This window comes from Cricetulus griseus, chromosome 4 (assembly GCF_003668045.3).
Source record: "Cricetulus griseus strain 17A/GY chromosome 4, alternate assembly CriGri-PICRH-1.0, whole genome shotgun sequence".
Lineage (NCBI taxonomy): Eukaryota > Metazoa > Chordata > Mammalia > Rodentia > Cricetidae > Cricetulus > Cricetulus griseus.
This window is the reverse complement of record NC_048597.1, coordinates 186,322,001-186,568,114: the sequence shown is the minus strand read 5'-3', so window position 1 is coordinate 186,568,114 and position 246,114 is coordinate 186,322,001. Positions and strand designations below refer to the sequence as shown.

The 246,114-nt window shown below is 42.0% G+C and overlaps 2 protein-coding genes, 1 non-coding gene and 2 pseudogenes across 6 annotated transcripts; 2 read left to right on the top strand and 3 right to left on the bottom strand.

The window, feature by feature from the left end:
• Positions 1-2,648: 2,648 nt before the first annotated feature.
• Positions 2,649-76,908, bottom strand: Myo5c (myosin VC). The gene is made up of 41 exons (XM_027411146.2): positions 76,882-76,908; positions 70,023-70,133; positions 66,656-66,821; positions 65,102-65,246; positions 63,085-63,241; positions 60,722-60,865; positions 57,997-58,078; positions 56,941-57,048; positions 53,603-53,709; positions 51,093-51,358; positions 47,739-47,820; positions 46,981-47,121; positions 44,654-44,779; positions 43,541-43,624; positions 40,843-40,977; positions 40,247-40,344; positions 39,085-39,171; positions 37,709-37,820; positions 36,891-37,102; positions 34,504-34,669; positions 34,107-34,253; positions 33,150-33,314; positions 31,751-31,844; positions 30,006-30,069; positions 27,265-27,445; positions 23,714-23,807; positions 23,384-23,447; positions 22,634-22,714; positions 20,995-21,175; positions 19,873-19,966; positions 19,159-19,222; positions 18,932-19,070; positions 17,443-17,530; positions 15,288-15,386; positions 13,044-13,198; positions 11,827-11,916; positions 10,932-11,082; positions 9,449-9,731; positions 6,664-6,838; positions 6,156-6,236; positions 2,649-4,254 (listed from the first exon to the last, which is right to left on the bottom strand). The coding sequence occupies exons 1-41, from the start codon at positions 76,906-76,908 to the stop codon at positions 4,102-4,104; spliced, it is 5,199 nt and encodes a 1,732-aa protein (XP_027266947.1). The 3' UTR covers positions 2,649-4,101.
• Positions 58,425-59,875, top strand: LOC100765186 (annotated as a pseudogene).
• An 8,884-nt stretch (positions 76,909-85,792) lies between the features above and the next one.
• On the bottom strand, positions 85,793-85,898 carry LOC113835236. Its single transcript, XR_003484612.1, has one exon. It is a non-coding gene; the product is annotated as a U6 spliceosomal RNA (small nuclear RNA).
• Positions 85,899-89,727: 3,829 nt separating this feature from the next.
• Positions 89,728-242,481, bottom strand: Myo5a (myosin VA). 4 transcript variants are annotated; one of them, XM_027411148.2, is made up of 41 exons: positions 241,992-242,480; positions 198,183-198,293; positions 192,056-192,227; positions 189,852-189,996; positions 183,636-183,792; positions 173,659-173,802; positions 170,335-170,416; positions 169,661-169,768; positions 168,820-168,926; positions 167,504-167,769; positions 166,694-166,775; positions 163,818-163,958; positions 162,324-162,449; positions 159,644-159,727; positions 154,630-154,791; positions 153,623-153,720; positions 151,059-151,145; positions 150,864-150,972; positions 147,770-147,981; positions 146,975-147,131; positions 144,154-144,393; positions 141,622-141,870; positions 138,117-138,210; positions 135,335-135,483; positions 132,958-133,071; positions 130,525-130,668; positions 130,261-130,314; positions 127,867-128,094; positions 124,151-124,251; positions 123,182-123,262; positions 121,549-121,747; positions 119,414-119,488; positions 117,850-117,943; positions 113,846-113,992; positions 110,532-110,686; positions 105,570-105,659; positions 102,951-103,101; positions 100,828-101,110; positions 98,810-98,984; positions 95,875-95,955; positions 89,728-95,601 (listed from the first exon to the last, which is right to left on the bottom strand). In XM_027411148.2, the coding sequence occupies exons 1-41, from the start codon at positions 242,016-242,018 to the stop codon at positions 95,449-95,451; spliced, it is 5,634 nt and encodes a 1,877-aa protein (XP_027266949.1). In that variant the 5' UTR covers positions 242,019-242,480; the 3' UTR covers positions 89,728-95,448. The 4 variants fall into 4 exon arrangements, with proteins under 4 accessions (XP_027266949.1, XP_027266951.1, XP_027266950.1 ...); XM_027411150.2 differs by lacking the exon at positions 132,958-133,071 and having other exon boundaries at positions 241,992-242,481; XM_027411149.2 differs by lacking the exon at positions 119,414-119,488.
• Positions 173,924-176,932, top strand: LOC113835202 (annotated as a pseudogene).
• Positions 242,482-246,114: the final 3,633 nt, after the last annotated feature.

The window sequence follows — 246,114 nt, the reverse complement described above, 5'->3', positions numbered from 1 at the left end:
GAAGCAAACAAAACATGGTGTGTCCAGGAAGCAGTTATTTGGCAGTACTGAAGAATGAGGCCCTGAGTGTCACTGCAACGATGACCAGTGGTGTGAAAAGAGTTGGATAAAAAGTCCCATTACACGAGTGTCCAGGACACACAAGGCCATCAAAAGCCCATCTGTGGGTAATGGAAGGTAGTGGTCTCATGCAAAAAGATGTTAGAGTCATTTGTTAAAGACACAAATTAAAACCACAATGTGATACTATTAGTTTATACATGAGAATTTCTAAAATTCATTATATTTAGTATGTGTGGAGAGGTCAAAGGACAGCTTTTGGTAGTCAGTTTTCTCCTTTTACCATGTGGGTCCTGAATATCAAATTCTGGTTCTCAGGTTTGGTGGCAAGTGTCTTTACCTGCTGAGCCATCTTGATGCCTATGTTAGAATACTTAAAATTAAACAAAACAAAACAAAAAACAACCGATATCCAGGGGCTGGAAAGATGACTCAATAGTTAAGAGTATTTGTTACTTTGCCGAAGGACCCACGTCCTGCTCCCAACACCCATATTGAAGGTGGCCAAGTGCTATAGCTACTGCTTCAGGGGATCTAGCGTCCTCTTCTGGTCTCTGCAGGCAACTGCACTGTCGTCACCCCACTATCAGGCATATGCCTAATTAAAAATAAACCTAAAACAAAACCCCCTGACATGCAAAGTGTGGGGAAGGAGGTAGGAACTTTCTTTCATTGCCAGAGTGGTTAATAAAATGGTACAACTACTTTGGAGAACGGGCTGGTAGGACCTCTTAATGATAAACAAACATTGTGTGCGTGTGTGTGTGTGTGTGTGTGTGTGTGTGTGTGTGTGTGTGTGTGTGTGTGTCCCAGCAATTCTACTCCTGGGCATGTGTTCAATAGAAATGTATACTTATTTCCTAAAAATAGGTAAGACTGTCATAACGGCTTTGCTCACTAATAGCCTCAAGCTGAAAACTCCACACATGCACCAGGAGTGAACTGGATTCAAGAACCAGAATATAATAAACTGGGCTAAGGCAGGAGCAGGTGGGTCCCATGGACCCATTGTGGTGGTCCATCTGTTTCATCAGCTGCACCCCGGGGGCTTTGGCTGTTATACTGCAGCTGGACCAATTTTGAAAACCAATTAAGATTAATTTAAAGATGCTTAATTTGTTCACTGATGCCAACACTAATCTGTTTCTTAAACTCTATGATTTTGAAATAAAGTCATGAATGTTGTAGAAAAATTCGAGTGTGCATATACAGAGTAACCAGAACACAAACCCTCCCCGCTAGGCATCCTCCACAGAGAAATCCCTGTGAGCTTGGTCTGTAGGAATCCAGACATTGCTGCATAATTGCGAGCCCAAGATCCCTGAGGTCAGAGAGTACATACCTTATGGAGAGACCACTGCCTGGTACGGCTGCGTAGAAAGGAGGGAGGTTACTGCCCGGGGTGAAGGTTGAGCCACTGGTCACCTAATCTCTTTATCTGGACACTGCAGCTCAGGGACTGCTCCTCCCCCTCTGCACACCCGTGCTTACTGTGGCACTCACTAACACACTCTCCCTCTGCACACCCGTGCTCACTGTGACCACTCACTAACACACTCTCCCTCTGCACATCCGTGCTCACCGTGGCCACTCACTAACACACTCTCCCTCTGCACATCCGTGCTCACCGTGGCCACTCACTAACACTCTCTCCATCTGCACACCTGTGCTCACTGTGGCCACTCACTAACACTCTCTCCATCTGCACACCCGTGCTCACACTCACACTCTCACTAACACACACCGGCCTCTAGAACCCTCTGCCTCTCCGCATGCTTTGGACCCCTCTTGACTCTGATAGATTCCTTCCTGGGCCCATGTCTCTGCTCCCTGTAGGAGACAGAATTTAATTAATCTGACCTCGTGAATCTACTTCTACTCCATGGAGCAAGCCTGACATCTCCCACCTTTCGTGCTGAGGTCATTTCTCAGCACTGGCTTCCCTTCCCACCTTTGCAGTGATCAAGGCCATGGGGTAAGTACGTCCCTCTTTCTCCTCTGTGTAAAAAACTTATCAGCACCCTTAATTCTCTTGTCCTCAAACAAGGTCCCCAAACTGACTCCTCCTACACTTGAATCCTTGCCATCTCCATGGGCCCTTGCCAATTCAGCTGTCTCCCAGCACCCTAGCACACGGATAAAATGCAGAATAAGATGGGGTTCAGCCTTCCAGGAACTCAAAGACTGGTGGAAGGCATGGCCAAGACTACTGGTGTACAACCTAGGTGAATGCTAGAAAGTGGGTATGAATCCCCAGGCGGGAGCCAGAATGTCAGCTTCTAATGGGGCAGAGGGGGTCAGGAGTGGGCACTAAGGTCATGAGTGAGGGGCAGCCAACTCCATCCCGCAGCCCCTCATTTGATAGCTTGGGATCCCCAGACACAGCTGGCACTCATGACGTGCCCCGCCCCCAGTGTTTACTTCAGGTGGCACACTGTGAACTGCAGGGTTCTAACATCTTTCTGTATAAACGTCAAGGAAGGACACAGAACTGTGCAGTGAGGAGATGTGTAAATCTGCAGTGGTGGCAATGACGGCATGAGATTTGTTGAATAATTATTTTATTAAAGTATTGTAAAGTTCTCTTTTCATCGTTTGGGTACTATCTGAAAAGGCACCACAGGTCAGTAGGATGGTTACACATGGTGGCATCTGCTTCATAAGCACCCAGTCTCCCTGGAGATGAACACACTGTGGTGTCACAGCTGCTGCCCGAGGCCATCAGACTAGAGGGGGGCCAGGTGGCTTGGGGTGCACAGATGTGTTAGGTCCCGGCTATGGAGCAAGTGTGCTCATCAAGGGACTGTATTCCGAAAGGAAGGAACATAGTTTGGGGAAAGGAGTAGCCAGTTTTCACAAAATGAGGGAAAATGAGATTTCCCAAAAGGAAGAACTTGCCCAAGTCTTCAGTTTCTTTCATGAAAATATTTTAAAAGTATATTAGAATACTGATTAGTTAGAGGAGAAAAACCCCACAAGTTGCATGTGTATGTGTGGTCCTGGGACAAACCCAGGGCCACCTGCTCTGTCACTGAGCTCAGACCCCACACCTAAATTTAGTTTTAAAAGAAGTAATTGTATTTTAAAAAAATTAAATGAGATTATAAAAATTATGTTGGCTGGGTGGTAAGCATAGTGTGGTGTCACAGCTACTGACACATGCCTTTAATCCCAGCACTTGGGAGGCAGAGGCAGGCCAGCCTGGTCTACACAGCAAGTTCCAAGACAGTCAGGACTGTTACACAGAAAATCCCTGCCTTGAGGCCCCCCCCACCTCGCAAATTATGTTAGCTGGTACAATTTTAAACATTTCAGAAAAGATGATTAATGGCATAAAAGTAAGCTTTGATAGTAAATTTGTTTTTAAATAGATATATACATAAAACACTTTTTTTTTCCTTCTGAGATGCGTTCTCTCTTTGTAGCACAGGCTGACACTGAACTCCAGGTAATCCTCCTGTCTCATCCTCCTGAGTGCCAGGATTACAGGTGTGTGCCACCATGCCCATCTCTTGGATAAATACTCTCTTAAAAATTAGATGGTCTAAAGTGAAGAGTTTTCTAATCCAGGGTATCTTTAGCAAGAAGAGCTAACGAGCCTCTCCTACTAGCTGCCATGGGCAAGAAGACTTTGTTCCAGTGGCCAAGTGGGATTCTTTCATGGAAGGTCCAGGCATGGAACTCACCTGTGGCTTCATAAACATCTCTTGCCTTCACGGGAACCTTAGAAACCTGGGGAGCCACAGTGCCCCCAGATTTCACTCCCGTATATGTGGGTGGGGGAGGTCCCTGCCACATGGTGGAATACACAAAGGCACTGGGAACAAAACTGGCCTTGAGGTGTTGCAGCAATAGCCACTGAGATCAGAAGCAGGAGCTTTCCCCAGGCCAGCGGGCTGCATGGCATCACTGGAGACAGGCGAGGCGTGGGCTTTCCTCCTCAAACTGCAGTCCATTGCAACCCCAGCTCTGGTGAATAACCACATCCCTCTGTTGGACCTGCACTCAGGGCTCCAGGGGGACCTCTATCCAGCTCTTCTGCTACAGTCTCCGGAGAAAGCTGAGCTTGAAGCTGCTGGGGATCTGGGTCATCTCCAGGGCGTGCGGTGAGGCGGTGAAAGGAAATGTGACTTGGAAAAGGTATTTGGTGTCCAGCATCAGCTGGGATGAGTCACCCCGGTTATTCAGAAGAGCCTGAGGTCAAAACCAAGGGAGGGAGTCAGGGAATGGTGCACTCTGGTTCACCACTGCTTGGAGGTCAAGAGCGCTGCCTCCTTGAGAGAACTCGAGCCATCAGAGGAGACCGCAGGCCCAGTGGTTAACACACAGCTCCAGGGAGACAAGCCTATCAGGGCCTCCTGTGCAGCTAGCTCCCTCCCAGGAAGTCACCCAATGTTCCACTCCAAAACTCATTCCCCATAGGACAGCCTGACTGTAAATGTTATTACCAATTTTAAAAAATTACATTTATTTCTCTCTCTCTCTCTCTTTCTCTCTCTCTCTCTTTCTCTCTCTCTCTGTGTGTGTATGTGTGTGTGTTTGGAGAACAGAGAACTTGTGGAAGTCTGCTCTCGCCTTACCATAAGGTTCTGGACACCACACTCAGGTTTTTAGTCTTGGCGGCAAGCCCCTTTACCTGCTGAGCCATCTTGCTGGTATATTTTGTTCTTATGTATTTATGTACATATCAAGGTTTAACTCTAAGTTCAGACACGACTGGATCTCAAATTTTATGTTTTTATTGGATTCATTTACATATTTACTATTTACAAAATTTTTAGTGTCAGAATTGCTTTCTAATCTTTAATTTATTACAAATTTCTGGGTGTGGTGGCACATGCCTCTACTCCCAGTACTCAGGAGGCAGAGGCCTCCTGAGTTTGAGGCCACCCTGGTCTACAGAGTGAGTTCTAGGACTACAGGGCTACACAGAGAAAATCTGTCTTGAAAAAAAATATATTTTTAACAATTAAATATTTGCATGTGTATATGTGTGTCTATGCATGTATGCCCATGTGTGCAATGCCCACAGAGTCCAAAAGAGGAGCATCAGATTTCCTTTAGCTGAAGTTACAGGCAATTGTGAGACTTAAGACATGGGTGCTGGGAACTGAACTTGTGTCTTTTGTAAGAGCAGCAAGTGCTCTTAACTGCTGAGCCATCTCTCTAGTCTTACATTATACTCTTAATAATTATGAAGACTCCAAAGAACTTTTGTATATGTGAGTAAAACTAGTGATATTTACCATATTAGTAATCAAAACAATATTTAAATATTAATAAATTCATTAAATTGAACATAACATTTTTGTTGAAACACAGTTACATTTTCAGAATCAAAACCAAAAAGACAGTGAGAAGCAGGTAGTTTTCTGTTCTGTGAACCTCTTTATGTCTGTGCTGGTGTGAGATGTGTTCGACGCCTGCTTCTGTATTCAGTGTGCTGAGATAAGTTGGTCTGGATGAAGTATGAGAAAAACTCTACCTCATACAGGCACAACTCTGGCAAAAAGCCAGAGTTTTGCAAACTCCTGAAAGGGTCTAAAGGATCCCCAAGGCCTCTCTCGTTCACTGGGAGAGAAACCTTGGGGATGGAAAAATGGGTCCCCAGGTCTGTTTCCACTGCGTTCATTTGCACTACCTTTTAAAACAAGCTGATGGGTGAGAGGCCTCTGTGGGTAAAGATGCTTGCTGCCAAGCCTGACAACCTGAGTTCAATCCCAGGAGCTCCAAGATGGATGGAGATAACTGATTCCTGTAAGTTGTCCTCTGACCTCCATTTACACATTGTAAGATGCATGTACACACACTGTGGGATATGCGTACGCGCACGCACGCGTATACACACACACACACACACACACACTTTTTTAAAAAAGAGGAGCTAAAGGTCATGGCACGGGGTCCTGGTTTATGTTTCCATTCCCTTCTCATCTGGACTGGAACGAGTGAAAAGACACCTGCCGTCTTTGAGCTGGTGTTCCACATGCTGGGCAACCATACTTTCATCTTGGACTGCATCATTTTAATCGAATATCAATGTCTTTTAGAATGTACCGGGGCCAGATTAACATGGGCACCCATAAGGAGCTCACCTGGACTTTGCGAACGAAGGATGGAGCGACTCTTTTCTCGAAGTCGTCTATAGGTGTGTATGAATTAAGGATCTTTATGATCTGTGAACATTACAGAGCATGGGATCAGACCAAGAGAAAGAGCAAACAGTTCTGGACATTTAGGAACCTCCAGGAAGCACAGGTGGTTCTTCTAGACTATAATTTGTCTCTGGGACCATGCATTGTCTATTCCCAAGAACAGGGAACAGCATGAGTAGAGGACGGAGGGCAAACAGACCAACCACACACTCGGGTGGTAGCGAGGGACTCTCCCGTGCCAGCCTCCCAGCTCCCACTTGCTTAGTGCACAAGCAAATAGCATATACATATTTATGCCTTGAAGCCTGCAATCATTATCCACCAAATAGTTATCAGTCAAAGAGGCCCAGTGACGTAGGGTCAGGTGCACCACACAGCTGGCTAAGCTGGGAAATGTCTCAGGATCCGTCCTTCAAGGTCCAGAGAGAAGCTAGACTAGCCTGCTCACCTGCACTGCAGACAGGGAGGTGCAGCATTCGGAGATCTCCTTGGCATCGCTGTCTGTGGTCTTCTTGACCTGGAGCAACCAGGCCGCCTGGGAGAGGGGCTCCAGAGTCTCCTTGGCTGAGCTGTTCTGCAAATTCTTATCTTTAAGCCATTCTTCTAAGTAGCTGATGTTGCACCTGGAGAAAGCCAGAGGACACTTCAGGAAGGAGTGTCAAATCCCTCAGTGTGTCCTAGAGGCTGGCCAAGCTCACTGCACACTTAGGAGCCGAGTCCAGCAGTCTCCCTTTATAACAGAAGGGGATGAACTGGGAGATGGCTTTCCAGGTCACCACCACCATCTGTATGACAGCTATGACGTGATGGGGTAGTGTCGAGAGCCCTGTGTGGTGGGAAGATGCTGAACGGAACACTTGACGCGGTTATGCTGACTCTAAGTAGGTTGTGAAAATGTAAGTATGTATACTTTGATCCCGAGAGCAACTGTTACAAAACAACACAATTAATAAATTAGAAAGATAACAACATGGTCTAGTGACACCAAAAAGGCAGAAAAAGGAAATCAGAGGAACAAAACCCAGGAGGGGAAGAAAGAAATAATATGGTGGGGGCTGGAGAGATGGCTCAGGGGTCTGCTCTGACAGACCATTGGTAACTCCAACTCCAGGGGGATCATTGCCTCTGGCCTCTGTGAGCACTGCACTTGCATCCACACACCCCAACATGGACACACACACATACACATAATTAAAAAAAACAATAAAAATAAATTGTAAGGAAGAAAAATAACACGATAGCTAGAACTAAATATATCATGAATTACATTAAATTAAAATGGTCTAAATTCCTCAATTAAGAAGCATACATGGTCAGACTGGGTTAAAAAGAAAACATGGCCCAGGCTGGAGAAAGCTCAGCAGTTTAGAGGGATCATTGCTCTAACAGAACAATCTGGTACCTAGCATCCACACTAAAGCAGCTCCCAATTGCCTCTAACTCCTGTTCTAGAGCAGTGGTTCTCACCCTTCCTGAGACCCTTTAATGAAGTTCCTTATGTTGTGGTGACCCCAACCAGAAAGCTATTTTGTAACTGTAGTTTTGCTACAGTTATGAATTGTAATGTAAATATCTGACATGATATGTGACTCTGGTCACCATACCTGTTGAGAACCACTGCTCTAGAGGAATCTGGTGCCCTCTTCTGGCCTCTGTGAGTACTGCATCATATGTATACCCCCCCCCCCAACTACACATGTAATTTAAAAACCAAGTCTTATAAACACCAAGATACTTCTGTGTGTTATCTATAAGAAACTCACCTCAAATACAATATAGGCATGTTAAAAATAAATGGATAGAAAAAGATATGCTATGAAAATACTAATCAAATAAATCTGGAGTGGCTATAGTCATTTTAAAGACAACTTCGGAGAAGAGAAAATTATCAGGAAGGGACAATTAGAACATTACATAATGACAAGACAGTTTACCCAAGTGCTAACATCGTAATCTATCCCCTTAGTCCTTGGGAATAATAATTCTAATTCCTATTTCTAAGCACTTAACCAATGAATTATGATCTGCGGCCATGGGATTCAACTAAAAACAACAGAAAGGTGTGCACAAGGTTTGTGTGGTGCCGGGAAGGAAACTGGAGCTTTGCATATTCCAGGCAAGCACTCTGCCAGCTCAGCCACATCCCCGGCCCCTCTTCTTGTCTTTCGGTAGAAGCCTGTTCAGGCTCACGACCATCATACTCATATGTGAAGTGGTAAGAGCTTGTTTCTTTTTTCAATGAAGAGCAAAAGACCTGCAAAGGCCGGTCCTTTTGAGAACTTCTTTGCATCATGTTGGGGACCCTTAAGTTCCATTAAGTTTCCTTAATGGAACTTAAGGTCCAACCTCCCGACAAAATGGCACCATGGGATTTTGTCCAGGTGGTTTATGGCAAGTCCAGCTAGTCTTTGCAGGTTATTTTCCAGCATAAGAGACTTTGTACCCTCGCTCAAACCACAGCACACACCTGTGGCTACCTCCCAGTCCCTCAGCACACACAGGTGTCAGTTGCCTGAACACACACACGTATCTTAAACATCTCTTCTATGCTATGTGTTTCCTAGCCACAGGCTCCATGGCTCCTCAATTTAAGATAGGGTCTATGCTCCTTAAAACTGTGTGTTGTATTCAAGATGAACCCCAGATACTTTCACTGAATTCTGGATGCTTCTTGTCCAGATCCAACCCACCTCCCTATGGCAGCCCTGCTGGGTCCTGCCAAACAGACAGCTGCTGCTTACTCCAGGCAGAGCTGGAGATGGCTCACTCCTTTGCCTTCATCCACCTCCTGCTTGGAATGCTCCTTTTCCTCAGCCTCGTCACCCAATCCTCTTCTCTCTGGTTTCCTCTGCTCTCAGTCTCGTTTGTCCCTGGGCATCCCCGTACCTCCTGCTTGTGACTAAATGGTTGGTGTCTTGGACTACTAGTGTCTTGAGCCTCTCCACATTGTGCCGGGTTCTCTACCTGCCTGGGCCAGTCACCAAGCAGGTGATCAATACTGGTTAGATATATATGATAACCTTGGAAAATCAGAATCTACAATATACGAATGCTGTTCTCATAGGTCAGAGCATCAAGTTGGCAGTAGAGTATGAGGAGGACTGTGTGGAGCCACCAACAAGCCAACACCCAGGAGGCTGGGGGGCGGGGGACAGCAGTGAGGGTCCCGCCCCAATGACCTGACCTTTGGGAGTGGCCTCTCTGGGAGGCAGGCGTTGTGGAGTGTGGGTTACCTGATTTGCATCCCCTTCCTGCAGGAGCACATGTCCTTCCGCAGGAGGAGGCTGTTGAGGGTCACGGCCCCGATCAGGTAGAACAGCTGCTTCACAGCCTGCCTCACGAGCTCGGGGTCCAGGCCATTCTGACACATGGTGCTGTAGAAATAACTCAGCTGCTGCAGCACAGACGTCATGGTGTAGGCATCTGTGTCATCGATGCTGGATGAGCGCTTCCGGAAACCCGTGGGCTTCAGGCCGGAAATGCCCTGCAGACTCTCATACTCCAGCATGCCTGGCACTGCCGGAAGGGTGGAAGACTCTTTACACAGGGGTCACGTTAGGGTGCATGTCCCTTAACCTCATCTTTTTTTTTTCCCCCCCAATAGTCGATGGATATAGCTGTGGTGGCGCACAGTGTTTAATCTCACTTGTCAGTTCAATGGGATTTAGAACCTCCTAGGAGACAAACTTCTGGGCCTGTCTGTGAGGGACTTTGTAGAATTAGGTAAATGGAGGTGTGAAAACCCACCCTAAGTGTAGACAGTGGCATTCATGCACTGGAGTCCTGGACCAAATAAAAGGGAGAAAGTCATCTGAGGACCCGTGATCATTTTTCTTTGCTTCCTCACTGTGGGTGCAATATACGACCAGTTGTCTCATGGACCTGCCATTGGCCATCTTTGCCTTGGTGGACTGCATCCCCTGAAACTCGGAGCCCAAATAAACTCGCCCTTATGTTGCTTTTGGCATACAAACAAACAAAAAGTACTAATATTTAAAAAAAAGGACTGAGAATATTGGGGTACCATAATATGCCAGAGCATGGACCATGGCTTACAGAAGGGCAGGAGCACCTCCTGGAGGCTTGAAATAGTGGCTTGAAATGGGAAAGAGATCAGTAAATAGCTCAGAGTCTGGAATCATCAAAGCCTGAGGTATTTAAGTTTCAGAGAGCAGAGTAAAGTATACACAAATGTGAGTGGGAGTTGAGTATTTCAGAAATACTTGGTACAGCCACACGAGAGCCTGAAGTAGCACATGAAATAGTGTTAAGTTCCTCATAAAATTTCCTCTGGAAAAGGCATCCTTACCCAAAGAAAATGCTCAACTGTGTGCTATTGTATATGGGGTCCCTTAAGCAAGCTAAGAGTTAAAAGGTAGACATTTTACGGTGATTATGTTTTTCTAGTTTTCCAAGCTATGTTATTCATAGTCACATATGCCACATACAAAGTTTCTATTTTAGAAGGTCTCTTGGGCTGGGATTGTAGCTCAGTTGGTAGAATGTTTGCCTAGCATGCATGAAGTCTTGGTTTGATTCTCAGTACTAGGCAAAACCAGTACTAGGCACATCCCTGTAATCCCAGCACTCAGGAGCTACAGCCTTGGCTATAGTTACTTATCAAGTTCAGGGCTACAGGAGACCCTGTCTCATAACAAATAACAAACAGCTTTGATGTTGCCTTGAGTGTTTCTCGGCCACTAACTCTCTTCTTACCTATTATTGGCTGGATGCTGTTTTCCATCACAACGACGAACTGGTGATAAATTCGAATAGCCACATCACTCAGAATCTGTCTGTATTCTGTAAGATCAAAATTGTTCAAGCAGTTCTTATTCTGCTGTGGGCTGTTATACTTCATGAATTCCTGAAAGCAATTTGAGTATGAACATGAGAGTGCTGTAGACAGGAAGGGGACTGAAACGCTGTCCACACTAAGGGTGTTATGACCAGTACCTAGGATAAGTTTTACAGCTTAAAACTTAGTGTCTGCTTCTAAATGAGTCCTTCAAGTTTATTTTATACGACAAAAATAGCAATTTATTGTATTCCCTCAGTCAGTCACAGCTGGAATCACAGCCGTGCCCCTGAAAGGGAGAGCTGCAGAGGAAGACACTCAGTGTCCTGCTCCGGCCTCTGCACTTGGAGTAACGACACCCCAAAGCCACTTTGTTGTTCTAGTTCAATGAAAATTGCCCCAGTGACACTTGGAGAACAACTTCATGATGCCACTTCCTGGAAGGAGTTGGGGTGCAGAGGTCATCTACTTATGGAACATGGGAGAATAATCAGAGAGAGTCCTCTAGAGAGAACAGTTAGCAAAATGAACCAGGTCACCACACTGAAATCCACAGAACGTCCCCATCAGGAGGAAGCAAGCTGAGGAAACCACAGCTTCAAACCAAGCCCAAGGTGTGAACTTCTTGGAGTAACATCCAAGCACATGACAGGTGATACAGAAACTGGCCTCCTGGGTGAAGAGGAGGCCAGCAATCTAGCTGGCACAGAGCCTGTGTGGAGCAGGGAGTTACTAATGACTGCCTCTGCCTCCGTGATCCAGGTCGTGAGGTGGTCCCAGGATGCCATCAGCAGGACAGGCATACATGCCTACCTCTTCCCCGCTGTACTGCTTCAGGCAGTTGAGGAAATGACAAGTGTTGGACAGCCAGAAGGACAGCATCTCCAAATCTTCGAAATGTTCCTTAGACAAGAGAAGACAATGTTGGGTGGGCATGGTGCACACACCTTTAATCCCACACTCGGGAGGCATAGGCTGGTAGACTCCAAGTCTGAGGCCAGCCTGGGCTACCCAGTGAAGCCCTGTCTCAAAAAACAAACAACACACAAACATTAAAAAAGAGTTTAGCTGTAACTTCTGTCTGCCGCATGCATTTGGGTCTACCCGCAGAGCAGACAGCTGTGGGCTGTCCAGCTGTCCTTTCATTCTGATGAGCACAGCTAGGGAGGGACATTTAGGAGGCTGAGCAGAGCCTGGGGCCACATGTAGCTGTGTGGAGCAGAGCCACTCTCCAACCCGGAAGGTTAGGAGCACAGGAAGGCTCCCCATCCTTTTCAACACACTGCCTGGGAGTAGGGGAGGGGCAGGGCGGGGTGGGAGGGGTCTCAGCTACAGTGTGTTAACCTTGCAAAGTCACCGACCTAATGAACACCTGGTTCTTCTTTTCTAGACCAGGAAAAACAGCAGTAATAGGTTTCCATTTAGCATTTTGTTTTATGTATATGGGTGTTTTGTTTGCATGTGTGTCTATGTGTCATGTGTGCACAGTGTCCATGGAGCTCAAGAGGGCATTGGCTCCCCTAGAACTGGAGTTATGGGTGGCTGTGAGCTGCCATGTGGGCTCTGGGAATCAAACCCAGGTCCTCTGCAAGAGTGGCCAATGCTTTTAATCACTGAGCCATCTCTCCAGTCCCAATAATAATGCTTTATGAGGAAGAATCATATACTTGTGAGTGAAAGAGACGAACAATCTCTGTTTCCCATTCCCCTTGCTGCTACACTGACGGGGCACAGATCCCTTACACATGAGGGATGGAGGGGGGAGACTAAGAGCACAGATCTCTCACACATGAGGGGTGGAGGGGGGAGGCTGGGAACACAGATCCTTCACACAGAAGGGATGGAGGGGTGAGGCTGGTGGCTGCCAGGCTGTAGCCTCTCCATGAATCTTTGAGGCTCACTGGCCTCGCCCATTTGTCTTTCTTTCCTTAGTAGCTTTGCTTCTCTGGGGGAAAGGTCAGAGGTCACATCCCAGAGCCCTTTCCAAATCAGACACCTTGCTAAGGACCAACATCAACCGTGACGCCTACCTTAACCACGTGCTTGATGCCATTAATGGCACTGTTCATGAGGGACTTGAGCATGTTGGCATCGTTCAGGGAGTCTGCATACCGCACACACATGAATAGGATGTGAGCTGGCAGCCCAGGGATCATGTTTACCACCACACCACGGGGCTTCAGGTCTGTAGCAGAAAGAGACACCCTCTCAGCTGCTGGTGAGCTCTCCTCCTATGACTGCTGGTGGGAGAGGGTGGGGTCCCCACTCCGGCCTTTCTGTACTTGGGTAGACCCCGAGAGCACAGTGTCTCCTCTCTCTGAGAAACTCAACTGGGGTTCTTACTTAGCCAAAGTGCACAAGGGGGTAGAGTGGGGGTGGGCGGGGGCGGGGGCTGGCTCACCTCACAGCTCATTTGTAAGTGCTTTCTCTGTTAAGAGGCCAGATAGAAGAAAGAAGTTGTAATTTTCCCCAGTGAGGAGCTCTAGACATTGGCTCCGCAGTATAAGAAAGGAACCCAGGCCCTAGGTACTTCACCCCAATCTCTTTGGTAAGGATGGGACCAATCTCAAGCCATAGGAAGCTGTCTTCAACAGAGACACTAGTGACCTGCAGTGCTGCAGGAGACAAGCTAATCTCAGGATAAGAGATGTCAGAGCAGGACTGGAGAGATGGCTCAGTAGGTAAGGGCACTGGCTGCTCTTGAAGAGGACCCGATTCCGTTTCTAGCATCCACGTGGTGGCTTCACAACAATCTGTTAACTCCAGTTCCACAGAGTTAAAGGGACCATAGAGAAGAGGTCCCTTTGAGTCGACACAGGTAGGGCTGTGTTAGGGTTTGAATCTGAGATGTCCTTTAGAAGCTTATGCTTTAAACACTTGTTTGCCAACTAGTGGTGCTACTTGGGGAGGCTGGTACCTAGCTGGTGAAATTAGGTCACTAAGGATGGGCTCCTGATCCCTGCCGCTGTTTCTAGTTGCTATGATGTGAATAGGTTTTACCACACATTCTTAACACTGTGAACTCAGCAGGCCCGCCATGCCAAAATAAATATTTCTTCAGTTGTTTCCATCTGGCATTTTGTTAACAGTGATTGGAAAGTAACCAACAGCCCGATGCTCTTGCTCTCTCTCTCTCTCTCTCTGTGTGTGTGTGTGTGTGTGTGTGTGTGTGTGTGTGGGTCATTGCAAAGCAGAGGAATCGAGGCAGCATCTTTTTTTTTTTTCTTTAAAGGTCTTAGGGAGGATGGAGAGATGGCATTTCAGCCAAGAGCACATACTTCTTTTGCAGAGGACCAGAATTTAACTCCCAGCACCCACATTGGGCAGCCAACAACTCCCTGTAACTCCAGCTCCAGGGGGTGATACTCTCTTCTGGCCTCTGGGGTATGGCATATGTCTGCACACTCACACAAACACATACACACATGAATTAATTTTTTTCTAAAGGTCTTGGAGCCAGCTATGTGGAAGGCAGTTTTCTCTTTCCCTTGGAAGAGTCATGGTGAAGACAGTGTTGTAAGATTGGTTTTCTGAGACCCTATCATCAGAGGAAGCACTTTAGGACATTTCTGTGTCCAGGGTATGACTGGGAAGCCCATTTGACGGCTGCAAATGGATTTCTCAGCAGAAGTCAAATAGAGCACAGGTCCATGGTGACCTTCAGCATGGTGTTTCTGCTGAGAAACAAGGATGATGAAGTATACCTTTGATTTTTTTTTCCTTCTTCTTCCCAGTGCTGATGCTCAAACTCAGGTCTTGAGTGTCCACCACTGAACTACATTCCTAGCTACTGGTTTTGTATGATTCAGTCTTGTATGTTCAGTCTGTAGTTCAGGCTGGTCTGGGACTCACAGTATTTCTGCCTTTTTGCCCCCGAGGGCTGGGCTTACAGGTGTGCTCCACCACGCCAGGACCAGAAGCTGTGTCTTCCATCCTGACCCTAGGATTGATTAGACTTGGGAGAACACTGGATCAGTTGTTCTCAGCTGAGGACTGTTTGGGTTCCCCCAAAGGACACCCACAGTGTCTGTGAACCCTGGAGCTTGACACCAGCTTCCAGTGTAAGTGGAAGGGAGTGATACGGTGCTGTGGTTTCTAGTGCACAGCTCCTTCTCAACCAAGAATCACCTGGCCAGCACTGAAATTGGAAAGCTCCAAGCTAGGGAAGAAACCATGAAGGAAGAGAAAGAAAGACCTGCCCCTGCCCAGGACCTTGGAACTGACTGATATTCAAGTTCTTAAAGAGAAAGCATAACCCAGAGATTCTTGATTACCAAGAATGAGGTTCTGAATGATCTTGGCCTCGTCTTCTTTCTTGTATTCCAGCATTCCGAGGTACTCCTTGGGTCCTGAGGGCAGGCGCACATCATTGGCTGCAGACAAAGGCAGACCATCAGCCACGTGCGCAGAAGCCACACTCCCCTGTTTCATAGTGAGTCTACCCTGCTCATGAACTGCTGCAGCTTGCAGCTATGTTAGGGCTGTTGGATGCTTTGGATTTCTCCCTTCAGCGATTTCTGTCTGTGAGAATGGCCACTGCTGAAAAGGCCAAAATGTCTTTGAATGAATCTTAATCAGTGCTTCATTCATCTGCAGTATGGTGGGGAGGGAGAGAAACCCAAGATACTGCCCTGATGTTATCTACAGGGAAGGTGCAAGACTCAGGGAACAAAGTGCTGAGACACACGTCTTGACCACAGAGGTGGGGCTGCCATTCTCCTATGGCTCCTGTGATAAGTCACCACAAACTTAGTGGTATTAATGTTAGGTTGCTTAGTTTGGGGTAATGTGTTACATAATAGTGAATAACAAGAGCAGAAGACTGGCGTGGACATGACTCCAAAGCAGAGGGAAGAAAGGTGGTGACTCCTTCCCTTGGGCCTCATGGGGACAGGCTACACATGCCATTCAGCTGAGGCCAGGATACAGGCAGAAACAAGTCCCGATTTAAATGTGTTGAGTTGAAAGGAAGTAGTCAAAGAGACAAAATGGATCTGGGGCTCAAGAAAAGAAGTGAAGATTAGATATGGATTTTGGGAGGCATTATATAGAGAATTTAGCACAGTATTTTGTTCATCTACCCCTTTTGCTCATCTATACATCACCCACCCTCCACTGATATATCCATCCACCTATCATCCGTCATCTACCCATTCACCCATCATTCATTCATCTACCATCTGTCATCTATCTGTTCATGCATCATCCATCCACACATCCATCCATCCATCCATTCATCCATCCATCCATTATTCCATCCTCCCATCATCTATCCATGCATCTGTCTATCCACCAATTTTAATAGAGGCTTAAAGGATAGGACATCTAAACTGCCCTTTGCTCCCATGAGGCAGATTGGCATATAACATCTATTACTGGCCAGGTGGTGGTGATGCACACCTTTAGTCCAAGCACTTGGGAGGCAGTGGCAGGTGGGCTTATGAGTTCAAGGCTAGCGTGGTCTACATAGAGAGTTCCAGGACAGCCAGGACTACACAGAGAAACCCTGTCTTGAAAACAAAAACAAAACAAACATCTACTACTGAAGAGGAAAGAGCCTTAGTTCAGCTGAAGATATTTAAAATGTAAGATAAAAGTGGAGTACCAACTGGGCGTTGGTGGTGCACGCCTTTAATCCCCGTACTGGGGAGGCAGAGGCAGGCGGATCTTTGTGAGGTCCAGGCCAGCCTGGTCTCCAGAGCGAGTGCCAGGATAGGCTCCAAAGCTACACAGAGAAACTCTGTCTCGAAAAACCAATAATAAATAAATAAATAAATAAATAAATAAATAAATAAATAAATAAAGTGGAGTATCTAAGAATAAAGGAGGTCTTCAAAGGAATGGCACAGAAAAAGAAATAGATGGCTGCAGATACAGCCTGTGCAAGCAGAGATGGACAAACAGCAAATGTAAAGAACAAGAGTATGAAGACTCACAACAAGAGCAGAAGACTGGCGTGGACATGACTCCAAAGCAGAGGGAAGAAAGGTGGTGACTCCTTCCCTTGGGCCTCATGGGAACAGGCTACACATGCCATTCAGCTGAGGCCAGGATGTCTTCTTCTTCTCTACTTCTCTCCACTAACAGAAAGTGCGATACTGATCCAGAATTTGTGTGTGAGAGGCGGTCTTCAAAATGTTTAATTGGATACTCGCTCACAATTTCATTTTGAAAACGAGGAGTTATCAGAGGAAGGGGGTAACGTATTCATTTTAGGGTCACTAGAAACAGCATAGTGTTCTTGCCGTCTGGTGCAATGAGCTTCTTTATACCTCGAGGTATGTTTAGCCTACCTCTCTGCCCTAAGCCTGGCCAACTGAGCATCACTCCTTTGGGCTCTGTGTACTTTGGATATGGTACTGGTCACACGATTCAAAACACAGTGCCTTACCCCAAAGCACAAAAGAATAAGGACATACCCCCGCCTACCTTTTTCAATTGTCTTGGTCAAAGTCTTGACTTGATCCTGTAGCTTTTTAATCACTCTGTCCTTCATGTCCAACTCTTCCTCAAGATCCTTCAGAAACCCAGAGAAACAAGGACTTTTCTCAGAAATATCTCCTTGGGCTTTGATTTTGTTAATGGCTTTATGGACCTGTATTTCACACACTGTAAAATTCACTTACACACATGATTAGCACAGCAGCTGCTTTCTGTATTATCCAGTTCCAGATATTTTCAATGCTCCCATCTGGGCTGGCTCAGAGGGCCAAGGGGCTTGACCCAAGCTTGATGCTTTGAGTTCAATTCCCAATACCACATGGTGGGTCCTGCATGTTACACACACAGACACACAGACACACACACACACAGACACACACACACACACACACACACACACACACACACAGTTTTAGCTAGTTTAGTTTTTTACTAACATAACATGAGCTAGAGTCACTGGGAGGCGAGAACTTCAATTCAGAAAATGCCCCACCAGATTGACCTGTGGGGAATTTTCTTGATTAATGATTGATGTGGGAGGACCCACCCCCCATCCCGTTGTGGGTGGTACCACCCCTGGGCAGATAGACCTGGTGATAGAAGGAAGCAGGCTGAGCAAAAAGCCAGTAAGCAATGTTCCTCCATGGCCTCTGCTTCAGTTTCTGCCTTGAGTTCCTGCCCTGACTCCCTCCATGGTAGACTGTGATGTGTAACTATAGGCTGAAATAAACCCTTTCTTCACCAAGTTGCTTTTGGTCATGGTGTTTTATCACACCAATAGAAACCTTAAATAAGACCCATACAAATGTAATTAAAAACTTTAAAATACCATAGCCTTTAGTTTTCACTCTCTGGTCTATTTCTGTAGTCACCAATTTACTATAGGTGTGGGTTTGCCTAGTCTAGCTATTCTGTGCCACAGAAATTACACAAGAAAGGGGCACTTTGGATATCAGAAGAGGGCGCCAGAGAGACTGTTCTGAGGTTTGGGCCCAGCTTTCCCTTTCCTTCCGGTGAAGAGGTGGCCTTGCTCAGGCTGAGTTTGTCTTAAACACTAGGAGGGTCCCAGGTGCCCAGAAGCATCTCTCATAAAGGGCAGAGAGTGTTTCAGTCTTTCTGAAAGTGACTACCTGTTATTTTTTCCTTTTTCTTTCTGAGTGGGTCTCGTATACAGTAGGCTGTTCTCAAACTCCCTTCAAGGATGACCTTTAACTTCTGATTCTCCTGCCTCTACCTTGAGCGCTGGGGTTACAGGCGCTGGCCACCATGTCCGGACTGTGCAGTGCTGCAGATGGCAAGCACTCCATGGCTGAGTTTAATCACCACACAACCGCCAGTCTTTGTGGTAAGGACCCAGAGTGCTCTGAGGGAAGGCCTTTGGAAAGGTCTACAGCTGTTACCCTTATTCTGAAGGCAGCACACTCCCTGCTTAGCAACACCACAGTGGGCACAGGAGCCAGTCATCCCTACTCCTCACCCTGTTTTCCAAAGCCAGCTGAGAGGCCTCTTGCTGGAGAATATGCTTGACTTCCCCTTCAGCTTCTGGTTGCTTCTTCAGGAACTCGCTGGCCTCCTGCAGTTCTTGTATCTCATCTTTCCCTTTGGCTTCCACCGCCCTGAGGAAGGGACAAGGCGCTCTCTGGGCATCGGTGTGACCACCCTAGTGTTGATGGGAGAGCTCTGGCCAGTTCCCAGAACACTTACTTGGCCTGCATTCCTTCCTCTTCTTGGGCTTGAATCAGGTGACTGGACAGCTCTTCCAGCTTTCCTGTCATGAGAAATGTGTCAGTGCTGTGGTCAGCTCGTCACTGAGTTCTAATTTGGGATTGCCATTATTTTCCCTCATCTAAGGCTCTAATCCATATCCAACCAGAGATTAGGTTTATTTATCTGAACAAGGTTTAGGGTTTTTTGTTTGTTTTGTTTTGTTTTTGTAAAGCATTAAGAATGACATTTTATATGAACATCTAGATTTCTGGATTCTCTTTAAAAAATAGTAGCTGGGCATTGGTGGTGCACGCCTTTAATCCCAGCAGAGGCAGAGGCAGAGGCAGAGGCAGAGGCAGAGGCAGAGACAGGCATATCTCTGTGAGTTCAAGGCCAGCCTGGTCTACAGAGCGAGCTCCAAGACAGGCTCCAGAGCTACATGGAGAAACCCTGTATTGAAACCCTCTCCACCAAAAAATAGTAATAGTAGCACCAGGACCTACATTCCCACGGTGTCAGACACCCATGGAACTTGAAGGAAGCTGCCCCTTTAATACTGCACACATTTTTGCCCTCCACGCAGTTCACTTCTTACCCTCTGGTTACCTGCCTGGCCTGGAGACCACAGCTTAATGCCCCCAATGCCCTGACTTCCCATGCATTTCCTAGATGCTGGAGTCTCTAAGAGTAGGCCTAGGGTGGTTCAGTTACCTTCCGTCTTGTCTGTCTGCTCTTTCAGGCGGGACTCAAGATCCTGCTTCTGCCTCTCCAGCTCTGCAATCTGCTGCTTGAAGTCTGGGATCATCTTCAGAGAAGAGTAATAACTATTAGAATATCTGGACTTTACACTCTCCAAAACGAACACTCACCCACCTCCTTGTTCAGCTTGTGGAATACACAGCTGGGATCTGATGACATTATATCCCCTCCCCCTTCATCTGAAGATCTATACAGTGGTCTCCAAAAATCCCAGCACGCTCAGAGAGAGCAGTTCTCACATGGCTATCCTGGGAAGGGAAGAGGTGCACTGTGGGAAGGGAAGATTGACCTTTGCTGAACTGTGCCCATGCCTAGCAATGCGATCTCACCTGGAACAGGACATACTATTTCAGGACATTCTGCAGCTCGAATTGTCCATGACTCTCCATAAGCCCTTCTCCTCTGGTGTTCATATTTTTTACATGTCCTTCACCCACAGCCAGGTAAAAACAGTTTTTCTGTTCTCTAAGTTTATACAGACACCCAGGCCTCTGAAGCCCAAACAAAGAGTACCTCTGAGTGGATCTCGCTGTCAGTTCCTCATTAAAGTTTATCCTATGTACACAAGCCTACGAAGACTCCTGACAGCTCCTGTATGCACCCTGGGGATGTCACTCTGAGAGTCTCAAGTTACAGTCTGGCCAAAAGGAGGAAAGAAGCCAAGAAGCAATAGCTAGTGAGATGGAAGGAGCCTCAGGGGTATGATCCTCTGGAATCCCAGAGGCAGGGGAGCAGCCAGCATCACCACAAGTTGCTGAGGGGCACATGGCATCATGGGGTGACTGCAGAGAAAATGAAGGATGTGTGGACGAGGGACAGTTAATGAGCTTTGAGAAGACCCATCAACTCACAAAGAAATGGGATGGCAACCAAAGGATAAGAAAGTGTGTGTGTGTGTGTGTGTGTGTGTGTGTGTGTCTCTGTGTGTGTGTGTGTGTGTCTGTGTGTGTGTGTGTCTCTGTGTGTGTGTGTGTGTCTCTCTCTCTCTCTCTCTGTGTGTGTGTGTGTGTGTGTGTGTGTGTGTGTGTGTGTGTGTGTGTGTGTGTGTATCTGTAGATCTATGGCAAGGCCTACCATGTTTTCTGATGTCAGTCTGGTGACTTCGTGACGGATGCTTTCATTGATGCCTGTCTCTTCTCTGAACAGCTTCTGCAGGTGGTTGATTTCTTGGCTCAGGTGCACTACTTTGAAGTTCAGACCTTCAATCTCTTTTTCGTAGCAATCCTTCTGAGACTGGAAATGGGTCTCCAGAACACTGTTAAAGGAAGGCGAGAGGAATGAGCCCATGGTCTCCGTGTTGCTGGGCTGACAACAGAGGGGTCATGGTGCCGTAGCTGAGAAAGCCAGGGTCAGCATTTCACCCTCAGGACTAAAGCTGGCAATGCATTCACAGAGCTGGGGGAGGGGAATAGGAAATGTAATCAAAGGACCCTGCCCGCTGTCATAAAACGGTGTATGGCTAACATGCAGTTAATGACAAAGACATTCCATTTTAGAAGTAGTTCTACAGTTATGGTTTTACAGTTAGCAGTTTAAAACCTCTGCATGATACAGTTGTAATGATGTGTCCTATATACCTGTGAGGACTCACTGAAAATACAAGACGAGTCCTTAAAGTGAGCCTTGGGTGGAGGACTCTGCTGTGTCACTACACACTGTCATATGAGCCAGTGGCAGTAGGGAGGCTGCTCTCTCTCTCTCTCTCTCTCTCTCTCTCTCTCTCTCTCTCTCTCTCTCCCTCTCTCTTTCTCTATCGGGTCTTACTATTTATCCTGGAACTCCATATCTAGAGTCCATATCTAGACCAGGCTGTCCTTGACCTCAAAAAGATCCAACTACCTCTGCCTCCTTAGTGCTGAGATTAAAGTGCCATCATGCCTAGTGAGAAGTCTATTTTCAACTCAGTTTGATGTGGACCCAAAACTTCTATAAGACAACGAAGTTAATATAAAGAATTGCAGAAGCATCTTCAGTTCAATCATACTACAGTAGTTGCTTATATAATTATGTTTTGTTTTCCCTTTTAAAATATTTATGCATTTTCATTTTATGTGTGTGTTTGCCTGCATGTATGTATGCCATGATGCCATGTGTGTTCATCCTGTGGAGGGCAGAAGAGGGCATCAGATCCCCTGGGGCTAGAGTTATAGATGGTTGTGAGCTGCCATGGGGGTGATGAGAATCTAATGGACCCTGATCCTTTGCAAGAGCAGTCGATGTTCTTCACTGCTGAGCCATCTCTCCAGTACAGATTTTGTTTGCTTTTTGAGATAGGATCTCTAGCCCAGGCTAGCCCAAACTTCTTCAGTAGTTAACGTTGATGTTGGATTTCCTCATCTTCTTGATTTCCAATTGCTGGGGTTACAGGTGAGCCCCAACACATCCCATTTACTCAAGCCAAGGGATTGGAACCAGAGTTTTATGCATGCAAGGTAAGCACTCTACTAACTGAGCTACATCCCCAGCCCTGTAACCAGTTTTTAGCAAACAGATTATAGGTTTATCTGTTTTTATCTAGTTTATTATCACTAGGTCTCCTCACTAGCCAAATGGCTGAGTTCTTAAAGAAGTCTTTCTAGGGGTTATTAGATAATTTTACCCTAAAAATTTACTTCACATGTCAAATCTAGGTAAGATGAACTTCCCAACATTGTATTGTCTCTGAAAAAAAAAAAAACCCAAACAAAAACAGAACCCCAAGAGAACATCGAACCGAGTTGCTTTCTTTAGTCCTTCATAGGCAAACCAAAGTTCTCCATCTTCATTTAAGTGTTCCAGATCTTCCACAGAGAGCCTGGGAATAAAACAAAGAAGGCACAAAGGTCTAGCCTTGCTCATGTTTTACATGGTTTGTGTGTGTCATTCCTACAGTACTGTGCATCATGCTTTTAAAAAGATTTTGTGTGTATGTGTGTGCACGTGTATGTATGTGTGCGTGTGCATGCTTGAGATTGTGTGTGCACAGGTGCACACACACACACATGCCCTAATGTGCGTGTGCGTGTGTGTGTGCTTGTGTGTGTGTTCAAGTGTGTGTGTGTTCAAGTGTGGGTGCGTGCTGGTAGAACCAGAAGAGGGCATCATATCCCCCATTGGAACTGGAGTTACAGGTGGTTGTGAGTCATCTGACATGGGTGCTAGGAACTGATCCCTGGTACTCTGCAGGAGTAGAAAGTGCCCTTAACCACTGAACCGTCTGTCCCTCCAATTTCCAACACCATTTTTTTCTTTGACACACTGGCCTGGAGCTCATGGATTAGTCAGTAAGCCCAGGGATCCTTCTGTCTCTACCGTCCCAGTGGTTGGTCACAAACATGTAATGTCATGCTTAGTTTTTTTTTTTTTTTTTTTTTTAAGGAAAATATAGGTTCTAGGGATCAAACTCACAGGCTAACACTTTACTTAGCCCACCTCTCCAGCCTGTTTTCTGTTTGTAAATGTCTGATAATGTAAAATTGATTACCTGCTTCTAACGTCTTCAATGTCATAGCTCTCTAGAAGCTGTTTGGTGACCTCTGACATCCGTTCTGGAAGGAAAGGGGGAGCAGTAGAAACCGAATTGGAGCATGACTTTCTTCCTTGTGGCCTTTCTAGAGTGATTTCCTACAGTCCGCAGCTGAATAACCGAACAGCAGGCTATCGACCGACTAACCACCCTCTCAGGTATCCAACTAGCAAGCTGTCCAGACTATCCACTAACCAGCCCATGCCCCTGGTACCTCTCATCTACCCACTAACCAGCCCACACCCTGGTACCTCTCATCTACCCACTAACCAGCCCACGCCCCGGTACCTCTCATCTCCCGTTTCTGTGACTGTACGTGCTTTTCCACATCTATCTTCTGGGCCTGCAGCAGCTCTATCTCCTTCTCAAACTCAGAGATGGTCTAAATCAGAGTCATGAACAAACCAAATGCAGAGAAAACAGCCGTTACACTTTCCATCAGACAAGGGCACACACTTGTCACAGAGCATATGGAACCCAGCAGCCACCAAGGAGTTCCCTAGCTGGAACCTTATCCAGCTCTCATGGCCTCACAGCTTGCCCTGAAGCAGCTCAACTACTTAAAATACTGCTGTTTTCCAGATCTACTTGGTTGCAGAAATTAGCTTCCCCATTGTAAAGGAAATTAACAATTACAGATTTGCCAAGAGAGGGGTGGGGGTAAGCTCAGGTGAAATAGGTACTAAAACCGTCTTTCAGTGGACAGTAAGCCTGAAGAGGGATGGGGCAAAGGTACAGCCTTCCTAGGAAGCTTTTGCCTTCAGCTAGGCTGAGAGGAGGAGCAACTGTAGAGGCAGGGGAGGCTAGGCACCCTGGGAGGGCCACTTGGGGACAGTTTCCTATAAGCATCTCTGCTGGTCAAAAGGCTGCACCTGCTGTTGTCAAACTGCAAGCTCAGCTCAAGGAAGACCATGGATTTGTGGGGTTTGTTTTGTAGCTAAGACAGAAACAGTCTCAGGGACAGCAGAGGTGAAAAGCCCTCTTAGAACACTCTGGTACTCTATGTATTGACAGACCCTAGTTCCTGACTCCACAGAGGAAGGAGCTCAAACATTGAGTGCTCAACCTAGACACCTAATCGTCCTACCAGACCCTGAAATGAGTAGAAGAAGCTGAGTCCTCATCGATTAGAAAATGAATCTACACTGAACTGAAGGTTAAATGACACGTTCAGGATCATGTGGCAAGTATATGGGAAGCTAAGACTGTCCAGTCTGAAGCCTGATTCCCTTTGTGATTTTTTACATAATTCAGGCAATGTTTGCATTTACTTGCAATCTTCAGACTGCATGTAACACAGAGTTCGATAATGATGGTTAAGATCTTTGTAAGTCAGACCTCTCAATGCATCAGAAGAAGTGAGTGACATCTACTGGCATCTCACTCCAAGTGCAGGCTCACAGTTCCTCCAATGTAAGATTATCCTGGAGACATGGCTCAGAGGTTAAGGACACTGGCTGTTCTTCCAAAGGTCCTGAGTTCAATTCCCAGCATCTACACTGCAACTCACAACTGTCTATAACTCTGGTTCCAAGGGATCTGACATCTCAGGCAAGAACACTAGTGCACATAAAATGATGATTAATCATTTTTCAATCAGTTGGTATGACACCCAGCAGACACAGAATCAACTTCCCAGAACAGACAAGTCAAAGGAATAAGTTCATGTGATCCAGTTTCCCCAAATCCCTCACATTTAAACAACAGGAGACCAGTTAGACAAGGAGAGCAGTATACCACTGACTGGTTAACACAAAGTACTTGTATGAAAAGACAGCTTTCCTGGGAAAGCCAGAGGCCGCGCAGACTGACAGTTCTGATGGGAGAAGCCCTTACAGAGCACATGGAGTTGTCCTACAGCCTCATAGAACATCTGCAGAGCTTTCTAACATGTGTTTTCCATGTTTAGAGAACACGACAGCTTTCTGACTTCACAATGAAATGCTGTGCATTTGAGAAGAGGATGCAGCTGGGTGCGGCTCAGCAAGTGTGTTCTTCCTGTACTAGGCACACGCCAGACGTCTGCATTCTAAAGCAATACTCTGTTCTGAGTGACCAGATGGGCACTGCCATTAGCACGTGACAGGAAGATCCTGAGTGCAGGGCCAGCCAGGGTGACATACTGAGAACTTGTTTCAAAATAAACAAATCCTCAACACTATAGGGATGCACATGGTTACGGTTTCTAGTAAGGAATCATGACATACTTCTTAGGGGCTGGCTACACATATGGTTTACTGTTGTTTTTAAATTTGATTCCTCTCAAGAGCTTTTTATTAAATGTCTATGAATGTTTATGTATTTTTATGAAAATTTAGACAACACTGGGGTTTTAATGTTTGGTTAAGCAATTAAAATATTCTTCTATGTGTTTTTTCTTTCTCAGCTTATAAATTTCATTTTTAAACTTTTATTATAGATTGACAAGGTATATATAATATATATATATATATAATATATATATAGTTATGGTTGACAAAGTGAGGTTGTGATTTATGAATGTAATGTAGGAAATTAAGATAACTAACATATATATATATATAAAATATTCTGCCATTTTGAATATTGAAATTTATTCTCTTAACAATTTAAAAATGATTAATACTCTATTATTAACGGTATTTACTACCCTGTAATGGATGTCTTAAGATAGGGCCTTATACAGTCTAGTCTTGCCTCTACCTCCCTGTGCAGCTGAGGACAGCTTGAGCTTCTTCCTGGTTCTCCTGCCTCCATTTCCCCAGTGCTGGGATTACAGGAGTGCAACACTACACCTGAACTTACTGACTGGGCTGCTTCCTCAAGCTTGGATGGCTACTTGTGTGTATTTTCTGATAAGTGGGAGACGACAACAATTTTACTTCAGTACAGGTATTTGTAAGTTTATAACATGATAAATGACAAGGGTACACCTGAATTTATAATTTAGGTTGGGAGTATTCTTTCAGCCAATCTATATAAATAACTATGATTACAAAATGAGAGTGTTAGAAGTTGGCTTTTCAAGTATGAAATACAGTTTCAGACAGCCCAGAGTCTGGGACTTGGGGAACAGAGCACTTGGGCACTGTGTGCCTTCAGTCTGTATGGCTGCTCCAGTAGTTTGATACCTTGGGAAGGCAGAGATGCTACAACTGGGCTAGCAGCTCCTAGGGCCACACTCAACCTGCTCAGACCTTTTCTCTTTCACCCTCTCAGCTAGAGAAGAGCCGGCCAGCACCCCACTGTCACTGTGACTCTGATTCTCACTTCCCCAAGGGTGTCCCCAAGCACCCTAAGCAAGGGGAGGCTACAGGTGGCACCTCCTGTATTATGGATGCACCTTACTTAGCTAAAGGGCTGGACCATTGCTGTCCCTGTCACCCAGGAATCTGAGATAACCTGACTACAAGCATACAGTACTGTCTACTCCTCAATTACATAACATGGAACCTAATTCTGCCTGAATCCGTCAAAAGGAACCCCCCCCCCCACCGACACACACACCATGCCTCATCTGAATCCTCTTCAAAACCCTACCAACGCTGTCTATATTTTTTGTTTGTTTTTTTGGTTTTTCGAGACAGGGTTTCTCTGGCTTTGGAGGCTGTCCTGGAACTAGCTCTTGTAGACAAGGCTGGTCTTGAACTCACAGAGATCCGCCTGCCTCTGCCTCCCGAGTGCTGGGATTAAAGGTGTGCGCCACCGCTGTCCGGCCAACGCTGTCTATGGTATTCATAAATATCTTACCAAAAAGGACAGTCCGCCTGGGGTCCCTCTTGAACCTCAAATCTGAGACCTTTCTGCTATCTCTGCAGATCAAAGGCATCACCAGAGGGTCTAAAAGCCAGCTCACCCACCTTTGCCTGCTTGCTCAGGCGAGCCACCTCCCCCTTCAGGCTGTCAGACGTGACCCGTCCCTCCTCCAGCTGATGATGGAGCTGCGTCCTCTCGTCCTTGAGGCTTTTAATTTCTTCTCTCAGAGACTCTATCTGTTTCTCATAGGCTTGCGTTTTCAGTTCAAAACTTTTTTCAAGAAGTCTAGGCAGCAAAAGAAGAAAAGAAAAACTTAGGTTTGTTTTTATGTCTTTGAACAAAATATACAATATGCTGAAAATGTAGAAGGGACATCTCCATGCCAAAGGAGGAGACAGGCTCACCAGGACCCTTGCAGCCATGGCAATAGCCCATGGCCCTGTTTTTAGCAGGCTGTTCCTGTTCTCTTAGTCTGAAACCAGTGCCTTAGACCTCCAGGTGTGAGCAAGTCTCTGAAGATCACAGAGAGCATGGGACAGAGAGGCTGGACTTCAAGTCACGCTGGGGCACTGCAATCTCAAAGCCATACCCAGTTCCATGCTGTCCCCTGACTGGGGTACACATCCCTCAGCATAGACCTGGCAGACTCTGTCAACTTCTAGCCCTTTCAAGTTCCCAGGACCCTTCAGGGGTTTTATTTAGTCCTCAATAAATATGGGCTAAGCATCCCAAATCACCAAAACTAAATGAGAAATGCTAAAATCCAAAACTACACCACCAGTGTGTTAATGAAAGGTCTCAATCTTTGAAATATTGAGGATTTGGGACTATGGGAGGAGGGTTGCTCTCTTAGTCAAGTCTGTGTCAATGGAAAACTTCTGGCCCCAAGCTTCTCAGGTAAGGAACATAAGCAGAAGGAGTCTCACCTTCCGAGAAATTTGAAAATGATTTTAATTTATTTATTTATTTATGTGTCAGTGTAAGCAGGTGTCTGTGACTGTATGCACATGTGTGTACTCTGATGCTTGCACCTTTGTACATGGAGGCCAGAAGGGGGCATCACACCCCTCAGGGTTGGAGATGCAGGTGTCTTGGGACATGCAGCCTGTGTGAGTGCTGGGCTTCAGACTCTGGTTGCTCAGCAAGCACTCTCATCTATTGAGCCATCCATGCAGCCCATCTTTTAAGAATTTTACAATGTATTTCAGCAAAGCCAGGTATCCCTAAGTGTATGGAAACTCAATGCCTTTGTGAAAGGGTAACTGAATTTAGCAGGTGACGATGAACTAAACAAATAACAAAAAGGAGTCAAGTGACCTAGACCAACTTTGTCTAGTCCACAGGGTCCAGTCAGGACTGAGGCCGCCCCAGGAGCTCTGTGAGCTTCCTGCAGCCCTCACACTGCTAGGATGCCAATCCAGAGCCTCACAACCAGAGCCTCACACCAGAGCCTCACACCAGAGCCTCATCCTGCTGGAATGTCGACCCAGAACTGATTGATTCGCTGTAATAAGCAACCAGGAAGAGACTCTGAGGAAGAGCCATGCTCCACAAAGATTTTTTTTTAAAGATTTACTATGTATAGTGTTCTGCCTACATGTATACCTGCAGACCAGAGAGGGTACCAGATCTCATTACAGATGGTAATGAGCCACCATGTGGTTGCTGGGGATTGAACTCTGGACCTCTGGAAGAGCAGGCAGAGCTCTTAACCTCTGAGCCATCTCCCCAGCCCCTCCACAAAGATTTTTGAAGATATTAATAAACCTTTAAACTTTGTAACCCCCCCCCCAAAAAAAAACCTAAACCCACTACAGTATTCTCAAGAGGCCAGAAAACAAACAAAACCCTGGCGTCTGAGGAAACCTCTGACCTGCAGCCTGAATCACCTGTCAGTCTGCTAACAGTTTGTGCCTCTGAGGATTGTGACAGGGGCCAAGCATACACAGGTAGATGATCCAGGGCCAAATGGAGCTGCAAGGAGGGCTAAGACAGACAGGGTGTTGCTCACTTCACAGGCCTGTACAGCCTCTCCCAGGCAGGACAGCAAGGAGCTCAGGGTGACCTGTGCAGCTGGCTCCTCGGCCTTTGGAAGTCTCCTTATCCACTTCTTTACTTAGACCACAGTTTTTCTGCTAACTGCACAGGGAATTTAACCTCATCATCTCAGGCTGCCCTGAGAGTTTGTCTCCCAAGGAACATGTCAAGAATATTCCACATCACTCCATCTATAAATCACTGACTCCTTCAGAGAAGGGGAGCCCAGACTGGAATCTCTGGGACTTAGCTGATGGTTTATAATTGAGATAGGAAGGGGGCTGGTCCAACCTGAGGTCATGGGGACCAGTGAGGGTCCATCAGCAGGAGGAGTGTGGACAACTCCAGAGCATGGGCATCACTTGAGGCTGTACACTGGGGAACTGGGCCCTCAAGACTAAAATCCCCACTTCTTAAAAATATCCACACCCTGCCTGCCTGGATCTGGATTATGCTAGCTGCAGGCTAAGAAGCAAAACAGAAAATAGCAGAGAGCTGATGAGGATGTAGCCCCATTGGTGGAGGGCTTGCCTGGCAGGCAAGAGGCCCTGAGTTCCATTGCCAGCAATGCGTAAACCAGTAGTGGGGGTGCACAGCTGTAATCCAGCACCAGGGAAGGAGAGGCAGAAGGACCAGAGGTTCAAGGACATCCTTGGCTAGTGGAGGAGGTTCAAGGCCAGCTAGTGATACATAAGACCATGTCAGAAAGACAGGAAGGAAAAAGGGAGGGAGAGAACAGGAGACAGAAAGGAAAGGGAAGGAACAGCTGAGGGAGGGAGGTGGTGGCTTTGAGGCAAGGGTGTCTTACAGTCTTTGCTGTTCCTCTTTTTGCACGTCATCGAAGAGCTGCCTTGTGAGCTTGTCCATTTTTTCTGTGGACAAAGAACAGTCTTTGAAACAAATCTGCCAAGACAATGTCTTAATTGTCTCACGCTCAGACTCACCATAGAGGGTTTATTCAGCTGAGGCTTAAGATGAGGGCGCATGCCCTTTGTAAACTAGATACACAGGTGAGGGGGCTTCAAAGTAACAGCTGTATTAAACTTATCCATCCAAATGTGCCTCTGGTACCAAATAGGCAATTTTCCATCTACACTTGCTAGAACTTAAATATTCTTGTGGCAACCTTCACATACTTAGAAAATCCCCCAAAACAACTGTTCAGGGGTAATGTGATAGAAAGGATGTGTGTGTGTGTGTGTGTGTGTGTGTGTGTGTGTGTGTGTGTGTGTGTGTGTTGATCCTCTCCCTGCTCAGGCTCCAGCTTACTCCTTGACCTCTCTGCCCCTCACTGACTCAGTGGGCTCCAAAGCCTGGACCACAGTCAGGGTGTGCCTTCTTGCTGGAACCCTACCGGTCCTGTCCTAACTTAGAGACACTGACTGACTTCCTCTTCATCTTTAGCTGCTCCTCAACCATTCCCTCCACCCCAAGCCTGATGCCCTTTAGTCCACATGCTGGGCAGAATGTGTGCAAGGTTCCCTAGGCCACTTACAAGTCTCTTACACTCTTAGATACACTCACATATACACTCATATGTTGACTAACACTCTTATATGCTCATATATTCATGGATATTCTTAAATACACACACGTATACACCCCAAACTATACACTCATGCTTGCACACACTCACACTCTTACACACTTGTGTCCCCACACTTATATTCACACTCTTATACACTTACACATGTTCATACTCTCCTGCACACACTTCTCACATTCAGACACAACTGTGTACTCTTAAACACATACATACCCCGTACACTTACATTCATGAACACCCATAAACTGTTGTACATGCACTCTCTCACAAACGTGCATACACACTATTGCACTCAAACTCTTCTGCACACCAATATACTCACACATATTCATACTCTTACACACTCACACTCATGCATAAACTCTCACACACTCACACACTCTTATATATACACCCTCACATACATTCATACACACTCAGACTTCTGTAGGGTGTCAATATATGTTTCTTTTATTGGTTGATGAATAATGCTGTTTTGGTCAATGGACAGGCAGAATGTAGCCAGGCAGGAAGTATAGGCAGGGCTACCAGACTAGGAGAATTCTGGGAAGAGGAATATTGAGAGTGGGTCACCAGGAGACGCTACGTAGCTACCGGGAGGGTAGGACACCCAGGAATTTTCCAGTAAGCCAAGACCATAAGACCATGTAGAGATACATAGATTAATAGAAAGGGGTTAATAATTAAGAGAGAGCTAGCTAATAAGAAGCCTGAGCCACTGGCCAAACAGTTTATAATTAATAATATAAGCCTTCCTGTGTGTTTATTTGGTACTAAATGGCTGCAGGACCAGAGGGGACAGAAACTCCCATCCACACAGGCTCTCAACCACTCACACACATAAAAGCAACACAGTACACACACATACACATACAATACACCACACACTCACATTCTCATCCCTGGGTAAAACCTCAGGGCTTCTGCCTATGAGGTGCAGACAGGGTGAGGCGAGCAGGGTGGGCCGGTTATACCCACACTGCTGAGTGACGCCCAGTGCTGGCTACCTTTCAGCTCCTCGGTCTTCTCTTGCAGCATCAGCTCTGCTTGCTCTTTCTGCAACACCAGCTCTGCATTGTGCTTCTGCAGCTTTGACAATCTCTAGAGAAAGAAAGGGACATGAGGAGACCTTGGTGAAGTCCCTGCCATCAGCTCTTGTGACAAGCCCTGGGCTCTTCAATCACATATGCTTGCTCAGCCTATGTCCAGAGTTGACAGCCTGCACCAGTCACAGAATCTGGGGATCAAGGGGACTTCAAAGCAGACACAGTCCCACCTACCTCCCTAGCCATGACTGACAGCTAACAACTGGGAGAAGAACCCAAGTCCAAGGACTATCTCCAACCTCTCCTGAGCTCTGGATACCCAGGGCAGTTTATTAATTAACTGTGGCAATAACTTTTTAGTTTACAAGACACACTGGGTTCACATTTTCAGACTGCGGAGGGGAGGGAGGAGAGCAGGGCAGAATCTGCAGGGTTAGAAGTGTGGACACCTTGATGCTGATGGCCATGACTGGCAGCGGCAGCAAGGGCAGCAGCGGTGTGGACAACCCTGAGCACTAGGTCACAGAAGGGCAAAGGAAGCCCTCTGAGTGCTCATGGCTACCAATGTGGGAGCTTCAAACCTTTGGAAGACGCAGAAGAAAGGACAATAATGAAAGAGTCTGTTAGAATATGCTAGAATGCAGCCGGGCAGCGGTGGCTCACGCCTTTAATCCCAGCACTCGGGAGGCAGAGGCAGGCGGATCTATGTGAGTTCGAGACCAGCCTGGTCTACAAGAGCTAGTTCCAGGACAGCTTCCAAAGCCACAGAGAAACCCTGTCTCAAAAAACAAACAAACAAACAAAACAAAAAAAGAATATGCTAGAATGCACCTGCCCATGCCTGTGTGGGGCCCATGGTGGGCACTGGCTAAATTATTTTCCATGAAAACTTCACCCCTAAGTCTTTTTCCAGCCTCCTTTTGTCATTTCTGTTTTAAATACGAGGAAGCTGAAGTTCAGAAGGTCAGTGACCTGGCCAAGCTGCACGACAGCCAGCAGCAAAGTCAAGATAGGAATCTAGGATGTCGGGATTTCTCACTGGACCTGAGAGATAAAATCTGCCCCAGGTTCTGCAGCACAGTTCAGGAACAGGTGGCCTCCAGGGCCCATGCAAGTGGACAAGTGACAGAGGGAGGAAGGAAGCAGCCAGCAGTGTTGCTTGGGCTTTGTGTCCGTTTGCAAAGGTGGACAGGGAGAGCATCTGATCCCTCCCCTAAGCACACGATTCTCCCCAGAGCCCAGGCCTCTGGGCTGCCTTTGTCAGGGCTGTGAAGTCCTGCTTTATTGCAGCACAAGCAACCTTTGCCTCCTCTGCTAAGACAGGGGGAGTGTGGACTCCCCCATGTGGTATACTTCTGACCTCCTCCACCGTGTCCCTGTATCTCCTGCCCTTCTCTTCATAGCTGTGTCGGTGGCTGGCTGCTCTCTCCAGCTCCGCTTCCAGCTTCTGAAGCTTTTCCAGGTCGCCAGCCCGCAGAGTGGCCAGGCTGGTCAGCTTCTCCACCAGTCCATGGTTCTCTTTGCCCTGGAGAAAGACTCTGAGGTCAAAGGTCTGTTCAAAGAGAAGCAGCCACTGGATTCATGCCTCGCATGACAACGTAGCATGTATCTACAACAGCCACAAGTGGCATTTATTATCTACAACACCACAAGTGACATGTATTAGCATCTTCCCACAGAACGAGTGAGGTAGATTCTTTCTGAGCTGGTGACTCTTGCCATGGGTGGCCCATCTGCTCCTGGGACACTGCAACAACTTTAATACTAGAGGCTATGTTGTGTTTACCTCAAAAATTATATGCTGTATCTTCATCTGTGGACCCGGGATAGGAATATTGGGAAAAAATGGACTTCTAAAGAGGGGACTTGCGATCTCTGGAGGCCATGGGGTGGGCCCCAGGCAACACAGGTGATGTGCTCAGTGGGTCAGGATAGACTCACAGAAGGCAGGTTAAGGCAGGTTGTAGGGGGCAGGGGAGGTGGCGCTAAGATTAAAATGCTTGCCTCCCAAGACAAAGTGCTAGAGTTTGGGTTCCCAGAATTAACAAAAATGTCAGATGGTCACAGTGGCCTGCTTGTAACACTAGCCTTGGAAGGTAGAAAAAGTGGATTCCTAAAGAAAATTAGCTAGTAGGTGCCACTAGCCATATGAGTGAGTTCTGGGTTTGACTGACAGTCCTTGCTTCAAAAAGGATAGGATAGGGAGTAATCAAACATTTATATAGACATGTACATTTGCACATATGAACATGCATAAACATAGACACACACACACACACACACACACACACACACACACACGCACACTGATACCTACCTGGTCCTCCAGCTTCTTCTGCAAACGCTGGACCCTGTAAGTCAGCTGGATATTGAGCACAAACCTGCGGATGCTCTGGAATCTGCGCCGGGCCAGCCATGCCCTTGCATACTTCTGAAGGATCACAGCCTTGTGCTCCTGCAGCAACTGGAGAAGGAGCCTTGTGAAGTGTCAGCCAGATTCCCTGCCACTCTCTCCAGGTCCTTTATCGCCAGGAGAGCCAGCCCCAGGGCATTCCCACAGTGCAGGACAAGAATCTCCCATCACTGATCCACTGAGCCTTTTATCCCTGAAAGCTGAAGCAAAGCCTTGGGCAAACCCCCAGGGCAATGAGGGTACCTCTTTCACTGGAACGCCCAAATTGATGAGTGAACAGCAGTCTGTGTCCACTCCATACCTTGCGGTACTGCTTCCTGGCCAGGAAACCCCTTGTGTAGGCCTGGATGGTGATGGTGGCCACTCGGATCAGCTGGTACAGGTTGCGGACCAGGTACCCTCGGCAATGCTTCTGGAGGATGATGGCTGCCCAGGCCTCCTTCAAAGCAGTGGCAGTGATGGCCTTCCTTGGGTAAAGAGAGGCAGTGTGAGCGGGTGGTCAGAGCCTCAGCCTTCACCATGAACCACAAGTTTGGGCAGCACCTTTCAGTGAGGGGGCTTATCAGGTTCTTACATCTCTACCATTAAGTGGTCCATCCTGCTGCAACTTCAGGTCCATCTGTTGTGCTATATCGTTTATGATTTATTAAAGCCACTGGAGATCAAAATTGCAAAGCAGCCATACTAGTTAGCCATAGAAGCTGGGCACACACCTTTAATGCCAGGACTCAGGATTAAGAGGTAGACAGATCTCTGTTAGTTCAAGGCCACACTGATTACACGAAATTGATGCAGTCCTAAAAGAAACAACTCACACAAAGGTGATCTCAGCACCTGGGATCATTCGCCTTTAATCCCAGGACTAGGGAGGTGGATACAGGAGGATATGGCTGGGCAGAGAAAGGAATATAGAGAAGAGGAGACAGGAATCCAGAGCCTTTTGCCTCTGAGGATTTGTGGAGACAGGATTGCCATTTCAGTTGGGTAGAGGTAAGAGCTACTGGCTTGGCTGCTTTGCTTCTCTGATACTCAGCTTGAACTCCAATATCAGTCTCTGGGTCTTTATTTTTCGTGTTACGCTGACCTCAGTGTGGGTCACTCTGGCACGGAGGGGCCACATGGGCTGTCTCCCATATGTGTTTGCTTGAGCCGGTTAACCAACAGATGCACAGCCCACGTCTAAACTATGAGGATGTCAGTGCCCTGGAACCCCTACTTGCTCATGCATTCATTCATGGAGAGATTTGGAGTTGGCAGACCATGACCTGAGGGTCAAATCTGCTGACACCATCAAGCCTTGATGGACACACCTGTGATTGCTCTACACACACTGCTGACAGCAGCTGTTGTAACCGGAGCTGGCCTTCAGTGCGTCCCCGCAGAGTTTATATGCTGGACACCTGGCCCTGGTTGTGATGTAAGGGGTGGCCTTGTGGAAGGTAGGCCACTGGAAACATGGCCTCTGAGTGGCTCAATATGAGTCAGAGCTAAGGGGGGTGGGCTTTTTTTTATCCTTTTTACTTTTTATTTTAGAATTTATTTTATTTTTGTGTGTATGTGTGAGTGTGTGACACACATGCACAGGTATGTGCCCATGTGCACATGGAAGCCAGAGGAGAATGTCACATTCCTGCTCTCACTCTCTGCCATATTCCCATGAGACAAGGCCTCTTGTTGAACCTGGAGTCAGGCTGGTGACCAACAAGCCCCAGCAATCCTGTCTTCATGGTTACAGGCATGTGTGGACAAGCCCAGCTGTTTCCACATGGTGCTTGGATACAAACTTAGTTGTTATGCTTTGCAGTAAATGCCATCTCTCTGGCCCTTACTTATCTATTTATTGAGAGACAGGGTGTTGCTATTTCATAGCAAAATCTTGACTGGCCTAGTACTCATAATTTAGCCTAGCCTGGCCTAAAACCCACAGCATTCCCCTGACTCAGTCTCCTGAGTGCTGGGATTACAGGACATAACACCATACTTAATGAGAGTGGCTTTATATAGAGGTAGCCCCATGAACTTGGTCCCTTTCCCACGTGGCTGTTTCTGGCTCTTTTCTCTGTCACACAGTGTCACAGCAATAGAGGCCATTATCAGAGGCCAAAACAACTCATACTCCAAAACTGTAATCTCAACAACCCTGTTCTTCATAATGTGTCAAGTCTCAGGCCCTTTCTTACAGCCACAGAAAATAGGCTAATGCATCTGCTTGCAGTAGAAGTTGCATCAGATGTCATGAGCCATTAAAGCCTCAAATAGTTATTGCCTGGCTCTTGTATAGGAAAGCTTGTTAACATGGGCCTAAAGGTCTGGAGGTGAACATAGGCTCTTCCCTTCAGAGCACATAAGCCCATGGAGGAGGTGGATTTGTGAATGGCCAAGAAACATAAGTAAAACAATTATATTTCATATTAGATCAGATGAAAAGGACCAATCCTGTCTGTGAAGAGATGGCTCACAGAACAGGACCTTCTCACATCCAGGCGCATGGTCACTGGTAGGGACCCCTCACCCACACCTGTGTCCATGGAGCAAGAAAAAGACTCCTGTCCTCAGTTGCCCCTCCTCCTGGGTACTCCAGCAGTGAAAGCCCTATGACCTAGCTGTTCTCCGTGGGTCCAGCATACCCCACTGTTGACCTGGGAAGTAATTGGTATGACCCCGGTGTCGCCTTCCTCATACACTTACCTCACTGTTTGCTGACCCCGGAAGTACTGCTGGATTGTCAGGGCAGCTTGTCTCTCTCGGAGGAACTTCTTCCTCTGCAGCCAGCCCCGCACATGCTTTTGAATCATAATACAATCCTGCCTCAGTTTATCTAAGCGGAGTTTCTCTAAATAAGCCACTTGTCCTGCTCTGAAGAAAATTTTGGTTCTACCAAACTGGTATTGGTTAGAATCCTGGAAGAGAAGAAAGATGCAAGTTAGAAATAAAGGCTTTTAGATTTGACATTGAGAGAGTCAAAAGATTTCCAAGCTATTGGTATTACTTTGGTACAAGTCAGAAAACCCAGAATCACAATCTAGAAACTTCAAGGTGCATATTGTTTTCTGTCTTGATTTTGGGTACATGTTCCTATCCCATTTCCTGGCCATCATGACTTGCCATCTTATGTCACTATCCCATCTCCTGGCTGTCTTGACTTACCATCTTTGTGTCCCTATCCCATTTCTGGCTGTCATAGCTTGCCATCTCTTTTCCACTCTAACTCATTGCCTCAGTAATAACCTCAATCCATGCTGAGCAACATGACCACGCTGCTTGGTTAGCACCTCATCTGACCATGTCCTGTGACCCAGGTGCATGGAGGATGGTATTGGATCATAGGAGAATGAGGCAGGGGGATGGCGGTGGAATTCAGGGTTTAGATCCCTAAGGGAGATGCCTGCTGTTAAGGGATCTTGCCACAGTGGGCATGGCTGCTGCCGTCTCACTAGCACGTGAAGGGACAGGTTTGGGAGGCACGCTGCTGGAAAGAGCCCAAGATCCCAGCAGACGAGACCAACCTGGATGAGCCTGTGCAAAGCCACCTTGCACACCTCTTTCTTATCACTGAGGGACAGCTCCTGCTGGGTCATAAGGATGCCATAGCGACTGTAGAACTCGAGGTATGTCCACCTGCAAAATCAGAGAGGAGGCTCTTCATGCAGGGGACTATGTTGCCCCCACCCACGGGGGAGGTGGCACAGTCTGCTCTGGTGACATTCCCCTGTGTCAATGCCAAAACACCCAGCATGTGCACCATGATTGAACTGCTTCAACCAACCCTCTGTCCCTCCTCAGCTCCTGTCTTGACAAGGCAGCTGGGACCATCACCAGCACCTGAGATGGGGGCCTGAGGTGCTTCTGAGATCCTATAGCACCTTTGTCACAGATCAGACATTATATATTTCCCAAAGGCTCAGATGTGGAAGGCTAGGTCCTTAACACGGTGTTCGGAGGCAAGGCTCCTGAAAGCAATTGGATCCTGAGAATTCTGGTCTAATTAATGGATTATCCCATGGATGGAGTCTATTGGAGGGGTGGAAACCAGAAAGGACATGGGGCTAAGTTGGAGGAAGTAGCTCACTATGGGTACAGCTTTGTCCCTGACCCCTCCCTTTTGTCCCTCTATCTGCCTCCTGCCTACAGTGAGGTGAGCCACTGTGGTCCACATGTGCCCCGCTCCGTGATGCTGTGACCGGAAACAAAGCCAAATGGCCATGGACCAAAACCTTTGAAACCATGAGCCAAAATAACCCTGCCTCCCTTGTCTCCTCAGGTATTTGGTCACTGTGAGGAAAGATGGGCATTTCTACCCTGACCTTCCTCCAGGAAAATGCACCTTACGAAATGCAATGCTTATTAAAAAAATTGCCACTATTCTACCTGTTCTCAGCAAACACTTGAATGAGGGCAACTGTTAGGTCCAAAGTGAACACCCAAAATGGTGGTGCCGCTGACAGTGTCTTAGGATATCATTTAGATGACAGCATAGGCCAGCTCAGGCTGGACTCTGATTGGGTAAACAGAAGGACTGCTATTGAATAAACAAAAACCGAAACAGCCTTCCTCAGAAATCCTGTGAAGCAGGTTTCTGTTTGTCATGGAAAAGCCATTGCTTCCCTTATCTGTCCCCCTACAGCCAACCAACTCTGGCAAAGTGTATCCAGTTTCTGTTTAACCCAAACAAGTCTGCAACAGGTTCACCCTAGTCTAGACTAGGTGGACTAGACCCACACCCAGCCTTCCCACTGTCCTGTTCTACACTCTACACACACACACACACACACACACACACACACACACACACACACACCAGTTTGATTCTCCTAATAAACTTTCTGCCAATGGTGTGGTCCTGTCTGGTGGCTTCATTGTGCTTCAGCTTACAACAACCTACCTGGAGGGGTAGCTCTGGGCACTGATTCGAATTGTTTCTAAAACACCACAGGCTCGCAGCTGCTGGACGATTCGTTTGGAGTCAAACCTTGAAGCAATGTTACAGTGTGTTCAGACCCTATGACCACGGAATGTCCCAGAACATGTGCAGCACGGAGGCCTGGACAGCAGGGCCCAGCCCTGTTGCCTCTTCACCCTCAACTCACACAGAGTGCCAGGCACACAGCAGACCTGCAGAAGTAGCTACAGAATGTTCTGGAACAGCCTCTCTGTGAAGCTGTCTAGAAGCTGGGGGGGTAGGTAGGTGTGCCAAGGAGCTCTGACTGAGGGATGTGAGGGGGGGGGCCTTAGGACCCAGGACTAACACTGTTGGTACCCCACAGACACACCCAGCACCTCCACTGACTCTAAGGGCTTCCCTTTTAGCTCCAGTAGGTTAACAAGGACTTCACGATTTACATTCATTGGTTAGAGGCTTTTACCCCAGGGCCCCTGAGACCAAATCTGATGTCTTATGCTATGTCAGCCCTCCCACCCCCCATGCACATATGCCCATTATACAAGCAGAGGGGCTTGGGTCCTGGGTGTCTAACTTGTGCTTGGAGACAATTATTTCAAACTCAGGCCTGGAGTTGAGGTGGTTTAACCAACCAGAGAAGGCCTGCTAACATATAAAAGGCAACACCGAATCATTGAAGAACTCAGAAACACTGTAAAGTTCATGAGGAATCTCAGCAAACTCCAAAATCCTGGTCATTTAAATTCGAAAAGCCTCCTCCCACAGGCTCAGGTCTTAGAACACTTGGTCCCCAGTTGTAGCCTGTTTGGGAAGGTCATGGGATCTTTACAAGCTGGAGCCCTGCTGGAGCAAGCACACGGGTGTGGCGGGGTGCGCAAGGGGCAGGGTGGGAGGAGGGGTCTTTTGAGAGTTTATAGCCTTGGCCCATTTCCAGTTTGCTCTCTCTGCTTCCTGCATGTGAATAGAGACTCGAGAGTCCAGCTTCTCACTCTTGCTGCCTGCTGCCATGCCTCCCTCCCTCGCCATTCGGGAGTCTCCCTCTGGAACCGTTAGCTCAAAGGAACTCTTTCTTCTTTAAGCTGCCCTTGGTCACAGTAGGATGCCGTTTTTGCAGGGCTTGCATTTCCTCGACAAGAATACTTACTCAAAGGGCAGCTTCTCATCGTTTGGCTTGATGCACCGAACGTAGTGGGGTGTGGTGGCATTAAGGGTTTCCATGAGCAAGTACAGAGAGCTTCGGAACTAGGAAACAGGGCCAGAGGTCAGGGTTGCTCTGCAATGATTTAATGCTTAGATCAAGACAAATAAAGCCGATCAGTAAGCAGAGGTAATCTTAGGGCAGGAGAGATGGCTCAGTTAGGAGCACGTGTGGCTCTACTGGAAGACCGGAGTTTTGTTAGCAGCACCCACATTGGGTGGTTCACAGATGCCTGTAACTCTAGCTCCAGGGGATCAAACACCCTTTTCTGGCCTCTTCGAGTACCTGTGTACACCCCCTGACACACACATCCATATACTCTGACCAGTTCCCCTGCAGCAGAGAACTAATGAATCCCATGACTGCACAGGCTGAGAAGAGGCCTTGGATGTGTTGAACTGGGAGTTAGTTGGCAGTGCTAACAGATGGGTTGGAAGAAGCCTGTTGTCTGCGGCCATACTTGAGCTATGGGTCGCACAGGTGTCTGGCTCCCCAGAGCCTGACGCTACTGGCTGGCCGCCTCCCACCTCACTCCTGTATACCTTGCTCCCGACTGTGGTCCGGAAGTGCTTGCTGTTTGGCTTGATGACCTGCTTTGCAGATTTAACTGTGATCGTTGAACCAAAGGGAGAAGACGGAGCAGGGTTTTCTTGGAAAAAGGTGGCGCAGAGATGAAACTGGAACAGAGAGGGTTTTAATGTCTCCAAGTGTTGACTAACACAAGCGGAATTCACAGTCATAACAGCTATCTACATGAGAGGTTTCAGAGTGCTAGCCCCAGCCACCTCTTCAGCCGGAGCTCCATGGAATAAGGCAGAGCCTATTGATGGTGACACCCATGGCCTCCTTCCTGGGACAGCTGTGCTAGTGTCTGCGTGTACGCACTGCTCCAGCCAGCAGACGAGACATCTACGACCCCTCCTGAGCCCCCGGCTCAGCTAGACTCTTTTCTCAGCCCACTCACTCCTCCCTGCAGATCCAAGCCCTGCTCCAGAATCAAGGCTGTGACAGTGTCTTCCAGCCACACCCCTATTCACAATGCTGAGCCCACACCCCAAATCCATGTTTATATGTGGATGTGTTTATGTATATCGTGTGTTTATGTGTGTGAAGGTGCGTGTACACAAGGATAGACATGGGTATGGAAGCCAAAGGACGACCCCAGGCTTGGGGCTTACCAAAATCATAACACAGGAAGACCAGGAAGTCCATTTCCACTTCCCCACCTGCTGGGGTTACATACATGTGTGTACCATAGGTGCTGGGGCTCAGACTGGTTCTCATTATTGTATGGTAATCACTTACTGAGCTAGCTCCTTAGACATTTTTATTTTTTGAGGCAGGGTCTCACTATGTAGCCCAGGCTGACCTAGATCTTGCTACTACTGCAGAGCCCAGGCTGGCCTTTGTCCTGCCTCTGGTCTCTCGTCTTTATTTGCTCCTCTTTGAGGCATCCATATTCTGCTGTACATCAGTTGTGTCACGGGGCTGTCTTCTGTCATCATTCATTCTTTGAAAGTGGACAATGCCCTCCAAAGCAGGACCCTTTGCATCCTCCTGTGCCTCTGGGCCCTGGCTGCATCTGGAGTTCCCACCTGTTAGCTCAGGAGACAGACCCGCTGCTGCTGCTGGGGCTATAAGACATCTTCTGTTTTTTTTTTTTTTTTTCCTTTTTAAATTTAAATTAGAAATAAGCTTGTTTTACATGTCAATCCCAGTTCCCCCTCCCTTCCCTCATTCCCTGCCCCCCACCATCCCCCATCCCATCCCCTTTCTGCTCCCCAGGGACGGTGAGGCCTTCCATTTAGATCCTCAAAGTCTGTCATATCATTTGGAGCAGGGCCTAGGCCCTCCCCCGTGTGTCTAGGCTGAGAGAGTATCCCTCTATGTGGAATGGGCTCCCTAGTATACAAAATGGGCTCCATTGGCATACTAGGGATAAATACTGATCCACTGCCAGAGGCCTCATCTTCTAGCCAGGACCTGAGGTAAGCTTGGGGCTGAGTAAATGCTCAGCATTTAAGTCAACTAATTCTGTCACAAGACACAGTCCATGTCAACCCTGAGTGCTTGTCTGTGAGCCACTTTGATGCATGTGGTCGTTTCCAATTAGCATCTGTTTATGATCATCAGTGCAATTGCTCAGGCTCACTTAGGAAATTGCCAAAAGATGGGAGCGTTTTCAACAGTGGATTGGATCTTCTAGAAGAGGGAAACAAATATAGATAACATTACTATACAACAAAGACCTATCTATGAAATGCCTCTTCTCAAAGTTTTGTAAGGAAATGTTTGAGTGGGAAGAAAAGGCCAGGAATCATTCATATGGAGATCAGTGGATTCTAGGACCTACTGCCCCAGGGCACACTTCCTTCTGCCATTCCACACTTGGTTTGACTTTCTTATGATATGTGTGTGCAGGCGTGTGTGTGTGTGTGCGTGCGTGCGTGCGTGCGTGCGTGCGTGCGTGCGTGCGTCTGTGTGTGTGTGTGTTGATGTTGGGTGTGTTCTTCAGTAATTCTTCGCCTTATATTTTGGGATAAGATCTCTCACTGAACCTGGAACTTACCAGCTTAGCTACTCTGGCTGATCAGCAAGCTCCAGAGATCTGTCTGTCTGCCTCCCCAGTGCTGGGACTACAGGTGCACAGTGCTACGAGAGGGCTTTTTGCCATGGGCACTGAGGATCAGACTTAAGTCCTCATGCTTGTGATGCAGTCATTTTACTTACTGACATCTCCCCAGCTCTTTGTTCTGGTTTTCTTTGAGTGCTGTGGGTACCTCACACTGCTTATTTATGGTTTCCTCTAGAATATGGGTGCCTCTGGAAAGACTTGTTCATTAGGAATGTTCACTGTTGTGTCCCCAGAAGTGAGGATGGGGACTTACACACAGCTAGTGCCACGTTCCTTTGTATGAATGAAGGAGCCAAATGTGAAGTGTGCTTTCCTGACCAGCTGTGTTAGCTGTCCTCCTTTGGTCGCTTGCATGTCCGACCACATGTATGTGGTTTACAATGCTTCCAGATACTAAAATATACTTTACCTCCAGTTCCAAACCAAGTAAAATGTGGTACATGTATACAATGGAATTTTATTCAGCCGTGAAAAAAAAAAAAAACGAAATAAAAAATAACTGCTACAAGGTGCTGTTACCCAGTAGCTCCTTTCTCTCCAACTCTACCCTTCCTGTGTCAGTTACACAATAAGCAGCAGCCTGTGCCGCTGGGGCCCCTGCCAACCTTGCTTGCTCGGAGGATTTCAACCAGCATGTCATAGACAGTGTCTCTGTTCTTCTCCAGGAAGCCTTCACACTGGTACTCCACCTGTGCAGAGAGAGGCCAGTCACCCCAGAGCCTAGCGCCCACAGCATCAGGTACAAGCTTGTCTTTCCCCTTTCTTTCTTTTCTTTGTAGTACATGCGATCAAACACAGGGCTTTACATGCACTGAGCATGTGTTCTACCACCGAGCTACACTGCCAGGTCTCATCTCTCTGTCTCTGTCTGTCTCTCTGTCTCTGTCTCTGTCTCTGTCTCTGTCTCTCTCTCTCTCTGTGTGTGTGTGTGTGTGTGTGTGTGTATGTGTGGTAAAGTCTCAGGCAGTACATATATCCAGAAATGAGCTCAGTCTAGACTGTAGCAGGATTTCTGGTGGTTAGATAAAAGCCAACATTCCTCAGGAACTTTTGAAACATGTTCCAGTACCCTTGCTTCTGGCAAAAGGGACACATGGCTCCATTGGCCAACAGCAGCTGTCAGCCTATCAACGCTTGCGCTAGCTTCCAGGCCCCTTCAGCTTCCACTCACAAGTACTCGTAATACATTCGAAAGTCCCATCTTGGCTCCTCCCCCTTCCCCAAACCCCAAGGCCTGCTCCAGATCATAGATTCCCTCCTCACCTAGTCTCCTCTATCCCTTCTCTTGCTCTCTTGCTATCTGGCTATTCTCTTTCTCTTTCTCTTGCTATCTCCACTACTCTCTCCTGCTGTTCTCCCTTCTCTTCAAGTTAATCCTGGCCATGTCCAGCCCAGTCTGCTTCTTTTACTCTCTGCTCTGAACTCTTCCAGGTGCCTTTGAGCACCAGGAATTAATCTGTCCCTATTTCCCCAGGGATAATGGGATTATACATATGTGTCACCATACCTGCTTTCTTCCTTCCTTCCTTCCTTCCCTCCCTCCTTCCTTCCTTCCTTCCTTTTTTTTTAACAAAGGGCTCGGGGGATTGAACTTGGGTTCTAAAGCTGTCGGGCAGTAACTCTACTGACTTCTCTCCCCAGTTCCCCTCAGTAGGACTTGAATCCAACCACACCAGAGAAGTCCTGTCCTGGAGAGGGCACATGGGTTCTTACTGTACCTTGTCAGCAAAGTGCTGGATGATGAAGGATGTGTTTGACATTCTGGGCTTTTCAAATAAAGAGTTCTTGTTGACAAAATTGTTGTACAGCTTTTGAAGCCAGTTTTCATCTGTTCCATGAGGCAACTGGAAGAGAAGGCACAGACAAACTCAAGTAAGGAGACAGGATGAAAGATGGCGAGAGGAAAAAAGAGGATGATTTGGGGGCACCAAGGCAGTCCGCTGCCTCAGGGAGCCCCTCCAAGCTAGAGGTCCCTCTTCCTCTGAGCAGTTCTAAGCATCCGCCTGCCTTTGACCTAATCTTTATAGATAGCTAACTTTTATTCTGGGCAGATAATAATTGTGGTAATATATGACATATTTATCACAACATTTAAATGGCTATACCAGTCCCTTTTGAAGGGAAATGGTCATGTCATGACTTGTATAGTGCAGGATAGGCAATATTTCATCATTCTTTTCACAGAAGCCTCACAGTTCAGGGAGAGAGGATGGGGTGGGAGCCTGACGCCACTCCGAGTGATGGGAAGGAGAGCACCAGGTGTGCATCTTCCTTGTCCCATCTCAGAGGAAAAAGTTGTTTTTGTTGTGTTTGTTTGTTTTCCTGGCTCCCAGAACCAAGATCCAATTAAACTCCTTGAAAAGGCTGTTATTAATGCTGGCGTTTCAACACTACTGGCTAAATTCAACCCAAACATAGTGAACTCAATACCCTCTTGTGTCTCAGTGACTTCCAGGTCACCTTAGGAAATACTTCAGTACTTACTTGGAGTCTACCTCAGCCTCTATACTCCTGCCACTAGAACATTCCAGTACACCAGCCTGAGGCCTGCAAGAGCTGGTGTACAGGTGATACATGGAAAAAATGATCAGGAAGAACCATGGAACCAAGAATTCCAGGAAGGAACCATCAAGAAGTCCTTGCTATTGTGTATAAAAATGAAGCCACGATGGATCTCAGGTACGGTTGAGGGGGAGATTTTACCTTGTAGATCTCCCTTGCAGAGGGAGAATACAGCCAGAGGCATCTGGAGGAGTCCAGAGCAGGGAGAGAAAGTAGTAGACTGAACGCAGCCATGAGAGGAGAGAGAGATGAGGGAGAGAGAAAGTGGGAGAGAAGAGATGAAGAAAAACGAGGACCAAGTGAGGGGCAGGGATGTCAAGAGAGCTCATGGCCAAAATGGCAGGGTTATATGGGAATGAGCAGTTGGGGGAAGGGAAGCCCATGAGTTGGAGAAGTTTAGGGTAGAGGGCAGGGGGAGAGCTGAGAGGAGCTACAGGTACTGAGCGAGCCTGCATGCCAGAATGGGGTTTGGTAAACTAAGAGGCGCCACAGTTAGCCATTTCTTTTGGACTTGACATATTGTGTCATTATTTTTAAGCAAATACATCTTTGGGGGAGAAAAGTCTGCTCCAGTGTCAGAAGCTACTGTTTCAAGCCCATTCATACTCTCCTGGGGATTATTCGTTCTTGGGGCACACTGCCAGACTGGCCCACCTTTAGGTTGCTCCTCCCAAAGGGCAAAAATAACAAGACAACTCCTAGAGATTCTCTGGAATCAGATGGTGTTGACTTTTCACTCCCTCTTCCGGTGACTCACCAGAACCAGGAAGAAGGAAACTTTGTCCTTGTTGTTAGAGTTAAGGGTGGAGGGAGCCATTCTCTGTGTGCCTACATATCCATCTGCTTGCTGGATGTTACCCTACCCATTGTGCACGAGACCCTGTTAGGTCTTGAACTCAGGACAAATATCAACTGCGATGCCTATTTACCATGCCAAAGCAGACTCTGGCCACCAGCCTCTACTCAAAAGTCCCTGTCACAGGGTCATCCTGGCTGGCATACCCTGCCCATTACCCTCAACCTCTCCACCTCCCAAACTTTACTGTCCTTCCCCAGCTGTTCCTCCCTATATAACCCAGCCAGTTTGGTTATGTGGCCTTTTGGCTTCTTAGTCTCTCTTGCCCTACTCTGTCTTCTTTTCATCTCTTGCCCCCCACCCCACCCCTCCTCCCATGGCCCAGTTTAATCTGGACCCTTCCAGATGCCTCTGGCTGTTTTCTCCCTCACATCTACAATAAACCTTCTTCTCCATCATACCCAGGGGTGTCATGTCCTCGTTTTGTTTTGTTTTGTTTTGTTTTTGTTTTTCATTCACTCAAGTGTGTTAAGGGTGGAAGGGTCCTAGGCCTCAGAGTTCCAGGTACACATTATTATCTCAGAGTTACTATCCAACTAAATGGGTAAGACATCCCGACTTTACAGACGTGGCTCCAAGAAGACCGCTCTGTGGTGTGTGCGTGAAGTCAGTCGTTTTGAAAGTTACCAAACATTCTTCATCCAATAACTCCAAAATGCCCATTTTTGCTTCAATCAAGTCAATAACGGGTTGGTTGTCGTAGAAGTCTATCAGAGTCCAAGGGATGTCTTCCTTCATGTATTCTTCTTGTTCAAGTTTAAAGACGTGCTGGGGATCCCAGAGATAAATTGGAAATTAAATAACATCAAAGGGAGCATATGAAGGGCAGGATCAAGCCTGAAAGATGCAGATGGAGGTCTGATTTGTGACCAGGAAAACCCTGGAACACTGGCCCACCCCTTCCCAGGGACGGGGCCACCAAGCTTCTCCTACGGGTCTGGCTGTCACCCCAACAGCAGCCTGAGTGTGTCAGACCTTGGCTACCATGTGTCACCACCGGCATAGCTCCCTGTGGGCCACTGCTGCTCTCTGGTGACAGAACCAGCTTCCTTAGCCTGAAGCAGCCCAGCCACAGAGCATGCTGGCTATGCAGTCAGTGTGCAAAACCTATATTAGAGTTTAGGGTGTCAGGAGGCTTCCCAGGGAACTGGCTCAGGCTCCTCCTGGAGTGAAGGAAACCGGTGACAGATGGGGAAGAAAACACCACAAGTTGGCTCAAAAAGAAGCTGAAGATGGGGATGCAGTTTCAAGACACGACCAGATAGTGGCACAGGAACTCCCTGTATAGCTCTACCTATCTATTCACCCATGCATGCATCTGAGAGTCAGGAATCAGCACTGCACCTCACTGGCCCCAGGAAGACAAAAAAACCGCAGTCACCTACCAGGTTAAACTGCTGCTGCAGCTTCTCATTAGCGTAATTGATGCAGAACTGTTCAAAGCTGTTGACATCAAAGGTCTCAAAACTGAAACACAGTTGAACAAATTAAAATGAAAGCAAGCGCAGGACCTAGACCTTTATTGCTGTTTAGCAGTTTAAGGATTCCATCGCTTAAGAGGTTTGCTATCCTGTCGGCAAGTTTAAACTACTTCAAAGTGGCTGGTTCCTACTAAACTGGAAGCTAGTTGACGACCCCCCCCTCCCCACCTCCCTGGAAGGAATCTGACTGTACATGATTCACCTTCCGCAAGCCAGACATTACAGCAGGCCTGTCACATGTGGTGTATTGCTAAATCCATATAACACGGTGCCAGCATTACTGACCTTGCTCTACATAATGGGAAATAACTGAGAGTAAGTAGACTGAGCCTGACCGGCAGTGACGCCTGAGCTTTCAATAAGAGAACATATCTTTCCCTTCTCCCTGCCCATGGAGGAGCCAGAAAGGACAATTCTGTCTTCCCAAGGCTGACTTTCAGAGTTCCTGGAGCAAAACTCATTTAATACCCCAGCCCAACAGGAAGCCACACACATCCCTGACTTGTTTTCAGGCTTTAATAGCTGTCTCCAGGGTAACTAGAGTTGTAAACTCAAGAGCCTGGAGCAGCTGGGCAGGAGATAGCAATTCCAGACTGGCTGGTTACTGCACAGCAGGGAACCCTTGGGTCTTGTGATAAACAGGATTGTCTTAAGGAACAGCTTCACTTAGCTCTTGCCAGCTGTGGCCACGTATGAGGCCAGGGTTTCACATTAGCTGATTCTCAAGAGGAGTCAGCAGTGTAGGCTTTGCTATGGTATACACTAAGTCCTTTGTCTGGCATGGGTAAGCACCCTGCAGGGAGGAAGCCTGAAGAGATAGATGCCTGCCATTGCATGCCCTGCTTCTCTTTGCTCTAACTGCCTCAGGTGAAGGATTAATGTGACTTCATTGTTACACATGAGGGTCAGAGCACAAGAGGCAGCAACTGGTTCCCAAAAGGCAGCTTAAGTCCCTATCCTCCACCCTCTTCCCCATGCGCAAGGCTTTGTCTCCCATGGCTCTGGTCCTATGGGGTCACTGCCAACCCCACCATAGGTTCTTGGACAGTCCAGGGTGACTGGAAGCTAACGGCTCTTTTCAGAGCACCTGAAGTGGAGGCTGGCTTGGACCTGGAGGGACCTGGAGGGACCTCAGGCTAGGGCCAAGAGTAGGGCTTCCCACAGTTGAGCAGACTGTCAAACAATTACTTTTTAGGCATTGTGAGATGAAGTCTGTGACTATGCAGGCAAAACACTGTACACATAATAAATAAATAAACCTTTAAAAAATACTCAAAGTGCGTCAGGGACTTCCTCCACTTGACTTCCTGATAGTCCTGCAGGAGAGGCCCTAGGAGGTACACACACACACACACACACACACACAGATTGAGAGAGAGAGAGAGACTCGACAGACATACACACAGAGACACACAGACAGACAGACACACACACCTTTATTCCTCTCACAGAAGTCACCCTGACTCCTTTCCTTGCCTCCTTCACCAGTAAAATGAAGTCGCAGAGGGCAAGGACCTTTCATCACACAGTGCCTGGCAAGCACTTGTTAGATAAAAGTATAAAGTAAGGGGCTTGGGAGACCGCTCCTCAGGTAACATTGTGTACTGTTCTTGCAGGGGAATAGAGTTCAGTCTCCGGTACCCACTGTTGGGTGGCTCACAACTGCCTGTAACTCTCTGCCAGGGGCTCTGACACCCTCTTCTGGACTCTATGGGCATTTGCACTCACACATGCAGAAACTACATCTACACACACACATATACATAACTACAAAATAAAAATAAAATAAATCTTTAAAAATATGAAGAAATATACTCCTAAAGTAAAAAATTCTGCTATTTTAAAAGGCAAGTTCAAGATAATACAACAATCACTTCTCATCTCAATGTAAGAATTTTAAACCAGACTACTAAGTTATTACAATTTTATTCAATATATATATATATATATATATATTGTTTTTATTCAATTCAAGAAACTCAAATTGTTTCTTGGGATAAGATAGGGTAAATAATTTACTAGCCTATCCCAATAGTGTATTATATTAGTATTTTCAAACTGTTGATATGTTTTAATTGCCAGCCATGAGTCGTCTACATTAAACAGTAACTCCCTTTAGTATCTCATTTTACCTGGAACAGCTGGCTTTCTACCTGGGTGAAAAGTTCAAGGACAAAGTACTGCCCCTTGTCCCATGGCCCTTTGCTCTTTCTCTCTGTGGACAACAGCAGGAATGTGAAGGCCCAGGCCCTTCCCTTTGTGTGGGCAAGAGCCCCCAGATGGTAGAAACCACAGTGCCTTTCACAGGACAAATCTTCCCGGTGTTCCATCAAGAAGCCAGATATGGTCCTGGGAGAGTGTCAGAAACTGGCAGATGAGAGGTCAGTTGCTAACAACCAGAAAGCTCCTTGGGGTCCCTCCCCACCAGCTTCCACCCTGCTTCCTGTAAGCACCTTCAACAGGAGCTGGACCCAGGATTCAGAAAAGCAGGACCAGACAGAGAGAAGAATGAACCAGACTCCAGAGAGGCCCAAGCACTGTGCTGTATGAATAAGGGGTGGGGTGAACCAGAGCTCTTATAGCCCAGGGGAGGACAGCAATGTAGGTGTGTGAGGGCAGGAGACAGCAGGTCAGGCAGACTGGGAGGATGCTAGCCTGCCCTAACTGGCATTTCCCTGGGGGAACAGGAAGGTACTACAGGGGATCAACCTGTAGGGGATGCAAGTAGACCACAGCCTCCTGCCAAAGGACCAGCTGAGAACAGCTTAATTTTCCAAGCCTTGGTTGTTACCAAAAGTGGGGGTGCTTCCAGGTGGCTTGAGAAGTCACTTATCACAGGAACTGTTGCCCAGTGAGGTTTGCCGGCTGTTACTACTTTAGCATTTATTGTTTATGTGTGCTCATGTTTTTTTTTTTTTTTTTAGCTGAACGTAGAACCCATCAGTTCAGCTATGTTGGCCTTCCTCTGCCTTTCCTGTGCTGTGGTGAGGCTGGCCTTTTACGTGGGTATTGGGATTCGAATGCATGTTCACATAGCAAGCATTTTACCTACTAAGAAAGCTCCCTGGCCCTGCTTGCCATTTATTTAATACACTCTACAGAAAGGACCCAGGAGCTGTACTTAACATCTCTACATGAAAAACAGGAAAATAAAATCATCTTCAAATCATGCAAAACAAGTGGAAAGAAGCAACCTAAAAATAACAGGGCGTTTGACATTTAAATGAGGAAAGGCAGGCACATAGAAGACAATCTTACCCATAAATGTCCAAAACGCCAATAAAAGTGTGCTGCTTGCCTGAGAAGTGCAGTGCCTGGTTAATTCTCTCTACAATGAAGTCGAACAGGTGAGCGTAGATCTTTTTGGCCAGTGCATCCCTGGCATTGATGGCCTGAGGCCTGGTCATGGGCTTTACCACAGTCTCCGAGGTAGTCACGATTTTTCTATTGCATAGCCACTGAGCCACTTTGCTAGTCTCCAGGCCCAAGAGCTCACAGAACACCTTCAGGTGACCGTCATCCTCCTTCAAGAAACAAACACAAACCCTATCAGAGCCACCCAGCCACCAACGTTAATACTGCCCCATCTAGCCAAGCTGCCCCCCGCCCCCATGCAGGAGAGGAGGAGCTGTGTGAGATATCCATATCCATGCCTTGTGAGCCACAGTAGGCCTGGAGTAGAGCAGGAGGCTGTGTAGACACTCTCCCTGCTGTAGACCTGACTGTGCTTTTCTGGGTCCCTTCACTCTGGCTGTGGAAGCCAGCAGCCCTGCCTCACCCTCAGAGACACAGCTGCTTCCTCACTTCTCCTGTCATAGCCTGGTCAGCACCAACCCTACCCCACTTAATGTGACCTTGATTCCCCCAAGTGATCGGCCCTGAAAGGTGCCTAGGTATTGTCACCAGACAGACCTAGTGGGAGTCTCTCCTTATACACAAAATGACTTTCTTTTCTCTTGAGTCTGGACATGAGAGATGCCCTACTGGCTGCATACAGGGCCCGAGGGATGCTATTTGCCTTTAGCTAGCATGCACTGCCTCCAGATCTCGTCACTTGGCCAGTCCATGTGACTGAGCACCATCCTTCGGCCCAAGGTAGGCAGCATCTTACACAATGACTGTCCTTTAAATGCTCAGAAAGTGGAGGGAGGAAATCTAAACCCCAAAGAGTCTTTCTATCTTCTCCTTGCTATTCACCCACACCCATCTGCTACCACACAGGCACAGCAAGCACTTCCTTCTGGCCTTGCCTGACCTCCAGTCTGGGGAAGAGATTGGCAGAACCCTTGTCTAGGAAGGGACCAAACCCCTGAAGTAAAAAGATTCTGCTAGAGGGCCTGCTGGGGAGGGATACAGAGGCAGCAGCCGGCTGACTTAGGAGGAGCGTTTGTCTGATATTCTAAGTTCCTGAGATAAACAGTTGTATGCTGTACCAAAGCCAAGACCAATAATTATAAGACTCAACTTTTCTAAAGGCTTAACTGGGGCTGGAGAGAAGGATCAGGGGTTAAGAGCACTGGTCACTCTTCCAGAGAATCCAGGTCTGAGACCAGCACCCACATGGCAACTCACAATTGTCTGCAACACCAGTTCCAGGGGATCTGACACCCTTACTGGCCTCCTGGGGCACCAAACATGGAAGGGTATATAGACACACACGCAGGTGAAGCACTCATACACATAAAATAAGAATAAATGAATCCCAGCCAGGTGGTGGTGGCGCACGCCTTTAATCCCAGCCCTCTGGAGGCAGAGGCAGGAGGATCTCTGTGAGTTCGAGACCAGCCTGGTCTACAAGAGCTAGTTCCAGGACAGCCTCCAAAGCCACAGAGAAACCCTGTCTCGAAAAACAAAAAAAAAAAAAAAAAAAAAAAAAGAAAGAAAGAAAGAAAGAAAGAAAGAAAGAAACAAATCCCTTTTTTTAAAAGTCTTGCCAGGCAGTGGTGGTGCACGCCTTTAATCCCAGCACTCGTGAGGCAGAGGCAGGTGGATCTCTGTGAGTTTGAGACCAGCCTGGTCTATAAGAGATAGTTACAGGACAGTCTCCAAAGCCACAGAGAAACCTTGTCTTGAAAAACAAAAACAAAAACAAAAAGTCTTAGAATTCTTTATTTTCTAAGGTACTGCCTCCATGGCACATGGAAAACCTGGTGAGACCGAGCTCAGTGTGGCCATGTTTGTTGGGTGGGAACCATGTTTACTCTATGGGAGTTTAGTCAGTTCTCCCAATATCTCAGTCATCAGAGGATTGGCAAACTCTGTGAGGTCTGGACACTGGTGGAAGGGGCAGAGAATGTGAGAGGTAGAGGAGGGGAAGAAGTACATCCTGGTCACCTGGTCACCAGGAGAATGGGATAGCCTTAAGGAGGAGGGAAACCGGCTACTGACCCTCAGCCTATGGTAGGCTTCCCTACTCTCTCCACATTACACCATGAGGTCAGGGATTCCTGTTTGGTTTGGTGTTGTTTCATAGAGCTTACAACAACCCCAGGTAGCACACGGTAGCCTCCATAGATGGTTGTTGAATAAAAGAACACATAAACATATAACACACACACACACACACACACACACACACACACACACACACACACGCACTATGACAAGGCAGTAAGATAACCCTTGGAAAGCTTTCTTCCTCGTTCCTGCTAAACCAGTCTGCCCAGCAGGTCAAACCATGGCTGGTGCTCATCCATGAAGGCCAGTGAGCCATGAGCTGTGCCACTGACTTTCACACCCAGGAAGGGCAAAGTGAACATGACTCTTACACTGACTGAAGACCTCTCGTTGCCCACGGTGGTGACCTGCACATTACCCAGATGTAGGATGGCAGCGAGGATCTTGAAAACATCCATCTGAAAATCTTCCTTGAAACCTGAAAGCAAACATTCCCCAAGTCAGGCCACTGCTGTTCTTCTATGCCCACAATACAGCACCCAGATTCTTCCAAGACTCTCCAGTTCCAGCGCCAGGAGCTGGGACAAGGGTGTGAAGTGGGCTTGTCATAGGACAGGGGTGTGAGGTGGGCTTGTCATGGGACAGGGGTGTGAAGTGGCCTTGTCATGGGACAGGGGTCTTAGAGACAAGCTGTTCACAGTTCCCTCCCTATATAAGAATGTTGCAGCTAGTGGAGCTTCCTCTCTCCAGGGCTGCTAGAGGGTACAATGTGTATCTAGGGCTAGGGGGATAGCTTAGTTGGTAGAGTGTTTGTCTAGCATGCAGGGGGCCCTGGGCTTGATTCCTGGCATCACAGAGATCAGGTATAGTGGAACATTCTTGTAATTCAGGAGGTGGGGAACAGGAGGATTAGAAGTTCAAGACCATCCCACATAGCAAGTTTGAGGCTCTAGGTTACTCAAGACCCCATTTCAAAGAAAAACAACAAAGCCCAGAACAAAACAACAATAACAACCACAATGAAAACAAAAAACAACTCCTATCTGAGCAGCTATTATAAGTCAGGTTCCAAGGACACACGGCTCTGATATGTTTATACCCTTAATTTTAAAGGTTTTCTTTCCTCCTTGCTCACGAGCTCCCAGAGTCCTTCTTAGGGTGAAGAATTCCATTTACCACCCCCTCCCCAGTCCCCTCAGAACAACCACTGCGGATCAAGGCAAGGGGTTCTTGTGTCCTTGCGTCTCTGGTTGGGTCTGCTTAATGGAGAGCTTTGGAAGGAGATAAAGGACGAGGAGAAGGGACAGGAGAAGGGGTATGGCCAATGGGAAGAGCCAGAGGAGTAGGAAAAGGAGAGGAAAGAGGAGTAAGGCTCGGTGGAGGATGAGCTTAAAGCAGAGCTAGAGAAGGAAGCTCTGCGCATGTCCTCCCCGGCTCTTCATTCTGCGCATGTGTACCCGCGCTCTTCTGTGTAACATGGTCTCTGCTTGGCTGTGTTGCCTCACAGAAGTCTCCGTTCCTGGCCTGAAACTGAGTTTACCTGAGTCTCCTTTCATAGAACAACATTGAGTTTATACAGATAGAAGCAAAAAAACAGTTCTGCCACTCTTCCTGGGTCGCTGCTGTCCGTGGTGGCTTCCTCAACCTCACGCACATTCTCTGTGTTGGTCCTTTCATAAATAAACTCTCCCTCTCGGGTCTTGTCTTGATGATGCCTTATAATACCCCTGGGATCTTGACTGATGCATGTGGAATACACATAGAGAGACTTGGTCCATTTTTTGGTGCCAAAAATAAACTAAGCCAGCTGCTAGGAGTACCATGTGTCTAGCTGCCAGCAGTGACATGGGCTGTTGCTAATCGGGATGCAGCCATGCATGTTGTAGCAATCTGTGAACATCGGGAGATGCTGGGACCCTCTCATCACTGTCCAACGTCCCTGGCCCATGTTGGATAGATGGCAGAATGGAGGCCAGCACCATCCTTGCTACCCAGCAAAACACTGGGCCCTGAGGCCAGAGAAGGGCAGCTGGTGCCGTCTAAGCTTTCTGGGGAGGAAACCTGGGGTTCTGGATCATCAAGGAGGTCAATTTCCTAAAGAATCTCAAGATGCTGCAAATCTTCTGTTTTGCTATCCAGAACCAAGGCTATGAGTTGACCCATCCCAACACCCACCCCATCTATGATCTGCTGGAACACATGAAGGGGCTGGTCCTGCAGACCCAAAGCTACAGGATCGCCATGATACATGGCAAAAACAGGATAAGAGGAGTCCCACTGAGGGCCCAGTTTTGACGGTGTAGCAGAAATCAGAGGCCTCAAACCAGACCAATGACTGTTTGCAATGAACATTTACAAGTAAAGATGTATGGACTAAAGGGTGTGCTGTGTGGCTCACTGTGTCACACTACAGTGAGATTTTTCTCCCCCCCCTCTCTTTTTTTTTTTAAAGACAGGGTTTCTCTGTGTCCTGGCTGTTCTGGACTCACTGTAGACCAGGCTGACCTGAAACTCATAGAGATCTATCTGCCTCTGTCTCCCAAGTGCTGGGATTAAAGGGTGGGCCTCCACTACCCAGCTAGCGCGCTCTCTCTTTCTCTCTCTCTCCTCTTAAATTTTATTTTGAGGGGGAGGCGGCAGGGGCAGAGGGCAGATATGATGGGACGAGGAGACGAGTGGGATCAAGATGTATGATGTGAAAGCCACAAAGAATAAATAAAAAGAAAGCTAAAAAAAAATCTTCTCTGCTTCAAAGATGAAAGACACCAGACCATAAATACATAGAATATTTCAGCTCATTGAGTCTGGGAGTTGAATGACAGGTAAGCCTGGGAAACCTGCAGGTGGTTGATGTGACAAATGACAAAGAAATGACTAAGAAAAGCAGAGGAAACCACAGAGCCTGGAGCACCTTGCTGGCATTTTGTGGTCTTTAACCAAATCTTTTGGCCACCAGGCCTTTCAGGGACAAAAATGTGCAGCCTCCTCAGCACTGTATATGACAAACTGCAAACCTCACCGGCACCGTATGTGATGAATTGCAAACCTCGGTAAGTCAGGGTCTGTCCTGAGACAAAGACACTCCAATATCAGACACCAGCGTGAGTGTGCCAGGTCCTGTCCCTGGAGCCTGAGGTGTGGACTTGTTGACAGAGACCAAGGGTCACAACAGCAGCCAATTCATTGGGGAAAGGAAGGGAAGGGCTGCTGAATGGCAGAAATGGGGACAACGATCTATATGAGTGGGTCTAACATGGTGGTGCCCAGGCAACTGGAGGAAAGAGCGGCCAGCAGGCAGAAACAGCTTCCATCGCCTTCGCTGGCTGAGGCATTTGACACCTCACACAGTCCAGTGATGGCCCTGGCCATTAATGTTCTTTGCTTCTCTGTACAAGGCAGAGCTGATACTGGATAGTGTCAGTGTCTCCAGTTCTTGTTCTTTATTTTACAGTTCAATTTATGTGTATGAGTGCTGGCCTCCATATGCACTCTTGAGTGCTTGGTGCCCTCGGAGTTCAGAAGACAAATCTGATTCCTTGGAACTGGAGTTACAGGTGGCTGTGAGCTGCCAACTGGGTGCCGGGCAAACCTGGGTCTTCTGGAAGGGCAAGCAGTGCTCTTAGCCACTGAGTCATCTCTCCAGCTCCCCAGCCATGTTCTTACATGCCCTGAAAGTGTGCACTTCCTTGGTTAGCCTGATGTTGCTTACCCAGTAGTGTGAATGTCTTCTGCGTCTCCACCATGTCAGCTCTGTCATTTACACCCTCGATGACAGTGTTACCTCCCATTCTGGTGTAGTTGAACTCTTCAGCACTCCCTGGGACAGAAAGGACAATTGATTCTACCCATATCTCAGAAATCTGGATATACATAAATGCCAGAAATAAGAAAAGGCCAGGTATGGTGCTTTTCCTCTGCTTCCCAGAACTAAGTTCAAGGTTAGCCTGGGCTGCATCATAAAATCCTGTCTGAGAGAGGGAGAAAGACAGGGGTGGGGAGAAGGAAGGAACAAGAAAGGAAGTTCATACTTAATGGGCACTATCAAACACTTTACAAGGATATTAAAGAAACGGAAGCCAAGACTCAGCCAAATGAAGGTCTCATCCAGGCCCCACATTTGACAGCAAAGCAGGTGTAAAAGCAGGACTAAGTGTGAAGCTCTGGTTTTAGTTCCTAACACTCCTGCTTCCACCTCTCCTGGGATTATAGGCATGTAACACCATGCCTGGTATTTGCAGGGCTGGGGATTGAACCTGCAGCTTCATGAATGCTAGGTGGGCACTCAACTGAGATATACTGGCTGCTCTTCCAGAGGGCCTGGGTTCAATTCCCAGCACCCACATGGCAGCTCACACCTGTCTGTAACTCCAGTTCCAGGGCTCTGACACCCTCACACAGACATATATGTAGGTAAAACACCAATGAAAAGAAATAAAAATAAATTATTGAAAAATAATATTAATTATATATATCCCTAGCTCTTTCTCTTTTGGGGGGCGTATTTTATCATGTGGTCCTCAGTAGATTATAAATTGCTATGCAGACCAAGTTAGTCTCGAACTTGTGGTGATCCTCCTGCCTCTGCTTTCTGAGTGCTGAGACTGTGTGGTGCCATAGCTGACCCACCTGATTTTCTTCATGCATTCAGCTCTAAAGCCCACCTTCTGTGTTTTAGAGAAAACAGTTTCTTAAGTTGTGCAATAATAAACCAAGAACTTAAGCACCTTCAGGAAAGAGCCTTTTTCATTTGCCACCGGCCACCTACCTAGTTGAAGATGTTTAAATTCTGACTGTTGTGCACATGCACAAAGCTGATAGAAGATGTGGTAATTCCGTTCATTTTCTGACTGCAAGAGAAAGAAAAGGTCCCAAATTACACCAACTCTCTAACCAATGAAAATGCCAGGGTTTCAACTTGAGGCCCCTAGATGCCAGTCTGGATGGCTGATTCCCTGGGGATGGACATGGCTTCCTATGGCCAGCTTATAGCTGGCTGTCCTCATCACTGAGTGAGAACTGGGGGCAGGACATGATCTTCAAACAGACATCCCAGAAAACATACTTAAATGGAAATATCCCATGCAAAGGAATGGCGTGATTTCTATGAGCAGAAACTTCTGTGATGTCATTGGGCTGCTCAAGGCTTCCTGTTGCTCTGGCCAATGTGTTTAAGAAGTTCCTTCAGGAGCGTGGCCTTCTCCTCTCCCCATCATGGCTTGTGCCCGTCCCCTCATATCGGTGTACTCTGAAAAAGGGGAGTCATCTGGCAAAAATGTCACTTTGCCAGCTGTGGTCAAAGCTCCCATTCGACCAGATATTGTGAACTTTGTTCACACAAACTTAAGGAAAAACAACAGACAGTCCTATGCCGTGAGTGAATTGGCAGGTATGGATTTCCATTTATCCTTTGCAGTGGGTGATGTAATGCCTTTGGTCTGTGTTTCTGAGCCATGTGATTTTACTTGGCTATTCTGATACTGCCTTTACATGCATAAAAAAGTCATGGGTTGTTGTGCCTTAGTACCTAATACTTCTTAGGTCATCAGACCAGTGCTGAGTCCTGGGGTACTGGCAGAGCTGTGACTTGAATTCCTAGAGTCCGAGGTGGAGGAACCCACCGTTCTGGCCAGGGTGCTTTTGGAAATATGTGCCGGGGAGGCCGCATGTTTGCACCAACCAAAACCTGGCATTGTTGGCACAGCAGAGTGAACACAACCCAAAAGTGATATGCCATCTGTTCTGCCCTGGCTGCCTCAGTCTTGCCAGCTTTGGTGATGTCTAAAGGTCATCACATTGAGGAAGTCCCTGAACTCCCTTTGGTAGTTGAAGATAAGGTTGAAGGTTACAAGAAGACCAAGGGGGCTGTTCAGCTGCTTAAGAAACTTAAAGCTTGAAATGACATCAAAAAGGTCTATGCCTCTCAGAGATTGAGAGCTGGCAAGGGCAAAGTGAGAACCTGAAGACGTATCCAGAGCAGGGGACCCTGCATCATCTATAATGAGGATAATGGTATCATCAAGGTCTTCAGGAACATCCCTGGTATTACTCTGCTTAATGGAAGTAAGCTGAACATTTTGAAGCTTGCTCCTGGTGGGCATGTGGGATGTTTCTGTATTGAACTGAGTGCCTGCCGGAAGTTAGATGAGCTGTATGGCACTTGGCGTAAGGCTGCTTCCCTCAAGAGTAACTATAACTTTCCCATGCACAAGAAGATGAACACAAACCTTAGCAAAACCTTGAAAAGCCCAGAGATCCAAAGAGTCCTCTGAGCACCACACAAGAAGATTCATCGTAGAGTCTTGGAGAAGAACCCACTGAAGAACCTGAGAATCATGTTGAAGCTGTACCCTTACACAAAGACTATGTGCAGGAATACCATTCTTCACCAGGCCAGAAATCACAAACTGCGGGTGAAGAAACTAGAAGCAGCAGCAGCAGCAGCAGCAGCAGCACTGGCAGCCAAATCGGAGAAAGGGGCAACAGACAAGAAGTCTGCAGAGAGTAAGAAAGAAAAGAAGCCTGTGGATGTCAGGAAGCTGAAGAAGCCTGCAGGGAAAAAGGCTGCAACTACCAAGAAACCAGCAGCTGGGAAGAAACCAGCAGAGAAGAAACCTACCACGGAGGAGAAAAAGCCTGCTGCTTAAAACTATTGAAATCTATTTCATTCCATAGAGCTAAGAAAGACAGCCTATTTGAATAAAAACCTGATCAAAGATAAAAAAAAAAGAAGTTCCTTCATTTACTCACAGAAAAGTCTTTCCCCTCCCTGCCCCTACTTACCGACTCTAATCCTCTCTCTCACCAACAGGAAAGCCAGGCTGGCGGCTCTGCCTGCTTCAGTGTTTGTGTTCGAGAAAGATACACAAGGGTTTTCTTTTCTCCCCAATTAAAAAACAGTACCTTTATTCTTTTTTTTTAAAAAGAGATTTTATTTACTATATATACAACATTCTGCTTCTATATACATCTGCACACCAGAAGAGGGCACCAGATTTTATAACAGATGGTTGTGAGCCACCATGTGGTTGCTGGGAATTGAACTCAGGACCTCTGAAAGAGCAGTTGGTGCTCTTAACCACTGAGCCATCTCTCCAGCCCCCCCCCTTTATTCTTAATTCTACAATTCAGGAGATTGCATCTATATATCAACTTCAGCTTTTTTTTTTTTTTAAAGAAAAAGCCAGGCAGTGGTGGCCCACTCCTTTACTTCTCAGCACTTGGGAGGCAGAAAGCAAGGGAATGTCTATGAGTTTGAGGCCAACCTGGTCTACAAAGCAAGTTCTAGGACAGCTAGAGCTAAATGAAGAAACCCTCTCTCAAAAAACAAAATAAAACAAAACAACAAAAGAACAGACAAAGAAACCGAAGGGCAAAGGAAAGGCAGTCAAACTGGACTTTTCAGGATATAGACTTAGAAGGTTGTCTAATGAGTCTATGCATGTAAGCAGTGTTTAGAGCTGGGAAAGGGGACTTAATACTTTGATCCTTACCTGAAAGACAACTCTGGATTTCTCCAGGAGATAGGTTCTCATATTGGCACCAATGATCTGATTTCTCTCATCAAAGCTGATTTCTGTGTATTTCCCAAACCGACTGCTGTTATCATTGCGGGTAGTCTTGGCATTTCCAACAGCCTAGAACCACAGTGTTGGGCATCACAGGGGTGCTTATCAGTGACAATCCTATCTCAAGCATGGAGGCTGGTCAGGTTGTGGAGGGGCCTGGGCCTGAGGAAGGGCAGCCTGGCTCCCCTGTGTCTGAAGGAACATGGATTCTGGGCTTCACTGCCCTGAGGTCCATTTCTGCTTTCCATAGAATGCCATAAAATTTAACTTCCTTTTCCATGTCTTCCTCTACTTGCAATATGGGAACTAATGCATCTTGTGGACTGATTGCTACTGTGGACTGGATATGTCCTTGCACAGCCACATGACTCTTTTAAAAATCATTTTGTGTATGTGTGTGGGTACATGTACACACATGTATGGAAGTCAGAGGACTTTTGCTCTCTACCATGTGAGTCCAAGGGATTGAACTCAGGTCCTTAGGTTTGGCTGGATATGCCTTTATCCACTGAGCCACTTCACAAGTCCAAACTTCTGTGCATTGAAATCCTCACTTTTTTTTTTTTTTTTTTTTGTATAAGGAAGTGTGACTTTTGGTAAGGCATGAGGGTGGAGCCCTAGGGGAGGGGATTTCATACTAATATAAAAAAGACCCTTCAGCAAAGAGCTTTCCCTGCTCTCTTTCTCAGCCATGTGAAGACACTTGAATCTTCACAGAGCCACGCTGTGCTGGCACCTGGTCTTGGGGGTCTACATCTACAGCCCCAGAACCATGAGAAATAAACCTCTGGTCTCTGTAAGCCCCCAGCCTATGGCCCTCTGTTACAGCACCTGAATGGACTAAGAGTGGGTAGCCACAAAAGAGGAAATCATATAAAGTGTGTCAACTGTCCAGGCAGGGTTTATAGAGGTTCAGTAGAAAGTTCACACCCATCGTGTATTCATCCCTAGCCTTATTCCTAGTCAGCCACACAAAGTGCCCTTCCTCACCTCCCAGGCTGATTTTCATTCTTGAATCTCCTTCTCTGCCTGAACACCTTCCACCTAGAAGGAAACTTTGTCCTCCTCTTCTTCCTTTCTCTCTCTTTTTATTAAAAACAAATTTTCATTCTGTCCAGTCTGGCCTCAAACTTACCATCCTACTGCTCCAGTCTTCCAAGTGCTAGGATTACAGGTGGGTGGGAGGCCTTTCTTGTGTACACACACTACACTTCTTGCCCAGATCATTATGGCTTCTGTTGACATATGTCTGGTGTGTACCTACAATGAGTCACAGGCTTGGTCCGCAAGAGTGAACCTAACTGGTGTGGTCCCACCTTCATGGAACTTATAGCCTGGCAGGAACAGAAATCTCAAATAGTTCTACTGCCATTCACTAGGCAGGTCACATGACATTTCTTCTGGACTACTTTCCTGTTACTCTCTTGATGGTGATCTGCGTGTCCATGTGCCAGTCTGTGCCTCTAGCTGTGTACCTAAGGCTTGCTCAGTTCCCTTTCTGTCCTTGTGGTTATTTCATTTAAAACTATGCCTCTGTTAGCAAGGGTCCTTATCTTAAAGACCAGGTCTTGCTTATTTCTGTTATGTTGGACACTGCTACACAGTGGTTTAAACAAAGCAGGCAGTGGGTGTCCCTAAAGGTCCTGATTTGGAAATCAGGGAGAGGGCTCTGGGGGTCACAGGCTGTGCTGCCAGGCCTGTTCTCTTGAATCTTCTTGTCATTTTGTAAGGCATATAGTATTGGCCTTGGGGTCCCTTCCCTGTGCAGTCTAGGTGCCCCTCCTCTCTTGGGGTTGCCTGCTCATCCTGGGGTGCTCTGTGGTGGCTTTGCCCCACTGGAGAAAGGAATAAGACTCAGAATGAAGCTGGGGCATATGCCCAGGTGTAAGCTGTCAGTACTCTACCACTGACTTTAGCCTTCCGAAGCTCAAACAATTCCCTCACAGAACTCTAGAGTGACTTACAAACAGCTTGGGGGAGTGGATGCCTGCTGACTGAAGAGCACCTGTGAGCTCCGTGTACCTGGGGATCACCCCTGGAGTGTCAGTATACATTTGGGGTCTTCAAGTCTGACGTCCAGTGCCGTAGGTAGAGAACACGATGGCAGTTACCACTCTGCCTCCCCTCCTCCAATCTTACCAGAGAACACACATCCCTACTCTTCCCACTCCCACTTCTTTGGTCTTTAAAGGCAGGAAGCTATATCAACAAGCATGGTTCATGCCAGACCGCCTCCTCCAACCCGAGCCCCCAACCCTCAGCATCTCCTGCAGTGATGCAGTGCCCACCTCAGTGATGGGATTGGATGCCAGGACTTTGTCCTCCACGTGGGCGTTGCTGCTGGATTTGCTGACAGTGGCAAAGTACCTCATGGCATAGCGTGCAGAAACAGTCTTGCCAGCTCCCGACTCCCCACTCACGATTATGGACTGATTTCTATTGTTCCTAAAACCAACACACGAGAGACACACTGAGATACGCTGAGAAACATTAACTTTCCTCTGTTGAAACAGCAGTACAGTGCAAGGCCAGCCTGGGCAACACAGCAAGATCTGTCTCTGAAACTGAAGTGATTAGGGGCAGAGATGTGGCTCAGCTAGTACAGTGCTTGCCTAGCATGCACGAAGCCCTGGGTTTGACCATCGGCCCCCCTATAAGCCAGGCATGGTGCACTAAGGAAACAGAAGCAGGAGAATTTCACGTTCAAGGTCATCTGCAGCTATATAGGATGTTAGAGGCTAACCTGGGCTACATGAAACCTTGTCTCAAATAAACAACAACAAAAACAAACCAAAGCAAAACAAAAGGCCCTATCTATCTATCTATCTATCTATCTATCTATCTATCTATCTATCTATCTATGTATCTATCTATCTATCATCTACCTACCTACCTACCTATCTAATTTAGAAAAAGGTCTGGAAAACTGGAAGATAGGGAACTGTCCCATAGGTTCAAATATTCAATGTACTTTCTTCTAGCTTTTTCTTATATGTGATCACTGAGAACACACACTGTTTCCTGCTGATGTCCCCTGTCCCTTTGTGTTAAGGTCCCCAATACCAAGGCCAAGGTCAGCAATCACTAGAAGGATGAGGCTTCACCCATCAAAACCAAAGCTGGGATCGATGACCACCAAAGGGTTCCGAGCAAGCTAAGCCATGGTGTGAAGACAGGAAACTGGGTGGAGACTTCCCAGGAGCTTTCCTGCGTTGTTTCAAGATGGCCATGGTCCTGCCTCAGGGAATGGATTTCATGCAAGTGTGAAGGCCTATTTGCCTGGAACCCACACATCAAGGGGTCTGTGATTCCCAGACACTGGAGTTTGGCCTCCCAGGAGGAAAGGCGGTTCTCAGTATCAAGCATGCTGCTTATATAGATAAAGTGTAAGCTTAGGACCAGAGAGCCATGTTTGTAAGAGATGGAGTGAACTGCCCGAAATTAGCCAGGCTCAGGACAGCTTTCCAGGGGGCTCTAGGGACAGCCCTGTTAGCAACGCCTGCACATCCTACGGACATTATTTTAAGAGCAATGATTCAAAATACATTTGAGGACATATGTGCTCTCTAAGCCTACACAGTTAAGTTACATAATGTGGCTGCTTTAAAAATAATACCTCCAGCTTTTCAAGCCACAGTTTCATTGACCTCACACTGTTGACGACCAGACTGTAATCTCAGATGTTTGCCATCAGACTATACTTCAGGGGTTTCTTGGAGGCCTTCAGCAGCTAGAAAGTTCCAGAGTCAGGGTATGCTATGATTGGAAGCAACCTTGGTTTGCTTGGTGCAGCACAGACATCCATCCTTTCCTCGTTCTCAGGTATGAAGATGGTGGGGGAATGTGAACCTGGTGTTTTTGTTACAGGAGGATTTATGTAAACGTTCAGTAGCAAAATCAAAATTCTACCGGGTCATGAAAAGCAAAGTGACAAAATCAGGTTAAAATCCAAACCTGTGGCTAGAACCTGTGCTTTTCTGGCAGTGGATTCTGCCTCCTTAAACAGATAAAAATCAAACCATCAACCATAAACATCTCAGTGCAGAGTCACTTGGTCCTCCTCCAGGCAAACACGCTGCAGGGAAACAGATGGAAGGCCTGACTTGTGACCACCAAGGAACAGAACCAGAAAGTCTCTAGACAGGCTAGCCACCCTGTGACTGTCACCTTTTCATTATGGCCATCCACCCAGCAAAGCACCCGCCACCCAGCCTCACAGTCCCTATTAGTGAACTCACTACGAGGGCTGAGAAAATGCAGGGAATTCTGGGAGAGCTGAGGAAGGTCCTCCTGGAAGCAAACTACCTGGCCATCTGCTTGTAGGCCTCCTCTGCGACTGCAAAGATGTGTGGGTCCATGTCGCCCATGTTCTGTCCGCTGTAGGCATGGATGATGGCATCCCCATAGATTGGCAGCTGTTTGTAAGGATTCATGGCCACCAAGATGATTCCTGAAGAAAGAGGTGAGGCACGGTCACCAGACTCTCACGGGGTTACCCCATCTGCTCCTTTGAGGGAGAGCCTCCTTGAATACACTTCTTTTTAATGTCCAACTCTGGATACTTCTACAAACAGGCTATGAAACATGTTCAGGATGGTGGGGCTTTGGTTTTAGTGTCATCTCCATCCACCGTTGTGCCCTCAGAAGTCAGTAGGTTGGAAACTTAACCCCCTTCACATCTTAGTAGCACCTAGAGATGGTCTTTGGAGAATTGCTAGCATCAGGTGAGGTGCTGAGGGTGAGGACCCACAGTGGTCACGATGGAAGAGACACTGAAGTCTGCACACCTGCTCTGTCTCACATTGGGATGCCCTCGCCAGATGTTCCATAGGTGCTAGCAGCCATGCTCTTGGGCATCCCAGCCTCCAGAGCCATGAGCTGAACTGCTTTCTGTAAGTTTTCCAGTCTCAGATATTCTATTTCAGCAACAGAAAACAGATGAGGACACCATTCCCCCCCCCCCAGACTCTTCTTAGAAGGCCCCTTCTGCCACTCCTAAAACCTTTGCTTGACTTGGGTCAGGTCACTGAATGCTATGAATCTTCGTTACCTGACAGTCATTGCAGTTTTTTTTTTCTCTTTACTTTTTGGGGGCCTGCCACGAAGCTCCCAATACACATTATTACTTTTAAATGTCTGGCCTTAGCTTGGCTTATTTCTAGCCAGCTTCTCTTAACTTAAATTATCCTTTTTTTTTTTTTTTGCCTCCGCGGGCTTTTACCTTTTTCTATTCTATATACCTTTCTTTCCTTCTTACTGTGTGGCTGGTTGTGTGGCTGGGTGACTGGCTCTTGGTGTCCTCCCCTTCTCCTTTTCTCCCTCTTCTTTCTTCTCCTATCTATTCTCTCTGCCTGGCAGCCCCGCCTATCCCTCTCCCACCTAGCTTTTGAACGTGCAGCTCTTCATTAGACTAACCAGGTGTTTTAGACAGGCAAATAGCACAGCTTTACAGAGTTAAACAAATGCAACACAAAAGAACACAACATCTTTGCATCACTAAACAGATATTCCACAGCATAAAAGATTGTAACACATCTTCAACAAGTCATCTTCATCTCTGGGTTGTTCTGATGGCTGGATGGGGTGACACATAGGAAATGAACTGCATTTTTGCAATTCCCAGTGTAAATGCATCAGTAATAACAATGTCCCAGGAAGTAATACACGTGTGGGGTCTGGTGAGAAACTCAAACACAAGCCCACGGTGTTTGCTTTCCTCATAGCCCATCTTCATTCCCATGAAAGATTCTCCCCACACAGATGCCTCCTTTTACACACTCTCTTAATGCTTAGCATAGACATGGCACCCAGCATGCTTGGGACACTCAGAGAGCAGGCCTCCAGGTGCACACTCCTTACCGCTGTAGGTGTAGATGAGCTTGGACTCTGCAAAGCGGATTCTGAGGTTATGCAGCACTGCCGGCTCGTGGAGGTAGCTGAGGGCTGTGAGGTCATTCTCACCCACAAGGATGTCTGGGTTTCTAAGTGGAGGAAGTGACCCTGGGTCAACAGGGTAGTCCAGCTCCTATGAACAAAGATAGATCTAAACTCCTGGAAACAGGGGGCCTTTGATGTTTCCGCTAGACAGTCTCCTTTCTCCCATCTAGCTCCCACAAAGGCGTATCTCACACTAAACCAACAACAAAAACCAAACTTAGACGACAACATCCCACAACTTTTTAAGAGATTGTGTGTATGTGTGTATGTTTTGCCTGCGTGTGTATATGCATGACATTTATTCGGTGTCTGCAGAAGACACAAGAGGGTATCGGATCCCTCAGAACTGGAGTTACAAATGGTTGTGAGCCATCACGATTGAACCTGGGTCTCTGTAATAGCAGCAGGTACTCTTAACTGCTGAAACATCTCTCCAGCCCCTATAACTTTTTTTTGACACAAGGTCTCACTGGGTAGTACAAACTAACCTGAAACCCTCTATCCTCTGCCTCAGCACTGTTGGAAATTGAGTGTCACCACACCTGTCTTAGAAATGCTAAGTAGAGGAGAAAGGAAATAGCCTTCCTAGGTGACTCTGGGTAGTGAAAAACTGGGATCCAGGGACCAAAGCACTGTGTTTCTTTCTAGGGGAACAAAGCACCGAGTATGTCTTAGAGCAAGTCTTAGAGCAAGTCACTCCCCCCCCCACACACACACCTGACTTCCCTCCTCTCTGAAGGGGTCCTCAGAGCTGAAGAGGCTGTAATGAAGGGTGATAAGAAGCAATGAGCAGGCATCCAGCAGCCCCACCCTATGTCCACCATAGGGGCCACAGGGATGTACTCCTGGAAAGATGCTGATGCTGAGATAACCCAGGCTAAAGTGCCTCATGGCTTTGAAGTCACCAAGCATCTCCTCGGCTGACACACTTGGGGATGAGAAGTGTCTGAATGAGCTCTGATATGGGGCAGTCTGTGCCAGGGCTATCCCTGTCATCCTCAACTGTGGGTGAATGACTTCCCCAGTCTGGCCCTTCTTTCCTAGGAGCTAAACATCGGATTCCCCAAAGCAACTGCTGCAGAGGAAGGTGATGTTGGGGTCCCTCATGGCATCCTGACTGCAAAAGACTGGAACCCCCACCCCCAGTAATAACAGCATCTCAATGCCTCCAGTCTTATTTTACTATTGGGGGAAGCTCAGGCCAGAGAGGGGATGGGGCTGGAGAGAGGTTGGCCAGCTGGCTTGTCTACCTTCTCATTCTCAAGCTTCCACTCTTGAAGCCTGATCCTGGACCAGTTGCCCCCTGGCAAATGCTAGGCCTTCATCCCTGACGCTCTATATGTGCTTCAACCCTGCCTTCTGAGGAAGGTGTGGCTGGCCAGGTGAACACTGAACAAGACAGGCCAGGAAGACAGTCACATTCTCTCCCCACCTCACAGTATCCGTCTGGGGCTTGGCCCACATCTCTCTGCACTGCACATGATACATGCAAGGCTTGGCCCTGTGAGTTGGTCAACTTCGCATCCGAAGAGAAGCTAGGCAAGTTTAGGACACTGAACAAGAGTCCTTGGACCAGATCCTGCTGACCCTCATCGAGGCAGATCTACATGTAGTCTGCCAGGACATTCCCTAATTCCATGCTGTATCTGAGATAATATCAGCAGACTCTCCAGTGGAGTTGTAGTTTCCATGCTTCAGTTTTTCTGTTTTATTGCAACGAGATCATTTCCAGTTCAGCTGGAGAGGAGGGAGAGGGGGAGGGGGAAAGGTAGGGGAAGGGGGACAGGGAGGGAGGGAGAGAGAGGGAGAGAGAGGGAGAGACAGAGAGAGAGACAGAGAGAGAGAGACAGAGAGAGACAGAGAGAGAGACAGAGAGAGAGAGAGACAGAGAGAGACAGAGAGAGAGACAGAGAGAGAGAGAGAGACAGACACAGAGAGAGAGAGACAGAGAGAGACAGAGAGAGAGAGATCCATTTCTGGGGGAGAGGAAAACAGGAGACTGTCAAATAGAGGCAGAGGTGACATTCTCCACACAAAGCATGCTTTGTCCTCTGGTACAAGGAAGGGTTAAGGTAAGAGGCCCTGGATGCTTGCCATTCTCTCTGCCTCCCTGGCCAGGGGAACAGCCACCTGGAGCCTGCTAATAACACAAGCAGCTGCTGTTGTAAGACTTCCCTCCCTGAGCCCCGCCACCTGCTTAATGCCCAGTCAGCTGCCTGAGGTACTTAGAAGCCCCTTGTGGCATTCAGTAAGAGCCACAGGGAGCTACCAAGAGCGAGATGCTCTGCAGGGCAGCACCCTGGCTGTGCTCTTATATCTTTTGTGTACACAAGAATGGTCCCTGGCCTTCAGGACCTGCGACAGCACAGTGGTCAGCTCTTTTCCTGTATGTGGAAAGTAAGGGGCACAGATTTAGCAAGTGGTATGCCTAACCCCGAGAGTTACCCTGCGACTCTGCAACTTCTGAGATCTCAGGAAATGCCTGAAATTCTGGACCAGATGCCTGCCTGGAAGTAGCATGTGGTGTCTCTACATGTATTTTGTAAATTCCTGCATTTAATGTTGATAAGCAATTCCCAGACTTCCGCCCTGATCCAGCGGAGCACAAATGGTTGGTCCAGCTTTGCATCTATCACTTGAGTCTAAAATCACAAAGTCAACCTTGGCTATAAACCCAGAGGGGTGACTTCTTAAAGCCTAGACAGAATCTTCATCAAAAGACTGGGGTGGCCTCTGGCCATGTAACTCCACACAGCACATCCCACTGGAGCCTGGGCTGAAGTCTGAGCTGCTTCTTTCTCACCATTGTTGGTTCTGCCTCTGTGCCCTCCACACACCCTCCCAACCCTTCTTGATCTGTACATCCTAGACTAACTTCTACCTCCCCAGTCTCCGTCTATGCCTCCTTCCTCTCCCCAGGATCTAGCTTCCTGATGCCATCTGGATTGTGCCTTGGGATCAAACTCCTTCCCTCCAAGTTCCTCACCTGCCCAGTCTCTACTGAGACCCATGGACCAAAATAGCTTCTGGCTTTTCAGTAAACACACTGAGCATGTGGAACACGGTGGGGGGCACGTATCTGGTGACTAATATGGAACCCTTATAGATGGGCCGCTGGTGGGACAGCAGGAAGGCCCACACACATCAGGGTCCTCAGCACTAGCTGGCCTTCCTGGATATGGGGCTGGTGTCGCATATGCTCCTTTGCCTGCACTGTTCCTCAGGACCTTCTGTCCCTGTGTCACAGCTGTATACGCCATTCTGTGCTATGAGCCCCAGGGACCCTCACCATTCCATCCTCTAGCAGAAGTCGGAGGACTTGGTCACCAACTCTGTAGTCCTTTGCAATTTCAGCTGACTTCCAAACTTCTTCAGGATCAGGGATCCAAACCCTGTTGTACTGACCACAGAAGAAGACAGGGTTAATCTCAACATCTGAGAACCCCAAACATAAATCATTAGATTCCCCATACCCAGCAAGCTTTCGTTCTGTCAACTGGGTCGATTCCCACATTAAGAAGACACTTGGGGCTAGTGGACATTCATGAGTAAGGTGCTTGACATGTTAGCACAAGGACCTGGTCGATCCCCAGCACCCACGTAAGAAGACGGACAAGGTGTTTGTAACCACAGTGGATCCCTGAAGTATGAGGGTCAGCCACCCCAGGCAATCAGTGAGCTCTGGATCCTCCCAGTAAGAGCCTGCCTTAATAAACAAGGTGATGGCTCCAGAGAAATGGCAGGTAGACCTCTGGCCTCTTTATGCGTGCATGCATGTGCGTGCACACACACACACACACACACACACACACACACACACACACACACACACCCCTCCCCCAACAATAAAACGAATGTAATGAGAGAGAGAGAGAGAGAGAGAGAGAGAGAGAGAGAGAGAGAGAGAGAGAGAGAGAGAGAGAGAGAGAGAGAGAGAGAGAGAGAGTATGAGAATGGAGGACTACCCAAGAAGCAATCAGGCAATGGCCCAGATCTTTACAGAACCTGAATGGAGCCTTGCGCGCACACAGACACACCTCTTAGATATACCCACACCCACCACACACATCTTTGTCACCATGACCATACATTTCCTACCTCAGATCGGGTATTATAAATGGTTTTTGTAACCTGAGAAATCACAACTTATTATAAAGTCAATATCCCAACATATCAAGAATTGGCCATTACAAGACCTCAGGAATCGTCTTGTAAGTATCTCTGGAATCGTCTATTGCAAGCTGTCTGTCAAGTTTAGAGTTCCATATGGTTTATTTCAGATGCTGTGTGAGGCGGGAGAAAGTTGAGGTGCTCAGATGGGATCCCTGCTGGAGGATGAGGTCCCTTTGGTTTAAACTTCCAGAGGAACATGGGACTCTGGGAGCTACTGTGTGATCGCTGAGCTGGCCAATTCTTTCATTTTACTGATGTTCCAACTCAAACCCAGACAGCCCAAGAGCACACCAGAAAGAATCTTAAAGAACCAACATTCCAGCAGGGCCTATGACTCCTGCCTGGAACTGGCTAATTAAGTAAATGTGGCCCCGAGGATGACCCTGATAAGCTATCTGTCTGACTGTCCCGTGCTCTCCTAGGGACTTCTGGATTCATTCTGGGTACAAGAATCACTCTGACTGGTAGCGTTAAAATGCATGTGACCACTCTCCTCTTCTCTGCTGCACCTCAGTATCCCAGGTAACCATACCTGCTGGTCCTAGTGTCCCTGTCAACACACTGCCTGAGCCCTAGACTCCTGCACCTGAAGCCCAGCCTGCTAAGCAAACACTACAGTTTACTCAGTTCCAGGGACCATCTACTGTGCCTCCTTCATCACATTCCTCTACCCACAAGGCAACACTGTAAACCATAGTGAGAGTGAACTGAAGCATTTAGATAAATACACACAAGCTGTACAAACAGAGTGACCTGCTCTCACATGACTGCTGTGAGCTTCTGGCTTATGAGAGAGAAGCCTCCATGCTGGAATGGCCAGCCAAGCTTGCTGCAGGGCCAAGAGCCAAAAGGCTGCCTGTGGGCCTCTGCTGGGCTTCCTCACCAAAGGTCTAGAGAATGAAGAAAAGCTAGGACCAGAGAGGCTGATGAAGCAGTATGGGCTCAAGAATATGCCAGGTCCTCCCATGTCATATGCGCAGGTGAGGGATCTTCTGGCATTTACCATGCGCATGGCCTGATGGCTGACTTGCAATATGTAGTGATAGGAGCCTTTTTCTGCCTGTACTTCCTGGATTGGAATCTCCATGTTCAGGGAACCAGAGCCAGGCAGGTGACATCATGCCTCCTTCTGCTTCCTCCTCACTCTCCTTGTAGGCCCCTCCCTGGAATCTCTATCCCTTCCATGTGACTACTCACAGAGCCGACAATGGTGGATGAATCTAACCTTCTAGACTACATGAGAAAAGGGACAATGTTAGAAAGGTTAAGCTGTTTCTGGAGAGTTCCAGCTACTTTCTCAACTGCTCCAGCACCTGCGACTTTGAGACCATAGCCAAGATCTTTTTGTTTTGTTTGAGACAGGGTTTCTCTGTGCTACTCTGGCTGTCCTGGAATTCACTATGTAGACCAGGCTGGCCTGGAACTCAAACAGATCCACCTGCCTCTGCCTCGTGAGTGCTGAAATTAAAGGTGTGTGCCACCATGTATGGCTTCACAGCCAAGATCTTATAATGGATCTTTAAATTGCCTCTCCATCACCCTCAGATAACAGATCCCAACATCCTTGGCAACTCACATAGTTTAAGCGGTGTCACTGCTTGTCCCTCTCAGCACCTTTGCTCTTCAGTTGGAACTCAGAACTGTGGGTCCTCTGCCTGTCCCTTCCCGGTACTCCCTAGGTGCTGTGAGGCTGAGTTTTTGAGCAGCCCATCACTTGTCAGCCATGGAGAACCCTCAGCCCCCACCATCAGCTGTGCATACACAGACACCCTCACCCACATCAGCATCCATAGTATACCACAGCATGAGAAAAACGGAAAGCTGTCCTAAAGATTTTGACTAACAGCCTGGGAGCCACTCTGCTAGCCAATTCCTCTACTCAATCTATTCTGTCTGCAGTCACAATAAACCACCAGCACTTTCTAGAACATTCCAAATCTCCCCTGTCTGTCTGTCTGTCTGTCTGTCTGTCTGTCTGTCTGTCTGTCTGTTCCTCCCACCCCTAATTCCATCCATCCACACCTATGAGCAGGCAAACACCCAGAGTCCCTAGTTGTGGCATCTTCCTTGGTCCCTACCCAATAGACTTGACTAAACCCTCTTAAATTCTTAAAGGCTCCTACTTCCTAGCCAGCATCAGAGTGTCACAAGCTTTGCCTTTGTGCCTAGGACCCTACACAGCATGTGGTCTGCTCCACCAATGACTATTCAAGAACAGTTCAAATGTTCAGTAATTCTACTGTACCAGAAAAGAATGGAAGTCAAATTTTGGCTTGTTGACCCTTTCTCATTTTAAACTTTTGAACTACTCATAGATCGGACAATGGTGGGTGAATCTGACTGAATGAGAAAAACGAAGGCTGCTAGAAAGGTCAAACGGGACATTACTAGCATGAACATTGACAGTGTGTGAGATAGGGGCCTGGGCTGTGAGTCTTCAAGGTACTTCTCCTGACCTTGCTCCCTGAGTTTCAGTCGACCTTTGAAGATACTAAGAGCTCCTAATGTGTCTACAGACACAGAACCCTAGTGTTCCCAATCTCTCCCGAGAGTCCTTCATATACAAGACAAGTACACAAGTAAATGACTGTACCTTTCTGGGGAAAGCAAATGCAAGCTTTGCTCAAAAACAAGCCACACGGGAGGTTGGAGCCCATAGCCCACTGGCTCCTGGCTGAGCAGCTGGAATAAGCCAACATCATTGTAAAGATAAACATGGACACACTCAAGTTCACCAGAGGAGGGGCTGGCTGGAGAAGGGCCCGGAACAGCTCTTGGTCCTACCACCTTTCTCAGCAGTGGTCAAGCCCTCATTTCTCTACATATAATCCCACCTTTCCATCCTGGACCTCAGCCATCCCCATTCCTCACTGCGGTGTGCACAGTGGCTGCCTTCCTCACTTCTGTATACAGTGCTCATCTCATGGCCCTCCCCCTCAGCCATGCCAAAATTCCTTTCTCCCTACAGGGCCAGTGAAAGAACACCAAGGTCCCATGGGAGTGACATCTGAGGACCGTCTGAGCTCAGGGCCATCCCTCTTGACATCTCTGGAGGCAGCAGAACTAGCTTCCCAGTCTTTAGTCGTTTGCTTACAAATTATTTGTGTTTGTTACTGCAGCATGTCCAGGTTTGGGACTCAGCACTGTTTCGTGGTTCCCTGTCCTTCCTCATGTGGATGGCATCTTGTGTGACTAGCTTTTCTGTCTCTTCCTAGATATTGGGGTTGGTTCCTTTTAGTTATTATAAAGAACCATGTGACAGATTAGCAGGTGTGGGCAGGTAGCTAGAAAACATGGACTTCCCAAGAATCCCCTGTATGGGAAAAAGCTCAGGTTCCTTGAAGATGGTAAAGGTGGCGCCCTGGTCAGAGCATCGGGAGGCATTAAGAATCTGACTGTCAGGTCTGTGTAACAAAGGAAACTTCCTTGACCTGAGGTCTGTATAGAAAGAGATATGAAAGTTTTTCTTCAGATTATTTCAGATTGAGAGGAGGTTCTGAGGATGATGTCTGGTACATAGAAACATTCAGCTTTATCAAGCCAGATAAAAATAATCATCCTGTCCACAGCTGTCACTGTAAACAGAAACCCCCGCCTCTGCATTTGTGCACAGAGCAAGTATGTAGAGCGTGCTCACCGTACCCTGCTCACCACACCCTGGTCTTTACAAGCTAATGGTCAGCAGAGGGAACACATAGTTGGCCATGTTAACACGGACAGGGTGGAGGGCTGGCTGCGGACTTCTTGGACTCTGCTCAGATCAAAGCTGAATGATGTGCTGAGCCAGTGGTGGACATGAAAGCCGAGCTGGGAAGGATGGACAGAATGCCTGACAGGGCATGAGCCAGCCCTGGGGAGTGTGGCAGGGGGCTGGGAAAGGATGCAGAGGCAGGTCCTTATGGCAGGGTTGGGACCTGAAAGTGACAAAAGCTTCATGAAGATTTTAAGTAGGGATTGGTCAGACCAGTTTTTCTCAAAGGGATTTCAAGTAATACTGCTTAGCACATTTCTGAGGTAAAGCTGCTGAGGCGAGAGGTGGGTCATTTTACACTTCCTGCCCCATGGCCTCATGTCAGGAGTCCCCTCTCCCTCTGGGAACCTCTCTTCCTGCTACTGCCCTGCCTTCCTACCCTCCCCTCTGTGATGGCTCTTCTTGGGTTGGCAGCTGGCTGCTTCTCTCTTGGCATGCAGACACTCCTCTGTCCTGGCCTTTGCCCTTTTGCAGTGGGGTGCTCCTGCTTGGTGTCAGTGACCACACCTGGGTGGAGGGCACCCCAGCCCCTGAATGAGCCCATTCTCTATAGACACCCAGACTGTGTGCCCACCACTCATTTTCCCTGGAAGTCTCTCTCTACTTCAATATCCTTGCTGGAAAAAAAATGTGCTTCCTGAACTCTCTCAGAAACACTTTTTTCTCCTAATGGCTCTCATGACACCCATACACACCCTGTTCTCAATCACACTAATGCCGGTGTCCATGTCATCCTTGGTGTGTCCCTTGTCTGAATATTCCCTGGTCTGCCTCCACCCTCCATGTCCAGGACTGCAGATCCCTGAATGGCTGGGACCTTGGTGAGGCAGTTCATTTAGCCTCCTGTGTATTTTTGCTTCAAGAAAAATTGTTACTCAAAACAGGTCAATGTTCAGTTATCTGTCCTCAAAGATACCAGTAAGGTGGGGGTTTGTTCAAGAATTTTCTTTTATTGTTAGTAACATGAAGACTTAGAAACATTGCTGATTATCTGGTGGCTTGTATTGTCTCTGGTAAAATATTCTAGATGAGGGGTTTAGCTCTGTGGTGGAGTGTTTGCTCAGCAAGCAGAAGACTCTGGGTTCAGTCCCCCAGCTTAGGGCAGAGGTGGAAGGAAACACAAGACAAAATTGCAAAACTGGCAATGGTTTGAACGCATCAGAGGGATAGCCTCTTTGTTTGATGTGTCTTTGCAATTTATTAGTTAAGTAGAACCCCCCCCCCCCACAATCAAAAAGTGCCTTTTAAATTTAAAGTTAAAGATGGGTGTAGTGTAATACCAGCACTCGGGTAGCTGAGGCAAGATCTCCACAAGTCTGAAGCCAGCCTGAGCTATAGAGAGGGTACCATTCCAGCCAGGGATACAAAACAAGCACCTGTCTTAAAAACAGTGTGGGGTGTGGAGGCCACACCTTTAATCTCAGCACTCTGGAGGCAAAGGCAGGCAAAACTTTGTGAGTTTGAAGCCAACCTGATCTACATCGTGATTTCCAGGCGAGCTGGGGTGACACAGTGAGACACAATCTCAACAAACAAAACCAATAACCCAAACCAAACAATAACCCCCCGCCCCACCCCCCCCTCCGCCAAATTAAGCTAAATTCGTGTGTTCGGGGAGAAAACGTCCCAACAGAATCCATACAAGTCCCACCTGTCTTGAAGGGGACTGAATTTTCCCTACAACAGTGCAGCAGCAGGATCTGCTTTATGGCTATTTTATTTTTACACATGCTTTCCTGGGCGAGGGTGAAGCCCTCAAGCCCTGGAAGTTTCCCAGAGCGCTCTCAAAGCTCAGGGACAGACCTGTCCGAGGCGCTCTCTGAGCTAAGCACCTTTGACTGGCTAGTGTGAGTCCGACAGCACCTCTGTGCTCAGATCTGGCATCTCCAGGGGGGTCCCCTGAGGAACTTCGCCGCACAGGGAGGCCCACCCAACATTCTAGAGCGCACCAATCTTGCCAGAATTCTCCAGGCTCTGGAGGCCTGGAAGGTTACAGAAGCTTGTTGTGCTGGCTCGAAGCTCCTGCCCACTGCGGGACGCAGATTCCATCAGTGGCAGGAGGAAGGGTCCAGGTTGTCCAGCCACCCGCCGTGGGGACCGCGGCTCTCCGTTTTGGGTGTGCCCACCCCACCAGCCAGGCGCCCGCGCCGAGTTCGCAGCTACTCCCGGCCTCCGCCCCTCCCCGCGTCCCGGCAGGTGCACAGGAGCGTCCCCGCGCCCCTACCTTCGCGTAGAGCTCGGCCACCGCCATGGGCCTCCGCGCTGCTGCTGCAGGGCCAGTCAGTGCCGGGCCATCTTGTCGACTTTTCCCAGGTGCCACGGCTGGCTCCCTATCCCGAGGGCTCGGGCGCGGGGAGTGGGGCGGTGGGGGCGGGAGTGGGGGCACGGCCTCGGGATTGGTGCTCGCCGCCAGGCCCGCGCTGCCATTGGCCCGGCCCAGGTAACAGGTGAAACCTCCAGGGGTCCCGCCCAAGTTTCTGCACCCTTACTGTAGCGGGCAGAGTGCAGGAATGCTTACACAGAAAACCCCGTGGGTTAACAGAACTTCCAAACTCTCGGGGGTCGGGGAGGAGAGAGAGAAGAGAGAGAGAGAAGGGAGAGAGAGAGAGAGAGACAGAGAGAGACAGAGAGAGAGAGAGAGAGAGAGAGAGAGAGAGAGACAGAGAGAGGAGAGAGAACAGAGAGAGAGAGGACAGAGAGAGAGGACAGAGAAAGAGAGAGGACAGAGAGAGAGAGGACAGAGAGAGAGAGAGAGGACAGAGAGAGAGGACAGAGAGAGAGAGAGAGAGAGAGAGAGAGGACAGAGAGAGAGGACAGAGAGAGAGAGGACAGAGAGAGAGAGGAGACAGACAGAGAGACAGACAGAGAGACAGACACAGAGAGACACAGACAGAGACACAGACACACAGAGAGAGACAGAGACATAGAGACACAGAGACACAGAGGAGGGGGGAGGGAGGGAAAGAAAGAAAGAAAAGATCGTTGTCCTACAAGCATTTTATATGCAATAGAAAATAAGATACAAGATCAAGGAAAAAGCACCCTGAGATTACAATTACACCAATAAAAACCCTCATTTGACCTTTAAAGAGAGCATGCTTCCATCTCTTAAAGGGCACACAAGAAGTGCTGAATAAGTATGGGCATGCTATTTGGACTGATGGGGTTAATTTAACATTCAAAAGGTGTTGGTTCCACCCAAATTAACACATAAACCCAGAGTACTAGGTTAAAAATCCTGGCAGCACTTTTGTATATTGACTTTGTTTTTATGTTTTATATGAGCTAGAAGTCCTTGGATAGCTAAGACTATTTTCTTTTCTTTTTTAGATTTCATTTATTTATTATGTATACAGTGTTCTCTATGTATGCTTGCACACCAGAAGAGGGCACCAGATCTCATAACAGATGGTTGTGAGCCAACATGTGGTTGCTGGGAATTGAACTCAGGACCTCTGGAAGAGCAGTCAATGCTCTTAAGGGCTGAGCCATCTCTCCAGCCCAAGACTATTTTCACAACCAAGAAAAAAAGGATCTCTGCTGTCCTTTCTCGAGAGCAGCCCCCATTTCGTTCTTTTTGTTTTAAAACTAGTTTTCTCACTGGGATCTGGGGTTCACTGAGTAGGTTAGGCTGACCTGGGAGCGCCACAGCTCCTACTATTTGTGCCTCTTATGGCTTTTCTGCACCACTCACTCACCTGGCTTTTTAAATGTTCTGGGGATTGAACTCAGGCCCTCACGCCTGCAGTGCAAACACTTTATAGATCTAGTCATTGCTCCAGCCCTGTCTTACCACATATTCATAGGCACAAAGCTATAGTCAGTAAAACAGAATGTACTCATTTGGGAACGGATAATGGAGCCTAATGGAGTCCATCCACATAGCCCAGCACTGAGAGACATAGAAAAACAACAAAAGCAGATCTATGGAAGATGCTGAATAAAAATTAGTATATAGAGTCATGGTTAGAAATTATAAACAGCCAGGTGTGGTGGCAGACAATGGTGATCCTAGCACTGGGGACACTGAGGCAGGGGAAGCTTAAGGCCAGCCCAGTTGGGTTTTGTTCTTATTTGATATGGTGTATGACAATAAAGATTTTTGAATAGGGTATTTTATTAATTTATTAATGGATATACATTTGAAATTGGGGACCCACTAGGTTGCCCACTCTGTCCTCAACCTTGAAATTCTCCTACCTCAGCCTTTCAAGTATTTGAGATTACAGGTACATACCTGTGGTAGTTGAATGTCATTGGCCCCCATAATCTCATAGGGAGTGGCACTATTAAGAGGTGTGGCTTTGTTGGAGGGGGTATGGCCTTGTTGTGTGTGGGGGAGGGCTTCGAGGTGATGCTTCCTATGCTCAGAATGCTGCCCAGTGAGTTAGCTGACTTCCTGTTGCCAGCGAGATGTAGCACTCTCATCTCCAGCACCAGGTCGGCCTGCTGCCTTCATGCTCCCTGTCATGATGATAATGGACTGAACCTCCGAAACTCTAAGCGAGTCACCCCAATTAAATGTTTCCTTTATAAGAGTTGCCGCCACTCTCATGGTGTCTCCTCACAGCAATAAAAGCCCTAGGACAACAGCACAGAGCCACAGAGCCTGGTAGTTGATAAACATTCTTTCTTTCTTTCTTTCTTTCTTTCTTTCTTTCTTTCTTTCTCTTTCTCTTCTTTTCTTTCTTTTTTTTTTTTTTGTTTTTTTGAGACAGGGTTTCTTCTGTGTAGCTTTGGAGCCTATCCTGGCACTCGCTCTGGAGACCAGGCTGGCCTCGAACTCACAGAGATCTGCTTGCCTCTGCCTCCCAAGTGCTGGGATCAAAGGTGTGAGCCACCTTCACTTTCTTTGCTTGGAAATCCACTCAGATTCCCCAGTTCTTGTGGTTTTCATGCTTGCCTTTCTGGGAATTTGTCTGTTTTATGTACTTCGCTGGCACAGAGTTGTAGGTGGTGCTCTGCTTCACTCCTGATTCTGGATGAGGCCCTTAGAGGGCAAAATCTAAAGCTGTGCTCACCACAGGAACTGCTCAGCAGTGTGGCCTGCAAACCTACACTCCCAGTGTCTCTGCACACCAAGCTTCTCATTTGCCTCTTCCTTGTCCTGGCTCCATTGAGGAAGACACTTTCATCCCCTCTTTCATTCCTGATTTTGGTAATTTACAATGTGTCTCAAATTGTTTAGTAAACTTGTTGAAAAATTTGCCAGTGTGTTTTTATATTCTCACTTCTCTATAAAATTTTGTTTCTTCCTTATCATTTCCTTTATTCTGTTTGCCTTGAGTTTGGTTTGCTGTCCCCTGGCATGTTCTAACGTGAACATGTTCAGTTGTTGATTTGAGGCATTCTTCTTTTCTAGTAGATGATTTAAAGGTATAAACTTTGCACCAGTGGGGTGGATCAGTGGGTGAGGAACTTGTCACCAAGCCTGATGACCAAAGCTCCATCCCTGAAACCTACATGGTGGAAGGAGAGAACCAATGCCAGCAAGTTGTCCTTTGACCTCCACACGGCCGCCACAGCATGTGCACGACCTCTTTCTCTCTGTCATAAATAATAATAAATAACATTTCTTTTTTCAAAAAAATTATTTTGTGGGTATGGGTATTTTGCCTACACTTATGTCTGTGCACTACTTGTGTCCCTGCTACCCACGAGGTCAGAAGAGGTTGTTGACTCCCTGGGAAATGGAGTTATAGAAAGTTGTGAGCTGCCATGTGGGTGCTGGGAGTTGAACCCAGGTTCTCTGGAAGAGCATCCAGTGCTCTTAACTACCAAGTCATCTCTCCAGCCCTGATCTTATTTCTTGAACAATTGTTTTAGTTATTCTGAGAGGGATGCACATTAATATGCTCTGTGGAAGTGTGTCTCCAAAAGAAACAAAGACTGAATAAAATTAGGAGAATCTTGAGAGTCAAGTCAGTCAGCTCATACCTAATACCCCAACACCTGGGAGGCAGGGGCAGCGGATCCCAGGTTCTACTGTGTTTGCTCCATTTGTTGGCCTTCCCTCATACTTTTGTCTCCCACTCTTTTTCTGTCAGCTGTGGCTCCAAAGGAGCGTTTTGTTTTGTTTTGTTTTGTTTTGTTTTCCTTTCTTAAAAATAGGGCTTTTCTATGTAGGCCTTGTTGTCCTGGAACTCACCAGACCCTTGAAGTCAGGGAGATCCACCTGCCTCTTCCTGTAACAGAGCACTGTAATATTCATGTTAGCTTTACCCTATACTACAAATGCCTAGGAGAGGCAATTTGAAAGGAAGACAGAATTATCTTGGCTCACAGGTTCAATGCTTTCCACCTACTGTTGGTTGGCTCTGTTGCCCAAGCAGAGGCTGAACATCTCAGGGAGGCAGGAGCAGATAGGAGGCAGAGAAAGCAGCTTACCTCAGCATGGAGAGGAAGCAGAAAGGGTGCAGTTACAACCTTTCAGACATAGCAACTACCCCCGTTCCTCTATTTCTTTAGCTAGCCCCCACCTCCTAAGGTTTCTACCACCACCCCTAAGAGCCACAACAGCTGGGATCAAGCCTTTAACAGATGAGACATTGGCTGCTCGGTGACGTGGGCACCTTCAGGGCAGATTTCTGTTATAATACACCTTTAAAATGTCCTTTATTTTCAGATAAAACTTTGTAGCTGGGCGGTGGAGACACACGCCTTTAATCCCAGCACTCGGGAGGCAGAGGCAGGAGGATCTCTGTGAGTTCGAGACCAGCCTGGTCTACAAGAGCTAGTTCCAGGACAGCCTCCAAAAACCACAGAGAAACCCTGTCTTGAAAAACCAAAAAAAAAAAAAAAATGTAGTCCAGACTAACCAAGCTAAGAGGCATTGCCCCAGGCACGTCCAACCTTTGGACATTGAAAATATTGTCATTTCTCTTTCTAGAAAGTCTATGCTAGAGAACGGCAATTGAGTTAGTTACAAAAAAATATAATGCTGTAAGGAATTTTATGATTTTGTGTTGGGCTGCAGTCTCATCTCTCCTGGCAGGATGTAGGTTGTAGGTTGGACATGCCTGCTCCGTGATCTTAAACTGAGCATGCTCAGGGAGTGTAGTCCCTCACTAAGGGATGGGTGGCCCCTGTATGAGATACAGCCTCTGCAGTCAAGTACTGGTGATTCCATTGTTAGAGAGGGCCCTTCTTTGGAAGTGAGTCTGTTCCTCTTCCCTGGGTCAGATAGCAAATTTGTGTCCACTACAGTGCCAACCCACTGTGCAGAGCCATGGGGAACACTTCACATTCCAACCCTGGCATGAGCCACAAGTTCAAATTTCTTCACAAATCTTGAAAACATTTTTTCTGAATCTGAATGTTTTTTTTTTTTTAAGATATATTGTAGCAGTTCTGGTACTGTTCCTTCTCACTGTTAATCAAGTGGACTTGTTAGTTTTCAGTGCCCACACAGGATATGTCAATGACATTATTTTGCCCTTTCCACCTTACCCATATCCATAGCCGCCTATATCCACCATCAGCCTGTCATGGCAGGGGCTTTGGCACTTTGTGTCTCTCCCCTGAATACATTCAGTTGTTAAGCGCCACTAATGGCTCCAATTGCCCCACTGTTTTTAGTGTTGCTGTAAGCATAAATTGCTTTCCACCCTGGGAAAATGTCCAATCAATTTTGGGCTCCTTTGAAAGGATAATTCTTAAGGTCAATGTTTGGCATCTATCTGATCACACAGACTCCTCTCAGCTGACTTTTCTCCAATTTGTTCACAGAAGACCCAGGGCCTACACTTCAGTCTGTCTCCAGCCAACCTGCAGACTTCCCCGATTCCCATTTTCTTTAACCTCCACCATATTTTGGTTTAAACTTCTTTTAAACATCTGCAAATGAAGTCAGTTCCTTTGGGAAGAAACTTTTATGCTTTGTAGCATTTCCAGTGAAACCTCAGAGCCCAGGCTCTGGAGGTGGTGTGGGGATAATGGTTCACTTGTCACTGAGAGATGTACTCGCTTTAGAGCTCAAGGTTGGGTACACAGGGTCAGTATAGATAAGTCTCCCTGGCCAGCTTTTCTCCACATGAAACCACTATCTTGCAAGACTGGCTAAGGGTGATTGAGAACCCAGCATTCTTAGCAGTACTAATGGAGGAACCCTGAGTTGGGACAGGGTAGGCGGGAGTCCCTTCCTCTTGGCTGTGTTCATTTGAAGCTTAGCCCCATCTACACATAATAGCTGAAGGCCCAATGAGAAATGTGACTCCTGGCTGTTCCCAGAAAGAGCACCCTCTGCCTGGAAGCTGGGGCAGATGAGTGATGGGGAAAGTACTTCTGTGTATGTTTATCTTATTGATTGTTGAATAAAATACTGTTTGGCCAATAAGACAGCAAGTTAGACAGGACTAGGAATCAAAGAGGATTCTGGGAAATGTAGTAGAGAAGTGGTGATCAAGGCAGGAAGTGACATAGCAAGGAGACTCATATTTAAAGAAGGAGAAACAGGAAGCGTCCCTCTTTTCCCCTCTGCTCCTGCTCCAGCAGCACAATGTGATCCACCGGCAAGTAGGGATGCCAATAAGGCGTCTGATAAGTCTTAAAAAATATATAGGTTTATGATAATTAAGACTGAGCTTACAAATGAGAATCCTAGTCATTGGCCAAGCAGCTTTGAACCTAATACAAGTTTCTGTGTATTCATTTGGGTCTAACTCGGGAGGGCGGCTGGCGTAAAGCTCACACGTGGCAGTGGGGCTCAGCGGCTGTTGGCGGAAAGATTTATCACAACAGATGAGACCCCATGTTCTTGGCCACAAAAGACTAGAGTCAAGCTTATGTCTTGTTGAACTGGGAAATTGGTGTGTGTGTGTGTGTGTGTGTGTATGTGTGTGTGTGTGTGTGTGTGTCTGTGTCTGTGTGTAGATATTGCTTTAAATAACTGTGGTGGTCCCCTATAATCTCAGGCATTTGAGTACTGTCTGGGTAGGGGTAGGAGGTGTGGTCTTGTTAGAATGAGTATGTCACAGGAATCGGGCTTTGAGAGTTTAAAGACTTACATCATTTTATATCTGTTCTAAAATTCTGCTGCCTGCTTGCTGTTCAAGATGTGAGTTCTTCATGCCTGTTCCCTGCTACCTGCTGCTCCAGCTGCCATGATGGTTCCTTCAGGAACTGAAAGCTCAAACAAACCCTTTCTTGTATAAATTGCCTTGATGATGGTATTTTCTTATGATGTCTTAGGGTTTCTATTGCTGTGATGAAATACCATGACTAAAAGCAACTTGGAAATTTATTTCACCTCAAAGATTAGAAGATTACAGCCCATTACCCAGAGAAGTCAGGAAGGAACAAAGGAACTCAAGGCAGGAACCTGGAGATAGGAATTGAAGCAGAGGCCCTGTGTGAATGCTACTTACTGGCTTGCTCAGCCTTCTATCTTATAGAATCCGGGACCATCAGCCCATGAGTGGAATGGCCCTCCCACGTCAATTATCAACAATAATAATAAAAAAAGCACTACTGTCTTGCCCACAGGCCAGTCTGTTAGGGGCATTTCTCCATTTGAAAGACCCCCGAAGAGGTACTTTCGTAGAAGGAGACCCGCACCCAGGAATCAGCGAGACCACGAACTTGGATGCAAAAGCAAGAGGCTTTATTGGAGATACGGGTACCCGGGCGACTTAGCTTCTGTGAGGCCAAGCGCGCCGAGCCAAGGGAAAGGGGTCCTTATATAGGGAAAAAGGCGCAAGCTAGAAGCAGGGATTCTATTGGATAATTCTAATGAGGCATTGTACAGAGCTATTCCCATTGGTCAATGTAAATGAGGTGCTATACAGGGTTATTCAAATGAGGCGAAATACAGAATCATTTCTATTGGATGGTTCAAATGAGACACAGAGCCATTCCAGATCAGCATATTCTCAAGGTCTGGTGTCTGGTACAACCGACTCAATCCCCCCCCTCCGCGTCCAGATGGCTGACCTTGGGGGCGGAGACCTTGGGACGGAGTGTTCCCCATCAGGTGGGGGTGTGGGGGCGGGGCCCCGGGCCGGCCTAACTGGTGCTCTCGCCCTCGGGCCAACGCACCTGGTGCTCACTCTCGGGCCGGCCCACCTGGTGCTCGTTGCTGGGCCCCAGCCCCGAGGTGCGGTGCCAGGCGGGGCGGGCCGGGGGCGCGAGCCCTGCCGGGGTGAAGGCTTGGGAGGCCCCGGCAGCTCCGCGGCCCCTGTGTCCTTGGCCTTGGAGGCGGCTCCCCGCTCGCAGCTCCTGGACAAGCAGCACCGCTGCTCTCCCAGCTCAAGTTCCCCTTCCAGGCGCCGCCCGCGCTGCATTCTCCAGCCCCTGGCCGAACCCTGGCCCTGCCCTGCTCAGTCCCCGCCGCGCTGCCCTCAGTCAACTGCTCCTCCTGCCTGCTCCAGAGAGAACACCCAGCACCGGCACAGGCGGGGAAGACAGAGGGGCAGGGTGCATGCAGAAGCATTCCGAGCGGGTCTTACACATCAAGTTTCTCTCTTCCAAAGTGACTCTAGCTTGTGTCAAGTTGATGTAAAAACTAGCCAGCCATATAGCAATTGAAAATAATTAATATGATAACATACACCATTCGTCAACATTTAGCATGTCTTCCTTCCTTCCTCCTCTCTCTCTCTCTCTCTCTCTCTCTCTCTCTCTCTCTCATTTTATTTTGTGTTTTCCAAGACACACAAAATAATGTTGTAGCCCTGGCTGCCCTACAACTCATTTTGTAGACCAGGCTGTCCTCAAACTCAGAGATCTGCCTGCCTGTGCCTTCTGATCGCTGGGATTAAAGGTGTGTGCCAACACAGCACAGCACAGCACAGCACAGCACAGCTTTATTTTATTTTATTTTATTTTTAAATAGTCACCAGTTTGCACAGGCAGTGGTTTTATAGAGCTCTTGATGCTGATGGGCCAGAAATATAACTCTTTTTTTAAATTTAGAAACAATCATTTTACACATCAATCCCCCCCAGTTTCCTCTCCCTCCCATCCTCCCATGTCCCCTACCAAACCCCCAAGCCCTCCTGCTCCTCCAGGACGGTGAGGCCTTCTATGGGGGAATCATCAAAGTCTGTCACATCATTTGGGTGAGGGCCTGGGCCCTCCTCCGTGTATCTGGGCTGAAATAGTATCCCTCCATAGTGAATGGGCTCCCGAAGTCCATTAAAAATATGGAATGCTTCACAAATTTGCATGTCATCCTTGCGCAGGGGCATGCTAATCTTCTCTGTATCGTTCTAATTTTAGTATATGTGCTGCTGAAGCAAGCACCAGAAGTGTAACTCTTAAAGTCTACTTTTGAGAAATGTTTAGTGTTAAGAGTGGCTTGGCTTTGCATGGATAATGCGGTTTGTCTTATCTGCTTTCTTGTCTCCTAACTCCATTCCTTTCCATGTGTGCCTCTGTCTATTCTGTTTGCCTGAGGTTGTAGGTGGGGAGAGTCAGGAATGGCTGAGTCAGTAAAATGTAGCTCAAGTAAGTGGACCCAAGTTCAGATCCCCGGGACCCACAAACACACTGATCCCTGGAGCTCATTAGACAGCCAAACTATATAAATGAATGAATTCCTCCTGCTCCCAAAAGAAGGTAAGTCGTGACTGAAGGTGACACCTGCTGTCTTCCTCTGGCCTCTGCCACACAGGCTCCTCTTCTCCCACAAAGGAGTCCCATCCTTTTATATAGTGTTTGTCAATCTAGTCAGGCCATTCAATTTAGAATCCTGATTTTAACGAGAAGTGTGTGAAAAGGGCTGTTCTTTACATCTTCCTGGGTTATGGGCTGAATCTTTGACATAACCCAGGTCTTCTCTCTCTCTCTCTCTCTCTCTCTCTCTCTCTCTCTCTCTCTCTCTCTGTGTGTGTGTGTGTGTGTGTGTGTGTGTGGTGTTGCTCCCAAAGGAGATTAACATTACCTGAATTCTCTCACATTCATTCAACTTTCTTGGTAGTACAGAATTCCAGAACTTTACTATTGGTGAGATAAACTTAGTATTTTGTTTCCTTAGTGGTAACTTCGCTGATGTTTTGAAATACATGTTTGCCACAATATTTAGGTCTCATGAATAATTCATGTTTTCTTTATTGGTTTCCAGGCACTTGTTCACTCTACCACCTTTCCCCCAAATATTGGAGTTAGGATAAGCTCGAGGGGAACCTTGGCAGATTCTATGGTAGGCCTGGGTGAGTGAGGAACAAACATGCCAGGCAGACAGAGCTTAGTGAGAAGTTTTATTAGAAAGGGAAAGGGGGAAAGGAAAGAGAAAAGAAGTAAAGAGACACAGAGACAGAGAGAGGACAGAAGAGAAGAGGGAGCCAGGAAAAGTCCTGTCTGCCCCAGGGGAATAGCAGAAAAGAGGGGAAAAAGAGCAGGAAAGAGAGAGCAAAATGAGGAGGGGAGCAGAAAGAGCATAAGTGGGTGCAGGTCTTTCTTTTAAAGGGGTCCTTTGCACCTGGGCTGACCAGGGTACTGCCTGAGTGCATTCTGGCAGGGGCAGGCCAGCATAATGCCTGAATCCTTACAACTTGTGATGTAATCTAGGGCCTTCTGCATTGAGGGACATACCAAGCGCTGTTTTTCAGACCAAACTGCACTCTAGCCCATGCTTGCCTGACTGATCATGTAGTCCAGGCTAAATTCAAACTTGCAGTTCTCTTGCCTCAGGTCTCTGGGATATCTTAACACTTGTTCAAGCCCCACCTCCTTTTGCCATTTCACCAGGTCAAGTTGCCACCAGGACTTGAGTTCTCTTCTGAATCTCACCTAGCCTGTGTTTTCTTTGAACTCCAATGCCCGGCCCACCCAGAGTGTTGGCATCATGCTAGTAAGATCACAAGACAGCTTCTTATGTTGCCATTTCCTCCACCATGCCTAAGCTTTGGATTCGGTAGCACAGTAGGCCATGTTGAGGGAGTAACTCATGGATTCACAGTTCTCGCTCTGGGTGGTAAATGCCATGTCGGAATCCTTCAACTGCACAATGCCTTGCTTACTGACCTCTCTGTACTGCTGCTGGTAAGATCATCCTGGAGCTCTGAGCCCAGCAGCCCCAAGCTTTGGGCAATGAAATATACCTCCAGGGCTACACCTGCTGCTCCCTGTAGATGTGTTGCTTTCATTTCTGGTTAGCTGTTTCCCATCCCTGCCTTGGTCCCACTCTGCTGTCATACCCACCTGGTTTCTGTGGTATGGTATGGCTCAGGCCGGCTAGGTTCTATTCCCCTAGACACAGTGACTAAGAATGGATGTAGAGCCAGGCGGCGGTGGCGCACACCTTTAATACCAGAACTTGGGAGGCAGAAGCAGGCACATCTCTGGGAGTTCAAGGACAGCCAGGACTACACAGAGAAACCAGGTTTGAAAAAACAAACAAACAAAAGCAAAAAACAAAGAAAAAAAAAAGCATGTAGAATTCAAACTGGTCAATGAGACTCCATTCTGACGTGTTACTGGCAATGCTAACAAAAAGGCTAGATAACAGAGCTGTGCTTCTGGGGGCTCTGTCACCACTTGGGGAGACCCCAGCTAAGAATGAAGCCAAAATAAAAAGTAATGGGTCTATCCACGAGGCCAATGACTGAGCACCTAAATGCATTCCAACTCAGTTATATCAGGAAATGGATTCCCTTTGGGTCAAGCTAGTTTGACTTCTGTCCCGTATCCCAGAAAAGAATTCTAATGATCATAAAATGCCACGGTGAGAGTGGTTTTATTCCAGAGAGAAAACCTTGATTGAGTTCTAATCTATTTAGAAAGAAAAACTGTTAGCAAATGTCGTTTTTCATGACTGTAAATGTACATAAGACCATGTTTAAGTATAACTCCTGCTGCTGCATTTTGAGGGCCTGTTTTCCAGGAAGGACAGTCCTTGCTAAACGAGTCTGATGAACGACTTGTCATGATGTGAAAGCGGGATACAACTGTTACAATAAATCTTTCCGCCAAAAGATCCCCAGCCCCTCCGTGTGCGCTCTACGCCAGCTGCCCGCCTGAGTTAGGGCCCAAATTAATACACAGAAAATTGTATTAGGTACAATGCTGCTTGGCCAATGACTAGGATTCTCATCTGTTAGCTCAGTCTCAATTATCATAAATCTATATATAAGACTTACCTTATAGAGGATGCCGTTCCCTGGCATCGTCTCTTGCCAGTGGCTCATATGGCGCCGCTGGAGGAGGAAGGGGAAAAAGGATACTTTGTTTCTCCTTTCTTAAATATGAGTCTCCTTGCTATGTCACTTCCTGCCTGGAACACCACTTCTCTACTACATTTCCCAGAATCCTTTTTGACTCCTAGTCCCTTCTAACTTGCTGTCTCATTGGCCAAACAAGTACTTTATTCAATAATCAATAAGATAAACATACACAGTACATTCCCCATCACACAACCTATTGTAGAACTTAATATTCATGTTTCTGCACTATGACTAAGGATGAGACTAAGTCAATCACAGGCTCTTTCTCCATCCAAAGGAGCATCACATCCACATCCACTGATTTCCATCCTGTTTGTGTATTTGTCTCTTCTACTATATTAAAAGGTCACAAATCTTATTTGTGACACAAATCCTACTTAAACTTTTGAAAACCCCATATTCCATTTCCAAATGCCTAGGCTCTATGTTTCTGCCAGAGAATCCAAGGACAGCCAGGTATGGCTTCCTCTTGAAGAAAAGAGGCCACTGTTCTTCAGCTTGCTTTTGTGTTTGGCAGTTCGCACATCAGTTTTCCAGTACAGACTTACCAATCTTTCAACTTCTAAGACCCTTTGAGATTCTCATTTCTTTTTCTTTTCTTTTCTTAAGATTGTATTTATTTATTTATTATGTATACAACATTCTGCCTCCACATATGCTTGCATGCCAGAAGAGGGCACCAGATCTCATTACGGATGGTTGTGAGCCACCATGTGGTTGCTGGGAATTGAACTCAGGACCTCTGGAAGAGCAGCCAGTGCCCTTAACCTCCGAGCCATCTCTCCAGGCTCCCCCCCCCCCAGATTCTCATTTCTTGAAGAGACTAGACTTACATTTATTGATCTCCAGAATACCAATTTGTTTTGTTGTTTTAAAATGTGAAGCAGGTTTATAGACATGGACAAAGCTTCTTTATATCCTTATCTTTATTTCAACAATTTTCTACAATAGCTAGGAGAATACAGCACTAATGACAGATACACACTAAGTACAACACTAGACAGCTACAAATTTAGAGCATAAAATGTCATTCTGATATTGGTTTGGCTTTCCTTTCAGCATTAGGTAATATCCAGTGAAAAACTCATGTTTCCAAGGCTTTGTTGATATGAGGTGAATTGTTAACCTTCCTGAAGATTTCCTGTGGGCTCAGTTCAGACATGGAGAGGCTTGGTAATGCTGTGCTTCTGCTTCCTCACCTAAACAATTTGTAGAGATTAACTGTGTAGATCAAGAAGATTCTTTCTCCAGATCCAAGGAGGAAAAAGATATGAAAACTGCAATGTCCCATTTTGTTGTATTTCACAATAAGTTATAAACAGTTAAAATAAAAACACACAGTATGTTAAATGCCATGAGCTCATCTGTGCAACACTGTTGGAACAATGTAAACTTTCCAAGAACACGAGAAAATCAATATTACTTCAGGAACCCACAAAAGAACATAATTAGGGACTACAAATCACAACACATATCCACATTTAAAGGAGAAATCACTATTTATAGGACAAGTAAGGGCTCATGTGACTTAGGCTAAGATTTTGTAACACATAACAACAGTAAGTTATTTGAAACTTCTGACTCTGGAAAATGCATGGAATTGCATTAACTTTCCAAGCATTAAATTATATATGACAATTTCAAACCTCAAAAAACAAACCCAGAACTTTCCCAACCATTCCATCAATATCACAATGCCAAGGAAATGTCAGTTGTTTTAGATATGTTATGAGTCTAATTCTACCTATTACGTCAACATTTTTAACTAGCTAGACCAAATTATAAAATAAAAAAATGATAAAATGCATTTGGGAGATGTTTGACATGGCATCTTTCAGTTTTTGATCTACAGTTAATTTAGGTGCTATGATGGATTAAAACTCACACAGCTACTTTCCTGTTTTTACTCAGCCTTTTACACTAGGGCACCACCTTTACATTTTAAAAGGATGTCCACAAAAAGTTTTTAGAGTTGTATTTTTGCCTTTATTAAGAAAGGGTTAGTGAAAGGCGAGACCCCATGAATACACTGACTTCCGTCCTGCTTCCATGCATGCTCATTTGCTTACTGTCACAAGGAGTTGCACTATCTCAGAAACATTCTTAAAGCTAACATTTCACTAGCTGCTTCACAAATTCCAATCTTTGTTTGGAAATGACAGTACAGAGGTGGCAGGAGATGCAGGAAGGGGAGAAAGGGATTGGTGGTAGGAAGCCACATCCAATCCAAATCCTCACAAAACCTTAAGAAACATGGCAAGATATCCCTCACTGAGGACAAGTTCTGGGAAACTTAAGGCAGCTCTAAAAGGGAAGGGGCAAGGGTTAAGGCGGCCCTCACAGCACAGTCTGAGAACAAATTACAAAGCACTAGCACGAGTGAGTGCCTGTGTGGCCTCAAGCATGCATGCCCACAGCACAGCTTCTAGCTTCTCCCCTGCAGCAAGCTGTGGCACTTCCAAGCTTACACTGACTCACCTATGGTGGACAGCCCCAGGGAGGGAGGTACTTAGTGGCCTGGGCTCCTCTCTGCAGCAAAATGAAACTAGGGGAGAGTTCTCTGTAGGCCACGCAGCTCAGCCAGCGGCTCTCACAGGGAAACCTCAGGGTTGTGGAGAGTGGCCTGCCTTGTCTCTTCACATCTGAGGTTGGCTGCTTCCTGCCCTTTTAGTTCGGACAGCTTCTGGTTTGAGAGTCCATACCCTGTCAAGGAGCACTGATTGATTCATGACAAAAGGCAAGCCTAGTCACAGCTGGTGCTGTATGCACTGTGCACCGGCCTCCAAGAAGTAAGTTGATGCTCATCCTTTGTCTATTCCCTCATACCATTAAAGATGAAGAGTACCCTTACTAGCCCAGGGTACCCCACAGCATCTGGAGGGACAGGGCAGCCTCTGCCCTCACTGCTAGAGGGCAGTGCCACCCTAGGCAAGTCACTGACCATATCATTGTCCCGAATTATCATTTGCACTGACTGTGGGAGCTCTCTCCTGTGGACGCTGTGAGGAAGTGAGGTAACAAAGAGTGCTGGCATGAAGCACATGCATATGGGCACTAGTTCTGTTCTACTTTCAGCAGGACCATGCAGTGTCACACACAGACATTTGCTCTTTATCCTAAGAGGCTGGGGTTACCCAGAGGACCCCTGGTTATGCCTCCTGAAGAACTCTCATCTAGTTATGGTGTGTGTGAGAGAGGGGGCTCTTTGTGGGGTTCTCAGGATGGTGGTAGCTCCTCTTCTCCTAGAATTGTCAGAACTGCAATTTCTCACGACAATCAAGACACCGAGACTCAATTTCACAGCCTCCTGTATATACTACTAAAGAATATGTGCATCACACACACTTGCTCACCCATAAGGAGTCATTCTTTATCTACCGAAATGAATCAGCAACAAAGCAAGCCATCTAAACTGGCACAAATCTAAATCTCCTATTACTTGGCTTTGGATTCTAGTTCTGTATGTTTGCTTTCAAAGCAGTGCCAGGTCATGTGGAATGTTCAAAGCTCCCAACAGAACCATCAAGTTGTCCTTGGTGCATTTTGTTTCGTGCTTATCTTTCCTGCCTTGGAGTTACTCGAAGGCAGAATCAAGCCTTGGACTAAGAAGAAAGGCCGCAGGAAGGGGAGGGGAACTGCTTCTTCTCACCCTGGATCCCAAGGGCGGGAGCTGCACCTGCAGCAGGGAAAGTGGGTGGCTACAGGAGGGGTACTAAGAGTAAGAGGTGCTGTGCTGCTGTGCCTTTCAAGAGCTCCCTCCCTCTTTGGAGTCCAAGTGTGCCACCGCACGGGGTTATAGAAAAGCCAATGCTAAGGAGCACAAAGATGAGAGTAGAAGGCATGTGCACGGACACCAAGAGCTGAGTCCCATGCATGCCAGCCAGGACCACAGAAACCATCCGCTGGTGAAATAGGCTGAGGGAAGAAGTGGGACAGGGTGACAGGCAGGGGAAAGCTGGGTGTGTCTGCAGCTAGGTGAGGGTCCAGATGACTGACGGAGGGGAGATGACCCTACCTCATCAGCAGAAACCTGGCGCCTCACTAACGAAGTGCACACAGTCACTTCTTACCAGGTTCTGAGGTTCCCTGGTTATAAAGTATGCTTCTGAGGACTAAAACCCTCCAGAGAAACAAGAGACGTTACTTAAGATCTCCAGCTGGGGTTCTGAAGCAGCCTGAAAGACTTGAAGCCTAGAATCATAGAAACTCCGAGCCATTGTTGCCAAAGCAGGAGAACTGCAGAGTGGGAACAGCTATGGAGCAGTAGCGCCAGTTCTTGACAGCAGAGAAAAATACAAGAGGGAAAGTGCCAGGAACTGTAGGACACAATGTCTGAAGAAGGAAAAAGAAGGGCTGCAGGGACAGTGGCTGTGACAGCATGATCTTGAAGACAAAACTCAGGGTGTACATCAATCGTCCTACACAAGATTAAGCTGGGAGCAGGGTGTGGGAAGATTGCCACGGCTGTGGGAAGACAGCCTACACATGGCTCTGTTTGCTTAGTAACTGCCACCTGCTGCCCCTCGATGCTGTATGACACAGCACTAATGAAATGGCTTTAAGCATTAACTGATCACTGAAACAATATGGAAAACCCAGGAAAACCGAATCTGGTTGAATTAGTGTTTTAGGTCCTGCAAATAAATAAATGTATTAGAACTGAAAAAGGGTTGAGCCTGTAGCTCAGTGATAGGGTACTTACTTATTTAACGCACATGAGGCAGCGGGTTCAATCCCCAGCACTCAAAAAAACCCCAAAAACCAAAACAACAACAAAACCCCCTAAAATCCAAATTCCCTTAAACAAAACAGCAGTCATCATGTAAAAAAAAATGTTTAACTAAGTAACTTTCAAATAATACAAATATATTAGGATTTTCCTAAAGTACCTAAATGATGTCTTTTAAGAAAACGTTATGGACACATAAACTTGTGACTTACTATATTAAACCTAGGGAACTGACAGGTGCTAAACACTGGTCTTTACAACAGGACTGACTGAGTAACTGTGGCCCTTTCTCTAGGAACCAAGCATGAGGAAACTGTAAATGGGGAAGTGGCTGGAACAACCAGCTGTCCAACCCTCTTACTTTATAAACAAGGACATTCAGGCTCCAGTAAGATAATGGACAATAATTGCTGTTTAATAACAGGATTTATCATTGACTTGAAATGTTTAGCTCTCATCAATAATATTGCACATATTTAAATGTCACTGTTACAGACCATCTTACAGTGTAACTATACAAATTGATGATTGTAATTAAGAACTAGAGGAATGAAAGCTAAGAATTTTGCTCTTGCATAACCCAAAGGATTTATTATATAAGATTTCCAGGAAAAAATGGAGAATATGTTAATTAGAATTTCATAATGAAAATTTATAGAATCTAGGTCTTACTGAACCAAATCCTTTATAAAATTAATAATCTTATATTTCTTACATAAATCTTCTTAATGTATTTATAATATGATGTTTTTAAAGTACTCAGTGGTATCTGAGAACATTTATAGAGGTTATAACACCTAAAACCCCTGATTTATAATGATTTATTATATGTCTGTTTTGAATAACTTATAGGATAATCAAAGCTTCAAGATCTGAATCATAAATATTCTGACAGTACTTTCTAGATAGTGACTGAGGCTAACACTTAATAAATTAAAAAAAGAACTGATTAAGGTTGAATATATGCATGACAAGAATCAGATTTGGGAACTAAAAATAAGTAATTTTACAGAACACTATACCATGATATGATATCCACACAGGTAAAATCAGCATATCAATGTAATACATTCTGATCATCAATGACATCAACAGTCACTCTAATTCTATCTAAACATCAAGCATCTTGTCCTATTTACTACACAACTTCCAGTGTCTGCTACTTGTGCAGATGAACCTGTGGATAATTGCATATAATCCAGTTAAAACTGATCTGGTTGAATTGTAAACAGAGTGATGAAAGAGAAGCTTACTGTGTAGTGCCTAAAAAGACTATCACTTAGGTCAGGAGACCGCTCGTAGCAGTAATTTAAGATGCTTGGTAAGCTACAGTACAAAAGGGCAACTAAGCTACCTAGCAAACCAGCATCTTTAGTATCACTGTACCATAATGACACAAATAAGGAAGTTACTTGGGCAATTACTTTACATATTGCCAGTTTATTTTTTTGATCCAGTTTGACAATATCAACATGATTGGCTCCTAAGCTGATATGATATATGTTCAGTGCTGATTTTTCTTTCAGTTCTTTGTTTGTGCCTTGTTAACAACAGTTCATACATATGGAATTATTTTTCTATGTCACTTAAATGCAGCCCTAAATAAAATAAAAGCTGTCAGCTGAAGACACACACCTTTTCCCTTCCTCTCGTTCCTCCCTGCCATCACTCAGCTGTATGTAAACTCAACTGATGAAGAATGAATGCTGCTTCAAAGGTCACACAGGACAAGGTGTCTCTTCCCAAATGGAAGGGTTCTAGGGAGATTTCCAGTTAATGACATCTTCTTTTAGAGATGATCAGTACTGTTTCTTTAAAAAGGTATTTTCAGTAGCTCACTGGAAACAACTGTTCTTATTCAGAGAAGAAATGTGTTCTCTAGGTTTGCCTGGACAGCACTTCAGACCCGTGCAATGAAACCCAAGCCTAGGCTGGCTGGGATCTGGATGGTTTCCAGGGCCAGGGAGGATGGGTTAAAGGGAAAGGTGACAGGAAAGATGTGTTTAGCATCCATGAGCAGCTGTGGAGAGTCCTTCCTGTCTCGTAACCGCATCTGAGAAGATTAAGGAAAAGGACAAATAGGGTGTTAGTCCTTCCAATTGGTAAGATATTTTTCTACCAAAATTTTAATTAAAAAAACCTTAATGAAAAATGTTAATCTTTTAAGAAATATTTATGGACTATAATCTTATATAAAGTTGATGTACTGTAAAATAAGTAAAATAGGAAAGTAAAAGATAAAAACACATTATCCCCCCGAAACATTGTAACTATTCCACTGGAATGACCATGTGGTTAAACAGTAAGAAAGAAAAAAACACCTTACCTGTATAGTACGGATGAATGAAACAGAGACCCTCTCTTCAAACTCATTAACGGGTGTGTACAGATTCAATACCTTGACGATCTGGAGAGAAAAAGGGTAAAGCATTTGGCATATTTCACAAACAGGCTGGCTATTCATGGTCTGGTGAATGGGAAGGACTTGTGTACTTCCCTTTTAGTTTTACCTGGGGTAGGCTGGGAAAGGGCAAGAGACACTGAAGGGCACATTTCCCTTTGAGTTTGAAGTTTTAGAAGAAGAATGTAGTCAGATAACATTTTAAGGAGAAAAAAAATTAGAAAAACATTCAAACAGTACAAATATAACATGGAAAAAAAGTGCCCCTATTTTTATCCTCCCCATTTCTAAAGCAACAACGGCTAACCACATCCTGGGCAACCACTGAGCTACTTTCTATACATTCTGGCTTATGCTATTTTTATACAAATGGAATGGACTGTATTAATGCTATTCTTCAACTTGCTGTCTTCACATAAAAGCACATATGGGCATATTAAAAACAACAGAATTAAATATTATTCACTTTAGATAATCTAAACACATATGCTTAGAAAAAAGTTACTATAAATGACTAACAAAAAAATAAGGTCTTTAAAGAAATTTAGCCAATGATTTAAGGAGTAAATTCTTATTTTGATTTTTTTTTTTTTTGAGATAGGGTTTCTCTGTGCATTTCTGGCTGTCCTGGAACTCACTCTGTAGACCAGCTGTCCTTGTACTCACAGAGATCTGCCTGCCTCTGCCTCCCTAGTGCTGGGATTAAAGGTGTGTGCTATCAGCCCCTAGTTTAGGAATAAATTGTTTTCTTTCTTTTTAAAGATATATTTATTTATTATGTATACAATGTTTTGCCTGCATAACAGATGAGGGCACCAAATCTCATTGTAGATGGTTGTGAACCACCATTTGGTTGGGAATTGAATTCAGGACCTTTGGGAAAGCAGCCAGTGCTCCTACCCTCTGAGCCCTCTCTCCAAACCCTGGGAGTAAACTCTTAAAAAAATCAAATTTCTTTCACAAAACAGTCATTTTTCTTTTCCTTTTATTGTGATGGAGGGCTTGAGACAGGGCATCTCTGTGTACTCCCACGCTGGCCTGGAACTCACTATGTTGCCCAGGCTAACCTCAAGAACATCATTGTTTATGTAAGGTAGAAAGTGATTTTCATCAGTGAATGTACATATGTGTCTTTATCTCTATCTATCTGTCTGTCTATCTATCTATCTATCTATCTATCTATCTATCTATCTATCTATCTACACTGTGTGTGTGTGTGTGTGTGTGTGTGTGTGTGTGTGTGTGTATGTATGTATGTATATATAATCTCAAATGCAGCCTGAGCTGGACTAGAGCTTGCTGTCCTCTTGTATCAGCTTCCAAGGGTTGGGATTATAGCCTGTACCACCATGCCCAACCTCACTTTCAAGTTATTGTTTAAAGCTGTGCTAACACACTAGTCATCACAGTCACATGTAGTTATTTACATTTAAAATAGTTAAACAGAAAGTTAAGTTCAGGACAATGCTGACCTATAGGCAAAAAGTATGGTAAGCACCAAAGAGACATGAAATAAAAGGCAGGAATACCGACCAGTCTGTGAGTGACACACTGGACTCAGGAATTAGGCACTCAGTGGCAAGGGTTAGAACTGTGCAAAGAATGGCTGTCCACTGAAACTTAGAAAATAAATCAAATAAATAACTAGACTGCAGGTCTACCAAACTCTTTGGGGCATGTACTAAAGTTGAAATATTTGAGTTCTAGAGCACATTCTTTAAAGGCTGGAGGACAGGAAACATCTATAAATCGCATTTCCCCAGGGTATATTACTTTCCATACTTGGCAGAAATGGGGAAGGAAGGTCTCAAGACCATCACCAGTCCTAAAGATTTCCGCTTACATGTAAGCCTACAGCAGGAGTTTCTGCAAACATGAATCTGACACTAAGAAGCTACAGACGGTGGTTCTGACTGTCTCCCCTGAGCAAAGTGAATTACACCGGCCACAGCTGCAGAGCTGTGCACTGGGAAGACGAAGACTCAGTGCAGGAAGTACCAGGCAAAGAGAACAGCAGGCTCTTCAGATGCCTTCTTCTGGCTGCTGCTGTTTCCCCTAACACCCTTCCTATCCTGTCCCTGTCCTTAAACTCAATGCTGCAGAGTGGCACCTCTCAGGAAAAGGCTGTCATCACCTCCAATGCTTTTTGTAAGGCATAAGAGCAGAATCTGCTGGAATTTTTATGACAGCGTCAGCTTCATGCATTTCTGTTTCCCCTACTGAACTGTAAGCTCACGAAGGTGAAGCTTTTACATTCTTAATTGAAGTATTTTCCCCCACAAGTAGATACTGTGTGATGGGCATTAATCATTTTAAGATTTGAGAGTTAGAATTATTTTGTGATTGTGTGTAAACATGTGGGCAGTGCCAGAGCATGCGTGTGGAGGTCAAAGGACAACCCTTGGGAGTTGGTTCTCTCCTTCTACCATGTGGGTTTCAGGGAACAAGCTCAGCAGTAAGTGTTATACTACTTGAGCCACCTTGCTGGCCCCAAATAGAAAAATATAAAGAACCATTAATTACTAAATAACATAGAAATAACTTCATGGATTGGAGCTCCACAGAATATATGCCCCACGGGAGAAAGGACTTCATTTTATTCCATGTTGTACCTCAGGTCTGAGAACCTTACACAGAGTACTGGCACTTACTCGTTGCTGAATATTCTATAGATGACTATTAGTAGCATTGAAATGTATAAATTGATCATAAAATCTCCTCTCTTCCAGATTTACATAGTCACATATCTTCTCTGTCAAGGGAGGAGGTCAGTGCAGAGAGGAGAGCAACGGCCAGGCCTGTTTTCTCTGAATTCCTCTGTGTGGCTACTATGCTGTGCCACCCTAGCAGGCTGTAGTACCTGGGCAGTGGTCAGGGCATTGCACATGGAGCAGATGGCTTCGGCATCATCATCAGTTTTCTTTTTCACTTGCAAAAGCTGAGCAGCCTGAATGAGAGGTTCCAGGGTCTCTTTGGCTCCACTGTTCATTAGATTCTTGTCACGGAGCCACTCTTCCAATTGACTGACATTGTACCTGTGCCAGAAATAAAAAGAGAAAGTAGAAGAGAGAATAAAAGAGAAAATGCAAATTTGCTGAATGCTGTCATAAATGTCTTAATTTTGTGTATGTAGCCTTGTCAGTCTAAATGACAGGTAGTATTTTTGTTCAATTTCCTAAAATCTAATCAGCTGTGCTTTAACATTTATCATTATAAAGTCATGAGGCTTATAATTGTAATTATGTAAGACTGAATGACAGGAGACTGCAACTCTTCATTGGGAGATGGAAACAATCATCAGAGGAAAAGTTATTAGACTTGCTAATAAACAAAACTGAATATGTCATATGACTCTCTCCTCACTAAACAGCCGACTAGAATGTACTTTCTGGCTTCTCCCGCAATTTCAAACATAGGTTTCCTTTGCAGGATAATCCTCTTAATTCTTCATGCACTCTGTCTTCCTTAAGAAGACTCCAAATTGGGTGAGTGAATAACCAGATACCCCAACATATACCCCTAGGACCTTGACAATGGCAACAGTGAGCTGAGCTAGCCTAGAGATAGAAGAAGAGAAGGGCAAGGGAAAGCCCTTGGAAGAGACAAAGACTCCAAACTGGAGAGATAAGGAAATTACACAGATGCTAGGGTTTAGGTGCCCAGCTATCTGATGGTAGATTTCAAACTACAGTTAAGGCAGATGGACACACAGTCAGAATTCAGCCATCAGGCAGATAGAGGCATTATGATATTAAGGTGAGTGACTTTTATTGGGTGTGATGGCACATGTCTGTAATCCTGGCACTTGAGCGGTAGAGGCAAAAAGATATGGGAGGTAAAGGCAAAAAGATAAGGAGTTCAAAGTTATCATTGGCTACACTGTGAGTTTGAGATCAGCCTGGCTACATGAGATCCTGTCATTAAAAAACAAAACAAACAAACAACAACAAAACAAAAAAATGCACAATTTCACAAAAAGTTAGAATCCCTGAATGGAGGAATACCTTAAAGTGAAATGTGGATAAGTGATAAACATAGAACACTAGAGTTCGCTAGTAGCAACTACAGGTTTTGTAGAAAATCCCTTTCTCTTTCTTGATGAATATACCGCTGGACATGGTTGAGCATGACTGCATTCCCAGGTGAAGCAGAAGGACTGTGAGTATAAGACCAGCCGGGTTACACAGTGAGACCTTGTCTCTAAAACAAAAAAGAAACTAAAATTTAAAAAAATAGAGTATAGTTTTTCTTCTACCTCAACTGTTAGTAAATTATCTCTTTGGCCCTATTATTTTTCTTCAACTTAAGCTTTTTTTAATTAAAAAAAAAAATAAGTGTATGAGTTTGGTTATGTACCATGTGCATGCAGTATGCACAGAGGCCTGAAGAGGGAGTTGCATCCCATGGAACTGGAATTACAGACAGTTGTGAACCACCACACAGGTGCTGGTAACTTTACCTGGGTCCTATGCAAGTGCAGTAAGTGCTCTTAACCAATGAGCCATCTCTCCAGCCTATTCTCATTCATATTCCTAATATGGAAAGATATTTCTAAGAACAACCACCAAATACTAGAAAGTTTCATTTTTTCTTAATATTGTCTTATTGTATAATCAAAACAAATAAGAAAGAAAACAAATGTCCATTGTTGTGTATTTTGCACATCCCTACACTCCTACAAATAAGATGGCTTAACAGAGGAGCAGGGTTTCCTCCTGGGCAAGAGAACCCACCCAAGCGAGAGAACTGGCTCTACAACAGACATTCTCTCAAGCTTGGCCATGTGGCACCAACATTGGGTGCACTGCTTGGAAACAAGCCATCAGCCCTTAAGAGGCAAGCAGGGCAAGGCTGCCATGTATGTTGGTGTCTGCTCACCTGATCTGCATGCCTTTGCTCCAAGAGCACATGTCCTTGCGCAGGAGTAGGTTGTTTAGGGTGATGGCGCCCACAATGTAGAACATCTGCTTGACCACCTGCTTGATTAGCTCTGGGTCCATGCCATGCTGACACATGACTGAATGGAAGGAATTGAGCTGCCGCAGGATGGAGTCCAATGTGTAGGTGCCCTCATCTGCGATACTGGAGGTTCGCTTTCTGAGCCCTGTGGGCTTCACCCCGGATACACCCTGAATTGTTTCATGCTCTAGCATACCTGAGACTGTAGAAGTATTTCAGTTACTAAGAGGATTCAGAGGAGAGTTCACATGTATATCTCTCTCTTACACAACACATACACATACACAAACTCTCTCTCTCTCTCTCTCTCTCTCTCTCTCTCTCTCTCTCTCTCTCTCTTTAGGAAATGATCTGAGAATGAAGATAGTGGGAGAAGGAACTGCCCCAAGAATAAGCCTTTGGATTTTAAGGAAAATGCTGAGAGATCAGAGAGAAGGAGCAAACCACTGCTACACCTTACCATCTCAGCATAAACTTTAATGAAGTAGTAAGGTTTTTAAATAAAAAATATTCCCCAGTATTAAGTGACCTTAGTGCTGTATTTTCTAAAATAAGCAGCAGCTTTGGGACTGCACTGGCATGTGATAGCTGAGAAGTTTTTGAGAGTGGTTAAATAAGTGATTTTTGTATTTGATCTCAGACAGAAAAAAAAAAACCACAACTACAACCACGAATCTAAAAATAACAACAATAAAACAATAGCAAGAAGACAGTAAGAAAGGCATGGCCTTGGGAAGCAGTCTTGGAGAAGACCTGTTAGAGCTGGAGGTGTGGAGATGGAGAGCTGAGCCCCTCCCAGTCCTGAGATCCCCAAAACTGCAGTGAGACTTTGGGAAAGCCTTGGTTCCTCCGGACTTAGTCTTCGTTCCTGAAACTCTATGTGTCTGGTTTATGCCTCCTTAGAAGGCTTCTAACATGTCTATTCTGAGATACTCATTCTGAGATGCCTATCCCCTGCCTGGAAGGCCCCTGAAAGCAATGACCATGCATGTTTTTTTTTTTTTTCCTTGTGCTAAAATAAGCTTTCCACAAACCCTATACTGATTCAAAAACATTTGTTGTTGCTGTTAAATGACTGAGATATGGGGATAGTTAGAATGGGACAGCTTAGAGGCAAACTTCTTGTTCAGCCAATACACATGGCAATACCCGTGGGAAAAGATGAGAAAGACTGGGGAAACTGGTCTTCTTTGCCTCTGTGTACTTCCTGAACTTTGGCCAATCTAGGGTGTTTTAAATTTGTAACTTCTGAAGGCACAAGAGAAGAAATAACTGCCATCTCGTACGACCTCTTCAGACTTTTATGTCCCCAGCTGTTTTAAATATGGGCCCGTGTAAGGAAATGATATCTATGAGCCCACTAAGGGAGGTGAAAAATGTAAAAATGTGAAGAGCACGTGGTCAAGGGAAGAAAATAAGGGAAGTTTGATGTAGTTTGAACAGTGAAAAGCCTCAAATTTGCCTTGAGATAAAACTGGTAACTTGGGAAAAAAAAATTTGCTACATCAAAAATCAGCAGCCTACAATTTGGACAGGATTAATTCCTATCATAAATGCCACATTTCCCAAGGGAATCAGACAATACAAGCACATGTGCCACTCAGCCAATGGGAAACCACAGTACTTTAAACCAACTCACCTTAAACATTTGCAGGAGATACACAATTCAACATGGAGTGTCTGGTACAAACCTATGACAGCTGTTATTGTTGCTACAGTACCTTTCCAGCCATTTCCCTGTAGACCATTAGGCAATGTGCAAACCCATCCCACCCTCCTTGGTTTTTCACTGGTTCCCCCAGGAGGCCCTGTGCAGTAGTAGCACAGTAGTTGTAAGTCTGAAGTCTTTTTGACAACTGGACAAAGGGCAAAGTCTATTGGTAGATATACAGCACAGCTAAGTCTCTTAAACCCAGATTCTGGTGCTTCATCCTGTGCAGACTTTACTACTTTATGTTTCCCACATGAATACATGCCTGGCACATGTACCACTGGCCTCATTTGTTGGCAACAGATGTGGTGCTCAGGGACACTGGCCTTACCTATCATTGGCTGAAGGATGTTCTCTAACACCCTCACAAGTTGCTGGTAGATCTGAATGGCCAAGTCGCTCAGCACTTGCCGATATTCAGCAAGATCAAAATTTGTGAGACAGTGTTCATTCTGGCGAGATGTGTTGTGTTTCATGAAGCCCTAGAATCAACACAGTGTTAGTAGTGCACAGGAAGCCAGTGCCTCTGTCACCTCACTGTCTCCAAGTGTCTCTGTCTGTCTCACTCTGTCTCACTTGCTCATCACTTTCATGCCCAGTGCCAGGATAATCACTCTCAACACTGCTGCTTGTGATTTTACTCCTGTCATCATCTCCTCCCACTTAGATAGCTTTGAATAATAGATGATCTTGGCAATCTACACTTAAGGCTTTCTAACAGCAAGATGAGAGAATTTAACTTAAGAATAAAAGGATTTCATTAATAAAATAGCAGGTCTACTGCCAAACACTAAATAAATACTTGAAAGTACTCTTTAGTTCTTAGCTCTTTAAATATAGTCCTATTCATATACAACACACACAGGGATATATATGCATAATCTTCTTGAGTAGGCCAGTTTTTTTTTATGGTCTAGAAAATAATGAACTTTATCATTTTAGTCTTAACTCATGGAATATACACAATGATTTCAATTAGATCTTCGCAAAGTGTTTCAGCAGCCTTGGCTTAAGAGGAGAACTCCCCAGATAGGCAGCACTTCTTCCGGTCACTCTGCACCTAAGCACACTACTCACCAGCCCTATCTAACGATGGAACTGCTTACTGGATGACAGTATAAACGTGGGGCCAGCCCACATCCTTCATGGCCTTCTCAGGATTCTGCTCTCTCATTTTTTTTTTTTTTTTTTTTTTTTTGGTGTCCTACTTGTCTTTGTATATCCTATCATTTTGCCACGCCAGGCCTCTGCTTTGGGTGCCAGAGACTGCAACTGACTAAGCTTCTCTGCCTGCCTTCCTGACAAAAGATGAGGGGGTCAGGAAGGGATAGGGTCAGGTCAAAGGTCTCCAACTTGTGCAGATGCAGAGTCACAGCCCTGCTCCTTATGCCAAGATGCAACGGCCAAATGGATGAGCCCCACCGAGCCTCAGTATCCTTATCTGCAAAATGGGTTTAATGCTAACCACATGAGATATTGTAACAATTAAATGACAAATATATTCTGTATGTCAAGTACTGTCAGACACACAGGAAACAGCTTTGGATAATAATCAACAGTTTACAATTTTACACTTGGTAAATCTATCAAACAATGAATGAACACTTTACTACAAACAAAATCAGTATAGATTTTTTTAGACACACCCAAAGATACATATATGATTTTTTTTTCTTTCAAGATAAGGTTTCTCTGTGTAGCCCTGGCTGTCCTGGAACTCCCTCTATAGACTAGGCTGGTTTCAAGCTGAGATCTGCCTGTGTATACCTCCAGAGTGCTGGGATTAAAGGTGTGCACCACCATGCTCAGTTACATATATTATTTTTGATTATGTCTTTTTGTTGGTTACCTTTAAGGTATCATAGTTAGCCTAAACAGAATCTTTCTTCTTTCTTTCTTTCTTTCTTTCTTTCTTTCTTTCTTTCTTTCTTGTTTTTTTCTTTCTTTCTTTTTTTTTTTCTCTCAAGAACTTTATTAGGTGGAGTTTGGGTGAGAGAAAACCCTGAAGCAGTTGCCCACCTGGTTTGGGATAACTGGTATAGAGGAGCCTTTGTTTGGACTGACAGGCTTTCACTGAGATGGAAGCAGATCTTTGATTTCTTTATAAGGGAGCTGATGGGCTGAACATCTCTTGAGACCCAGTTCAGAGTCTTCTTTAAATGGCTGGTCAAAGGCAAGCCCCTAGGGCAGGACTAGACCAAAAGCAGAAGACCCTGCTGTGCAGGCATCATCTCTGCTATTCCCAGATGAAGATTTGTTAGAAGGGGACCATGACAAATGACAAAAGGATCAGTTTCTCAACAAGTATGAAGTAATTACAGAGGGAAGAAACAATGTTTCACAGGGAGGGAGATAAAGAAAAGTAATGATTCTTCATTGGTACCTGACCCCAGTCCCCAAACCACCATCCCTTCAGTGGCACACCAGACAGCTCCTGAGCTGGGTGCCACGTGGAAGGCCTGGAGGCAGAAGGGGTGGGGAGGGGTGGACTTGGCTATGGTGAGGATGTCCAGGTGGGGACAGCACACTTGTGTGCTGCCCAGTAGCCACACCCCAGTCCCTCCAGGCTTCTATCACATTTACAAATACATACATAAATACATTACGTACAACAGTGGGTCTGGGAGGCAGGTTTCCCACAGAGGCTCAGCTGATAATCCTATATCTTAATGTTAATTCTACATAGACCACCACAACATATTAAGAAAAGATTTTGCTTTCTGTTAATTATTCACGGGGCTGATGATTGGTTTGTTTTTGCCATGCTTCCTCAAATGCTAGGAAGGAAGAAACGACATCATTGCTTAGATAACAAGCAACAGTGAAGCAGTATATTTCCAGGCCACCTGCTTGGGGGTTTGGAAATTAACACGATTCAAATGTTTTTAAGCTTTCCCTTTAGAAGGTTAAAGAAAGTACAGCATGCTGTTTTTACCATAAGGTTTCTCACCTCTTCTCCACTATATTGCTTCAAACAGTGCAAAAACCGGCATGTGTTAGAGAGCCAGAAGGAGACAGTTTCAAAATCATCACCTCTTTTCTGAAAGAGAAAATATATCTCAATTTTCTTATCCTTAGGGAAACTGCTGGGCAGACACAGAGGACCCACTTCTTTCAATGACTGTCATAAATTACCACACCATTAAAGCACATTTTAGCTTTATATCATTGTCAGCAGGTTAACCAGGTCCCCTGGATGTTTGTTACTGTTCTTGCCTTTAGAAAAAGCATTCCCACTCAGCTAACTTAACTGTCCCTTTGTGCAGAAAAAGGTTCAATTCACATTGGACCCCACACGGACTTACTTTGCTTGGGATTGAAATGAAATGAACCAGAAAGAGCCAAAGGCACAAAGGATATAGTAATTTCTGTAATAAAGAACATGAAAAAGAGCTTGCCACCTTCATATGCAGCTTGGATTAAAACTCTTGTCACAGCAAACTTTTTGAGCAGTGAACCAGAGACGGAGGAAGCTGCACACTGAGTGGACAGGGAAGCTGGCTGGCTCTTGACCATCATGGGATGAGTACAGGGAGGAAAAAAGACTCATGTTTGAAAGAGATGCTGGCACTGGAAGTGTTCCTCAGAGGTCAAAAGGCAGACACAGTGGAGATGGCTATGAGTTTGTGAATGAACCTTTATAGTTCAGACATGAAAAGTCACAGAATCATCAATTTTTATCTATATTTTGCACAAGAAAAATTAAAATAGTTACCTGGGGTAGGTGCCTAGCATTAAATAACTATGATTTTACCCTAGAAGTTCTTTTTAAAAGTGATATGAGGTGCTGGGTCTGTAAGTGTTTGCCGAATAAGCATGTAACTGCTGAGATTGAGCCCCAGCAGGCATGTAAAAGACTCGGTGTAATAGCTTGTAATCCCCGTACTGGGGAGGCAGAGATGGGAGAATCCCTGAGGCCTACACCAGTCAGTCAACCTAGCCTCATCAGGGAGTCCCAGGTCCCAGTGAGAAACCCTGTCTCAAAAACAAGGTAGGTGATACTCCTGGGGAACAACATTTGAGGTTGTTTTCTGTTGAACTGTGCTCAAGTGCATGCACACACACACACACACACACACACACACACATACACACACACACACAGATTTAATATCTATGTATCCTATCTATCTATCTATCTATCTATCTATCTATCTATCTATCTATCTATCTATCTCTGTAACTACCTCTCTATATCTGTGGCCTAGACTGGCCTCAGACTCACTCTATAGCTGATGCCAGTCTCCAATCCTGATTCTCCTACCTCTACCTCCCAAGTGTGCCACCATACCTGGTTTAAAATTATATATATATATATATATATATATATATATTATATATATATATATTCAGAGTATAGCCTGGATCCTGGTTGTTACTCTACATAGTACAAGTGTACCAGAATAGGTTGATTTTTAGATAATAAAATTAACATCCTTAAGTATGCATAAAACACATTAAAGAGCTTAAGATTTGGAGGATATTATTCCGAAATGACTTTAAGAAAGAAATCCTAGAATATTTTAAGCCCAATTAAGTATTTTTAGCTGAGCTAGGAGAACTGAGTTCAGGTCTCTACTTTGAAAAAGCCTAGCTTTAGGAACATTGCCAGAATTATAGCTGGGCAGTGGTGGTGCATACCTTTAATCCCAGCACTCAGGAGGCAGAGGCAGGAAGATCTCTGTTAATTCAAGGTCAGCCTGATCTATAAAAGGAGTTCTGGGACAGATAGAACTGTCACACAGAAAAACCCTGTCTCAACCCTATCCCACCCCCGCCTCCAAAAAAAAAAGAAAACTGGCAGAATTAAATAAAATGTTATGACATTCCCCCACACAGACAATCACCTTATGGCTTGCACACAGGTTTGACTAAGAAGTTTAATTCTTCCACAGACGTGGATTGTATCTACTCCCAGTGGTGGTGCTGGCAGAGAACATCTCTGTATAGATTGGAAGGCAACATTATTTACAGGCTGTTCTATAGGACAGAGTCACTGACCATCTTTGCTAATGTCTAGACAAGCCTAGCTGCCTCAAAATAGCCTAACAGAAATCTTATAATTGTACCTACATGTTATCAGTATCCTTAGCATCACCAGAAACCAAAGCCAACCAAACAAACAAAAACAACTGGACAAAAGCAGAAGACGATTAAAGAGAGGATTTCAAAATAAACAAACTAACCCCACTAAAATAGCTTCATTCCATATGAACAGGATAGGTCCTCTCTGTCCCATTAAAGTAAAACACTCTGTGCCACTTCAAAATACACTTCTGGGAAACTTTAAAGCATTTAAAACCAAATCGTACCTCTCTACTAGTTATCTCAAGATAATATTTTTATAATGAGTAAACTATATCAAAATTAGATATCAAATTAATGTCATTTTGACTCAAAAAGAAAATTAGACAAGCTCAAAATTATTTTCAGTTTTCTATTTATTAGATAAAATGATCTGTGAGCTAAAAACTTTATGGACTCTCAATATGCCTTAGAACAGCTACACTGTTTTAAAGCCCAGGTCAAAATACTGCTGCTAAGGTCAAATTAGGGATGCAGGACAAACACACTTCAGTTCAAACTGTGGATATAAGGCAACACACATTGATTTAAAGTGGAACACAAAGGCTGTAGTAAACACTCTCTTAAAATCATTAACTAATATGATGTGATGATTAACCAAATTAGACAAATGTATCTTACAATTGGGTTTAGAGACAGGGGAAAGATTTAAAAATCTGTATAGGAGTTGACTTAAGAAAAAGTAAGCACTCCTTTAATCCCAGTACTTAGGAGGCAGAGGCAGGTGGATCTCTGTGTGTTCAAGGCCAGGCTGGTCTACAAAGCAAATTCCAGGACAGCCAGGGCTGTTATACAGAGAAACTGTGTCTTGAAAAACCAAAACACAAACAAAAAAGGGAAACAGTAAACACATAAGTCTATCTGGCATCAGTATGTCCAAAATTAAATGAGTATATTTAGAAAACATTCATGCATTTTAAAGAGGAGCCTTCAGAAGCCCCACACTTTGGTAACCACTGTGGAACAGATGACAGAGAAAAACTTTGCTACAGAAATGGGAACCAGCACTTGTCAGAGGCCACAAAGGCTGGGAGCAGGAAGGCTGGGAAGCTGCTGTGTGGCGGGGCAGTGTGAGGAGGATGAGACAGCCACAGAAGGACTGTGGTGACGGCTGAATAGCAGTGTCAGCATATAGTAACATGTCTAAAGAGTAAAATGAAAAGGTTTATGTTCTTCATACTTTACAATTTTGTTTTTGTTTTCTTTTTTCCCTTATATTGAAACAGTATTTTTTTCCTCTCATAATATACTCCTCCTAGTTCCTTCCACATCATTTCCCATCCAGATCCTGGCCTTTTCTGTCTCTCATTAGAAAACAGACTTCTAGAGGATAATACTAAATGAAAATAAGATTAAAAAAACCACAAAAACTAACACATTGGAATTAGACAAAACAAACAGAAAGAAAAGAGCCTATGAGAAGGCACAAGAAACAAAGACTCACTCGTTTGAACACTCGGGAATCCCATAAAAACACTAAAGTAGAAGCCATAATATATGTGCAAAGGACCTGATGCAGACCAATGCAGGCCCTGTAAATGCTGCCTCAGTCTCTGTGAGTTCATAAGAGCTTTGGTCATGTTGATTTATAGGGCCTTGTTTTCTTGCTGTCATCTATTCCTTCTGGCTCTTACACTCTATCTGATTCCTCTTCGGCAGGCTACCCTGAGCCCTGAGGGGAGGGATTTTACAATAAAAATTTTACAAGCCCATTTAGATTCAAGAGAGCTACCGGATCTTCATCCTAGATGCTTCATCCTGTTAAATTGAGTTATCAGAAGGCAAGGTGCCTGGAGCACATCTTAATTCTCATAGAAACACTGAATTTAAAAGTAAGACATGCTTTTCTGGTGTCACTAGAAGGATTATGTAAGGTAAGTGGGCAGAGTTAACAGGCTTTTCCTCCATTGTTAATGCTACTGTCTTCTCCAAGCCTTTTTATCTGATTAGCAACTCCATGTTGTTTTCATAGGGATTTTAGGTAACAAGATAATTCGAGGGATGAATTGGAGAATAGGAGAACAGAGTTGAAAGAAAAAAATTTAATGCCGTATCAGTCATCTTTTTAAATAATAAGCTACATATTACTGAACTTGACATTTATCTCAACATCAGCATAATATTCTACATATATGGACCACATATTAACATGTATGTATATAGCTGGTTTACAATAAATATTTGAACATTTTATTTATTATTGAGTCAGGGTCTTACTACATAGACCTGGCTAGCCTGGAATCTGCTTTGTAAGCCAGGCAAGCCTTGAACTCATAGAGATCCTCAAGATGTGTGCCACTATGCCTGTCTTCTGTTAAACATTTTAAATTTGTTCCCAATAAAACCTAAAGCAGGCTATTAATGTCTGTGAAGAATTTTGCGCTCCACAATTAAATGCAATGATATAAAATCATCTTGATTACTGTTCAATCTGCATGTTTACCACAGGTCCCCAGCTAGTGGTGGCTTTTGAGAGGTTGTGGAATCCTTAGGGAAGAAGGGCTAGCTGGGGAAAGGGGGCCAGCCTTGAGGATTATAGTCCACTCCATTTCTGAATCAGTCTTTGCTTGTTGCTCCTCTGTGATGAGCTAATACCTCCTTAAGCTCTGAGTCTTTCAAAATTATCCTTCCTCCTTTAAGTGCCTCTGTCAGGTATCTGGTCACTATGGTGAGAAAGTAACAACCACAGAAAGGTTATACAGGAGTTTGTAGTTAGGACTGAAAAGGGTTTGTGAAGAGCAGCTGTGCCAAGTCTAAAGAAGAAACAGTGCCTCTGCACAGACTGTCATCATTAACAACCATAAGAACTGGGGAACATGAAACTGACCTTCAAGACTTTTTTGATGCTGTTAATTGTTGATGTCAGCAATGATCTTACTTTCTGATCATCGTTCAGGTAGTCAGCATGTCGCACACACATAAATAAGATATATGCTGGTAACCCTGGAATCAGATTGACAGCCACTCCACGTGGCTTCAATTCTGAATAAAGAAACAAAGGAGAAATAAAATTATGTAACCCTGAAAGTCTTTGTGAGGCATGTTTTGTGGGAGATAAAAGCACAGTTGTGTAGGAGCTCAATCATTCAGGGCAAATCATAAAAAACAAAACACAAAATCAAAAACCCAAAACAGTATTTTAAAGCTCATTAGTGAAATTATTGACTATGGGCACATGTCTATATAAAATTCATATATTGTGCCCTGACTTTTCCCTTGAAGAACAGTCTTATCAGCTGTCCTGATGTCTCTGCTCAGGCACATCAAATCAAGCCTCTCCCAAGCCACGTTCTCCGTTCCTCCTGGTATCTTCTCTACTAATGGACCTCTCCACGTTCACTTTCTCAGGTCACGAACCTCATCATTTTAAAAATTCCTTACTTTTCTCACACCATATGCCCAATTTATCACTCCTGTTAGTGCTCCCTACAAAATATGGCCTAAATCTAACTACTTCTACTAGCTACTCCCCAGCTGAGGACATTCTCACCTCTTTTTGGGTTGCTGGAATAGCTTTCTACCTGATCTCGCAGATCCACCTCCTGGTCCCAGATAATTTCCAAGTATCTACAACTCTACAGCTATTTACTTAAGAAAATGCATGTTAGATTATGCCACTTTCGTACTCAGAATTATCCAAAGAGCTTCTTCACTCACTTATAAAATTACAAACCTGAGCCAGGTTGTAGGGGTTCACACCTTTAATCCCAGTACTTGGGAGACAGAGGCAGGTGGGTCTCTGTGAGTTCAAGGCCAGCCTGATCTACAAATCGAGTTTCAGGACAGCTAGGACTGTTACACAGAGAAACCCTGTTTCAAAAAACAAAAACAAAAGAAAACAAAAATCCAAACCTGAATTGTACTCCACATTGTCTAGCCCCGAGCTTCCCCATGCTCAGTTCACTCTGCTCCAAACAACTCTCCTTGCTGTTTGGGGAACATGCCATGGCTCCCAGCCAGGACCCATGTCCTTACAGCTTTTCTGTCTCTGATGTTCTTTCTTCAGAAATACAATTTGTTCCTTATTCTCTTTAGCTACCATGCACAGAACACCCCATCAAAGAGTGTTTCCTGACAGTTTTATATAAAACTGTATGCCTGTCTTTACTCTCTATCCTTTTTACCCTTTAAATCACCAGCCCCTAAAACATCTTTGTTAAATGAAGATCATGTTGAAACTGAAGCACCTCTGAACCTATAAATAGTACTAAACTGAATGTCACGAAGCTGAGGAGTGTTAAATTAGGTGTAATTATCAATCCCATTGCTATCACCATGGTAGCTGGGAGGAGAGAAAGGCAAAGGCTGATGGTTTTAGTTCACTACTACTTAAGGGTTTATGCATTCACTCCTTATTTTATTTCCCCATACATTCCTCTCAGAGGCTTACACTCAAGGCCTTAAGCTCCTCCCAAATGCCCCTTCCACTCCCTTTTCAAATGTCCCATCTTGTATTTTGCTGGAATTTTTTCCTTATTTTTTCTTCCATATTATTGAATTGTTGTCCTAAATGTAGTAAGTCATAAACATTTCTAGGGAATGAAAGCAGAAATTAAAAAAAATCTAAATAGCATATAACAGTGTCGTCCAACTGTGCTTACATTTGGGAATTCCTGAGACATTTCCAGAATAATACTAGATGTGGCCAAGCTCTTTTCCCTGGAAACTTCAATTTACTTATTTTGGGGCAGGGGACTATCAACATTTTCAAGAGCTTCCTGAGTGTGCTGAGGAGATGGCTCAGTATCTATCTACTATTCATGTGGCCCTGGGCTTGATCCCTGCCCCACCACCTCCCCAACACAACCTCCACACGATGGTCTTAGTGGAAGCACACATAGGCCTTAGTACTTGGGAGGCAGAGACTGGAGTACTATGAACTCTACGTTAGCTTTGGCTACATATCAAGTCCTAGGCTCACCTGGGCTATACATGATGAGATCTTGTCTCAAAACCAAACCAAACCAAACCAAACCAAACCAAACCAAACCAAACCAAACCAAACCAAACCAAACCAAAATTCCTGAGTGATCTTAACAGAAAGCCAGAAGTGAGAGGCCTGGCTTCAAGGGAGCTTGACAAATGGATCTTGGACACATGTTCTCTCACTTTGATAATGAATGCTCAGTAAGGATTCTACCACAGCACTGCAATGCAGTACAAAATGAAGATTCATAAAACTTCAGAGCTGGACCTGCCAGTGGCTTACATCTATGGCCTTCAATGTTCATAAAGCTGAAACTGAATGGTAACTCCCAGGAGTTTAAGATAAGCATGGACAGGATAGGGCCACTGTCTAAAAAAAAGAAGTGTTAGCATTTAAAATTTTTAAAACATGTATTTGTTTTATGTGTGCTGCATAAGGGCCTGTGACACAATGTGTTTGTGGAAGCCAAAGGACAGCCTGAAGGACTCTACTTTCTCCTTCCACCATAGGTGGAGGGACCAGCTATGGTGGGCATGGCTCTGGTAGGTCTTGTTCTTCTCCCTGATTCGCTCTGCCTTGCTAAAAAAAAAACCTGTTAGATTACATTCCTAAAGCAAGCCACCAAGGTCTATTCTCTTATTTGGCCACTTCCTTCTCCTGAGGCTGACTACCAAGGTCTAGCTATCAAAGTATTGAAGTCCAACAATCAAAAGCTTTGGCTCACCTAATTAACATGCCCAATGAAAACTAAACACCTCATTCTAACAAGGGGTTTCCTCTTGTACTTTGATAAACTGCCATTTTCTTATGTGCCCCAGCTGTCTCCCCTTTAGCTAGAAGCAGTCCTTTGTCCCTCTGGAACAAAAATATCCCTTTCCCATCTCCCTTGTTCCCTACCCCTTCTCCCTCATCCTCCATCTCCAGTCTCTGTCTCTTATTCCTTGCCCTCTCTCCCTCTAGGGCAAACAAATCTCCTTTGTTCTGAGAAGTTGGTTTTGGAGGCCTGAGCCAATACTGATCGATACTTTACAATAAGGGTCCTGGGAACTAAATTCAGATCACCAGGCTTGACAGCAATCACCATTACCCACTGAGCCATCTTGCCAGTCAAGAAAATAATTTTAAAGACCATTACATCAGTTTCAATCCCATTGAGCAGCTTTTCCAGCACTGACCTGGCAAGAAGGAATCTTACCCATGCAGAAAGCACTTGCCTAGAATCAGGTTCTTAACAAGCTTCTGCTCATCCTCCCTTTTGTACTCCAGCATTCCTTGGAAATCCTTTTCTTTCCGGGGAATATTGACTGGCCGGATGGGCTCATCAATGATCTGTCCTGGAGATATGTTCTCCATCTGACCCACTTCAGGAGAAACAAAAAAGGAGAGAAATATTTGTCAGGTAAAAGTAAGTGGTCTCTGCAAGAAATGAAGCTCCTTACTCTCTTACTCCTCTGCAGTAAAATCAAGTATCCACAGCACAGCAGAAAAGTTCCCAGCATATGCAATTTAGCATATTTGCTAATGAATCTTTACCAATCAAAAGTAGTTAAACATATTTAGACTTTTGTTTTCGGAATGGAAAAACAAGGTGGGAATGGCAGTGTGTGCCTATAATCCCAGCACTTGGGAAACTGAATCAGATGGATCTAGCACACAGGGCCAGCCTCAGCTATGAAGCCAGTTTGAGGTCAGCCTCAGCTACACAAGCCCCTGAACTCAAAAGTAAGCAGGCAAGCAACAAACAAATCTCTCAAACAGAAGAGAAACATTGTAAAGGGGACATCAGAAGCACATATTAGTTCTAAGAATCTAGTATCCAGTCGTTAAAAGCAAAAGACCATTTATTCAAAATTTACCATTATCTCAAATTCAAACCACATCTAGACAGTGCTTATAAGCACATTTTGATGTGAAAATGCCTAAATTAAGGCATATAAGGGCCTCCCTCATAAGGCTAACCCCTGTCTTCTGCTTACTTGAGTCATGTGTGAACAGATGGCGCCTCCTTTGGAGGGCTACGCAATAAGATACCACCTGGGAAGCAGAAACCAGGCCTTCCCCAGACACTGAACCTGCAGGTATCTTCTTGAACCTCTATCCCTTTGAGAATAACTTTCTGTGAGAATTATATTTTCACTGCTTATGAATCACCCAGCCTGAGCAGCCCAGAGAGACTGAGTCAGCAGCCACTTAGCCTGGTGCTCTAATACAGGCATTCTTCTAGAACTGCGGCAAGCTCTGCTTTCATTTTCTAGATTCTCACAAATCCAAAAGGAAAATATTCCTTAATTTTTTTTTCTGGAAAGGAAAGCAATTAAAAAGAGTCCCTAAAAATTTGCCTTTTCTCTCCAAAGTATCAGGAAGATCTTAATGTCAGGCTTAACCAGTTGTCAGACATTTTCTTACAAGTAGAAAAATTCTGGCAAGCCTGATCTAAAGCAGAGAAACCAGAAGGCTGAGGTTCTAGACCTATGATCTAACTACAGCTCCTGGGGTTTTGTTTGTCTTGTATCAAAAAAGTTACTGGCTTCTAGAATATTTCAGGTCTAATTTTTTTAAAATGAGAGTGGAGAGGTAACACCCACTCCTGGATTAAAATAGAGCACCGTGCACACAAGATTTTGAAAGACTCTACTTAGCTGCATAATTTCTGCTAAAAATTATACATGTTTACATTTTTCTTTTAAAAAGTTTCTTTTTAAAAAAATTGTCCTTAATGTAATATAGCCCACAAGAGAGACAGGAGTCTTGCTATTTTACATTAAGGCAAAGGGGTTTAAATATGTTTTAACACATTTAAGGAAAAAAACCAAACTTTGTTTTTTTGTTGCACAAAGACTCTGGTATTTTTCTGTAAAACACAGATGTGGATAAGAAGAGAGAGTGTTGGAAGAGCTTGTCATGTTGTGCCTATTTCATTTTAACCTCTAGATATAAATCACTTAACTCAAAATATAAACCTTATTAAGATCTAATATGTCTTTTCTTGTTTAACCCATGAGCTGCTAGCATAAATGTTATTTTTTGCTTGGCTTTCAGGATAGTTTAACTGAAAGATTAGATTTCTAATTGACAATGGCCAAAATGAGTAGCATCTTGAAATATTTTAACTTATCTCTTCAATTACATTTCAGAGGTTGAGAGTTTAGCTCACTGGTAAAAACACATTTAAAAGAAACTGATTTAAAATGTTAAGTAACAATGGCTTTTATATTTATTCACATTCACTAATGTTGGCCAAGAGCCACGAGTTTAACCACCTCACAGATCAATACCATTAAAGCAGTGTTTTTTTAGCAAATATTCTGCTGTCTTATCATGATGACCAGTTCAGTGTAGAAGTTCTCTGGAAAAAATAACCTAGATTTTTAAGTATTGCCAATGAACATTATAGCTCATGTGTGTAGACCTGGAGTTTCAAAAGATTTTTCTTTCTTGTATTTGTACAGATGGTGTGTGTGCATGTTCATGAGTGCATGCAAGTGCATGGGCACACATGTGTGTATGTGGAGGCCTGAGGTTACATCGAGCATCTTCCTTCATCTACCTCTACCTGATGTATTAAGGTGGGGGCTCTCCCTGAACCCAGACCTTGCTGTTTCAGCTTGTCTAGCTAGCCAGCTTGTTCTAGGGATACCCTGTCTCTTTAAAACTAGCATTGTAGGCAGCTGCCACTCCTGATAACTATTTAGGCAAGTTTTGGGGATTCAGTCCTCATAGCTTAGTGGAAATTGCTTTATATGTAGCGGTATCTCCCCAAATGCTGCAGTTTCAAAAGTTTTAGTGTAGTATATGAATCATGCATGTAATGCTAAGGGTCAAAATGAAATATATGGCTATAAAGTAATCTTTCTGACATCTAAAACAAACATTTCAATATCTGAATATTAAATAAAGCGTTAACACCCATGGTACTATGCTCTACCATAGGTCAGGCACTGTGATCCTTGTAACTGTAAGAAAAAGGAGAGATTTCCATGCTCAGAACACTCTTGGTCTAGCATAGAAACCAGCAATTCAAACAGAAAAACTGCTAAAAATATGACAGTGAAAAACCACAGAAAGTATGAACCAAACACTGGAGGCAGGGTCATGTGACCTATGGTGTGTCAAACATGTTTCTGAGGATGTGACATGTGCCTTTGGTCCCAAAGAATGAGCAGGGCTTGAATAGGACACTGGCAGTCAAACAGAACAGTTATGATGTAGTATGATGGGGTAAGGAAAAGCAAACATAGAGTTCACTGGGACAGATTCTCTTGAATATTTCAAGTGGTGGGAACTCTCTACCCTTTGTGTCATATGAGAATCATAAAGATGACAACTAGGAAATATGACAGATGGCTAGGATGAGCATATCACTTGTGGTCAAAATGGTAAGAGCTTGCAAAGATTTAAAGGGAATTTCATCTTTGAAATTCTGTCTCTATAATGCCTTGAGCAGTCATATGGTCGTTAGAGCGAACTTAGCATCTGCTTTGGTCTTCACAGCTAGATCTCAAGCACTTGCAACTGTGTCTAGCAATTAAGAAGCAGTCAAAAAAAAAACTTATTGAAGGAAAAAACTAACCCACAAGACAAGATTAATATGTTTACATTGGATTTTTTTCAAGGAGCTTCTCTAGTCCATATAGAAATAATTATATTTTTAAAATTGTATTTCTTTATAATTATAATTTGTATTTTCAGATTAACTTTTTTCTCTCTATTAGATCATGAGTTCTTTGAGGATAAACTCTACCACGTTCCCTTCTGTAGCTCTAGTAATAACAAGTAGGCTGTGTGGAGCATTTACTATCACTATTGTAGATGCATCATCCACATTAACTCACTCAGTTTTTACAAACCATGTGTGATAGATAACATTATCATTCACAGTGAGAATGTGGAAAAATTGAGACATGGAGAGGTTCAGCAAGTTGCAAACATTCTGAGACTAGGAAGTAGGAGAGACATGGTTTGAAGCTGGCTCTGGAATCCTTGCTCTTACACACATGCTATACTGTCAGAGATGTTCATTAGATGTTTGCTGAATGAATTTTCTCCCCTTGTAACTTACCGTTTTATTACTATGAAAATTATCCTCACATGTACAAGTAAAAATTTCCACTCCTCAGAGCAGAATTTTAGCTTATTTCTCTAAAAATTCACCTAATGGAGGTTTATACTAGCAACAGGAAATAAAATTTGACAAATACTGTAAAGCATGTTTAAGTACCTTCTAGTTCACCAATTTTTTTGGCAAAGACTTTCAGTTGTTTTTTCAGTTTTCGGACAGTTTTATCCTGCTTTTCAAGTTGTTCCATCAAATCCTAAGATCAAAATGAGAATTACATCAGAAAGATCAAAAGAGGCTTGGTACAGACACAAAGGGAGCACAGACATAATTACAGCAACAGCACTGTTAGTTTTACATAAAAGCTGCAGAAGAGCTCACTGGTGGAGCCACCACCTGGCTCAAACTGGCAGACAAGGGAGGTGCAGCTACAGTGAAGGCAACTAAAATACACACTGCAATAAGTTCCTTTACAGAGTGATGGAAGTCTTCCAGCAGATTCCTATGGGAAATGACTCATAGATGCATTGTCACTTTTGAAAAAGGCCCTAACAAAAATGAGTTTTGATGAGTGCACAAATATTCTGTGAGAGATCTGAAGATGGCTGCACTTAAGACTGACACTGCATGTGTAAACGATTGCTATGATTTACCAGTTCTGAATTTAGCCTTAAAGCCTAAGAAACATACAGTTTGAGGAAACTAAAAGAAAGTTGAACCAGATGTTGTAGTGATACCTTTGGTTCCAGTACTCTGGAGGCAGTAATGGGTGAATCTCTGTGAGTTCAAGGGGTTACAGAGCAACACTGTCTCAAAAAACAAACCAAACAACAAAAAAGCAACAAAAAAAGGATAAAGAGCGTTTTGCTACATAGCACAAAGGTGTATGCCTATAACCCAAATACCTGGGATTCTGAGAGAGAATTCAAAGGCCAGCCTGGGTTATGTAGTGAGAGTCTGTCTGTGGGGAGGGGATCTGCCTTCAAGTGGTGGCCCACACCTTTAATCCCAAGACTCAGGAAGCAGAGACAGAGACAGGAACAGGAACTCTCTGTGAGTTCAAGGCTTGCCTGGTCTACAGAGAAAGTTCCAGGACAGCCAAGGCTACAACAGAGAAAACCTGTCTTAAAAAAAAAGAAACAAAAAGAAAAGAAAAAAGTTTGATTGCTAAATGCAAAAAATCAGAGACAGAAAGAAAACCTGTATATTTAAAACAAAGGTAAGACATCTGTGACTACTGCTCTATTTAGTAAAGACCTTTCTCAAAGGACAGGCAGTTAGAAACTCAGTAAAACTAAGAAGGAAGACGACAGGGCCAGACTAAGAAAGCTTAGAAGGAACATGAGTCAGTGAAGCTGGCTGGTGGTTGTCACTAAGTTATAGAGAAGAACAACATTCGAAAACACTGGTTCATTCTCCATTTTGCACAAGAGTGGATTCAGACCACACTAGTGATTCCAAGGGAACAGTTGCTAACATTTCCAGTGCTGGGTTATACTTCCATCACACTGTAAGCCTTGGGTTAACAACGAACCAAACACACAGTGGGCACAGGACACTGAAAGAGTTGACACAACGGTTAAAGGGAGCTGTGGAGGCTGAGGGGAAAGATTTTTTGAAGATTTTTGAAGAGACCTCCCGGGCAGTGGCAGGCAGCAGTGTGCTCTTCAGTTAGAGAAGGCTAGAAGTAGCAGAAGACAACAGAAAAGCACTGTGGTTTACATACAATCATCCTTTTGTAAAGTGAAATCCGATATGATTGATACTTCTTAGGGTCATCTGCATATAATTCCTCAAAATACTGAAAAAACAGGTACAATGGATAGTTGTTTCTTGTGTCTTTGAGGGACTGCTACCTCTCAGAAAAATTAACTTAAAAAAAAAAACTTTAAAACACAGGTAATGACACTATATCTACTCATAAGTTCCAATCTGTCACCTGCCATTACCATGTTCTTTTTCTAGTATAGATGAGTCTCATATTTACAGATCTATTTTGTATGACCATTGGAAACAGGTGATGGCCACAATATTGTCATTCAGCAGGTCAATAGACAGAGAAGACTGATGCTTCATTTCTCAGCCTTTACTCCTCCCAAGCTGCTACACTGCTCAGCTACAAGCAGAGCAGCAAGAGCAAGGAAGGCAACAAATAAATAAAAAAAAAAAAAAAAAAAAAAAAAAGGCAGGAGTGCTGCTAGCACTCCACTACCCTTCGGAACTGGTGGAGCTGGTGAGAGGCAGCATGGGGTAGGCCTGTGAAGCCTGTACACTAGAGGAGAAAGAAAGCCATTCCTATATGTATAGGCATGTTGTGAGTATGTGTGTGTGTGTGGGGGGGGTGTATGCAAGGCAAAACTTCAGAAGCACTAAGCCCAGACATACTGTTGCCTTAATATTCTGATCAAGTGAATCCTAAAAAATGCATAATTAAGACTAAGAAACTCTAGATAGCCTAAGAAGGCATATCCTTCCATCTCTTGAGTTTGATAATATTCTTTGAATTAGCAGTCAGTGTAATGGCACAGGCAGCTGATCTGCAAAGGGTAGCCTAAAACAAACTATTAGAGTCTTCTATTTAGAGTGTAGGGCTTGATTGTTTCTACATTAGGTACAAAATTTTCCAAGAATATTAATAGTACAGACAGGCTGTAAGGGCAACACTTGATTAACTTAGTGAACAACTGAGAATCTACCACTGAGAAAAGAACCTATTTCACAGATCACTTAGCATTTTAAGACAAAGATTCAGAAACAAAGAATCTGTAGACTGATCAATCAATATTATTCCACACATTTATCAATTCTTAATCATCAAAAGCATTGTTAGTTATTTAAGCAACAAGAGTAAAACACAACTTTTAAAGAATACTTTGTGACTCAGAAGCATTTCCCATCAAGCAATAAGGTTCAGTCATGCTGAAGAGCCCGGACACCATCCCACCCTTTCCTCACATTCCTATCATGGGGCTTCTTTCCATAAGACATATTGGAAAGAAAATACTCTTAATTTTTCTAATCTAGATAAAACATGGGTGAACATATGGTGAACAACTATCTATGTTGTCAAATATCACTAATGGAATTAGACCTCCAGAGAAATTCTAAGATTATTATAGATCTTAAAAAGGTGTTAATTTTTCATGTCACTAAGGAACAGATTTTATGCCAAAATTATAATTATAATCTTTCACTGGTTTTTATGCAGCAAATATATCTGGAAATTTACATAGATTAAAAAATTACAAATATGTAATCCAAGTTATAATGTGACAGAGAAAGAAATATGGTAGAAAATAATTTTTTTCTTGGTAAAATTTTAAAGGAATTTTTGAGAAAAAAAGGAAGTTTTGGAGTCCATGTCAGCATTCAGAATCTGGTAAGAGGAAAAGCAAAAGTACAAGTTCTGCTTATAAGAATAAAATGTGCCAAGTTCAATTCTAGTCCCTCTATCCTATTCTAGAAGCTCTACCCAGTGTTAACCCATAGCCCAAGCTTAGTTCAACCAAGAATCTTCCCTGGCTTGTGGGCTAGACAGGCTGGATGGCATCCTCATTGGATGCTTGGGATCAAAGGAAAATAATGTGTAGCTATATCTCTCTGGTAGTTAAAGCCTAGAAAGTAGTCAGGAGGCTTTCTTCTAGACACTGCAGGTAAGGTCTGAGAGGGCTCAATTGTCCAAAAGGCTGCTGAGAGAAACAGACTGCATGCAATTTCATTATTTTGATTCATTTCTGCCAACACATTCATATTTTCCTTTCGGTCTCTATCAGCTACAGAAGAGTGTCTTTCCCAACAAGGAAAAGCTGTGCTTGTCCAAAAAGAACATATGGCAGATCGGGGTACCGCCATTCTCCTTACCAGGTTTTCATTGGTCAGCCGTGTAATCTCATGCTGCAGGCTGGCCTCAATGCGGGCCTCTGGGGGCAGCTGCAGGTTCTGAGCCAGCAGCTGCTGTTGCCGGTTGTTTTCTTCCTTTAGGCTCTGGATCTCCCCACGGAGGGCCTCGGCCTCATTCTCATGGCTCCTCTTCTGAGATTGTAGCTGGGATTCCAAGAGCCTGAAGAGAGGCCACACAGGTTTATAGGGAAGAGGACACCCCAATTTCACACTAATGGGTGTGAAGCTACATGTTCCTTTGCAAGAATAGGAAAAGCCAGAATTCTTTAGCATCTGTGCATCTCCTGAGCCCAGTAATGTCATGAAACTCAAATGGCAGAAATGGAAACAGATGTGTCCAAATTTGTGTCTTTCTGAATTGTATGAAGTTATCCTTTAAGTTGGCAAAGATAGTATTATTGCCAAAAATAAATTCATAAATAAATAAATAAATAAATAAATAGCTGCATCATGAAAAACAAAATTATATACTCCCAACCTAATGAAAAGACACAATTACTGATTTCAGGCAAAGGTGGAACCAGGATCATGTTTTACATATTGTCCTCTTATCCAGAACAAATGGATTGGAGCACTACTTGGAAACTTATAGATTTATCCAAATAGCATCTAGCAGGTGTGTGTGTGTGTGTGTGTGTGTGTGTGTGTGTGTGTGTGTGTAGACAGAATTGTCATTTCTCTCCCCATGAAATTACATGTCTAATAGAATCCTAACAAGATACGGCTTTTGGACAAAGTTTTAGTCAAGCATGAACTAACATGAAGAAACAGACACTTAATCTTGATTTCCTTTGTTATCAACTGCTGAGTAAAATTTACTGATGCCATTGTGAGCAAACTATTATTAGCAGACTAAAATATTTTAGTTATGAAATTTCAAGAAAGCTAATTAGTTAATGGTTAGAACAAAGCAGCAAGCATAGCCCATTTAACAGTATAAGAATTTTAAAATTATATCACTAAAATGGAATTTTGTAGGAGATTTTTAAGACACTGCATCACTAGGGCAGATGAATATGTTAGAGAGAGAGATGCAGCTAATTCTATTTTTTTTTCCTGGAAGTGAATTGCTGAACTCAGGTGGTTATCTTGAATTCTTTGGCTCTGAATCTCACAATAACCACAGAGAATGCTGAATCAGGCACTTAACAATGACTTTAGGCAGCATCACAATAATGAGAAAGTGGCCACATCTGTTATAGAAATGTGTATCCCAGATTGACATTCATTACAAATAAGCTACTGTCAAGTAATGAGTACTAGTGGCCTTGCTCCAATAACTTGTGCTTTAGCTGGAAGACTGCTTTCCTCAAGTCCTAGAGAGATTCACAGTTTTTAGACACTCACTCCTGACAGCACTGTGGCATATATGAAGTAATTTGTATTTACCTATAGTCAACTTTAGCCTTAGCAGTATCTGTTAGTAGAGACAATTTTAAAGAAGGTATTTGGCTGCAGATTCTAAGTTTTATTGAGACTAATCGTCTCATGAGGACAATAAATGCACAAGACATACAGTAGTCAAAGTTGTGAGTCCACTGTTAGTAAGAAAAACAAGTTAATAGCATTCCATTTTTGAGGAGACAGATATAACCTGTTGGCTTGTTTTAACCCTTCATAAACCAGCCAGAGCTCTCCATCCTCATTCAATTCCTGGTAATCCATAGTAGATGATCTTCCATGTAAAAGAACACAATGCAAAACACAAAGGACATGGGATGGAAATGAGATGATGGTGGTCAAGAAAAGCACATGGTATTCCAGTATTTACTAAGTGGATAGGACCATTTTTAGTAATTAAAAATGACTTTACATTATCACAAAATTACTTTGGTTAATTAAAAATGGGTAAGAAGTTGCATAACAAATAAATGAAGAAATGACTGGAAAGTGAGACATTCAATTTCTAATGTTTTATGTGGCTAGCCATTTGACTGTACACATCAAGCATTACATTAAGGCTAACCATAACACATGTTATATCTTCATGTGGTAATTTTCATAATCTACTTCAAAACGAAATTTTAAGTTTTCTTAATAGGAATTTATTTCAGCATAATCTGATTCCCCATGTAATCTTTTATAAAAATTACTGTTCAAATAACAGAATATATCCTAAGTTCTCACCTTTTGACATGGTTTTAAATTTTTAGATAAAATTAAATTTCAGATCTGTATAAACTACCTTTATATTAGAGGTATATCTATCACCTGTTATTAAAATAGTGTAGTTTATAGACAACATTTAGTTGGTAACATTTTTTTCTACCTAGGGTGCAAACAATACATTGTGAGGGTCTGTTAAATGTCAGATGCTATTCTTCATTCCTTCATTACCTCATCTGTTCTCCCCATCACCATAATGTGAATAACATTTTCCTTGACATCAATCATAAATAGTTACCTAATATTAATGGGATTTTAAGCTGGGTTACAACCAGAAACCTTCTTGAAGATTGGCTGATGTCTAATAAAGCAATGAATAGCGTACTGACTTCCTGAGGTTGGCTTGAAGACTCAGATTAATACAGTTAAACCAAGGTGGATAAAAGGATCAACTTACCTGTTTGTTTCCTTCAAACCAATATATGCTTGTGCTATTTCACCTTTGTCTTTCATTTTCTGTACATCTTCCAAAAGTATTGTGGAATCTGTCATTGTATTCTAAAAGGGAGAAATGACACATTTCCATATGAAGGCTCAACTCCGTATCTGTGGACCACAACAATATATTCTTTTCATTTTAGGGCTTAGTGGGTAAGGGCACTTGCCACCTAGCCTGATGACCTGAGTTCAATCTCTAGAACCTATGCGGTGGAAAGAATCTCCTCACATAAGTTATCATCTGACATTCACGTGCATGCTTACACAGACACATGCACACCCTCTTTTTCTCTCTCTTTTGTGCATACACACACACACACACATGCATACACACACACACACACTTATGAAAAACATTACACAGAATTACTAATTTAATTGCCTCTAAAAAGGGTCATTCTCTTTGTCTAAAAATATGTCCGATCTTTCAATCAGTGTTTGCTCTAAGTTAGGTGTGGTGGCCATGCCCAGGCTGTTCTCACACTTTCTATGTATCTGAGAATAACCTTGAACTTCTGGTCTTCTTGCCTCATCTTCCTCAGTGATGGGATCATAGGTATGTACCACTGGACCAGCACAATTTATGGAGTGCTGCAGATTGAACCCAGGGCTTTGTACATGCTACGTAAGCATTTTACCAGTTGAACTACATTCTGGCCCCAAATAAACATTTCTTGAGCTTTATTTTATAAAGAGTATATATTTAGTATATTTCAGCTAATTTAATTTTCACATTCCCTGAAAGAAAAATCTATTTCATAAAAATCTATTTCATAGTCTCATTTTAAAGACCTATAAACATAATTCACAATGATTCAAGTTTTTATATCAAACAATGATACACTGCACTTGAATATCTTAGGACTTTTGAAGTGTTTTTGAACTTCTGATAAACTAGGTTACTTGATCTATTCAGTTAGTAGGAAGACAGGGAAAGATGGGTGTCTCTATTTGCTGATGTCCTGGGGGAACAAGCAGATGTTTCTTTTCTCATTCTGCCTGTCTTGGCTAGGATATAGTTCTTGAGAGATGGAGTCAGATTTGGACTGCAGCACAGAAGTTTTTTTTAACTCACTGTTCCCTGTGTTTCCTATATGCAGTGACTCAAAATTCTGAAAAGGCTGCATCATATATGTAGCATCCCACTATCGCTCAACAGTTGAAACCACAAGAGTAGAGAAATTCAACTCTGCAACTTCACAAGAGTTACTTTTCATTCTAGCTATGGGCTTTGTCCTTAGGGAGGGGAAAGTGGCAGTAAAGAGTGCAACCTTGTTTGATGTGGTACCCAGGAGATCTGTCCATTTAAGAGTGCTCCAAGTGAAGGGCTTTCTCCCTGCCACAACTTGTACATGACACCAGAGTTACAAGAGTGAGTCACAGAGATGACTATAAGTTACAAGTCAGATCTGAAGGTACTACAATCACAGTTTTTCCTAGTGACTTCGTATAGGAATATGTCAAATAGGAAATTAGTAAGTAAAAAGGAAGTAGGGTATGGCAGCTTATACCTGTACTCAGCACACTCAGGAGGTGGAGGCAGGATGACCGCGAGTTCAAAGACATCTTCAACTATACAGTGAGTTTGAGGCCAACTTGGGCTATATGAGACCTTAAAGCAAAAAAGGCAGAGAGGGCTGGAGAGCTGTATCATCACTTAAGAGGGTTTGATTCTCAATCATGAGGACCTGAGTTCAGCTCTCAGCACCCATGTAACAAACTAGACATTCCACACATGTCTGTAACCCAGATTCTTAGGGGGTGGAGCCAGGGCATTGCTGGGGTTCATTGGCTTCTAGTCTAGGTAAGGAAATGAAAGCCTCAGGTCAGGGAGAATCACTAGAATAAATGGACAATGATAGAGGAGGACACACGATGCCCTCTTCTGGCACTCATTTATACATACTCACAGAAAGACAAATAATGAATAAATAAATCTTAAAAAACAGTACAAATAAAATAGACCTGGTCATAAAGCACCAAGACCTGCAAACCAATGTTAGGATTAAACAGAAGTACTTACTAAATATTAAAAACATGTACAATTTACCTTGTCATCCTGAAAAATCACATGATGGCAAGCACAAAAATGCAAAAAACAATAAATCTTTAGCTTCATGAATAGATACTTTCACTGACTCTAGACAAGAGTTAATTTAACAGCTATGCCTTGTTTCTTCTAAAACTAACTCTAATGCATTAGCATTCACAAAATTGATGTCATAAGGTAGACATCAATATATGTGTATGAGATAGCAACTCCTATTTCTTCTCTCCCCCCCCCCCCCTTTTTTCTTTTTTTTTTTTTTCCGTTTTTCAAGACAGGGTTTCTCTGTGTGGCCTTGGCTGTCCTGGAACTTGCTCTGGAGACCAGGATGGCCTCGAATTCACAGAAATCTGCCTGCCTCTGCCTCTGCCTCCCAAGTGCCAGGATTAAAGGTGTGCACTACCACCACCTGGCTGGAACTCCTATTTCTAATGCTTATGTTCTTTTCTGAGTTGTTTTGTTTAAAAATGTTCCTTGTTGCAAAATGCTTGGGTGTGTAAAAGAGTAACTCTGCTGTTGATGTATCTGGGTCAGACTTCATACTAAATCTTTGAAGAGTTCAAGTAGTGGCCTTTGGGAGGGCAATTGTCCAAGAAAGCCTCCCAGAGCTCTCTGGAGGTAGAACAAACAAACCATAGCTGGCTGGGCTGACTCACACCCTAGCTCACTGTGTGTTCACTATTGCCTTAAAAACAAGAAATGGAGAAAGTCAGAATTACAAACAGGCACTGGGTATTTGGAAGGTTTCAGTACACTGCCCATTCCTCCAGAATAGACAAATTGTGTTACATGGAGGCTGGGAGCTGGGCAAGCAAGGACTGTGTTGAGATAGGGCCAGCCCATTATCACAGAACAGTTGCCACATGGGCTATGTGAACTTAATAAGTGGGCAAGCATGTCACTAAACTATGTGCTCTACTAGTGAGGTTGTATTTACACCCTTTGCTTCATTTTTATTTTCCAATCATTTAATTTTTCCTATGAGAGTATCAGTTGTACTCCACAAATAAATACAACTACTTGTAAATTTAAAAAGAAAAAGAGAGACTATCAGTTAGCTGAGAGAGGAGAGAAGACTGATTTAGTCTTTATCCAGGAGGCATACAGTGCTTTCTTTCTCAAGGCCAGTCAGTTCAAGCCTGGGAACCAGACGAGACTGATCCAGGAAAGGTGACAGTGTAGAGTGCTTTCTGTTGACCCCGTGAACACAGCCCTTCCTACCTTCTCCATATATAAGGGAACTCCTGGGACTGAACAGAAATCATCTGCATGTAATTTCCACAAACTGATTTCATTTTTAACCATTTTGTTACTTTCCACTTACACAGGCCAATTTCAATAAACAATTTTAGTTACACTTAATGCCTCTTTGTACCAAAATAATTTGTAGATTTTTATATTTAATGTATTTTCCTCTAGTTCAGAATATACTGAGGCAAGATTACTACAAAACTATTTATTAAAAAAATAACCTTTGCTTGTGGGAAATGAAACCTTGAAAGACACCTGAGAGTCCAGTGGCTTTTTGAAACTGCTCTTAAGTGTCTGTTTCATTACAAACTGGAGGAAAAACAGAAGAAATGAAAGTCAATCACCATGCTTCATACTCAACATGCACACCTGCTTACCTTGGGTTGGATGGCTTCTTTCTGGCTCACCAGCTGAGACCGCAAGATGAGGACTTCCTCCTTTCGAACATCAAGCTCCTCACTCACAGAGGTCAGTTGTTCCATGAGGACACGGTAGGCAGGAGCACCTGGCGCAGTCACTTCTGGGGCACTTTTCTCACTGAGGGCTTTGCGCAATTCATTCAGCTCATTTTTCAGTTTTTTGTTTTCTGATTCCAGTTCTTGACGCTGAATGAAAAAGATAAACAAGTTTACTATGGTAGTTTGAATAAAAAATGGCCCCACAGGCTCACAGCGATTGGCACTATTGGGAGATATGGCCTTATTGGAGTAGGTGAGGCCTTGTTAGAGGAAGTGTGTCACTAGGGGTTGGCTTTGAGATCTCAGATACTTAAGCACGGTCAGTGTGTCATAATCCTTTCCTGCTGCCTTTGGATATGGATGTAGAACTCTCAGCTACCTCTCCAAACCATGGATGCCTGAGTGACACCATCCTTCCCACCATGATGACAAATGGACTAAACCTCTGAACTATCAGCCAGCCCCGATTAAATGTTTTCCTTTATAAGCACTGCCATTGTCATGGTGTCTCTTTACAGCAATAGAAACCCTAAGACATCTAATGTTGTCATTCTCATCTTGTTTTTTTTTGTCCCAAGAAATTATTTTTTATTAGTTCAAATTAGAAACAAGCCTGCTTCACATGTCAATCCCTTCTCTCTCTCCCTCGCCCCCCCCCCCATCCTCCCTATGCTCCCCAGGGAGGGTAAGGCCCTCCATAGGGGTTCACTCATTCTCATCTTTATATCAGAAAACTAAACCTCTCTGAAGTGATGGAAGAATTCTACTAGAAAGGACATCAATCTCCACTCTTATGATCTCCCAGATTAAGTGTGACATTAGTGGGACTGAGCAATGTAAATGATAGTTTTTGTCACCAACTCCAATTTCAGAGGCAAATTTACTCTGATCTGTTCAGGGAATACTCCCAGATGCAGACTGCTGAGTCCCAATCCTGGGAAGCCCAGGTTTTGTCTGCAGGTAAATGTAAGGGCAAAACCAAGCATGCAGCTGTCAGGATATTCCCAATGATTGGGTCGTCTGGGTAGACCCCTGAAATCCTCAGCAGTGCTCTCTTCCAACCCTCTACTAACTGGTAATCAGTTTTACATTGCTCATTTCTGGGACAGAAAACAAGATAGTGCCTTTACTTTGATGCTGAGGCTCTGACACAGTGTGCCCCAAATTTAACATGCATCATAGCCATTTGGAGTTCCTGTTGAAACACATATTTCTAAGCCCCAATTATAGGATTCTGACTTTATGTCTAATGGTGTGAGGCCTGAGAATTTTTTACTTCCAACAAGGAACTAGGTGATACTGGTTATGTTAATGTAGGGCCAGACTTTGAGAACCAGTCACTGAATGCTGTGTCAATCTAGGCTTCACTCATACTAAGGGACCAAAAATTCAAATTAATAAAAGTTTGAAAACTTAGGCCCTGAAAAGGGAACATCTAATGATAAAGGAAAATTTAACACCTTAAATCAGGAGTGCCATGACTGGAACCTGATCCCCTGCTCTCAGAGTAGGAGAGGTAACTGGCTACCACTCCTGTTAACATTCTTTTGCTAATTGCTGGTCATAAAGATCTGCCAGCCCAGGGGATAACTGACAGACCCTGTGACTCTGTAACCCTGCAAGCCCATGCCCTGTCTTATCTCAGTCAAATGTAGCTCCCTTAAAATGTATAGTTACTAACTCTGTACTTTGTATGACCTTAAGTAACCATGGAAACTCTGTAATTTGTGGCCTTCAACCTTATGGTGTGCCCCTTTAAAAGCTTCTCTTTTTGGCTGGTTGGGATCTCATTTGCCCACCATGCAGTGAGATCCTAGCTGGCCAGCTTGAAATAAAAAGAAACCTTTTGCTTTTGCATCAGAGTGTTGACTGCTTGGGTTAGTCTCTGGGCTCCTCAAACCTGGCACAACAATACTACAGAAAACATTTTCACTTATCTCTGTTTATGTGAGGCACAGGATGTTTTGGAGAGCTGACTGCTACCCTATGTATGCCTTCAGTATGCCCCTCACCCTCAATTAGATTTTTATGGTGGCAGATGGGAGGGAGTATTTGAACCAAGTAGCCTCACTCCAGAGTTCATAATGTTTACTACTGTAGCTCAAGTGACTGTTACCTACTATTCAGAGTGAAGTCCTATTTAGATGAAATAGTTTGTAAGAGGAAACAACAGAGGCTAGAACTAGTGCCCAGACAGGATTTAAGCTAGAATATCCTTCAGCTAAGGATGTTCTCAGAAAAAAAAAGACAAGTTCTTAGCAGCTCTCTTATTAAAACAAAGTATTCAAAGTCTTGGGCTGAAGTTTTCAATACCTTGAGGGACTCATATTCTAGTTCGGCACCTCTAATTGGTGGTCTTTCTTCTTCCTGAGGAGAAAAGTAAAAACTTTGTATTTTAATTGTCAAATTTTTACTATTAGAACACTTAGCTGCTGTACAAAAAGCAGTGAAGTGTCAAAGCCTTCACAGCTCCAGCCAGTGCAGCATAGCTATGGAACTCAGGGACTACAGAAAGACATAAGACAACATTGCCTCCCTGGGCTGCCCTTGGCCCCAGGACAGACCATTGCTGCTCACTTTTGCCTTGCTTCGTAACACCTGCTCCTCCTTTCGGTCCAGTTCATCCTGCATTATCTGCTTCTCCTGTTCCAGCTCTGTGACACGCTTCTGGAGCTTAAGGAACAATGACATGTCCAGAGGCACCTTCTTCTCACTTGGCTCCTAAAACACAGAAATCATAAGAACTAAGTAAAGCCGGAAGACTCACAAGCCAAAGGGAAAACAGTGAAAATAGGTCAATAGTTAAATAGTCAAACTCACAGAAGAAATTTAGGACAAAACAAAAAACATGTTCATCCTAGCTAATGATTGGAGAATTTCAAGTTAAACAATAGTGAGGGATTACTTCTCTCTTAACTGACTGGCAGCATTTTAAAGTTAATAATGTCTCATATTAGTAACTGTCTCATGTTATATTGATGGAATATAAAGAAGCCTGAGGAAATCTACATGCACTTATTAAAACATAGATGTATATCCCTAGCAACTCTGTTTAAGAATTAAGAGTACATGTCTGGGAGATGACTCAGCAAGCAAAAATGCTTACTGTAATTGTTTTCCAGTTGTCTAACTGTATAGCCAGGTGAACCACCACTTTAGTCATTTTCTTCCTGATGAGCAATGAGATGGTTTCTAATTTCTGAAATACACATCCAAGAACATAAATACCTGAACATAGCCCTTGGCAGTCTGGTGGGCTGGGGCAACTTTTACCTACATCAACAGCTACAATTATTCCTGGGACAAACAGTCACTGCTATAACACAACAAAGAAAAGCTTTCATCTCAGTTGATTGCCCAAAAGTGGCATTTCAATGCTGTTTTAAATTTCATTCTTTGGCTTTTCAAAGGTTAAATGGTACATGTATGGCGATCACAGAACAACTTTCAGGAGTTTGTTCCAGAATAGGTTCTGGGGCTTCAACTCAGGTCATCAGGCTTGTACATAAAGTACTTTTACCCACTGAGCTATTGTGTTGGCCCACTAAAAACACCTACAAATACTTAATTGTTCCATTTAAATGTCTTAATATCTGTTCATTTACTAGTGATGCATATGTTTCTGAAACTTTAACTTTCATAAACACTGCAACAGAATTCCTCTATTCTATAAACAAATATAGTACTTCACTATTGATACTTAGAATGTTATCAACTGGAATCATTCCTTTGGGCTTTGAATGGGCATTTAAAAAGGAATCTTATTAAAATAGGATGGGGTCATTACTCAGCTATCAGTTAATGCTATATACAGAATCCATTGATCGCTAGGTCAGAACAAAATTCTACAGATAGGAATATGAGAATAGGAAATGGTAGGACACAGAAAATAGCACTTTCCAAATACAAAATAACTTGAGGTGTAATGAATGGTAGTCATTTCAGAGTGCTCAGATGGTGTCCTTAGTCCCATTGGCATATCTATTTATAGCAAGGCCATTTGACTTCTCTGTACCACATGAGAAAGGAGGAGGAGTGGGCTATCTGAATGAGAGGAGTTGTGGATCTTAGTTTCCTTCCCTTTTTTAGTAAGGACTTTGTCACCCAAGACTTTACATAGCAAGTGAAACTTCAATATTGACCTTAAAAATAATAGCAGTCTCACAGCTGAAGACAAGATAATAGAATTTATTAATAAAATTACTACCACTTATTTGAATTTAATTTTGATATTATCCTAACACATCTGAGAAAGTCATGGTGGCCCTTTCCCCAGGTGGGAAGCTGTGAGGAAATCAGGACTCCAACAGCCTATAGAAGCAGGGAAAAGCAATGGTTTCAAACCAACACACAGCAGCCCTATAGATGCTTCGAGAGCACCACAGCAAATGCAGCCAGCAGCTGAGTTCTCTGTAGAAACTGCTTGTGGAACAATTGTGATGGAGACAGCAAAGAAACTACTGCTATAGAACTTCCATTAAAAGTATAATATGGGACTAGCGTTACTGCTCAGTGATAGAGCACATGCTTGTTATATGTATAAAGTTCTTGGTTCAATTCTACCACCAAAACAGACAAAAATTAGTATATGTATTGGCAAACACACGTGCAATAGATATGTATACATGCAACTGGTTAGGAATGCATGAGCCGATTACTAGAAATGCTGTCTATCAACAGAAACATGCACATCTTTTTTTGTTAATTATTTATTTTTCTCCATTTTAAATTTAGAGACAAGATTATTTTACATGTCAATCCCAGTTCCCTCTGCCTCACCTCCTCCCCTGCCCCCCCCCCCAAACTAATAGCCTACCTATCCCATATCCTTTCTGCTCCCCAGGGAGGATGAGGCCTTCTATAGGGGGGGTCTTCAGAGTCTGTCACATCCTTTGGGATAGGGCCTAGGCTCACCCCTGTGTGTCTAGGTATCCCTCTATGTGAAATGGGCTCCCAAAGTCCATTCCTAAGAAGCATGCACATCTTACTTTTAGTGACAAATAAATGTACCTCTGTCCTTGGTACAATGTCTTCAGTTTCTGCAAATTCAGAGCTGAAGGTGTACTCAGACTCATTACTGCTGTGGGTAGAATCTGTTCTCTTGTGTCCTGGCTTAGGCACATTCTGTGAAGTAAATAAGCCAAATACAATTCACTTAACATAATGGAAAACAGCATCCACAATGTCTTCATTTCAGTCTCCACTCAGTAATTTGAACTGATGGTCAAATGTTCCAGGGCTCCATCTTGTTTTGATCAACTGTTAGAAGAGGGTGATCGCCCAAATGAGAAAGGCCATGCCAGCATGGTATGAACTGTTATGAAACCAAGTGGCCAAATGTAGATCACCTGTGACTATTAGCAGAGTCCCCAGGGTCCCATGTAGAACAGCTTAGCTTCGAAATCACTATGTAGCGCTGGGTGTTGGTGGCGCATGCCTTTAATCCCAGCACTGGGGAGGCAGAGGAAGGTGGATCTCTGTGAGTTTGAGGCCAGCCTGGTCTCCAGAGCGAGTGCCAGGATAGGCTCCAAAGCTACACAGAGAAACCCTGTCTCGAAAAGACCAAAAAAAAAAAAAATTACTATGTAGCTAAAGGTGACTTTGAATTTCTGATCCTCCTGCCTCCACCTCCTGAGTACTGGGATTATAGGCATGAACTATCACACCTATTTATGAGTTCTGAAAATGATACACAGTCCTTTAGATCCATGTTAAGCAAGGACTCTATCAACGGGGCTTCAAGGCTCTCTCTGTTTTTTTTTTTTTTTTTTTTAAAGCGTTGTTATTCCGTCACTCTGTCCAATATTACTTTCAGTATTGTGATAAAATAAAAGTTACCAGAAAGTTCATAAAGTACACTGAATGACAGACACAATCAATCATTACATGGTAATTAATTGGTTAAAAAGTAAGTAGGAGTTAATATAGGTGACTCTAATTTCTGTCTGTTTACACATGACACAAACCTGTGGAGTAAGCAGTGATAATGAGACAGTAGAGGACTAGTAAGTTAGATGCTGGTAGAACTCAGTGAAGATCCCTGAACCATGACCGGGATGATTCAGGACATCTGGGAAATACTTTTAGGGCACAAGATACCATATTCATCAGTCTTCAGAAGACTCATAGGGAATGAAAAGGTGAAGTGTACCTAATGCACAGAGAACACTCAAAGAAGAATTTCTTTTCCACTATTCCTCAGGAATTTTCTAAGTAACCAGTGATGCTTAGTCATAAATATAACTAAAACACAGATTAGCTGTAAAGGTTGGTACAGCTGTCCAATAAGTAGAGTAAATAAAAATACTAAAGAATAGAGCTGTGGGGAACAAGAACATTGAGGGAGAGGAACCAGATGCTGAAGAAAGCTGAAGGGGACAGATGTGAAGGAGGAGAGATTTTAGAGGGGCCTACCAACCTGGAGGCCAAGGAAGACAAGGCTCAGCCAAGGTTCTTCAGATTTGTCAATCAGGGATCATAGCAGCCCACTCCTACTATAAATGTCTCTTAGTAGGGCAGATTAGTAAGTGTAGAGCAATCATCTAATGAGGGATTTAAATGTGCTTTTCAAGTCCCCTTACACCAGGTTTTCTCATCTGTGAACCTTGCAAACACTAGTTTTATGTTATGTTTTAAGGATCTCTGTCAAGCAGATCTTTCTAGCAACAAAATTTGAAGTAACTATTCTTTCATATGGGCACTAACTTAGTTTGCTTTTTACAAGATCTATTTCAGAGCACTTCAGCCACATGTACCATTAGGTTACCTTTTAGGAACAAGAGGGCCAGAGAAATCAGTTTGCTGATAGAAAGTAGAGCAGCCCCCAGTGTGGAAGTGCATTGGCAAGGACAGAAGAGCCCTTGACACAGCTAACATAAATTAGCTTTCCTCTGTATGGGAATTTAACCTGGGAATTATAAGCTCCAGTGAAGAAAATAGTTATATAAAAATAATATAATATTAATATTAAAAACTTACATTGTAATTTAATATAGGAAGCAGAATCTTGATACACTAACCATATACTATCTTATAGCCCCATCTTTAATTATCTGACTTACTGAAGTACTTATGGATAAAACTGCATGATTTCTGGGATTTACTTTAAATAATACAACCCACAAAGTGGGGAAGGTGTTGGAAAGGAGACAAAACAGAGATACGGTGACTGTTTGGGAACTGGGTGAAAGGTATATTGAGGCTCATTCAATGATTCTACTTACTTTCATATATGACTAAATATTCTCATCTTTAAAAAAATGCAGAAGCCAGGTATGATGGACCATGCCTGTAATCCTCGGAAGGTGAAAAATAGAAGGATCGTGAGTCTAAGGCTACCCTGGGTTACACAGAAAGACTCTTTAAAAGAAGGAAGTGCTGGACTCACCAGCATCAGGGTCATCTCCTCCTTGAGGTCATCATAGCGCTCCTCCAGACGACTGAACTCATTCAGAAGGTTCTGATACCTCAGCCTCTCATCATTCAGGTCAAGCTCCAGCTGTTTTGTCTCTTCTACTAACTTCCTCTCCATAGTTTCTGAAATAAACAGGAGTATATAAAGGATCAGAGCCTGGGAAAAAGGGTGACAGGTCATTTGCCAGGCCACAGAAGTGGCAAGAAAAAGCCATTGAAGCACCTCAAAGAGAGAGGTGAGGAAACTAGGCCTTCCATCAGAAGCCAAAGATAACAGAAAAAACCCAGGGGCTAAAGGCAAAAGCCTCTGGGAGGGGTCCCTGGCCCTGGGTAAGATTAAGAAATCAGTAACAGTGGGGGGCACAGGAGGGTGAGGGAATGGGGGAGAATGATATGTAAAATGAGATTGTTTCTAAAATTAAAAAAAGAACAATTGGAAATAAAAACTTAAAAAAAAGAAATCAGTAACAAAACAGAAACAAAAAAAAAGCTGTTCCTTGTGCCAGTGATAATGGCAATTCCATTCTTATTTATCACCTAGATTCCAGCATGGCATCTTTTAGTCAACCTAGAATGAAGTATTGCCTGTTCTACATTATAGTAAACTTTTTCAGAACTAAACAGAACAAACACAATCCCTCCTCAAAACTGGAAGGGGATATGTATACAAATGTGACTCTAAAGAATTCAAGAATGTACACAGGTATGATGACTTCTGGTTTCTCTTAGTGGAATTGAACTTTTAGCCCCATGAAAGTATTTTGTGAATGCAAGAAGAGAGAGAAGCATGACCCAAATTAAGTAACTTATAAATGACAACTCTCATTTATGGATCTCTCCATGTACTGTAGCTTTGGTCCCACTAGTTCCTGCACTGGTTACAACACATTCCCATTTGTTTGTTTTTTTGAGACAGTCTTGCTATGTAGGCCTGCCTAACCTGGCACTAGAGCTATGCAGTCCACCCTGCTTCGATTTCCCAAGTGCTGGGATTATGGGTGTGCACCATTACACCCAGATTACAAGAAATTCTGGATAAACTTCCACTACCTCGTAGTCTAGTAAGCAATAACAAAATAAAACTAATTTCCTAAGACACTCTATAAATGGTCCTTTATTCCCACCAGTTTGTAGAAGCTAGTCCAAGTCTTCCAACAACATGTTCAAGACAAATCCATTTTTACTTCTTCATTCCTATAGTCAATTTCAAAACACATTGTATATTTGCATAGAAATGTTTTCATCATTCTGAATCCTTCCCTGACAATCTGCATCTTAAAACCTTCTTTCCATACTATTTTCTTTTGTCCCTTTTAACATTTTCTTCTGGCTTCTTGTCTTCACCTTATTTTTCAGTTAAGGTTATTAACTCCAGGATGTCTTCTTGTTCCTCTCCATCATCTCTAATTGGAGGGAAGAGATCATGTGAGGGAAAGAAGAGAGGACTCTTACCACCATGGTCTTAAGGGAAAGCTTTCAGCTCATTCCTGACTCTCTAATCTTTACTCTGGATTACTTTCAGAACGCCTACATTGGATACTGTGGGAAAACACTGACTGAAATATACTTGGGGAGGAAGGGGTTTTTCAGCTTACACGTTACAGTCCATTTTTGAAGCAAACCAGGACAGCAGCTCAAGCAGGAACTTAGAGGTAGGAACTGAAGCAGAAATGATGTGTGAATGCTGTTCAATAGCTTGCTTACAGGCTCACATTCAGCTCCCTTTGTTTATACAGCCTGCATCCATCTGCTTAGGGATGGTACTACTCACAGTGGACTGGGCCCTCCTACATCAGCAATCAAGAGAGTGATCCACAAGAGACATGCCCATAGGCCAAACTGATGGGTTCATTTTATTTATGACCATTTTAATCAACCCCACAATCAACAAATAGAATAAATGTGCATGTCTGTCTACTTAGCTCTTTAATCTTAAAAATTACTTTTCATTTTTAGTTTGGTAGCAAAGAGAGTTGAACTTAATAGGATGACACTCATTGTTTTTAGTAAAATATAAATAAAAAATAAGTGTGGCCCAGAAAGACAACAGTGTGTGTTCTCAATCGATAAGGATGCTTTCAAAAAAATTGATCTGACAGAAAAGAGTATAGAAAAACTGATCACCAGGCATTGGGAAACCCAGGAGAGGAGGCTGGAGAGAAGTCCATCTGAGGAGGAGAGTGGGACGGCTCCCCGAGATGGAATGTTGGTTACACTGATTTGGTCATTACACATACACATGTACCAAATTACTGTACTGTTTTTACCAATATTCCCAATGATATTACTTTGAAAATATGCAAATAAGCAGGTGTGCAGGCATATTTGGAAGGGTGAGGCAGGAAGACCTCAAGTTCAAAGCCAGTGTGGACTCAAAAAAACAAGTGCACCCATGTATGTGTGTGTGTGTGTGTGTGTGTGTGTGTATATAAAAGAGCACATAAACATAACTACCCACAAATTAGCTCAAGAATTCTTATTAAATCAGTAAGAATCCTGTAAAGTAAAACTCATACATACAAAGCAAAAATTTTAAAGCTACAAATGATATTACAGAATAACTTCAAATTAGTACAAAGAGACCAGAGATGAACTTAATAAGTTCACTAATTTTACTAAAATATTTGAAATTTTTGTTTGTAAATGTAGATGACATCTCTAAGCAATACTGTGTAACTGGTAACTTAATGTCAAACTTATAAAACTTAGGTTTGAATTGGTTGTCCTGTGCTAGGTTTAACTCACATAAACCTTACCTGTCATCTCCTTAGCCTGCTCCACAATGAGGTGATTGAGGGTCTCCTTTTCCTGCTTCAGCAAAGTGTTTTCTTCCTTCAAATTTGACACCAGCTACAAAATGAAATGCCAAACTGAGATGGTTATAGTAGACTGAGATGTCCCACACAACAGTCACTGTCTTTGTGCTTCCTGTTTTCATCTAGTTACGTCTTCTCACTTGTCATACTTGTCTCAAATTTACTCTCTCCAGAGAAACTTCTTGAAAACCATCTCCATTAGAGACCTGTGTTTGTCTCTTTACAGTCTATATGAATGGTTTATTTTTTGTCCTCTCGAATAGACTAGACATATCTTGGAGGAAAAGGACAATGATGGTGCTTGTTTTACCATCTGGCTACCATCTAGAAAAAAAATCAGTTTCCAAAGTAATGATACCACCTTGTTCTATTTTGACTTCTATTGCTGTGATAGAATGCTCTAACCAAAGGAAAGGGTTTATTTCATCTTACATGTCCAGGTCACAGTCCATCATCAGGGAAAGCCAAGGCAGGAATTTAAAGAAGAAACCATAGAGTTAAGCTTGCTCCTAGGCTCATACTCAACTATCTTTCTTATATAGCCCAGGCCCACATACCTAGGGTTGGTACCAATCACAGTGGGCTGGGCCCTCCCACATCAATTAGTAATGGAGAAAACACCCCACAGGCATGCTCAAGGAAATTCTGATAGAGGATATTCTTTGAGATTCCCCCTTTCAAGTGTGACAACTAAGATTAGCCATCAAGGTTTCTCAATGTGGTGCCCAAATAGCCACAAAGGGGCCAAGAAAGATGCAACAAAACAAAACAGACATGGCTCCTTTAATAGGCTCTGCTGTACAGTGAGACATTGAGCAGCCAGCACACTAAGTAGAAACAAAATGCTAAGTAAAAAGGCCAACTTTCTAGAGCTGGAGCAGTTGAATGCAGTTCCTGGTAGAATGCAGTTCCAGACCAGGAGGCAGCCTTAGGCTTGGCTTTCACAAACCCTAGTAGGGTAGGACTAGTAGCAGAACCACTAGCACAAAGCTGTTTAGCAGTTTAAAGTTTGGGTCACACATCAGAGAACGCTGCAAGTGCACAGCTGCAGACACTTAGTAAAGCTGGACTATTGACTAGCCAATTTTGTGTTGGCAGCTGCTGTGTTTTTATGAGCATACTGTTTCTAGGTAGTTCTCCCTGACCTGTAAAAGCATTTAACTTTAGAAACTCACTAAATGCTTTCTGATACTCTCATTTATATTTTTAGAGAGAATTTTCTATGTGACACCTTTTAGAAATTTTGTAAAAACTGATCCTTTTTTAAAAATTTTTTGCTTCAATAAATACTGATCTTAGAATAATATTGATGTATTATTTCCTTATAATGCTTAAGAAATGATGGAAATAGGGCCAGGCATTGTGACACATGCCTTCAATCCCAGCATCTGGGAGGCAGAGGCAGTCAGATCTCTATGAGTTTGAGATGGGCTTGGTCTACACAGTAAATCCAGGCCAGCTTAGGCCTATACAGTGAGACTTTGTTTCAATAGAAATTAATAAGTAGAAAAAGTATATTTTATCTAATATATTTTACTACAATTAAAAAAACAAAACAAAAACAAAGATGGGTTCTGGGTTACAGGACCTTTATTTGTCCTTCATTGAATATCTTTCTCTGCTTTTCACCATTATCTGTCGCTTTAATTGATATATCAGGTCTTGTGGCACAGCCTAGTCTGGAGAAGCTGCTAGATGTCCAGGCTTTTGCCCAAAAGTCTCCATTAACTTTGGAGAACCAAGCCAGAAGAAAAAGACATGGTTTGCAAGTCAGGCCTGAATAGAGAGAAAAGATTCGGTGGTGGTCTCACACAGCTGCTTGAGTCAGTTTCATTTCAGTATCTTTTCTTATCTTTCTACTTGGGCTGGCATCTACCACCTTCTAACACAATTTGGCACAGCAGAGAAATCAATATTTGGACTGTAGAAGCCCTGAGGTTCTCTGACCCTTTGGTTCTCTCTGATCAGTCCATCTTGCACCTTGCCTTCCTTTTTGAGAGGGTAATGGGGTTTTAAGAGGGTCGATCTCCACCAACACACACAGACACAGACACAGACACAGACACAGACACACACACACACACACACACACACACACACACACACACACACACACACACAGAGGAAAGAAAGAAAAAAGAAAGGCATCTTCCCAGAGGAATCTTGAAAGCTTTCAGAGACTGAGGAAGAAAAGAGATCTTAAATGCTCAAGGGTATCCTTTAAATTGCATATTTGAATTATGCAAGAAAAAACACTGCAGTTCCTATGTACAGAGTCGGAGTCTCACTCAGATGCAGGAGGAATCTATGGACCATGAGCACCATGATGATAGGGCAGCAGATTTTCTGGCTACACTGCTTTGCCTGTAGTTCACCTAAGCTCTTCCTGAAAAGGCTGCTGTCCATGTTCAGATTCAGAATAGAAGAAGCAAGTGAGGATTATTGAGTTGCAGTTGACAATTCAGCTGTTTTCTCTTAGAGATGGTGATCCCTGTAGACTCATTCAAATCAATTACTACTTCTCAGGAAGCCCAACTGGATGGGTCTTTTAGAAATGTTTAAATGCACTTCTTTACCATTGGAAGCCCTACAATTTCCCATGCTCAACAAATTTTAACATGTTAAATTCATAGCATGGAAGCATGGATGAGACTGAACATTTGGAGAGTTCCATCTGCTTAGCAGCTCCTGCCTAGATTTCTCCAACATGGACTTAACATAGTTTAACACAGGTTTCTGTAGGAACTCTTACTATAATGTCAGGTACTAATAGTTACCTGTTTTATCTGTCTCAGAATCTCAGGATCCCTTATCAAGAGTAAGGACTCTACATCTCATGAAGTCTATACTAAGAGTCTGTAACCAATGCTATGATGTGACCGTCTTCTCTCAATGTTCTTAAATTCACTGTTAATATCTGGAGGTGGGACCTTAGGGAGACAACTGGGTTATAAAAACTGTGCCCTTATGAACAGGGTAACCTATTTATGGATTAATGTATTACTAAGGGAGTGATTTTGCTATAAAAGTGGCTCACTTGTTCTTCCTTGCCATGTAACCAGAAAGTCTTCACCAGATGCTGGTACCATGCTCTTGGACTTCTTGCCTCCAGAAATATGGCTATGTAAGCCTCTAATCTGTATAAATAACTTAGCCTGAGGCATTTTTTATAGCAACAGAAAACTAAGACAGTACGTAGACATCAATTTCATCGTTGAAACATTGCTTTGTTTCTGCTCTTACTAGAGCTAAAGGTTCTATCTCAAGACTATAGCCTACTTGTTGATTATGGTGCAGAGATGTTTGGGAAACATTAGTATGAACTATAACCCACTGAAATTTGCATTATGTCTTTGATTAAAATGAAATAGTCACATGGACCAGGCCAGGATGACAGAATTTACTCTGTGCAAGGGGCAATGGGGAAAAGAATACTGTTTCCTACCTGCTCCGTTTCTTGTTTGTATTTATCTGCTCGTTCTTCAATGGATTTTTTCTCTGATCGAGTTTGTTCCAGGTCTTTTCGGAGTTTGGCAATTTCTTCCTGTAGACTAAGGACCCGCCCGGTGGCAACCTTAGCTTCCTCCTCACTTAACTGAAGACGTTCTACATCATTTCGTAGTTTTTCAGTCTCAGAGTTGTATACTCCTTCCAGGTTGGTCAGTTTCTCCATGAGGCATTTGTAGTCTTTATTCTTTAAAGACAAACATAAGTAACAGTAAGTAAATACTTATAATATGAATGACCAAATGTATGTAGTAAGAAAACCATACTAATTAGTTAGATTCTTCTAGAATTTAATTAATTACAATTCTTTTAGGTTTTTCCTTTTGCTTTGTTTTGGAGACTGGCTCTTACTATTTAGTCCAACTGCTCCAGAACTTGTGTAACCCAAAGGCCTAGAACTCATGATCTCTGCCTCAGAGTATAGGTGTGTATCACCAAGTCCAGGTATGAATTCCTTTTTTTGTGACAAGGTCTTATTATGAAGCCTTGGTTGGCCTGTAACTCACTATGTGGACCAGGCTGGCCTTAGACTCATAAAGATCCACCTGTCTCTGCCTCTGAGGTGCTGGGCTTAAAGAGCATGTTATACCATGCCATTTTAGCTATGAATTCTTGCTATATCCTTACAGCATTTAGATAGTATCTGGGCAAATTTGCTATACTAAAATGATCATAATATATCTCGCATTAAAAACATTGAGCTGGTTGTGGTGGTACACTCCTTTAATCCCAGCAATTAGGAGGCAGAGGCAGGTAGATTTCTGTGAGTTCAAGGCCAGCATGGTCTAAAGAGTAAGTTCTAGGACAGCCAGAGCTAAAACAGTGAGAACCTGTCTCAAAAAAACAAACTCAACAATACTGGTCATCAGAACTGGGACACAGAAACAACACATTTCCTTAGTGTAAGTAGGTAAGGATATGGGCATTCATTCCTACCTGCTCAGTACTTCCCATAATCTAACCAATGGCTTCTTCATACAAATAGTTAACAGCACAGAGCAATGAATTCTGCTTTATATGATACTGTAACAAAGATATGATTTTCTCATAATCATGGAGTTCCACAATAAATTCTTAAGTTCCTCACTTTTTAAAAAAGATTTATTCATGTACTTTATGCATATGGGTATTTTGTCTGTGGGCATTGGATCCCATGTGACTATAGCTGTAGATGGTTGTGAGCCACCATGTGGGTACTGGGAATGGAACTTAGAGAACTTCTGGAAGAGCAGCAGGTACTGTTAACTGCTGAACCATCCCTCCAGCCCCATAGTTGCCCAATTTTTAATCCAGAAGTACGGGAAGGTGCTGGAGAGTTGACTTTAAGAGCACTGGCTGCTCTTCCAGTTCAATTCCCAGCACCCACATGGGGCTCACAATCATATGTAACTTGAGTTTCAGGGAATCTGACCTTCTGGCCTCCACAAACTCTGCATCCACATGATGTACAGACATGCATGCAGGCAAAATACCAATGCACATAAAACTAAAATAAATAAATAATAGTTGATTAAAAAATAAGGGAATGGATACTTGCTTTTTGAAACTATGTTAGAGTAATATTAAAAACCATGTACTAAACCTGGATGTAGTAACACAAACCTGAAATTTCAGACACTGGTTGGGCAGAAATAGGAGTACAACTTTAAGGCCAGCCTATGTAATTCAATAAGGGACTCTCTTAAAAAAAGCATATTGACACACACACACACACACACACACACACACACACACAAAAAAAAAAAAAATACGTAAGAATTTGTGTTTATTTCCTGGTTTTGAGACATAATCTCACACTGTAATCCAGAGGAGCCTTGAATTGGAGGCAGTTCTCTCGTCTCAGCCTCCTGCACACTTGTAATACAGATTTAAGCCACCACATTTATCTTAAGGTTTGAGATTTTAGCTCAGTGATAGTATTTGCCTACTACAGGTCAGAACTTGGGGCTAATACAAAAAATAACCTCGTGGACTAGGTGGACGATGAATAAGAATGACAAAATGGACTAAAAATCTTAAAATTCCTCTCATTTCATTCAGAAAACTTTTCTGACGAACCCAATTTCATTTTGATTCATCTCTCCTTGCCATCCTTATTTCTTATATTTTCTTAATTCCTTTATATTATTTGCATATTTAGTAACTACTGTTAAACAAGAGAGTTTTCTCTCTGCAAATAGACTGTGGGCCCCTCAGGAGTCTGTACATATCCCTGCTTCTCTTGGCATCGCTGTGGCAAACAACTGCTAGAGAGTATACTGATACAAATAAGTGGCAGTGGTGGGAGAGCTCTGTAAAGTATAAATTAGACTATGATTCATGATCACACAGGTTTGGAGTAGGATGTTTAAAAAAATCAATTCCTGTCTGTTCCTTTCCTTAGGGTAAAGTCAAGAAGAGAGGCCACTAAAAACAACCCCATGTGTCTCTCCAGCTGTGCTCAAGCTTGGAGGTGTCTTTAAAAACATACCTGCTCATCCACTTTGCGCTGTAGCTGCATAATCTTGTTTTCCATGCCAATGTGGAGCTTCTTGTAGCGTTCCACAGAGCGAGCCTCAATTTTCAGTTTCTTCAGCTCACGCTTGGCCATCATCCTCCGGAAGCAGCACTGAAGGTAGATGATGGCTTGCATGGTCCTCTTATAATGTGTACGAGCCAGCCAGCCACGGACACGTTTCTGAATAATGACTGCTTTGTGCTCACGGAGTATCTGCAGAAAAAGGCAGATAACCTGAGTCTCTAGACTAGACTCAAAGTTCAAGTCTATCCACCTATGTATGTCAAACTGAGAATCCATACCTAGAGAGAAGGACAAAACATTGAACCAAAGGTGTGTTTGTGTGGATTATATGTCACAGAAATATAAAGGCACATCATTTAAAAAAGACACATTTCTCAAATTCACCTTTCAATGTCCACTTTCCTAGTTACATTTTATCACACACACACACACACACACACACACACACACACACACACACACACACACACACTTGTAAGCAACTATAAACAATATATAGAATTGGAAGCAGTCAAAATAAAAAATACCACATTGCAAAAAGGAGAAAAGTTCTATAAAGAACACAAAAAAATGCATCAGTTTCCTTATTGGTGTACTATTTTTGCTGGCAAGAGGTCTTATAAAACTAAGAACTAGGTACTTTATGAACTATGTGCTTTTAAAATAAAAGATTGTCCCACTACACTGCTTCACTATGGACCTGAACTGGAGGTCATGGGGATGACCAGCAAGCTGGCTGACAGGCTGACACCTGAGATAGTGAAAGGTTATTAATAACCCATTGACTCCACTCCTGAAACTCTGAAGGTGGCATTGTTTTTGTTTGTTTGTTTGTTTGTTTGTTTGAAACAGGGATTTTCTAGGTAGCCCTGGTTGTCCTGGAACTTACTATATTGGCCAGGCTGGCACTGAACCCATGGAGGTCCGCCTGTCTCTTGTCTGCCACATTTGAAGTGTATTATTCTAGTATGATATACTACTGCTGTTGTTTCTAATGCAACAGGAATCTGTTATGGATGCCAAGGTAAAGGCACAGAGCTTTAAAGGGAAAGCTAAAAACAAAACAAAAAAAAATGTAAAATAAAGTAATCCTACTTTTTTTTAAAGTCATGATAGCCTCTTAAACTTTTATACAACTTAGAAGAAAAGGGTTGTCCTATGAGATAAAGTTCTTGTCACTGAAGACCATTAAGCAGAGACAATGTGAACAATTTTTAGGAAAGAGTTTTTCCCTGGATCCCACATGATGGAAAGAATCAAGTCCAGCAAGTTGTCCTCTGACATCTGCACTGACACAATGGTACACAAGTGTGTACCCACTCTATGCACACACAAAAAACCAAATACATGTCTTAAAACAGATTCATCAGTGATCTACAATCTATAGAGTAATATTAATTATTCTAAGATAGAAAGGGTAATTGTCAGGATGAGTGTGTGACTTAGAAGATGCATGGTTAGTATGCATATAGCAGTAAATTCAACTCCAATGCTTCATGCAAAAAAGATTATTTATTGGGCTTGTAAGATGGCTTAGTGGGTAAGAATTGTTTGCTATGCAAACATGAGGACCTAAGTGTAAATTCCCAGAACCCACATAAAATGTTGAGTATGGATACATGTCCCCGTAACCCTAGCACTGAAAGGTAGAGTCAAGTTGATCTTGGGAGTTTACTGGCTGACTAGCCTGGCTACTAACACCATGAGCTTTGGGTTCATTGAGAGACTCTGTCTCCAAGGAATAAATCAGACCATTGAAGTCCTACTCTGGTCTCTATCTTTGTATGCACGACTTGCATACTCACACTTAGAAGCACACACACACACACACACACACACACACACACACACACACACACACACACACAGTATTTAAAAATGCACCACATTCCAGTTAATGTAACTTTAATTATACAAATGTTACAGTTATTTGCCCTTCACCATGATAAATCCTCCTAAGCTTTTCTCATTCTTAGGTTGACCTTCTGTCCACCTGTCATATATTTAAACTATTAGGGTAGTTTACCTCTCTGTAGCTGTCTGAATAATGGATCTCAATGACATAGTGTCCTACTCCCTAGAACTTATAGTTGTAATTTTATTTGGAAAAAGGGACTTTGTAGATGTGACTAGGCTAAGGATCTTGAGATGGGGATATTATCCTGGATTATGAAGGTGGGACCTAAATACCATCATAATTAAAAAAAACCTTAAAAACAATTATTGGGGGGCATATGTGGGAGTTGGTTCTCTCCTTCCACATGTGGGTTCCGGGGATCTAACCAGCCCCATGATGATTTTTTTTGTAAGAGACAAATGATATAAAGATAAAGCAGAGATGGTGCAATGTGACCACAGGTGCAGGAGTACAGGCCACCACTGGAAGGGACAAGGAATATATTCTGTCTTGGGGCTTTTGGAGAATGTGGTACTTTTGACATCTTGATTTTAGCCCAGTGGTTTTGAACTTCTGGCCTCCAGAAAGCTGAGAAAATAAGTTTTGTTGTTTTTAGCAACCAAGTTGGTGATTTTTATTTCACATTTACTTTTTAAATTTTACAAAGTATACAGACAAATGGAAATAGGAAGTATATTTTCTTTTCTATTGTCTTAACAAGTATATCTAACTACTTAAATACTAGTATACATTTCAATTGCTGGTTGTCTTCATGGCTTCTCTGTTCACGGCAGTTCCTATAGTACTTGGTACAGACAGAAATATGATTAATATTACTGGAATATATGAGCAAACTTGAAAATAGCATCTTACCTTGCGATACCTATTTCTTGCCAAATAGCCTCTCAAATAAGACTGAACAACAATAGTGGCAGCTCGTCGAATCTTGTACCTTCTGCGGACCACATACATGCGCCAGTACTTTTGAATTGTGGTGGCTGCCTTGGTTCTGCGCAGAAACTTAGCATAGCTGGCCAAAGAAAATAGAGGTATCAGTCATCATGTCTGCAAAACATCGATGTCAATGTCTTAGGCATCCTGAGCAGAACCTCACTGTTCCTTATTCTAATGTTCATGACAAATAAACATCTATATTTACTTACATGTGTTCAGCAATGTGTAGCTTCTGAAGTATGTTTTCACTGAGGTTTCTCTAATTTTGAAAAGTAGGATGTCCCATACTGTCACATTTCACAATAAAGAAAAGGAAGTTCATAGAGCTTAAAACTTCATAAAATTAAAATTGTATATGTGATCACACTGAAATATAACTCTTTGTTAGAACTTTTCTGTTAATTGCTCCTCAATAGAGTCAGGACCAACTGTCTCATATTCATGGCTATTTTAATTTATATAAAATTTCTTCAAATTCCATGTCATAGTAAAAGAGATACAAATTCTAAGGACCTAAGTTGGTAGCAATTCAAATCTGAATTACCGTAAGTCTATGTGGAATTTTATTCTTTCCAATTGCCTTGCAAGTTAATTTGCTGTGCTTTGAAAATCATAATGAGAGAGATGCTACCTTCTCAGGTAGGTTAGTTATTCAGAACTGTCCCAGGTGGACCCTGAGTTAGAGGAGGCCCATGAGGACATAAGGAGCCCTACCATCGAGCCTGATAGCCCCGCACGTATCGCTGCACTGTGATGGCTGCCCTCTGCATGCACAGGTATTTCTTCCTTAGCAGCCACCCACGGATGGTCTTCTGGATCCGGATGCAGGCAGCCCTCAGTTTATCTGCCCTCAGTTTTTCTAGATAGGCCACTTGACCAGCACGGAAAAAGATTTTTGTTTTACCAAACTGGTATTTGTCCTTGTCCTATTATAGAGGAAAAAAATATAAAGAGAAACACTGACCTTATAAAAGAAATTCAATATGGGGAAAAAATCTAGAAATAGAGTTAGCAAAAGGATGACTCTATTATCTAAAACCTGGGCTACATCTCAATGAACTAATGGAGCCAGATTTTTTTTTATCCTATTTAAGTTGTATAAACAGAAAGATTTTAGAGAAAATGGCAGCCTAAGAGTTATTTTCCAGAATTATTCTACCTGGAATTAATATCTGGGCCCAAAACTGGCTGTGAGTCCTATGCAGCTATAATCTGCTTGTTTGAATTTTAAACATCTTAAGGAAATGGAGATGCTGACAGTCCTTTTGACTGACCCGCTGTAAGATTACATCAGGTTGTATAATCCATGAGCAGCTGAAGAAACAAAAACACCAGTGTGAAGAATATGGCAGGAAGAAAGCACACAAAATAAAAAGTTAAAAAACCAAAACCAAAAAACAAACCAACAAGCAATCCCTCCAAATCCCTGTGTTCATATTAAGAGTATGCTTCTAAAAAGTTACCACTTTGCTTCAACAGTATCTAAATATAAATACAACTTCATAAAATGTGTTTAAAATCTTCTACAGATTGCAAATGGTTTTTATAAAAATACAACTATTTATATTGCTTTGACTTTTTGCATAAGCGGAGCTGTAAAGTAGACAGAGATACTCATGTGATTTGGGGTGATTCATATCAGATGTAAGCATGCAAATTGTTAACTATTTTCAATCAAAAGGACAGTGGAATTTACATATACTAATCACTACTGTTTCTGAAATTCTAAGCAAAAATAGAGAACTCAGTTTTTTTCTGTAAGCACATATCCCCTTAAATATGAAGTTGTAAAATTCAAAAACTATAACATATACCTGAAAAGTCTAAAATTATTTAATAACATTTGCATAGGAACCCTAACTAGGTCCTCTCCCACTGTCCCATCTTACCTTAGCTACTACCTCTGCCTCCACTGGCTCCAGGCCTAGAGTGGTCTGGGTGAGGAGGCAGGTGCATGATTGTCTCAGCTTTCTGTTCCTATCTGAACCCAAAGTAGAAAGGAGTTGGGCCAAACTCAGAAAACAAAAACAAAAACAAAAAAGAAAACCCCACTAGATCTTAAAAAGCATTACATCCTTAGGGAGAGATGGATCCTTAGTTAAAGACGGGATCCTTAGTGCTACAAAAGGGCAAAAAATTATCAAAGAAGAATTACATTTAATTAATGGCTAGTAATTATGACTAATTACTTTATAGTAAGCACAAGTAAAATTAATTTCAAATATCCTTTTCATTAATCTTAAACTCATCAAGACTCATATTAGAGATTTTCTATGTGTACTATGTGGGCCTGGGGAACTATTAAAAATACAAATTATAAAGGATTTAGTTCTGTGGTAAAGCATTTGCCTAGTATGTGCAAAACCCTGGGTTCTAGCTCCAGCACAGAAATAAACAAACAAAGGTGTGGGGGAAAGGGTGCTAAATTATTGGGCCCATCCCAGACCCACTGAATCAGAAATTCTAGGGGTGGAGGCCAGCAGTCTGTGTCTAGCAAGCCCTCCAAGTGATCACACAAAATAGTCTGAGAGCTTCTTAGACTGGCATACAACTGCCTATAGCACCATCATCTATCTATTCTAATAATTTCTCTACTGTCTCTTACACAACTCTTACCAGGTAAAAAGCCACCTTATTGTTTCCTTTTTTTAAAAAAAATATGTAAGTGCATCAGTGTTTTGTTTGTATGTACATAATATGCACGAGTGGCATCTGTGGAGTTCAAAAGAAGGTGCTGGGTCCCTTGGAACTTGAAGAATGGTTGTGAGCTGCTGTGTGGATGCTGGGAACCAAACCTAGGTCCTTTGAAAAAACAGCAAGTGCTTCTAATGGCAGAGCCATCTCTCCACCCCTAAAGATTTATTTTTTATGTGTCTATATGGTGTATGTCATGTGTATACAAGTGCTCACCTAAGTCAGAAGAGGGTGTGGGATCTTCTGGAGCTGAAGTTACAGTTACAAGCTACTCGATGTGGGTGCTGGGACCTGAACAGTCTTCTGCAACAGCAGCAGGAGCTCTTGAGCAATTCTCCAGCCACGTTATCAAATCCTGTATTTTTCTACTTTTTCATAGCTTATTTCCATTTTTATCCAAACATATCTATTCTTCAGGGCCTGACTCAAATCCCACACCTTATGAGAGTATTCTTCTCCCTCATAATCGGATATGGTTTTGCTTTCCTTTGATATTTGTCTTGCTACCTCTTCATTTTTAGTCTTTTTTTATTGAAAGACTTTTAGTTATAGGTATGTGTGTCTCTATGCATGAAAATGTAAGTATCCAAGAAGGTCAAAGGTGTTGGATCCCTTGGGAACTAGAGTTACAGGTGGTTGTGGGCCACCCTACATGGGTCCTGGGAACTGAACTCAAGTCCTCTTGAGTCCAGCATACACTCTTCTACTGAGCTATATCTCAAGCCCTCGCTCAATATTTGATGTAGACATAATCATCTGCATGCTCATCTTTAAAATGCATTACTTGTCTTTAAAATAAAAATGAACTTTTCCTTAATTATATCTGGTGTCTTCCATAACTAAGTACAATGATCAAACTATCTCAAGTCTGAGACCAGCCTTTTTTAGAACAGTTTCCTGGTGCTAGCTATCAGAATCCACACTACTTCTAGCACACTAAACACAGCAAGCCTCACTTGACCTTTATGTCAGGTGTTTCCCTACTTAACCAACCCCAAATAATATGGGTTGTGGTATTTATTTAACACATAAGTTTGCAGGGCTTTTACAGCTCAGAATGACAAGGCCTCTGGATAATACCTTTCAGAAACAATTAAGTGAAAATCATTCTCACCAATATCAGTTTCTCTAATACATTCTTGCATGTTTGCTTTCTATCTCCCAGCACATCTTTTTGCTTCATTAGGACCCGATACCGGCTGAAAAACTCCTGATAAGTCCACCTAGAACAGAAGCCCATAACAGCTTAAAGATTCAAGCAAGCACTGCTCCCACAAAGCTCCCTTATGTTTGAAAACTGTGGGCTCACCGTGAGGGAAAACCTGCTGCACTGATTCGGATGGTCTCCAGAACACCACATGCTCTCAGTTGCTGCACTGCCCTCTTCTCATCAAATCTACATGGAAAAACAATAGCTGTTAGCCCCCAAAGACCCAGGTTGTCAAGGGTTAAATTCTTTTGACAAGAACTAGATAGATAAACTAGAAAAGAAAGCATCCAAAAGTTGGAACAGTGATCAAAACTAAAAACTCCATGAAACAGTAGAGAAGAGACATTTCACAGTAAAAATAAAGAGCTGTAGATAGTTCCTCCAGTTCACATACTACTACAGCATTGTAAGAAAGTCCTCTGAACATACTAAAAAGAAAGAATGCAGAATTCTCTCTCACTTTGCCCATCCTGTAATAAGTGTACAATTATGGCTTAGCCTGCCTGAAAATGCTCAGATTTCATTAGCTCAGTATATAGACCTCCCCTGGGATAAAGACTGATGAACCCGAGAAGACCAACATGCCCCATTTGGTTATTTTAAAAAGCAACTACTTAGAGGTAGGCAGATCTCTGTGAGTTCAAGGACAGCCAGGTCTACAGAATGAGTTTCATGACAGCCAGGAATACACAGAGAATCCCTGTCTCGAAAAACCGAAAAAAAAAAATTAAAAAGCAACAACTTTGTTTTTCTGCAAGTTACTTACATATGAAACATTTGTAGTAGCAACAGAAATGAAAATATATTTATTTTTATTACATTTCACACTTATTTCACTCTAAGCATGGTGGTTTGAATGAGAATGGCCTCCATGGGCTCATATATTTGAATACTTGGTCCCCAGTTGGTGGAAATACTTAGGAAGGATCAGGAGGTGTGTGGTTTTGGAGAAGGTGTCACTGGGGTTTCAAAAGCCCTTGACATTCCCAGCTAGCTCTCCCTGCCTTGTTTTTGTTGATCAAGAAGTAAGCTCTCAGCACTGGTTTGGAACCATGCCTGCCTGCTGCCATCCTCCTGCTATGATGGTCATGAACTCTAAACCTCTGCAACTGTGAGCTCCAAATTAGTCTGTATTATAAGGTGCCTTGGTCATGACATTTTTGTCTTGTCAAATAGAAAATGAACTAACACACTAAAAAATTGGCATATTAACATTAAAATGACACTAAAAGAAGCAGCAGAAAATTCTAGGCAGACAACTGCTCCTGTTGGTTTCATGACTAAGCTCTAAGTATCTACCCAAGCCTATCCTAAGCTGTCTTCTCAGGCCTTGGATTGCTGCTAAGAGATGGGGCTTAGCTAATACAAGTTCACAGTGAGAGTGGGAACTTCCTCCTGCTCCCCAGAGAAGCTCCTGATGACAATGATAAGGGTGACAGTCTTTCAGAACTACCCACCCTCAAATCAGAGGCAGAATCTGCAGAGGAGACCAGCAAGACCATCTGGACATTCATGAATACACTGTAAAGTGGGAACTGCAACCTTGAGTCTATATGGCTAGTCTTCTCATTTTTTAAAACACACACACACACACACACACACACACACACACACACACACACACACACACACACACACACGTTTGCCTGAATGTAGATCTGTTCAACCCTTGAGTATCTGTGCTCAGAGTCCAGAAGAGGGTGTCAAATGACTTAAAATTGGAGGGACGAATGGTTGGGAACTATTGTGTGGATGCTGGGAGTCATCCAGGTATCCTGGAAGGGCAATGCACTTAATAGCTCAGCCATCTGTATAGCCTCATGGTTGGTCTTTTAAAAACATATTCAAAAATTCTTATTTGGCATGATATTTGTGGTTATGGAGCAAAATGTAATATTTCAATAAATATGATAATGATCAAATCATATACTTGATCTTTGGTCCACAAATTCTTATAGAATTATGTTATCCTAAGGAGGCACAGAAATGTTTGGCAAAACATACTTGATAAAAATTGTTACGAAAAATAGGAGGGATTTAAGGAAAGTAACTGGGAGGGACTGAAGTGATGTAATTGTATTTTATTACATTAAAAAAAAACTATTGTAAGAAACTAAACTATTTAAATAGATTATGAGCCATCTATACCATCAGATACTCTCTAGCCATCCAATCAATAATGTAAATTTTTTAGATACTAATCTAGGAACTATCTACAATCAATGGTATTGGAAGTGGAGTTGAAATAGCAATTATAGACTGAGACCCTACCTTGTTAGCCTCTCTGCCGCCCCCTCCTCCCCCACCCAACACACACAGAGAGAGAAAGAGAAGACCAGCAAGAGAAAGAGGGAACGCTAACTAGTCTAGCACATGTGCCAATTTACACTACTTATCTCTCTGCTTATCTTCCTGAAAACCATCTCAACCACATGCAGGTATTACTGACTTGGTATATGAAGTAGGGTGATATTTTGATACATTCTCTGACTCAACATCTAAAAGCAGCAGGTAAGCCTTGGCCAAAGAAGCCTTAGTCAGGCCACCTTTGTTTTTAATTAATGTCCAAATTAACAAAAAGCCCAGAAAGATCTCCAACAGAGATAAAGTCAAGACATGAGTATTTTCCCTAGAAGTCTTTCACCTATTTCAGTTTGACTTACGTGAATGGAAACTTGAAATCATTAGGCTTAATGCAGCGTACATAGTGAGGAGTTGTGGCGTTAAGGGTTTCCATAAGCAGGTGAAGAGAATTCCGAAACTGCATGAAAAAGGTTTAAAAAATTAAAGTTTTGTTAGGGGCCAAAGACAATGGAAAATTCTCTTCCTTTGACATAAATGGAGGTGATTTTGTAAACTCTGAATTGAAAGCCATCTTCATGGGGGGGGGGTAGTTACTAAACAAGATTTCTAGGCTTTTCATTTACATTTGTCTAAATTCTACATGTTCATTCTGCTAAACATGCATGTGCCTTTCTTCTACTCCTTTCTCTGTAGCTACCCATTGTGAACTCCATTATATGTAAATTATAATTTTGCTACTAGGGCCATTTAATCATGTAAGGCATGAACTCTGCTATATAATACTTTAAAAAGCTGCAGATTTCTTAATATTATATAAGAAATGAACACAGAACAGGCTTAAGGACAAACAGAAAGGAAGCATCATTAATGACATGTGTTAAGACTGCAGGCTGTGGACCCACGTCAGGCCCTGTTCCTGTCTACACTGGCCTATTTACAAGGCCTCAGAGGAATAACACACTATGCTGACTAGTGTTCGACTTCCCTTCCAAAGCTCCCCCCGCCCCCCTCACCCCCATACAGACACAAGCATGTGTGGAATAGTTCCCATTCTCCACTGAGGAAACTGGTGGATGCTCTGTATGAATATGGAGCTGAAACAGCGAAGAACAAAACAAAGACAGCAATGGTCTCAGACATGCTATGCAGTAGAGGAACTGAGACACAGAGAAAATTATTTTGGGAGGGCTGATGCCAAGTTATGAGTGTGAGGAGAGTAAAGTCTAAGTGGACAGTGCTGTTTGCACAGGAGGAATACTGGTCTTTCCTCAGCTGAAGAGCCTGTCCACAAAGCTGAAGAAGCAAGACCTGACACTTTGTGGGAGCTGAAGGGAACGAGTCTGGCAGGAGCAGCTCCTGAACTCACCTGGTGTCCCACTGTTTTCTTGTGCTCTTTGGCCATCTGGCCAGGTCGGCCCTTGGTGGGCTTTACAGGAACTCGAGTGAGAGGTGTGCGCCCTGATGAGGTGGCGGAGGTAGGACTGATGGCCTTCTCTTCTTCTTGAAATAGTTCTGGTAGCATCTTAAACTGAGCCAGAAATAGTAGAAAGAAAATTGTACTCTAGAACCAAGTGTAGAGGCATCACAGCTAAAATCCCAGCACTTGGGAGACAGAGAGGAGGATCATGAGTTCCAGGCCAGACTCAGCAATGAAGTGACTTCAAGGCCAAATGAGACACTATCTAAAACACTAAACTGAAACAACAAAAACTAATACCCTAAACCCCAAATGGAAAATAAGCCACTGAAGGTGACACATTACAGACACTTCTAATAAACACATATTCTTGTAGATAGCTATAGTCAGACTCACAGAAATAATTCCCGTGTTAGCAGCCAAAAAATATAAGAGAAGGGACATATAAATGTCACAAATACATGGTGGAAAACAATTCTGCAGCAATATTTGGGGTGAAACAAACTCAAACTACTACATACAGACCTGATCTAACTAGTTCAAAGGAAATGTCAGTTAAACATACAACTGGTTTTGAATATAATTATTTTATGAGAAAATATTAATCTAAAGACTGAGTTTTATTATCTCAGTTCTGCAAGGGGTTTTATGTAGCAAAAATAAAGGACTAGTCCAGGTCTGCAGGTGTCTGAAGTTGTAAGCACGAACTCAGAACACCCAAGAGTCTCAGCAAGAAAGTTCTATGAACAAGCTTTCAATATTGGAAGGTAAAAGTTAATGGAGAATTAATAATTGTAAGAAAATAATTTGGACTGTATAAAAAATGAGAAAATCCTGCTATTATCCTATGTGTATTTATATTTGACTTCAGGAAATTTAAAACTTTAGTGCAATTACCATAATCATATGTTTTTGGAGATGGGGGGGGGTCTCACTGTGTTACCACAGGAACTAGCTTCATCTCTGTTTCACAAGTGCTGAGATTAAAGGCATGTACCTTTAATAAGTGAGTGGATACCAGTCACTGTAGTTGGATGAAAATCTCTGAAACAAAGAAGGTCTGAAGCTAGTCTATAGCAATATCTTGCTCTATGGACGCATTTTTCTGACACTGTTGTATTCCATATAAATAAAATTAATCATTTGTGCAACTCAAGTTACACTTGTAACCAGTTATTTATTTACTAATCTCAGATTATTTAAAAATTTTCCTATGAGATCACTTTCACTGAAAAACAAGGTCATGTGATTTCATATTCTATAAGTGTATGGGCTGGGATACAGTTTAGAAGCTTCTTTGGCAAGTATAATGTCATAGACTAAATCCCCAGTACCACAAAAAGAAAGAGAGAAGGGGGGGAGAGAGAGAGAAAGAAAGGTAGGAAAGAAAGAAAGGAAGGAAGGAAGGAAGGAAGGAAGGAAGGAAGGAAGGAAGGGAAAAGAAAGACCCATAAAAACCATCAGTGGGGCAGGAGAGACAGCTTAGTGTTTGAGACCACTGGCTGTTTTATCAGAGGACCTGGGTTCGATTCCCAGCACCCACATAGAGTGTGTCACAACTCTCTGTAACTCCAGTCTTAAGGGATCAGACATCCTCTCTGGCCTGGCACCTCTAACCCCGTAGATCTCACCCAACAGCCCCGAAAGATGGCTCAGCTGTTAAAGGCTAGGCTCACAAAAAACAAAAAACAAAAAACAAAAAAAAAACAAAACAACAACAACAACAAAAAAAACCCAACCACCCATCAGGGTAGTTAAGGAAGTTATCCATAATGAATATAACTTAATAATGTCTGCCTATAAACAAATACATATATTCCCTGTTTCACAAAATAATTAATGTAGTCTAGCACAGTTGGCTATACAGAAGTCAAGAACTGTTTTAACATTATCATGTATGACAAAACTAAACCCATATTATAAAGAGAAACAATTAGTTCCTCTAATAGTAGCTCTATATAACAACTCAGCATGGGAATAAGCTAGATGATTCTATGATAACCATGCACTACAAAATCTTAGCTATGCTATCATTCCCAGATAAATTGTTTGTGTTAAATTAGCGGCTGCCAAAACTTCATTTTTATCTCTTCCCTTTGAAAAGTTTACTAGAACTGGGATACCATGCCATATTCACTAGTAAGTGCTACAATTTAACTTGGCATTTATATTACTTACCAAGTAATAAATTAGTTTTCAGAGTTCAGAATACACAAATATAATCACACACACACACACACACACACACACACACACACACACACACACACACACACTTGAGGGTATGGTTATTTTTAATACAAATTCTTTTTTAAAAAAAAAGTATACTCCCAGGCATGGTGTGACACACTTATAACCCCAGCACTTGGGAAGGCAAAAAGATTATCAGTTTTATAACCTGGGCTATATAGAAAAAGCCTGTTAAGAAATTTGGTGTGGTTGCACATGTGTCTGTAGTCTGTATTTAGGATGTAGGAGGTAAATGGAGGTAGTTCAGAGTTCAAAGCCAGCTTCAGCTACCCATCTACAGACATAGTTTGAGGTCAGCCTAGACTAAATGACATCCTGTCTTAACAAGCAAATAATCATAAACCCTAACAAAGCTAGGGGGAATGACTTGATTGGTAAAGTGCTTGCCTTCCTGAGTTTGAACTCCATCAGCCACATAAAAAGTTGGGCAAGGTAGCACATGCCTGTGCTCCTAATTGGGAGGAGAAGACAGAAAGGTCCCTGGGGTTTGCTGGTCACTCACTCTATCTTTACTGCTGACTGTCTCCAAAGAAGTAGACAGTGTTCCTAAGGAGTAGCCTGAGATTGTCCTCTTGCCTCCACGAACATACTCCACATACACACTTGAACATGTGAGTCACACACACACACACACACACACACACACACACACACACACACACACACACACACACACACATACACTCTGAATTATTGCATCAGAAACTACAACGTATTCTTCAGAGGCTGTTTTTCTGGGATTTTGTTCCTGGTTCATCTTCTGGCTGCCTCTGTTAATTGGAACATCTGGCTTCAGCTCTAGTAGTTTTTATCTGCATGCTCTCTCTCAGTCTCTTGACTTTAAAAAAGCATAAAGTTCTGAAGCCCAACAGTATTTCTACCACCTGCTCTGCCTTTCCCTTTGACCTGCCTTCATTCCTCCCTTCCCATATGACACTTCTACCTGGATATCTCTGACACTTTAAGCAAAACATATCTAAAACAGACACAAATGAATTTTACATGGTTATTATCACCAAAACTTCAGTTCAAAACACATAGCACAAATATCAGCAGACTGGTCCTTCAAAAAGAACAAACTGGTGGTACTGCATTAGACCTGCTTCATTCCAAGTTCAGAGAGATGATAAAGTTCAGGTCTCTTGGTTGAATTGCTGCAAAGACTGGGAGCAAGAAAGGCCTTCGAACTTATGTAAACCATAAACTACTCCCCACTTCAACTGCAATAACAGTCTGTAGACTGACTCTTCCCAATGACTCTTTGAATATACTGCTACCTTCTGATGATTAAAGACCTACTAACTGAACAGGAAATTAAGAATATAGACAGAGCTGATTATGGGCATATCTAAAATGAGAACCCGTGCTTTGTTTCAGCTAAATTATTTTGATAAACTATTAACAACAGAATGTCATGCTTTAATTATAGATTAAAGTGATAAAGACATTTAAATAATACTTAATGACTATCACCGGAAAAAAGTTTGCCTTGCACATCAATACCATAAGTTAAAAAAGCATTAATACTCATTGCTTATTAAGAGTTAAAAAAGGCCAGGCAATGGTGGTACACGCCTTTAATCCCAGCACTCGGTAGGCAGAGGCAGGTGGATCTCTGTGAGTTCGAGGCCAGCCTGGTCTCCAGAGAGAGTGCCAGGATAGGCTCCAAAGCTACACAGAGGAACCCTGTCTTGAAAACCAAAAAAACAAACAAACAACAACAAAGAGTTTTTAAAAAAAAACACCCGATTTTTCTATAAACATTTGACTCATCTCTGAGGGTTAAAACTAGGATTTGGTCTTTATGTGATCTTTATATTATTAATATAATCAAATATAAAAAGTTGTTATTTTAAAAATTAGAATCCTATTATCTATATGGTATTTCACAGATGTTAAGAGGATTCTTTTGAAATAAGGCAGAAAAACAAGAGTGCCAATCAGTAATCTATAGGGTGCACATGAATATTTTTACTTTTTAAGTTAGTACTTGCAGCACCAGGTAACTGACTTCCTGGTTTGCTCCCTCAGGCTGACTGTGTGCCCCTCTCCCATCCTTTTCTGATAAAGGTCAACAGGTAGTGGTACAGACCAACTTAACTAATCATACTTCCTTGCCTTCTGGAATATTCTTTCTCCTAGTGGAAAGCAGTGGTTCTAGTATTTGTTCTTATGAACACTTTGAGTCACATCTGAAATTACAGCCATGATGGCCCAGAGTCAATCTCCACTTAAATGCAGTGCAATAGGCCACGCTTCTAACAAATCCCTTCAAAATGACAGAGCAGAAAAACCCTCTTCTCTGAGTTTCACACAAAAGCCCAGGAGAGTGTAGAGCCACTGTGGAGACAATGATTTAGAGTTGAAAGACCATATGGCAGAGTGGTTAGGAGCAGGTTCTAAGTAAGACAGCCTGAGTTTAACCTAACTTGGGAACTTACCAGTCCTGAGTCCCTACACCTCACCTCCTCATCTGTAAGATGAGAGGAATGTAATACCACCTCACTATAAGAATTAGATGTAGCAACATTTGAAAGGTACTCAGTATAGGACCAGGCAAATATTAACTAACTGTCATATATAGTGATAAATTAAAAACTTTTGATTAAAAAGTTTCATTAGAAAAATCATTATTAGTATTAAAGTACCAAAGCTAAAGCAATTAACATTTTATAGAACATATCCTGATAAGAGTAAGTCTATCCATGGTTACCTTGCTTGATTTAAGGACTTTAATTTGTTCTTCAAAAACGGTGTCTTTATTCTTTTCAAGAAAGCCTTCACACTGGTACTCCACCTGAAATCACATGAAAAAAATATCTCCTTAACTGACAACACTTTTGAATAGATGTCGTCATCATTAACAAAAGCAAATTTCTTTGCCCAGGCTCTATGACTAGCTCTCAGCTAGTGTTTTTCAGTCTTTTCAATTATCACACATCCCCATGGGGAAGTGTGGCCATTAACTATAGCAAACCTGAGAAGACACACACAAAGGACTCTTAAGTCCTACCACAGAGCTTCTTGCACACCCATGCTTATTGCTGCACTATTCCTAATAGCTAAGAAGTAGAACCAGTCTTGATATCTATCAACAGATGAACGGATAAAGAAAATGCACATCTATCTATCTATCTATCTATCTATCTATCTATCTATCTATCTGTCTACCAACCTACATACCTACCTACCTATACCCACACACAGCATATGTAATGGAATTTTATCCATGCACAATAAAAAATAAAATGTCATGGGATCATGACATGATGAGGGAGGTCCTTCTGTATGCTGTGAATATATATTTCTCTTATTGGTTGATGATTAAAGCTGTTTTGGCCAATGGACAGGCAGGATGTAGCCAGGCAGGAAGTGTAGGTGGGACTACCAGACCAGGAGAATGCTGGGAAGAGGAACACAGAGTAGGAGTTGCAAGGGAGACGCCATGTAGCTGGCAAGGGAACAAGAGGACTGGGCATTGCTGGTAAGCCAAGGCAACGTGGAGATACACAGATTAATAGAAATAGGTTAATAATTAAGAGAGAGCTAGTTAGTAAGCCATCAGCCAAACAGTTTATAATTAATATAAGCCTCTGTGTATTTATTTGGAACTAAAGGGCTGCAGGACCTGGCAGGACAGAAACTCCATCTACAATGACATTTGTAGGAAAACTGATACAACTGGAATTCATTATGTTAAATGAAATAAGCCAAACCCAGAAAGACAAATACTTCATGTCTCCCTCATATGTAGATACTGGATTTCAATGTGTGTATGTGTGTTTGTATACACAGATATGAATGTAGGTCATAAAACTAGAAAAGGGAGCATAACAGTAAGGAGGAGCTCTCAGTGGGGAAAACAGAAAAGGTAACGGAATAAATGTACCATGAAGGCAGGACTGTGGCTATGGGATATGGAATGTGATCACAAGAGGTGGGCAGGGAGCAGTGGAAAGGACTGGAGGAGGGGGAAAGTAGGTAAGAAAAAAAAGGATAAAATGAAATCCATAGCACACACCAATACTTTCAGCAACTATGAGGTAGAAGCAGGAAGATTAGGAATTCAAGGTTGGCCTCAGCTGCACAGTAAATTTAAGACCAGCCTTAGCTACATAGACCTTGTCTCAAAATACAAAAATCCATTATCTTATATGTTAACTTTTTAAAAAGCTAATAAATATAGTAGAATAATAAAAAAAGGAAATATGAGCACTCGGGAGGCAGAGGCAGGCGGATCTCTGTGAGTTCCAGGCCAGTCTGGTCTTCAGAGCAAGTGCCAGGATAGACTCCAAAGCTACACAGAGAAACCCTGTCTCCAAAGACCAAAAAAAAAAAAAAAAAAAAAAAAAAAAAAAAAAAAAAAAGAGCACCTCCCAGGATGACCCAGCATAACTTCTAAGATAGTACACCATCTTCATCAAGCAGAAGTATTCCTCTGGGGCAGCGGCTCTTGACCTGTGGGTTACAACCCCTTTGGAGGTCACAGCATTAGGAAGGTTGAAAGCCACTGCTCTGAGGATAGACTAAGTGGAGAGAGAATGGGAAGAGGTGAGGAACTGATGATAGACAGAGAGGGAAGATGGGCAAATATTGCATTATTTGGTAAAGTGGGACCATTTGAGAATTAATTCCTTTTCTTCTAGAACCCAACATTTTCAGTCATTTGCCACTCAAGGGGTTCTACATCCTATACTTCTTAGGTCATTTTAGTGGTTCACAGGACTAGATAATCAGAAAACTATGTTCATAAAATGGTCTCTAGAAATCTCACAACACAGCCTATTCCACAACTTCCTTGAAATGTAAACTAGTCATGGGATCCCTGACTTGCTAAGTAAACTATAGAACATGTGAAGAATATATTATGCTTTCATAGAAGGTGACAAAAATCCAGTCCCTATTCTGAAGCCTATGAGATGTTTAGAACTTTAGAATTTTGAATGCATTTACAGATGTAGTATGTATACACACCATTTTAAATACCAGAAAAGTTTAGTAGAGTTGTCTATACTATACATTTCATAAACATTAATATTTTCATACTTAAACATGTAAGTAACTTAATTGGGCTTAAAATTATAAATATATCTCATAATAGTTCAAGTCAGAGATCAGGTTTGGCTGCTAAATGAGTTATGAAAACACTTGTGGTTTTCAGTTTCTTGGATTTCAAAATTTCAGACAAAAGACTTTGACCTGTATTTATTTAATATATAATCCAACTGAAGTTAAAGTAAAAGAAAACCAAGAAGCCAACAACTGAAGATTACTTGTCCCAAAATGACCTTAAAGAAAGCAAGCTCTACAAAGAAAAACTAATACTTGACTACTGATTTTATGGTAATTTAATATATTGTATTAAAAGGGGAAAAGGAAAAAAGTTTCCTTACTTTGTCAGCAAAATGTTTGATGATGAAGGCTTTGTTTGACATACGGGGCTTCTCAAAGAGGGCACATTTGTTCAAATGTGTGTTGTACAGCTTTTGGGCCCATGTATCATCAGTGCCTTTAGGCATCTTGCAGAGAAAAAAGAAAGACAAATGACTGAGCACTAGAGTCTTCTGTTACATCAGAACAGTTCTTATGTTCAACTTAAGAATTCATTCTTCCTTCTCATCAGCACAAGTAAACAACCAATGATGGCACGGCTGAGGCCTTCCTCGGGGTGATGAAGTACATTTGAGTGATCAATTGCCTATACCAGGAGTCATCAGATCAATATTTAATGTTTTAACACAATAAAGGCTTTACAAGGCATACTTTTTTGTTGTTAAATGGAGGTAACATTTCTACACAGTGAAATATTAACTTAATCTAGAAAAGTATGAACTGGTGGTTTCCTCTTGCCATTTCTAGAAACTTTATTATTTTTTCCTGTTTTTATGTACTTGAATGGATCATTCGATATACTCCTTGCATTTTACCCTTTTATTTATGGTGTAGGTTGTTACTAACTTTTTGTTATGACAATTGTCATATTCCTGTTATCCATAAATACCTTTAAAATATTTGCAAGTATATTATAGGTTAAACTCCCAGGTCAAAAGGCATACATGTTTGTGATTCTGCTTTCCTCTAAAATATGTTGTATAACTTCTTGCCCTTCATCAAATATATACATGTAATATTAACTTAGTTTCAACAAAAGAAAGGTGCCAAATTTAAGTAACCTCAGAATACCATTTTTGCTTTGCTTTCATATTTTTAATCTCAAGTAAGGATGAGTATTTTTCTATCACATGCATTCTTTTGTAAAAAGTTTTTTAATTTATTAAAATTATTATGTGTATTTGAGGGCAAGTGTATGTCATACCCTCACACTGTTGGATCTGGATATTGAACTCAGGGTGTCAGACCTGCATGGCAAGAATTTTTACCCATGGAGTCTCAGCAGCCCCACATATATTCTTAACACACTAAGTATGGCCCCGTATGAGTAAGAGGGACAACACACGATAGATTGTGATTTATTGTAGATAAACTAAAGGAAGATTAAGAAAAAAAGATTCACCTAAACTCATTCAGTAATAAAGTAAAGGATCAAGTGATATAACATCTATAAATGTTAAAGACTATTATTTGTCAGTAACAGAACAACTAGCCAATATTCAAAACTTACAGCTATTTAGAACTATAATTCAAAATAATTTTTGTGCAATTTCTTATGTTTCTTTCAATATATCCTATTGCTGAACAAAAGACATTAAAGGTAAACAAATTAAAAAGAACTTAGTGTTTATTGTTTCTTCCAAATGAGTGACCCCTGACTTGTCACAAGAGCATCTCACGTTATACTGAAGAGTCTCTGCTTGCACCCACTTGTTATGTAGCCTTGATGCGTCTACTTTGACAGGCTTAAGCACTCCAGAAAATCGTGATCTCACCTTGCATTCCTCATCCAGCAAATCTAGAATGCCCAGTTTAGATTCTATAAGATTGATACAAGGCTGATTATCATAGAAATCTATGAGTGTCCATGGAATTTGTTCCTTCATATATTCCTCCTGCTCCAATTTGAAGACATGCTGAAATAGAGAAAGCGACAGTCACTGTCATAAAGACTGTAATCAAGAAGCACATGTCTATAGAATGTTGAGGAAACCAGCATAACAAGATAGCTCATGGCTTTCAGCAACAACAGCACCATGGAGAAGCGCAACTGAAATCATGTACAGAACATCTCTGCCATCATGAACAAATAAATCTAAGTATGTAATTTTTTTTTAAAAAAATTTTGTTATGTTTAGGACAGGATCTCAATATGTAGACCAGGTTATCCTAAGACTCTCTATGCAGCACAGGCCAGCTTTGAATTTGTACACTGTCTCAGTTTCCCAACTGCTGGGATTACAGGCATGCATCACCACACTAGGCCTATAATTGATTTGAATAGCAGATAAATACAATAGTCCTTGTGGTTTTTTTAATTCACATTACCAAAACTGTGTCATGTATTTTTCTTGAACTTATTGTAAGGAGTTGTTAACACAGGACTGCCTCAGCTGGCACTGACCAGCTATGCAGAAAAAATGCCTTCCAGATTACTGAACAGCTGGGCATTGCTTTCAACATAAAAAATTAATGTTTCCAAGTTGCTATATTCAGAAGTACAGGTGCCTCAGAATTAAATGACAGCCGTCCTTGTATATCTGCCTTGATTATTCTTCGCAGACAGGGAATCTAGGGCTCACATTTCTGGAATGTACACTGAATAGTGCAAGCAGCTACAAATACTACCAGTCAACTGATTCCTCTGCTAAAGGCTCCAGGAACCATGCACACTACTGCTTCATATCTCTGTTCACTCTTTAATGAGCTTGTATTGAGTCTTACTATGTGTCAGCCACTGCGTGTGGTCAACAACACAGACATGGATGATGTATTTGTGAATTGGGAGAGAACTGGGAGAAATCCATAGTCACAAAGATAAAATGACAAATGCTAATGATATTACAAAGGAGGGATATAGGTCATCGGGTAGGCTTTCCTGGGGAAGAGCTTGTGATCAAGTTCTGAATATGAACAGAAGCTAAACTGGTCCAGATGGGCAGAGCAATCAAACCACTGCCTTTGCTTCAGCCTGCTGCTCCAGCTAAAGTGGCTCACATCATAGCTTCTAGTAGACTCTACAGATGCTAATCACCACTACTGTGTTTTAAATTTTTCTTTACTTATTTCTTCTGGACCCCTGGCTCACTCTTTCTTACTATTTATTTTTCTAGGAAAAGTAGATTTTTGTGGATGTGACCTAATTTTCTAGGACCTCAAGTTTTAGAATTCAAAGGTGACACACGTTTTTCACACACTCTCGCACACACACTCTTTGTGCACTTGTAACTTTCTCACTCTATTTTACACTTATGACAATATCATCTTAGCTCATTTGCAGGAATAATCATTGGTCAAAAAGATCACTCATATAACATAATTCTAATAACAAATTTCTTCTGTTCTTTTTATTGATAAAGGGGTAAGCAGGGTACCATTAAGAACTAATGATTTGGGTGCTACAGAGATGGCTCAGCATTTAAGAGCACTTGTTGCTCCTGCAGAGGACCTGGGTTCAGTTCCCAGTACTCATATATGGCTCACAACTATCCATAAATGGTGAAAAACTGCTCCTGTTATTATGGAAAACCTTAGCATTTTTCAGATCACTCCCACATTATCTTACTGTATCAAACAGCTTTACTTGCAAAACAAAGATGGTTTGTTTATGAAAGTACTTATAATATTTGACTATATCAAACACTCTAAAGGCTTAAAACTTTAGTCCCAAATGTACATAACCCCATCTGCCTCTATGCAAAAAATTTAATTTTCTTTACCACTTTTTAGTACTTATTTCATATTTTAAAAGAATATTCTTAACAGATTCTTCTTGACTTCTCAATTGGAAACTTTATTTTGTCTTTGTTTTTCCCATTTATTAGTCCTTATTCAGCAATATATATTGCTAAATACATAAATACAAAAGTTTCCATATCATAAACTTTCCATATCAAACTAATGTTTGGAAACCAGTAGCATTTAAGCATAGCACTTTTCTTTAAAGGACACAACAAAACCTAAAAATGAACTATGCTATCTCTAACTTTACCTACTACAACCATCTGTGTTCTCTCTGAAAATAAAAATGATGTTTTAAAGCATGTTTTGCAGTAATATCATGACAATTTATGTACAGATTATTTTGAGAGAAATTTGGGAAATTTATCATACATTTCAGGCAAAAAAACAAGCACACTTTGTTTAAAGTGGGTGGTATGGTGGTGGCAAGTCTATAACCCAGTACTTAGAATGCAGAGGCAGAGGGTTAACTCAAAGCCACTATGGGCCACTCCTAAAATATGCCCATTGTCATTGCCTCAGTGAAGAATTTCGCCCAATGAAAGGACAATTTGTGAAATCTCCACATCTTGCTAACACAGTAAATGGTGGTTAAGGTAGTTTAACTCCACATATTGCTGACTTCCAAACAGCAAGTGGGAGGATTCAATGTTAGTGTCTGCCTTACTTCTTGAATCTCTCATTCAAATTATCTGTCCCAAATGTTCCTTATTCTAGATAAGGGATAAATGACATTTTTTAATGTTATATCAATTTTTAATACTCAGTTCCCTGGCAGTTTCACTATTCTAAACCCCATATAATAATTATAGTTCAAGAGTTTATTTCACAAATCAAACTTCTAACAGAGACTGACAATTCAAAAGAAAACTTTATAGCAGAATTTTTATTCAAGAAAGAAAATTCTTACCATGTTGAATTGTTGCTGTAGTTTTTCATTTGCATAATTTATGCAGAACTGTTCAAAACTATTTATCTCAAATGTTTCAAATCTGTAACACCAAAAAAGTAAGGTAGGAAGAAAAGAAAAAGAATAGCTTTTAAATACATTTAAAATATGCATACTTGGAAGAGAAAATGGGAAGTTCCTTGACACTGTCACATTTTCTTTACATATCAGATCAAGGTTTGTTGGAAAGACAGAAAACGATGAGCATCAGCTGAGACCAAGTTTCCCTGGTACGGCCCTGCCTATGGATGTGCCGCTTTGGGTGTTTGAGGTTCATTCATCCTCCAGTAGAAAACAGCAGAACTATGCTAAGGCCTCTCAGTTTATACTATCACCATTACACACTGAGATGGAGGATAGAAATAGTACCTTTATAGGCGCTTCTGAAAAACTGAACCAGAGAGTGAAAAACTAGCTGCCCAAAACTTTCAACAATTACAGAAGTGTAACCAGAGAAGGCAGCTAGAAATGAAATTATATTCTTAGAAATTTAATAATTTATCATATGAGAGTCTGAAACCAATTAATTCTACATATTAGCTTAGTAAGTAGGCTCTGGCTGGAGTTGAGCTAATTTTTGTTTAAGCAGTGTTTAATTTTGTTCTTAGCATCATTGCATCTCCATCATCAAAGGCACTTGTGAATGGTTGCAAGTAGGATTCCCTTTCTTCTCCAGAAGAAAATAAAATTAAATGGTGCTCAGAGATACGAAACACTCCTGACAAACAACTGCTTTCCAGCAGGGTAGGGCAGTGAGCCAAATGCACTCACCCATAAATATCCAGCACGCCAATGAAAGAGTGCTGCTTGACAGCAGAATGGAGAGCCTGGTTGACATGATCTACAATCCAGTTAAAGAGCTTTGCATAGATGTGCTTTGCCAAAGCATCTCGGGCATTTGTGGCCTGCAGCTTGGAGATGGGCTTGATATATGTCTCCGTGGCAGTAGCCAGCTTTCGATGGCAGAGCCAGTGACACATCTCTTCGTAATCCACACCCATGAGGTCACAGAAGATGGTAAGTGGCTCGTGCTTGGGCTGCCAAAATAGAATGTGTTATTGCCTATGGCCAGATCAATCAAAGAATAAGTCCTGAAAAAGGAAGTAACAAAATTCAGCAATATCTCTGTTACATGGATATCAACATCCATTATATCTCAATAAAGCTGCTTTTGGAAAAAAAATCAACAAACTGGTGCTAGGTAAAATTATGCATACCTGTAATTCCAGCACTCGGAGGCAGGAGGCTTGTCACAAATTTGAGACCAGCCTGAGCCACAAGGCAAGACTCTGCCTTAAAAAAATAAAAAATAAAGGGGGGGCACTAATATTTCCTTAAAAGATATTAGGGGTTTAAATCAGAGCCATTATTTTCTCCTTTAAAAAAATAGTAAGGCTAGGGAGATGATTCAGTAGACAAAAGCTTGTCACACAGCCCGATAATCTAAATTCAATTGCTGGAACCCAGGTAAAAAGCTGGATACAGTAGCAATCATCTGTAATCCCAGTACTCCATGATGGAATGGAAAGCAAAGACAGGAGAGCTGGCCAAAAGCCTAGAGTACCAGGAATAGGCAGATACAAGCGAGACCTTGTCTCAATGGGGTGAAAGGTAAGAACCAACTCCCAAAAGTTGTCCTTTAGATTCCACATGTGTGTTGTGCACGCACACACACATACACACTAGGGCTGGAGAGATAGGTCAGCAGTTAAAAGTGCTTGCTACACAATTATCAGGACTGGAGTTTGGGTCCCAGCACCCAAGTAGCAAGCCAATCCTGTAACTCTGAGAGATCCAATGGCCTCTGTACACACACAGGTTTGTGTACCTGTGTTCTTATGCGTGGGCACAAACATACAGAATAACTAATAAATAAATAAATGAAAGAAATAAATCTAGTGTAGATCTAGAGAGATGGCATAGTAGGTAAAGTACAAATTTACCCCCCAGAACCATGTTCAAAAAGCCCCACATGAGGCATGTCACAAACACAGTACTTGCCTAACATGTACAAAGCTCTAGGTTCCATCCCCAGCAGTAAAACAACTAACAGATAGTCTGCCATCATATTCAGCTTGTGAACTTACAGGTATTGTACAGCTGTCTGAATCTCGAGATGCAAATCCAACATTGCCTAAGTGAAGGATGCCAGCAAGTATTCGAAAAATTCCCATTTGATAAGATTCACTAATTCCTGGAATATAGCAATTGATGGAACAACAGCAACAAAGTAATTATTATAAGAGAATTTTTTAAGTCCTAGTATTAATTCCTAAATGTTGCCAGATGTTCATGTTATATACATAGTCACATACAGCAATACTTTTGTTGACAGTAACACACTAGGCAGTTTCACAATTAGGGTTGTGGAGTGTGTCTGATCTGGTCTCATGCCCTGGCACTGTTACCGACCGGCCACCTCCACAGACAGGTAACTTCATTCGTGTATGCTTTGGTTTTCTCATTTTTGATAAAGAGATAATACTTCAAAGAGTGTTTGCAACATTAAATGAGATATTACACAGAGTATACCTGGACCACATTAGGTATTTAAAAAAATGGTCATTATTGTCACATCCTAGATATATAAGTATTTTATTAATATTATTGCTACTATTTATCCCTACTCCAAATGAATATTGCAGCCCAATAATGCTGATTTAAGTTGAATTACTGAATTACTTCTAAGTATAGATTAATTAGAAATCAAAGAGATCGCAAGATTAGAAGTATTCAGATGGCTTCTATTCCAAACTTATGAATTAAAGTCCAAACACAGCATTGGAACAGGACCTCAATGATAAGGTGAGATGTGAAATCTCCCAGCATTGTTTATCAGTTAACACAAAACCAAACTAATATTCCAAACAAAGGCTACTTGAGACAAAATGACCAGCACTTAAGAGTTCAAGAACAAAATGACATTACCCAGCAGAGTGCAGGCCTGCCTGGTGTGTGCCATCTCCTTCGCATCATCCACTCCTTCAATCATAGGGCTGCCTCCTTGCTTTGTGTAATGAAAACTATCTGCATTTCCTGCAGTGAGGGAAGGTAAAAGGTTTTTAGTCTATGAGGAGAAGCTTGGATTTCTACCTTTACAAACATGCTGAATTACAGGCAGCAACAGCACATTGATGTGTGTGTGTGTGTGTGTGTGTGTGTGTGTGTGTGTGTGTGTGTGTATGGTTTGGAGTCCGCCCAGTTTAAACTCACATCATAATATACAATTCAAAACTAAAATGTTCATAGATTTTATGTTAGTTGGTGAAATAAATTATACTTTTCTTCGGGTTTAATTCCAAACAAAATGCTAGAACGTATTTCCTCAAACTCTTTGATCAAAGCAGTTTTCAAACATGTATACAAGCAGAGAGGCCAGAATCCTGAACCTCACCTAACTTAACCAACTGCCACAGGCAACCCTGTTCCTGATACAGCCACTTACCCCACCCATGGGTTGCTCTAAATCCAGCAACAGACCTTCAAGAATCATTTTATTTATAAATATTTTAGTATGAAGAAAGATACTTTTTGATAAGCTTGAGAACTCAAAATTTAACAGAAAATAATATAATACAATAAATCTAATGTCATATCCATACCTAATCGCAGCATTTTAAACTCAGGTAACTTTGCTGAAGCACAGAGTTGATAGAAGATATGGTAGTTTCTCTCCTCTTCTGCCTTTGAAATAAGAATAGCTTTCAATATAAAACTCAGGAAAACCTACTATAAGATATAATATTAATATTTAATCATCTCAGTAAATCCCCACATTTTCTAATACTCATTTAAATATTTAAACCTTATGATTTATACTATATATTCTAAGTAGGAAGATGACTTGAGACTTGAGGCTTGAAGCCAGACCGGGTAAACAATGAGGTTCTGTCTCTTGAAAAACAAAATATGAGTAAGTATAAATGTGTTAGTCATATTCAATATAAAATAGCAGCTAGCAAGGCTTTTAAGGCTTTTTAGCATTTAGACTAAACACAAGGCCTCAGACATGCTGAGCAAGTGTTCCCCATCACTGCACCATATCTCAAGCCCATTTTGACTTTTTATTTGGAAATAGTCTCACTACACATCCTGTCTGGCTCTGAACTGATCTGTAATCAAGACAGGCCTTGAATTTATGAGTCTCCTGATTCAGCCTCCAGTGAGCCTGTACCACTGTGCCTGGTTTGGTGATGCTTTCTGAACTAGTGAATGGCTTGATAAATGGCCACAATCATTACCAGTGATTTTGTGGAAACTAAAATAATTTTTTTTGTAAGGCTCATCACTGTTTTCTACTAATAACTCTAGATTCATGGTATTCCTAATACTTTGACTAAAAGAATAATCTCATCTTTTCCATACTTTAAAGATGATATCTCCTAAGACTGTAATAAATCCACAAATGTACTATATTCTCTCTCTATAAATTTATATATTGTATGCTTTGTACTAACATGCATTATATATATTTTTCTATGAACAATAATTTGATGAAATAAAAAATAATTTATAATGCAAGGTCAATTTTTAGTATTTCCTTGGTCTTTTTTTTCACATACACATCTAGACTATAGTTGCAAAAGTTACTGTACATATGAAGCTGAATACTAAAATCCAATCAACATATTCTTAGATTTTGGAGTACATCTAGCTGAATAAAGATTAGTGTTAATAAAGTTAAGGGGAGTTCTGAAGCCTAAAGGGGTCAATGATTACTGCAGGGACACAGGACACTGAACAAACATAACAATGATCACAAGCAAGATTAGACAAGAGATGAGGTGGCTCAGCACACAGAAACTAGAAAAGCAGGTGGGTCTGCAGAAACACTGGTTATCTTTGTATGGGATGGCTAATACCCAGCATACTTATTTTGACTATGATTCATTTGATATAACAAATATTCTCAATGTTCTATATTCTGGAGACTGGGGAATTGCTAGACTTACTACCACACCTATTGATAAGATAAGGATTAAGCTTTACCAAATTCTTCACTAGACAGTCTTAGCCATTGGTCAACATACTAACCAAGGTCGATTTCCTATCTATGTTACCCTTTCTCAGGTCCTACAAAATTTTTTTAAGATTAATTTTTATTTTATATATTCAGGTGTTTTGCCTGCATGTATGTCTGTGTACCACACATGTACAGTGTGTGTAGAGGTCAGAAAATGGGGTTGAATTCCCTGGGACTGGAATTACATACAGTTGTTAGCCACCATATAGGTATTGGGATTTGAACTCAGGTCCTCTCTTAACCTCTGAGCCATCTCTCCAGTCCCGAATTCTTACACATTTCTACATGGACTTAACCCATCTATGTTTCATTCATTCTTTCTTCTCACTATAGACTATTTTTGTAGTCCTATGTAAGTATTAATGTGTGGAATAACAGTGTTTTTGAAACTTAAAAGGAAGGTGGTTATTGCCTAACTATACATATAAAATATTATACTTTAAGTTTATACATATTAAGTATTATAATTTAGATTAAATATTTAATCAGGCACAATCCCAAAGTCAAAACTGGGGTCCCTGGCTTCCCCAATTCATGCCTTTTGGTGTGTATGAGACAATTTCAAAGCCACAATAGACTTTGGCAACAGAAGAGTAGATCCTGCCATGTGGAGTATTTGAACTTTAATGTTGTGGCATCCAGTACATGGGCCACTGAAGATCTGGGTCTCAGTATGAGGTATGCAGGGTCGCCAGGAGCCACATACTGACATTTTCTGATGATAATCTACATTCCCTAATGTGCCTACAATGTGTGAATGAATGTACCTTTACCTGCTAGTGCTGCAAGTGCACAGCATGTCTTTCAATCAGAAAGGAACAACAATATAAGTGTCAACAAAAATTCTGTATGAATTTTCAGCTGTGGTTTGTGGCAATTTACAGCTGGGCTATGGTGGCTTTATTTTAGCTCTTACTGTGGCAGGAGAACAGGGACAGGGCTGGGTATGCACACACAAATGTATATGAATGAAGGCAGGAGGACACTGTGTGGGAGAGAAAGCAGACCAGCAAAAGAAAGTAAGGGCAGCAGAGAGCAGAGGAGTGGTATGGAGCTAGGAACAATTATATACACAAATATGTACATGGATATCATAATGAAATCTATCATTTTGTATAGAAACTTAAAAAGTTACTAAAATATGAAACATTAAGCCTAAATCAGTGCCCACTGTCAATAACTATTAGTTTAAAGAAGTAGTCCTCTACCTCTGACAGGCTCCATTTTACATGTTTCTATCCAAGTGTGATTTGTAGTAATACTGTGAGAATATGCTCAAGAGTACTGAGAAATGAAGTATAACACACTAGTAAGCAAGGGCTCTATAACTGTTGTAGTATGGATTTTTCCTTGGGCATAAAATGACCATCATCTTTGGAAAGGAGATAATGTTGGCTCTTGTAACTATGGAAATGAATTGAGCAGAACTCCCCAAAGTTGTAGCTAGGTCTAAAGCAAGAGTGATGAATCTGTGATATACCCTAGTAAAAAGAGGGAAGGTGGGATCACAGGAGATTCATCGAGGATTGCAGCAATTATTTTCTGCTGTGTCCTCCACCCAGTGCAAATATCTTAGGAGATGCTAGAAAATATAAAAAAAATGGAAGGTTAACTGAAAGAGAGGCTCTATGACGCAGCTTCCATTAGCTTGTCAACCACAATGGGATGTGACTTCATAGTGATACAGATGCTCTGGGATAAGCTATGCTACGTAAATAAGCCTAATAAACTCATTGACTCATCATACTGGACTTCCATAAAAATAGTTACTTTATTCTGTAATTGGTGCCCTCTCTGCAGTGCTTGTTCCCATCTCCCCAAGAAAACTTCACATAACAGTAATTATATAATAATCAAAAAAATTCAACACATGTATTTGAATGTGTGTGCACATTCAGCTTACCTGGAATACCACTCTGGATTTCTCTAAAAGGTAAGTTCTCATGTTGGCACCGATGATTCGATATCTCTTATCAAAACCAATTTCAATATATTTCCCAAATCGGCTGCTGTTATCATTCCTGGTTGTTTTTGCATTTCCAATTGACTAAGAAGCAAGAGAGAAACAAGATTTTAGAAGCGTAATGTAATGTAGAAGGGTAATACAAAGATTACTCAGAGAGAGAAGGAATCAATATAACTCTTAGTTTTAACTGATTTCTTTGAATATGAAAACCAATTCTCCCCTTCTAGACAGCATAAAGGTCTGCTTTGCTCCCAACTGCACAGGTAGATGCCAATAGTTTTTCTTAGTCTTGTCATTTCACAGAAATGAATGCCAAAAGCAGCAGGACTGATGTCATTTCACAGAAATGAATGTCAAAAGTAGCATAACTGTTACAGCAGTGATGAGATTTTCATACACCATCTTGTCATTAGTCATCAAAAATTCAGAAGACTGTCTTATGTAAATGAAATCTCCAAGAAAAAGGAAAACTTCCCTGGAAATGTTGGTTTGGTATAAATGGTCTCTTTAGAACTAGACAGTTCTATCATCTAATCCTTTAGCAACAGAGGACAAATGGGACTGCTTATTAACAGAGTCTTAGTATTATCCATTCTATTGATTGACTGATTACATTTGAGGCAGCATCTCACATATCCCAGGCTAGCTGTGTGCTCCTTATAAAGCTGAAGATGCTTTTAAACTTCTTACCTTCCTGCTTATACTTCCAAGTGTAGGAATTACAAGTATGTGTTAACATGCCTAGCTTTATTTATACAATTTGAATGCCATTTTCAGAAACCAGACGTAAATAATGGAGCTTTCTTGTATATAATGTGATTGTGAATATATATACAAACACACATGTGCAGTTGTATTGTACATATGTGCATGAAGCCCAAAGGTTAACATCAGCTGTCTTCCTTTACCACTGTCTACTTTATTTGCTGAGGTAGGGTTTCTCACAGAACCCAAAGCTGATACTTCAAATTGTCTAGCTACCCAGCTTGCCCTAGGGATCCTGTCTCTACCTCCTAAGAGCTAAGATTACAGGCAGGCCACCAAAACCACCTTTTTAATGTAAGTACTTAGGACCTAAAATCTGATTTGCACTTTATCCATGAGTCACCATGCCAGAACCCAATTGTTTGTTGTTACTGCTTGGGGATTGTTTTTGTTTGTTTGTTTTAAAGACATCTCATGTAGTCCAGGTTCACCCTGAACTTGTTATGTGGTTGAGAATGACCCTGAACTCCTGATCTTCCTGCCTCTGCCTGTAGAGCACTAGGATTACAGGCATGTGCACAGGGCTTTGTTCATGAAAGACAGGCACTCTTTCAACTGAGTAACATGTGCATCCCAGCATTGGTTTCAATGGTTTTATTTAACTTGTAAAATATTTTTAACCAAATACTGAGAATGTAAGTTTCTACTAAATATTATATGTAACCTTAAAGTTTTAATGGCATATCTCTGCTTTTTAATTTAGTAGAAAATGACATGCTTCTATAAATTTCTCTAAAGGCAAAACAAAAACAAGTGTAGTTAGAAGAGTAAACAGACACATAATGCATATATTAAACCCATAACTTCATTTCATATAAGATTAACATTTGCTCCTTATGCAAAGTCTGTTAGGATTAGTATATCAAAGCCATAATAAAGAGAAAGATGTGAAAATTGAATAGAATGTTAAGAGAAGAAATATCAGGCATAAAAACAATAGAACCCTACCCACAAGAGTCAGCACACTTGATCCTCTGATGAAAGAAAATGTGTCATTACTGTCTCAAACAGAAGGAAGAAAATATTATAATTTGTGTCAGCAATGAGGATACTATTAGAATTTGTATTAACATTTTTAGTATAGTAAGAATAAGAATGATGGGAAATTATCTTAGCAAATTACATAGCTTAGGATAATTTAAGTAGACATTTACTCAGAAATTACAAACTGTGTGTGTGTGTGTGTGTGTGTGTGTGTCTGTGTGTCTGTGTGTATGTGTGTGTTGACGGTTGTGTTTTAGTACCCAAAGGCCCTGTTGTAGAAACAAACTCAGAAAATAACCCTTTCGTTCAATGGCAAGGGCCTTGGGCCTTGGATAACTCATTGGCCAAAGATCCTACTGCAATAGCAGTTGGTGAAGATGTTGCCTTTAATGGAGTCCTTTGAGGTACTGTTCATTTATGAGCCAAATGTGTAAACTGCTTTAGTAGCCCATTGTGAGAACAAGGGTTTGGAATTGTAATTGCTCACTGGAGCTGCTGTCATTGCTGAAATTCAGTTTGCAGATTACATTTTCCCTGTCAATGATCAGACTGTGAATGAAGCTGCCAAAGGTCACACTTGCTCTCGGAATCTTTTCAACTGTGGGAGCCTCACCATCGGGACCACAGGACTGCATCAGACACAGATGGGGTTCTCTATCAATCTCAGAGTCCTGAAGTCTGTTTTGGCCATTGCCCAGGGATGAAAGTGATTAACCCAGAAGTTATTTCTAAGATGAGGCACTTCCGTTGTCATATAGAGGATCAAAAAAAATCCACATATATTTGTTAACCTAAGTAGTATTTTATAGGGCAGTAGTGGAACGGGTTCTCATAGTACTGCACAAGATCATCTGCTACAGGCTGAAGTTGTCCAGGAGGGCAGTGATGAGACTCTGGTTGTCTGGGGCATGCAAGTTCATGAGATCTGAGAGGTGGCTTCCATGGCATGAAAAAAAACTTGGTGTATCTTGTGAAATCATTGATTTGCAGACTAAGTACCTCAGAATATAGATATGCTTTGTGGGGCTGGAGAGATGGCTCAGTGGTTAAGAGCACTAGCTTCTCTTGCAGAGGACCTGGGTTCAATTACCAACACATGAGGAAGCTCACAACCATCTATAATTCTAGTTCCGAGAGACCAGATGCTGTCTTCTGGCCTCCATGGGCAATGCATGCACATGGTACACAATATACATATATGGGAAAGACCCATACATGTAAAATAAAAATAAATTAATCTTAAAGTTTTGAAGAACAAATCAGGGTGCGTGATGATCAGCCACAAGGCTCTTGGATTGGGTGTGTCACATCCAAGATCAGCTCCATAGTCCAAGAAGAATGCTTTTTAAACCTAGAAGCTCCCATATCCAGAGTATGTGGATATGACACTCTACTATCTCACATTTTTGAGCCATTTGACATCCCAGACAAATGGAAGTGCTGTAGAGCCCTCAGAAGATAATCAGTTGCTGACTATAGAGATCATCAGAAAGACTGCAACTAGATATTGAAAAAAAAATTTAAACAAATTTTACTTTTTTAGCCAGGCACAGGCCAGGTGGTGCACACCTTTAATCCCAGCACTTGGGAGGCAGAGGCAGGCGGATCTCTGTGAGTTCGAGGCCAGCCTGGTCTCTAGAGCTAGTGCCAGGATAGGCTCCAAAGCTACACAGAGAAACCCTGTCTCGAAAAACAAACAAACAAACAAACAAACAAACAAAAAAACCAAAAAACAAAACAAATTTTACTTATTTATTGTTGTAGGGGAAATGCCAGCCCACTTCTGACACCAAATATAGTGAAACACAATTAAATGAAGATCGCAATGAAGTCAGAGCTAATTTGATGAGTAGATGTTTATTAGGAAAGTACTCACTCAACGGAGTCAGTCTTGTACAACCAGGCACGTCAGGGAACAGAGAGCGCTGCATGCATGCGACCCTCATATTTAAAGTCTTGCTACATCACTCTGACCACGCCGAAGTGTTCGTCATCTGTGTCACCTGTGCCAGCCTCCAAGTAGGCGTGGCCAGCATTTTCCCTACATATTGTGTATACATTGTTCCTGCCTGCACACCAGAAGAGGGTACCAGATCTCATAATAGATGGTTGTGAGCCACCATGTGGTGCTGGGACTTGAACTCAGGACCTCTGGAAGAGCAGCCAGTGCTCTTAATGTCTGAGCCATCTCTCCAGGCCCTGAAAATTTTTTTTTTAATTATTTTATATTGCTTCGGGTTTATCTTCTCTTCAAATTATAGCTTTATGAAATGAACTATCATGGATACTGGCTGGAGAGCTGCAAAGTGTGTATTGTATTAATAAAAGTGGATTAATTTCCACTGGGTGTTTTAGAGCAACTTTCGAAAGTGCTCCACAGGTGGCAATTTTATGAATTGTTTAATGACTAATAATTGGGTCTGGTGCTTCTGTATTCGAAAAAGCAAAGTCACATTGCAAAAAAGAAAATCTAAAAAGTCCTTTTTTCAAACAGACTGAATCTGGTCAGTGCTGCCCATATGTTCATGGATGTAATGTCACCCACTAAAGCATGGACAATCTACCAGGAGCCATACCCTTGAAGGAAACTGAGTCTCCATCCCTTGGCAGCCCTCAGCTACAGTGAGCTCTTCAGGCAGGGGTGGGCTTCATGAATTCCTCACCATCCTTGCTGGGATGTTGATTTGCTGGAACATGTACTGGGCTCATGCAGGCAATCACAGCTGCTGAGAGTTCACGAATGTAGCAGCCCTACTTTGTCCAGAAGACACTGTTTTATGGCAGCCATTCTCTGACTCTTATAATCTTTCTGCCACCTTCCTGCCCCATTTTGTGATATTCCTGAGCATTTGGGAGAAGAGTCTAAATACAGATGTCCTATTTAGTGCTGAATACTCCACAGTCATATTTTCTGAACTCAGATCAACTGTGACTTATCTCATCCTTCTTGACATAATAAAAAACTTATCATGCTATATGTTTTCTTGATGTTTTATTTAGAAAAGTGAGATTAATAATACAGATTTTCAGTTGAAAGGATATATTCTGTCAAAAAGTGGATGCAAGGTTACCTGTAGTAAAAGCAACAGTATCACTGAAATCATTGAGGGCTTACAGGCACTATCCTATGTAATTTCATGTCTGTATCTAAGGCAGTTGGGGGGAAAGTGGTATACAATTTCTATTCCTCAACCTGTATCAATTGTCTATTCCTCATACTAGACAGGCAGCTAGCTACAACAGTGCTACACACTATGAAAAGAGGGTAAGCTAAGGCTAAAGTAGACCTTTTTGTCTTTCAGTAAAACATTTAAACATAGAAGAGCAAATGGTGAATGCAGCAAATGAAGTCAGTTTGAAGGCTTGGATGTCACAAGTAGGCCCATTTAATCTCTCTGAGAAGCACTACCATACCCAGAGGATAGATGAGCTTATGGAAGTAAAAAGGGGGATTTTGGGGTGGAAGGTATAAGTGGCAGGGACAGGAAAATGGGAGGGAGGAGCATGTATGTGTCAAAGGAACAGGGGCTCAATCTAAGCTATTATGCATGAAAATGCCATAAGTGAGCTTGTCATGTTATATGCTAACAAACAAATAAATTTTAAAAAATTAAAACATTGGGGACTGGAGAGGTGGCTCAGTGGTTAAGAGCACTAGCTACTCTTCAGAGGAACCAGATTTTATTCCCAGCACCCACATGGTAGCACACAACTGTTTCTAACTTCAGTCCCAGAGGATCTGATGCACTCTGGCTTCTGTAGGCACCAGGCAAGCATGTAGTGCACACACACACACACACACACACACACACACACACACACACACACACACACACACACACACACATATATGCAGGTAAGATATTATATGCATAAAATAAAAACTTAAAAAATAAGGACATGATTCTAACCTTTGGACTTGATATGGAAAGATGTATCTTTTGTCTATATCTTCTAGTTGTTTCTTCTGTCATGTAAGTACTATATCCACAAGACTCTAATGTTATTTTCATTCCAATCAACAAGAAATCGCTATGCTATAGGAAGGTTTATGGCTGTGGTTCAGCTGAACCATCCCTGCTTCTCTGGGACCAAGTGAACTTGATCCTGGTGGATAATCTTTTTGATGTGTTCTTGAATTGAGTTTATAAGCATTATATTGAGAATTCTTACAATCATATCTATCAGAGATTCTAACCTATTATTTTCTTTTTTGTTAATTCTTTGTCTAATGTTGGTATCAGGGTAATTTTTGGGTTTGTAAAAATAATTTAGAAATGTTCTTTCATTTTCTATTATATTAAATAATTTGAGAAGTATTGATGTTGCTTTTTCCTTGGAGGTCAGGTAGAATTCTATCCAGAATCCAGCTGGTCATGAGCATTTTTATTTGGGAGGTTTTAAATTACTCTATCTCACTGGAGGTATGGGACTATTTATTAACTTCATCTTCAAGTAGCTTTGGTAGACCATGTATATCTAAAAATTCATTTTTTATGATTTTTTCCAGTTGTATGGAATATAAATAAAATTTTAAGGATGGTCTTATGATTCTCTGAATTTCCCCAGTGTCTGTTGTACTATCTCCATTTTTATATATAATTTTATTAACTTGGGTTTTGCTCTCTTTTATTTTAGATTAAGGTTTCTTAATCTTGTTCATCCTTTCCAAGGGACAATCACCATTTTATTGATTCTTTGTATTTTTTTCATTCATTTCAGTCCTGATTTTGATTATCTCTTCCCAACTACTCTTTTGGGAGTTATTTGTTCTTGTTTTCCAAGGCTTTCATGTATCCTTAAATTATTAATTTGAGATCTCTTACTTTCTGATGCAGACACTAAGTGATATAATCTTTCTTCTTCTTTGTATCAAAATCACAGATTTTGGCATGTTATGTTTTCATTTTCATTCAATTCTATGAATTTTAAAATTTCCTTCTTGATTTCTATTTTGATCCAATTATCATTCATGAGTTTGTGCAATTTGTGTAGTTTCTATTGTTATTGATATCCAGCTTTATTCCGTTATGGTCAGATATAATGAAGAATGTTATTTCAATTGTCCTATATTTGTTTAGATTTGCTTTGTTCTAACATGTGATTGATTTGTAGGAAGTTCCATTAGCTTCTGAGAATATGTATTATTTAATGTTTAGGTGGAATGTTCAGTCTGTTAGGTCCATTTGGTTTATGATGTCAGTTTAACTTCAGAGTTTTCTAGTTTAGTTTTTGTTTGTTTTCGATGACCTGTATATTGGTGAAAGTAGAACTCACTCACTATTATCGCTGTGTTGTGGCCAATCTGTGGTTTTATATCAAATAGTGTTTCTTTTATGAAATTGGCTACCTCTATGTTTGGTACATGTATGTTTAAGATTTTAAGTTGAGACAAGATCTTGCTATGTAGTCCTGGTAACTCACTGTTTAGCCCAGGCTGGACTCCAACTCATGGTGATCCTTTTGCCTTAAGCTCCTGTGAGCTGAAATTTTAGATAGGAACCATCAAAATTGTTATTTATTTATTTATTTATTTATTTATTTATTTATTTATTTTGAGGTAAGGTCTGTGTAGTCCAGATTGGCCTCAAACTCAACATGTATCCAAGAATCACCTTGAACTCTTGATCCTCTTGCCTCTACCTCCTAAATGCTGGGATTACAGGTGTGTGTCACTACTTCTGCCTCCCATATTCTATTCCAGTCTTTGAAATTAAAATAACCTGTTTGCTGTTGCTAAAAATTCTCTACTTCAAAAAAATTCATTTATTTTTATTTTATGCATACATGAAACACGTGTGTGCCTGGTGCTAGAGAGGAACAGAAGAGGGTGTTATATCCTTTTGGAACTGGAGTTAGAGGTGCTTGTGAACCACTATGTGGGTGCTGGGAACCCAACCCAGCTCCTCTTCAGGAGCACCAATTACTCTTATTGCTTCTGCCTCAGTCTCCAAGTGCTTGGATCACAATTATGAGCGACCATGCCTGGCAAGACAACAAGTACTCTGAGCTATCTCTCCAGGCCTGAAAATTCTCTATTTTTTGCCTATGGTATTGGGAATGAACCCAGGGATTTGTAATGAAGCTGTCTACCACTGAACTGCATTGCTCAAGAGTCCTTTATCAAAGGAAATCTTCTTGATCTAAATGTAAATAAATAAACAGTAATACAGAAAGAGAACCTTTATCTTTTTTTCTCATCTCAGCAAACAAGGTAAATTCCTCTTAACTGCATTTTATTAAAACAAAAGTATCTATACCCATTTTAAAATTTTAATGTCTTTTCTACTAACAAAACTCAAATTTGTACTGTAAACCATGACAACAAAACAACATAGCTGTTTTTTCAAAGAGGTAGAAAACAGCTCTTGACATTATCCTAAAAGGTTGTCTGAGACAAACTCAAAATCTAGTTTTGGATGATCTAGCATAAAACACATGGGATTCCCTAATGCTATGACAACCAAGATTTTGGGATATTCTAATATTAGGAACTGAGATGTTTTAGGGCTCTGTCCTAAATACTAGGAATCTGTTGCACTGGGGATAAAATGAATAAAAGTCTACACTAAGCCCTGCTGTTTTTGATCTCAAATTAAATACTGGCTCTGAAAATGTATGGCTTCAATATTAACATTAGTAGCATCCACTACTATATACAGAGCTAAATCCTTTAAAAATCTTAATTTTAGATTTTCCTACTTTTCTCTGGCACAGCCACCTGCTCCTTAATGCCCATGTTATAACAGAAACCCCTTCCTTGTTCGTCCTGCAGCACAGTAGCTTTGGAAGCCTCTCTACTTCCTCAGAATATCTTGTCAGGGTAATCCAGGAATAGGAATCCTGCGCCACTACAGGGCAGCCATGTAGACATAGGTCACAGCATTCAATTTAGAGGTGTTACACACAGCACTGCAAACCAGGCACAATTACCTCTAGTCAGATTACAGCAAAAACCACTTGTACCAAGGTGCTTCAGGTCATTTTAGCTCCATCTGTGTTTGGGTGATAACAAGAATTGACAGAGAAAAGACAGGGATAAAATCATGCCCATGTGAATTTTTATAAGAAGGGTTTGTTTCTTCCTGTCCTGATTTCTCTCCATTTAATGAAACTTACTTTTTTCATTTTTTCACAAAGCTATAACTTTCCTGAAGTAGTATTAACAAGCAATTCTAGTCCAGCTACAAATCTTTAAACATCAAATTGTCATACATCCAATCCCCTAGACTTTGGCACAGGCATTTCTACTTTGTACATGGCTTTAACATTGGTTTGGTTGGGTTTTCAGGGGCAGGGTTTCACTGTCCTGCCTAGGCTGGCCTCCAGCTCATGGTGATCTTCCTCCCTTAAGCCTCCCCAATGCTGGGATAATAGGCATAAGCCATCATACCCACAGGTACACCACTTTTGGAGATACATTATTTTCTCACAGTATTTTCTGTCTCAAAAATTTATAATTTTGAATTTCTATACCAAGATATACCTGTAAAATACATTTTTTGTTGTTTTTTTGAGACAAGGTCTCTCTGTATAGCCCTTGCTGTCCTGGAAATCACACTGTAAGACAGACTGGCTCACAGAGATCCGCCTGCCTCTGCCTTCTGAGTGCTGGGATTAAAAGTGTGTACCACCACCAACAACAACAACAACACCCAACAACACTTTTTATAAAGTAAGAATGCTCATGTGATTAGGGTTTATATATAATTCAGATTTGGGAAAAATTAAAATTGGTAGCTTAAGAAGTTGAGCTAAGCATAGAAAATGTACCATGGGTAAAAGGATAACAGAATCACTCATGCTTGAGTGAGAGCAAATCCTGTTTTGGAAGAAGTATAAACAAGTACTCAAGGCTGGGAGAAAATGAGTAACTTTACCTCTGTACAGGAACAACAGGTATGAAGAGTACTGCCTGGTGTTATAGGCAGAACTCTTTCTGGAAGTTAAAAGGAAGCATTATGGAGTGACACAGATTTTACTTGAAATACCCACTTTACAGAATTTTCACCTTTCCTAGATCTCCTACTAATATACAGAAAAGAATTTCCTTAGCTTTAGTGGCTGAAAACCACAAACTTTCTGACGTGTACTATAGCAATCAAGTTTTCAGCTCATGTCTTAATCAGAGACTATAGAAAAAAGGTAGAGAATGTTGCTCTTACCTCCATAATGGGGTTGGAGGCCAAGACTTTTTCCTCAACATTGGCCTCACTGGCAGAACCACTTACAGTTGCAAAGTATCGCATGGCATACTTAGCGGAGACTGTCTTTCCTGCGCCAGACTCTCCACTTACAATGATGGACTGATTTCGTTCATCCCTGTAAAACAAGTAAGAGTAACTGCCAGTATGTCTACTTCTGAGTGGTATTACTACTGCTCCTTTTTCCCCATGAGGCAGGGTGAGTTTCTGCTAGTTCATATATACAACAATGTAGAAGCAAATGTATTTATTTGACATATATAAACAAATGTATTTATTTGAAACTATATTAAGAAACACAGTATTTCTTAACAAGAATGACTACCTATAAACAAGATAGAGAAGCAGGATACACCATTAACTTAAAGAGAATCATATAACTAAGGACAACTTTGTATCACAGGAATTCTAAACTTTGCGTGTGTGTGTGTGTGTGTGTGTGTGTGTGTGTGTGTGTGTGTGTGTGTCTGTGTCTGTGTGTGTGTGTGTGTCTGTGTGTGTGTGTGTCTCACAGTCTTTTACTCATGGAGATTTTCATTGGTATAATACTGCTGTCAGCTACCATAGAATAAAAGGGAAATATTCTTTGGAACCACAACAAAAGAATGTAGAAAAAAACATTCAAAGCACCTACAGTACCAGGTAAGAATCCATTTCGTTGGCTAATTTTATTTTTTAAATGTCATCACATTCATGTCTGAAGATACAGTAATAGGATACTACTATTATTTTTTTGCTGCTGTGTGAAGATGAAGCTTAAGTTGCAATGGAGACCCCAGGATGTTGGAGATGTCAGACCATAAGGCATTTATTAAGGAAAGCAGCATGCAAAGAATGGAGTGACCATAAAAGAGAGCTATATGCTCACTGTGGTAGCCGAGATGGAAGGGTGGAGCTACCCAAGCCCTTTGGAACCATGTTGGACAGGGAACTGCAGAATTTGGTATTTTCCCTGTTGAGTTTCACTCTTGCTTTTTTCTCACCACTCCTCATTATGCCTCCATTCTACCCTGTTGGAATGGATATATTCACTCTATGCCATTGTATACTAGAAGTATATAACCTGTTTTATGTTTTATGGGAGCATTTAGCTAAGAAATTGCTTTTAGTCTTAGATGAGACTTGGAATTTTTTAACAGTATTGGCACTATGAAATACTATGGGGACTTTAGAATTTGACTGACTGCATTTTACAGTATGAGGTGGCCATGAGCCAATGGGACAAGAAGTGAGAGGTTATGGTTTTAAAGTTGCTGTTTGGATGTCAAATTGACAATGGGCAAAGCTGTGATGTTTAAACTTGATTGCTAAATTGATCAGATTTAGAATCCCTGGCTACATCTGTGAGGGACTATCTAGATTTGATTAATTGAGTTGAAACCTACCATAAATGTGGCAATACAGTTCCACGGGGGGCTGGGGTCCTGAGAAGAAAAGGAGCTGATCATGAGCTTTTATCTCTGTTTCCTGACTGATGATGCAAAGTGGATGGCCACCTCAAGTTTCTTCTGCTGTGACTCCTGCCACAAAGCACTAGACCCCTGAAGTGTGAACCAAAATAAACTGTTCTTTCCTTAGATTGCCTTTGCCATGTACCTTGTTACAGCAATGATAAACGTAAATGATGTAGGGAGGAAAGTTTTTTTTTTTTCTTTTAAATTTTAGTCCATGTTCACTTGGGTCCTTTGTTTCTGGGCCACAGTGAATCACAGTAAGGAAAATGTAGTAAAACTGCTCACCTCATGGCAGCCAGGAAGCAAACAAAGCTGAGATGGGGGAGGGGTAAGAGAAACCCCTGAAAGACATATTTCCAGCAGCCTATTTCCTCAAGCCAGGTTGCACTTCCTAATAGTGTATTCAGCTTAGAATTCATCAATGGATTAACTCATTGAAGAAGTTAGTACATTTATGATCCAATAGTCTCTTGATAACAGTACCAAATCTTCAGTGCACAAATCCCTGAAGCCATTGTATACTAAAATTTTAACACATGGCATGTACACATGTGGTGCCAAACCTGACTGAGGATGTACTGACTGAAAGTCACAAAACATCTGTAGAAAAATCATCCTTATAAGGTAGCATGCATTAAATACACCAAGCCTATTATATAACTAGGATACTTGGCACCACATGGTAGCTGAGTCACCGTTGCTAACAGGAGAGATTTCATCATCCATAAGAGTCATTTTCCACTTAGTCAATGAACTTCAGGATACTAGAGCGTTCAGAAACCACGTAAGTAGACAAAAGAAGGGATGGCCTAAGAAAGACCTGGTAATACATAAAGCCAAAGGTAATAAAAGCAGATTAAATGCCTGAATGGATGGAAGAAGACTGAAGAGATAGATGATGCTTCACAATGATGAAAAGAAGAGCTTGAATTTGAATTCTACTTAATTATTTTTCAAAGTGCTTCTGTACTTATCAGCCAATACAATTTTAAACCCTGGAAGAAAAAGGACATACACTCTCTTGTCCTTTTTGGTGAAAACAACAGAGGAGTTAATTTGCCTAAAGTTGTTGAGTAGTTTGCCAAGACAGCGGGTTATTATAGCCTAATTCCAGAGGTATGGGTAGGTCTAGAGTAGGCTCCTTCTGCTTTGTTATGTCACTCCTTAGCATGGTCTGTCCTTCACTAGGAACAAGAAAAATGCCCATGCATTAATCCTATCATTTCACAGAACACCGTAGGTCAAGCTAGACCATTTTTGAGACTGCGCCATCTTATAGTTGAGTAAACAGAGATACTAAGATTTAAGTTCTACGGTTATTGGGAGAGAAGCAATTAGTACAGACACCTTAAAAAAACTATATCAGGTTAATTAGACAGTACTAACTTTTTTCTCAATCAAGTGAAACTTAGGAACATTGCTCTAAGACTCACAAATATATAAAATAAAGATAACACTGGCTATATGGAAACAAAACTAAATTTTGATGTTTTAATGAAAATACTACTGTGATTTTGGTAAAGGAAAATAATCAGGGGCCAGTGAGATGGCTCAAAAGGCCAAGTCAGTTGGCTGAACTGACTCCATCCTTGAAATCCACATGATGGAGAGAGAACTGACTCCCATAAGTTATCCTCTGTGCTCACACACACACACACACACACACACACACACACAGAGAGAGAGAGAGAGAGAGAGAGAGAGAGAGAGAGAGAGAGAGAGAGAGTTTTAAGATAAGAAAAGACAAGCAAGAATGTGAGAAAAGGAATGCAAGAGGAAAAACAGGCACTGAACTCCATTTGCCTTTCTCCTCTAGAAGTCAACAGGCCCATTAAAAGTAAGGTTGTAACACCAGGGCACTGTTCTCTAAGGACCATGATTAGCATGGAGATGGGGTGGGATCATTTGTAACTAAAACACCTATAACGGGGCCACCACAATGGCTCTACAGGTAAAGGCACTTGCCATGAGGCCCCTTTCTGGCCTCTTCAGGTACTGCACCAACATGGTGCATATACATACATGCAGGTAAAACACTCATACACATGGAATAATTAAGTAAATAAATAAATAAATACAGATGTAAGCCCATTTCTTATCTCTCACCCACACCATGTACACACAACTCACCCTTCCTGTAACCTCTTCATCTCTAGAATGGAATTGCTTACCTTCAAGCTCTCAGAACAAATCCTTGTTGTCATTCTGACTCCTGCTTCTCTCTTACCCTGCATCAGCCATTTTTTTCCCAGTCCCATCTTAAAAATATATCCATAACCTATTCCTTCTCACCATCCTCATTAATATTGAAATTAATATCTCAACTAAATTGTCATTTCTCACTCAGATCACCAATTAACCTCCTTCTCATCTCCTGAGTTCTACCCTAGCTTGCTCTGTTTTGTTACTGTAAAGTTACTCTGATGTGATTTTAAACTTGTAAAAAACTATATATATAGTAAAATGAATTTCTGCCTATGCTTCCTTCAGATCTGGGAGCTATCTGCTTGCTATGTCACACATTTCTCTCATTCTAATATTTTATGCAACATTTGAGTGTTGTAAACATGATACTCCTACCACCTGCACAGTATGTTTCCTAAGTAGAGCTTTGTTCTCACCAACTTATAATGACCAAAATCAGGAAAGTTAATATTGTTAATATAATAACACTCCCAGTTTAGTCAATCATCCTATTGATAGGTGACAAAACAAGCCTTATTTATTTTTATTCTTTACCAGGCTTTGTTTGTGGGGTGCAACTTTTATCTAGTTTGCTGCTGCACCATGTCTAGAACAGTGGCTGGTTTGGGGATTGTGATTATGAAATTTCTGTCAGAAATGATGAACTGTATCGTTCCTATAGATGTGAGGGGTTTGTAGGAACAGTGGTGATGTGAAACACCAAGATTCACACCTGGGAAAGATGGAATGTTTATTGATAGGGGGAAAAAGGGTAAGAAATGATTGTGCAGCACTGATTCCTGCCTAAGCCAAAGCAGACATAGTCTGCTTGGTGACTGTAGCAGGATTTGTGGGTACAGATCTATTAATATATGTGATAAATATCCTAACTAACTGAAACATATTTTCAAACTATCTATAAGAGAAAACTAGGCAAAGGAAAACAACCTTCAGTTAAGAAATTATACTGATAAGTCATACTGACTCACGGGGAAAATCATGTGGGATGAGGAGAATGCCAGGAAGCAAGCTGAGTTTACTGACATTTGAGGGTTGCCACAGCAATGATGAAAGAACCATGCTTTCAGATTTAAGAACAGTCCTGGGGCTCAGAATGTTCTCAGCGTATGTAAGACTCTTGCTTTGATCCCTTGAGCCAAAGAAAGTATTTTCTGAGAAGCTGTTTAATTTTTTAAGCATTGTAAAATTCTTCAGAGATCAATTTTAGAGTCTAACAGTCCATGGGATACCCACTCTGAGTAGTGGGTCTCAGGCTATACTGAGTGGTGTCAGCATTGCACTGCAATGCTCTAGAGCTAGGAAAATCAAGTAGGGGTAGATCAGTATTGACTTAGAGGAAAATGTATTGACAGATGGAATTTTCTCAATGTTAAGCTTTAAACTTTGGATAATCATTACCATTTTATAGTAGTATCAGGCATACTTAACATATTATATACTAGTAATTCACTTAGTAATTTTATATTTAACATACCAATATTTTAGTGTCAGACTAACTGAATTTGAAAGGCAATTTTCCTATTGATGAGACTTTAGAAAAATTATACAACTTCTCTGAGCTTCAGTTTTACCAACTGTAAAATGAAGTTTTAATTTAATATGAAATTTAATGACAATAACAAACTCAAAAGTTGTTAGTAAATTGAAAGTACCTAGTTGATACCTTGTGGGGAGAAAGTACACAGTTAACTTTAGTACTTATTAAAAGTACTATTATTATTAAAAGGTACTATTATTATTAAAACTTCCATGGGCTTTTTCATTGAAGTAGTTCTAAAATTCTATCACACTTTGGCCCAAAAATGTACACTGGTTGCAAAAGAGAAAATAAAAGCCTCTATAGTGTTAGTTCCCTTTCTATTTTATAAACTGTTTTGGGGATTTCCTACATCATATTTTTACTAAGTTCCTCCTTGTAAACAGGAGAAATTAGTTAATTTTTTTCTATGCTCTCACCCTTTCACATTACAACATATCATTTATTATTCAGAGTATAGTTTCATCTTGAAAGTGCTTTTATTACCTAACCTCTACCCTCAAACTGTTAGGGCTCTGTGGGTGATATGAGACACACTTTGCAGATATTCTTTATACACACATAACTGATGTCCTACCATATATTTTAACTGCTATTATACAGATAATTTATTTTTCCAGTTTATAGGTCTTTTAGTTCATCTGTTCCTTTGCTGAATGACATTAGAGAAGTCCCTTTTTACTAAGGTTCCTACGAAACTTTAACTCTCTCATTACAAAACACAATACTTGTCTTTGCTTTGTCAAAGGAACATGATGAGATTCCAAAGGCAATTTAAAAACAAACTACACAATGTGTTTATAAATGTAAGATTTAAATTTTTAATTAAACAGTCTAGACAATCTGAGACATATTGGCCACAGATACTTAGGCAGTAATTATTTACAAGTTCTTACTCTCTTTAAAGATCCATGATGCAGCAAAGAATAAATTATCTTATGTAATAAGAACCATGAAATGATAATAGAAGTTCCTACCAACCTTGCCATTTGCTTATAAGCCTCTTCAGCTACTGCAAAGATGTGAGGATCCATGTCACCCATGTTCTGGCCACTGTATGCATTAATAATATCTTCTCCATAAATAGGCAGTTGTTCATAGGGATTTATAGCTACTAGGACTATTCCTGGGGGAAGAGGGTAAGAAAGAAAATGAAATCAATGATATCCCAATGGGCACATCAAGCTTGGTAAAGTAAGGCAGCGCAAAACCTTGTTTCAATTTAGTTCACATTAAACTAATGAATTGCTCAAAGATCAAAATATACCACAGTCTTTGGCTTTCTAAATTATTATACATAGTCCTAACTAATCTGGACTGATTTGTATAAAATAATGTGACTTGGATAGGGATGGAGCTCAGAGACAGGATTTGTCAATCATTCAGAAAGCTCTGGGTTTTATATCCATTGTGGAAAAAAGTAACAATGTTTTAAACAATTTAAATATTTAGTTAAAAAAAAAAAACTGGGAGCTGAAGGGATAGCTCAAGGGTAAGGAGCACTTGCTGATCTGAGTTCATTTCCCAGCACCCGGGTCAAGCAGCTCACAATTGCCTATAACTCTAACTCCCAGGAATCAGACCCTCTTCTAGACTTCGCAAGCACCCAAATGCATGTACACACACACACACACACACACACACACACACACACACACACACACACACACACACTCCACACATACAAATAATAAAATAAAAATTTTTAAAGCTCAGTTCCAGAAATAATCAGAGATTCATTAAAAGGGTTTTCTTTTAGAAGGATATTACAGTGGTAGTCATATAGTGAAAACAGAAGCAAACAAAACATATACTACAATTATTGTGAACCTACATGAGCATTAGACACCCCACAAAAACACATGCTTTTGAAGAATATTAAATGTCATAGAAAGTGGAGACAGGTAGAGGGTCAGAAGTTCAAAGTAATCTTCAGCTACATAATGAGTTCCAAGACAGTCTGAGCCATATGAGACACTGTCTAAAAGGAAAAAATCATAGAAAAATATGACATATGTACGAAAAAAAAATAAACTGAGGGGCTGGAGAGATGGCTGAGTGGTTAAGAGCACTGCTCTTGCAGAGGACCTGGGTTTGGTTCCCACAAGTGGCATGGTTCAGAACCATCTGTAACTCCAGTTCCAGGGTATCTGATACCCTCTTCTGACCTCCATAGGCACCTGATACACTATACATGCAGATCAAACACTCATACACATAAAAAAAATCTAAAAATATAAATTGAGGAAAATATTTAAAGAATAGGGAGAAAGGAAAATTATCATTAAGCATATATAAGACATAAATTCTTGCCGGGCAGTGGTGGCACACGCCTTTAATCCCAGCACTCTGGAGGCAGAGGCAGGTGGATCTCTGTGAGTTCGAGGCCAGCCTGGTCTACAAACCTACACAGAGAAACACTGACTCAAAAAAATCAAAATAAATAAATAAGCAAGTAAAAATAAAAAAGACATAAATTCTCCTGAGAGGGAAAAGTGGTTATACCTGCTTAACAGACAACAGTGAAGACAAAATAAACACAATATGGGGTCAGCAAGCCAGTGAACACATGAGAATGAATGAACACCCAGAGCTGGGCTTTGGAAGAGCCATGATTACAAGAGAGAGGGAAGATCACAGGAAGAAGAGCCAGAGTAGTGGGAGGAAATAAATATGAACAAAACAGAGCAGAGAAAAACAAAGACAGATGGGGCTGGGAGAAGAACTGTAGCCATGCACACATGTTCAAGCTTCACTTCTGAGAAAACTATCATAAGCTAGGTTGCTAGCAGCTAACACTGCAGGAAGGAGACAGACTCACCACAGCGTGTCAGTCCTGAGTGTCTAAGTGAGGATAAAGGTAGCAATAACCTTGCACCTGCACCAAATGCTAGTCTGTGAACATCTACTCTTCGATTTACAAGAGGAAAAGAACTGGTGACTTCAGCACTGAATCTGACATGACTGGGAGTGGAATGGTCCAAAAGATGGACCTGTTCACAAATTCACAAATAATTTTATTTGTCATGAAGCGTAATGAGCTAGTGACTACTGGTATATCTTTCTGGTAATTTGAAGTGATTTTTGGATGTATGAGAAATTCAACCAAGCTGGCTTTGCCTGTGTGCATTTCCATCACTACATCCACCAAAGGAAAGCTTACAGCTCATCAGGAGAGCACTTACCACAATATGTATAAATGAGTTTGGAATCGATGAAGCGAACTCGGAGATTATGCAGCACAGCAGGCTCATGAAGATAGCTGAGGGCTGTGAGATCATTTTCTCCAACAAGTATGTCAGGGTTCCGTAAGTGAGGCAGCTCCTTAGTCTTTGGATCTAGACGGTATTCCAAATCCTGAGGACAGAAGACACAACATTTATGTCAATAATGATGAACATGAAACAGACCTATGCATTTGATTATTTCCTATTTCTGATTTGCCTCTTGGCTTTTAAGTATATTTATTTCCTGTTATTTTTCTATTATCAGAAAAAAAAAACTAGTAAAAATGGCAAACAATAAAGAGTGGCTTCTTTTTATCAGACATAAATCTGCATGAATAATTTAAGATTTTGTTTTCATATTCAATTATGCATGCATGTATGTGTAGTGTGGGGGATGCCACTGTCCAGAGTCTAGAGCTTGGATTTCCTGGAATTGAAATTATAAGCATGAGCTTCCCAACACAGGTGCAGGGAACCAATCTCTGATCCTCTGGAAGAGCAATACATACTATTAACCACCGAGCCATTTCTCTAGCCCCACTGTAAATAATTTTTGCTAATAGTTGAAGAAGTCAGAGCCTAGAGATTTTTACCCAGAAAATTTTAACAATTAGATGAGTTCTCATCTCACTCTTCATTCTACACATGGGAAGTGATGGTCAGTATAAAAGAGGTCAAGAGTTTAGCTCTAGAATCAGATTTACCTGGGTTCAAACCCTTATACTGACACTTGACTTCTGTGCGGCTTTGTGTGCATTATTTAAACTAAATCTATTTGTAAGATTGATTAACAAAAGTAGCTCAAAAAGTTGTGGCAAAAATTAAAGAAGCAATGCTTGGCATACTCTACGAATCCCCGAGGTTTCTGAACCCCTAAGAATCCTAAGAATCCCCTAAAATTATGTGCCACAACTTGTGTGCATATATTTGGTAACAATAATTCATTCTTTTCATTAGATTGTAATGAGGTACCTGGCCCCAAACATTAAGAAATTCCATATGGGCTAGTAAGGTGGCTCAGTAGGTAAAGATTTTTGCAGCTAACCTGATGACCTGAGTTTGATCCCTACTTAGTGAAAGGAAAGTAACTCCTGAAGTTGTCCTCTGACCTCCATATGTGCATCATGGCATGAACACATGTGGGCACACATACATGAATATGCATACTAAATGTCAAAATAAAATTAAGAAGTAATATGCTTTATAAAATCATAGGCATATGGAACTTTTTGACAATGCCAATTACGGAAGCTGCCACTCTACTATATATTAAAGACAAATAGCATAGGACAGATGGAAAGGGGGAAACATAGGTTCAATTATAATGGAGCATGCTAGTTTATTACTGAAGATGTAAAGAGGGGTCAAATATGCAAATCAGGTATGAATAGATTAGCATACAGGAAAGGTATGATGCTATGGGCCTTTTCCCTCTGTTTGTTTCTCCAGGGATAATGCCCTTTTCTGAGGCTGACTGCTCACTGCACTGACTCTGTCAATCCACAACTGTTTCCTTACTGTTCCAATCTGAGTGCTTTAAATTCCCCTCACTATGCTGTGCTTGCCTGCTCACTGGGATGTAACGTTTGGGGTCATTTACCTTTTCTGTTTATGTCTAAATAGTGTGAAAATATGGAGTGAAAGAAAGTCCTGGAGGATGATGTGGGGCTTTAGAGATGCTCAAGACCATCCTGGTTTGATAATACCATAGTTCAACATGGGGCTCCACAACAGCAGAAGGGCATCCCACAATGTTCTTCCCAGTCTTCATGGGAGGATGGAGCAGTTATTCAGTCAGTGTGGGAAGAAAGTGGAACTGGAATATTAGAGAAGACACTGACAAGGGACATCTATAACATATTTATGAAATTTTCCTCTTGGAATGGACATAATCTGCTTCTCTGAAATGATTAGTCATTATCAAATAAGTGCACTTCTAATATTGCAAAGACAATGTTTTTTTTTCCTATTGTATTCTAGGACCTAAAATACTGTATTTCATAAAAAGGGAACTGGTTAGTTGCAGGGAGACTGTGACTATTTTCCTCACTTATATCCTGTTCCAAGAATTGCTCTTCCTCCTCTTCCTTGTACCCTTTTTGTTTGTTTGTTTGTTTGTTTTTGAAACACAGGATCTCCTGTGCAGGATTATCCTAAGTAGTGCAGGATAACTTACAAACTTCTGATTCTCCACTCTACTTCCCAAGTGCTGGGACTACAGTGTGCATACCTATACCAGGCTGATGACCTGCTTTTGTTAATTCCATTGACTTCAGGCAAATCTGATGCCTCTGAACCTTAGTTTCCTTATTTGGCAAACAGTAAAAATATCACCTACCAACCCATAGAGATGTGAACTAAAATTAGAAAATATAGCTCAGCAGGTCTAAAGGAGTACCTAATACTATGAAGTGGATGAATAATAAATGTTAGATACTGTAATTCTGTAGTTTGACATTCAGGGCTTTTTTTTTTTTTTTTTTTTTTTTTTTTTTTTTTTGTTTTTTTTTTTTTCCAGACAGGGTTTCTCTGTGTAGCTTTGGAGCCTATCCTGGCACTCACTCTGGAGACCAGGCTGGCCTCGAACTCACAGAGATCTGCCTGCCTCTGCCTCTGCCTCTGCCTCCCGAGTGCTGGGATTAAATGCGTGCACCACCAACACCCGGCTCATTCAGGGCTTTCTTAATTTGGTCTAATTCTCTATCAAGTCTCCTTGTCTGAAATCCATATCCATGGAACCTTCTCTGAAACACAAAATTCCCTATTTGTATTCTGAAATGCTGTAACTGTTTCTCATATACTAGTGAAGTTCAAGAGTTTTATTAAAAATACCAACGACCCTGTATTATGTTTATTATTATTATTATTGATTATGAAAGGTTGCCCTTAGCTTAGGCTTTCCCCCAACTTGCTCTTAAAACTTAAATTAGCCTGTTTTTAATTCATCTTTGCTCTGCCACATGGCTCCATTACCTCTCTGTACCATATGTCTGACTTCTTCAGTGTCTCGCTGGCATCCCTGTGCCTAGATCCATCCTGAGTTTCTCTTTTTGCCTGGAAGTTCCGCCTACTATCTCCTGCCTAGCTACTGGCCATTTAGCTCTTTATTAAACCAAGTAGAGAGACACATCTTTACAGTGCATAAAATATTCCACAACATTTTCCCCTTTTGTATAAATAATGCAGTAAAAATATGCATATATATATATATATATATATATATATATATATATATTAAGAACAATTATCAGGTAAGAATTACACTCACAATGTCCAAAACACATACATTTCTAAATATCCATTCCAACCACCTTATATACATATAATAGTCACAATATATTTCAATCAGCAAGGATCTAGACAACTTGTAGTATTATTGCAAAGACTAAAATAACTGTCATGGGTTCAGTGATACACACCTTTAATACCAGAGGAGGCAGGGGAAGGTGAATCTCTATGAGATTCCGGCCAGCCTGATCTACAAAGAGAGTTTTAGGCCAGGCAGCACTAAATTGTGAGACTTTGTCTTAAAAAAAAAAAAAAAAAAAAAAAAAAAAAAGAATTGTCTTATAAGAGTCAGAATCATGCTTGATACACAGTAAGTACTCAATGCATGAGTTAATTGTTTGAAAATAAACATACACTTCTTTTGACAAGGTGGTGGTTTCAATGATAAATATCCCCATAGGCTCAGGCATTTAAATTCCTGGTGGCCAGTTGGACATTGTGTTGGGAGGTTTAGGAGATATAGCCTTGCTTAAGGAAGTACGCCACTAAGAATGGGCTTAGGGAGTGTGTGTGTGTGTGTGTGTGTGTGTGTGTATATATATGTGTGTGTGTGTGTGTGTGTGTGTATATATATATGTGTGTGTGTGTGTGTGTGTGTGTGTGTGTGTGTGTGTGTATATATATGTGTGTGTGTGTGTGTGTGTGTGTGTGTGTATATATATGCAGACTTGTCCTATTCTAGTTTGTTGTCTCTGCTTCATGCCTCATGCTTGGGGTAAAATATGTGATCTCAGCTTCTTTTCCTACCACCAAGCCTGCCACTTGCTGCCAGGCTTTCCCACTAGAATAGACTCATATCCCTTTGGACTTTAAGCCCAATACACTCTGCTTCTATAAGATGCTTCTGCTGTGGTGTTTTATCACAGCAACAGAAAGGCAATTAACACAGAAGTTGGAACCAGAAAGCAGGCTGTTACTGTGAAGACTGGACCATGTGTTGGGGGGGGATTTGGAGGAATATGGAAGACTTTGGACCTTTGTACTAGAAAAGGACTGAATGCTATAAATGGAGCTAAATGGGTTATTCTAGACAGTATTGCTGTCGCCTAGAGCAAGCCAGTAAGCAGCATTCCCCTGTGGTCACTGCTTAGTCTTTGTCTCCAAGTTCCTGCCTTGAATTCCTACCTTGGCTTCACTTGACAATGGAATGTAACCTGTAAGATGAGATAATACCTTTCCTCCCCAAATTATTTTTAGTCATGGTGTTTATCATAGCAACAGGGAAACAAACTAGGGTAGAAGTCTTGAGAATCCTAATGCTGCCCTACTCTATTTCCTAATTATTTAACATTACATGTAGTTATATCAATTTCCCTGGTCAGATCATAATTTCTTCTTGTTTTGTTTTAAATTTTTAAATTACATTTACTTATTAATGTGTGTGAGGGGAGGTGCAGGCAACAACTTTCAGGAATTGGGTTTTCTCTTTCCATCATGCAGATCCTGAGGATTAAACTCAGGTCATCAGGTTTTGTGGCAAGCATCTTTATCTGCTGAGCCATCTCACCAGCTCTTGTTCTATTTTTTGAAACAATACCTCACTATATAGACCATGCTGGCCTCAAACTTGAAATCTTTCTGCCCCAGCCTCTCATATGCTATGAATACAGGAATGAGACACTGTATCTGGCTTAAACTGAATGTTTTAAAAATATTTTTAATATTTCACAATCACACACACATACAGACGCAAACACACAAACATAACTTGTTCATATTCCCCCTCATATTACCTTCTCTTGTCCCCTCCCTCTTCCACTGAATCCTTTCTTCTTCCCAAGAAATCCCCTCCTACTTTCATGTCCTTGTGGGGAGGGGGGTTCAGAAGTGGAGGTGGGGGGTACCCCATTGCATCTAATTAGGGTTGCCTGCATGGCATGGGTTGGGGGTTGTTAAATCAAGGAAGAGCAACTTACCAGTGGCTACACCATTGAGAAATGTAACTCCCCATCCCTAGAAACCATTTACTATCTGTAACTCTTCAGGGAGTGGGGGGCCTTATAAAACCCTTCTCCATCCATGCTGCAATGTTTATGGGCCTAGTCCTGTGCAGGCAGCCACTGCTGCTGGGAGTTCAAGGTGCAGCAGCCATGTCATGTCATGAAAACAGCATTTCATAGAAACCCCACCCCTACCCTGACATCTTCCAGCTCTTACATTCTTTCTCTCTCCTGTTCTGCAATGTTCTGTGAGCCTTGGAGAGGGTAATATTGGGCTGAGCATTCAAGACTGGAACTATAAATTCGTTAAAGAAAATGAATGTCATAAAGTTCTGTTTAAGAAAAAGTGTGACATATCCTATCATACGCAGTGGACAGATTAAAAACTTTGAAAAACTTTGAAACAATGATGTGTTCATTCACTCAGAATGCAGCCAGTCAGAAATGGCTGCTTATAAGGTCTTCTGGTGACCAGCAAAATGCTACATATGTAACAGCTCCTTAATAAATATTTCCCAAATATCGAATCCTAGTTAATATGAAATGAGTGCAATGCTGTCCTAAACATAAAATAGGTAAAATAGGTACATTGTTAGTATTAAAATTAGATAGTAAGGCAAATTTGATAATCATAATAAATATATGTTAAAATGATGGTGTTTTAAAGCATGTTTTGTTTTCACTGGCCTGTTTGAAGAGTACAGAAAAAGTATCATTTTTATCAAAATAGAAACTAACAATATTAGAGTAATTCAAAATTTATATTATAATTGGGATTAAGCAAATTATAGTAAGATTCTATCTTTCACCCTCCGACACTTCAGGCTAACCACAATAAATGAAGGTGAAGTTCTTACCGTCCCTTCCTCAAGGTGAAGCAGCAGCACTTTATCACCAGGTTTATAATCTTTGAGCAACTCTGCCGACTTCCACACTTCCTCAGGATCAGGTATCCAAACCCTGGCAAACTAGAAGACAAAAAGGAAAGAAATTTAAGGGAGCAAATCAATCACCTAACAATCATATATACAACTTGTCAGATTATGACTTTACTTATAATGTATTTATTGAAAAGACACCTTAAGCACAGTATGGTGGTGCATGTCTTCAATCCAGCCCTGGAAGGGAAAAGGAGGCTCAGAAATTCAAGGTCAATTTCAGCTAGATAGTAAGACCTGGGACCCTGTTTCAAATGAAACAAAACAACAACAGAATAAAAAGGACTCTGTGAGCCGGGTGTTGGTGGCACATGCCTTTAACCCCAGCACTCGGGAGGCAGAGGCAGGTGGATCTCTGTGAGTTCGAGGCCAGCCTGGTATCCAGAGCGAGTGCCAGGATAGGCTCCAAAGCTACACAGAGAAACCCTGTCTCGAAAAACCAAAGACTCTGAGCTATATGAAATTTGCTTTTTGTTAGTTTGCCAGAGGCAGTATTTTATTACAGAGTCCAACCTGGCCTTGACCACAAAGCCCTCCTGCTTAGACCCGCTGAGTCTTGTGATTACAGATATACACCATGCCTGCCATGACACTTACTTTTAAAATGAGGATAGAAAAGTAGGTTAGCCCCAGTACCACTACCGTTCCCAAACTATATAAATAATATGCTCTGAGAAAATAACTAAAATTAAAACCTGGCTTTGCTTTATATAGTAAATGTAATTTGGGGTAAAATTTTATATATAATGTCTATTTTCAATGTACTGGGATGGTAATTCAACAGCATCTCTTTATGGTAGCAATCTAAATCTTTCATTGTGGTTTCATCATCTGCAAAGCCGTGGTGACTTCCCAGAAACCGTTCTAGTGGGGAGGAAAGAAATAAGTGTGTGGCCTTAAGCCACAGGTGATTTATAGATTGCATATTTACAATTTTCTTTGAAAATTGCTTATCTTAAAAGTTGAAGTTAAACATTATTATTTGAAATTTTGCACACATTATTTTTTTTCTTATAAAGGAAAACATTTAATTGAGGTGCTGGTTTACAGTTTCAGAGGTTTAGTCCATTGTCATCATGACTGGGAGCATGGAGGCTGGGAGTTAGGTGGCATGCAGGCAGAGATGGTGCTGGAGAATTCTACAAGTTGATCCAATGCACACATTATTTTATGAAGATTGATGGAAATGATATTTGGCTAGCAATACATTTGGCTCAAGTAACCTCAGTACTATGAAAACGTGTGATAACCACCACAAAATTCTAAAACTATAGCCTCAACTAATCATTCTCTGGATCTAAGCCAGACAGATAATTTTGAGAAAAAATATTATTAATATGCATGAATCCTACCAACACCACAGTGAAGCAGCAAGCAGCATACAATTTCTGCTTGGACTCTCCAAGAAGGAATTGTCCTTTAAAGTATGGGTACAGAGCTGTCAAAATGGTACAGCAGGAAAAGTTCTTGCCACTAAGTCCCAGAATATAAATTCAACCTCTGGAACAACATGGTAGAAGGAGAGAAATGATTCCTGTAAATTATCCTGACTTTGATTTGGCATGAGCTTTCCCTGAAACCCAACACACACACACACACACACACACACACACACACACACACACACACACACACACACACACACACACACACACAGGAAATATAAAAAAAAATTACAAAGAGTCTTAAGTCCTAATGTTGGGGGTTCCTGAATAGGTCATAATATAGGACAAGCTAGATACAGGTGGCTGAGGGAGACATACCGTTATGGGCCAGACTAAATCTCTTCTCTGACATGTACTTATATTCTCATTTTATGTAAAACCATCTCCAGATCAATCTTCCCTCCCTACCCCCTCTCTTCCTCTTATTCTCTCTCTTCTTATTCTCTCCCTTCCTTCCTTCCTTTCTCCCTCCCTCCCTCCCTCCTTCCCTCCCTTCATCCATTCATCCATACCTTCCTCTCTTCCAGTAGGCAGTGCTGAAGACTGAACCAATGCTAGGCAAATGCTGTCACTGAGGCTGTACCTTTAGTTCACTATGAAGGCTTAACTTGCTATCTAGACCACGCAGACCTTGAATTTATGATCCTCCTGCTGCAGCCAACCAAGCAGTTAGAACTACAGGTGTGTACCATCATGCTCAGCTAGACCAGAATTGTCTATGCATATATGTACAGGTGCACATACATGTGCATCATTGTGGAAGTGTAGAAGTCAAGGGTTTTCTTAGGTATTCCTCTATTGCTTTCCATCCTTTGCTTTGAGATATAGTCTCCAGCTGAACTTGGAGCTCTCCAATTCATAAGAACTAAATGGCCAGCAAACTTTGGGAATCTGCCTGTCTTTACCTCCTTTAGACCTAGGATTCCAGGCATGTATTAACAGTCTAGCTTTTTATGTAAGTGCTGGAGATCTGAACTCAAGTCCTTATGCTTACATGACAAGCACTTTACCAACTAAGCCATCTCCCCGGCCCTGGGTTTCATTGTCAATAGAGACCAAGGTATAATCTACTTGGGTTCTGAGTTGAAATGACATCTGGTTTCAGCTGTGTACCATGTAGAGCTATTTTCAGAGCAGCTGTGATGTGATATTCTAAGCACCAGCCACAAGTTCTGCAAACATACAACAACACTCCCTAGTAAAAGAGAGATGTAAATGATTTAGTGATAAATTTAAAGGTGGGGGAAAGAGAATCTGAAAACAGAGGAGATCTAAGACTCCAGAGAACTTAAAGGAAATGTCTCTGGGCAGGGAAATACTGATTTCTACCCACTCCTGTACAAGACATTACATTAACATCTGTACTGACAGATAACTAAACCTTCCTTTTAAGAAACTACTATGACAAAATGTAGTACTTTCCAAACAACAACAACAAACCCATAGGTCATGGCTGGCAATATTTGGAAATCGAGGTGTAGTGGCATACTCAGGTAACCTAAATTCTTGAGTGACTGAGAAAGGAGGACTGATTAAGTTTAAGGTTGTCTTAGGCTACATAGAGAATTTTAGGCTAGTAGAGACAGCAACATGAAATTCTGTCTCAAAAAAAAAAAAAAAAAAGGAAAAGAAAATAAACAAAAATAGTATATTCTATATAGATTAAAACTCATCCTTTTTCATTTTTCTTTTATGATTATGGAATCATAAAAAAACTTAATGTGGCCAGGTGTTGGTGGCACATGCCTTTAATCCCAGCACTTGGGAGGCAGAAGCAGGCAGATCTCTGTGAGTTTGAGGCCAGCCTGATCTACAAAGCGAGTTCCAGGACAGCCTCCAAAGCAATACAGAGAAACCCTGTCTTGAAAAAACAAAACAAAACAAAAACTTAATGTGAACAATTTGCAAAGGAATGAGTTCTGGATTTTTTTTAGGATGATATAGTATGATGCTAGAACTTTATTATACTATATTACATTACATTGACATATTATATTAGAATTATAAGTTCTAATCTACCTACCATACTTGTCTTAGCCTTTATTTCAGACAACTATAAGATAGAGATGACAGCAACAGCAGTCTCTGTTTTAAGGATTATATACACAGAAGCTTTGTGAAAGTGTAATAAAAAGTATTAACAATGTAACAGTATAGATAAGGTTGTCAATTTTCTCCATAGAAAGTGATTTCTAATGTCACATATCAAATATGTTTAGTGACATTAGTTTTATAACTTTTTCTATGATATACAGTCTATAAACAGAGAAATATAATTAAAATCACTAATTCAATAAGAACTTCTAGGTAATTTTTCTGGTGGTTTGAATGAGAATGGCCCACAGACACTCATACATTTGAATACTTGGTTCCCAGTGGGTGGAACTGTTGGGAAGAGTTCAGAAGTGTGGCCTTGTTGGAGGAAGTGTGTCACTAGTGGTAGACTTGTAGTTTTCCAAACACTTGTGCCATTCCCAGTGTTGTGCTTGTGGATAAAATGTGAGCTCTTAGCTGCTGGTCCAGCCACCTTCCACCATGCCTTCACTTCTCCACCATAGACAATAACTTTCTAGAACCCAATTAAACTCCTGTATTTCTGTGGTCATGGTCTTTTATCACAGCAGTAAAAAATCATCTATTACATGCTCCACCTCTTACTTTACAAAGTTAATATTTTTGTATTTTTCTCTAAAATAATCAACTAGTTCCAGAAAAGAACAAAACAAAACCCATAAACATGACATTCAAATCATGAAATTACCTACTACCTTGACTGATAAAAACAGAAAACCTCAATGAACTGGGTGAGTTTGTAGAGGAATGATGCCTAACTCGGAAGAAGCTTTAAAGAAGTACCTTGGTGTTAACAGCTTATATTTCCATAGTGCTTAGCACTGCAATAAGACAGAGCAGTGAGCACCCAGAATCCACCAGAAATAGGACAGATATGGGTCAACCTACCTCCTACATTAGACTACATATTCCTTCAATGTCATCTTCAAATCCCTTGAATGTTGATTAAGCAACTTGAATCAATTTTTGGGTAGCACACATGTTGATTTTATTTAAGATCAGAGGACAAGAGATGAAAAGGCTGGGATGGGGAGGAAGCAAAGGTAAACTTTAAAGGTTTAACTCAGGGTTCTCCATGGAGCCAACTTAGGGTGTAAGGCCGCAAGCATGTTTAAGATGGGACATAAGTCAAGTACTTAAAGTAGACAGATTCATAAAGCAAGAAAGTAAACAATGATAGGAACTGGCAGGAGAGGAAAAACAAGGGTCTGAGATTTGAGATACATACTACGAATACAGCAAAAACAACAAAAAGTTCACTACAAATCTACAGAAAATAAAGGAATGAGAAAAGGCTTAAAATAGAACAAATTAGAATATAACTATTTGGTGCTGGGCTGTGGTGGCATACACCATGAATCCCAGCACTAGGGAGGCAGAGACAGGCAGATCTCTGAGTTTGAGGCCAGCATGGTCTACATAGTGAGTTCCAGGACAGCCAGGCTACATAGAGAAACCATGTCTCAAGAACAAAACAAATAAAACACACACACAACACACACACACACACAACACACACACACACACAACACACACACACAGAGAGAGAGAGAGAGAGAGAGAGAGAGAGAGAGAGAGAGAGAGAGAGAGAGAGACTAACTGACTAACTGGTTAAGAGGTACAGTGCTTGCCTAGCATATACAACACCCTGGGTTCAATCCCCAGTACTGTAAAACAAATATGTTTTAATGTAAATACATCAGAATTGTGATAACTGAATCTACTTGAGTTGAAATAACTAAAGCTAAAGTAAGAAATGAGAGTAATGATAAAATGATAGGCTAAATTTTGTAATAGGCAAAATCTGAGAAGACAATGTTAGCACAGATTTAAGTTGCATAATATAGCATGCAAGGAAAATAAAAGCCATCTGTAATTTTCACAATACAACTTAATTGGCCTGCCTGGCAGGGATGAAGTAATTCAGACAGTCTAATGGAAGTGCACTGGAAAGGCAGGTTCCAGAACATGCTTGCCCAGGTATGCACTCGAGAGGGGCACTAGACCATGCTACCATGTGCAGCATAATCCTTGCATCTTTTAGGAAGATACATCTCTTCCTGCTTAAGGAGGCACCAGTCATCTTTTTGTTTCCTGACACAAGGACAATACTGAAGAGATCCTTGATTAGTACATATGACTCACTGAAGTTGTGCTAAATTGCATTTTGTCAGTCAAGGAAGTCTGAAATAGGGACACCAAAAGCAGCTGTGTTTCTGATGCCTCAGACATTCAGGAACAAAAACCAACAGCATTAGCAAGAACCAGCCAACCCTTGAAACCCAACAAGCCTTACCCACATGATCCTCTCTTTCCCCCTAAATTCTTTCATGCATTATTCACTTTACATAGTATGTGAGTATCTTTCCTATAGTCCACATAAAATTATTAGCATCTGAATAATTCAATTCATGTTGGTGCATTCATCCATTGTGAAAGTTTGCAAAAATGATTGTGTACCATTTCAAAAAGTCTGATGTGTATGTGTGTGTGTGTGTGTGTGTGTGTGTGTGTGTGTCCTTCTGAGACAGGGGCTGAGGAGAGAGATCATCACCAATGCCCCCTCCTCTGAACCTGACGCATTAATGACATTCTACATGGCTACTAACAATTATGGAATGATGTCTGGGGTGAAATATTCAGGAACTATCACTCTAAAATGTACACAATGGGCTTTCTAAAGTAAAGGAGAAAATATTAAAGAAACTAGAAAATCTTGAAAAGATGTTACACTTAACAATTGCATATTTAATTTAAAAACTCTGAGTTATCTTACACAAATAAAAGAAGACACATGTGTGTACATGTATATATGTATTTATATTAATGAATATTTATTATATATGTTATATATACAAGTTAAAAAAAGAATAATACAATGAATTCTCATATAGCCACCATTTAGGTTCAGGAGTAGAATATCAGTAATTGTATATTAAATTGTGTATTAAACCCTTCAACAGAATAGCTTCTTCAGCACTTTATCTCCCTACTTCACTCCACTATTCTCCAGTGATGTCAGAGTCTGGTTTGTTGTACCCTGAAGGGCCTCACTGGGTCACATGTCTATGCCTTTGATTTATCTGTTCCCTCCATTTAGATCACCATTCCTCTATTCCATCCAGGAGAATACTGTTAACCCTGTCCTCCATGCCATCTTCTCCAAGAAGCCTTTCTTCACCTGTCATTTGGCACTCTCTCTCAATGTCTCCTGCATCTCCAACAGCCTTCCGCGAGGCTCCTTATCCCACTACTTGATAACTTGTCCAAGTGCAGAGACTGTGAGCCCTTGAAAGGAGGTCTGTCTTTTTCACCTTTGTCTCTCTGCAACTTTACACAGGCCTGCCCTTAGTAATCTTTCATGAACTCTGGTCATATGACTGTTCTTGGTCTCAGATGATACATTCCGCAAGGATACACAAAAGAATTATTGATCTTTCCCAACCCCTTTGGAAACAGAGAAAGGTGCCTGAAGTGCTGGACCACATAGGAAATACTGGAATGACAAAAGAAAAAAGAGCCAGGCCTTTTTGGAGCAGAGATCTGGCCACATCCTAACTTGAAAAGACAGAAATGTCACTTCTGCCACTATATTCACAGTCTCCTAGACCAGCATAGGAGCCGAATAGATGGGGGTGAAAGAAAACCAGCAGTCTAAATCAGGGCAAGAAGTCATACTAAAATGAAAAGACTGGACTAGGGTGTGGGAACATGTACATTTGGTGTAGGGTTAGAAGTAAGAACAGAAGTGGTCTGTAGCCGTCACACCTGGGTAGAAAAGATGATTCGCTAAACAGCAACAACCAACTCTGTCTAAGGGAATTTATCACAGATCTGTATGGAATGGAGCTATAGTTATTGAGCATTTTCTGTATGCCTGGGGATTTTACATGAATAACTTTACCCAAATCATTGCAATTGCCCCTATTATTATTAACCCATTTTAACACATACCAAGACAGACCTTAAATGTGGTAAAAATGGTGTTCAAATGTGTCTAGGCCAAAAGGTGCACATTCTTTGCACTCCAGATGTACCTTGCTAAAAAGTAGATTAATTTCTTCTCCCCAAATTATTCTTGTTAACATCATAATGGAAATAGTCATTAAAGTGATTTCTGTGCTCAGGCAGAATTTATGAATAGTTCACTCAAGATAACATGTTAAAACCACACCAATTGGCCTGCAGTGCTTCACTGGCTAGGAGGCTCTGCCAAGGAGTAACAGCACCAGTGAGAAGATATCTGATGTTAAGGCCTAAAACTTAACAAATAATTCCTGATTCACAAACTTCTCTAGATGAACAAAATGATAGGGTTGATTTAAGTTTTTTTTATATATAATTCTTGAAATTATCTTGCTTATACAATGAAATGTGCACAGTTTAAAAATAAGCCAGGCTCTCAGGATTAATGTGAGACAGAATCATCGGATTGTGTGGGTGGTGCTCTCAGCTCCCTGTGGTGCCCTGACAACCCAGCTATAGGTCTTGACCCTAAGTCAGCCCCAGCTCAGAGATAATATTAATGAAGCAGACGGGCCTGGTGATAAGGCAGTTATCCGTGTCTATCTAAACTGCTTAGCAATAAAGCACACCTCCCCAAGAATAAGTAAAGAAATTGAATCAGAGCTGGGGGTGTGGCTAAATTATAGAGTAATGACATAGCATGCAGGAATCCCAGGTTTGAATCGAAAGCACCCATAAATGGGGCACAATAGTTAACACAAGCATTGGTGGAGGCAAGAGGGCAGAAGTTCAAGGTCATCCTCACCATATAGTGAGTTTGAGGCCGGTCAGCCTGTGCTACATGGGACCCTGTCTCAAACATACATACAAGCCAAAATTCAAGTCAACTTCTAATAAGTATTACAATTATAATTCTTCTCAACTTATGAGGAAAATGAGAACTATAAAATTAACGGAGGTGTTTTTTTTTAATCATACTCAGGTAACAAAAGTTAGATGATTTTATTTTTCTAGAATTTTAGTGTGAAATGGCAAAGGTTTGGAGTGAATATTTTTAGACACTAAAGTTCTTTAATATTCCTGTAAAGATTATTTTTGGAACTTCATCTCAATTTGCAAGAACATCTTTAAGATACACACCAAGAAAAATCACTATTTCTATCTACAATTAGCCAGTGGTATTGAAGAGAAATTACAAAATTATAAAAAAAAAGTAAATTAATCAAAAGCAGAACAGGACTGCAATAAACAAAGGGAAATGCTGCTCGTGTTCATCATGAGACTTGATTCGGAGAGCAAAAGTTCTAGCTGTACAAGCCTTATAGTGTGTTCCATGACTGGCCATTAAAGAAACCATTCTTCAACAAAGAAGCCTGAGACAGACAGTCCAAAAGCCATCATCCAACAAACAAGAGAATCATGTTCAAACCCAGGATGAGCTCAGGCTTCACAATGCTTAGGACACAACACGGACAATCTCAATGGATGGCTTTCTCTAAGAACAAAGTCACCCAGGTAAACAGAACTTACAACTTCACTTAACACTTGGCTCTCAACTTAGAGAACAGTATAAAATGGGGGTCATGTTAAATATGTATAGGCTTCAATAAAGAGATATCTTCCTCTCATTTACAATATCATCCTCTAACAGAATTAGGAATAAAAGAAGTCATGGGCAATTTTTTAAATGTTTTAAATAAAATATTATACATACTGAATTTTAAGGAATAGTGGAGTTAAACTACACGTATTATAGGAGGCAATATACTTAAGATACTCAAAATAGGACAAGTAGCTCCCTTGTCCCCAGAGTTGAGGACAGATAGTCCTAGGCTGAGATCACAGTGTTACTAAGGTCAGAGCATGTTCCAGGTCTTCCATGACAGTACTTAAGACAGAGAGCCAGACAGTAAACACTAGCTACTCTCATTAATATTAACAGTATGTTGTTTAGACTGCATTATTTTGTTCTTTATACTTCTAATATATCCTCTCCACCCTCAGCTTAAATTTCTCTCTAGCTCAGACCTTGCAACTGAATTCCAAACTCCAGGCTCACAAAACTACCTCTACTTCACTTTACTTCAGCAGCATCTTAGATAGCTCTGTAGCACCCCAGGAGTAACAGAAGGGCACCTCTGCCAGCAGGTCACTTATTCCTGGAGGAAACTGGCCCTTAGCACTTCCCTCACCTTTACCTTTATCAATCAAGTCCTACTAGTGATTTTAGCTAGACTTAGCAGCCCTTGTGCATCTTCACAGTCAGTATTCTACACCTAGTCATTTCTGTACCTGGTACTGGAAAGGAACTTTCTATAAAGCTTTCTTTCCCCACTCTCTATTCAGCAGCCACAGTGATCTTTTTGAAATGGAAAAACCCTTTGTAGCAGCATAAAATACCCACATGCCGCCCTGGGGCCTTAGTCAGTTGGCACCTGCCTTCTGTTGTAGAGAAGCAGCCCCATCACATGCCATTCTACTCACCCACTACTTAGCTCCCCTCCATCAGCCCAACCAAGGACAATCTGCATGGATTTCCTTAAGCGGCTTGAATGCTCACACTCCCTCTGAGACTTTCTCACTGGCTTTGCCTTGCTCTGAAGCCCCTGGTTTGAGTTATGACTGGTTTCTGTTTATCCTTCAGACCTCAAGCTCAAACACCGGTTACTTAAGATCCTTCCCTGACCTCTCTACCTAAATTAAGCCCCACAGTCATGTTATCTCACATAACCCTTCACTTGAGTGTCAGCACCATGAAGTCAGAAACTGAAATCAATTTTTGCTCAAAACTGATTTCCTGAGTTCAACATGGGGCCTGAGCTATAATAGGTGCTACTGTGTCAAGAAATGAACATTTGCCAAACCAAAGGCATAATAAACAGATGCATTCCCAATATGAAAACACAATGTACATTTGAGAACTGAGTAGAAACAGCAGATCACTATGGGCATGGTTCTTAGTTTCATCTCTGACCCCATGACTTGACTATGTCTCTGCTTCTCTCTTCTCTTCTGTGTTGCAACCAGATGGCAAATATTCTAGACCAACTTTGAACTTGCTAGCTGAGGATGGCCTTGAACTTCCCACTTTCCAGTTTCTGGGTTTATAGGTCTGTGCTCCCATACCGAGTTTATGCCATTGTGGGAATCAAATCCAGGGTGTCATATATGCTAAACAAGCATTCTATCAACTTAGATACTCTCCCAGATCCTCTTCTATTCTTTAAACTTCTGTTTAATTGTTAGCCATCTCTCTAGCCCCTTCAGTAGACTTTTGATCAATAAAATCCCCATAAAAATTACTGGGACACACACCTTAAATTCTACTTTGTAGTATTGCTCTTTCAGTTGCAGTATCTAACAAATTAGGCTATATTGTAAGACTGAAATGTTCATGAGATATATTGAAAACAACTAGATGCATCCTAGTCTCGAAAAAGTAGTTATCCCAGTCACACTTAAAGAAGAGGAGAGCCACAGAGTAGTGTTAGACTCAAGCCAACTGCTGCCCATGTCTGCATCTTGATGATGTTAATACAGTTACTTTAGAACTAAGAAGCAGAAATAATTTAATATGAAAATTATAAAATTCTGACTCAGCAATTGCCAAAATCTGGAGTACATTTTCCTTCCCAAAACTGTGATAGTCCTTACATGTTAAAAGAAATTGTTAAATTGATAAAGATACCTGAACTGAATGAGATTCAATTGAATGAGACAGGAGCATGGAGATCATAACAGAAAGATCAAAATCAGTTGCCAGTCTATTTTAGGTTGTAAAAATTTCATATTCATGAACTAAGGACATCTGTTCTTGAGCAAGAGTTACACTAATTGTAAATGCTAAGAGTTTTCTGAAAGAGAAATGCAGCAAAAGCAAGCAAAGACTCTGAGAGAACTCATGCCTCAGCTTTTTCCCCAGACATCAAGCCAACATCCTGGCAGTACTAACCACACCCTGCTAGCAGCTAAAAATGGATTTCTCTAGAAAAACTTTAATATACCTGTAATATTATCTGATTATCCCCTTATGTTTTTTTCTATATAGATCATTCATAAGTTTATTTTTTCCTAAATAGACTAAAACAAAGTGGCCTACTGTGGGGAACATTTCTATATTTCCAGTATTTAGGAGGTGGGGCCAGGAAGAATGGGAGAATGGCCATGAAGCCATTCTCTACTATGTGGCAAGTTTGAGGTCAGTCTGCTATATAGAGCCGGTCTTAGTTAAGTTTATATTGCTGTTAAAGACTATGGCCAAAAGTATCTTGGAGAGGAAAGGGTTTATTTCACCTTATAGCTTATAGTCCATCATGAAAGGAGGTCAAGGGAGGAACCAAAGGTAGGAATTGAAGCAAGGCCATGGAGGAGTGCTGCTTACTGGCTTATTCAGCCTGCTTTCTTAATCAACTCAGGACCACTGTGCCTAGGAGTGGCACTGTCTACAAAGAGCTAGTCCCTTCTATATCCATCATTAATTATGGCAATACTCCACAGACTTGCCTACAGGCCAATTTTATGGAGACATGTTCCCAATTAGGATTCTCTCTTATCAGCTATGTCTAGATTTGTGTTAAAGTCACAAAACAAAAATCACAGATCCTGTCTCAAAAAGATTTTTTTTTTTTTAATTTGTTGCTTGCTTGAGACATAGTCTCAGGTAGCCAAACATGACCTTTAACTTCTGGTCTTCCCAGGTTCATCTCCCAGTTGCAAGAATTACAGGCATGCCAACATATCTGGCTAAAATTTTAAACTTTGTAAAATTATCACATCTTTTCAGTGTTTTGTTCTGTTTCATTTTGGAGATAATATCTCACAGCCTCACTCTGTAGTTCAGACTGGCCTGGAACTCATCTGTAGCCCAGGCTAGCCTCAAACTCACAGCAATCTTCTTGCTCCATTCTTCCAATGCTAGGCTTACAGATATATGCAACTAATCCCAGCTTCCATGATACATTCTTCATAAAACTCTTAACACTTTATTTTTAATTTGTATATGTTTGTGTACACAGGTCATTCCTCAGGGGCTATCCATCTTTTATTAAATTTAAAATTTTTTAAAAATTCTACTTATGTGTGTGTTTGAATGTAAGTCCATGTGTGGGTGTTAGCCTGTGTGTAAGCAGAGGCCAGGACAGGATGTAAAACTCTCGGAGTTGAAGACAGGCATTTTCAGGATGCTGGGCTCGTTGTGAAAGTGCTGACATCGGAACTCAAGTCCTCTGATTCTTCTTGACTGCTGAGCTTTCTCTGAAACCTATGTTTTCTCTCTCACTGACATGGAATTCAACAACCATACTAAGTTGGGTTTGGAGCAAGCCCCAGGGATCTATCCATCTCTATCTCTAAACTGGGATTATAAGTGTATGCCACCACATCCATTTTTGTTTTTTGTCCTGATAATTCAACACAACTCTCACACTCACTGGAAGGCAAGGACTTACTGACTGAGCTACCTCCTTAACCCATTCTAAATATTTTAAATTGATAACTGAGATAACTGTCTACCCATTATGTAAAAAGTATTTGACCTATAATTACTTCTTAGATGCTTCAGAAGATGCCCTTGGATTTCTATTTATAGCATGAATAAATCCATGTTGCCTTCTTCAGGTACTTCGTACTTTTTTAAGTTTCTACCAGGTAGAAAATTATTCTTGTTGTTGTTGTTGAAGATTCTAAATTTTTAACAATGCCTCACACCATATTATTCATTATAAAATATTTTTGAAATCTCAATTTTCTTTCAAGACAAAACAACTCAACAGTATAAAATCTACAGATAAGGTTAAGAATGTGGGCTTTGGAGTCAGACAGAGCTCAGGGTTCCTATCCTTCCAACTGCATACACAACCTTGAACAAATTACTCAACCTTCTTTGCACAGTGCCTTTATCCATAAAACCAGATACTAAGGACTGCCATGTTGGCTCATGCCTATAGTTCTAACATGGGAGGCTGAGACAAGAGAATCTAGAGTTTTGGGCACACTGGCTACATAGTAAGTTCCAGGCAATCTTGAGCTAAATAACAAAACCCTGACTAAAAATAAAACCAAACAAACAAAACCCCAGTTATAAAATACCTACCTGTAAGAGATGCCACATACATAAGTGAGGTAAAGCTTAAAGATCACCATATTATGCTATTACCTACCTTATGCCAACCCAGATTTAAGACTCTCAGGTGCCTCTTCATTGGAATTTGCCCTCTAGATTCTACATTACACCAACTCATCTTCTACCTCTGATTTAATGCCTCATTGGGGTCTTCTCCCTTTCTTTGAGCTCTGGATGTGCCAGTCTTCTATTGTTCTTGGATCACCACAAATGCTATAATTTGAAAGCCACTCCTTTGTACTCCACCAAGAACATATTCCCCTCATTTCCTAACTTTTTTATGGCTAGTTCCTTCTCAATATTTAGGTCATTTTTGATGCCTGCTAGAAAAGCCCTGCCTGACTTGCTATAGACTTTTAAAACTTGGGATTGCATGTCTTTTCAAGTAGTCTGAAGCCTGAAAAGGCAGAAAACACTGCAACTCCACAATCTAGAACAGTGCTATCTAGTAAACAATAAATACTTAAATGTGTGAAATGCAAGTATTTAACAAGTGCTGAAAAAGACAGGTTAGGACCAGGATGTGAATGACCTCAAATAGTTTTAAGGCAAGCTGTCCCATTTATACCCTGCAGAAGATAATGGGTCAAAGGCTTTTAAAAAGAGCAATGAAAAATATTATTTTCAATAAACTAGTTCTATCAGAAGTCTTTTATTCATAATCAAAAGCACATCTTGTACAACTCCTGGCTGACCAGTTGTTCTCTCCGTCCTTCTTTGAATATTACTTTCACACGCATTTTGCCTGGAACAGGATTTACATACTATACACATAATTGCTACACAATGTCATTTGCATTAGATAGATGGGATTGCATGGTGGCACTGGGAGTAAGCTCTACCTAAGATTAAAACCAAAAAGAAATTCAACTGGTAGTGTCTCATCATCCAATGATGGGAGCTAGAAGGAGATTTCCACCCTGGAAACAAGTTTGAAGTCATCATAATCATAAGAATCCCATTGGTCTGCTCTGGAACAGAAGTGCTCAACTTTGAACTCCTTGATAACTTCTTTTTAATTTTGTGTATGTATGTGTGTCCATGTATGAGTATATACATGTGAATTCATGTACTGTGGAAGCCAAAAGAGGGCACCAAATCTTCTAGAACTCATTACAAAAGATTGTGAGATGTCTGATGTGGGTACTAAGGACCGATCTCTGGTCCTGTGCAAAACAGATATAAGCTTTTATCCTCTAGGCCATCTCTCCAGCCCCAAGGATGTCTGCTTGCTAAAATACCCCTGCCTCACTTTTATGACATTTAGCTGATTGTAGCTGGGGAAAGTAGAAATGAACTTAGGCTGTATATTTGGAAGAAAGGTTGACTGAAAATTTTGAAGAAAAGATTAAAACTTAGAGATAGCAAAACACTTCACTAGCAAAGTAAAAAAGAAACTAACCAAATAGAAATGATTTCCCATGATGTATAAAGAATTCTTACAAATTACTTGAAAAAGGTGAGTGAATAGACAAAAAAAAAATGCAAGAAAAAAAAGCATCACCAAAAAAACAAATTAAACACAGGAAAAGATAGATGTTCCCTTTCACTAACAAATGTAAATACATGCAATCAATCAATGTGTGGTAGATGCATAAAAGGAAATGGTACCATAAACCCATTAATACATACAACTAATATGTGTTAATTAAAAAAGAATTCAACAAAATTTTATATTGTATTTGAAAATATTTATAGGGTTGATAATCTGTTCTAGGTAAAGTCAACAATCCACATAGATACTGATGAACTGTTAAAATTCATCATGGAAAAGGCATCACAGTATATGGTTAGGTATACTAGGTATATTTTGTGTTTATTTTGTTAGAAGGATCAGAACGTTAGTATTATTTGGAATCAGTAGAATTAAAAATGCAAAACTCAGCAAAAACAACGCATACTCAGCATGATACTCGGGAGACTCTGGTATAATAAAGAGGAAGTAGCCATACTGCTCTATTTTTTTTTTTTGACTACACAAGAAAAAAGAGCTAGAGTAGTTTCTGCACAGAAGACAGAAGCTAAGATCACACACAGAAAGAAAAAAGGGGGGATGCTAGCATTGGGATTACAGACAGGTAGAATTCTGAGCCACAGTTTGTTTTTCAATAAGAAAAACAAGATTACAAAAATGATTCTCAAAAAAATGTCAAAAACATATGCTCAAGAAAAAATATCTTCGTTGAGGAGGGAGGTCATTTCTATCAATGTAACTATATCACCCTTCTCTTACTCTTTTCTATACTCCTTGGATGCAATTTCCCGAAAGGATTCTCTAAACAGCATAAATACTACTTCCATCAGGATCCAGGTTGTAATGTAGTGGTCAAACTCTTTCCTAGCTAGCATGTGCAAGGCCCTGGGGTTCCATTCTGAGCACAAAACAAACAAACACCCACTAGTGCCTGTATTCATTATGTGTGTACATGAAAGCATGTGTGTATATGTGATGACAGTCAAAAGACAATTTGCAGGAATTAATTCTCTTCTTCCACCATGTGGGTTCCAGAGATCAAACTCGGGCTGTTAGGCTTGGCATCAAGTACCTTTACCCACTTGAGCCATCCTTCCATCCAATGCCTGTGTTTATAATGTCCTTTAGAGAACAGGACATATCAAAAGGCCCTTACTAGTCAGTGAATTAGCCACATTTGGGTCAGGGTCTCCCTGGTCCTATCGGTTTGACTTAGGAAAACCCATCTTAGATAGATCATTTGGTTTCTCAGCAGAGGTCTGGATTGGGAAGTATGTTACCCACCCACAGAAGGGACCATGGGTAAATTCATTTTGCTACACATGATGATGATGTTTGATGATGATGATGATGATGATGATGATGATGATGATGATGATGGCAGTGATGGTGGCAGCAGCAGCGATTATGATGATGGTAGCAATGGCTTAGCACAAGTTCCAGGAATGGAGAATGAAAAAAGAGGCATGTGGATAGTAACAGCAACTTAGCAACATAAAGTAAGCATGCGATGCCTATAGCAGCAAGACACCCAGACATTCTGAAAACTCCATTCTCAGCAGGCAGTATTCCCTCTCCACTCACTTCAGTAACATAATTTAGAAAGACATCTGTCTCATGCCTCATTATTCTAAGAATTGGGGCTATTTTTATTTTATTTACTTTACAATATTGGGAAGGGAACCCAGGACTTTGCAAATGCTAGGCACATGCTCTAAAACCTGAGGTACATCCTCAGCTCATTTTATTTTGAGACATGGTCTCAACTAAGTTGCCCACGTTAACCTTGAAACTCTAATATAACCCAAAAAGGCCTCAAATCTGTTATCCTTCTGCCTTAGCCTCCCAAGTATCTAGGACTAAGTATTTTTAACTGAACAAATGAAATATTAAAAGAGATCATGGCAAAAATTTGAAGACTCATCTCTAAACTAGATGAACTTTTCCTTTAGTTTTGGTTATGTCTACACCTTGATCTTAACCCTAAATATGATTCTAGAACCTCTATTATTTTATGATACAGTGATTTGGGAAGACAGTCTGGTTTGCACAGTTGTCATATCATAGAAATGAGTATTTCTGGCAAACAGACAAATAACAACTTTCTTGTGGCAGTGCTAACCCCATCTTAAACAACCATACATCTCTTTCCTGGTCAGCAAGCACTCAGGAGCTGGTATTCTGAGAGTTTCCCTGGGTCAGACAAAACTATGGAAGCCACTTTCTTTAGCTGATTTCAAATACTCACAGTGGATCCTGAAACTGCTGAGCTCTGACATGTGGTGATATTTTGCTTATACAAATAATAAGTGGACTCAATTCACTAAATTACAAGTACAACCAAATTATTCTATGATACTTATACTGACTTGAACATTTTATAGGTGTGCTTTGATTTTGCATGTTATATTTTCCTGGAAAGTATATTTGAATTTGAATGTGCACATCTAGAATTCAAGAGATTTCAGTTAGTTTAGTTTCTAACACACACACACACACACACACACACACACACACACACACACACACACACACACTTTGTTCTGTTTGATTGTTTGTTTGCTTTAAGACAGATATATGGCCTAGGCTGAGTTTCAATTCCTAATCCTCTTCTACCTCCCAAATCCCAGGCACCAACTACCACATGCAACTACCTCACTCCTGCCTGAAGAAAATAAAAATGTAGGTCTATTCCAATAGCCAAAGAGAGTGCAGTAGTTATTCAGGAAGAATTTTGTTTTACCCTGTGGTTCTTTTATTACTAGAACAAGTGGGGAACTTAATCTAACTTTAACCCTGATCTCTGTTTTAGTCTTCTAAGACTTCTACAGATGAAAATATTCCAAGGTTATCATCATATGAGCTACTAAGGAATAAAGAATAAGTGCAGTTTACATGCCTAAATTAAGAAGAAAGAAAAACTTGGGAGACAGAACAAAAATTTCAGCAATTCCCTATATATTTTAAAATTAACATACAATAGCATTTATTATTATCATAGCAGGGTGTTTTGTTTTTTGTTTTTTGTTTTTTGTTTTTTTTTTTTTGAGATGGTGTTTCACTAAGTTGCCCAGGCTTACCTGAAACTTCTAGGCTCCAGTGACCTTCCCATATCAACTGCCATGTAGCTAGACTACTGGCATCATCCATTACACTCTAAATATTTTCTGATTTCAGCACTTTTTGTTGTTGCTATTTTGAGACAGGGTCTCTCTTTATGGCCCTAGCTGTGCTGGAACTCACTATGTAGACAAGGCTGGCCTCAAGCTTACAAATATCCACCTGCCTCTTCAGTTCTGGGATTAAAGGCATGTGCCACCATGCCCAGCCAGTATTGTCTTTTAAAATGAAATCTCTGTTCTTTTGGGTCATCATTAAAAACTAAGGCAGACTACTCCATATTTGATGTTAAGTCCAGAAATCATATACACACAAGACACACTAAACAGACGCAGCAAGTGAGCAAGTGTGTGTGTGTGTATGTATGTATGTATTTATGTATGTATGTATGTATACACACACACACACACACACACATATATATATATATATATATGTGTGTGTGTGTGTGTGAAAAGAGGCCATCAATTTGACAGTCAGTGAAAGGGGAACATGGGAGCAGTTGGAGGGAAGAAAGGGGGGGAGTAATATAATTATACTTTAATTTTTAAAGGCAGAAAAAAGAATAAAATTGAAACTCTTTCCCGGACACATGGGGAAGGGCCTAGGCCTGGCCCAGGATGATGTGGTAGACTTTGGGGAGCCCCTTTTGAGGGCCTTACCCTGCCTGGGGAGTGGAGGGGGGATGGCTAGGGGCAGGTGGGATGTTGGGGGGAGGGGAGGGAGAGGGAGAAGGGATTGACATCTGAAGCAAGCTTGTTCCTAATTTGAACTAATAAAATAAAATAAAAATTAAAAAAATTGAAATGCTTTACTCTTAAGAAAAAGGGCAGTGTTGAATAATTACAGAACTATTTTTCATAGCTATTTCATACCTAGGTAACTACAAATGATATTCATTTCTAATCAATCCTCAACTGATATGGAAGCTTTTAAAAGTTTAAATTATTCCTTCTATACTAATTATCTGCAAATGACAGAAAACAAAATTTTAAAAGGAAATTAAAAGAGAAAAAAAAAAGATGGCAGGTGATAAACCTGATGTGAAACTGAATTTGAGCAGCATAGATTATAATCAAAGTATTTTTGGAATTATGGGGACAACTGAACTCCAAGAGAGTTCAAGTTTTCTGTCACATGAGCCTGTTTAAAAGAAGTCAATTGATGTCTACATGAGGACTATGATGAAATCATGGAATACAGGGCTCTAGGAGAACAAGGTCTCTGTTTAGAAAACCTTATCCAGAAGTACTGACCCGTGTTACTGAGATGGAATAAAAAAAAATTCATCATAACATTTACAATTCTCTTCTTTAGATGTATTAAGTCATTTCTTGTATGGATATTAGCTATATGTGTTTCTTTTATAATATAATTTTTCATATCACAGCCAGGAAGAGGTTTAGATGGGAGTGTCAGACACATATATACTCAGACACATTCACTCGTTCACTTACTCACTCCCTCTCTCTAGGCAGAAAAAAATAATTTCAAGAGCCTAGCTAGCATCAGACAATGACATACCATTAGTTGTCACCATAAACAAGTAATGATGAAGAGATAGTTCAATTCAACATTTCTAGGGTGGCCAACACTTATATTTCTAGCACCCTATAGGCTGAGACAAGTGGACTGTGAGTTCAAAGCTAGAATGAGTCACATGACAACAAATCTCTTGAAACAAAACAATATATTCCCACAGTAAACTGCTTCTTCATTTTTATGAGTGCTGAAGTCACATTTGTCTTATGTTTTTCCTACTTCTTTCCAAGTCAAAGTATTTCAATGGACAGTTCCTGAGAGCCCCTTGGGAGTCAGGCCCTGTATGAAACTGTGGGCTTAGCAGGACAAGGAGGAAAAGGCATCTTCTGCTCTCTATTGATGGGGAAGTCTTCTGTACATGCGTTTCTCTTATTAGTTGATGGATAAAGCACTGTGGCCAATGAGGCTGGATGTAGGATGGAGAGACAAGGAGGATTCTGGGAAATATAGGCAGAGACAGTCACCATGGAGTAAGCAAAAGGAGTAACAGGTCTATACTCCTCTGGTAAGATAAGACCACATGGAAATACTTAGATTAATAGAAATGGGTTAATAATTAAGATGGAGATAGCCAATAAGAAGGCCAAGCCAAGGGCCAACAGTATTATAATTAATACTAAGTCTTGTGTGTTAATTTGGGGTTGACATGGCAGTGGGCCCAGCCTGGCTCATAACATTCTATTTGCCAAGCCAAGGCCTGTGCCTGATCACCTTCAAAGGGGGCCAAAAAAAAAAAAATACCAAATAACTTTCTCACTGCCATTGCTCTCTTTTATCAATGAAAAGAAAATGTTTGTAAGAGTCAAAGTATTTTGGTCAGAATGGTAAATCACAAAATGAATATGGAAGGCAAGACTGTCTGGCCCTAGCTGGTGTAGTGGCTCATAGTTGTAACCACACCACTTGGAATGATGAGGAAGGATGATGGCCATGAGTTTGAGGCCAGCCTAAACTAGACGTTTTATAGTCAAGCCAGCAAATGAGACCCTGTTTTAAAAAGATGGCTCAGCATTTAAAAGCACTTATAAGGTAGCTACATCAGATGGCTCACACTACCCATAACTCCAGTTCCAGGGAATGTATGCCCTCTGTCATCTGGAGGCACCTGCACACATGTGGTGTATTTAAACTCAGGCAGGCACACACATACACATTTTAAAAAATGAATGAATAAATAAATACATCCTTTTTAAAAATATAAACAAGCCAGGTGGTGGTGTCGCACGCCTTTAGTAGTAGCATTTGGGAGGCAAAGGCAGACAGATCTCAGTGAGTTGAAGGCCAGCCCAGTTTACAGAGTGAATTCCAGGACAGCCAAGACTGTTACACAAAGAGACCCTGTATTGAAAAACAAGGCAAAACAAACAAACAAAAATATATAAACAAAACAAGAAGTCTAGACTCAATTTTCATTTGCCACCAACTATACTTTATCTTTCTTATTAAGACCATAGCTCAAATATTATCTTTTCAGAAAGCCCATCTTTTAAAAATCAGTATTTTTATTTCTTTCACAGATATAAAGAACTTGGACACATTGAAAGATTCAAAAGAGAAGTCTTCTCTAGTTGAAAATAAAAATATTTTGCATATTATTTTCTTTAAAAAAAATCACTTAGATTTTTGACAAACAATCCAAATATATACGCTGGAACAAAGAGAACATCTTCAACAAATGGTGCTGGCATAACTGGATGCAAACATGTAGAAGACTACTGATAGACCCAAGCCTTTCACCCTGCACAAAACTTAAGTCAAAATGGATCAAAGACCTCAACATAAACCCAGCCACACTGAACCTACTAGAAGATAAAGTGGGAAATACCCTTGAATTAATTGGTACAGGAGACTGCTTCCTGAACATAACACCAGTAGCACAGACACTGAGATCAACAATTAATAAATGGGACCTCCTGAAACTGAGAAGCTTCTGTAAGGCAAAGGACATAGTCAGCAAGACAAAACGACAGCCCATAGACTGGGAAAAGATATTCACCAACCCCACATCTGACAGAGGCTGATCTCCAAAATATACAAAGAACTCAAGAAGCTAGTCTCCAAAACACCAAACAATCCAATTAAAAAATGGGGTACAGAACTAAATAGACAATTCTCAATAGAGGAATCTAAAATGGCTGAAAGACACATGAGAAAGTGTTCAACATCCTTAGCCATCAGGGAAATGCAAATCAAAACAACTCTGAGATACCATCTTACTCCTGTCAGAATGGCTAAAATCAAAAACACTAATGACAGTTTATGCTGGAGAGTATTCGGAGAAAGAGGAACACTCCTCCACTGCTGGTGGGAGTGTCAACTTGTACAGCCACTTTGGAAATCAGTATGGTGACTCCTCAAGAAAATGGGAATGAGTCTACCACAAGATCCAGCAATTCCACTCCTAGGCATATACCCAAAAGAAGCACATTCATATAACAAGGACATCTGTTCAACCATGTTCATAGCAGCATTATTTGTAATAGCCAGAAACTGGAAGCAGCCTAGATGCCCCTCAACTGAAGAATGGATAGAGAAAATGTGGTACATTTACACAATGGAGTACTACTCAGCAGAAAAAAAACAATGGAATCTTGAAATTTGCAGGAAAATGGATGGAACTCGAAGAAACCATTCTGAGTGAGGTAACCCAATCACAAAAAGACAAACATGATATGTACTCACTCATATGTGGACCTGCTTTATGATACACAGTAGTGACCGTGCTTTATCAGAACTGTTTTTCATGATGTTGCTCAGAATGGTTTCCTTCCAGATGATGATTGAGAAGCTAATTTAAAAAAAAAAAAATGGTGCCAGGTACCACAAGAGTAACAGAACTCTGCTGTTTTTCTGGGATTTTGTTTTTTACTTTTTTTTTTTTTAATGGAGAGTGCTGGATGTCTCTACAATTTTGTTCAAATGACTGCAGAACCTGGAAAAGCTGTTGCTGCCATTGATGCATAACATACTGCCATTATTGGTCTTTTTATATAAATATAAATATATATATATACATATATAATTTGAATTTTTGGAAACTTTAGCTGTGCTGTCAACTTTGGATTGAGAGGGAGAAGGGATTGACATCTAAAGCAAGCTTGTTCCTAATTTGAACTAAAAAAATAAAATAAAATAAATCACTTAGGGAAACTCTTCAAAAAGAGAAGAAAAAAGAAAACAGAAGGAAAGGAAATGGCAAGCAGAGGAAAATAAGGGTGATGTTACAAGAACAACAGCACTGAAGTTTCTCCTCTGTTGCTTCACTAAACACCTAAGAGAAGCAGGGACCATGCTAAAGGCCATGGATATACACCTGACCACCAGTAAGCTTGCTAAAGTCAGCATGTGCTTACAACTGAGGCTTTGTGGAAGATTCTGCATGAAGACTTCCTTTAAAGCAGGATGTGGGAGAAGTAGATACTCTGGTTTAGACTGTAAACGTGGTGGCACATGCCTTTAATTCCAGCATTCAGAAGGCAAATGTAGACAGATCTCTGAGAGTTTAAGGCCAGCCTGATCTACAAAATGAGTTCCAGCCCAACTAGGGCTACAGAGTGAGAGAACCTATCTCAAAAAGAAAAATAAAAAAGTAAACATGAGAGCTGGGGAGGGGGACTGGCCTTTTTCAAGAAAGTAACCCTCGTTTATGTTATGTTTGATTGATTCTTTCCTGGTAAAAGAGTTTTCATCGCAACAATAAAAAGTTAGAAGATGGGTCTGGAGAGATAGCTCAGAGGTTAAGAACACATTGTGCTCTCTTGCAGAGGACCCTAGGTTAGTTATCAGTACCCAAGGCAGCCTGTAACTACAGCTTCAGAGGATTTGACACCCTCTTCTGGCCTCTGCAGGCAAGTGCACTGCATGCACATGTCTACACACACATAGCTGCATTTTTTAAATAAACCTTTAAAAAGGTTAGGAGACATCGGAGAACAGACAGGTCATAAGTCACATACATTTTTCTGGGGAATATGAGTTGGTGTCCCAAAACTATGGCTTCCTGACTTACCTGTGCATTACCCGTAAGCAGCATTCTTGTCAGTTATAGAAACTAGTTAACAGGCATAGCAGGGCTCCTCCTGCTCCTTGGCTGCCAAAGGTTCTCATTAATGGACAGTCTGCTGAGATGATCTATCTGAGAGCCCTCACAAGTAACTTTAAAAGGGTGTAAATGAGGCATTGCCTTGTCCATCTCAGCAAATGATAAAATTAAAATAGGAGCAACTATTACCTTGTTCATCTGACACACTTAAATTTCTTACTAGCTCCCACAAAGTTCTGAATTTTCTTCCCTCTGCTCTCTTCCTTGTCTGACTACACTTTAAATTTTACTTACCAAATAACAAATTTCCAAACAATTTAACTTCGACGAGCAATCTAAATTTTAACAGGATTGTACTAAGTGTGTAGAGGGCACAGCTGCCCTGTGCACCTTCCATACGTGAGTCACGGAGTTCTAACACTTGTAAGCGTTCAATGGCTGCCTTGAACGCTGCTCCTCTCTGTCATTTTAGTGTCTTGTTTTCTTCTTCCCCTGCTGAAACTCAAAAGCCCGAAGCTGTCGTAAACTTGGGTGTCCTAGGGCCAGCCCTGGCTGGAAGCCTGGAGCACCTCTCCTCACTCATGCTTTAATTGAGGACTTCTTCCCACTCACTCTTACTCATACCCACTTTTCCCATATTATTGAAGCTTCAATTCTTGCCTCTGTCATGTTCAGGTTTCTAGGCCTGGGGAAATTAACACTTTAAAAGCTGTGCACAGTGGGAAGACTCTGCATATAGCCAGAGCAGCTAGAAACTATGATTTACACTCGATTATTTCATATTAGTAATGTTCAAGATGTTCAGAGTGTGACTAGAGGTCACCTTTCACCTCCTGACATTTACCATAGACCTGAAGTGCTCTGTGCACAAATAACACAATCTTATTTACATCAAAGCCCCTACATTGTTTCTCTTGAAGTGCAGGAAATCAAACTCAGAGTTTCTTAGGCCTGAGTTCTACTACTGAGTTACATCCCCAGCCCAAAACTGCTACATTTAAGACAGGAATGCTTTCTGCTACAAGGAGCATAAAAGCTTAAATACCTTCTATCACCATAAATTTATTTTTATATTTAACAAGAAATCTAGAGAAGGTTATCTCAGCCTAATAATATCATTAAGAACCAAGGCTCTGAGGCTAAAGAGATTGCTCAGTGGTTAAGAGCACTTACTGCTCTTCCAGAGGACCTGGATTCAGTTCCCAGCACCCACATAGCTCACAACTGTCTGTTGATCTAGATCCAGGGGATCCAGTGTCATCTCTTCTGGCCTCCATCTGTATTGCATTCACATGGTTAGGCAAAACACTCATACACATCAAATACCAATATATTTTAGAAAAGAACCCAGGCTCTGGGGCTGGTGAGACTGCACAGCAGGTAAAGGGGCTTGACAGCTGAGCTCTCTCTCTCTCCTGGTGGAAAGAGAACTGGCTCCCACAAGTTACCCTTTGACCTGCACAGACTCTGCATATCATTGTAACTATTATTGCCACAGTTCCAGCACACTGTACACCAACCACACTTCGGGATGGAAGAAGAGACAAAGATTTGGCTAATTCTATGGCTTGGTTCTGGAATGTCCCCTAGAGGTTCATGTGTTAAAGGCTGGGTTCTCAATGCTACTGGAAGGTAGTGGAACCTTGCAAAGGTATAGAAGGTCTTCCATCACTGAGAGTATGCCCGTAAAGGAGACAGCAGGAACCCATCTCCTTCCTGTCTTGCTTTTCAGCTGTCATGAGGATGATCCTGGCAAGATATGCTGCCATGCCAAAGGCCCAAAGACAACAGGACAACTAAGCATGGACTGAAACCTCTACAACTGCCAGCCAAAAACAAAAACACAACAAAACAAAAACCTTTCTTCTTTTTAAGCTGATTATAACAAGTATTCTATTACAGGAACAGAAAGTTAATTACTAAGACAGGTAATTATTTTTCTTTAGATCTTTGCTTTTCTGTTCCTAGAAATTTAACCTCAGAGCATATTTTTCAATACAACAACAACAAAAAACTCTACATGTCAAAATCTGGAAACTTTATGTTATACATTAATTTTATTCTCTCATCCATTAAAATAAAATTAAAGTATTTTCTAAGTTGTACATGGTGGCTCAAGCCTGAAATTCCAGCACTCAGAGGAGGCTGAAGTAGTACTGTTGTGGGTCCAAAGCTAGCCTGGGATACAGAGTTCTAGGCTAGGCTGGGCTGAAGATTGAGACCCTACATCAAATTATACACGGATATACACATCCCAAACAAAAACTTTTCCAATTTTCTCAAAAGTAGTGTCTTAATGTTGATGATCACATATTTAAAAAATGATTTTTTTCCTCACTCTTCTTGATTTTCCCTGATTCTGACTATCTGTGTCTAATTATGCATCTTTTTTTTAAAAAAAAATTCTTATCAAGTACAAACTACATACCAGCAGGATCAACTGACAGGCAGTATGCAGCTGAAGAAAACATCGATGGGAAAGTACTGATCTTCCTCTTTCATCCCTGACCAGTATGTATCACCTGCTCAGACAGGCAGTATCTGTCTGCTAAATCAACTGTATTCAAAACGAAATAATAAGACCTCTATAAGACAATAAAGTGGGGGCATATTTAAATTTTGACAATCCAAAGTCATACAGTGATCTCTGGGAAACTGTCACTAACAGCAGAGAGCAACCAGCAGAGGAAATAAAATCACAGCACAGCCTGAATGATTCATGTGGAAATCAGAGTCATTAGACCAGCCCTAAGACCAGTCAATAGCTTAGCATGGTCTCAAGTGAACAATCTCCACCATTCTTTTTCTCTGGTCTCTTGGAGAGGGGGAGAAGAAGCACAGGAAAAAAAAAGTTCTAAACATTTTAATGAGGCCATTATCCCATTAATTAAGTTTTTTGGCTCACTGGAATTGAGTGCCAGCTGCATCGGATCACTGCTTGTGAAATCTACAGGACAGCAGCTACTTATGGGAGTTCAGTGATAACAGTGAATGCTCACAGAAGCAGCTCCAGCATTCTTGGCAAGACCCCGTTTTGAATAAACTCAAATCTATGCAAATTCAGACTTTAAAAAAGTCAATACTTCACCGGGCGTTAGTGGTGCACGCCTTTAATCCCAGCACTCGGGAGGCAAAGGCAGGCGGATCTCTGTGAGTTCGAAGCCAGCCTTGTCTCCAGAGCGAGTGCCAGGATAGGCTCCAAAGTTACACAGAGAAGCCCTGTCTCGAAAAACCAAAAAAAAAAAAAAAAACAAAAAAAAAAAAACCTAAGCAAGTCAAGAACACATGAGGTTTGGTTTTTTATTTTTACTTTGAGAAGGCATCTCACTATGTAACCCAAAGTGGCTTCAAACTCCTGGGCTTAAGTGGTATTTCTGACTCAGCCTCCTAAGTAGGATGATAGACAAGCACAGGTCATCACATCTGGTCAGAAGACAGGAAAGAATTGTTTAACCTTAAAAAGATAACTTAAGATGCTAAGACTAATGCACAAAATGGCTCAATCACAATTGTGTCTTGTGGGGTTTTTTTCTTTGTGTGGTTTTTTCCTTTGAGGCAGGGTCTTACTAATTAGTTTGGAATCACCTTCTGATCCACTTCCTGATTCCTGGGATTACAAACATGCACCACCACACCTGGTTTATGTAGTTTGTTTTTATATTTATTTATTAACTTGATTTTTTTTTCTTTTTAACAACTGAGTTTTATTATTGCAGAATATCCCTTTACACTGAATGAAGATATGTTACAGTGGTTGGCTTAATAAAGAGCTGAATGGCCAATAGCTAGGCTGGAAGAGGTTAGGCAGAACTTCTGAGGACAGAGAGAACTCTGGGAAGAAGAAAGGCAGGGTTTCCAGCCAGAAGCTGAGAAAGCAGCATGAGTGGTCAGAAAACTGAGATAACGAGCCACATGACAGAACATAATTAAAATAAATGGGTTAATTTAAGTTATAAGAGCTAGTTAGAAACAAGCCTAAGCTAAGGCTGAACTTTCATAATTAATGTAAGTCTCCATGTCATTATTTGGGAGCTGGTGGTACAGAGAAAGACTTGCTACATGTTATGAATTAGCTTACTTATTCCCATCACACACATAAACACATTTTTCTTTTTTTTTTGAGTGTATTACCACTGTATTAATTATAAGACATTATACATAACAGAGTTGGGACTTCTATATGATAAAGACCAATCCACTCACCTTACAATCAGTAACCATTTAAACCAAATCTCACTTAAAATTTCCCAAACCATATGTGCTTTATGGCACATCCAAACCCATCTTCTTTTCCCTTTTGCTTTCTTTCTCCTCCCTCTTTTATCCATTCTCCTCCTCCTCTTCTTTTCTAGATGGCATTATATAACCCAAGCTGACCTCAAACTCAGCATCCTCTTACCTTAGCCTCTCAAGTATTTGGGTTACAGATGTACATAGACACTTCTACTATCTTTTACTTTTATTTTTTTTTTGAGATTTTATTTTTTGCTTCATTTTTTAATTTAAATTGGAAACAAGATTATTTTACATGTCAATCCCAGTTCCCTCTGACTCCCTCCTCCCCTGCGCCCCCCCCCAACTAACACCCTACCTATCCCATACTCTTTCTGCTCCCCAGGGAGGGCGAGGCCTTCCATAGGAGGTCTTCAGAGTCTGTCATATTCTTTGGAATAGGGTCTAGGCCCTCCCCTTAAAAAGATAACTTAAGATGCTAAGACTAATGCACAAAATGGCTCAATCACAATTGTGTCTTGTGGGGTTTTTTTCTTTGTGTGGTTTTTTTTTGTGTCTAGGCTCAGGGAGTATCCCTCTATGTGAAATGGGCTCCCAAAGTCCATTTCTACTGATCTACTACAAGAGGCCCCTTGTAGTCCATGCTCTAACCACAAACTGCAGTAATTTTCCTGCCTTGGTTTCTCAAGCACTGGGATTACATGCATGAACCAACTAGCTACATCATTTTATTTTTCATGAACTCGGATGAGACAACCCAATCTCAACCCAACCAGTTAAATTCCACCATGAGTTTTGTGCTCAGTGCTGTTTCTATTGAGACAGTGCCATGTTACGTAGCCTAGGCTGTCCTTCCAACACACTGTGTAGCTACTTCTAGCCTCAAACCTGTGATCCTCGTGAGTCAGCCTCCCACTGCTGTCCCAGATGCTTCTTAAGCACACTCTAGTGGGGGCCCAGCTCCAAAAGACCAACTGGACCTGGATGACTCAGAAGGTGGTAAGTGCCATGGCAACTTTTGCTCCTCCACAGATCTGTCTATTTTCTTGGGACTAAGGCACTGCTCGATACACACAGGAAAGGTCAACTTCAGAAGGGATCACATCTCATCCAACAAAAATGGACATTTTTTGAAAGACTAGGTCTTTTGAGACCTCTGGCCAGTTTCCTAGACACATTCCAGTTTAAAGTTGTCATGAGAAACTAATTTCAACATTTGCAAACCAAGAGACTTACTGAAATACATTAGCTGTAAGACTCCTTTTCAGAGCTTAACTGATCTCATTACTGTTTCAGAGACTATTCCCCCATGTTACCTCTCTGCTGTATTATCCCTTTTACCCAGTCAGCCTCTCCAAATTGAAGGGCAACAGCTGAGCAGCTAGGCTGTCTACATTAAAGACTGATGCAGTGGTGTGACAGATCCTAGGCAGTTTGTTAGTCAGGGTAGTCTCCTTGGCTAATATACATACCTCTGTGGCAGATGTACTAATATATAACCCACACTTCACCCTGCAACATGGTTTCCAAAGCACTGGAAAGGATCCTTTGTATGCTCAAGTTAGACGTGAACTTATTCTGGTCACTCTAACTATCTATCATCGCTGTCATTTAGAGAATCCACTTACAGCAAACTGTCAAGACTGACACCTTGAGATCGCAAATCTGTACTAATATTTAAAAATTTATCCCTGGGAAGGTGAGATCCCTGTAGCCTGTGTTCTAAGCTCTAAGTAGACTAATTTCCTTGATGTTGATGTATCTCACCACTACCCAGTTTCTATACCATTGTTATTACTTTCTACAGAAAATGGGACACTTTGCAACCAGTCAGCCTCAATGAAAACCACAGCTGAATTTCTACAGAAACACACAAGAGCTTTTGGGCCTCTTCAGTTTATATGTAAACATCAAAAAATTAGAAATATTTAATACAGGTTAAGTAATATTTGCACTGTAACACTGTGAAGCCATTAGAAACATTTTGTAAGTCAGGCATAGTGGCTCACAACTATAACCATGGCACTCTGAGACGCTGAAGCAGGACTGCCTTAAGTCTGAGGGCAACTTGGTCTACGAAGTGACCAAAATAAAGTCATACTATAGAAGAATGTATTTGCATGGGAAAATAGTCATAATCTATTACTTAAAGCAAATCTTGTTTATAAAGTAGTACATACAAAATAAGCCTTTTTTTTTTTTTGAGGAGGAAAGGACTTATTTGGTTTATGGGTCACAGTTCATTATCATGGTAAGGCAAGGCAGGAACCTGGAGGCAAGAACAGAAGCAGAGGCCTTGGAGGAATGCTGAAAATAAGCCATTTTTAAAAGATAGTATTTTTATGGATTCTAGAAAGTTTTATACATGGATACAATGTATTTTGAGTATATTCACTCCCAAGTCCTACCCCTCAACTCCTTCTAGATCTAATCCCCAGTTCCCCAACCCCAGTCAGTCCCAACTTCAAGTCCTCTTTTTTACTTTTATAAATCAAAGTCCAAATGGTTATACCTATGTACTCACAGGTGTGGGGCCATTCCCTGGTGTGTAGTCACCCTACCAAGGGCCAAACCCTTAAATAAAACTACTCCCTCAGCAGCTCTCAACTGTCCATAGTTCCTCAGCTAGGGTGGAGGTTTGTGAGACTCCCCCATCCATGCTAAAATGCTGACTGGCTTGATCTTGAGCAGACCTTAGAAAACCACAGCTATGACAGGGTATGTCCTTCTGTTTATATGTTTTTCTTACTGGTTGATGAATAAAACACTGATTGGCCAGTAACCAGACAGGAAGTATAGGTGGGACTACCAGACTAGGAGAACTCTAGAGAAAAGGAGAGAAGTAGATACGAAGGAGACACCATGTAGCTACCAGGAAGATAAGGCCATGTAGGAATACACAGATTAGTAGTTATAGGTTAATAATTAAGACAGAGCTAGCCAGTAAGAAACCTAAACCACCGACCGGCCAAACAGTTTATAATTAATATAAGCCTGGCTGTGGGACCAGGTTGGACAGAAACTCCATCTACATAGCTACTGGGAGTTCATGAATACAGTGCTTCAGTCATGTCCTGAAGACACTGATTTACCCTGATACTCCCCAACCCTTGGCTCTTAAAAGCTTCACACACACACCCTTCCTCAGCAGGAAGATGCATGGCACAGATATCCCATTTATGCCTGAACACAAACCATTTTTCTGTAGAAAACATAGACAGAAATAGGTGACTAGAAGGATATACATCAAATATTAGAGTATTTGAAGACAGTGGGGCTGCATGAAATTTTTTCCTGAATTTTCCTCCTCTACATTAAAGATTTATTATATTTTGCCATTTAACATATATATGTATATACATACACACACATACATACATACATATATATTATATATATATGTATATATATATATATATATATATATAATATATATATATATATATATAGAGAGAGAGAGAGAGAGAGAGAGAGAGAAAGTGTTCGTGTGTATCTTTGGCTCAATCTGGTCTCAAATTTCTTATGTAGATGATAATAACCTTGAACTCTTAATCTTCTTGCTGCTGTTCCTCCCCAACAAGTGCTAGATTATGGGTGTGCAAAACCACACCAGGTTATACATACTAGGCAAGCACTCTGAGCTACATACTGAGGCCTTAAATATATTTTAAGAGAATGTCTTCCAAAGCAATTTTGCAAGTCATTTCCTTTACTATTTCAGACCTATTAATAGTAGGATAGACAATTCTCAATTATGTTTTCTTAGTTGTCCTTAAAAATAGAAAAAGAATTACTAGGTCACTGCCATGTGCCAGGTCTCCTCACATACTCTATTAATAAGGTGAAATATTAAGGATATCCAGGAGCAGCGGACACTGTACCCCGCTGGAGTGAGGTACAATTGGAGGGTGAGGCAAGAAGATTCCTAAACTTCAAAATTAGTCTGAGCTTTAATGTGATGGCCTAAGTTCAATCACCAGAATCCAGTACTCATATGGCAGCTCACAACGATCCAGAGGATCCAACACCTTCTTCTGATCTCCAAGGGCACCTGGCATATATATGGTATACCATCCATAATTCAGGCAAAACAATGACACACATTAAAAATGAATGAATAAATAAATAAATCTAAAAGGTTGGACATTGTGGCATATGTGTTACTAATCCTAATGCTGGGTAGGTGGATATAGGGCAGATACACAGGGGCTTTCTGGCCCATCAGTCAAACCTAATAAGTGAGGTCCAGGTCCGTGAGAGACCCTGTCTCAAAAAGTATGGTGAACAGCTCCCAAGGAACATCATATCCAAGGCTTTCCTCTACCCTTCATATGTACACAAACAAGCATATAAACACATACAAATAAACAGTAAATATGAGGAAACTCAAGTACAGAAAGAGCAAGTAACTTGCTTAAAGGTCACAGAGAAAGTTAATAGCAAAAAAGGGGAACCAGCAGGGCTGGAGAGATGACTCAGCTGTTTACTAAGATTACTGGCTGCTACTGCAGAACCCTGGGTTGATTCCCAGCACCCACATGGCAGCTCATAGCTGTCTATAACTGGTACTCTTTTCTGACCTACATGGGCACCAGATATGCACATAGTTCACAGACATACATGCAGGCAAAACTCTCATACACATAAAATTTTAAATAAAAAAAGAAGGGATTGAAGGAAAGGAAGGGAGGAAGATATTCCTTCTTGTAGATAGGATGTTCGTGCCTTAGTTGCTATGATACGCTGCCACTCTCAGGGAAAAGGGATGACTAAAGCGAAGGAAGAAAACACTCATAGCAAGGCTAGACTGTCTGGCTTGTGAGGAATGCAGGCAAATGTTGCTTGGAAGCACTAACAGGATAGGTGGAATCTTTCTTTTTAAAAATGTACTGTTTCAAGTAAGCCAGGTGTGGTAAGGCAAGCTTTTACTCTCACTCTTGGGAGGTGGAGGTGGAGGCAGACGCAGCAGGACTTGCTGACACAAGCTCAGAGCCAGCCCCACAGTGAGTTCCAGACAAGTCAGCACAACCTCTCATTCTTAGAGCCCAGGTTGGACTACAACTCATTATGTAGCCCAAGTTGGCCTCCAATTAGTGACAATCCTCTTGTCTTGCCCTCCAGAGTCCTGTGAATACAGCCATGGGCCACCATACTCAGACACAACCTTTTAAGATTTTTGATTCGGAAAAGGAGTTTCACCTCTTGAAGCTCAGGCTGGCCTTAAACTCACTTGGTAAGCCAGGTGGGCCTTGAATTTGCAGGCCTGCCACAGCTTCCTAAGCACATGGTATTACAGGCTTACTGCAACCAGGCCTGGCAAACAATGTTTTTAAAGGCTATCTGGACTACAGCAAGGCCTCAGTAAACAGTAATCATTATTATAGGGTAACTATTTTGCCAGACCCATGCATTTGTCCAAGTCAAATTTTTAGACGAAAATAACTGATACTAATAAAGTTTTAAAAAAAAATCAAGATTTTAGTGCACAAGGAAATATAAAGAAACTTCAATGATGTTAAGGCTCAACTCAGTTTCCTGACCTTCAATTTCCCTTTAGCTTTGTAGCTACCATTTAACTGACAAGAATCTGTAGTTCCCACACAAGGGATGACCAGAAGACCCCACAAGCTCCCAAGACCTGAGTATTACAGTCATCATTAAGATGGGCATACTGCATTCAGTGTTGCTGTGGAACAGCAGTGGATGCTGAAGAACCCTAAGGTCTGACACACCTGAAATCAAACCTATACTTACACTACTTCCGACAAATGTTAGCTTCTGATAATTAAAGACATGTTCTCTACAATGAAATGACAACACAATATCAGGTAGTTTTCATGTTAAAATTTATGATTTACACTCAACACAGAAGCTATGTCTCTCTCTCTCGCTTAAAATTCTACTTTTTTTTTCCTCTATTGCCAAAATTCTTCAAATTAAGGAGGAAAAGGTGGAAAGTAATTATTTTCTTAATGGCACTACAAGGAAAGGAAGCTGGACTTGGTGCACACCTTTAATCCCAGCATTCAGAGGCAGGGGGTTCACTGTGAGTTTGAGACCAGTCTGGTTTACATACCAAATTTCAATTCAGCCAGGGCTACAAAGTGAGATTGCTTGTTTGTTTGTTTGTTTTTAACGAAAGGAAGTAGTTTAGGTTTCCAGAAGACTATTTTAAATAAGCTTATATATTTCCACTGAGAAGAATTTCTCAAAACTAAATAAAGGTACTGAAGGTATCTTTCAGAAATGGGACACCCAGTCTCCCTACCCTTGAGGTAATGTACACACAAGGTGCTATTTTTAAAGATGAATGTGACTGTCCTACCCCATATATAAATGCCAATTCTCACCAAAGAGATTTGGATTATGAAATTTTCTAAAATTGATTTAGCACAAGCAAAGATTTATGTAAAAAGCTGCCCATCAGAGCAACTGACTTCTTTTTCTTATTTAAGTTAGAAACAAGCTTCCTTTACATGTCAATCTCAATTCCTTCTCCCTCCTCTCCTTCCTTGCCACCCCCCACCATCCCCTTATCACTGGGGAGGGTGAGGCCTTCCATGGGGATCTTTAAAGTCTGTCATCATTTGGAGCAGGGCCTAGACCCTCCCCAGTGTGTTAAGGCTGAGAGAGTATGCCTATGTGGAGTGGGCTCCAAAAGTCTATTTGTGTACTAGGGGTAAATACTGATCCACTACCAGTGGCCCCATAGATTGCCCAGACATCCAAACTGACTTCCTCCTTCATGGGGTCTGGATCAGTCCTATGCTGGTTTCCCAGCTATCAGTCTGGGGACCAAGAGTTCCCCCTTGTTCAGGTCAGCTGTTTCTGTGGGTTTCTCCAGCCTGGTCTTGACCTTCAGAGCAACTGACTTCTAACAGTGAAAAGGAAGTGCAGTGCAGAAATCATGATACCTCCAGATGTTAGAATACATATTAAATTTTTTCAGTAATGTATAATTATATAAACACTTATAATACAAATTGTTTTTAAATCATTAAGAAGTTACTAAAACAGCTAGGGTTGTTACACAGAGAAACCCTATGGGGGGGGAGTTACTAAAATACTTTCAAAATCATTGTTATTTATATAGATAGAAAAGACTTAAAGAGGCAAATTGCAATGAGGTTGTAACTCTTTACAATGCCCAATACAAAGCATTGGATATGATTTTTAGCATCACAGACAAAAAAAATGACAATGATAATCTTAGTGGTGTTTAACTTTCACCTTTTGACTATTATAAATTATCTACAATGTGTCTTTTTTCCTTTTCCTTTTTTCTTTTCTTTGAGACAGGATTTCTCTGTGAAGCCCTGGCTGTCCTGGAACTCAATCTGTAGACCAGGTTGGTGGTCTCAAACTCAAGAGATCCACCTACCTCTGCTTCCCAAGAGCTGAAATTAAAGGCTGCAACACCACCGCCTGCCTATAGTGTCTCTTTTATTTATTTTTCATGGGGGAGAGCAGTGCTAGAGATTGAGCTTGGGAATTGTGGCCCCACATATGGTGGGCAAACACCTATTCCTGAGCTCTATCTTCAGACCTTTTTAATATGTTTTACTTTATGACAGGGTCTCACCAGGTTGCCTGCATGACTTGAACTGCCTCAGCTTGTCAAGTAGCTAGAACTGCAGGCCTAGCCCACCATACCTGGCTCACAGAATAACTTTGTCTATGAAACATTTCCTGCTCTCAAGTCAACTACTCTCTACAAGTAATCTCTGCTTTTATTTTTAGCTATTTCTACTTTTCCCTCATGCCCTAATCTAAGTCTTAAGGTCTAGGCACTGGCTTCAGGGTAGTGGTTCACCTTGGCCCCCCAGGAAACATTTGGCAATGTCTGGAGATGGTATGGACTGTCATAACTAGAAGTAGAGGTACTAGTGAACTAGTGGCTGCAGGTCAGGAACTTGGCTAAATATCCTACAATACAAAGAACAGACATTTGGGGGAAAATTAGCCAAATTACTGTAAGTAGAGAGGCTAAGAAATCCTGGTCTAGGATAGAAAACAAATAAGTTAGAAATAGTAGGAGTGGGTTAAAATGCAATTATCACCTATCATAAATCTAACTTTTCTCACTTGGAAAATAATAAATATCCACTTCAAATTATAAAAGACTTAATCTACAATTTGATCCAAATTCACACTATTAAAATACATGTGCTCTAATTTTATGGAAAACATCTGCAGAAATCCTAAGCAGGTAGCTTGCCAAACTACATTTTTCTTAGCCTGGGCAGATAGAGACCAGTCCCATATGAGTTGTCTAAGTACTGATACAACATGTTTTTTAAAGTAAGGATGGTCTCTTACTACATTAGTGAACTAGTCTAGACTAACCAGTTTGAAAACTAATCTAACACAAAAGTGTTTGTTCATGCACACAGAAAATGATTGTACAAACTCATAAAAATTACTTCCTATGATGTCAGATTCAGGGAGTGGCAAGAAAGGAAAGTTGTGAGGTTTGACCAAGTAAAGCACATACTGAGCTACTCAGGAACAGTTGCCACAATAGCAATATATCTTAGCTCATTATAGGGGTGTATGTGTGCTCAGTTATATCACTGAGCACCAGAGACTGACAGATAACAGGGACATAAAAAAGATGGGGAGGGAGAACAGAAGATACACCACCACCAGAGATGAACTGGACAATTTGTACAGGCAAAACAAAGGCATTAAGAAGTTGTACAACATGGAGCCGAGGAATGAAGTTCAGTTGGTAAGTGTTTGCCTAGCATGCACAAGGCCCTGAGTTTGGTCCCCAGCATTGCATAAAGGGGCTGTGGTGGTGTACACCTTAACCCAAGCACCAGGATGTAGAGGCAGGAGGATCAGAAGTTCAAGGTCATCCTTTGCCACATAACAAATTTGAGGGCAGCCTGGGATACATGAAACCCTGTCTCAAAAGAAAGAGGGAGAAATTGTGCAAATGTGTCTCTGGGTGAAAATGAAGGAAGAGAACAATGTTCGAAAGCAAGGATGTGAAGAAAGTAAGAGGAAATATACAATGCTAGGGAAATACAGCAACGTGCAACTCACCAAGTCCTCACAGACTGGATAAAAGGTGTGTTTCACACCTCCAGTTTCTGTATGTTATTACTAATTTTGCTTGTATTGATTTTTCTTGGCTTTATATTTTTAATTTCAAGATGATTTTCTAGGAGAAACAGATCTAATATCTTCTTACTTAGGTTAAAAAAAAAGAAAAACTTTTTCACTTCACTCAAAGATCAGAAGTAGAAGAACCTAATCACCATCGTTTTTTTTTTTTTTTTTTTTTTTTTTTTTTTTTTTTTTTTTTTTGGTGATCCAGTCATAGATGAAATTAATTGAGGCTGGTTTTTCATTTTGTCTACTCAGCACTACTCCTTCTGATGGGAATGGCTCTCAGCCATCCCATAAGGTCATAGTGAGAGAATCAATCATAATGCTTGTCCTCCTTCAAGCCTCTGGGCAAGCATAAACTTATCACTCATGGTATTCCTCCCACACTTCCAACAGGGTATTGTGAAAGGAATGGGCATATGACTGCAAGAAAGGGCAAGGAGAACTCTATCGGGCTTTCTTCCCCTAGGCCCAGCGCCATGCAATCATGTGATCTACAGATGCTACTCTCTATTCACTCTTAAAATAGTGGTCCTGAAGATGAAAACAATGTCAGACAACATATGAGAGTCAGTGACACACAATCTCAAAGATATATGTGAGCTGTGAGTGACGACATGTTTAAACTTCCAGGTCACACAAGCAAATAAAATCCCTTTCTGGTTTTGAATAGGTTTTCTCTTACTTCCAACTAAATGTACTCTACAGGGCTAAAGAGATGGCTCAAAGATTAAGGATGCTTACTGCTCTTGAAGGGGACTAGGTTCAGTTTCCAGCACCTAATCAGGTGGCTCACAATTACCTGTAACTCCAGTTCCAAGGGATCAATATCCTCTGATATGAGACTTGCAACAAATATTGTTCACATAAACTCGGGCAGAGGTGTGTAGGCACACACACATATATAAATAAAAAATGAATAAATAAATATTTAAATTGGTTCTAACTGATTAACTGCTTAACTCTGTCAAAGAAAGATTGATAGTTTGGTGTGTTAGAAATACTATTCAAGAGGCAGGTTGTGGTGACCCACACCTTTAATCCCAGTAGTCAGGAGGCAGAGACAGGTGGCTCTCTGTGAGTTCAAGGGCAGCCTGGTCTACAGAGCAACTTCTAAGACAGCTAGGGCTATACAGAGAAACCCTGTCTTGAAAAAAAACAAAAATAAAATTTAAAAAAAAAGAAAGACAGAAAGAGAAAAGGAAGAAATACTATTCATGGATTATTCAAACTAGAACTAAGTAATATCATAACTTGAGGTATTCCATTACATAACATAAATCTTAATGTTTACAATAGGAATTTATTTAAAATGATAAACATTTATTTCAAGTTCTAATAAGCTAATAGCTACTAAAGTAAGATGTTACAAAATTCTAGTAGGCTTTTTAATTTTTCAACATTTTTCCATTGCATTTATTTATGTGAGTGTGCACATGTAAAGGTCAGAGTATAACTTGAGGGATTCAGCTCTCTATTCTACCATGTAGGTCTTGGGGATTGAGTTTAGGTTGTCAGCTCAGCAGCAAGCACCGTTACCCACCAAACTATCTCGCTGGCTGAATTTCTATTATTCTTGACGTTTAATACTTCTATAATCTTGATGTTTCCAAATCACCTGTATTTTTCAATTCTATCCCACTTACATGTCTAGCTTCATTTATGGTCTGACCATTCTATTCTGAAATGTGTCTTGTTTTGGTATACATTTGTCAAAAAACAAATCATAGCTGGGCATGGTAGTTCATATGTGTAATTCTAAAATTACAGGAGGACTCCCATGTGTTTGAGACCAGTCTAGGTAGATAAGTTCCAGAGTGGTCTAGGCTATAGAGTAAGAACACATCTTTTTAAAAAAAGGAAGAAAGCAAGAATGGAGGAAGGGAGAGAAGAGGGAGAAGGGAGAAGGGAGGGAAGGAGGGAAGAAGAAAGGGAGAGAGAAAGGGAGAGAGGCGGGAGAGAGGAGTGTGTTCTTCATTGCTCCTCTAGTTTTCCCTTACTTTAAAAATCTAAGATCTAAACAACTGGTCTAGGAGTAGCAACTCCTACTAGAGTTAAAACATTTTAGTAATCTTTGAGCCACTGAACAATACACACAACCTCCACAATTTAACAGACATCGACAAATTTCTAGAACAACTCATAATCACTTTGCTTTGGTCAAGCAATTCAGAGAATTATTCTGATAATTTTCCATTCGAAGTCTCCAGGAACAGCTTTCAGTTTCCAAAGTGGAGCTACCATCATGCCCTTATCCTAGCTCCTCTCCTTCTCATCCTATATCTAATCCTTCGCAGAGATGTCTCTGAAGTTTATTTCCTTCTTTAAACACCTTTCTATGCTTACCTCAGTCTACCAGACCTCTGCAATGCGCATCTCATTTCTTGAAACAGCTCTCTTCTTGGTCTCCTTGGCTCCCAGTTCTCTTCTCTTATTACTCATCCTCTTCAACATGCCTCATTATGTGTTTACTTCTTTAACCACCTTCTTATAATTTGCTTTTATTTTTTCTCAGATAGAGTCTTGTTACATAGCTCAAGCCATACTTGAATTTATGGTAATCCCTTGCTTTCCAAGTGCTAGGATTATAGAAGGGCATCACTATGCTTTATCCATGTCATCATTTTCTTTTCTCTCTCTCTCTCTCTCTCTCTCTCTCTCTCTCTCTCTCTCTCTCTATTTCTCTCTCTCTAGTTTTTTGAGACAGGGTTTCTTTATGTTGCAGGCTTGGCTGTCCTGGAGCTTGCTTTGTAGACCAGGCTGGCCTCAAACTCTCAGACATCCACCTGCCTCTTCCTCCTGAATGCCAGGATTAAAGACATGCGCCATCACTGCCCAGCCATAATTTTCAATCTATACCTCCTCCTGTTTAAGTATTCATTCACTCATTTATTTAAACATATTGAAGCTCAACAAAATAGCATGTCGGGGTGTTTATAGCACTATGACAATGGTAACACACATAAAACTATATAGTAAGTTGGAAATGTATTGGGTCATTGAGGCATCAAATAATTAAATAAATAAATAGATGCTAGCAGTGGTTAAGAATCTTAATAGCTAGATGTCAAATGGAACCAGAGTTCATAAAGAAGTAAAATATAAGATCCAGGGGGGGGGGAGATCCAAGGGAAAGGATGCTGATGTTCCTAACCTGTGGAACTAGATTAGTAGTACCATTAACAAGCCCAGGGACATCAGAAGGAAAAAGGCATAGAGGGAGCTTGACTAAAGGATGTACTTGGCAAACTCCAGATCAGAGCAAATGATCAAATAAGGGATTTCAACACCAAAATATTAGAATCTCTAGGAATGGTGGTTTGAGAGGACAATGCTATTGAATGTCAAACTGAACTACATCAGAACACACACACACCTACCTAGCTTACACACCTTCAGCAGGTATATAAAAAAATGTGGAAATGGCAAATATGAAATCTACTGCCCTACAAAGCTGTTTTCCTCTGGGAAAGTTCTAATGGCTTTGGAGTTTCCATCTGATTTTTTTTTCGTTCTTACAATACTTAGCATCTTCATATATCACAGGGACTTTTACTCAAACAGCTTCAGGTATCTTTGTCCATTCTATAGCATCCATGTGCTATCAATGGTATATATGGCTGATTAATGTGCAATTAATTAAATTGCTGCAGGTGATCCTTCTGGGTCTTATTGATAAACTTGGTTCCAAAATGCTGAAACTCTAAAGTTATTAAAAGCATCATTAGATGAGGTTACCACATAGACATTCACTGTCAAGTCAAAACTAACAACTCTCTTAAGAGCAGTAACATAACAGCTGCCTGGTAGACCTAAAATCCACACAACCCGGTGAATATACTGAACCAGATATTTTATATTGGTGAATTGTAAATATAGAGAACTCAATAATGCTGTAATTTTAAAAATTCACAGCTCCTTAGCAACTCCCTCTGGAAAAGAATCAACAAATATATTTTAACCAAAATGTCAGTCTCAAGAAACATTATATCCAGGCACTAAGTTATTGCTCTTAAATATTTAAACTTATGGAAATTTTATGAAATGGAAACCCTGCTAAATTGTGATGACAAACCTTTATCATTCTAACTTAAGAAAATAAATGGTACAGTCACATGCCCTTCACTGTAATAGGAGCTGATCTGTTTCACACATCAAAATCTGCCTTAAAGGTCTGATGACAACTTTTAAAAAGGCACTTTTCAGATTTAATCATAATGCTGAATATCATAATTATGGCATGTCAGTAACATGTTTTTTCCTTGTAATCTATCCACAACTTCCTTCTCTATAATCCTCTGCAAGGAAAAGATATTTGTGTTTTCCACTGGCATTTCTTCTAATGGCTTCCTTCTTTCTCCTAAGACTTACTACTCAGTTCTCTAGAATCACTCCAACCTTTGCCATATCCCAGAACATTTGTTATCTCCTACTAACACATCTGTCTGCTGTTGTTAAGGTAACAGCTGGTTATTTATGCCCTTGGAGAGTCAAAGTGAGTCAACGGATACATGAAGCAGACTGTGAGCCCTATGAGGGAAAGGGCTATGACTTGTCCATTGTTAGAAACTCTAAACATCAGGCAGAGTATTTGGTATACAGGATATTCAATAAATATCCCTGCCTATCATTAAACTAAGATCTACTCAGAGAATCAGTGCACAAATAACTATGGAACCAGAGTATTCTTGGGTATCTGTGACTTTAGGAGAAAGCCCCTTAAATCCTATCCTCAGTTTCAGTGACTAAATGAGTCTGTATCTAGGAAGACTAAAAGATGAATTATATTACCCATAAAGCTGTGATGGAAACTCAAGACCTTACCATTTAAAAATGGCAACACCTTTCCCATTTTTTCCTACAAATTATCTTTTGGACACAAAAGCAGATCTAGAAGTCGAACAACTTACCACCCAATATCTATTTATCAGCTTGCAATTAGCACATTCAAGATGGGACTGATGGATGGGGGGGGGTTGTAAGGGCTGAGACAGACAAAACAATGTAACTACTCAATGTTTACAGACTGACAGCTCTTCAGGGAACAATAACTGATACTTGTCTCTACCTCATAATTAATTGTAAGGATTAAATGAGTTAATATTTGCAAAACACAATTGCACTATGTAAGTTAATAAAGTAACTTCCAATCAGTTTCCAATAATAGCCACTCATATCTTAGAGACCTATAATGCCTAAATAAATTACTAGGCTTAGAAAAATAATCTAATTATACACAGGGCTAGAAAGAAAGAAGTTCCAGGTTCTTTTTATGGCTGTAAGAAATTAATCAGATAACTCCTATTTTGTAGAAAAAGGTTACAGGTCACAGAAAGCTTTCACAAATAGTATTAAATTTGGTCCTCAAAATCCAGCGGCAGTGGTGAACTCCTTTAACCCCAGCTCTCATGAGGCAGAGGCAAGCGGATCTCTGAGGCCAGCCTGGTCTACAGAGCAAGTTCCAGGACAGCCAGGGTTACACAGAGAAACGCTGTCTCAAAAAATCAAAACATAGATCCTCACAACAGCTTGTAAGGAATGCAGGACAAGTACAATTAACTCTATTTACATGTAAGAAACCTGAACCAGAGAGGTTGCAAAAGGTCACACAGTTGGTGAAAAGGTCTAGACCAGAAGCAGGTATCTGGATGCCCCATCCAGACTTCTTGGGCTCCCGGCTTACTGGAGTCATGTGTGCAAACAATGATTTCAAAATGCTAAGGAAGAGTACAGAGAGCTGGGGCTATCTATATATAGGTAAAAGGTTTGCCTAGTATGCTTGAGGCCCTACATTCAATCTCCAGTACCAGACAGGAAGACAAAGGCAAAAACAGAGAGACAAGAAGGGAAAGATTTTGGCAAATTTTTGGAAACGTGAACTTAAAAAGTTAAGGCAATTCAATTGAGTGGAGATGATTAATAATCAATAGCTAGCAAAAAACCAAACCAAAACAAAAACCTACTGAAACCATAATATACCACGATTGCATACACCACACATTTGCCAACACAGATTTTTCTGAAGTCCTCTCTCCAAAATACGCCATTCAGAGAGAGATCATCAGACTCAGAATATGGGCGTCGGTTTAAGACTGAAAAGACTGCCACTTCCCCTAAATTAAGACCAAAAGGGAAAGAAAGGCTCGCCCGGAAAGGAGGGTGAGGAAGCGAAGCTAATGAGGCTCTCGGGGATAACGCGCAGGTAGCAAACTCCCAGCCACCGTCGAGCCTGAGAATAAGCTCGCCATCGCCCGGCGGCAGCATCTTCCCAAAGGCTCCGCACCCCAGGGCCACGGCAAGAACCCTGCAGCTAAAGGTGAAATCGGACCAGCCACATCTGCAGAATCCGAAATCATCTCCGCGAGAGGCTGCCTGGCGCATACCGGCACAGGACGTTATTTTAAGCGCGCGTCCCCGGAGAGCGGTCCGAGCATCTGCCCAAGAGCATCCCACCCGAAATGGGCCCAGGAGGCAGAGCAGGGAGATGCAGCCGGGGAGGGAGGTGCAGCCGGACACAAGCCGCCGCTCCTACGACCACCGGCCGGAGCGCGCGACCCCCTCCCCAGGGCGCGGCCCCGCGGCGCGCGCGCGTTACCTTGGTGTAGAGCTCGGACGCGGCCATGGCGGACCCAGCCCGACGCCCCCCGCCTGGGCGAGGCCGCAGCTCGCGTGGCGGCCGCCCGCGCGGGTGAAGCGGCGGCGGCGGCGGCGGCGGCGGCGGGCGGGCGGGGAGCAGGGGAAGGGAAGGGCCGGGCAGGGCGGGCGGAGCTGGCGAGCAAGCGGGCGGGGCGGGGCGGGGTTCGTCAGGCGCTAGCGGCGGGCGGGAGTCTGCCGGTCATCACCCCCGGGCTCGCCGCGTGAGTCCGGCGCGCGTGCTCGGGGGGCTCGGGGGAGAGCAGCCAGGGCCGCCTCAGTGTCCCCAGCCGCCTGCTCGCCACAGCCCTTGAGGCCTCCCCGGCAGCCTCGTGTCTTCAGGCCCCTCGCTTCCTCGATGTCCTAAGCTGTTTCGCCTCCTCAGAGGTCTCCTGAGAGGCCTGGTCTCCGTAGCCTCCTCTGTCTCCTCAGCCGCCCTCGATGCAGCCGCCGCCGCCACCGCCACCGCCGCCGCCGCCGCCCTATGCATTGTGGGAGCGGGAGGAGGCTGCGCTCGAGCGCGGCCACTGCGACTGCTCCCGGCTCTCTCGGGCTCACGCTGCCTCCCATCGGCGGCGGGCACGGAGCATCATCCTCCTCCCACGCGACTGACATCCAAAACCTGCCCTGACAGAGTCCTCAGTGTCCGCGAACGCGCGACCCGCGGCCAGGGGCTGAGGTGGCAGGTGCTGATGAGTGTCCGCGCCGAACCGGAGCCCGAAGGCTGATACCCCTGGTCCAGCTATTTCTAGGGAAAGGACTTAGGGTAGGGGAAGGCTTCGTGCAAGACCTCTCCATAACGTGCAACTCCAGAATCTTTTTCTCTGCCGGGCTGGCTGCCTTGCACCACCTGGAATCTGGGTTGAAGGATGCTCAGGGTCACTCTGCATTTGGGTTTGCAGCAAGGTCCCTTGGTGATGCAAGAGCATAGGGTGTGCTCTAACACCCAGAAACTTTTATGAACATGAAAACAAAATGGCCCCGGGGAACAACCACCTCACACCTGTATGTTTGCATGGATTCTCTGATGCTGATCCTGAAGTCACCTGGCAAAGGCAACCAACTAAGAGAAACTCGGTGCCCTTACACAAGTACAGGAATGTGGTCCTTTCATCCCAGCCTTCCATGTTCTCTCCACCCACATTTCACACTCACTTGGAATAATCTTTTCAAATCCTAACGTTTTTAGGTGACCATCTTTCTCATTTATTTAAACTGTAATGGGAAACTGGGACCAAATTTAGTTTGGTTCGTTGGTTTTTGAGTCAGGTCTCACTAAGTAGTTCAGGCTGGCTTCAAACTCTCCATCCTCCGCCTCTGCCTTGCAAACACCGAAATTTTAGAGGTGTGCTTCTGAGCCCAGTCCAATCAAGGTCAATGCACCAGGCTGGTTCCCTGGTTGTGTCTGAGCTTGAGGAATGACTATTTGAAAGTAGACTATTCACTAAAGGGAAGACAGAGCGAGCCTTCTGTTTCTAGAACTCAGCCCCTTCCCCCACTTGCTCACTATCCCCCAGTATCTTTAGAATGCCAGAGAAAATGGCTACAGGTTCCTGCACTGAAATCATGTCACTTTGATGTTTCTGGATTCCATCCTTTTGTCGTCCAGCTGTGAAAAGAGACAAAAATGCACTTTTGACAAGAACATACAAAGCATAGAGTAGAAATTTGGGAGACTTAGCTCCTATCTCTTATACTTCCTTCATGACTATACAAGGTACCTGTCGTCTTACTCTCCAGATAATACCTACCTGTCAGAACTGTTGAGAAATACTGAGTATGGTGGAGGAAAACAAAAACACCCAAAATAAAACCTCCAGAGTTCTTATAAAAGTGATTTTTTACATGAACAAAAAGAAAATTCAAGTGATAATTATCAAACACATGTATTCAACCACCCAGATGTTTGAGGCCATAATAAAAGAACAGGGAGATGAGGAATAGGAGAAAGTTTTTCTTTTTTTGGAGTGATGGAGGTAAAGTCTCTTTATGTAGCTGCGGCTCACCTGGAACCATCTTACCTCTCCCTCCTGAGTACTGGGAGTGCTGGAATTACAGATGCATACCACCATATACAGTTGGGAAATGAGTTTCTGACCACTAACCTCTTGCTTCATTCAGGAAAAGAACAGACTTTAAACAAAACACACACAACCAGCAATGGGAATTCTGATGGATGGACTCTTCTATCTTATGCATACATGTAAATATATAAATATATATTTATAGCCCAAAGCACTCTGTCATTAGTAAGGTTTGAAAACCAGAAGTAGGGTTCACACTCCAGAAGTAGGCATAAGGTATTGTATATTTTATTGTAAATTGATACAATTTCCAGCTATCGCCTTTTAAGTTAACATTTTCTTGTGGGCTGTTTCAAATGAACACACTGTTCAAGTTTAAATGAAAATGAAAAACAAACAAAAACAAAGTCTTTCCTCCAAAATTCAGGAGCTCCTTGACTTTCTCTTTTTAACTTAAATGAGTTATAATGACAAACCCATTATAAATCAGAAACACTGTTAATTTAAAGTGCACTTAATGCTCCTAACCTGAACAGTGGCAGCACAGGTTAGCCTCACCTATCTTGAACCTGCTCAGAACACCTAAATTAGCCTATTGTTGGGTGAAGTCATCTAACACAAAGCACAGCTAATGATAGTGGTGAATATCTTAGGTAATTTATTGCATACTTGTCAAAAAATGTTGACAACTGTAGTGTAGGTATCAGTCATTTGCTTTGGTGATAGCATAGCTGACTGGGAGCTACAGCTTACAACTGCTCAGCAACATAAAGCAGTATCTTACTGAATTTAACTAGGTCAAAAAAAAGAATAAAATTCAAAAATTCAGGGTTAGAGAGATGGCTCAGTTATTAAGAGCATTGGCTGCTAATTCATGTGCTTTCAGTACTCGGCACCCACATGTTGGCTCATGACTGTCTGTGACTCCTGTTTTGGTCCCCATGAGTACCAGGCACTCAGGCATACATGCAGGTTAAACACAAAGACACATAAAATAACTTTTAAGTATAAAAGTTTTTCAAAAGTTCAGGACTGGGGTTATAGCAAGTGTTACTGCACTTGCCTAGCATGTGTGAGGCGCTGGGTTCCACTCCAATACCACCAAAAAGAGGGATCAGAGAGAGAGAAGGAATACATTTTCCACTGAATATGTGCCACTTTCACAACAGAGCAAAGTCAAAAAAACTGTAAGTTGAACTATTCCAAGTCGAGGACTGTAGATAGACTTTTCTTTCCCACCTGCCAGTTACCAAATAACCAACACGGAGACTCAATATGAATTATAAATGTTTGGCCAAGAGTTGAGGCTTGTTACTAGCTAACTCTTACATTTAAATTTACCCATATTTCTCATGTACGCTTTGCCACATAAAGCTTGGTACCTTTTCTCAGTATGGTATGCCCATCTTGCTTCTCTCTGCATCTGTCATGACTCCAGACTCCGCCTTCTCCTTCCCAGCATTCTCAGTTTGATTCTCCTGCCTAACCTTATCTTGTCCAGTTACTGGCTAGTCAGATTCTTTATTAAGCCAGTCACAATAATGTATATTCACACAGTGTAAGGAATATTTCACAAGGGATAATATATACATGAATATATATATTCATGAATGCTACTTTTATCAATCACTATTTGGAGCTACAATATACCAGACATTATTCTGCATGTCCAGGATTGGCATGAAACCTCTATGACTTCATGGGCTTTCATTCTTGTGAGGGAGACACATAGAAAGTTAGGAGTGTATGTATTCATTTGTTAGAGTAATATAAATGCTACGAAGTGTGCTTCAACAATGGAAATGTACCATCTCACCTCTGGAACTGGAAATCCTAGAACAAGGTCTCAGCATGTGGGTCCTTCTCAGGACTGTAAGGGACAGTGTGTCCCATGTCTTTCTCCTGGTTTCTGGTGTTTTGTTCAGAAACTTTTTTTTCCTTTTTCTTTTTTTAGACCCAGAGTCTCTTTATATAACAAGGCCAACCTGGAACTCATCCTTGTGCCTCAGCATCCCAATGCTGGGATTACAAAAGTGTGCCACTACACTGGACTTTTTCATA

What these genes read in the sequence shown, in the direction of transcription:
- Myo5c (XM_027411146.2), bottom strand. Translation starts at nt 76,908, where the DNA reads ATGGCGGTGGCCGAGCTCTACGCGAAG. An exon ending in AGCTGGCTTTGGAAAACAGG is followed by an intron (nt 17,531 to 18,931) that starts GTGAGGAGTAGG and finishes GGGTTTCTGAAG; the next exon opens with GATCTTGAGGAAGAGTTGGA. An exon ending in AGGAAGGGGATGCAAATCAG is followed by an intron (nt 6,839 to 9,448) that starts GTAACCCACACT and finishes GGCTTTCTCCAG; the next exon opens with GTGCAACATCAGCTACTTAG.
- Myo5a (XM_027411148.2), bottom strand. Translation starts at nt 242,018, where the DNA reads ATGGCCGCGTCCGAGCTCTACACCAAG. An exon ending in AGCAAAGGCATGCAGATCAG is followed by an intron (nt 98,985 to 100,827) that starts GTGAGCAGACAC and finishes TTTCTGGCACAG; the next exon opens with GTACAATGTCAGTCAATTGG. An exon ending in ATGCCCTGACCACTGCCCAG is followed by an intron (nt 95,956 to 98,809) that starts GTACTACAGCCT and finishes TTTTCTCTCCAG; the next exon opens with ATCGTCAAGGTATTGAATCT.